Source organism: Pimephales promelas, chromosome 23 (genome assembly GCF_988280905.1).
Source record: "Pimephales promelas chromosome 23, fPimPro1.hap1.1, whole genome shotgun sequence".
Classification (NCBI taxonomy): Eukaryota; Metazoa; Chordata; class Actinopteri; order Cypriniformes; family Leuciscidae; genus Pimephales; species Pimephales promelas.
This window is the reverse complement of record NC_142791.1, coordinates 623,831-895,142: the sequence shown is the minus strand read 5'-3', so window position 1 is coordinate 895,142 and position 271,312 is coordinate 623,831. Positions and strand designations below refer to the sequence as shown.

The window sequence follows — 271,312 nt, the reverse complement described above, 5'->3', positions numbered from 1 at the left end:
TGTGTTCAGTGTTTTAGTCACCTTCTCCAGAAGCTCTTCCAGGTATCAGCTCCTGCGCTGGCTGAGTCACTTGAGGAGAGGCGAGCTGAGCATGTGGAGAACTCAAATCATGTTCAACGAGGATGTGGATCTTTTCACTCACGTCACCATTTCAAGTGTCTGCAGCTAAAAATAATAATGAAACGTCAGAAGTCAGAAAATACCACATGACAAATCAATCATTTGTACAGCACAGTTGTCAACTTCTATTTGTGCTTTATAAATAAATGAAATGAAATTCAAACCTGCACTTATTTTATGGCACAAAAAGTATTTTAAACATGTGGAGTAACTCAAATAAAGGGAACTGACTGCAACACTCAATAATTTAAATAACACAACAACACTTTGAAACAGTTGATGTGATTAATTAAATGAGATTACTTCTCAGAATTAAGCATCTGCAAATTTTAATTGTAAGATAAAATGACTCCACAGTAAAACTAATACAAAACTACTTAATATACAAATCCATATGTATTTAAATCTGCAGATAAGACCAAAAATAACATAAAATGAACAAATCTTTTTTCGAGTCATTTGGTTCATTCAACGAACGAAATGAACGAGTTGACTCAGGAAAAGATTTGTTCATTTTGATGAACGAGTTCGAGTCACGAAGAACAGAGCAAGGCGACCATTTGAGCTTATAAAACTTAAACTTTGTTATTTATTTTTTAAATGAGCGATCGCTTCGCTTGATAAGACCCTTATTCATAGTCTAGAATCGTTTAAAGCCCTTTGAACAGTTTGTACTGAAACTGTCTTTTGGACCTTGAACCGTTTGGTCCCCATTGAAGTCCATTATATGGAGAAAATCCTGGAATGTTTTCATCAAAAACCTTAATTTCTTTTCAACTGAAGAAAGAAAGACATGGACATCTTGGATGACATGGGGGTGAATAAATTATTGGGAAAGTTTTTTTTTTAAAAGTGCTCACTGACATTTGACAAGTATTTAAAAACCTACAGTATCTCTGCAGCCTTGACGTTTTTCCATCAAGGTGCAAAAAGAAGCAGGAAAAGAAAATCTGGACATATCAGATGTTGCATTACCCAAACCCAGTATGAAGAAAGAGCGATCTTTGAGTTGATTTTACGCTAAAAAGTTGGAAAATATACCACAAAAATGAAACCCCGGGCCTTTATCCTATGCTGATCAAGGTGTTCAGCACGCCAGTTTCCACTGACCCTGAGTCACAGCAGATTATTTTTGTATAGATCAAGTAGAGATTTACGGTTATTAAAGTGTATTATATTAATAAGACCCAAGTCAAGATATATCTATAAACTAGGATGTTCAGTAGTCCAAGTATCAATGAAAGATGCATACAGAGAGCAGTGTGCTATATAAAACACATTCAAAAAGCTGCAGAAATGAACACTTATTTTACACAAAATTAATTCTAAATAGTCCTCAATATTTTTTTCGAAAACAGGAAAATGCTCATGATTCAGTCAGGAGGATGAAAGACTTGAAATTGACTCGAGGGGAAACTACCACTCAAATGGGCACAGATCTAAGCCGATGCCAATATAAAGAGTGTCTCTAGTGTCACTTGGTGAAGAATCGATTGCCATCTATGCATCTGAAAAAGAAAGAGAGAGAGACAAAAAGAGAGATTGACGGCATGTCAAGGGTAAGTGAAACTCTGGAACCCGTCCAGGGTTGAAATGACCTAAGAGCTATTCATCCATCTCAAGGCATATTTCCTGTAATCAGAGAATTATGGTGATTGAAAGTGATTGGTCAGGGTCAGCACTAATGCACAATAAAACCAAAAGCTGAGCTGGGAAACATGGGGACCGATCAAAAGGCCCCAACCGTGCAATCCCGTAACCAGGACAAAGATAGTGAAGAGAGATGGCCTTCCATCAGCGAGGCAGAATCACTCATTTGGAGAGCCAATCAGCCTTTGAAAAGCTCTAATTCCTTATCGTGTGATGTCACAGTGCTACTCACCTGTGATTGGTCGCAGAAAAGAGGCATTAGTCGAAACGAGGCCACTGGGGTGCCGCGATTGGCTGTCGGCTCCTGGTAACAGTGTGGCCTGTGCGGAGACAGAGCCCAGCTTGTATCTTATTTGTCGACTGATGGGAATCTTGTTGAGCCAGCTGCGTTTCCATGGAAGAGGCACCTTGAGAGGGTCCCGAAACCACCCGAGCCCCCCTAACTCTCTCAACCCGACTGCCCCGTCCCAGCCCATCTCGCTTTAACCGCGCACCCCGCTGTGCTGCAGTGTTTGCGGTAAAATCACGGTCTCTGACACCCAGACGCCAGCAGTATCACCTCATTTTTCTTATTTTTTCTCTGGTGGTGGCGTGATTCTCTTCTCAAGCACGCTAAAGAGGCGACCGTTGATTGGTATTCAGTTCAGGAAGGGAAAAAAAAATATCTCCAATGAATAGCTTTGCACAGAATGTCCTCTTCCGTCGGGCTCTCAGAGAACAGCCTCGGGCTGCCTCAAGGGAACGTGGATATTTTAGCAGAGGGTACGCTCTGTATCCACTCCTGCTGCTGAATTTTGTCCGACAAGATCATTCTGGACAGCCAATAGAAAACAAAAGAAACAGACTGTATTAGAGAAAAGAGCATTTGGAGTAAATCAAACACCGCGTGCTGCGACAATCGGCGGATCACACCAACGCAGCAAAAATAAGAGACAATAGAGCGGCCATATTTGTTCGGTTCTCGTTTTAATGCTGATTCAGAGTTAGACCATTAAGCTGGTCTACCTAAACAGAATTTTTAATGATTTGCAGCAATGGAGCTATCAGGGTACTTTTCTGAAACTGGCACTTTCTGCTGCAAAACAGCATGCTGAAATAAAAATAAACATATTTGCTGTTCAAAGGGCTTTAAACGATTCCAGACGATGAATAAGGGTCTTATCTAGGACCCTTTGAGTCATGACTCGAAAAAAGATTCGTTCATTTTGATGAACGAGTTCGAACAGGAGAGTCACGAACGCGTATCACAGAACAGAAGCATTTGTGCTTATACAACTTAAACTTTTTATTTATTTTTTAAATGAGCGATCGTTTCGCTTGATAAGACCCTTATTCATCGTCTGGTGTCGTTTAAAGAGTAACTAAACCAACTCTTTTTAGTTAATGATCTGTAAGAATGGATCTTTATTAATACCAGTCATTGATTCGAGTAACTTTTTTGACATTTGTTTATAAAGTGTTCTATTTCTACAATATATGGTGTAAAAACGTCTCAGTGCTGCCCTCTTCAGGTTGAACGGTGGCTACTGCAGTTGAATTCTCTGCACTACGTGACGTACGCAGGTTTCAGCTCACCACGCGAGCTACGCCCTTGGCAGTATAAAAACCATCTTGTGTCGTCAAAACCACTGTAGCGAGTCAGGAATTGGAATTGTGAGTATTGAAAACGATCAGGATAGAGTGTTTTAGCATCTATTTCGTTCCCTCTATCTCAGCTGGGGTCTGCCCACTTTTTCAGCATTTTCAAATATTGCCAGTGGGTGGAGTCAGGCTCTGACCAGGGGTTTAGTTACCCTTTAAAGCCCTTTGAAGCTGCACTGAAACTCTCATTTTAAAATATACACATTAGATTTAAAAACTAAAATGACTAAAACAGAATTAAGAATAACCACGTCAGCCAATAAAAATTATGACAAATGGCCTTAAAAGAAGCAGTGATTTAAACTGGCCCCTGCATTTCGCCATGTATTTGCTAATGTCTCTGTGGACCTGCAACAGACGCAGAGGGCAGCTGAGTCTTCGATTTTTGACTCGCGCGGCCAACCGCGACCCCCAGGCCTCGACGTGTCAGGTGTCACCGGGTGTCTAGACAGTCAGACAATGAAATATCACCATGGAAACGGGCAGGCTGTTATCAGCGGAGTGTGACAGTCAACAGTTGGGACAAGTCATGTTTAACAGATAGACCGCCTGACCTTTTGAAGACAAACTAATAAAAAAAGCCCCCGAAGGCATCAGAAAGCAATGATTCATTGAAGTGAAGAAGAAACATGAGGGGACAAAAACTCAATTACAAGGTTAGCAACAGTTCCGGTTGTCTGGACGTGGTTAGATAATGAGACGTAAGCAGATAAATCCCTTCACAGATTAACATGGTCTCAGTAAACCAGCGCTGCAGGAAATTCATTTTGAAGACTAATCCTAGGTTGAATGCACATATTCAGGATAAGAGTGAACAAATGTAATAATTGAAGAATCAACTAGTGAACCCATATTGGCCCACTACTATTATGGATGCTGGGTGAATAACGATGGATTAATCCATTCCTAAAATGCAATTAAACTAAACTGCAAAATGTATACAGAGGAAAAAGCATACATTTATAGATTTTGCATGGTTGCTGTCCAGTAAAAAAAGAATAGGGTAAAACTTTCACTAATGGTTAATGAATTATATTAATAAACATTATTACATTACATAATGCTTCCCAATTAATAAATATAGACCATTTCACACAAGATGTAAACACTGGTCCAGAAGCACTTCCTGTTTCAGTTTTTTAACACTAACGTTACATAAAAGCTGGGATAAAATACAACCAACAGAACTGAATCAAAAAGTTAAACAAACATCTTTAACATGTTTCTTTACATGTGAAATAAACAAAACAGTTACAAACTGAAACAGGAAGTGTTTCTGGACCAGTGTTGTTTACATCTTGTGAAATGGTCTATACATTCATATAGTCTCAAGTCTAGTTTTATTTCTATGAAGAATAATCTCATTCTTCAAATGAATCCAATCAACCCTGTTAGCTTAGCAGCAAGTTATTGTCCAAAACAATTAGAAAATATTTAAGTTTATCAACAACAAACCAACAGATTTGGCCTCAAACGAACCGGCTTCTCCCGAGTGACAGATTAAAATGAGTCTTCCCGTGTCGTTATGACATCAGAAACACTTCAAATTGATTTCTATAAACAACGAATGACAATTATTTGCGATATATATTCATATTTATGAACGCTTGGACTTTAAATGAGTTTCAGTTGAGTATTTCATATTTGAAGGTTGTTTAGTTAGTCTCATTACCTGTTTTGTGTACACGTCAGGGCACTTCACGTCTTCACTTGACTTAAATATATCATAGAAAGGATTTAAATACGGTTTTGTTGCAACAAAACAACAAATAACGTAAAATATAAAAATGTAGACTGGCGCGAGCTCTGTGGTGGCGTCTTGCCTCAGATGCCGCGAGCGCCGATTCGCGCCAAATTGACGTCGCGCGCGCAACGTCTCCAACAAAAAAAAAGTCTCGCGGAGTTTATCTTAACCAGGAATTATGTATTATTTCTTTTTATATTTATGGTTTAGTTTTTCCCCCCTGAATAATTGGCAAATTTCAAATAGGTTTTAACACATATTTGGTCTTACCTTCTTGCAGTAATCAGGCTTTAAGGCTGGATTTGGGTGATGGAGTATGCTGTCAATCCACACATCAGAAGAAATCGTATTTAGTGCCTTTGGTCAGTTCCTTCTGTATAGCAAGCAGGTTCGGCTAGTCTCGCGATAAAGGACGGCTGCATCTCTCCATCAATGACCTGCTTATTTCTAAAGTGGGTCACTGAGTGCACAGTTCTGGCAGAAAGCGAACTCGACTTCGGACCAGGCAATAGAACCAAGTGTGAAAGCACCCTAATACAATAAAACAGTTCCTAGAGAGCCTATTCACATTTGAAAGATGGCTTCTCAGAATTTTACCCATTTTGTTCAAATGCATTGTCATCCAGAATAAGAATAACAGCTATGAAAAGACAAAATAATGACATAAAACAAGCATTTACAGCACAAATAGAATGGGTACTTACAAACGTGTAGGATCAGTACATTAAATCAGAGAGAATTCATGCATTTTTGGTTTGTTTATTTGTGTCAGCTTTGTTTAATAGCCTTTAAAGTCATATGCACGAAACAAGCTGCTCTGTTCAAAAAAATGAAAATCACACTCTTTGACACAAACATAAAGGTGTATGTACAATGGTAATGCTGAGTGCATCCATCCAGGACTTTTCCACCTGTCTGAATGCTAAACTTGTAATTCTAGTTGATGCTTGGCATCAAAACCCCCTTTAAAGCTATCTTGAAGAAATGCAACAAAGCATGTTCAATCTGCACATTATAATACGAATGCACAGCGATGGACTGTAGTATAGTATAGCATAGTACTGTGTACTTCAGTATAGGACTGTGTTCTCGGAGAGCATTAGTGTTTGTGCCTCTTTACTCTGTATCTAAGAAACTTCTTATGGTAAAACAAACTCAGGAAGAGTCTAAAAAAGGATTCAGGTGCAGACAAATCTAAACATACTCTGTTCTCTTTGAGATGCCCAAAGTAGCACAGCACAGTTTCATTCAATGCCAAGTTCAATAAAGATTAGGAACGTTTAAAAAAATATGTATTTGGCCTAAAATAGCCATAAATAAAACTTTATTCTCTCAATGTATTAACAAGCCACAGTATGTCCCATGGCTGCCAACCACAGCACTTAAAACTTGAGTTGAAGTCCCGGGTGTCGGGTGCACAGACCCGTCACAGAGAACCTCCAGCTTTTTGTCTCACTGTCCTTAGAAAATCAAAACAAAACAATGCAGTAACACTGTAACAAACGGAGGGCGTGTGGCAGGTTGTTCTTATGTTAAATCGGGGGGCAAAATAAAACTAAATATTGAAATTAATCCTCAACCTCGTTTCACAAAGCTAAAGCTGCATGCGCCAAAGTCTAAAGCACCACTCTCACTTTGAAAAAATAGTTCACTCAAAAATAAACGTCGCATGTCACTCACAACTCGTATGACTTTTTTCCTTTCAATATAATTAACATAAATGGTGACCAGCTCGAATGCTCTGCTCTCCTCTTCATACGGGTTTTGAAGCACATAAAGCAAGTGAAACTTATTTTTAGGTGAACTATACTTTGTCTCTTCTTAGTTTCACACCGTTCTTAACTTCTCACTGTTGCATTAGCTTTAAAATATAACAGAATCCTCAAAATAATATTAATAATACCAATAAGGATAAAGTTAAAATCTCTAGCAGCAAAAAGAGAAAGGAAAACTGGGTAGGTTTGGGGAAGCAGCCCTGCTTTAAGGAAGGCATGTGTTAGTGAAGTCTGCGCAGCTCATCTGCCGTCTGCAGGGGTCCGGCTCAGGGTGAGCGACGTCATGACCCGGCCGTAACGCTCGCACAGCTCCAGCGTGGAGTATGCTGGGAGTTTGGGCGCCTCGTGAAAGCTTTTGATCTCGGTCGAGCAGTCGAGCAGCTTGGGCAGGAAGTCGGTGAGCTTCTCCTGCAGATTAGCTGGTGATGAAAAGGACACAAGTTTGAGTGTGAGTGTGTGTGTGTGGCACATTAAAGGGACACTTCAGGATTTAGCATTAAGCTTTGTATAGGTAGGAAACCTGTAGTATTTTCGTATTACCGTGCTTTCCCCCCTCATATCCCCCTGAGACGAGAGATTATGTATTTTTTTGTCTCCTATGACGCAAAAAACGTCATTTTGAGAGGCTAAAGACTCCAGTCAGTAGTCGGGTCTGTCCCGCATGTCCTCAACCCGCCCATAGAGGGCGATCTCACTCACAGAATGAACACATAGTGTCGGCCATCTTGTTTTGGAAGCTAAGCTAGCAGGCTCTTGTTCTGTGGAGAAAGCTGAGTAGTCGGGGTTCCCGTCCTCTTTTTCCCGTCGATGTCCGGGATTCAGCTTTTGCTTTTTCATTGTTTACATGCACAGCTTTAGTTTCAATCGAACTGAATTCGTTCCGATTGGTGAATCTGAATGTAAACGCTAAACAAGTGATCGGTTGATGTGCGTTTCAACATCGCTAAGAAAATCCCCGCTCCTCTGTGAGAGATACGAGACCGGTGCGAGAACTTTTCTCAGTCTAGAAAGCTCAATAGATCCATGTTTTTGGACGATTTATTTGAGTGAATGATTCAATGACCTATTTGTAAAGCCGTTTCTGAATGAATCAATGAATCATTGAGACAGGAAATTGCAAACACCGACTGATCGTTTAAGAATCATATTTAAACTATCTCTATATTCAAAACGTTTTTTTTTATAACAAATATTATAGTATTACTTATGCAATTGTAATTGCAGTGTAGATGTATTTATGCCACCTCTGAGCAGTGTAAATACATTTTTTATTTATAACAAAAAATACGTTATGTTAATATGTTCAAATGTTCAATATTACAGCTTCTACGCCAAATATTAGTTTAATTTGATTTGTCAGCAGCACTCTAACTTATTATTACTCTATTGAATTTATTGATTCATTGAAAGGTCTGATTGAATGCTATTACGCAAAAATTAAAGATGTGGAACAACATTTTTATTTTTGTACTAAATAGTTTTACTATAGACCTTATGTAGCCCCGCCCATTTTCAGCGTTGCGCTCGTTGTCTTTTGACTTCCGGTCTGTATTTCCACAGCGATCTTGGATAGGTATGAACGAACTGCTCGTAAAAAAAATTCCCGTTCGACATTTGTTAAGACATCTGCTTTACAATGCTTATGATAAACATTACAATGCTCATGATAACTTTTGTTAACTCTACAATAAGTAAATCCACTTCAACAGCTAATTGCTCCTCGACAGCGATGCCATAGAAATATACAGAACCGGAAGTTTAAAAGACAATATTCTAAAGATGACGGCGCCCACTTTCTCTGGTGCATAAGGTCTATATTAAATCAAAATATGATTAAAAATGGAGAATCCATTCGATCGTGACCCTGAAGACTTACGCTCCATTTCCTGGCCCAAGTACGAGCACCAACGGTTCCTCATGTCTTCCACGGCCACCATGTCTTTCTCCTCCATCTCATCCACCAGCAGGAGAGGAATACAGGCCACAACCAGCTCGTTCATGATGCTCAGCCCCGCGTTCACCTCGGCCTCCTCGCCCGTCTCGAACAGGGCGGCTGCGTGCTCGTTCAACTTCTGCGGGACACGCAAGAAAATAAAATCAATACACAGACAAAAACATCAGAGACTGACGTAAAACAACTAGCGAGAATACGAAGAAGAAAAACATAAAAATAAATTGCAGTACATTAGTTATGTCAATGTTAGCAGTATTTCCAATTAAAGCGAGCAAAGGTAAACAGCACAGCTTGAGATGGAGTCAAGGCCTACACAGCACGAGCAAAAGGTAAAACAAGGACAGCGACGTGCTTCCCGCTAATGTGTTTACACACCGAGCGCAGTGTGCTTCCTATTCCAGGACTGATGATTATATTACGAGCACAATGGCCGTGCGGTGGGTCACCGGGTACGGCCGTACTAGACGGAGAGAAAACTTTTATTGCAGCTGATTTACAACAGCAACAAATAGAAGACTTTCAGCTTTTCCAAAAAACGTCACCCTAATCGAAAGTTTGACAGGAGATGAAAACAGCATTTTGGACCTAAAATGTTTGCAAAACCACACGTAATGCACTCTAAACTGAAGAGCTAACCAGACTCTGACTTAGAAACAATCTTTATAGGAAACCGTGTGCATCAGACTGATCTGAGAGCAGTTTTTGATCCGGTTAGGAGGTGGTGGTTAATTCACTCACTAGCAGGCACTCTCTGCGGTAATGGGCGATCAGTTCTTCATCATGGCCTCTGTATGGGCCTTTCACCAGGAGCTCTTTGTTGTACTGGTAGGCGTAGATCAGGTACATCAACGCTTCCACGTAACTGCAGAAAAGAGTTCAAATCTTTACATCTCACAGAACTTATTTGCAACTAAAAAAAAAATAAAAAAAAATAAATAAAAATTAGCATGTATCCGTTTAATTATTTATTTATTGCAAATGTATCATCTTATTTATATAAGATGATACATTTGCAATAAATAAATAATTAAACAGATACATGCTAAATGTTTCTTGAAGCAAGAGCTGTTTTCATGGCAAGCTAAAGTTAATAAAAGAGAATATGCTGCCATCTAGTGGAGATATTATAAAAAAAGCGATTCAATTGTTTTCATAGACATGAAAAAAAATGACTAAAGCATCACCTTTTCTTCAGGAATAATTCCAGGCCAATCAACAGGAACACTGTCGTCTCACGGAAATTCCTGTAATCCTGATGCCACATCTGTGTCCAAAATACGGGCATAAATAACATTATTTTAAAAAGAAAAAGCACACAAAAGTAGCAAAACATGCTAACTTTTTACTTCTCAATATCCCGTTATTTGTCCAACGCTATCGCAAATCATTAAAAAAAATCTAATATATATATATGTATATATATATATGAAGTGCCATTTGAAATTTTCTTCTAAAATTATCATTTTTATCAAGCTTTTATATTTAAGTTCAGTAATTTTTATATTTAAGTTCAGTGTGTGTGCATATTTATAAACATATATATATATATATATATTTAGTATTATTATTTTTTTTTAATTGGCTATACCCCACAGGAAGCTAAATTGCAATTTTTAAGTTCAACAGTCACACAAAAGGCTTATAAAAGAGTTGTGCAGTGAACTGAGGTTGTAAGCAAAATGCAGAATGGTCACAGCATTCACAATTAAATTGCGAACCGAGCCCAGCCCTGATCAAGAACCGTTTCCCTCACCTCGTACTCCTCCATGTTCACCTCGTCAGGCTTAATGAGTTCCAGTTTAGCACGCGCCACCTTCATGATGCTCTTACACCTGCAGGGAAGAACACGTTAGAGCTCAGGCGTGACTCACGACGCGCGTCCTCGGCCCATGAATCATACTTTATTACACACAACAAAATGGAAAGATAGCGTCGCATCTGGGGCCAGGCTCACATCAATCTAATTACCTCGCTCAAAATAGAGGAGAAAGAAATCAATTTGCTTATGAATATGGATCACGTTCCTCATCGGAGCGTGCAGTCTGCTCTGGAGACACACGAGACGGTGCAACGAGACAAAAGCCTTTGGGCGGCGCAGACAGGAAGCTGTTCGACAACACAATGATCAGAAACAGCAGCGACTGCTGTGACAGGCTGATAATCCCTCTCGGTGTCAGTCTGGGAGGCTTGAGATGGACCTGGCCTTTGGAATAGGGCTCCCGTCTCCTAAAATCAATCAGTTATCAGTGAGGCGGTTCTGTGTGTGGCTAACGCTCGTCGTTCATATGTCAATGTGATGCTCAACTAACTGTAGAATACACTCGCCGTATAAAGTGAAGATTCAAAGGGTGACAGCTAAACATTTGGAGGAAAAATATACATTTATGCACACAAACTTTTGTTATTCTGTTCAATGTCTATTTTCACATCTTTTATTGAGTTGCTGTATTTTGAAACACATTTTAGAAAGATATTTTAGAAAAACGTGCATTCACTTAAAAAAAAAAAGATTTTATTCATACCATTAATTCTACATGCCTAAAGTTCCTATTTTAAAATTAGCTGATGTTTAGAGGCATTCCATGATGGGAACCATTTAAAATAAATACAACTGGGTAATACAGTGACGTGAATAAGTTTGGACACCGATGCTAAAGTTGCCTAAAAAGAGGAATAAAAAATCATCTTTTGGATGTTGATCTTAATGCCTTAATTAGAAAAATTAGGAAAACTCCAACCTTTAAGGACACACATTTTCTTTGTGAATGAATAATGTATCATAAATAAATAAATAAATGTTTTTCCTTAAAATACAGGGTGCATGTTAACATGTTAAATTCCCATAGAGTCAGGCAGATTTTTATTTTTAAAAGCCAGTTATTTCACGGATCCAGCATAATATGCATCCTGATAAAGTTCCCTTGATTTTTAAAAAATAAAAATCTGCCTGACTCTATGGGAATTTAACATGTTAACATGCACCCTGTATTTTAAGGAAAAACATTTATTTATTTATGACACATTATTCATTCACAAAGAAAATGTGTGTCCTTAAAGGTTGGAGTTTTCCTCATTTTTCTAATTAAGGCATTAAGATCAACATCCAAAAGATGATTTTTTTATCCCTCTTTTTAGGCAACTTTAGCATGGGTGTCCAAACTTATTCACATCACTGTATACATTTTATTTTCAAATCCAATGATATTCATTTACAAGTATCTTGAATCTTTCCCCGCCATGTTACGCATCGTCTGAAGCAGATGCAAGTGATAGAAACACTACTTTATGCACATGTAAAGAAGAGATGTGACGGTGAGGATATTTTCTCACCGGTTAATCGACGGGGGCTTTTAAATTGCCAATTTAAAGGCAAACGTAAAATGTGTGCGTTTTCATGGGCATGAATTTGGCATTCATAACGGTGCGGTAGTGCCCTGAATATGTGCTAGTTTGAAAATTAAACTAAATTTCCCTTTTAAATTAGCGCCAATTCATCCTTCGCTTGGATTTTGATTGACAGACATGTGATCTGACCAATCAAAATCCACCATTTTCGTCCGACAGAGCAGTCAGGAGATTAACGTTGGTGGCAGGGCCGACTCCTGTACCTCTCATCAAAGCCGAGGTTTCTGTCGGCGAACTGCATCAGCAGAGTCCTCTCCAGGATCTTCTTGGGCGCCTGGTTGTGTATGAAGTAAACAATGACGTGTTGCAGCCGGTAGTCCCTCTCAGGGGGCGTGTCCTCCTGAGCGAACCGCAGTAAACGAGTGTACTCCACTTTCATCGCCTGTTACACAGGGAAAGAAATAACAAGAGAGTTAGAGATATATGTGCATGTTTATTTAGATGAAAGGGTCAAAAGGAAAATGAGCAAGACAATAACCAGCTAGAAAAGAAGATAACAAAAACAGCGACTGTACAAATAGCACAGCGACGACACAAAACAACACAGGCCTAAAGACATAAAACAACTCACGATCTTAAATGATTTACTGGAATCGTCACAGATTTTAATAGCAGTCACTTTATTTGGCTATGTTGTGTGTGAAGTGCACATTAATGCTTTGTCTAAGATAGTGACAGTACTGCAGAACCTCAGGAGCATCATTTAGACATTCAGTCGCGTCAGTAGCATAACGCAATGACATGAGTTAGCATTTAACTCATTTAAGTGTAAGGGAAGTTGCTACATTTATAATAAAATAAATAATAAATCTTATAACAAAATTTACTGCAGTTCACTTAACAGCCACCGGGTGTCACTAATACACTCTACATATAGCCCCTTTAAATAACACAAGCAAATTTCGTAAATATTTAAAATGATTTAGCATGATATATTTTAATTCTAATTATTGATTACAAATTAATTGCCAACCCCCCCCCCCCCCCAAAAAAACAACAACAAATTATTAAATTATTAATAAATTACTATTTTGTGTTTTTAACTTAAACAGAACAGTATGCTTATCACCAGGATTAAATACATTAATTACGAATAATTAACATGGAATTATACATTGACAGTATTATTTCATCAGTATCGATACCAAAGAACCAAACCTCATCAGCAAACCTACACACACCTATAAAGAACCTCATTTACATATTAAAACAGGATGCCGAGCAATGTAAAAAGGGAGCTCACAGAGATAACAATGAGATGCTCAGGGAGAGGGGGTGTGGTCAGAGCTAATGAGATGCACAGGGGGTGTGGCATGCAGCAGGTCATGTACCTTGAAGAACGCTGCTTCAGGCCCACACTTGTCATAAACACTCCTGGATTTGCCAATGGCCATTATGATACCCTGCATGTTTGGGGTCATCATCGCCTGCCCAAGGAGGGAAGGTTATTACTACACCGGCCACGCCTCCAAAACTCTCATTGGGCAGTCCGCATGCCAATCACAACACAGCTCAGCCACCAGCGAATGAACTCAAGTCAACCCATTGAAGTAAATGAATCAGCTTAGTACAGAAAAGCTAATTCGATATCATGCCCAGAGCATTTTAGGATGATTAAACATTCAAAACAAGATCATCATGCAGGTGTCTTTTGCTTCTTTAAATCAGATGTTAAATAAAAATAAACAGCACAATGATCTGAAGCTTGTGCTACATGCTTCACAAAGAAAAGAAATCAGGCAAAATGAAAGGATATTCAATTCGGTAACATTTTAAAGGAGGCAGCATTAGTTGTTTGGGAGTAGATTGCAAATAATACTAATCTGAAATGGGTTTGGCAAGCCAGAGCAGGTTGTGAAAGGGATGCTGGGATCGTTCGGGCAGCACACCTCCAAGAACTCTACCTCATCATCATAACCTCCCTCCTTCGACTGAATGACAAAGGTTCCTACATTAGGAATGGCCACCTCTACCACCCGCTGAGGCGCGGGCGGAGAGGAGGCGGGGTCGTCCTGCTCAGGGTCAGAGGTCACCGCGCTCTCGGGATGAGACGACTGAGACAAAAAGAGACAGAGAGGAAAAAAGCAGCTCGCCGCCAAAAGAATGTAGTCTACGACCTATACTGCAGCCAACCACCAGGGGGAGTATTACATGATTTGGCTTCACTTTTCAGGATGTGTGTGGCACACTAGTGTCACCAAACAGTTTCGCTTGTCCACGGAAATCATTTAATCTTTAGTAGTTTTAACACTGGAGAACAACAGAAGCGATGATCAAACTATGGCTGTGTCTCATTTCAAATGCCCTCCACAGATCACGTGTCATTTGGGTCTCAATTCAGAAAAGTAACCATTACATTCAAAAGTAAGGAAGAAATTACAGTAATTTACACCTCATTCATTTTATTAATCCTCAATTTAACTGAAATGAGACATGCGCTGTGGCAAAGCCTTCGAAATGAGACAGTATCTGCTGATGTGAAAGTACTTGAGCATAGAAAATAATTACACATTCAGATGGAAAGAATCACATTCATAAACCAAAGCGTGAACGCAACACAACATGGAGAGAGCTTTTTTTGGGATATTTGAGTGATCAGAGCTAGAGCCCGACCGATAAAGGATTTTGAAGGCCGAGGCCGATACAAATATTTTGGAGTTTTAAAATCAGATATTAATTTTTTTTATTAAATATTGTTGGATTTCACACACGTGTAAAAGAAAAGCTAACTTTTCTGCACAAGATACGTTCGATACTTTTTCTCTATGTCTAAATGTTCACTCCTCGCAAGTATAACTTACATTTTACAATGCAGGGACTGTAACTAGAGATATAAATACAGTAATCATTACTTTATTTAGGCAGAAAAAGTTCATTGTGGTTTCCAAGCTCATTAATGTTAACGTTAGCGGTCTTCCACTGATGATAGTGGCATTAGCTATAGCTTTGTGGTTAGCTAGTCTATGATGAGCAATAGATAACATCATACTGCAAATTGTAAAACATACATTTTCAATATAACAGGCCAAGGAGAGATGATTGAAGCGTGTTTCATCCGTTTTTATTTTATTTTTTAAATATTAATTTATCAGCCATTATAACTGCCGATACCGATATTTTGGAAAATGCCTAATATCGGCCGATAATATTGGCTGGCTGATATATCGGTCTGGCTCTAATCAGAGCCAAATACCCAAAGTCCAACATCTTCATAAGACACAACTAGCATGAGATGACAACTAACACATACTTCACATCTTGAAAACTAAACCCACTCAATCTAGACCTACTGCCATGACTCCACATGAACTTTTGCCCTACATCCAACTAGAGAAGAGCCCTTTCTAAACACACCCTTCAGGACCCAGGACCCAGATCTGGTTCATCATGTGTTTGTGTGTGTCTTACTGTGTTGAGCAGGGCTTCTGGACTCTTCTCATCGAGCTCGGCGGCGGCTTTGCTGATGGCTCTCTGCGTGTCCTCCTGCAGGTGTTTGGAGTCTCCGGTGGGCGACTGCTGCTCCATGTACTCGGGGTCCGGCTGAGGAGCTGTTGAGGAAGCAGAGCATGAGCTTCCTTGAGTTAAAGGAGTAGGTCACTTTAAAAAAAAAAACTTTTGCTGATAATTTACTCGCCCCCATGTCATCCAAGATGTCCATGTCTTTATTTCTTCAGTCGAAAAGAAATGAAGGTTTTTGATGAAAACATTCCAGCATTTTTCTCCATATAATGGACTTCAATGGGGTCCAAATGGTTCAAGGTCCAAATGAGAGTTTCAGTGCAAACTGTTCAAAGGGCTTTAAATGATTCCAGACGATGAATAAGGGTCTTATCAAGCGAAATTTAATAAATAAATAACAAAGTTTAAGTTTTATAAGCTCAAATGGTTGCTTTGCTCTGTTCTGATTCACAAATCTTTTTCGAGTCATTTGGTTAATTCAATGAACGAATTGACTCGGAAAAAGATTCGTTCATTTTGATGAACGAGTTCGAACAGGAGAGTCATGAACGCGCATCACAGAACAGAGCAAGGCGAGCATTTGCGCTTATAAACTTAAACTTTTTTTTTTTTTTAAATCACTTGATAAGACCCTTATTCATCGTCTGGAATTGTTTAAAATCCCTTTGAACAGTTTGCAGTTTGTACTGAGTATCTTTTGGAGCTTGAACCGTTTGGTCCCCATTGAAGTCCATTATATGGAGAAAAATCCTGGAATGTTTTCATCAAAAACCTTAATTTCTTTTCGACTGAAGAAAGAAAGACATGGACATCTTGGATGACATGGGGGTGAGTAAATTATCAGCAAAAGCTTTTTGAAAAGTGAACTACTCCTTTAAAGACGGTCGTCTCGGACAGTACGTACACAGACTCGGCTCACCGGTGTTGTCTGGAGGGCAGGGTTCAGTGCTCATGGGCTGGGCGGCCACACTGGCGGCGGCGGCGGCAGCGAGAGCCAGTTTCTCCTGCTGGAGTTTGCGGACCTGTAGAGCGTCCCACTCCTCCATCTCCTTCTCAAAGAGCTTGTTATCCCCCTCAACATAATCCTTCAGATCAGGAGGGAGCTTGTCCAAGCCGCTGAGCATCTGCCCCGTCTCTTTATCAAACTCCTCTGAGATACACATAAGCAGACAGTCAGAGAACATATGTTACCTGCTGTTTTATTAACAAAGTAAATCACAATCACAACAGACTATTTGAAACTGATCCCAACACATTTTCTTTTCTAAAAAACAACATTTTTTTGTTTGAACACACCCTAAATGGGATGTTTTGCCACATTTAGCAAACTTCTGGGGACAATTTTGTACCCAAACTAAACAAATTATGGAGGACTTGTTGTGCCACTTAAAAATAAGGATCAATTTACTAAATAGAAAATAAAATTGTAAATAAAAGAATGTAACTGGTAATGTAAATACTCCTCAAACTGGCAAATAAATAGACACACTTTAAAGGGATAGTTCATTTTGAAATAAAATTTTGATATGTTTTAGTTTCCCTCAAGGGCATCTAATATATTCCACAGTAGTTTCAACTTTGATATTTCAGGTCAAACCGTTCTTGTCTATCAGTCATATAATGCAGGTCTATGGTCACCACCTCAAAGAGCATGCACAACCGCTCGTTTCGTGTCTTAGGCCATCAATATGTACTTACATTTACGAGTCATTAAATCATGTTTAATTTGGACTTCTCTGTGCATGCTCTTTGAGGTGGTGACCATAGACCTCCATTATATGACTGATCGATAAGAACGGTTTGACCTAAAAATATCAAAATTGAAACTACTGCGGAAACAAAGACACCTACATCTTGGATGCCCTTGAGGGAAGATAAAACATACTAAAAATGTATTTCATACAAGTGAACTATCCCTTAAAGGTGTTCAATGTAGTCACATGTGATAAAAATAATAAATGAACTATTTCATGTTTAAAATTTGAGATGTAACAATGAAATAATACACTGATAAGACATTTTGTGGTTTAAATTCGACTTTAAAAAAGAAAGAAAAAAAATGCAAGCTTATCTAAACTAAGTAAACTGTCAAATGTTTTTTTTTTAAATAATGGCATTGGACATTCGTCAATAAATGATTCTTATTTACGTTATTAATGTTACTTATTTATTGCATATTTCACTTTTGATCAGTGCTGAGATTTGATTCATTTATTATTATTATTTTTAATTTAAATATTAATTAAATAAACAGGTTTAAATGCATATTTATTTGGCATTTTCATAAGTATGTATGTATATATATATACACATATACATATTTTTTTAAATTTATTAATAAATTGATAATTGATCCCTTAATTTTATCTTTAAATGTCAAATAAACACTTTTAGATTTTACTATTTGCTTCATTGGCTGCGTTGACTAGGCGAATCAAAAATGAGCACATGCAGATGAGGTTACCTTCAATAAGGAAGGGTTTTTTATCGTCAATATACATGAGGCAGTACGCGCTGGCATTGCGATATCCGCCGAACGAGTCTCGCACCAGCTCCTCCCAGGACGACTTTGTCACTGAAATGTCATTGTATTTCATCCACTGTCGGTGATGTGGGTCATAGATGTACGCCCAGTAGTGCCCTGCGTTTGCCTGACCCTCGTGGACCAAAACGGCATGCAGCCGGTACGGCACCTAAAACACAGCATCAATAGATAGAAAACTGGATAGAAAACTGGACTATAGGAGATCTCAAAAAGCTTCTTACCTGCATCATGGACTTGTCAGAATACATAAGCTCGATGGTTCTGTGGATTCTGGATATACTGGCCTGCAGATCTGGCAGAAACATGCACATTTATAAAAGCCCAAAAGCAACAGGACATCAGTATGAGCACATGTTCGCCTGCTTGTACCTCTGGTGTCATTCTCCACCTCGCTCCTCCAGCGGTGCAGACAGCCCTCCAGCACCCGCAGCTCCTCGTCTGTGATGTTTCGTGGGGCGGGGTGCATGGGGAGATCCGGCGGCACGCGAGACTGAGTGAATGGTTTATGGATGGAGACCCTTTGCTGCTGAGCCTGCAGACCAGAGCTGGAGCCCTCGGGTGAGACGGACGCGTCCGGCTGATCCCCTGCACTGAAGTCCAAGCAGAAAACACTTCAATATCTCAGAACTACACTAAATATTTCCCTCTTGGAATAGTTGAAAAAACAAAACTCGCCTTGCTGGAGGTGGCAGCTGTGCAGTCATGCCACCAGGTGGCGCTGTTGTGTCAATGTCTTCCACAGGTGACGTGCACACAGGCTTGCTGGACGCAAACTCCATGGCGTACTGGAGAACATCGGCCAGAGGAAACCGCTTGGGTCCTGAGCCATAGCTCAGATACCTGTCACACAGAATGTTTTGGGGGGGAAAAACGTGTTGATTGTCGATAGACGGCAGCAGAAATATTAACCCTTGTGCGTCAATTAAAAAAAGTTACACATAGGTAAAAAGAGGACAAAAATGTCCATGTCATAAAAATATTACCAGACTTAAGTTTGGTATCATTTTAAAGAAGGCCCTTTGCAGATTATTGCTAATAATAAGTAAATCCAAAAAAAAGTTGTATAAGTTTATGAAAATTATTTATAAAAAATATTTTATATAAAATATATATATTTTAAATCAGGTTGAACTCAAAACTGCAATAAAATCAAAGCCATAAAGCTAAATAGGTTGTGTTCCAAATTTGAGGATGATATCTCAAAAAATTAGCTTTGGGTAACAGTTTGTTTGGGTGTAGTGACATATTTTCCCCATTGGGTGGCAGCAAAACCCCACTGGAGCTCACAGTGATTGGATTTGAATTTGCAGTTTTTCTCTCTCGGTATTACAAACACACTCATATTTTTTTACAACACACATACTAACCACACTCTGACATCCATACCAACACACCCACACAAATATTGTTGCATAATTTATCCAGTTGGCTCTATAATATGCCGAACCAGAAAACAGGAATAAAGCGATATTTGTTTTATAGGCCAAACTTAAAAAAAAAATGACACCATCTGATAAAAAAATTGTAAAAAATAAAATGTTGAAGCCTTGCCATCAGAATGAAAGCCTCTTAACAAAGATCGCATAATTTTATAGGTAACTGAACCGGGGATTAAAAATGGCAGTTTTAATGGGTTTCAAAGGGGACATTTTTGTCCAAAAGGTGCTGAGAGGGAGTATTTTTTGTACCTAATGCAAAGAAAATGACTGTGAAATAGTAAAATTTTAATAAAAATACACACCTGTGCCAAGTTTTTTGCAGTTAGCTTTAACACAGGCAAAGTGATAAAACAAAACTGAAAAGGACAAAAATGTCCATAAGGATGCACAAGGGTTAAAAAAGAAAGTCAGTCGGTCTCCTCGTACTTATTCTTCAGGCAAACCTCAGCACGTGACTTTAATCTGTCCATTAACAGCATCTTTCATTTTGAAGTTAACAGCAGGTTAGCTCTAGATCTGAGCAGAGGTTAAATAGATTAACAAACCTCTCCAGTCGCTGCTGGAGGACGGTCAGGTGCTCTTTTAGTCTTCTGATCTCCTCTCGTTTTATCCGTGTGATGTCTCTGTTCCTGTCCATGTACCTGAAATCAATCGCATCACTGAATTCCCTCAAAACTGGAAGTCATTTTCGTTTTGGTTGTATATTATAAGTACTATGCAATTGTTTCTTTATGAGATGATGTGGCACCAAGAAACAACTTCATCAAAACACTGATTTTTAAGATTACAATGATGTCATTGATATTGTTTCGACTCTGACTAGGGAACAGTGAAGGTCAATGAGAAATTTTACAATATACATAAAAAAAAATAAAAAAAAACTAGGCTACTACTAAATGAAAAGTTCTTAAAATAAATATTATGAAACTAGATAAAAACGTTTGTGACCAGAAAGTTTGAAGGTTTTCAGTTTGAAGTACAGTAGTCAACATTTTAAAACAAGATCGGGTACTGTTCAATATTCAATCAGAAAGAAAATGGCACTAACCTGTCCATGTACAGCATGGAGGGAAACTCCAGCTTGTTGTGAATCTTTTCAGGTCGGCCTAAGGCTTGATTAAACTCGAACCTCGACAGTTCAAAGGTCAAAACTGGTGGGAGTTCTGTGAACCAGTGCTGAAAAAAGAAAAAAAAAATACAAAAACTAAAGTCAAACTTCTAATTTGCCAATAATGGTCAAGTGAGAAACATAAGAGAAAAATGGCTTTAAAGTCTTTAAATTAAATTTGATTGATTTGATCAAAAATCTGTCTGTAGTCGTTCTTAAAGGAGTAGTTCACTTTTGAAAAAACTTTTGCTGATAATTTACTCGCCCCCATGTCATCCAAGATGTCCTTCGGTCGAAAAGAAATTGAGGTTTTTGATGAAAACATTCCAGGATTTTTTTCTATATAATGGACTTCAATGGGGACCAAACGGTTCCAGGTCCAAAAAACACTTTTAGTACAAACTGTTCAAAGGGCTTTAAACGATTATAGACGATGAATAAGGGTCTTATCTAGTCAAACGATCGCTCATTTAATAAATAAAGTTTTATAGGCTCAAATGTTTGCCTTGCTTGTGACTCTCCTGTTCGAACTCATTCATTTCCGAGTCAATTCGTTCGTTGAATGAACCAAATGACTCGGAATAAATAAATAAATAAAAAAGATTTGTTCATTTTGATAAACGAGTTCGAACAGGAGAGTCATGAACGAGCTTATAAAACTTAAACTTTGTTATTTATTTATTAAATGAGTGATAGTTTCACTTGATAAGACCCTTATTCATCGTCTGGAATCGTTTAAAGCCCTTTGAACAGTTTGCAGTTTGTACTGAAACTCTCATTCGGACCTTGAACAGTTTGGACCCCATTGAAGTCCATTATATGGAGGAAAATCCTGGAATGTTTTCATCAAAAACCTTAATTTCTTTTCGACCGAAGAACATCTTGGATGACATGGGGGTGAGTAAATTATCAGTAAATTATCAAAATAAATAAAATTATTTTATTTTATTGTTTTTATTTTATTTTTATTTTGTTTTTAATGTTTAATCATTCCTGTGACTGTTTTTCTGTTGACTTATCTGTCCATTTTGTACCCCATTATAAAGAGACATGTGGCATGTTTATTGTCAAAATTTAGAATCTAAAAAAAAAAAAAAAAAGTGAATTACTCCTTTAACCCCAGCATGCTCCATGTGACCCATCCCAACTCTGCCCCCCCGCTGACAGCTGGAATGAGCACGGCGGCCGGATCACACACTGACAGACACACAGTGTGCTGGGCTTTCATTCACATCCCAGAATAATGTACACCAGAGAATCTCCTTCTTGATTTGCACTCAGCTGAAGTCATTAGCAGAAGCAGCTGAAGGGTGACACTGAGGACTGAAAAGCCATTATGTAACATCTCGGTCAGAGGTCACATGTTATGGTTTTTTCTTTCACCTCAAAGATCGTGATTGGACGGCCAAAAGGAGGAATACGAGGACAGTTTTATCTACAAACCTCCTGTCCTGATTTGGCGGAGTTCTCAGCAGAATGCAAAGACTCGATCTCTCCTTCGATCATGGCTGCCTCCAAACACTCGTGCAGATCTTTGAAGCCGTTCACCTGGAGAGGGTACTGCCCAAACATCTCAGTGTTCTCAAATTTCTTTCCTGTGAACACACACACACACACACACACACCATTGACTTTAAATAGTCTCTGTAACGTGATGATAAAAAAACACACACACACACACACACACCATTGACTTTAAATAGTCTCTGTAACGTGATGATAAAAAAACACACACACACACACACACACACCATTGACTTTAAATAGTCTCTGTAACGTGATGATAAAAAAAAAATTATATATATTTTTTGAAAGAATTATGCTTCCAAACACTGCATTTATGTGATTAAAAAACTATACTATTACAATTTAAAATAACTGTTTTCTATTTCCATATTTTCAGCATCATTACTCCAGTCTTCAGTGTCACATGATCCTTCAGAAATCATTCTAATATGCTGATTTGGTGCTCGAGAAACATTTATTATTATCAATGTTGACAACAATCTTGTTCAGTTCAACACTTAATCTTTATGTGAAAATTGTAATATTTCTTTGATGAATAGAAAGCTCAAATGAACAGCATTAATTTGAAATAAAAATATTTTGTAACATTATAAATGTCTTCACTGTCAATTTTGATCAATTTAACACATCCTTGCAGACTACAAGTATTAATTTCTTTTAAAAAAAATAAAAAAAAATAAAAAAAAATATATATATATATATATATATATAAAAGAAATCCCAAACTTTTGATTGGTAGTGTACTTATTAATTGACTTAACCTAATTGGAAATAGGGCTGTCAAACAATTAATCGCATCCAAAATAAAAGTTTGTTTACATAATATATGTGGGTGGACTGTGTATAATTATTTTAGATATATAAAAACACACATTCTATATATTTAAGAAATATTTTCATGGATATAGATTTTTATATTATTTATATTATATATAAATATAAATATTTTATATATAAATAATATTTTTTCTTAAATATATACATGCATGTGTAAGTATTTACATATATATATATATATATATATATATATATAAAAAATAATTATACACAGTGCACCCACATATATTATGTAAACACAAAGTTTTATTTTGGATGCGATTAATCGTTTGACAGCCCTAATTGAAAATACTAAACACTCATCCTAAAATCAAACATTTTAAAAAAAGAAACCGTACATTTTTGTGAGGTTTTACTAGATTTACGGGATTAATTTGCTACTCAAATTGAGCTAAACAATTTAAGAAGGTAAAAAGGTCACCTAATAACCAGTGCCGTCATGTTTAATAAGCCCAGCACCACTGTCACATCGTGGGTTGACAACACAAGGTCACTTTTATTATCTAGGCTAGAGGACTCATACATGCGATGGATACTCACCCTCCAGGACGCCCACAGCCAGGAAACGCCCATAAAAAAGCTCAACCATCGGGTTCTTCGGCTTCTCTCCCTCCCTGTGTAGAAGAAGAGCAAACAGAGTCGCATGGGGCTGGAAATGTTGGGGACTCGAGGAGTCCGTGTCCTTTGGCTGCAGGAATCACACGAGGACTGCATTCAGCAGGTATTTAACAGTGCTAATTAAAGTCATACAGGTTAATGTACCACATTAATCATCATTAACGCCTGTTCCAGCTGAATCATGAGTCATGTGGTCATACATCATTCTGAATGATATGAGAGAGAAACACACAGATACACAGAAGGGAAGCTTGTGGTCATCAGATGTTCTGGTAGGATGTACAGAACCTCACCTGTCCTCCTCGGCCTTTATCTGAAACGCGTCCTCCAGCCAGTCCAAGAGTTTATGGGTGAACTCGCTCACATCCTGCTGTACAAACACACAAACCAACTCAAATCATGAACAAATGTATTTGTGGTTTAACTGCTCTCAATTGCTCTGTGCCAAAAACGCACCATATTAATCAAAAGGTCAGGCTTAAAGGCTATAAAACAGATCGACCCATGGCACAAACATTCAGAGCTCTATAAATAGGCCCCTATTGTTGTAGCATCTTGTTCTTTTTGATTCTTGTTTAATAAATGTTGCAATTTTATGATTTGAGCCCATTTGCTGAACCTTAGGCTGTTTTTGCTACTGTATCTGTAAGAATATACTGTATAAGCTCTGTTATGACTAGCTAAGGAATATAATTAATGATGCGCCAGTCAAATATGCCAGAATATGCATTAATATGTAAATGTGGGCGGCCATATGCTAACATGTTCATTGTATTGAAGTACTGTGATAATGTGCAGCATTCAATCGACCCCAATCGACTTTTACTTAATAAATAAAAGGTTCCCTTCATCTCAGTGGAATACAATTTTGTGACTTTTCATACATTCATATCTATATATATATCTATGCGCACCATAAAAACTGCACTTGATTTGGTTGATCTGAAGGTATGTAAAAAAATGTTTACACTTCTGGGTCAATATGACCCCACAATGAAATGAATGGGAAATGTGAAAAAACTAAATATATTTTCTTCATGTGTCCAAAAAAAAAAAAGCATAAATCTGAACATTTTTTTACACAGAAATGAAGGCCTAGTACTAGAGCATAAATGCAATGTATCATAAAAAATAATATAACATATGCAAGCTAATGATGTAGTTGATGTATTGTGTGCAATATGGATACAAAAGTACTTTATATCTCCATTAATGAATAGATGAGAGGTAAACAAAAAAAATGATATATTATTTGTATGATTAAAAATGTATATTTTTTGTACAATTACTCAATCAATTGTTGGGGTCATATACACCCCGAAGCCCAGACGTGTAAACAGGAAACAAAGAGCATTTGAAGGTTAAAATGATTACATTTTATTGCACACTTCCATTCAAAAGTTAGGGATCTTTTTTTAAATAAATAAATTCTTATTTTTCAAAATATTTCTGCTGTTCTTTTGAAATTTCTATTCATCAAAAAAATGTATCAGTTTCCACAAAATATTAAGCAGCACTGATAATAATCACGTTTCATCAGCATATTAGAACGATTTCTGAAGGATCATGTGACTGATGACTGGAGTAATGGAGCAGCACAGGAATACAATACATTTTCAAATATATTTAAATAGAATACAGCTACTTTAAATTGTAATAACATTTCCACTGAACTTTTGATCAAATAAATGCAGTCTTCTTAAAAGCATGACTGAGCCCAAACTTCCCATTCTGAATGTTAGAGTACGTCTCCAGTGCCTTACCTGCTGAGACTCGCTGGACTTGAAGGCGTCCTTGAGGATCTCCACGGCTCGGGACGGGTCCACATACTTCCGCTTGGATCCCACCAGTAAGGAGAAGAGGTGCCTCAGCTCCTGCATAAAGGGCAGGTTCCTGTGCTCCTGTGGGAACGCAAATGGAGACCAAAAAACTCTTGAATGCACACAAGTGTTCCCGCAGCTCAAACAGCAGAGCATGGCACGAACAATGCCAAGGTCATGGGTTTGGACTTCCAATGAATACAATACTGATAAAATGTCTGCCAAATGCATAAAAATGTAAAAGCAGGGCCACACGCCAGTTGGCCAGAAACATTTTTATTAGAACAAACACTCGGGACAGTTTTAGGGCCAGTGCTGCATCATCGTCACAAAAGTCTAAGCCTTGAGATTTTAAATGTTCAAGAGCAAGTGGAAAGTTTTCACATCCGAATACTGAACGGCTCTTTCACATCTTCTTGCGCTTGAGTGAACAAATTCATTTAAAATTATATTTAAAAATGAGAATTGTAGTAAACAGTCGGTTATGTCAATTAATGCATTAGATCAGTGCGTTCACTCTTAAAGTGACAGCAGCCTAATATTAATGGTTTATTTTTACTGGAAATTAATCACTGCTTTTGACTGAATAAGCTTTAAAACTTTAATAAGGATGCTTAATTTATACAGTGACTGAAACCGACTGTTATATCTACCTGAAAAGCACGTTTTCATTTGTTTCTATTATATAGTATTTATTTGTGCTTTTACTTGTAATTTGATTAATTGTTATTTTATTACTGTTTGTAAAACGGTTTACTTGTCTTTACTAATGTTTCAAATTGATATTAGTTAGGCTAGTAGTTTTAGCTGTGATAATGAAATTGGATTTTCACCGGTATCTAAACGTTTTGTAGCTGGTAAAACATATTTATGGCCGGTACATTTCATTTGCAGGAGTGGCAAAAAAGTTAGTTTTATGATGTTGAGAGAATTTGAATGATGAGAGTTGATTAGTTGGGTCTGTCTGCAATCAGTTAAGGAGATCTTTGCCTCAAAAAATATCTCAAAGCCCCACAGGGGTCAAAAACCTTCACCGGATCATATCATCTATCATTAAATGATAATAGATTAAAGTCTAGAAGGAGCTTCTCCACTGACCCAGCAGACGAAAAGTAAGAGTAATAAGGAGAGAGAAAGGAATGAATCCAGGGCTCTGTGGTCTTCTATCAGCGGATGAGGTTAAGCTCAGATCTGCTGACCCCGAAGACAGAAATCACTAAGACGCTGTCCACTACTTCTTCCACCTAAAAACACAGTCTGGAGGAGCTGCTAGAACACAGGGACCTTGATAAAGCCCACCTCCTCTGGTCAGATCACTGCTCGTAACGGCACAGCATGCAACTGTGCTTTCAGACCAGGTCAAGCAAGGTCACAGTGAGAAATGGAAGCTCTTATGGCATGCGAGTCGTTGTTAACCACGTTGGACATGGGTTTCGGGCGGCAATCTCACCTTCTGATTGCGGGGCAAGTCCTGCATCCGTGCAGGGGGCGAATAATGCAACACCAGCCTCTGGAACTCCAGCAGGTTAAAAAGAGACTGGAAAATACAGATTACAGAAAAAAAAGGGTTTGAGAACAGCACTGAATGTCAACACAACCTTGTGATGATGATACGTTAGACATGTTTCTCAGTATGATAGTGTGAATGACTGATGTCTTGTTTTTGGTGACAGATTCACACATTTACAATCTCCTCGTCCAGATCTATAAACGCACAGAGCTGTGAGCGCCAGAGCGGCGTCGGGTTACACACAGGAGGTAAACAGCATGTGACAGTACTCCGCCATCATTACTCAGCTCTCTACACGGTTCATGTTCTGACATCGCCAACACACACACACACACACACAATCAGGCCTCTGGAGGACCTGAAGTCACATTCAAAACCGATAAACTTCCAATTTCAATTCACTTTTTAACTTCTTTTCCAACATTTAAAAATCATTTAGTTCAACATCTTCAGAATACATGTAATTGCTTTTGATTAGCATTATCGGTATTTTATTTTCTTATATTTATTTCTCACTGTAACCTCTGTTTAGGGAGGAGTGTGTCACCTTTTGGGAGTCTTGTATGAATGAATGTCTTGTTTGTATGGTTTTGGTTTATAAATTTAGCTATATAGAACTACTGTAAAGCATGTTTTTCTTGTGTATTTGTTATGTTAATTTCCAGCTGCTGTAAGGTCAATTTTTTAATTGAATCTTGAATCGAGGACCCCCTCGAAAACGAGATGGCTCATCTCAAGGGGCTATTCTTCTTTAATAAATAAATGTCAAACACATATACGCACAGAAATGAGTGCTGGGTTGCTTGGTAATATAAATAGTCTACAGTTAGGCAATATTAAAGGAGTAGTTCACTTTTGAAAAAACTTTTGATGATAATTTACTCGCCCCCATGTCATCCAAGATGTCCATGTCTTTCTTTCTTCAGTCGAAAAGAAATTAAGGTTTTTGATGAAAACATTCAAGCATTTTTCTCCATATAATGGACTTCAATGGGAACCAAACGGTTCAAGGTCCAAAAGACAGTTTCAGTGCAGCTTCAAAGGGCTTTAAACGATTCCAGACGATGAATAAGGGTCTTATCAAGCGAAACGATCGCTCATTTAATAAATAAATAACAAAGTTTAAGTTTTATAAGCTCAAATGCTCGCCTTGCTCTGTTCTGTGATGCGCGTTCGTGACTCTCCTGTTCAAACTCATTCATCAAAATGATCAAATCTTTTTTTGTCTCATTTGGTTCATTCAATGAACGAAACGAACGAACTGATTAATTTTTTGTTTTTCAGTTCATCAAATGTGTTTTAAAGTGTAGAGCGATCCCAGCGGCGGACACTGACCTGTATGACGGCACTAAACCAGCACGTGTTCCCCACGTTCTTCAGCCCAACGGGACAGTTGTCCTGCCTCTTCCTGTCGTACGGGTTGGGTGAATCGCTCCATACTTCGGTGTGTGTGCGCTTCAGGCTGGCCTTGTTCTCAGCGATACTGGCCTCTAGGACTCTGAAGCACAAACAAAGCAAACGTCACTTCGGTCTACTCGCACACGCTATAAAAGAGATCTGATACAACTCTACTTCCCATGTGATTCATTTCATACTGAAATCTACAGTTAAAACTAGGGGTGTAACTATATAGCGTCACAAAAAAGTCAAAATTGCAACAATACGTATCGTGGATAGTTCAACCAAAATAAACATTACTGTGTTTTTCAAGTTTTCCAAATTTTAGTGTCAAAACTACATTGAGCTACTATATATAATATTGATTATAATGTATAATAATGTAATGGAGGAATATTTGTGTGTCCTGATAATGCCAAATGTCTGATGTTGCCAGTAAAAAGTGTCCGACATTATTTTAAATATATCTCGCAAGCATTTTCGTCTACAATGACTCAGTAATTTCAGCTTCAGAATCTTGAATATTGTTATTCTGGTGTCTCGATTGTCATTGGGTTACAAGCACCAATTCATTTAAACCTACAATGTAATCTCAAATTTAGCATTTTAATCAACAGTACGTTTTTTTGTTTACCTTTTACCATATGTCTTGGAGTATCGCAATAATATCGTATCGTGAGTTCAGTATCGTGATATATATATTGAATCGTGACCCCACCTGCTGATGGCCTGCTCTTCATCGGTGATGCCGGTCTCTCTGAAGGCCCTGTTGGACTCCTCCAGACTGAGAGCGATGGCCCGCTGCAGGTCATCTTTATCATCTCCAGTGAGATCAATTACATCTGAAACCATCACAGGAACATCCGAAAGTGGGTTACTAGCAAACGATGGGTGTCGTCGTGTTGTGCTTGGAGTCAATTGTTTTATTTGTGATAACTATTATGGTAAATGTTATATATAAATCGCAAATTTTTTCACAATTTTTTGGAAATTACCACCACAAAATCAGTCATTTTGATCGCAAAAATCACAAAAAAAAAATTGTGAAATCCTGGAGGGACTGGATAATGTTGTGTAACATGTTCAATCAGCCGAGAATATCAAAATGCTCAAATATTGTTTGATATTTCATTAGTTAGACAGCTCACACTGTCATAGTGACAGGAAAAAAGCACGAGGAAGCAAGCCAAACTAACATTCCCCCAGTCAGCATTTTCTCAGAATTGTGTCATAATCATTTAAAACCAGCGGAGAGGAGCATGCTGGATCTTTACAGGTCTGGCTCTCTGAGATGATGTGAACTCCCACTGTTATGAGTTACACGACGTCTCATTTCAGTCTTGTTTCTAAAGAGGAGACGTGTGGCAAAGACACACAGCAGAGCAAATTCCCTCCAGCAGTTAAAGGAGTAGTTCACTTTTGAAAAAACTTTTGCTGATAATTTATTCACCCCCATGTCATCCAAGATGTCCATGTCTTTCTGTCCTCAGTCGAAAAGAAATTAAGGTTTTTGATGAAAACATTCCAGGATTTTCTCCATATAATGGACTTCAATGGGGACCAAACGGTTCAAGGTCCAAAAGACAGTTTCAGTGCAAACTGTTCAAAGGGCTTTAAACGACACCAGACGATGAATAAGGGTCTTATCAAGCGAAACGATCGGTTATTTCAAAAATGTAACTTTTCTAAGGACAAATGCTAGCCTTGCTCTATTCTGTGAGGCGCGTTTGTAACGTCACGTAATACGTAATTACGTTGAAAAGGTCACGGGCGACGTAGCCGGAAGTACAGAATCAAATGCGTCCGACATCGTTGTTTTACCTTTTAATTCCTTTTTTGTAAACAGCGTTTGAGTTAGTTTGCACGTTCAACCTATGCGTTCAACTTGTAAACACTGACTCTGTACTTCCGGCTACGTCGCCCGTGACCTTTTTGAACGTAATTACGTATTACGTGACGTTACAAACGCGCCTCACAGAATAGAGCAAGGCTAGCATTTGTCCTTAGAAAAGTTACATTTTTGGAATAAGTTTTGAAATAAGCGATCGTTTCGCATGATAAGACCCTTATTCATCGTCTGGTGTCGTTTAAAGACATTTGAAGCTGCACTGAAACTATTATTAACTGTCTTTTGGACCTTGAACCGTTTGGACCCCATTGAAGTCCATTATATGGAGAAAAATCCTGGAATTTTTCATCAAAAACCTTAATTTTTTTTTCGACTGAGGAAAGAAAGACACGGACATCTTGGATGACATGGGGGTGAGTAAATTATCAGCAAAAGTTTTTTCAAAAGTGAACTACTCCTTTAATGAATCAGTTTCTCTTTTCAAGTTCACTTCAGGTACCAAAATACAGATAAAACAAATAGTCTTTATATTTCAGAACTGCTTATAAATCAGTTGTCGGGAACAAAGCATTTACAGCTGGTTCCTTTGCGTCACGGTGTTTCATTGTACTTCATCACAGAGCAGCGTAATCTCTCCCTGGATTCCGGCCAATCATTGTTCTTGGATGTAAATACGTACTTGTATCAGCCTGGCTGCCCACGCTGATGTAGCGATCATTGGTGATTTGGGCCGTCTGGTAATAGGTGGCTTCATCTTGCTGCGGGACCTTGGCATTCTTCTCCGTGAGAAAGGCAACCGCCTCGGCTAGGTCACCGTTACTGGCCTGGACACAAACACATTTCATTACATGAGTCCAACAAGTCCATCTATGGCAAGTATACAGTGGTATGAATAAGTTTGGACACCCATGCTAAAGTTGCCTAAAAAGAGGAATAAAAAAATCATCTTTTGGATATTGATCTTAATGCCTTAATTAGAAAAATGAGGAAAACTCCAACCTTTAAGGACACCAATTTTCTTTGTGAATGAATAATGTATCATAAATAAATAAATGTTTTTCCTTAAAATACAGTAAGTCAGGACAGCCCTATGTTAAATTCCCATAGAGTCAGGCAGATTTTTATTTTTAAAAGCCAGTTATTTCATGGATCCAGGATAATATGCATCCTGATAAAGTTCCCTTGGCCTTTGGGATTAAAATATCCCCACATCATCACACACCATTCACCACACCTAGAGATTGGCATGGGGTACTTTCCATAAGATCATCTTTCAATGCAAATCAAACCAGCTATTAGGCTAACTGAAGTAAAACCATGCCAATCTCTAGGTGTGGTGAATGGTGTGTGATGATGTGGGGATATTTTAATCCCAAAGGCCAAGGGAACTTTATCAGGATGCATATTATCCTGGATCCATGAAATAACTGGCTTTTAAAAATAAAAATCTTCCTAACTCTATGGGAATTTAACATAGGGGTGCCCTGACTTACAGTATGCACCCTGTATTTTAAGGAAAAACATTTATTTATTAATGATACATTATTCATTCACAAAGAAAATTGGTGTCCTTAAAGGTTGGAGTTTTCCTCATTTTTCTAATTAAGGCATTAAGATCAATATCCAAAAGATGATTTTTTATTCCTCTTTTTAGGCAACTTTAGCATGGGTGCCAAAACTTATTCATACCACTGTATCATGTATGTTTTTTTTTATGTATAGAGTTGATAAAAGTGAAAGCTCACCTGCAGTGCTTGCTGTAACAGCTGAACATCTGTCGTTCCAGTAACTTCCCTCAGCTGGTTCAGTAATGTCTGCTGGTGCTGTGAGGGAAAACACTTTTCTTCAAATTTGAAGTAAATCAAAATGAATATTTCCTGTGCTTGTGACTATACATCCCCTTGTGTGCTTATTTCCCCTGTTTTTACACTGAGATTGGCTTTGCAGTCATAACATGAAAATATTAAACATAAAAAAGCTAACTGCGGATGGTCATTTTTATTTTTCTGGCAGAATAAGTTGGAAAATGGATCACGTTAATGATATTGGATCAAACCAGCAAACAGAAGAACATCTCATATCTCTGGATGGAAAACAGAGTACTGGCCCTTTATCTCAGTCCTGGCTCTGATCAGGAACAGCATGAGTCAAACATAACCCGTGCCAAACAGGAACGCTCCTCCCTGATCTGTTTCTACTCATCTGATCATTTTCGTTTGGGCTCTATCGAATCTTATACAAATGTTCTTCTGCTCGCCTCATGTTAAGTCTTGAGTTACAGACATCATTACATAATCGAGGGATGCTTCACTGACCTTCTGCCTTTGCGTTCAAGATATGACATGACATGAGGCGTGGTATGTGCGGAGCGGGCACGTCTCAACACTGAAGGTGGCACACCCCTCCCTGATACACTGGGCTAAGTAACACACATCTCTCAACAGTAATATGATAAAGCAACACACACTCTGTGCCAAATAAGGAAAGCTGAACATAATACAACCCGTTCACTTTCAGTTTATGCGAAATACACAGTTTTATATTCCCCACCACCTGCTGTAACTCAGCTTTGAAAACTCATCTTGTGTAATTAAGATCACAGATTCGCCTCTTCAGTTACTACATAACCATCTAATGAATAATCAGCCTATTTTTAACTAAATACTAGATCATTATACTGCTATTAAAAGCCAAAAAACCCATCAACATACACTTGAGATGTATCATATTAAACAAGCAGTAGAAAATCTGTTGGCAAACAGATTCAATTTCAATCTACAAAAACACTATTACACAACATAAACTAACAAGAAAAACCTAATATTTAAAAAGAGATCAAATAATGCCACAAAAAACGGATATCAAGAGTCTCTTTACAAATTTTGCCATTTAAATGTGTAAACTTGACAGATTCAATAAATGAACAAAGCTAAAATGCCAAAAATAAACAAACCAATGTGAGCCCTAATGTTTACAAATGCAATAATCCCACAAAACAAAACTAATGTTTATGAACAGACACAAGTATATTAACAAATAGATGAAATTGAAACCAAAAAGAACAAGTTTAGTGTTTAAAAACAAAACAGATTAAATGAATTAACATAAAACGCAAATATGTGGCATAAGTGAGCATGAAATGCTAATGTTTACAACCATATTTTCCAGCAGATGTGTGGGTGTGAGAACATAAACACACGAGCTACATCAAACACTAACTCAACAAGAGGTGTCATTACCCTTCTACACACTCAAACACACACTTTGCGAGGTTTTTTTTTTGAAGATTTAAGAGACTTTCAGTGAGATTTCACTGCGTTTTGGGGGTAAGTTTAGCAGGTTTAGCTGTTAGCATAAACGCGACTATTTCGCAGCTTTTGTTAGCTATGTGGGCTTGTGTTTGTGTTTTATTTACAGTTGTTAGTTGCTTTAAACGGTTTAATTTATTTAAAATTCATAAGTATGTAACAACGTTAAGCATAAACGGTCCAATAATTCAAAACAAACACAAAAACGTGAGGCGCGGCTAGTGTGATGCTAGGCCGCAGCAATCAAACTGAGCCACTGGGACTTTCAACGCCCCACCATAAACCTCCTTTGACACCGAACGAACCTTGCCGAACCGAACCGAACTGGGTCTGTGTGTTCGGGCTGTGCGCGCGGGTTACCTTCTGAGAGTGCTGCTGCAGGACATTCTGCTCCACGGTCATGGCCGGTTCCGATCCAGACGAAATGGACTCAGGTTCGAGGGTAAAAACGCAGCATACAGGAGTTAGAGGAGTAGATTATGGGAGAGTTTAAAAAAGAAAAACCCCGTCCTCATCCTCGCTGCAACGGCGCCATGACGAACAAGAACAGATACATCTGACATCTCTGACATCCATTAGCTGGGTCTGGAATCTCTGGATCACACGCGTGCCCGCCCATACGTCATGGTGATTGTGTAAACACACATTGAAACATGTAAAACACTACACATTAACAACGCAATAAAAATAAATCATTAATAAAGACGTGACTAAAAAACTCCACTGTTAATTTCCTAAGGATAAAGTAAACACAGATTGCAAACACACACAAATATAAAATGTAAACAGTAAACCGATTATGAAACACAAATCAGTTCACGAAACAGCAAATAATTTGTCTATAATTAGCCTAATTGTGTTGCTTTTTAACGCGATAACTTGTTAATCACTCCCTGCTACATAACAGGCCAAAGTCAGCTGACTTCGAGTTCTGTAACATCCATGAAACGAAAGTAAAAGTTCTCTCAGAAGAAACTGCAGTTTCTGTTCAGTGAAAGTATGACCCTGCGTGTAAATAAATGAATGAATATGGTGTTCACTCTGGCTTATGCATTTTAGGATTGATCCTTATTCCTTTTTTATCAATATTAAATCCAAATTAAATCCAGCTAGCTAGCTAGCTAGCTAGCTAGATAGATAGATAGATAGATAGATAGATAGATAGATAGATAGATAGATAGATAGATAGATAGATAGATAGATACAATTTTGCGTTCTGACAGCAGGTGGCGCTATTGCACATGCTTTCGATGCAACTGTGACCCAGACTGAAGAGTAGCACACAAAAGTCACCGATCAGAGGTTGGGATGTTTCTATTCTACACATTAGTGCATTTTTGCTGTGAACTTAGCTTTTCCATCTTTCAAATCAGTGAATAAGCCACCGAAATGAGAGCATGACCTAAACAGCAGTCTCTGCGTCACTAGGGTTTTACTCCAGGTGTCATTTTACTAACACCATGACATTGAGTGTGTTGTTTTGTAGCCGTGTTCCAGATCTTTTCCTGGAACTCTTTGTAAATATGGAGTTTGGTCTCTCGTGTTCTTTAATAGTGTACGATATGTTTCACTGCACGTCTGTATACAGTAATAATCGTACTCTCTCTGATTACATAAGGTTGCTCTACTTTACATTTACAGGTCACAGCTCACTAAATGTGATCATAATGCAGTTGGCAACCATGTGTGAGTTCATGTTACAGCTGTATTCTGTAAAAATAACACTCGTAGTTACTTGGAGGCGCATAGAATCCACAGTTATTAGAATTAATTTGAGTCAAACAAAAATAAATCTGACCTCTACCCCCGCCCTGCTCTCTTAATATGTATTTGAGGCAGAACTCAAAGGTTTCACGGGTCAGTCAGGAAATGAAGTTAGTTGTGGCGGTCACTCTTTGACCTTTGCCCTCAGAAGCAATAGTTCTAATCTCAATCTGGCCTCAGTGAGATTGCTTGACATTAAAAGTGCCCTTTCACATTTAAAAGTGATTTGTGGAAATGTTTGTGCTAAAAGTCCATGACCCATGAAGCTGGATTGGAGGTGGTCATGTGTAGAACATATTTATGGAAACACAACAGTTTTCTTAAAATTGAGAAAAAATGTATATAGTAGTCTATATAAAATGTATGTATGTGTGTATATCTAGGCATCATTTATCACTGTGTATTAAATCTCAGGATTTTGGACCCCACTTTTCCCCCCGAATTTTGAAATATATTATTTTTATTATACATTATTATATAGTAGGCTATATATATATATATATATATATATAAAAGAAAAGAAAAAAAGAAAAAATCTGCGAAAAGAGAAAAATGTAATATATACATACAGTGAGGTCAAAGATCGATATATAAAAACAATAATATTTTTCAAAATTCTAACATTTTATTTCCAAATTTAAATGAAGAAAAAATAAACATTTTCTCAAACATATGCAACCACAAAAAGATGAAAATTGTATTTGTGTATATATATATATATATATATATAATTTATTCAGTTTGTTTTTAAAGTTTTGTAATAATTTGAATAAAATAATAAAACTATATTTTTTAATTAATTAATATTCATATTATACAGAGTAAGGTCCAAAAATCTTGTTTTATTAATATAAAATAATATTTTTTGAAATTCTAAAAATGTATTTCAATGACATTAGGACTTTATAATACAGAATATAAAAATTATAATTATAAACACTCTCAAAAATGATTTAATTGCTCCATTTATTAAGCTTAATTGAAAAATCCCCCCATGTTTCATTTTCAATGTGTGAAACCGAGAACTAAAACTATATTTATTGAACTTGCATATTCAAGGTTTCCTCATATCGATGCATAAATCCCTTATATTATCAAAGGTCATGAGACCACATCTGTTCCAGCGCTGAACTTGAAATATCAGGCCATTTATCGTGCCATTAACCCATGAAACGTTAACTCCAACATAAGTTAAGTGTGAATCAATTTTAAGCTCTTGTATGCTCTCTGCGGCTCGAGGTCAACACACACCAGTTGCCCGTGATCAGCGACAGGACTCAGCGAGCGCTCCTAATGAAAGGAGGAGATCTTCTGCCAGCTGTCACAGTTCTGGTGGCCTTTGAAGAAGGGGATGCTGGGAAACGGGGGGGTCACAGCTGCAGGGCAACTGCAGATCAACCTCAGCGAGAGAGCTGAAGATGTCAGAGAGAGACAAAGGTCAAAACCCCTGAGGCTCTGGCACAGACTTCAAGAAGCTCACCTTCACAACAGAACATCTACAGCATACAGCGCTGATTAAACAATGGGTCACACGGACACGTGTGTTACGGGGATTTTAACAGTGTTTGCAGAGAAATGCAGTCTAGCGTCTTATTGCTCATACACTCTAAACAATGCTGGGTTGATTCAACCCAAATTTGGGTCAAATATGGACAAACTCAAATGTTGGGTTGAAAATGTCATTTAAAATTCAACTTCAACTGTATATTTCTTAATGACATTTTTAACCCAACATTTGGGTTTGTCCATATTTGACCCAAATTTTGGTTGAAACGACCCACTATTTTTTTTAGAGTGTAAATATCAAGTCAAGTCAATTTTATTTAGTGATTTTTACTATTCCTTCAAAGCCAAGCAAGTTTTCGGGTACTATGAAATAAAAATGGACCCTTTTTTATGGAATGTCGCAGTATTTATTTAAAGTGATTTATCCGTAATTTTTTTTAATTCATGTGCTCTCGTATTCTTTCATCAAAATAACTTCCCTTCCTTCTTGCAACCCACCTCTTCTCTTCTCTGATGACGTGTTTACTGGCGGGAGGGCGGGGCAAGCTGTCACTCACATCACATCCACCAATGAATGATCCGATCGATTCCAGATGGACTAAATCCACACCTGCCCTACATTTGTTCTTGTATGGAAGCCGTTTCACTGGGATGCACGTATTAGATAGATAGATAGATAGATAGACAGACAGACAGACACACAGACAGACAGACAGACAGACAGATAGACAAATAGATAGATAGATAGATAGATAGATAGATAGATAGATAGATAGATAGATAGATAGATAGATAGATAGATAAATAGATAGACAAATAGATAGATAGATAGATAGACAGACAGACAGACAGACAGATAGAGAGATAGATAGATAGATAGATAGATAGATAGATAGATAGATAGATAGATAGATAGATAGATAGATAGATAGATAGATAGATAGATAGATGTGTCTCTTGTAGTGAATAAATGTTATTACCCGTTTGCCTGTGAGACTCATTCCTGTAAACTGTAGTGAAGCGGCTGTGAACGAGTGTTTCTGTGCTGGAGAGTCTGGTTAAACATTGACGCGGGGAGCCGTGCTTCATCATAGGAAATACACACAGCGGCTCCAAACCTCCATCTCAACCTGCTGACCCCTGCTGACCCCAGTCCTCCGTCTTCCTGGAAGACCAAACCATTTCCTTTGTGTGGTGGGCTGTATAAATGTGAAGGAGCTCGCTGGGCCGCCTCCAGACCCCCCCGCCCCACCGTCCACCGGCCCAGGACAGGACATCAGAGGATGTGAGACAGACAAACGGCCGTCTGTGCGCTTTAAACGCTGACCCCGGTTCAGACGTGTGACTTGTGCATTTGCCCTCTCTTCTGTTTTGAAGCCGAAAGGAAATCGGGGGTTACTGGCAGTTCAGGCATGATAAGATCTCTGGATGGAGAAGTTCACATGGAGGAAAGGTTACGTGAAGTTAAAGAAAAAAAAAAAACCCTCATTAGAGGATAAAAGAAGTGGGAAGACAGCAGACAAAAGCCTTATTCTTATTCACTTTGCAGAACCCCCAAAATTATTATTTTTAAAAATCACACTAAAAAAATATTTGAATGTCACTGCATTAGATAAAACAGTATCGAGAAGAAAAAATGCTAGACATTCTCACACAACTAACCTCACTTTTCGGAGTCAGTTTTGCAATCATTTTATAAATTATAGATTGCATATTTTGAAAACCTAGCTAGCATTAAAGGAGAACTCCGGCGAACAATGAACCTTTGGACTAATAAAACATCGGTACATAGTCAACCGTTCTCTGAGATTTGTTTTCATGATAATCGAATGTAAAGAGTTTTATCTCTAAAAACTGCATTGAGAACTTTGTAAGTATACAGACCGTTTAATAAGAAGATATTTTATGAAGACAGTTCACAGGAGGATCCATCTTAAAATAGTCTCGATAAGTCAAACCACGAACGTCGTGCTGAGTGTTCTGAGCTGTATGAAGTTCATCGAACTTCTGAACTGTATGAACGGCGTTCGGGGATCGACTTATCGAGACTATTTTTTAAGATGGCTCCTGTCTGTATACACGAAGTGAACTGTCTTTATAAAGTATCTTCTTATTAAACGGTCTGTAAACTTACAAAGTTCTCAATGTTTCGTTTTGCATGTAGGGACCCTGATTATGTTACTGTGTTAGTGTGGGGCTATTTTGAGCCTTTTTAGTGGTATAAACTAGCGATTTCTTTTTACTTAGTCAAAACTCTTTAGATTATCATGAAAAGAAATCTCAGAGAACGATTGACTAGGTACCGATGTTTTATTAGACCAAAGGCTCATTGTTCGCCGGAGTTCTCCTTTAATTTTCTAAAAAAAAAAAAAAAAAAAAAAATTGCATAAATGTCATTTTTCTTTCAAACAAATGTGACTAGACTTGAGATTTTGCTGAAACTATACATAATTATAATCTTACAAATACTTTTGAGCTAAAACAACTGGGGAAATCTATAACCCATTGGGCTTGAATTGTTTATTCTGACATTTGTTTTAAGTGGCCGAAAGGAAGTGCAAACTTGAGATCAATGCATTTCTCTCACAATGGTTGGACAAGACACTTTTCAAAATGGAAGCCAACTACCTGTTTTCCCGTAATTATGAAACAATGTTTTCCAAATCCTCCTTACCATCTCTTTCCTGCCATTGTTGAGAACTGGCAGTCATGTAAACACCAGTTTGGAAAGTCTTTTTATATATACAGTATATTGTTAATTTATGATTTGGAGTCAGACACGGAGATGATGGTCATAATGAATGCTGTAGTTCAAATGGTTAATATTGCTTCTCACACTTCGTTGCCTGATAAAAAGCTTGCTTTCGAGTAGTTTACTCATGTTCGACAACCATCAAGGGTTAAAATTTGACCTCTGGCCTCATGTAAGGTTATATATTAAAAAACATTTCGGACACATTGTAACCTTGGATACATAAATACAGGTAAAACATGGCAAACCATCATTCAGTTCTGTGCATTTCAATATTTTATTATATGCTATCAGTGCAAATAAACACCAAAGAAGACGGAAAATAAGAAAACTAAAAGTCTCCAGTCAACATAGGAGTATATGAAGTTTTTTTTTTCACAACGCAGAGCCACAACATTGATGAGAGACTCTAAATTAAACAATGTTGTTTTTTTTAGTCAACGAACAAAACCATTCAGAAAAAAGAAACAATTACGCACACTTTCCTCAGGTTTGAGCACAGGCTCAACAGTTTAGGACTGCATTTGCAGACAGATTATGGTTTAAGTACCCATCTCTCCATGATAAAAGCATCTATTTTAAGACTTGACATTTCCCCATAACACAGGGACTCCCCATGCACACAGCATGCTACAGGCAGAGCCTCGAACAGAGCAGTAGATGAACAAAGATTATCGTTAGCACAACATACACATGCAGAAAAGCATCATCCTCCAGTACCCTATGTACATTATTACAGTTTTCATACAGTATGTACACCGCAAGACGTTAAAAACTGATTTTTTTATGTCTTGAACAATACAAAATAGTAATCTTGAAAGCAATATTTACATAAATGTATCTAATCATTGTCAAAATCGTACAGAGAATGTGGAATAAAATCTGTGAATTTCTTTTGTAGTTTAATGTTTAAGACTCAAGTGATGGGCCTATCTGAAAAAAAAACAACATTATTTCAATCAAATAAAGTGAACATAAAACACTAAAGTATCAAAGTGAATTCCAATCTGATTCACACAGTATCCTGAAACAACCCTCATGGTATAATCTCTTTCAATATTCAACTTCCTGTCAACACCGTAAATGTGTGAATGCTACATATAGGGGATTTAGATAAGATACAAAACAACAAATGATACAAAATTGTAAAAAGGTACATTTCATTGGCTAAAAATATGACACTCAGATTTTTTTGATTTTTTTTAAACATCATGCCATCATTATCACCACATAACAGCTATAGTTTCATTCCAGATGAAAAATAAAGCACGGTAAATCTGACTAAGGAACGTTACCTTTCGATCACATGTGAAACCCTTCTTGACCTTTACAAGAAAGATACCTGATAGATTACACTGCCGTTCTGCTGTAAGAAAATAGACTTTATAAATGGACATTTCAAATCCAATATTGTGCTTCGACTGTACAATTTTACACGTCTCAGTAAAACGAAAAGCATCCTGATTTGGCTGTAGATAAATATAGTGTGAAATTAGCAGTAACGTTTCTGGATTCATCAATAATACACGCAATTGGATGTTCTTCATAAATATTTGAGTTGTGGAAGGAGAAAAAGCTTTTTGTGGTTGCGCTGAACAGAGAATTTAGCTTAGCATACATCCAAAAAAAAAACATTCAAAGATGTGTATGCAAATGGAGAATCACGATGTGAAAATAAAAAAAAGGACCGTACATGCAGTTCTTTGGTAGTTCACATCTACCATTTGTCCACGGAAGCGTTTAGGCGGTCTTCTCTCGGGCTGTGGGCCGGAGAGTTGATCCTGTGCTCATAGTCATTGTACGGCTCCACTTTTGCACTCGTGACGCAGTGGGCCGGCTGCCCCTGATCCTGGATCTCAGCTCTGAGCTGACCGTTTCCCCGCTGAAGCATGTAGTAAAGAATCGGGTTAGACCTGGTTAAAGGGGGTGAGCCTGGACTGGATCTCTCCTCCCGGCTAAAAGTTCCTCCAGGAGACCCCTCGGGTGGTTTAGGACTGGCTACGGGAGAGGATTTAGCCCAAACTAACGTGGTATCAAGAGGTGTGGGGGCCGTTTTGGGAAGAGAATACGGGTACCATGGCAAGTTTGACAACTCGTAAGGGGATAAGTTCCCGTTGGCTGCACAGTTTGCCTGAGGGATGAAAGGACTCGGGGTCTGGGATGTCCCTCTTGGCTGGGACAGCTCCTTCAGACAGTTCTCCGACAGGAGGAGCTGCTTGAGAACGTTGAAGCCTTGGCTTTCTCTGGAGAGAGAAGTTTTGCTCTTGGGACTCCCAACTACGTCTTCCTCTTTTGGTATTACAAGGCCTCTACCATTCATTTCAGGTTTTCCAGACGACTGACAAAGTTCACTACTTAGGCACTCTGTCAGTTTTCTTTTTTTAGGGACGGGATTCTGAAAATCCATTGGCTCCACTTTTACAGAGTTCCTGTGTGGGTTTGAATGGTAGGTAGCATTCTGCTGTTTCAAAAGCTGGCCGAGAAGCCCAAATTTAGCAGCGGTTTCTGTAGGACACAACTCGGGTTTTGTCGCGTCCTGTGCTTCAGCAACGGGCGAGTGTTGTTGTGATGATCGTCTCCGATGGTACACCCCATCATTAGAGCTGTCTGATGAAAAATTCTCCTCTACTGGCTCTGTTTTGATCTTGCACTCCAGCGAAGGCTCGTTTGAGGCTTCGGTCTGAGGCTTCTCCAGCCTCCCTGAGGTTACTTCGAATCTGTGCCCACTGGTTCCTTCTTTCTGGGGAGCCGTTCCCAGCAGAAGCTGCAGGACAGTGCGCTTCTCTAGTAGATTTTCAATCTGTGTTGACGCCGAGGGTGATTGGTTGCATTTGTGAGGTGAAGAACCTTTAGTCCGCTTGTTCGGAACGACGAGTCGATCCAAGAGGGCCTGAGGCTTGTCAAGCTCAAGTTCTGGGCTTTGCCTTCTGCTCATCACTATTTGAGAGTGTAAAGGAGGGGGAGAAGGAGACAAGTTCTTTATACCACTCTGGGCTAGATTCTGTAGGAGCTTGCTGGCACTGAAAGGAGGCTCCACCATCTTTTCACTCGACTTACACAGATCTAGTGGACTGGACTGGGCATGAGGCGAGGGGAAGGAGTACGAAGGGGAGGCCGAGGTGAAGGCAGCCGTATGCCGGTGCAGAGGACTCAGTGTTCTGCTGTCCTCAGGTGTGCCTATCCGTTTTGTGGTCAAGTTGCCGATAATCGAGTCAGGCCGCAAACCAGGACTATCTGAACTTTTGTTATGCCTTCTGTGGTCCAGCAGTAACTGCATTAGAGTGACCTTATCGTGGGATTTCATGTCTGGGCTGGTCTCCGGATCTGTGGCCTCAGGGACCATCGGCCACTTGTTTACGAGAGACTCCGAGGGGGGCTCGGATGATTGGCTAGCCCCTCTGCTTTTCATGGAGAGGTCGATGGGGGAACAGCTGGAGAAACTCTCGGCATCACTGCTGTCTTTGGTCAGGCTGTTATCCTGGTTGGAGTACTCGCTGTCCGAATGCAGGGAGGAGGCCCGGCTCGGCTCGTCCTCCAGGTGTCCGTTTCTGGTGAGCTGCTGCTGGGAGTTGTGGTTGTTGAGAAGCAGAAGCAACAGACTGCTGCAGTTCTGCGGCGGCCGACCCTGTCTGTCGAAGGGCCGCCTCTCTTTGGGGGGTCTCATGGTGGGTGAGGAAAGGGAAGGGCTTCTTTTGCTGGGGAGTGTCCCATTTTGAACATTTAAGGAGCTTAGCATGTCCGAGGTGGGTGTTGGTTGCCTCTTATCCTGCGTTTGAGTAGCTATGGCCGCTAACCTCTCGCTGGCTGATCGACTGGTTAATTGTGCTTTTAAGGCCTGTTCTCTGGAGTACTGCTGTAGATGAGCCTCGCTGGACAGCAACAAGGCCAGCTGGCTGCAAGCGACACTGGGCTTGGGTGAAGGGGCCGGACTGGTCCTGGTCCGCACTATGTTGGCAACAGCCTTGAGTCGCTCTGTGCAGGACAGTGATTCTGAGCTGGAGGGCTGGGCAGAGGAGTGAGGAGAATCACAGTAAGGCACGGTCTGTTTCTGGTGCTTGCTTTTCCTCATGAGGCTTTTTAGGCGGCCTGACGCGGTGCCGTAACTCTGGTAGGTTTCCTTACCAACAGGAGCACTTTCACTGCTCTCCCTGTCGAGCGATTTGTGGCTTTGAGAAATGTGCTGGGACAAGGCGACGCTCTGTAGCCGAGAGCTGAAGGACTGCAGCAGAGAAGCCAGCAAGGTGCTCTCTCCCTGCGCGGAGCCATCGTAGTGCTCCCTTCTTTGTCCATTCGTGTCCACCACGGCGCCTGATCGTTTCTGGCCGTCGTCTTCATTCCACGCTCCCGAGCGAAGCAGTCTGGCTTTTTTAAGGTGCTGTGAGGCAGCACTAGGTGGTCTACCCTTGTCTGGCAAGGGGGAGCCACGACTGGGGAGCTGAAACACCCTATTCACCCTGTTGGCATTCTCCACGGTGTTTTGAACCGGTTCTGATCTCTGTGTGGCAGTGGCAGCAGGCCCAGTGGTGACCGGATGCATTAGCAAACCTTCCAGATATGTTAAAGCAGCAGAATCCTGGTGAGTTTCAGGGCCAGACTCCACCCCATGAGTCATGTTCAACAGCAGGATGCCCTGATGTGGTGTTTTACAACTTCTGAAAATGTCTTAGATCTGTGCCATAAATGATGAGAGCAGAGAACTCCAGTAGCGCTTTGGATTTATTTAGTTTCTCTTCAGTCAAAAGGTTTTACATATAGGACTAGAGGGCATTTGTAATGTAAAGTACGACAACCCAGCTGCCATCGTCGTGCATGAGAAAATCCACACGGCTGATCCACACAGATTTGTCGGTCCCGATGAAGCAAACACTCTATATTCTGGGAGAAACCAAAGGCTCGGTGTTCCCCGTTTGCTCTTCTGATCTCAGATGTGGCCACACGGGAACCTACAGCACAAGAAGAGAGAACACACCATATGAGTGACAGGCTTCAACATCCCAGCATCATCAAAACAACCACTGTAACTTTCTCTGAAGTCTCCGTCAAGACCAATTAATCACAATATAAGGCTATAATAAACTTCAGAGTGCTCGCACAAAGCTTCTTTTTGACAAACTCCAGCAAATGTCAGTCAAGCTGCTCTCGCTTTAGGACCTCTTCATGTTCTTTCTTACGTAAAGAAAGTCTTTAAAGGTCCATTACATCCCACGAGGCTGAGCATTTCTGAGATAATCGTCATCTCCACAGATTAAGGAGAGTAAATGTAAATGTACATCTTAAGGTTTATTAAATCTAAGTGAACCTGTTTTTATGCATACTACACCCAAAAGAAAGATATTTGCTTAAACTTTGTGAGTAAGAAAGAAAACGTCTTGCCAGCAGGAAGAATCGTGACGATGAACACTATAAATATCACTCACAATCACTTGTCATGGTCATGAAATTATAAAATGGTTAGTTACAATTAGGGATGCGCGATATATCGGCCAGCGTATCGGTATCGGCCGATATATGTTCATTTTTAATGTTATCGTTATCGGCCTGGTAAGAAAATGTGGCCGATATATTAACGCCGATAAATAATGTATTGTTCCCTTCAGCTAAAACACTTGTTGAGCAATGTTTATGTTTTTTAATTTCTCAAAATATGATTGAAATCTCTTCAAAAGAATGAAAATACGGTTCGCAAATCTGTTATATCGGCTACATAACACTATAATGAGAACATCATTATAATCGTGCGCTTGGGACATGGGTTTAATTGTGAGTCTTTTGTTTTTGTAATCAGGCTCTCAGAATTAGATAAATTTATCGGCCGATATATCGGTTATCGGCTTTCAAATATAAAGGATTATCGGTTATCGGTATCGGCCAAAATTTTCATATCGGTGCATCCCTAGTTCCAATCCTTGATTCTGATTGGTCAATAGCTGTGCTTTATTCACGATAAAACACAATCATGACCACTTCACCCAACGGCTCTATTTATCACTGCACAACACCGCATGTTGTCCTATGTAGCTTTCACAATTAAACGTTGTTGCTGTTCACGTTCAGGGACTACTTTTTTCTAGCTGAAGGATGGCTTTTAGTGATTTTACTTCATGAAAGTTGCACTATTAATAAAAACAATATAAATGCTGTTCGTTTTCTCACACAAACCACTCGTTTCGTGTCTTAGGCCATCAATGTGTACTTACATTTACGAGTCATTAAATCATGTTTAATTTGGACTTCTCCATGCATGCTCTTTGAGGTGGTGACCATAGACCTCCATTATATGACTGACAGACACGAACGGTTTGAGCTCAAAATTGAAACTACTGCGGAAACAAAGACACCTACATCTTGGATGCCCTTGAGGGAAGATAAAACATACCAAACATTAATTTCAAAGTGAACTATCCCTTTAAATCCTGGAAATCAAGTTTCAGGCATAGACTGTAAAAAATATGGACAAAGCATCTGTGACGTCACACATAGACTCTCTGAAGAACGGGTTTGAGGCTGTTTATGGGCGGTATGGGCGGCGCCATAGTGGAAAATCTTGGAAAATACAAAATACAAAAGTTCAGAAAGGATACAGAGGTGGTATGATGTGTTGTGTCAGATCATGGCCGAGATGTCAAATACAGTTATCAGCTGTCAATCAAAGTTAATTTGTTGTACGTTACGTATCTAAATATGATCTAAACTAACGAGATAGAAAAAAATTCACCCCCCCCACAGTTGTCAGGCACGCGGAACATATTGAAGATTACAATAAAAAAGTCCATGGGACCAAACTGTAAACATGAATTTATGTTGTGAAAACGGACATTATAACATGACGTCTATGGATATTTGCTCCCTTTTGGGACCGGCCTCTAGTGGATTTGAGATGTATTGCAGTTTATCGTAATTTCAGATTAGAATGTTGCCGCTTGGTTTCAGGACTACAATCTACATAAAACATTTTCCTCTTCCTCTGATATGGCAGTTTCCCCAGCATAACAGGACCAAAGAAGTGAATAATACCCATTTAAAGGCCAGTGGTGGCCCTGCAGAGCGGGCAGGTGTAGAGGGGCACACCTGTTCCTCCACAGAGCTACGGCATCAGATAACACGACAGCACCGCTGGCTGCTCGCACGACGGGCCTGAACCCTGTCAGAACTGCTTCCATAAACACTCCTGACTTCCCACTGTCAGGGCCACCATCATAAAGGTTAATTAATACAGGATTCCAGCTCCCCTAAAGCAGTGCTCAGCTGCCAGAGAACATCTTACCCTGCGTGTCCTGCCCCTTCAGCAACGGGGCAACGTGTTTCAGAGGTTTGCGGAGGAGTTGAGCTCGACCTTGAGCTGGGGATGCTCTTACAGCAATTCAACAGCATATCCTGAATGTGCTGTAGTAACTTAAGATCCTCAAGATGACGTGACAGGAAAATCCTGCGAGAATCAGCACAAGGTCACGTGCATTTAAATGTGATGCAAACTGCATTAAGCTGCAGAGGTTGGACGCAACAAGTTACGACCGCGAGGACAGCGGAGAGGAAAACTAATTCATTAACTAATTCAGTCTCGGTTACATTATCAGCCTGGGCCACTGACCTAAATTTAACAACCTGCTAAAACTGGGCCATCTGATGTCTCACGCTAATCTTAATGGGCCAGATTAAGATTAATTTCCTGCTAATGGAGGAATAAAAGATCAAACTTGGGACAGATGGAGAAAGAAGATAAACAGACAAGCTGAAAAACAGCACCATATGAACAATAAACACATCATTCGAGACAAATCAATATCGGTCTACGATCGGATCAAGCTGAATTAGATCTTGTCCATAAAAACAAAAGGAAAACTAAAGGGAGAGTTCAGCAACAATGAAAACTGTCATCATTTACTCACCATGAGGTCGCTCCAAACCTTGAGTTTTGAGTTTTAAAACAACATGATGAGACTTTCATTGTGGAAAACATCTTTTAAGTTTTGCAAAATAAAAATAAAAAGTCATACAGGTTGAGAAGAAATTGACAATTTTGTTTTTGGGTGAATGATCCCTATGTATATACTTATTTACTTTATTAATAATCTTGGTAACACTTTGTTTTAGGGTTCAAATCTCACTATTAACAGGTTGCTTATTATTGGCTGCTAGCCTTATTCTGCATGACCTTAATCCTACCCAATACCTAAACATTACAAAAACAACTTTACTAACTATTAAAGGAGTAGTTCACTGTAATGAAAGCTTTTGCTGATAATTTACTCACCCCCATGTCATCCAAGATGTCCACGTCTTTCTTTCTTCAGTGGAAAAGAAATTAAGGTTTTTGATGAAAACATTCCAGGATTTTCTCCATATAATGGACTTCAATGGGGTCCAAATGAGAGTTTCACTGCAGCTTCAAAGGGCTTTAAACGATTCCAGACGATGAATAAGGGTCTTATCAAGCGAAACGATCGCTCATTTAATAAATAAATAACAAAGTTTAAGTTTTATAAGCTCAAATGCTCGCCTTGCTCAGTTGTGTGTGACTCTCCTGTTTGAACTCGTTCATCAAAATGAACAAATCTATTTGAGTCATTTCATTTATTTCGTTCGCTGAATGAACCAAATGACTCGAAAAAAGATTTGTTCATTTTGATGAACGAGTTCGAACAGGAGAGTCACGAACGCGCATCACAGAACAGAGCAAGGCGAGCATTTGAGCTTATAAAACATAAACTTTGTCATTTATTTATTAAATGAGCGATCGTTTCGCTTGATAAGACCCTTATTCATCGTCTGGTGTCGTTTAAAGCCCTTTGAACAGTTTGCACTGAAACTCTCACTTGGACCTTGAGCCGTTTGGACCCCATTGAAGTCCATTATATGGAGAAAAATGCTTAAAATGCTTAATTTCTTTTCGACTGAAGAAAGAAAGACGTGGACATCTTGGATGACACGGGGGTGAGTAAATTATCAGCAAAAGTTTTTTTTAAAAGTGAACTACTCATTTAATAAGCAGCAAATTAGGAGTTTATTGAGGCAAAAGTTGTAGTTTATAGTTAATGTGTGTTCCCCATGCTAAAGTGTTTCCATAATCTTTCGATCTCACAGCATTAACTCCATTTGTCTTTTCTGCACATGACCCTTCTAAACAAGAAATACAAAATATGCTTTCTCTCTCCCTCTCTCTCTCTCTTCCGGAGAGGTCCGCAAGTGATTATCCATTATCTCTGACAATGTCAAACATTCACACCCAACAGCATTTTAAGTGATTTCACTAGCCAGTGGTGAAGGGAACAGCGGCAGACAGGAAGCTTTATCATGGCAGGGCGTCTCTCTTTGCTCACCCAGACACCGCGAGCAGGAAGGTCAAACCATCATCAGTGGCTGAGAGGCAATTTCCCCCGAGGAGCTGGACAAAATATGGCCTTAACTGCGAACGCCTAACTTCTTGACGCAAATGTCAGGGATTTGATATCCAAAGCCAATCCGGTGATGCTCACATGTGGGGTATGAAATTAATTGGAATCCAACCCTTCTCACAAAGTACCCCAACAAAAAAAAGGTTAATGAATGATCCCCATTATAATCCATTTGCACCATTTAAAATGCATGATTAAAAATAGGGCGAGCCGCAGGAACTGTGCTGCGAGTCAAGGTCAAGTACGCCCGAGTCTCGGTCCACGCAACAGCTGGAGTCCATGCAAAGCGCTCAGTGTTAATAAAAAGTGACAACCCGGTCCTTGCTGCGCATATCGCTAATATCTGACACCAGACTGGCAGACGCTTCCCCGGCGTTAAAGGTAAGCCAAGGTTAAAGAAATTTGAAAGGAAAGGGAGCCGTGTGAACCGCTTTCCATCATGTTATCGTACAGCTGGTGTCTCACTCAGATACGCACGACAGATTTAGTAAATCCAATATGGCTCAAGAAAATTAAATGAGGGGAACGACGTGCTACCTAAACACACACGACTGTGGCGTCCACGTCAGTGAACTTTTGCTCTTTTGGAGTAAAGCAGAGAGCAAGTAAACAGCGGCCGAGAGTCAAAAACCAAGTCGATCAGAACAAACTTACTAAGAGACAAAACAAAAACGCCCTTGACAGTGAACTTATTCAAAACAGACATGACCGATTAGTAAACACACACTGACTACAGACTGTACAAAAGGGGGGACAATGATAATAAAATAATAAATAAATAAATAAATAATAAAAAAAATAAAAATAAATAATAAAATATAAAAGGATGCACGATATATCGGCCACCATATCGGTATCGGCCGATATTTGTTCATTTTTACGTTATCGGCCCGATAATAAAATTTGGCTGATATATTAAAGCTGATAAATAATGAATTATTTCCTTCAACACTTGAGACACTTAAGATACGCACTGCTCAACATGATTGATCTTAATTGCTTGAAATATGACTGGAATCAAAAAGGAAAATATACAGCAGTTAAGTGTAAAATGTGCTGTCATATCGGCTACATGAAATTATAATTGTGTGATTGGGAAATGGATTTTAATGGTTTTTGCAATCAGGCTCTCAAAAATGATATAAAAATTGGATTCAGATTTATCGGCCGATATATCGGTTGCCGGCTTTCAAATAAAGAATTATCGGTTATCGGCATCGACAATAAAATGCATGTTCTATGGCACATTAACAAATAAAATTTAGGTCTATAATTTATGCTGAATTATTTTTTTTTAAAGATCACAAAAGGTCATCTCTCAGGTTTAATATAAAATATCTTCCTTTGTGTTTGGAAGTTCAATGAGGTGAGTAGAAGACAGAATTGACATTTTTGGGTGAATTATTTCTTATAAATACAGTAAGCCGAGTCTGTATATTGCAAACGATACATATCGCGATATAACAATTAGAGCCAGACAGATATATCGGCTGGCCGATATTATCGGCCGATATTAGGCATTTTCCAAAATATCGGTATCGGCAGTTATAATGGCCGATAAATGAATATTTAAAAAATAAAATAAAAACGGATGAAACACGCTTCAATCATCTCTCCTTGGCCTGTTATATTGAAAATGTATGTTTTACAATTTGCAGTATGATGTTATCTATTGCTAAATTATGGCTCATCGCTAACCACAAAGCTAGCTAATGCCACTATCATCAGTGGAAGACCGCTAACGTTAACATTAATGAGCTTGGAAACCACAATGAACTTTTTCTGCCTAAATAAAGTAATGATTACTGTATTTATATCTCTAGTTACAGTCCCTGCATTGTAAAATGTAAGTTATACTTGCGAGGAGTGAACATTTAGACATAGAGAAAAAGTATCAAACGTATCTTGTGCAGAAAAGTTAGCTTTTCTTTTACACGTGTGTGAAATCCAACAGTATTTAATAAAAATAAATATCGGCCGATATATCGGATTTTAAAACCGAAAATATTTGTATCGGTATCGGCCTTCAAAATCCTTTATCGGTCGGACTCTAATAACAATTTATCGTTACACCCCTATAATTCTGCTGCTCTGTGCATGACAAGTAACTCCAAAATGTTCATATTTATAAACTTCAGCATGCGGCGAGTAATTAAATTCAAACCAGAGATTATTTTCATTTTCTTAATCGATTAAGTGCACTTAACCAATGAGAGCACAAAGCACCCGAGTTCTTGGCGCATCATTTCAGCTGGCACAAAAGTTGGCAGAACATGCCAACGAAATGAGACCCGAGTAAGATTACAGCATCTCATTCACTCTGCGCTCTTATCGCTGGGGCTGGAGTGCGCACACACACACACACACACACACACACACACTCGCAGAAACACTTTGACTCCACTTGCCAACTCCTCCATATCTACTCACCCGCTGTCTCTTTAATAGCAACACAGGCCATAGATAGATCTAACCCTGATCCTCACTCCTCCTAAAACACACCACGTCTCAGGCAAAGATCGTTCTACACTTCTCTCTGAATTGAACTGGTCAATCCCACAAGAAGTTGATGAATTGCAATTCAAAGCAAATTAACAGGTCATGGCATTATGGGGATGTGATGAAGGGATCTTATGTTGATCCACATATACAGTATGTCCTTATGTGAAGCCAATAAAACTGCCAAAGTTGAAGACTTTGTAAACTTCTAATTACCCCAAAAGTTCAAAGTCAGTCTACAAAAATAATAATTATATATATATATATATATATATATTAGCCGATAATATATATAATAATTATATATATATATTATAATAATATATAATAATAATAATAATAATAATAATATATAATATAAATAATTATTATAAATAAATATATTAGCCGATATTAGGCATTTCCCAAAATATTGGTATCAGCAGTCATAATGGCCGGTAAATGAATATTTCAAAAATAAAATAAAAAAAGAACGAAACACGCTTCAACCATGTCACGAGTGTTGGAGTTTTATAGTTTTTGTTTTGTTGCACGTTTCTGGATTTAAAAAAATAAAATATCGGCCGATATATCGGATTTTAAAACCAACAAATATTTATATCGGTTTGGCCTTCAAAATCCTTTATCGGTCGGGCTCTAATATATATATATATATATAATAGGGCTGCAAATATATATCGTTTTAGCATCGATCTCGTGATGTACGATGTCAAGTATAGGCATCGTAGTTGATCCGTACGCATGTGATCCACAGATTATTTGCTAAGTTTAACCATAAACCATCATAGAGTCAAACTTTATCATTTGCATGTGTTTTTAAGTCGAGTCAGGCATGAGCAAGAAGACTCGCACGCTGTGCAGACTGTTATTTTACATTTGATTATTGCATTTCTGCACCCGAATACTTTTAGATTTACCTGAAAAACATAAAGCACTGCCTATTTCAATTGTATTTATACAGGTTTGTAATTGTTTTTTATAATTTTCCTCAACAAAATCAACCCGATTATTCATTCTTTTCAAATCATCAAGTGAAATCATTTTTAATTTGACCGCAATATATAAATCGCAAAAATATTTCAATACAAGTTTTTTCTAATATCATTCAGTTGTAGTTCAAATTCACATTCAAGATGAAAAATGCATTTTCCTTTCCTTTCCGAGTGATGCACAGCCCTGGTTTACTCCTCTCCACACTTCACGAGTGTTTAGCGCAGATATGAATTCCCTTCCTCCTGCAGTCTTACCCCGAAAGGTCACCTGAGCGGATGAGTCAATTTAAAGCGCACACAAATACACAAACAATCTATTCCCCTCCACAACAAAACACTTTTAACAACCGCTTGAAATCTTCATGTCAAGAAACCCCTCAGGCCTGTAGCAGCTATCTGCACACTTGCTAGGACTCCTTAAGACAACAGTATCCCGACTATAAGCTTCGTTAATGACGGCTAATGAGAGCGGGCCTGTGTTCTGGAGTCGACGGGAGCGCCGACAGAATGGCCGTCTTCGCTGCAGATCTCGGGAGGCTCAGACAGGTGAAGTGTGGGAATCAATTTGCTCTACCGGCAGGACTCCTCAGCAGAATACTAATGAATATCTCTCTCTCCACACACACACACACACAAATAATCCCAATCACACTCTCACACGTTCACTCAAACACACATTTCAACTGTGGCTGGGAGGAATAAGAACACTCTGTGTGTGTGTACACGTCAGGGTAAAGACCACACGAAACCGCCATGAGGGAAAAAACAGGAGTACAACCCCAGCTGCACGGCTCCGTTTGAACACACACACACACACACGTGGACACACTTACAGCCAGAAATATACAAAACAGAAACCAAACACACACCTGCATCCAAGGTAAACACATGAGCGCTCACCCATATAAACACTCAAGGGGAGAGATATGTCAGACGAGAAAACCAATTTATCACAATTTAGGGATTGAGCTGAATCTTGAATACACAGATTTAATGTGTTTCTTGCTGCTCTGAATGACAGATTTTAATAAGGGTCATTGGACATTTAGAAGCAGAGTCTTTTCTCCTCTAAGGTACAAATAAAAATAAAATTAAAAATTAAAAAAGAGCAGATGTATTGATGGTTTGTGCAAATTTAAATCCAGCATTTCCACAATCAAAACAATAAAAGTGTTTAAAACACACTGGTTTAAGGAAAATACAGGCCCTTTGGAATTCAATGATTATGTAATCCTGATAATTAAAACTCCAATTGAAATGGATGCGCTTTCTTCTAATATACACAGTTAAGTCATTTTTTTTATGAAAGCAAGGACGCAATTTTTTTTATCAAAAGTGACAATAAAACAAGTATCCTGAAAAAAAAGTATCGCAGTTTTCAATATTGATAATAATAATAATAATAATAATAAATGTTTCATGAGCATCAATCAACATATTAGAATGATTTCTGGAGGGTCATGTGACACTGAAGACTGGTCATGTGAAAATTCAGCTTTGCAAAATCACACTTATCAATTACTTTTAAAAAAAATAGCAAAATGGAAAAGAGTTATTTAAAATAACATTTCACAATATGAGTATTAACTGTATAAAAAATGCAGACTTGACAAGAGACTTGTTTTTGTTTCAAAAACACTTGCAAAATGCACAGCAAAAGTCTGTCATATCAGCTATGCACAGCCCTAATATATATATATATATATATATATATATATATATGAAGAGTTCAGATGTAAAAGCCTCTAAATGCCATTTGAAATTTTCTTCTAGAATCGTCATTTTTATCAAGCTTGTATATTTAAGTTCAGTAATTTCACTTAAATTGCAATGAAGATTAGCTATTAATTTCCATTTAAGTGAAATCACTTTACATTTTAGATTTTAAATCACATTTTAGAAGAAAATTTCAAATGGCACTTAGAGGCTTTTGCATCTGAACTCTTCATATATATATATATATATATATATATATATATATATATATCTGAACTCTTCATATATATATATATATATATTTTTTTTTTTTCCCAGGGCTCAATGTGTGAGAGCCGAACACATGTCCTAAACGCGAGGCCAAGGCTAGCTACTGTGCTGTGAGTCCCCTCTGCTCTGCAGTCAACAGGGCAGCGATACAGTAAAGCCAATAGCACATTTTACATCAGCAGGAATAATTAGCTTTTTACACATGGTGTCATTAATCGCCTCTAACAAGAGGTCGCAACCTCACCTGGTTTCATACACAGCTGGAGAATAGAAAGAGAAGCTGCATAGGAACACACAGGAAGCTGACATCCTCTCTGAACTGCAGTGTGAAGACAGCCAGGAGCTATAAAACTAGAAACCTCAAAAACAACCAACAGAAGAAAAGAAAAAAAACAGGCTGATGTATGCGCCCTTGACACACTGACACCGTCATGTGACACTCTGTCATCCGCCACCTGGCAGAACCCCACCCTCACTTCCTCCTGATAACCCAACGGTATTGAACTAGTCCCCCCCCACACACACACACACACACACCAATGGAAGGTAGAGAGGGTCACCATGTCCTCATCTGTAATCCTCTGCCATTCTTCAGCAGCCCGGCTGGAGGAGGCGGCACCTGCCACAAGGGGAGAATGCCCAATTAGGCAGCTGTCACGCAAGGCAGAGGCTCCAAACTCATCCCTGTCCAACTGGAGAGCAGCTGCGGGTGCCAATTACAGCGAAACATTAACCGCTTCGGTTCCAGGAACAGGAAAGAGCCTGAGCAACACATGATGTTCGATGCTTCCAGGTTTATAGCCTGCGGGCACTGGAACCTGATTACCGGCATGCCCTGCTCATCCCGCAGCAGACACCAGGAGCAACACCATCTACTGTACCTAAAAATACCCAAGCGGTGAACATAGGGCTGATGCAATCATGCAACTAGGGATGCACGATATATCGGTTTCCGCCGATATACGTTTATATTTTTGATGTTGTCGGTATCGGCCCGAAAAGAAAATTTGGCTGATATATTAAAGCCAATAAATAATTAATTATTTCCTTCAGCTGAGACACTTTAGATTCACACTGTTCGCCATGATGATTTTCAGTTGCTTTAAATCTGATTGGGATCACTTCAAAAAAGGAAAAACGTGCAAAATATCGGTAACATAAAACTAAAATGAGATTGAGAACATTATAATTGTGTGTATGGGACATGGCTTTTAATGATGAGAATTTCGTTCTTGTAATCAGGCTCTCAAAAATTATTGGATATAGATTTATCTGTCAATATATCAGTTATTGCTTTCAAATATACAGAATTATCGGTATCGGCAAAAAAAAAAAAAAATCATAAAAATGCCTTTGTTTATTTATTGCATTTTTTTGTTTATAACAATGTAAAATCCCGCACCAGACACCAGGAGCAACATCATCTACTGTACCTAAAAATACCCAAGCGGTGAACATAGGGCTGATGCAATCATGCAACTAGGGATGCACGATATATCGGCTACTATATCGGTTTCGGCCGATATATGTTCATATTTTTGAAGTTGTCGGTATCGGCCCGAAAAGAAAATTTGGCTGATATATTAAAGCCAATAAATAATGAATTATTTCCTTCAGCTGAGACACTTTAGATTCGCACTGTTCGCCATGATGGTTTTCAATTGCTTTAAATCTGATTGGAATCACTTCAAAAAAAAAGGAAAAAAAGTGCCAAATATCGGCTACATAAAACTAAAATGAGAACATTATAATTGTGTGTATGGGACATGGCTTTTAATGATGAGAATTTTGTTCTTGTAACCAGGCTCTCAAAAAATTATCTGTCAATATATCGGTTATTGCTTTTAAATATAAAGAATTATCGGTATCGGCAAAAAAAAAATTTATAAAAATGCATTTATTTGTTTATTTATTGCATTTTTTTTTTTACAAAACTGTAAAATCCCGCAGCAGACACCAGGAGCAACATCATCTACTGTACCTAAAAATACCCAAACGGTGAACATAGGGCTGATGCAATCATATAACTAGGGATGCACGATATATCGGCTACTATATCGGTTTCGACCGATATATATTCATATTTTTGATGTCTGTATCGGCCCGAAAAGAAAATTTGGCTGATATATTAAAGCCAATAAATAATTAATTATTTCCTTCAGCTGAGACACTTTAGATTCGCACTGTTCGCCATGATGGTTTTCAATTGCTTTAAATCTGATTGGAATCACTTCAAAAAAAAAGGAAAAAAAGTGCCAAATATCGGCTACATAAAACTAAAATGAGAACATTATAATTGTGTGTATGGGACATGGCTTTTAATGATGAGAATTTTGTTCTTGTAACCAGGCTCTCAAAAAATTATCTGTCAATATATCGGTTATTGCTTTTAAATATAAAGAATTATCGGTATCGGCAAAAAAAAAATTAATAAAAATGCATTTATTTGTTTATTTATTGCATTTTTTTTTTTACAAAACTGTAAAATCCCGCAGCAGACACCAGGAGCAACATCATCTACTGTACCTAAAAATACCCAAACGGTGAACATAGGGCTGATGCAATCATATAACTAGGGATGCACGATATATCGGCGACTATATCGGTTTCGGCCGATATATATTCATATTTTTGATGTCTGTATCGGCCCGAAAAGAAAATTTGGCTGATATATTAAAGCCAATAAATTATGAATTATTTCCTTCAGCTGAGCCACTTTAGATTCACACTGTTCGCCATGATGGTTTTCAATTGCTTTAAATCTGATTGGAATCACTTCAAAAAAAAGGAAAAAAAGTGCAAAATATCGGCTACATAAAACTGAAATGAGAACATTATAATTGTGTGTATGGGACATGGCTTTTAATGATGAGAATTTTGTTCTTGTAATCAGGCTCTCAAAAAATTATCTGTCAATATATCGGTTATTGCTTTCAAATATAAAGAATTATCGGTATCGGCAAAAAAAATTAATAAAAATGCATTTATTTGTTTATTTATTGCATTTTTTTTTTACAAAACTGTAAAATCCCGCAGCAGACACCAGGAGCAACACCATCTACTGTACCTAAAAATACCCAAACGGTGAACATAGGGCTGATGCAATCATATAACTAGGGATGCACGATATATCGGCGACTATATCGGTTTCGGCCGATATATGTTCATATTTTTGATGTCTGTATCGGCCCGAAAAGAAAATTTGGCTGATATATTAAAGCCAATAAATTATGAATTATTTCCTTCAGCTGAGACACTTTAGATTCGCACTGTTCGCCATGATGGTTTTCAATTGCTTTAAATCTGATTGGAATCACTTCAGAAAAAAGGAAAAAAAGTGCAAAATATCGGCTACATAAAACTAAAATGAGAACATTATAATTGTGTGTATGGGACATGGCTTTTAATGATGAGAATTTTGTTCTTGTAATCAGGCTCTCAAAAAATTATCTGTCAATATATCGGTTATTGCTTTCAAATATAAAGAATTATCGGTTATCGGTATCGGCTAAAAAATTCATAAAAATGCCTTTATTTATTGAATTTTTTTTAATTTATAAAACTGTAAAAATGTTTAGTTTATTTCTCGGTTTAATTTTTGGATTTTCAATTAATCCTTATAATATATCAATATTTAACATTTACGTATTTTGCGCATTCTTTTAATTTCCTGAAAAAAGCAGCAGATAGTTGACATAAGTGAAAACTCTGAAACTTGCATTTCTAAAATTGCCGAAGTTTCACTTTCAATCGTGATCCAATTATGTAAAGCACTGTAATGTATTAAATCACGACTTGTACAGCATGTTTTGATGTAGTTTGTGATACCATACACTAATGTCGAGGACTGGAGAGCCAGAGAAATAATCTTTTGACTTCCTCTCCAGCCTCTTTCTGCCAAAAGAGCGACAGTAATGTAACATTTCCATGTTTAAATCAGATCTTCACAGGCCTGGGGCCTCCATAATCTCCCTACTGTTAATTAAATGACGAGGGAGCGTAGGCGAGCCGAGAGGAGAGAGGGACAAAGCTGCTGGGTCTCCTGCCACAGCAAGACTCGTTAATATTAAAGATTTATGCTCTTCCTCCGCCATTGCCTCAGACCTTTCTGCACTGTGTGTGTGAGTGTCTGTTTGGGTGCGTTTTTAGGACAATGCAACGCAATGCAAACTAGACGAATGTTTCGGTGTCAAGGAGCGTGGAAATTGTTGACAAATTAGTTGTGATTGTATAATTTATCATCTCAAAACACTTGTTTTGAGTAAGACGGAAACTAATCTGCAACAGCGAAATGAAACGAGCTGCACGCCAGCCGGCAGAAGATTTACGACAGACAGAATCCAGAATCATGACAGAGGTTATTGATCATTAAGTCTCCATGGTTTCTCCGTTTAATCGAAAAGTCGCAAAACGGTGATAACGGACGCCTGAGGGACAGATTAGTTTAGACAGACACGACCCCGGCTTTTCTGAAGCCAAACATCAACTCAACCATGCAGGTTCACACTAAAATTAAAGGGATACTTCAGGATTTAGCATTAAGATTTGTACGAGTAGGAAACCTGTAGTATTTTCGATTTACCGTGCTTTCCCCCCTCATATCCCCCTGAGACGAGAGATTTATGTATTTTTTGTCTCCTATGATGCAAAAATCTTCATTTTGAGAGGCTAAAGACTCCAGTCAGTAGTCGGGTCTGTCCCGCATGTCCTCAACCCGCCCATAGAGGGCGATCTCACTCACAGAATGAACACATAGTGTCGGCCATCTTGTTTTGGAAGCTAAGCTAGCAGGCTCTTGTTCTGTGGAGAAAGCTGAGTAGTCGGGGTTCCCGCCGTCTTTTTCCCGTCGATGTCCGGGATTCAGCTTTTGCTTTTTCATTGTTTACATGCACAGCTTTAGTTTCAATCGAACTGAATTCGTTCCGATTGGTGAATCTGCATGTAAACGCTAAACAAGTGATCGGTTGATGTGCGTTTCAACATCGCTAAGAAAATCCCCGCTCCTCCGTGAGAGATACGAGACCGGTGCGTCTCACAGGTGGCGCTCATGGGTAATCCCGCCGTTCTCCCGCGGCCCTCACTCGTCCCGCTCGCCACAGGAAACGGAATCAACGGCGACTGTAGAACGCAAATCGCGGACATTTTGGGCCATCTCCAAACACATTTTCGGGCCGACTCATCACTAGTAGCCTAGACTTGTTGTTTAACGACTGCGCTCTGTTACCGGTAGGCGTGGCCTCCTAGGGCAGCGAAGCAAGTGCATTCTGGGAGTTGTTGTCTTTCATCCACATCAGCCAAAAATACATTTTCTGGCTTTTCTCACTCTAGAAAGCTCCAAATTCTCATTTCTTCTACATAAATGATCCATTTTATGTACACATTCATCTTTCCCAAAGTTGAAGTATCCCTTTAAGCTTGAAGAGGTTAGCATGCTAAGAAAACAATACAAGAAGTTTTAATAGATTCACTAAGGAATCTAAATTCATTCATTCAGATCAGGGCTGCGTTTCTCAAAAGCATCGTGAGCCAAGCTGTTCGTACACTCTGAACAGTGCTGGGTTGTTTTAACTCAAATTTGGGTCAAATATGGACAAACCCAAATGTTGGGTTAAAAATGTAATTTCAAAGTTTACTTTCACTTTCAACTGTACATTTTTTAATTGCATTTGCGTTTGTCCATATTTGACCCAAATTTGGGTTGAAACAACCCAGCCTTTTTTAGAGTGCACTGGTGGCGATGGTTCCATGATCTCTAGCTTTTAGGAAACACAGTCTGTGAACTGGATGAAATGATTCCTTGAAAAGATCCTGCTCAAAAGAACGATCCAGCCACAAATCAGAAAATGCTACTTCAGTCAACATTTGAAGTGGATCAAAAAGTTATACATACAGTACATTTTGAACAATACACGTTCTTGTATTTTTTGATCCACTTCAAATGTATTATGAAGTGGCATGAACATGCGAAGGAAAGAGTTCAGTTTTGATCTGGTCCTTACACAAAGGTATTGTAATGGTTTCAGAACACTTGAAATTAGGGCTGTCAAACGATTAATCGTGTTTAATCGCATCCAAAATAAAAGTTTGTGTATACATAATATATGTGGGTGCGCTGTGTTATATTTATTTTGTATATATAAATACACTCACATGCATGTATATTTAAGAAAAAAAATATTATATATATTTATATATAATATAAATTATATATAATTCTATATACAGTGTAAACATGAAACTATTTCTTAAATATATCCAAGCATGTGTGTGCATTTATATACATAAAATAATTAAACACAGTGCACCCACATATATTATGTAAAAACAAACTTTTATTTTGGATGCGATGAATCGCGATTAATCGTTTGACAGCCCTACTTGAAATACAATGCACGAGTCAAATTAACCACGTTTATGATCAATCTTTGGGGGCTTTTTGGAGCTTGACAACTCGTTCCCATTATATATTGAAAAAGTGGCCTTGATATTCTACAAAAAAATGTGTGTTCCCCAGAAGAAAGTACGTCATGAACTAATCCTTTAAATGCTCTCTCAACACCAGTAAGACTCTTTTAGACAAAACTAGTCAAACAAACGGCCATGTGACATAACAGGGGAATTTTACACTAAGCTCAGGGCACTAGGGCAGTGAACTTTAACTGTTAAAAAGGGATGCATGAGTTAAAAGCGTGAGAGGAAGCGGTTAGCATGACTAAGTTACGTTAAAACCTCTCTCCCTCCAGTTCATCCACATTTTAAAACCACACACTGGCTGCACTGGAATATGTGGCACTGCAGAGCCGAGGATAATCGAAGACAGCCTTTGACTGACGCCACAATATCTGTGGTCACTGAGGGGTTAACCATGGCATGGGGTAAATGAAGGATTTTACAGTGCCCTCCTCTTCCTGAGAGTCACGGGGTGAGCGCATGTGACCTTGAGATGCATGGATGGCACAGTCAGGGTTGCCTTGCCTCTAGGCGTCCTTGAACTGGATCTGCAAGACAAAAACCTTCACACTGCCTGATAGACATCTCAACCCACCCACCACAAACGTCTCTCTCTCTCTCTCTCTCTTTTCAATCTGCGTGCCCGTTATCTCCTCCCCAGTGGGGGAGTCTAATCTGAATGCTGGATCTTTAACCTTAGCACTAAACTCAGACAGAGGCGGAATTTCAAAATGTCTCACTGGTGTATTTTTAACCTTCTTCCACAGATTGTTTGTCTCCGTTTCAGGGGATTAGATGACTCTCCACGGCATCTGAGACAAGCCAGGCCGACTTTTTTTTTTTTTTTTTGACTACTTGACGTTCACAAACTCTGAGACGACATCCACCACCCAGCAAAAAGGAAAGCTCTCAGCGAATCGAATGTGGACGCGCTGGTTTTGGTTTTTAATCTTCAAGAGTGCCGTTACGAAAAAGACGTTTATTCAAGTGTGCCATTAGTATATTTCCTTTAAACTAAAAATAAGAAAGTATACTTTCAGTTCATTTTTCCTGTACTTCTCAGAAGTATACTTCAAATTACACTTAAGCAGTGTTGTAGTACTCGAGACTCGGACTCGAGACCACATTTTAATGGTCTTGGTCTTGTCATGGACTTGTGTGCATTTGGACTCGGAATTTACTTTTTTTTTTTAGGACTCGGACTTATTCCCGAGTCCACTCGAGTTTAATTCAAAATATTTTTCATGGTTATTTATTTATGTATGTTAATATAGTATTTCTTTAAATTGATTGACACGCCCAGTGATTGGTGATTTTCTAGTGCGCAACTGCGCATGACAAATTGTAATAAAACTACTTTTAACACCACCTACTATGTGGCCTTTTTACCCTAAACTGATCATATTTTTTAAACTCCAAGTAAATTCAGTAAAAAAAAAAAAAAAAAAAAAAAAGGATTTCTCTAAGTAAATAAAAGTAAATTAGGTAATCAACCCTCACTGGTCTCGGTCTCGACTCGGACTCGACTCTCTCTGGTCTCGGACTCGGACTCGACTCTCTCTGGTCTCGGTCTCGACTCGGACTCGACTCTCTCTGGTCTCGGTCTCGACTCTCTCTGGTCTCGGTCTCGACTCGGACTCGACTCTCTCTGGTCTCGGTCTCGACTCTCTCTGGTCTCGGTCTCGACTCTCTCTGGTCTCGGTCTCGACTCTCTCTGGTCTCGGTCTCGACTCGGACTCGACTCTCTCTGGTCTCGGTCTCGACTTGGACTCGACTCTCTCTGGTCTCGGACTCGACTCGGACTCGACTCTCTCTTTGGTCTCGGACTCGACTCGGACTCGACTCTCTCTGGTCTCGGACTCGACTCTCTCTGGTCTCGGTCTCGACTCGGACTCGACTCTCTCTGGTCTCGGTCTCGACTCGGACTCGACTCTCTCTGGTCTCGGTCTCGACTCGGACTCGACTCTCTCTGGTCTCGGTCTCGACTCGGACTCGACTCTCTCTGGTCTCGGTCTCGACTTGGACTCGACTCTCTCTGGTCTCGGTCTCGACTCTCTCTGGTCTCGGTCTCGACTCTCTCTGGTCTCGGTCTCGACTCGGACTCGACTCTCTCTGGTCTCGGTCTCGACTCGGACTCGACTCTCTCTGGTCTCGGTCTCGACTCGGACTCGACTCTCTCTGGTCTCGGTCTCGACTCGGACTCGACTCACTCTGGTCTCGGTCTCGACTTGGACTCGACTCTCTCTGGTCTCGGACTCGACTCGGACTCGACCGTCTCTGGTCTCGGACTCGACTCTCTCTGGTCTCGGTCTCGACTCTCTCTGGTCTCGGTCTCGACTCGGACTCGACTCTCTCTGGTCTCGGACTCGGACTCGACTCTCTCTGGTCTCGGTCTCGACTCTCTCTGGTCTCGGTCTCGACTCGGACTCGACTCTCTCTGGTCTCGGTCTCGACTCTCTCTGGTCTCGGTCTCGACTCGGACTCGACTCTCTCTGGTCTCGGTCTCGACTCTCTCTGGTCTCGGTCTCGACTCTCTCTGGTCTCGGACTCGACTCTCTCTGGTCTCGGTCTCGACTCTCTCTGGTCTCGGTCTCGACTCGGACTCGACTCTCTCTGGTCTCGGTCTCGACTTGGACTCGACTCTCTCTGGTCTCGGACTCGACTCGGACTCGACTCTCTCTTTGGTCTCGGACTCGACTCGGACTCGACTCTCTCTGGTCTCGGACTCGACTCTCTCTGGTCTCGGTCTCGACTCGGACTCGACTCTCTCTGGTCTCGGTCTCGACTCGGACTCGACTCTCTCTGGTCTCGGTCTCGACTTGGACTCGACTCTCTCTGGTCTCGGACTCGACTCGGACTCGACCGTCTCTGGTCTCGGACTCGACTCTCTCTGGTCTCGGTCTCGACTCTCTCTGGTCTCGGACTCGACTCTCTCTGGTCTCGGACTCGACTCTCTCTGGTCTCGGTCTCGACTCGGACTCGACTCTCTCTGGTCTCGGTCTCGACTCGGACTCGACTCTCTCTGGTCTCGGTCTCGACTTGGACTCGACTCTCTCTGGTCTCGGACTCGACTCGGACTCGACCGTCTCTGGTCTCGGACTCGACTCTCTCTGGTCTCGGTCTCGACTCTCTCTGGTCTCGGACTCGACTCTCTCTGGTCTCGGTCTCGACTCTCTCTGGTCTCGGTCTCGACTCGGACCTCGACTCTCTCTGGTCTCGGTCTCGACTCTCTCTGGTCTCGGACTCGACTCTCTCTGGTCTCGGTCTCGACTCGGACTCGACTCTCTCTGGTCTCGGACTCGACTCTCTCTGGTCTCGGTCTCGACTCTCTCTGGTCTCGGTCTCGACTCGGACTCGACTCTCTCTGGTCTCGGTCTCGACTCTCTCTGGTCTCGGACTCGACTCTCTCTGGTCTCGGTCTCGACTCTCTCTGGTCTCGGTCTCGACTCTCTCTGGTCTCGGTCTCGACTCGGACTCGACTCTCTCTGGTCTCGGTCTCGACTCGGACTCGACTCTCTCTGGTCTCGGACTCGACTCGGACTCGACTCTCTCTGGTCTCGGTCTCGACTCTCTCTGGTCTCGGTCTCGACTCTCTCTGGTCTCGGTCTCGACTCGGACTCGACTCTCTCTGGTCTCGGTCTCGACTCGGACTCGAGTGAGGTGGTCTCAACTACAACACTCCACTTAAGTGTACTTGACTTATACTGAGAGAAAAGCAAGTATATTTGTCCTGTTCTTGTACTCAATCTTTTGATCCAGAAATACTTAAAAATATAATTAAGTATTCAAAGTATACTTGTATAAGTATTACAGTAAAAAAGTAAACTACTAGTATACCCATAAATACATAATTATGAACTAGTTGTGCACTTACTGTTACACTTAAACATACACTTTTATGTACTAAAAGTGGGCCAATTTAGTCCCAAGCGGTATTAAAACAGTACACTTACAAGTTTACTACTAGTACATAGTGACATTAGTATACTTAAAAATATACTTGAACATTACTTAAGTATACTACATAAAATGAACTTGAAATATACTTCTTTTTCATAAGGGTGTGTTTGTAAGAAAGGATTGTCTTCTAGCATGGTGGCTTTGCTGGTTCACAAGCCAAACTAGCACTAAACATAACCAGTATGTGTCATTTCACTTCAATAAAAGTGCAAAAAAAAAAAAAAACGTTTTTGGTGCCATATGCATCCCTAGTGCCTTTCTGCACAAAGAAATGGCTTAAAAACAAAAAGTGACACGCCGAACGTGCATAAAGCGCCTTTTATCATCATGCAAATGCAGTGCCCTTGGTTGCACAAGGTTCATCACTTTAAACAAATATTTGGACTGTCCTCTGTGCATCGACACCAAGGTAGAGGAAGAGGGGAGAAATGTCATGTTTAAACACTAACTAACTAACAGGAACACAACATGGATCCCGCCCGGCCCGGGAACGTGTGGATCGTGTCCTTTGCGGGAGACGTGCCGACTGACCTTTCCTGACTGTAACGTTATCGCATGTCATATGTGAAACCACCTGCCACGGACTCCTCTGGCAGCACGCAGGAGTCCGAGACGTCACCGCTCTCCTCACCTCGCTGGAATTCATCAGATTACCACAGGAACACCCACCAGGATCCTCATGCAACACTCAATTAGACCAAAGGTCATTGGAGCCAAGGCATCAGGTCCGTGTGGATATTAGGATCAGACTCGGACTAGGGAGGTGAGCGGGGAAGCTAGAAAAGACGTTACAGTGATTATACCACGGTTCAGCAGAGCTGTAGACACGACGAGAGACGGATCAAGAACACTATAGGGGTGGACGATGCAATACACAATACAACATATGAAGAGTTCAGATGCAAAAGCCTCTAAGTGCCATTTGAAATTTTCTTCTAGAATGATCATTTTTATCAAGCTTGTATATTTAATTTCAGTGATTTCACTTAAATGGCAATGATAATTACCTATTAATTGTTATTTAAGTGAAATTACTAAACTTAAACAAGTTTGATAAAAATCATCATTAAAGAAGAAAATTTCAAATGGCATTTAGAGGCTTTTGCATCTGAACTCTTCATATACACTACAGAAAAACTACTGGAAAAAGAATGTCCATTTGACAATTTCCATAGTAAAAAAAATGGTAAAATAATCAAATTCTATTTCAATGTGTTCTTAAACACTTAAAAACAACTTTATCAATAAATACATAATAATGTGACTAATTTCCATTAGTTCAACTAACATTTTTTCAAAGCCAAATAATACAGCCCATCAGCAACTCCTGATGGACATTTTTGTCCTTTTCAGTTTTGTTTTTTTGATCACTTTGCCTGTGTTAAAGCTAACTGCAAAAAACTTGGCACAGGTGTGTATTTTTATTGGAATTTTACTATTTCACCGTCATTTTCTTTGCATTAGGTACAAAAAATACTCCCTCTCAGCACCTTTTGGACAAAAAAGTCCCCATTGAAACCCATTAAAAATGCAATTTTTAATCCCCGGTTCAGTTAACTATAGAATTATGCATTAGGCTTTAATTCTGATGGCAAGGCTTCAAAATTTAATTTTTTACTATTTTTTATCAGATGGTGTCATTTTTTTTTTTAAGTTTGGCCTATAAAACAAATATCGCTTTATTGGGTTTTGCTGGCACCCAATGGGGAAAATATGTTACTACGCCCAAACAAACTCTTACCGAAAGCTCATTTTTTGAGATATCATCCTCAAATTTGGAACACAACCTATTTAGATTTATGGCTTTGATTTTATTGCAGTTTTGAGTTCAACCTGATTTATAAAATATATATTTTATGCAAAATATTTTTTTATAAACTTATACTTGCATACCTTTTTTTGGATTTACTTATTATTTTTTTTACTTCAGCAATAATCTGCAAAGGGTCTTCTTTAAAATGACACCAAACTTAAGTCTGTGCTCCAAAGAGTCACATTTTTATGACAGACATTTTTGTCCTCTTTTTACCTGTGTAACTTTTTTTAATTGATGCACAAGGGTTAAATTACTTTATGCAGAGTTAAATATATAAAATGTTACATAAAAATATACTGTGTTCCGAGTACAATTGTAACACTTAACTATTAATTATCAATAAGAATACAGCTTAAAATATACCTTGAAATATTAATATCATTGGATAGTTTTCATATTGTGTATTATTCATTCTTTTAGCTGTCAGGAAACAATAAGCATCCAAAGCGAATTGATTCGGGTTCAACAACTTCAATCATTTTATTTAATTGTGCCACTAATAAGAAGTCTTCAACAACTAGACACTATACACTTGATACTGATGTGATGAAATGATGTTCATCATAATGCTAGCGGCAACACTCCGAGCTGTCATTCATGTAAACTTGGTAAATTATGTATGGTTAAAAGTTATGACTTGGATAGTTCACCCAACATCATGTTGTCCCAAACCTGTATGAGTTCTTGAACACAGAAGGATTTATTGACGAAAAGTAGGAAAAAAATACTATAGAAGTTGACTTTTTTGATTACCAATATTCTTCAAAATAAATCCTTCTGTGTTCAACAGAAGAACTCATTCAGGTTTGGGACATCATGAGGGTGAGTAAATGACAGGGTGAACTATCCCTTTAAACTACCAAGAAATAAACAGATATCTAGTCAAATAAATCTCAAATATGCATTTTACTGAATATTTCTCAAAGTTAAAAGTGTGACTACAGAGATGTTTCTGGGGAAATGCGTCAACGCTTTGGGACTGATATCGAGGTCGTTGCAATTGCCATGTTTTACAATCATGCCGCCCTACGCTTTCAGAGCTGGCCAACCTGCTTTCCATTACTCACAGTACTCATGTGTGTGTGTGTGTGTGTGTGTGTGTGTGTGTGTGTGTGTGTGTGTGTGTGAGACTCAAAATCTCAAATACTGAAACTCTCGGTCTCCCTGTGTGTGTTAGATGCAGAACAGCTCACTTAAATCAAATATTGAACACTGCAATATAACGGGTCATTATTCAAAGAGAGACGCTTTTCCAGTCTCTGCTCTGTGGCTTTCTCTCGGTACGCTGACCTTTTACGTTCTACAAAAACAACAATGGGTCATAAAAGGCCACACCCACTGGGATCTGCGTCCATGAGCGTAATGATGATGCCGTGATTCTCCCATGAATCCTGGCTGGAGATCCTGAAGTCATAACAAAACACTTGAACCGAGCCGCGAGCTCACGATTTGTAAAACTGATGCATAGTTTCAAACTTTGACATGTTCTCAGCATCATCACTCAGTTCGGGACGGATTTTGAGGTTGTTACAATTGTCGTGTTTCAACATTTGAGATGAATGTGAGAATCAGTTCAATATCTCAGATCTTTTTATAAATATAATCAAGTAGTAGCATGAACTAATAGTGAACTGCAATTGTGCACCATTTAAACACATTTATTTGACTAAAATCTGCACTGCGAACTAACACGAACAGTCTTTTTATTAACTAACATTAACAAAGATTTACAAATACAGTAACAAATGTATTGCTCGTGGTTAGTTCATGTTAGTGTCACCGGTGCAGCCAAATCCATTACATTTTTTTTTTTAAAACAGTAATATCCTACACTAAACCTAAACTAATCTTGAGAAACTGATTTTCACTGGTGATTGATTTTCAAAATAGATTACAGAGGAGCCATAATCAATTTGCAACTAGACTATTTTCATACTCTTTATATTGAAATAGTGATGAACATGAAAATCAGGAAAGAAGGGTAGAAACCTCAGCTTGTTTTCATGCCAAGAGTTCATCCATTCAATTATTTTAGAAAAAAAGGTCCGAATGTTTTTGAAATATAAAGACAAAAATGATAGATTCACCATTTGTGATGTTGCAGCGAGCTATAACGCACATACTTGTTCTTTTTATGTTTCTTAGAGGTTGAATTCATATCAAAATCTGCCAAACGTCTCATATTACTTCTGAATAGGATGTCTACTTTATAAATAGTATGAAAATTGTGTAAATAATGGTTCAGATCACTCAAACACATATGGAAATGGAGGCGCCCTTATTTGGGCAGTGATGGAGTCTGGTTGTGCCCTAGTGGAAGCTTACGGTACTGCGGCCAAACAACATCTCACTGAAAGCTCATTTTTTGAGATATCAACCTAAAAATTTGAAACACAACTTGTTCAGATTTTTGGCTTTGATTTTTGTTTAGAGTCATCCAGGTTTTGAAAATATATATTTTATATAAAATATGTTTTTTGAATATTTTCATAAACTCAAACTTCACTTTCTTAATTTATTTCACTCCTACAAAAATCTGCCAAACGTCTTCTTCAAAATGAGACCAATCATCTATATTCCAAATCATTCTTGAATTACAACCATTTAAGTTCGAAATGTGCATTTTCATGTATATTCAAAAAAAGGGGGTGACACTTAAGGGGTTAATACATGTTAGCTAATTGTAAAGAGTTACCCATCCATCAATGAATAAGCACTGAGAACAAGAGTGACAACTAGAGCCTGATCGATATTATCGGCCGATATTAGGCATTTTCCATAATATGGCCGATAAATGAATATTTAAAAAATAAAATAAAAATGGACGAAACACGCTTCAATCATCTCTCCTTGGCCTGTTATATTGAAAATGGATGTTTTACAATTTGCAGTATGATGTTATCTATTGCTAAATTCTGGCTCATCTTAGACTAGCTAACCACAAAGCTATAGCTAATGCCACTATCATCAGTGGAAGACCGCTAACGTTAACATTAATGAGCTTGGAAACCACAATGAACTTTTTCTGCCTAAATAAAGTAATGATTACTGTATTTATATCTCTAGTTACAGTCCCTGCATTGTAAAATGTAAGTTATACTTGCGAGGAGTGAACATTTAGACATAGAGAAAAAGTATCAAACGTATCTTGTGCAGAAAAGTTAGCTTTTCTTTTACACGTGTGTGAAATCCAACAATATTTAATACAAAAAAATATATATAAAATATATATATATAAAAATATATTATATTTATATATATTTATATAATATATATAAATATAAAATATCGGCCGATATATCGGATTTTAAATGCCAAAAATATTTGTATCGGTATCAAAATCCTTTATCAGTCGGGCTCTAGTGACAACTGTATTTAGCTGTTGTGTGATCATAGCCATTGCTTCTAAACTGTAACTGAGACCATATTGTATTTTCTCAGCTTTTGTCCCAGTGGAGGCAATGGGTGTGAAGGTCCTGAGAGTTTCAGCCACATAATAATGATATGTGCTTCATTTGCAGCTTTCTCTACTGCTCAGAAAGCCGTTTACAAGACACGGCCCCTGCCGTTGACCCACTTCTGTGTGTCTGCGTCTGCCAACAGCCCCTGCACCCCATCTGACTGCAGAACCGCAACCCTCGGCCTCCCTGAACTGAGGAAAATAGGTCACCATGGCCCACTTTTCTTTCTTTTATTTCCCTCTAAAAGAGAGTGTGTGACGACTGCTGCAGAGTTTGATCAGCTCAGCAAAAGAAGAGAAAACAAACACCAGAGAGAGCGAGAGATTCGACAGTTTCTTCATTAACCTCAGTATGAAGAGAAACACATGCTCCTCGCGTCAGTGACGCACACGGGTCTTATCAGACGGCCAGAACACACACGTCATCTAACACAATCCCTCATGTAGAACCTTAATGACCTCATCAGTGGAAACAAGAAAAAGTTACAAGGTGGGTCCCAGTTCGGCAGCAAGGTATTTTAACTAGAGCCCGACCGATAAAGGATTTTGAAGGTAACTAGAGATATGCTAGTTATAAATACAGTAATCATTACTTTATTTAGGCAGAAAAAGTTCATTGTGGTTTCCAAGCTCATTAATGTTAACGTTAGCGGTCTTCCACTGATGATAGTGGCATTAGCTAGCTTTGTGGTTAGCTAGTCTATGATGAGCCATGATTTAGCAATAGTAAACGTCATATTGCAAATTGTAAAACATACATTTTCAATATAACAGGCCAAGGAGAGATGATTGAAGTGTGTTTCGCCCGTTTTTATTTTTATTTTTGAAATATTCATTTATCGGCCATTATAACTGCCGATACCGATATTTTGGAAAATGCCTAATATCGGCCGATATATCGGTCTGGCTCTAATTTTAAGTTAACCAAGGCCAACAATTAGGTTTGATTCTTGAACATCACTAAATATATATTAGCACATTTTTACATTTTAAACAAGTTCCTTAAATCATCGGTTCCCAACAGGGGGGGGGGGTCGCGGCGAGCTCTGTGGGAGGGTCACGTCATATTTCGAAGGTTTGAGCAATGAGCATTAAATAAAAGTCTGTTCAAAATATATATAATGAGCGAGTTCATCATGAATCCATCAATCCGTGTTTTTGTCTTATCCTGAACCACTATGGTACACCTATTATTAATTAGTCTTTACATCGGGACTATTTTACACTGGTTCGGGAGTAGCCCAGTACCTGCGTGACTCGTCATAGACGTACACAGAGAGAAGTAGTTACACCGTTCTTACCGAAAGAGACGTTATTCTGTTAATAATCACTTGCTAAAGCGCCAAAAACATAAAAAATAAAGCCTCACATTGATAAACCTCACAAATAACCTCCCCAGACAGCAGTCATTTAGTAATAGCCCATATTCTTTCATTTTTTACATTTTGCATTTCAAATAGAGCCTATACGGCTTCTCCTAGGCTTACGTTTTTAAATTACTAAGGGCCTATGTTTTTCTTATTGCATTTTCAATATATTATTTGTGCATAAACATACTGTTTGTTTGAAAAAAACATATTTTGTCATCCTTGCTGCAAGCTTACAAGAGCGATAATATCATTAAATGTGAAGGTGGGCCCTTTATTTTCTTGGGAAAAAGGGGGTTTCAGACAAAAAAAGGTTGGGAAGCACTGGCTTAAAGGAGATTTGGATGTGCTGACAGTGTTGTGAAAGTCGTGTGTTTAATAACTGTAAGGTGAGAACATATTTTCAAACACATGCATATGAAGAGATATCGATCAAGCGCTCAATGCCAACAACAACTCAAGCTCTCATATGTCTGTCTCTGACACAAATCATTTTGTCATTTCAAACGCAAACACCCGGCACACATCTCAGCAAAAAAAATTTAATCATGTCACCAAAATTGCTTAATTATCTGCCTTTTCTGATCAGCTTACATTTGCCAAAAAAAACCAAAAAAACAACTTTAAATAGTTCAGTCAAATCTCAGTCAATCACTATTTTACACACTCTGGAAACACTGAAAAAAAATATTTTTGGCAAGGTAAATACTACTGAAAAAAACCCAATGTAATTTACTAAAAAGTTAGTTCAGGCAATAATTTAAAAAAAATGAAGTAAATTCCATATCAGTACTTAGTTCAAGCGAGTAGAAATGAAAGCATAAATATGAACTCAATAAAATAAAGTAAAAATTACTCAACTTTTCTGATACTCGGGTTCCCATCATGCACTGGACCTTGAATAATTAATGAGGTTCATTTTTCACTGGTTTCCAGCTGTATTTATTTACACTGTTTTATCATTGCTTTTGTTGTCAGGATTAGTAACTTGCCATTTTGTGACATTTTCTGCTCAAAATGACACATTCAAACACAAAAACGATCCATCAAATGTTACCGTCATTGTGTATTGTCTACCAAGTATTGAGGTCTTTGCATTCACATCATGCTTAACATCTGACATGATGAAGTATAAATTACTTAGATAGGCTAAGTAAAACTCGTACTATAAATGACTGGGATAATTCAATAAAATTGTTTGAGTGAAATGTAATGCAAAGGAAATTACAACTAAATCGATATTAATCAACCTTTTACTAGCCAAGTTACTTATATTCTTTGTTACTTTCACTTAACTAAAGTAAAGTTTACTTAATTCCATTTTCCAAGCAAATTTTAACTTAAGATTTCTAATTAAAGCTACTGATAAATATGTTTCAGTTTTTACTTGGCAAATCTTTGTAAATTTACTAGCATTTTCTGAGTGGAAAAAGTTGCCTAGCTTTTTTCAAGTAAATCCAACTCCACATTTTTTTCAGTGAAGCTTACACCCATCATAAAGTGTTTAAGAATAAAATCGAACACATCACATAAACAAATCTGAATGGCAACAACAAAGCGCTGAATCAAACAGATCATTGACCTTTTTAAACCAGTTTAAGTGTATTTAGAGCAAGCCCTACCTTAATATAACCGGCGAGGGCAGCCCTGGATGGAGAGACTGCTGGCTTAAAGAAAAGATCTGCTCTATTTGAGCCGTCTGGCCTCTGTGCCGAATCAGACATGTAAACACACTTACACAAGCAGAGCGACAGCACATGTAAACATCTAGCACAGGTCAGCGGCCACAGGTGAACCAGTTTCTACACGGCCACAGATGTACAGCGCTAGCTCACTCAAATACTCCAATCTGGCTTCAGCTCAAGGGCACATTTTGTTTTGACCTAGACTAGTGAAAAATACCACCACAGTGGCTTTGTGAAAAGGTTTGCTGGTCGCAGTGCGCTGGGAGAACCGAACCTTATACCAGCGACAGTACAATTCAATTCATTTCTGAGAATCTTACATGCCATTGCAATAAATGTACTCCAAAAAAAGGAATTTCACTGTTTTACAATACTTCAAAATTAAGACCGATATATCGGCAGACCGATATTATCGGCCGATATTAGGCATTTTCCAAACTATCGGTATCGGCAGTTATAATGGCCGATAAATGAATATTTCAAAAATATAATAAAAACGGACGAAACACGCTTGAACCATGTCACGAGTGTTGGAGTTGTATAGTTTGTCCACCAGAGGGCACTCTACACTCGTTGAGTTGGTCACGAGACATACATTGCTTGAAAACAATTAAAAGATCATCCCCATCAGTTCTCTAAACTCAAATAAGCAGGACAAAATTTGTGACTATCATGTCCAGTTTCAAATAAATAAATAAATAAAATATCGGCCGATATATCGGATTTTAAAACCCAAAAATATTTGTATCGGTATCGGCCTTCAAAATCCTTTATCGGTTGGGCTCTACTTAAAAGTACTAAAATATTACCGTTTTTATTGTATTATTAATGTGTGTTATATATATATATATATATATATGAAGAGTTCAGATGCAAAAGCCTCTAAGTGTCATTTAAAATTTTCGTCTAGAATGATCATTTTTTATCAAGCTTGTATATTTAAGTTCAGTAATTTCACTTAAATCATTTACTTATAATTTTATAATAACACTTATAATTTTGTTGAAATAATTCCTCTGCTTATCAATGAATAGACTGTTTCCATCACAGTTTTTAGCCATTAGAGAAAATACATAAACATCAGCATACACATTACACATTTATATTGCCCAATCATAGCTTATGAAGAAGCATGTGGCAATATTTCTTTCCACCAGACCAGATTGAAACTAGGCAAAGACTCTGCCATAATTATTCATTTTTGTGTTATGCAAAATCAATCAGCGAATCAATATTCATCATGCACAGCGGTGAAGCTGTGAATTCACAATATGAATGAGAAACTCACCCAAACCTGTAGTCAAGTGTGAGTGCGCCACATAAGCCCTTCAACACGGTGTCACATGACTGAATCCTGTTTTAGAGAGTTACTTAAAAGCTTTCGGGTCATATCAGTCAGGTCAAGGTCGAAGCTCTGTGTTAATGCCAGGATGAAAGCAGGCGCTGCCTCCATAAGCCCCGAGCGGTCCGCTAGAACAAAAGGACGTCTGTCCAAGGACATCTCTCAAAACTACTGAAAGATGCGCACAAACAAACTTGACTAATCAACGGCTCGCGGCTGATTGGGATGCGGAGTGTGTGATGTGAACATCTCACATGGAGAAGGACACAAAAATCCAACACTTTCCCCTCGCGTCTACTTCATGTGGCAGGAGTGCATACAAACAGCAGTCCATAATAATAATAACATATCCCAGCATGCCTCGCTGCATGAAGCGTTGGAGTGCTTTGAGAGCAGGGGCATGCGGCGTGAATCTTTCAACGTGCTGCCGCGCGAGGGGCGGATCGCTACACCCCACATCTAGCGGCTGCTGAGGTGTCCCTTGTTGCCTGGCAACAGCTCAGCTCGTTTTAACCCCTTAAGTAAGTCTTAAGTGATTCAGCAGTCTGAGGCCAGTGACGGGTGGGCTGCTACAAAAGTGACAGGACTTTATTACCTTCCTGGAGATCTGTGCTTAAAAACACACACGGCCGCGTAAAATCTGCTCCACTGAGCTTGACCTCGGACATCTCTCCGTGAAACCAGTCGTAGCAGAATCAGCCCTATGACATCCACAGAAGCGGGAAGCTATTAGCTTCAAAAACTGCCATAAAGGGCATGTTTAAACCTACACTCTTAGAAGAAAAGGTTCCTTAAAAGGTTCTATCAGGGCTACGTATTTGGAACCCCAAAAAAGGTTCTATACACGCTTAAAAAATGGTTCCTCTGGGTTCTATATAGAACCCTGAGGCCAATAGAACCTTTTACCAAAAAAAAATGGTTCTATATAGAACCATTTTGGAGTTCCATATATGAAGCGGGGGATGGAACCATTTTTGGTTCTAAATAGAACCATTTCTTCTAAGAGTGTAACATCCGTCTCACGTGATTCCATCGTCAGTGGTCGCCGCTTAAACCCGTGTGACTACTCGCGTTCTTGTCGATGGGAGCCAAAGCACATGATTTAACACTAGAAGTGCCAGAAATGTAAGTATTATAGATAACTCGGTTTTATTTGCTTATTTCTGATCAACAACTAATGTAGAAATTATTATACAGCAAACACCGCTACAGAGGTAACCGAGCGGACCTTTCTGTTGACAGTTGAGAGAGACCACGATCAACCGCGGGATATTTAACAAAAAAATATCGCAAAATTCAGTGCGGTCAATATAACCGTATATGGCCGAAATAGGTAAATATGTTCATTTTTTGTTTTGCCTTACGTTTACGTAACTTAATTTATATGAAAAGCATTTTAAATGAAAATACAGTCAATTTTAGGAAAAGTCAGGTAGCCTGCCAGCAGGATTTTTTTTTTTTTTTTTAACAAAGTTATTGTAGATGTAAAATTCAAAACGGTCAAATTGACTGTTGTGGCCGTTCTAGTGTTAAAGAGACAGTTCACACAAATTCAAGTACTTTCTTCTGCATTTTTTAGAACTGTGAACACAAGTATGAACAAAACTGATTCATTTTAACATTTGTGAACTGAACTTTCCTAACACTGCGTGTGTTATGACTTAATGCTATGACTCATTTCATGAGAGATGTCTGGGGTCAAGCTACACATTTTTCACCAAACAATTTAAGTCAATGTGGCCCAAAGCAGCACTGCACCCAATTAACTTTAATTATATAGAGAAAAAAAAAAATGCACACAAATTTAAAAAAAATACATTATAATCAGGGCTTGACATTAACTTTTTTGCTCACCAGCCATTGTGAAAAAACTGCCATATAGATCATTTTAATATTATCTTATAATTAGGCTGCTGTCACTTTAAGACCAGGCGCACGGATCCAATATACTGTTTCACATGCATTTTCTTTCACTTAAAACATAACCGACTGTGTTTACGTGAATACTCGCCGGTATTTTGACATTATTTTGTGTGTATTTGACCGTTTTAACTGATAAAAGAACTCAATGTTGTACTGAGAGGTGGCTATGAACACAAAATCTGATCAAATTTGTAATGTGTGCAATACACACAATCCCATGCATAAATTCACATTTGCTGTCGGAGAGATGATAGCGAGAAAGAGCAGCTGTTGTGTATCTACTCTGAGGAAAATTAGTATTGGAAGCGTTTCATATCAATCTTGACATATATTGACAACACTGCATTGCACTTACTTTAGTATTTCAGAAGCCTTTTTAAAAGACTACAATTGAAAACTTTACATATTATATAAATTCAAGCTGCCTCAGTGGCTAGTAGGAGTGACTGCGCTACACACCGCTTATATATATACACACATAATCCTTATCAAAACCTCATAACCTCAAGCTGCAGTCTTCATAACCCACACATCCATCCATCTCTCATTCATAGATTGTGAAAAGTCCTCTTTAGTTAATTGCTCGGGCCAGTGCGATCTGAAAGCTTTTAGATGAGAGAAATAATGAAGCCGGGATCATTCCTGTCACCTTCTCTGTGAACGCTGATTACAGATCATTCTGCGAGTGTTCATCTCTTCAGCATTACTGCAGGGTTTATGTCCTTCTCACAGCTTTGAAGGTTTCTGAACGAACAGGCCGCTAATATGCTATGAAGGACGGTTTGGCACGCTGTGGCCTTGAACTGCAAAATCTGCATGTATTCATCTCTCAGCTCGAAGAGACAAACGACTAAGCGGCACAACTCCAGATTCACTGCTGTTTCCCTTAGCACAGCACATAACCTGCTTAAAATAAGGCACGATTAGTAATGTCCCCCAGGACAGGAGCAGTAAAATCTTCCTGAACACAATCGCCAGGATCCCTTGACCTCCAGCTCCATCTCGCCTCAGGACATAGTGGGCAATACAGAAATACAGCAGGCAGCTGGAGGTCAGCCGGGTGATTATATTAAATTAACTTGTGTGTGTTATACAAGTGGTTGAGATCATGTTGCTCATGATCAGCATTTGTCCGGTTGGAAGCCAAATCACATTTACAACCGGCCTACTGTACATGCTTTCCACCACACTCACAAGGCAGAATTAACATTCAGTTATAGCTGCCAGATCTAGAGATATCATTTTAGTGGACTTAAAGGGATAGTTCATTTTGAAATTAATTTTTGGTATGTTTTATCTTCCCTCAAGGGCATCCAAGATGGTGTCTTTATTTCCACAGTTGTTTCAATTTTGACATTTTTAGGTCAAACCGTTTTAGTCTGTCAGTCATATAATGGAGGTCTATGGTCACCACCTTAAAGAGCATGCACAGAGAAGTCCAAATTAAACTTGAATTAATGACTCGTAAATGTAAGTACACATTGATGGTCTAAGACACGAAACGAGCGGTTTGTGTGAGAAAACGAACAGTATTTGTATAGTTTTTACCTCTTGTTACCACAAAGCGCCCAGGGATCACTTGGACGTGGCTGTGGTTACAAGAGCTAAAAAAGATATAAATACTGTTCGTTTTCTCACACAAACCGCTCGTTTCGTGTCTTAGGCCATCAATGTGTACTTACATTTACGAGTCATTCAATCATGTTTAAGTTGGACTTCTCTGTGCATGCTCTTCAAGGTGGTGACCATAGACCTCCATTATATGACTGATAGACACCAACGGTTTGACCTAAAAATATCAATAATGAAACTTCTGCAAAAACAAAGACATCTACATCTTGGATGAACTTGAGGTAAGATAAAACATACCAAACATTAATTAATTTCAAAGTGAACTATACCTTTAAGAATAGTAAAATCTATTAAGAGTGCAGTGCTAACTTACTTTATTGGCCAAAATACGAGTATGCATACGATACGAACAGGCAAGGGGAGGGAGGTGGAGTGTATAATTTGAATAGCATTCAAACTTGCATTGATTGGTCGATTGGTAGGCGTGTTAAGGTCACTGCTATTGTTCTAATGTGTGTGGTGATGCTCGATTTATCGGAGTTACGACACCTCCACCGCAAATTCAGCAAACTATAAATCATTTGCAGTAAATCAATCAGCAAAAATCAATCCATCGCCATAAATGAAAGCCCTGCCTCTGTCCCAAGGCTGAGGGGAGAAGAATCAGTGCCCAATATTTCATACGATCACAGTGTTTTAACTCGAAAAAAGATGACCAATCGTGGCGTGGCTCCTAAACAACGGTCCACAGAGAGGTTGGATAGCCCGTGATGATTTTCTGACAGTGTCAGAGGCGTTTGCTTCTGCGACCTACGTTTACTGACTAGCCAATAAAGTGCAACATGAAACGGCATATTAATCAACGCGACACGGCGCCAAAACTACTTTCCTCAAGCTCCATTTGCAAAACTGGCATGTTAAGTTGGCCCTAGCCATGACTGCATCCATATTCTCCTCCTCTGGGTTGTTTTAACCCAAATTTGGGTCACAAACCCAAATGTTGGGTTAAAAATGTACATCAATCATCAACTAATTTTTTAATTGCATTTTTTGACCCAACATTTGCATTTGTCCATATTTGACCCACATTTGGGTTAAAACAACCCAGCATTATTTAGAGTGTGTGATTCATCTAGCTCTTTAACGATTTAATAGATGTCATCATCGTAGTCCACATACACGTCTTACCCACGTTTATTAGATCCATGTCGTATTTGTAATGATCTTAAAGGCTTGGTGAATTCGCATCTGAATTCTTCATCCTTTCTTTTGGTGAACAGCGCAAGTGCTTGTTGATCTCCAGGCCACCTATTACCACTGATATACCCAAGATTCATTACACAAGGAACAAACGTGCAACGGTGTCCCTGAGCTGTCAGCTGACCTGTTAATGAGTGTAAAGCGCCCGCGGCTTCTATGGATTTACGACATGTTACGCCAGCACGAGCAAAACTATGTGCTTTTACATTTAACAAGAGTGATTATCAGAATGTGGCATTTTTTCAGAGCACACACACTTAGGTAGCAGACAGTCATCAGGATGTTGAAATTCAGGAGGACAGTATTTTAAGGTGACGATGACCCGTTTGACACACCCTCTGAGCAATTAGGTCGCCGTGTGTTCATTTTCATTTCTAGCAACGATAACATCATTACAAGTCAGCATCAATCTTAGAGAAGTCACATAATACTGTCAGCCTGACTCTCTTCTGATGTCTCCAAATGTCTGATGATGAAGAGACATGGGTGTGTATCGTAAAGATGCACATTTTCTCATGAAGATTTGAATAAACTAGGCTAATCCTATGACTCAATGCACTATGATCTGATCTCTTTAAAACACATGCAGTTTGGAGAAACTATGTGAGCTTTTCTGTAACTTTGGTTTTTTCTTTCAGCAAAGAAACAAACACTGAACCCAAATTATGATCTTTGATGACCTTCAAACTTCAACCCTTGACCTCTTTTGTCCTGTTTTTATTGACTGAAACTATAAACAATGCAAAGTCCAAAATCGTCTACATAAGAACACACACAAACACAGATATAAATATATATATTAGGCCACTGACAAACTCACTTAGCAGGTGATATCTTCTGAACAGATAAACCTAGTGTGTGTATAATATATACCTACATAAATACACACACACACGGGGAACATCAGTAAAAGTCATGATCACCACAGTACACCAAATTTAAGACTTCTTACACTGCATTACATAGTCTTACTCTTACATTATAATATTTTATAAATAGATTAGACTTGGGGAAAAAGAAAAATAGAAATAATCTATTCGTATCCCCATATTTCAATGAATAAAAATAATAATAACCAGCACATAAATGAAAAGGCAACATCGCACTGACAGTAACAGAGAAACAAAATGGAAACTAAATGACAGAAGCGACCATTGCGATTCACACAGCACACGTTCTTGCGTCTTTGGTCTCGTTGTTACGTCTTTAAGACGCCGAGTCAAGTTAAAACCAGTTCAACTTTTAAAAAGGGTCTCGAAACCACAACAACGACCAGTTTATAAAGGTAAGAACGCGTCCGGTGTGAACGGCGTTTCGCATTCCGTACGCGTCGGTTTTTCTTTCAGCCCCTCCGAAGATCACAATAAACATACAGCAAACATCTCAGTCATATGCAGCCGAGTGTTCACAGCTGCCGGGCGGGCATCGAGTCGTCTCTATACGTACCGGATTCCGCTATCCGAGCGCGAGCGAGCGTTTCCTGCGCCGTGAACCGCGCCAAATGGAAGTAGAGTCCAAAAACTCCTCGGGCTCCGGCGGCACCGACTGTCGGGTCTGAGTCTGAACTGTGTATTCTCGGAATCCCCGAGAACTCCGCAATGTTCACACTCCTACTCCTCCTCCTGCTCTCTCTTGCCCTCCCTGTCTGACTGACTGAGCGAGCGCAGCTTAAAGCTACAGGAGGCGCTTTGTGTGGACGTGCGTGCGCGCGCGCGCACAGGGAGACCGTGCGTCAACTCACCTCTCACCCTGGAGTAATCTCAGAAAAGGAGAGCCTTTATGGCTTCTGATACAGCCTGCTGTATTTTATAAGCAGACTGGATAAACATTTACATCATGACAAAAAAGCCATTTCACAGGACCAAAAGTTATATTTTTATATTTTGTAATTTAGTAGATACACATTTCTTTTCTACCAATGAAAACGTTTTTTTAAGCTCTGTTGTAGCATGTTTACATTTTTTTTAATGATAATTATTCAACAAGTTCCTGGATCTCGCATACACACTGGATGAGCAATTTTTGTGCTATCTCACCAAGTTGACCTTTGAACTTAGGGGACCTTTCATCTTTGAACTTTGACCCCAAATGCCACATGAATGGAGATACAATATCCGCCCTTCATTCCTTCACCATCTCGAGTTGGTGACCTGTGCTCCAAAGCTTTTCACGGAACCATGGTTCATGGAACTTCAACCTTTGACCTTAGAACAGACACACATGTGTGTTTAAGTTTTTTTCAGTCATTCTGTAGATTGGCTTCCGTACATATTCTTTATGGACAATATACCATCTGCAATTCAGCCTGTTGATAACCAATCTTTAATGAATCAGGTACTGTAGATTTATTGATATTTTGTTAACACACACTGGCTGGTTTTGATGCATTCAATATAAACATTTTAGTTATTTTTTATTAGGTTTATTTATATACATGAATGCAAAAATGAATGTTTTAGTTATGCTCAAGGCTGCATTTATGATCAAAAATACAGTAAAAACAATAAAAGATTGAAATATTATTAGCCTACTGTTTTATGTTTAAATACATTTTAAAATGATTTTTTTAAGCTGAATTTTCTGCATCATTACTCCAGTCTTCAGCGTCACATGATCCTTCAAAAATCATTTAATATGCTGATCATGTGACACTGAAGACTGGAGAAATGATGCTGAGAATTCATCACAGGAATACATTATATTAATATATTACTGTTTGTGTTCGATTGCATATATTACTGTTTGATATTTTGGATGTTTAGCATCAGATGAACGAAAACTGATAAGCTTTCTTCATCTATCATTAGCAGAACTTTCTAAATAGTATTTTGAACTGATTCAATATGAATATATGAACTGATTTTTGAAATGAAGTATATCCAGTCTTACTGTACAATCATTTCTTTCCTCTCTGCTGTCATTGAGATGCAGGACAGGTTTATATTCTGGGTCCACAGGTCCGGCAGGGAGTCCAGGGCATTTGAACTCAGACGCCTGACTGTCTCAAGGGGAAGAGGCCGCTGTGTCAAAGGACATTAACCTTTGACCTCTGGCCCCATCCATGCATTAACCTCTGTGTATCTGGTGGCCAGAGAGGAAGAGAGACCAGCGAGAGCAAAAGATATGACACGAGATCAGACAACAATGTTAAGCGGAATAAGCATGCATTTCAGGCGTCACTGACCTCTTGAACCTCAAATTACATTTGTGTTTAGAAACGTAACTGAAATCAATCACACTTAAGGTGTTTGCAACAGAACGCCAACAGATACAAATTTACTCTCAGAATTGTACAAAATAGTTTAAGATGAACAAATTTGGTGGAAGAATGGCAGCAAAAAGTCAAGAAGATGGGAGGTACAACACAAACAAGAGGGAGCTTTCATTATACACCTATTCAAATACGATTCTGACTAAAAAACTCTGGATTTAAACCATAAAACCATGAATTTGCAGAATATCTACAACCAGACACTCACTGTAAAAAAATATTTTGAAGATTTGTTATCACAACATATTTTCTTTTGTCAAATCAACTTTATAATAATTTATTTAGTTGAGATAACTTATTATTTTGAGTTTCTGATGGTTAAATTAACTCATTTTTCCAGTTCAATCAACTTAACATTTTAAGGCAACCCAGGTTACTTACTTTTTTAAGTTAAACCAACAATATTTTTTTTACAGTGTAGTAATCACAACATTTTTTCTTTTGTCAAATCAACTTAAATCATTTATTTAGGCTAGTTCAGATAACTTATTATTTTGAGTTTCTGATGGTTAAATCAATCTCCTTCATTGTATTAACTCAATCAACTTAAAATTTCAAGGCAACCAGGTTACTTAATTTTTTAAGTTAAACCAACAATATTTTTTTCAGTGTGATCACATTGACATCTATAGTATATATTTTTTCCTATTATGGGACCAGTCTGGTTACCGATATTCTTCTAAATATCAGATAATCGGCTTAATGGATTAAAAAATGGAAAAACCCAACTGTTTAACTCTGGGGGGAGTTGTAAAATGAGCCTATTTCCAAAAAAAAAAAAAAAGGAAAAAAGTGGAGTATCCCTTTAAGGACCTACCAACCTGTGCCATCTAGAGTTTCATGACAGAACTTTGTATATATTTCACTGTAGTTCTTGCAATTTTCTCACTTGATTTACTCACAAATATACAATTGCTATTAACACCCTTCATAAATTAAATGCAAAACTGATGGAAAGCAATTTACCCCATAGTAAAAAAAAAAATAAAAAAATGCCAAAATGTATTTAAAATAAATACAAATATATTGAAAGGTTAAAAAAGTATTCCCCCTAAAGTCAGAGCTTTATGTTTATTGTTTTGGCCGTGTCCCCTCCTGAAGCCTATTGATGCTTTCCCTTTTTTTGAGGCATGTAACATAACCAGAATAGAATATGCAAAATATTGCTAAAAAGTAAAATAAAAAAATAATTACTGTAAAAAATATTTTCAAGATTTGTTATCACAACATATTTTCTTTTGTCAAATCAACTTTATAATAATTTATTCAGTTGAGATAACTTATTATTTTGAGTTTCTGATAAATAAATAAATCTCCTTCATTGTATTAACTCACTTTTTCCAGTTCAAACAACTTAAAATTTGAAGGCAACCAGGTCACTTACTTTTTTAAGTTAAACCAACAATATTTTTTTACAGTGTAATCACAACATTTTTTCTTTTGTCAAATCAACTTAAATAATTTATTTAGTTCAAATAACATATAATTTTGAGTTTCTGATGATTAAATCATTCTCCTTCATTGTATTAACTCACTTTTTCCAGTTCAATGAACTTAAAATTTTAAGGCAACCAGGTCACTTATTTTTTTAAGTTAAACCATCAATATTTTTTTTACAGTGTAATCAATGCAAAAGTATTTGCAAACTGGAATAGAGAAAAAAAAAAAACCAAAACACAACTTGAATGAGGCTTTATGAAAAGCATTCCTTTAAACTGAGAGTAAACGACACAGGTGATCACCGCAGCATCCAAAGTCATGACCTAGATAAAGATGTATTCATAAATAATAAGACAGGCATGAAGGCATAAGATTTAATATTCTGTTTTAACAGGGCTCCAAATATACGTCTATAAATAGCCCTCATAGGATTATATCTTGAACAGGAAGCTTTCAGGGCGCAGCGACTGATCATCGCAGGTATTAAAGCGAGCGTGGGGTTCACACACTCCGTCTGAGCGCCCGTTAGCCTCTTGATATCTCCATGATGTGTGTCAGAAAGAGGCGGGAGGACGGTTTCATCCTAGTCTTCTCTCGCTCCCTGAGGCTCAGCGTCTCTGGTGCATTCATGCCATGAAAACGGCTTCCGAAAAGACGTTTCTCTGCGTTAATCAAAACTGATGAGTGATTTGAGCTTGTCGTTTCATGAATAAATAAGTTTAAAAGCTCCCCGGTGACTGACGGGGAAGAGAGCGTTTACTCTAGATGTCCCTCTTTACATCTCCAGCATTTAACCTACATTCGCAGGCTCTCAAACACTTTGGCTGTCACTTCGGTGTCTTTGCTCGGGTTTGAAATCTGGTGCGAGTAAACGCTGCGAAATCTACCAGAAGGACAAGTCCCGGCCTGTTACAGAGAGGTGGTTCGCGGTCTATCCTTTCCGAGCGCGTCTTCTTGACCTACTTTGTGGTCTTTGGTTAATCCCTAAGAGAGAGAGAGAGAGAGAGAGAGGGAGTGCTTTGCTTTTCTTCTGCCTCATTTGACTATCAGATGGAAAGGACAGAGCCCCTTGTAAAAACATTTCCAGGCAGCCATGAGATTTGAATGTGCCATCACAGCTCTCTCTGATCTCTTCCCTCCTGCGATCCTGAAGATCTGTTTCTGCGTCTGACACCGAGACATGGTGACAAACAAGCTCTGACATCTTTCCTGTCATTTTGCGTCTGGCCTTGTTTCTAACTCAACACGCCATTCTCCGGAGACGCCGTTTCCACGAAAAGAGCTCCGAATCTTTCCAGATTGAGAATAAACACATTATGAAAGCCCGTGTATCAGCTTTCCAAGAGAGCTTTTATTACCCAGCGTGTTATTGAACCTCTTGTCATTTTCGCCCGTGTCAGATTGCCGATGTTGTAGCTGATAGGGGATTGTGTTTGTGTTTGGGACGCGTGTTACAGACCTCAGCTTCACTGTGGATGAAACAGAAGGAACTCTGTGTGGAGGTTTCTACTTTTCTAACCCAAAATTAAATATTTACTCACCCTCAAGAGATTTCATTCAACTATGAGCTGTTTTCCAAAGTCTGAAGCCATTTGATCGAGTTATAACTGAACACTAGCCTTCAAATCTAATCGAGTGGCATCACTGCATCAAATAAAATGTCATGATCAAACATGATTGGCTCTTATGTGTGTCTTGGCGAAATATCATTTAAAATTAATTCTTAAAGTTATCCTATGGCTTTAGAACACTACATCAAATATTAAAGCTGCACTTATATTCAATTTTTCATGTTAATGGGGATATACGGACATGGTGAAAGGAAAAACACATGAGATGGGAGGAAAAATTATATTTAAATTTTTTTTTTGCGTTCTCTCGCATATCACTCAAAAAAAATGAATGTTGCTGCTTGTTCAAATTGCTTAATTAAAATGAGCTTAAGCAACATAATTGCTATACATTTTGTTCAAATTTAATTTGATTGCGTTCAATGCTTAAATATATGTAACATTTAATTTTACATGATTACATGAATGATTTGTGTTGCATTAATTGAAACTGGGCGGTGCTTGTTAGTTCCCAGCATGCTTTGCATATGGTTGAATTAAGAGAGAATACATTTTAAAATAAGTTATTTTATGTGTTTTTATTTCACATGAGAAAAGGGGAAGATTTGGTAGTGCGTAATTGTGTTTAATGTTCAATTACAGCCATAAACCATTTAAATTACAGAGGGTTACCATTGTGGAGAAGATTAAAGCATTTGGTTAGGTTGAAGACTTATTCTTATTATTTAAGATGCTAAAAAGTGCTATTGATGTAGTGCTATAGTTTATAACTTGATTAGCGTGACACTAAAATAAGTTATATTGCATTGGAAGAATGAATATATGAATTTGAATACCTGAATCATATTGGGGAGCCTTTTTAAATTCACTGACACTATTAAATTAAGCTGTGCCCAACCATAGTAAATAAGCAACCTTAATGAATTAAGTTGACCCAATGTAAGTACATTAAATTGGAATAACATAATTGCATGATGCTGAAATTAATCATGTGGAAATACTTTCCTAAAATTTTTTAATGTTCATTCAAAGAGTTTTTTTTTTTTGAGTGATGTTTTGCGTTACTCTGAGAAACTTTGCGTTCACTCACAAAACTTTAACGGACCCTCGAGAAACTTTGCGTTTGCTCGCGAACGACACAAATGTTTTGTAAAAGGGGCTCTGTATGATGCAACAAATATTGAAAATGTTACATTAAAAATAGTTAAATGGTTTCATTGGAAGCTGTATGTTGTTTATTTGTATTATTGGGGTATCAACAGTGGGGAATAATAATTTCATAAATTCAATGTTATTATCTGTTAACTTGATGTTCCAAGCAGAAAAACTAATAAAGAGATTTAAAATAATAAACTGGAAAAAAAAAATAGTTAAATGGTTATGAGGTCGACTGAAATCCCAGTTACCGGCAAAAATCAACACTGATAGATCCAGATCTTCGTTTGTTTGTTTGCTTAATTCATCCGTGTTCTTCCGTTCTGTTAATTAGCCAGATTTTCCAAATTCTTTATCTAAAATCCAATATCGATTTATCCGGAATATTAATAATTTAATTAGCTATTATATATTTTTATTACAACAAAAGTTAAAATAGTATATTATATCTAAACATGAAATGTTGTATAATGTTTTTGTCTAAATTAAATATGAACATGGAAATAACATGAAAAATGAATATTTAAGATTTCCCAAAGATTATATTTAACAGTATTATATAATTCTTAGTGTTTTAGTTAAGTACTAGTAAAAATTAACTTTAAGTCTGCGTTAGATAAAGGTAAAATTATTATTTGCTGTTGCTTTTTAAAAATTGGTTTTATTATTATTTAACAATTTCTTGCTTTTTGTTAGTTGTAATTTTTATATAAACATTTAACTTTTAAAATAAAGCTTTTATACACTGTAAAAAATATTTTCAAGATTTGTTATCACAACATATTTTCTTTTGTCAAATCAACTTTATAATAATTTATTTAGTTGAGATAACTTATTATTTTGAGTTTCTGATGGTTAAATTAATCTACTTCATTGTATTAACTCACTTTTTCCAGTTCAATCAACTTAAAAATTTTAAGGCAACCAGGTTACTTACTTTTTTAAGTTAAACCATCAATATTTTTTTTACAGTGCAACAACCTCCCCATCTTCTGCTATATGTGGGCCTCCATGCATGAGAGCGGTGGGGGCCCCGAATCCTCGAGCTACGGCCCTGTTTGAAATGACATGAGGGTGAATAAAACAGACCGAATTTACATTCATAGTTGAATCATTCCTTTATCGTGACTATATTGTCAGATTGGGAGAGATGAAATATCAACAGTCTGTAACGATAAGTACACCCAAAGGTCACGTCCTGAAGTTCTGGGAGGTTAAAATCAGCCTTTGACTTTAAAACAGCCCGATCTGCATTGTTTGCATGAGGCGCACCTGTGGGGGAACTGAGCCGTCAGCGAGACCCTCTCGCCCAGTGAGCCGATCGGAGGACGAAAAGACAACTCCGCAAGGTTACACTAACTCTCTCTCTCTCCGGTCGCTCAGGGGGAGGAGGGGGCGAGCGGCCACGGCCCCCCCGGGCACATTTCCTCTGTTCCCACGGGGGCATTGACATTCAATTGCCCCTGTTTGCTCATTATCAGAGCAGCACGAAACAGTCTGAGGCTGTCCGCAGTTGAGATAAAACTCCACAACAAGCCTGTCTCACTCTCTCGCTCTGTTTTTCACACACACTCACGTTGTCATTCTGAAAACAAGCAATGTGATCCAACAAAATTAGATTGTTGGATCGCATTGCTTATTCAAATATATCAATAAAAATGCATTACAATTTAGTCTGAATGCCCATATCCTGTTTTGTCAAATATTGCTTCTCCTTAAAGGAGTTGTTCACTTTTGAAAAATCTTTTGCTGATGATTTACTCGCCCCCATGTCGTCCAAGATGTCCATGTCTTTCTTTCAAGGTTTTTGATGAAAACATTCCAGGATTTTCTCGCTAGATAAGACTCTTATTCATCGTCTGGAATCGTTTAAAGCCCTTTGAAGCTGCACTGAAACTCTCATTTGGACTTTGAACCGTTTGGTTCCCATTGAAGTCCATTAGCCGAAAACCGTCGGTAGCGCTCTGAAATGGCGCCACGAGCTCAGGAGAAAATCGCAAATATCTTGGCGAAAAATCAACGTTTTGACGGCAAATTTTTATCGAGTGGAGAACGGACCGAGACCTTTCGAAAGAGACCGCCCCCAGCCTCGTGGGTCCCCGGGGGCCCGAGATACAGGCCCCCAAAGCCCCTCCAGAAGCGAAAAACAAAAATATCTCGGTGAAAACTCAATATATACGGCGAAGACCGACATTCGAACAGTCTCGCCGAACTGAACAAAACTATATGCGTTTCGTCATTTTTGGTGGAGTATTCGCGGAGATATTAGCCGAAAACCGTCGGTCGCGCTCTGAAATGGCGCCACAAGCTCGGGAGAAAATCGCAAATATCACGGCGAAAAATCAACGTTTCTACGCCAAATTTTTATGGAGTGTAGAACGGACCGAGACCTTTCGAAAGAGAGCCTCGTGGGCCCGAGATACAGGCCCCCAAACCCCCTGCGTAAGCGAAGAATGCAAATATCTCTGCGAAAACTCAACGTATCCGGCGGAGACCGGGCTCCTTCGAACTGAACAAAACCATATGCGTTTCGTCATTTTTGTTGGAATATTCGGGGGATATGGAGAAAATTCTCTTCGAGAATTAATTTCTTTTCGACTGAAGAAAGAAAGACATGGACATCTTGGATGACACGGGGGTGAGTAAATTATCAGCAAAAGTTTTTTTTAAAAGTGAACTACTCCTTTAACCCAACGGTTGGGTTTGTCCATAACCCAGCATTCTTTAGAGCGTATTACCCAGAACTGGGAGTGATACAGTGCTTTAATGGGTGCATTCTAGTTTTGATGTGTCACATGACTTGCAGTGCAGATCCAGTGATACTAGTGCACTCGGACAACACTGCAGTCCCAGACGTATCTCTCGTCCCTCTGAGACGCTCACAGGCTGTCGGGGAAATCTCAGCATACGGCACTGCAGATCAATGACTGCTGACTAAACCGCTACACGAGTACATTTACAAGACGCTGTGATATTGCTTTCCGTGTTTAAATGTCATCATGTGCAAAGATTAAGCATTATAAATTAGTATGAAAATATTAATATTCTAGGTACATGTCATAGATCAAATATTGCACTGGCCGGACAAATACAAATGCAGTTTAAATGATTCACATCAACCTTGCGCTCCAGTCAACAGCAGCCGTGACCCTTCATAGTGTGAAAGCGGTGACCTTTTCTGACCCCGCATTGGCCAACTGTTATCTGCGTCCGGCAAACAAATAGTGTGAAGTCCATGTGCAGTGAGTTTTTCTATAAAACACGTCAGGTTGCAAATCAGTCAGTAACATCTGGCCCTCTACAAATATTTTGCTATTAAAAAAGGAAGTTTGTAGCTCCCCTATAATTTATGCTGCTAACAGATCAAATGTTGATGTAAGGATGACCTCTACGCAGCCGTCTGTGATTAAACAGTTTCCAACTGCTGAAAGCAAATTATGGAGCAGAGAGATAAAATATTCAGTCTGACCTTCAGATGGCCCTGAAACACAATCTCCTCTGAATAATCTACGGGTCACTAACTTTGTCCTTCACACTGTGAAAATCACACACACACACACACTCCTCTCTCACTGTCTCGCTCCGTCTCACTGTATTTATCTTCCTCCTCGGCCTTTAAAAGGAAGTTCATCTAGAAATGAAAATTCGGTCATCGTTTACTTACCCTCATGTCGCTCCAAACCTTCAAGATTTTCTTTCTTCCAAAAATCACGGGGAGACTTTTTGCACGCATTAAATTCTGGCTTCTGTCAAACACAAAAAACTGCACCACTAAAACACCATAATAGAAGACAGTATGTGTTATACAGTTATGTGCTATATTTTAATTCTTCTTTAGCCATATGATAGTGCTTTGTCAAACAAGGCTTCCAATGCAGGTCTATGGTCACCACCTCAAAGAGCATGCACAGAGAAGTCCACATTAAACATGATTTAATGACTCGTAAATGTAAGTACACATTGATGGCCTAAGACGCGAAACGAGCGGTTTGTGTGAGAAAACGAACTGTATTTATATTGTTTTTACCTCTCGTAACCACAGCCACGTCCAAGTGATCTGAGGGTTTTTGTGGTTACAAGAGGTAAAACGATATAAACACTGTTAGTTTTCTCACACAAACCGCTCGTTTCGTGTCTTAGGCCATCAATGTGTACTTACATTTACGAGTCATTAAATCATGTTTAATTTGGACTTCTCTGTGCATGCTCTTTGAGGTGGTGACCATAGACCTCCATTATATGACTGACAGAAAAGAACGGTTTGACCTAAAAATATAAAAATTGAAAATACTGCGGAAACAAAGACACCTACATCTTGGATGCCCTTGAGGGAAGATAAAACATATCAAAAAATTTATTTCAAAGTGAACTATCCCTTTAATGTGACAAGCTTGTGATAGAAATTTAAGAAGTGGGACTTATTTAGGAAATGTCTTATTGCATGTGAAGGCAGCATAAGTACTCCCTGGACTATAGAGAGCTACAAATCGAGATAAATATTTAGGATTTAAATTAATGGGACATTTTTCCATCGCTACCCTTACGAAAAAGACGTTTATTCAAGAGTGCCATTAGCATATTTCTTTTAAACTAAAAATAAGAAAGTATACTTTCAGTTTATTTTTCCTGTACTTCTCAGAAGTATACTTCAAATTCCACTTAAGTGTACTTGACTTATACTGAGAGAAAAGCAAGAATATTTGTCCTGTTCTTGTACTCAATCTTTTGATCCAGAAATACTTAAAAGTATAATTAAGTATTCAAAGTATACTAGTATAAGTATTACAGTAAAAAAGTAAACTACTAGTATACCCATAAATTCACTTGCAGTACACATGAGATACATAATTATGAACTAGTTGTGCACTTAAACATACACTTTTACGTACTAAAAGTGGGCCAATTTAGTCCCAAGCGGTATTAAAATAGTACACTTACAAGTTTACTACTAGTACATAGTGACATTAGTATACTTAAAAATATACTTGAACATTACTTAAGTATACTACATAAAATGAACTTGAAATATACTTCTTTTTCGTAAGGGTATATGAGATAGCAGCGTGATTTTTCAGGTTTCATGACGCTTCATCAGATCCACAGTGTCCTCACTGCAGTCAGACCCGCGTCCAGGAGAAGTGTCCCGTAGCGTTTTGCAAGGTGTGTGAAGCATGCAACAGCTACAAACCATCTGCATCTGCTGGAAAATACTGATGTTTCAGCAGCTTTGAGACATCAGTTATGCAGTGTATGATTTCAGTGTGGCACGAGGCCAGCGGAAATGATGAGGCCATCCTGACGCCGACAGGAACTACATGGTGACATTTGAGTCCATCTAATAAACACCTGTGAGGAATCGTATCATGAATTAGTCATTATGTTGGCGACCATTCACTGGCCAGGTCATTTGGATGTATTTGCCTTGTCTTACCTAGTCCAAGGGTAAGTAAACATATTTAATCTTTAGCGAGTCTCAGTGCCATATGGAAGCCAGCGCCTGTTTTATCTAATCTTCAGACAAACCCCACCTGCTGGGGTCGGCCAGGGTGATTCAATCATAGTCCTCCACAATACCACACTTACATCAAACATGGAGGCATTCAAACCCACGAAGAAGACCGCAACTCTCAACTCGACATTCCTGGACAAAGATGAGAGTTTCGAGTGTCGACCGCCTGTGTTTGCATACAATATCAAATAAAGTATGCTTTTCAAGGTTATGCGGTCCGCTGTATGCACAAAAACTAAAATATGCCGTTTTGATGCAAACACAGCATAATGTATACCGTGCACATGACAGAAATTTCATCATTTGCATAGTTTTACACACACTGTAACTGCGAATATGCTCATGCTTTGCTCACGAACGGCTAGGGTTGGGTATCGTTTGAATTTGAACGATTCTGATTCCGATTCCGATTCCTTGTTTCGATTCCGGTTCCCAACGATTCTCGATTATGATTCTTTTAAGAGGCAGGGTCAAAAAAAGTTTAGCTAACCTTGCTAACCAACGGTCTTTCTGAAGGAAATACTCCTTTTGTAACAAATTTTGCATTTTGCCGAGATTTCGTTATTTTTAGAAAAGTGAAGCCACACATTGGACCGCCGACGCAAGCGACTCGCGCGGTTATGCCAACACTTCCGGTAGATGCTTCTTCGTTGGTGTTGTTCAGCGGTTTCTTCTTCCGGTCGGCGGACTGTGAACATCGAAACTAGGAATCGAAATTTTAACTTTTGAACGATTCCGGGAAAAATGAAAAGTTAGTCCCGGTTCCAATCGATACTCGATTCTCGATACCCAACCCTACGAACGACATACTTCATATCACAATATGGTCTTGTAGACTTAGGGTCTTTTCGCACCTATAGATCGTTTGTGCTATATAAATAGCAGTAGTGTCTAAGTACCTGTTTCGGATTAGAACAAACGATCTATAGGTGTGAAAACGCCCTTAATTTGTTAAAATGACGCATTTTCTTGTTGTTGTTGTTGTTTAAAACCCTTTGAAGCTGCACTGAAATTCCCGCAATTTTTGCAAATTTCCCGCAATTTTTGCATGTTTCCGCAATTTTTGCAAATTCCCGCAATTTTTGCAAGTTTCCGCAATTTGTGCAAATTCCCGCAATTTTTGCAAATTCCCGAAATTTTTGCAAGTTTCCGCAATTTTTGCAAATTCCCGCAATTTTTGCAAGTTTCCGCAATTTGTGCAAATTCCCGCAATTTTTGCAAATTCCCGAAATTTTTGCAAGTTTCCGCAATTTTTGCAAGTTCCCGCAATTTCATCGCATAAAATTGCATAAATATCCCGCATATTCCATCGCATTTTTAAAGAAAACGGGCCGCGTAATCAAAGATTTTTGCCCGCCACAATCACAAAAAAACTCGCGCCTTGGGATGAGAACGGGCTGATGCTTTAGATTCTAGAGAGCATTTGATTGGACAGTCGCGGTGATGTCATAAAAATCCGCATCCAAAGTTTTGAATGCTTTTATCTCCAAAATGTGAATTTCATCATTGTTTTAGAACACACCAGGTTATTCATTACCTTAAGGCTATACTAAAACCCCGAAACCCTTTGATTTCAGGGGGTCTTTAAAGCATGACTTCCACTCTTACCTCGTTAGTGATCTGGAAAGGCTCGCAGCTGTACACTGATAACTTCACTGATCATAATTTGTTGGCACAGACATTAGCGCCAAGCCTCGGCCAAAATCGTGAAGTTAGTGTACACATCATAAATGCCCCGTGTTATCAAATGCCACATCAAAGCCACGTTTGAATAATTCATGAAGTCTTCATGTTTGCAGTCTGAGAGGGCAGAGAAATCGAGCATATGTCCAGCGTCATGAACGTGATCGAAACTGGATCCGCGTTATGAACCGACTCCAGTTGCAAAGATTTGTTGTGCATTCAGCGCAAAGTGAATAACCTTTGTGAATTATTTAGTTTATTGACCTCCGAAAGGTCGTTCCCTGCTGGCGGAGAGAGCGCCAGCTGGTTTGCAGGTGACACGTTCAAGGTCGCACGTTCCCTTCGGTTCCTAATGCGTTTGTCAGTTGCCGGGAATGAGGGTGGCAAATCGTTCACTTGATTAGCACGACCAATAAGGCCTGCCAAAGATAATAAAGCACACAGTGGCTTAAGGAGATGTGTCAAATACCCCCACCGTCTCTCGCTTTCACACACACACATTCGTTCTATTCTTGTTTTATTGTTCCGAGATGAAGGTTAAAATGTCTGCTGAACAAACATAACGGGCCAGACCTCGGGCACTGTGCGGGATCCAGGCGGGTCTCGGGCCCGACTCCATTTGCGAGTGTCAGAAGACTGACCGCGGGGCGCCACAGGCTCTCTGGGCCTCTCGGAGGGGTGAAAGTGAGGCTAATTCCTGACCAAGCTGTCACACATGATCATCGAGGAAAGCCTTATTAGCACCAGTGTTTTGGCAGTATGAGGTGCTGCGTTGAGAGAAAGCCTGGATGAATAATAGATGCATAAGGATGAGAGAGAGAGAGAGAGAGATTTTGTGAATAGTTGAGCCAAGAAGGAACATTCTGTCATCATTTACTCAACCTCTTGTCGCTCCAAACCCTCTTCTGGGGAACACAAAAGGTGGTTGGCAACCTCCAAAAATGACAAAAATGCAACATAAAACTGGTCCAAATTACTTTAAAATTCACACAATCTATAGCTATATTGATTTTATTGTAAATTAGAATTTTTTTTAAATATATTCTTTTACTTATTAGTTTTAAATGCCATTTATTTTTAATCCAAGTTTCATAACTTGATCTTCCACTGAAATGACCCGAGACCTGTTTGTCCAATAGTGGCGAGACACATATGTGGACAAATCAAGATTTGGTCTCTGAATCCGAAACAGCATACAATCACACTACTCTTATTTCTGCCATAGAAATATGGTAAAAGTAGTAGTTCTGTAAAAGTATGCGGTTCAGAGTTCAGCATTAGACTCAATGATTCAGTTATTCAGGAGAGGGAAATTATAAGTGAATAACTACTTCAATTTTGGTCTCAACAGGGTTGAGAAACACTGACCTAAACTTTACATATGACTTTCTTGTCATTTTTGGGCTCAACAACCCCAGTTTTTATTAAGCTTCATTATAGTCTATTGTAAATAATTACCAGGATATCATAAAAAATAATATATATATATGAAAAAAAACACCTTTCATGTTCTACAGAATAGAGCCAGACCGATATATCGGCCGGCCGATATTAGGCATTTTCTAAAATATCGGTATCGGCAGTCATAATGGCCGATAAATGAATATTTAAAAAATAAAATAAAAACGGAGGAAACACGCTTTAATCATCTCTCCTTGGCCTGTTATATTGAAAATGTATGTTTTACAATTTGCAGTATGACGTTATCTATTGCTAAATAGACTAGCTAACCACAAAGCTAGCTAATGCCACTATCATCAGTGGAAGACCGCTAACGTTAACATTAATGAGCTCGGAAACCACAATGAACTTTTTCTGCCTAAATAAAGTAATGATTACTGTATTTATAACTAGCATATCTCTAGTTACAGTCCCTGCATTGTAAAATGTAAGTTATACTTGCGAGGAGTGAACATTTAGACATAGAGAAAAAGTATCAAACGTATCTTGTGCAGAAAAGTGTGTGAAATCCAACAATATTTAATAAAAAAAAAAATATCGGCCGATATATCGGATTTTAAAACCCCAAAATTTAAATTTTTGGGTGAACTATCCCTTCACAAAAAGTTCTACTATTGCCCGCACTATTTATGGGAGAGCATTGCAGTGCCTGAATATGAAAAATCAGGTTTGTCCTCTGCATGCTAGGTTAGGGCGGCATGCAAAGGTCACAGCAAGGTCATATTTATGAGATGATGGCATCACACACACATGCATTGAACCATTTACGCCATTTATCCCTGCGCCATCCTCAGAGACCCAAACAAAAGGGATAAAAAAAGACACTGAACTGAGATTATTGTGACGACATGTTTTTGAAACATACATTAATTTGATCTGCACCACATACGTTATCCGGACCGGACCCTACAGCATGCATGAGCTAACGTCTGCAGCAGAAAGCTACCACTCAGACAGAAAAAGAGAAATGCACTTTTTAGTGTTGCTTATATTGTCTACTTCTCAGACACATCTGTTCTCATCTCAGACTCCTGACGGATCTCATGAAGGGAAAATGATCCAGTCTCACTGAGGAGTGTGTGGTAAAGGTCACTCTCACACACACTGAGCTGAACTCTTTGATTCATGAGCTCACGACACACTGATGATTCATTTGATTTAGAGGGAAGATCTGAACAGAAAATCTCATTTCAATCATATAGTTTTTATAGACTTTTCACTCTGGATATCATATTGTCTTAAAAGGCTATAAAGTGTCCTTAGTTTTAATACACATGACTCATTAGTGCACATTATTCGAATGTTTTTGATTATTATTTACCAAAATGTAGTCTGAAACCTTTCTAATGCAAGAAAAATAAATAAATATATCATACTGAAATAATGTCATAGCCAATTATATTTCACAAAGACATATTTTCATTAGCCAGTTGTGTGTTGAATGCGTTTAAATCAGTGTTGGGTAAGTTACTCTAAAAAAGTAATTAATTACTAGTTACTAAGTACCTCTTCAACAGTGTAATTAGATTACTACTAATTATTCTCTCTAAAAAGTATTTAATTACTAATTACTTTCAAAATCCCATATCAATCTCAACCAACTGAATAATACAAGGATAGACATGAATCTGTTTTAATTCTTTCAAATAAATACTATAAAATTGCATGAATTATCCCTAAACAGACCAAGGTGGAGAAGGTTACATTATAAAAACACATCAGACAATACATTTTGATGTTAAACCCACTATTGTTTGTTTTATGTCTGATCTCATGACATTTCACCCTTTTTTCATACATATTTTACAATAATTCATACGAATTTGTACGAGTGCGGTCGTAATATTTAGACGCCTCATAAAATGCATACGAATCGCTGTGAGATCGGATTGATCTATACACAGTATTTACCTCAATTACATCAGAAGTAACTGTAATTAAATTACTGATAAATGAAGGATAATCCCTTACTTTACATTTTCAAGGGAAAAGTAATTAAATTACAGTAACTAATAATTACTTAGTAATTAGGTTTAAATATACACATTCATCTTTCCAGTGGTGAAGTATCCCTTTAAATTAGAGTAGTAAAGGTTGCAGAGTGCAATTCTTGTTGACTTTAATGTTTGTTGGTCTTATTGTCTTTATTCCACACTGAACAGTGAAAGTAATGAGTGTGTTGCGACCCGAGAGGTTCCTCGGTGCGGACGGCAGCAGTAATGGAAGCTATTGACCCCGTTATTACTCTGAACTTCTTCAGCCTGCTCCGATTATTCGACATCTCTCCCAGACAACTCGCTTTCAGAGCTCATTTGCAACAGGACAGCCTATTGTAATAGCAAAGAAAACTGTATTGATTTTGCCACTAACAGCACGGTGGCTCCCATTGATCAGGACTAAACACTTATTATTCAGAGTTCCCAGAATGCTCTGGTGGCTGACACAAGCTGCAGGTCTCACTTATGAGGTCTGGATGGAGTGTGTGTGTGCGTGTCCTCATTTTACCAGCGGATGTAACTCTTACATTTTGTCGAGGAAGAAAATGAGAAACGGATGCCAAAAATTAATATGCATCATTTACTCACCCTCAAATTGTTCCAATCCAGTCCTTTCTTCTTAAACAAATGGAGATATTTTGACGAATGTTCATGCTGCTCTTGCCAATATTTTAATGGAGATTCCAGGATGCTGTTGAGTTACAAAAGAGAGAGAAAAAAGTCAAAATTTGTGGTATTACAAGTTTTCTAATGCCATACAACAGCTTTGAACCCGTGTTTCCCAACCTTATTTTGCCACAAAGTTTTGATAAGAAAAAAAATCCCAAGGCACACCACTATATAAAATATAGGCTTACAAAATTGCACAAACATGCATTGCTTCATATCAAATGGCATATAAAAACTAAATATTATATTAAACGTATTAGGCTACTCACATTTAATGTGAAACTTGAGCTAAGGTCAGGTCGGACCACAATAAGGTCAGCATGACATTGTTAGTGATTATAAAACAACAGATTTCCAAAGTCGTCATCAAAGTTGGTATTGTGGCTTTATATAGTCAGACACTTGCAAGTGTCATTATAATATAAAAATTTTATGAAAATCAAGCTCAAATTGAGTAAGCCTACTAGGTTTTTGGCCAGCATATTTTGTCTGTCAGTGGAACAGCCAATCTGAGGCATTAAAAGTAGGCTATATAAAGTTTATTGTAGAAATATGGGAGCTTTCCGGGCGATTTTCACATAAAACTAAATGTTACTCTTCTGTTTTATGACAAACTGCGACGTTTTTGACTCTCAGAATTATCTTTTAAGTTGACAAACATCATATGTGTAGCCTAATTCAGGGCACAGTTCAGAGTCAGACGGAATAAAAAGATAAGTTGTCTCTCGCCATTGACTACCACTACCACACATATTTTTTTCCGAAATAAGGTCATGACAGAATAATAAAATGGCATAATTCACAATTAAAACAAACTGCTAAACTCGCTTCTTTTTTACTTTTCAACAATTCTCAAATAGCCTATAAAAATAAAACTATTAAACATTAGTAGTAGGCCTATATTATAATAAGTAACAAATTAATACGATAATGAAAAATTAATAATTTAAAAAACAATGAATCGAATATTATTATATTACATCAAATTATATAATAAATATATGAAGAATTCAGATGCAAAAGCCTCTAAGTGCCATTTGAAATTTTCTTCTAAAATGATCATTTTTGTCAAGCTTGTATATTTAAGTTCAGTAATTTCACTTAAATGGCAATGAAGATTACCTATTAATTGTCATTTTAATGAAATTACTGAACTTAAATATACAAGCTTGACAAAAATGATCATTTTAGAAGAAAATTTCAAATGGCACTTAGAGGCTTTTGCATCTGAACTCTTCATATGCACTATAATAACATACATCTATTTTTTGGAGGGACTATGAATTGAATTATATTTTTGTTTGTGTCTGCTGGTCTATGTAATGTAACACACACCGCATGTTCTCTTAAGGGTTTAACCTATTAAACGTCAGGACTCTGTCGGTCAGCTGATTCTTTTTGCCGGCTGTGAACTTGTGAACAAAATCAATGCGCCCGAGTAAAATCACTCGCTGGAAGACACGAGACAGCCGCGGGCCCCGCGCTTACCTGAGCTCCATTTCATGCATCAGCTGTCTCAACACAAACAGAGTGAACTTACACACACACACACACACACTTCTAATGTCTCAACATGCAACATTGGCAATGTTCTGTACAGCTGTGGCCTGTTGTGGCCCTGAGGGAATCCCAGCAAACACAAAGACAGCAGTATCTACACACACACACACACACATATGCAAAGCATTCAGATCGTCTGTGTCTCTGAACGCCCAGTGTCAGCTGTGCAGGGACTACACAGGAAGCCGAGTAGACAACTGCAATAAAACTGTCCAACTAATGAAAGCCGGACTCAGATTGAGCACTCGCATTAACTCTGCCATGCTGGATACACAAACCCCCCCTCATCTCCACTTTAGGATCAAACTTGATGCGTTTATGGCCACCCGGAGGAACATTTTATCGTTCAGAGGTTGGCCTTTAAGAGTCAACTTTGTCTGATGTTTCTCCTAAAATTATTAAGAGAATAAAAATAGTTGCAAATGAGACACTTGTTGACATACAGTAAAAGTACAGAGTTTTCAAAATGAATGTGGAGATTGTGTCATTAACAGTGTTTACTGAGTAATTAGTTACTGTAATTTAATTACTTTTCCCTTGAAAATGTAAAGTAAGGGATTACTCTTCATTTATCAATAATTTAATTACAGTTACTTCTGAGATGGCCACTGAAAAAAATGATATGCTTTATCTAATCAATAAAATTGTGGCAACATATTACAAGCAATATTATTAATTAAATTGTACAAATTAGAATTAATTAGAATGTTAATTTGATTAACTATTACTCAATTCTAATTTGTTCAAGTTAATAAATAATATTGCTTGTAATCTGTTGCCACAATTTTATTGATTAGATAAAGCATATTCATTTTTACAGTATAGATCAATCCGATCTCACAGCGATTCGTATGCATTTTATGAGGCGTCTAAATCGTACGACCGCACTCGTACAAATTCGTATGAATTATTGTAAAATATGTATGGAAAAAGGGTGAAATGTCATGAGATCAGACATAAAACAAACAATAGTGGGTTTAACATCAAAATGTATTGTCTGATGTGTTTTTATAATGTAACCTTCTCCACCTTGGTCAGTTTAAGGATAATTCATGCAATTTTATAGTATTTATTTGAAAGAATTAAAACAGATTCATGTCTATCCTTGTATTATTCAGCTGGTTGAGATTGATATGGGATTTTGAAAGTAATTAGTAATTAAAAGTAATTAAATACTTTTTAGAGAGAATAATTAGTAGTAATCTAATTACACTGTTGAAGAGGTAATTAGTAACTAGTAATTAATTACTTTTTTAGAGTAACTTACCCAACACTGGTCATTAAATCTATTTGACTTTTAAAATCTCATCTGAAACTCTACAGGAGACACATAGGGTTAGAGTTAAGCAGAATTCTTCTTCTTTTCCATTTGTTCTCTATTTATGATCACTGCTGCTGTCTATTAAACTGAGATATCAAATTGAAACAATCCAAAAATAATGCTATTTTTCTTTCTTTCAGAGTTAAATAACAATTTGTTGGAACTGATCAAGAATCGCATAAAATAAAACAGGCATATATACCAAGAGACTAATTTCAAATTTCAACAAATTCTCCAAGACATCAATGAGATTAAATGGACACCAAATTGAGTCTCGGTCTACAACTTTTCAGATTTTTCTTTTGAGAACAAAGTTATTTCCATTATCCCAAAGGGGTAGTTCACCCAAAAAAGACAATTCTGTCATCATTTACTCCAGTCCAAACCTAGATGAATTGCTTTCTTCTCCTGAACACAGACGCATATTTTGAATGTCTTAGAAGAAATAATTCATACAGGTTTGAAGCAACTTGAGGACGAGTAATTTTCTTTTTTGGTTAACTATCCATTTAACAATGTCACAAACTTTTCAAATTTGCCAAATAGACATAAGCCTAGAACAACCACACATTAGTTTCCCATTAGTTACTATGAAACATTTACATTTTCTCTAATGATTTATGGAAAATAAGTCTCGTCTCATTTGAACTGCCCTCTGAATTTACCTGATGGTTATCTCCTGAAAGCAGACAAGCAAAAGCAAGTTTAATGAGACAAACAATTCATTTACATAAACCATTGCAAAGACTATCTATCTATCTGTATCTATCTTTCCTTCTATCTATCTGTCTGTCTGTCTGTCTGTCTGTCTGTCTGTCTGTCTGTCTGTCTATCTATCCATCTAATTAATGCCTCAGTTAGTTTCACAGATGTATCTCGTGTCTCTGGTTTCTCTCCAGCATATGCGAGAACAAACCCCTGTGTGCCAGACCGCAGCTGTGTGTGTGTTGGGGTCACAGTGGGGGATAATAGCCTGCCACGGGTGATTATTTGTTAAACAATTGTAAAATGCAAATGGTAGGCACTGTACCAACAAAAGACCCATGCGAGAGGTCATCTACGCTGTCGAGAAGAGCAGACTTTGCTTTTAAAGAAAACGATGCCATTGTATCCAGTCAGCTGCAGAAACATCACCTGGTCTGATTATAGGGACACTCAAATTAAAGGAGTAGTTCACTTTAAAAAAAAAACTTTTGCTGATAATTTACTCGCCCCCGTGTCATCCAAGATGTCCATGTCTTTCTTTCTTCAGTCGAAAAGAAATTAAGGTTTTTGATGAAAACATTCCAGGATTTTCTCCATATAATGGACTTCAATGGGGACCAAACGGTTCAAGGTCCAAAAGACACTTTCAGTGCAAACTGCAAACTGTTCAAAGAGCTTTAAACGGCTCCAGACGACGAATAAGGGTCTTATCAAGCGAAACGATCGCTCGTTTAATAAATAAATAACAAAGTTTAAGTTTTATAAGCTCAAATGCTCGTCTTGCTCTGTTCTGTGATGCGCGTTTGTGACTCTCCTGTTCAAACTCGTTTATAAAAATGAATGAATCTTTTTCCGAGTCAATTCGTTCGTTGAATGAACCAAATGACACGAGACTGAATATGAACCTCATTGGTTCTCGCATGTCAGGCGAACATGTGTGAGCTTCAGTTTAGCACAACTAATAAATTAGTTGATGAATGTTTATATGTGATTAAAAGCCTAAACTCAATCTGTTGAGTCTCTTCATGAAAACTGGACTAAACCACTCAATTCATATAGTTGAAGTGAAAGCTCTCAGATTTCATCAAAAAGATCTTCATTTGTGTTCTGTAAATAAACAAAAGCCTTACAGCTTTGGAACAAGTAGTTAATGACAGAATTTTCATTACTGGGTGAACTATCCCTTTAATGTGGCTGCTTTTCTAGCCAATGAAAGTGAATGGTGACCAAAAGTGGAGTTGACATCTTTTCAGGGAGACATCTGAAGCTCTAAAGCCTAACACGAAACTCAATTTCAGGTAGAATACATATTTATTCACTGTTTAAAGCAAATTTAGATCTTTTCAAAGACATCCCCTCAGAACATGAGCACGTCCGTGTTCGCCACTAGAATTGACATCCTGCCCGACGACTGTCGTGTAAAAACATTACAAGGTGGCCTGGTTTCCTTTCTCTACATTTTGGCAGGAGATGACTCTGTGCGGCTCAGGGTCACCCTGATCCCTGACAACTTTCTCTCCTTCTTCTTCTTCATCATCATCGTCGTCGTCCTCTCGTCCCCCCTCCTCTTCCTCAGCTCTGTTTGTTTTTGTTCTCTTATCTCTCTCCGGCTCGGCTGTCCCCTGAAGCTGTCTAAGCCATCGTTTTGTCCTTGTGCTGCCAAAAAGAAAGCTGAAGGATTGGCTGGCACTGGCTGAGTTTGCAAAACTCCTACGCTGGAAAGTAGGACACCAGCCGATCGAGTCTGATGATGTCTGATAATCAAATGGAGCTTCACTAACAGTAAGGTGACCACACTTCAACTGTGATACAATTTTCAAGAACATATATAATGTGACGTTTGACATTGAAACAGACTTCTGCACTCTACGTATAGTGAAAAAAATCCCGTTGTTTTTAGCTGTGGTTACCAGAACTTTACCGTCAAAAATACAGTATCAACGTTATTGGTTTAATAGACTTAGCTTAAAATTTACAGTAATAACCCAATTCATTATCTGATCTAATGTTAATTTTAGGTTTTTCGCTGTAAATTATTGAATGAGTTGTTCTTTTTCACTTTCAAAAACTTAAAATTTAACGGTATTTTACAGTAAAATTACATTAAATGTACTGTTAACGGTTATTCACCGTATATAGAAAGAAAACTTTCTGTTAACAAATTAACAGTTTTGCACTGTAGCATTTTTACAGTCTTTTACCGTTAAAATCACGATAATTACGGTCTTTTACCGTTAAAGTCATGATAATTATGGTCTTTTACCGTTAAAATCATGATCTTTATGGTCTTTTACCGTTAAAATCACGATAATTACGGTCTTTTAACGTTAAAATCATGATCATTACGGTCTTTTACCGTTAAAATCATGATCATTACGGTCTTTTACCATTAAAATCACGATCATTACGGTCTTTTACCATTAAATTCATGATCATTACGGTCTTATACCGTTAAAATCACGATAATTACTGTCTTTTACCATTAAAATTATGATCATTACGGTCTTTTACCATTAAAATCACGATAATTATGGTCTTTTACCTTTAAAATCATGATCATTACGGTCTTTTAGCGTTAAAATCATGATCATTACGGTCTTTTAGCGTTAAAATTATGATCATTACGGTCTTTTACCATTAAAATTATGATCATTACGGTCTTTTACCGTTAAAATCACGATAATTACGATCTTTTACCGTTAAAATCACGATAATTACGGTCTTTTAGCGTTAAAATCATGATCATTACGGTCTTTTAGCGTTAAAATTATGATCATTACGGTCTTTTACCGTTAAAATCACGATAATTACGGTCTTTTAGCGTTAAAATCATGATCATTACGGTCTTTTAGCGTTAAAATCAAGATCATTACGGTCTTTTACCGTTAAAATCACGATGATTACGGTCTTTTACCGTTAAAATCATGATCATTACAGTCTTTTACCGTTAAAATCAAGATTTTTTTTTTACAGTGTGGTCAAAGACACAACGACATCCATAAAGTAAATAGTTGCATTGCCATTCATCCATTGCCATCATCTTCAGGTCAGATAGTCCTTCTGTTCTCATGCTTCATCAGACATCATACAAATAACAGCCTTGAGAAACAATGAACATCGGCGAAAGGTGAGGGAGAGAGAGCGAAACCTGGCCATCCTCAGGAGGGCTGTAAAAATTGATGTGCCCTTTTGGCTTTGCTGGCACTGACCTCCACATCAGACACAGAGTGATGGCTGCAGTTTTACAGCACGTCCAAGGCCCGATCGGCTGATTTTCAACTTATCAAGGATTCCACAGAGGGCATTTAACTTGGACGATGCCCAGAAACTCATACCGGAGCTTGTTATGTCTGAAGGGTATGTCATGATTTTTAACTAGCGGTAGATGTCCAACAGCGTAGAGCACAATTAACTCTTGAATGCAACAAAAAAGAGGCATTTTGGGAAATCAACACATTCTAGAACGACCCTTTCCTTGATAGAAGCAATAGGAGCCTTTATCTATCGCATGCCTGGGAATAATTACTTCTTTTTTTTTTTACCTCAGCCATTTTGTTGCTTGCTGATAATAACAGTGGTCCCTGGTGAATTCTTATTAGGGTGTGTTGACCTTGAGAAAGCACACACACCATTGACATCTTAACTAAGACCGGAACATGCTTTTACAATCCTTCTCGCTTCGTCTGCTCGCACCGACTGAAGTGGAAAAACCAGTGGAGGTTCAGGAAGTAAAGGTAAAAACTAGGATTTTATGAGGTGTTGGAAGGATAAGACATCTCCTGATGCATTTACTCCCCACAGTGGGACTTTCTCAAGTAAAACACGTTTAAACAAATATTCTTGCTAGTCAGAAATGTCTTTTAAAATATAATTCAGTTGTAATTCAATTTGAATTCAAGGAAGGAAGTACATTTTTTAAACTAAAGCAATTGATTTATTTAGCAAGGATTCATTAAATTTATCAAAAGTGAGAGCAAAGGCATTTATAATGTTACAAAAGATTTCTATTTCAAACAAATGTTGTTCTTTTCAAAGAATCCTGAAAAAAGATCATGGTTTCCTCTAAAAATATTAAGCAGCACAACTGTTTTCAACAATGATAATAATAAGAAATGTGTTTTTTATTTTTTTAGAACGATTTCTAAAGGATCATGTCACAGTAGTGTAACAATATATCGCAATAAAAAAATGCAACAATATCATGTATCATGGATAGTTTCCAAAAATTTAAATTACAGTGTGAGAAAAAAATTCTCACAAAAGTTTTAGTGTCAGGACTACATTGAACTACTATATATAATGTTGATTATAATGTATAATAATGCAATTGGGGAATATTTGTGGGTCCTGATAATGCCTAATGACTTATAACTTGACCAGTAAAGTGATTTTAAATATTATTTTATTTTTATCTAAATTTTTAAATATATCTTGTCAGAAAAAGTGCAAGAATATTCGTCTACAATAACTCACTAATTTCAGCTTCAGAATCATGAATATTGTTATTCTGGTTACAAGCACCGAGTCCAAGCCTATTCATTTAAACCTACAATGTAACATCAAATTTAGCATTTTAACAGTACGTCTTTTGTTAGCCTTTTATCATATGTCTTGGAGTATCGCAATAATATCGTCGTAATATCATGAGTTCAGTACCGAATCGTGACATGACGATATTGTGTGACAGTGAAGACTGGATAATTACATTTTAAAATATATTAAATAGAAAATATTAATTAATTAATATTATTATTTCTGAAGGATCATGTGACTGAAGACTGAAAATAAAGCAAGTTGCCATTACAGAAATAAATACATTTTTTAAAATATATTAACATAATCTTACCAACCACAAACATTTGAACAGTAAGGGGTAGGATGATATTAATGTTTATTAAAATCATTAAAAATATTATAATTATAAAAATGTGAACTCATATCCACAAATATTTTAAGCAGCACAACTGTTTTTATCATTAATAATTAAAGTTTCTTGAGCACTAAATCACATAATTATTTCTGAAGGATCATGTGACTGAAGACGAATTCAGCATTGCCATTACAGAAATAAATACATTTTTTAAAATATATTAAAAAAATCTTACCAACCACAAACATTTGAACAGTAAGGGGTAGGATGATATAGGATGATAGGGGTATTAATGTTTATTAAAATCATTAAAAATATTATAATTATAAAAATGTGAACCCATATAAGTCTTTGGAAAAGCTCTTAAAGTTAAAATGTGTCACTGTGAATTAAATGACAAACACAATAAAAACAGCATGTTGATAAAAAAAAAATAGTAGTAATCTAGAAAAACTAGCTGACCTTATTAATTGGATGACTCGTCTAATTGATCACCTTACCCATCTTACTAAAGGAAACCAGCATCCATCTGGACTAAATTCTTATGAAAGTTCGGCCTACTCTCTTTCTTGAACAAAAACATACAAAAGACGGCATCAAAAGCTTCCAAAACTTAATTCTCACTCTGAACTATAAGCAATGTTCTCGTTTGCGTCTCAGTACCACAGAGTCGCACTATAGAGGAATAAACACAAGTAAAATGAATAACTTGAGAATCAACATAAATTCCCACATCGCCACTGCTAAGACTCTTTTCCGCTAGCTTTCCAGATTCTAAAAAAGAATGGATCTGTGTTGACCAGAAAACAGGTTTAACATTCAATCCCATTAAAGTATACACAGAGACAACCGCAGCCGACCGCAGAGAAATCACAATAATGCACGCAGTGGGAATTAAGACTGTGGAACATATTGTGTTACGACTAGCGGTCTTTTGCTGAGGCTTTGGATATCCAGCTCCCGTCTTCACAGGAACAGGCCTCTGTTTAGATGTTCCTGCATCTGGGGAAATGTTCGCCTTATTACTTTTTGTCACAATAGCTCCCTCTCAGTTTCACAACAATATTCAGTGGTTCTGATTGCTTTAAAGGTGTATATAACACTCATGACCTTTCTCAAATTTATAGATTTAAATGATATCAGAGAATGTCTAATTGAAGAGAATTGGCACTGGCTGGTTACTTCCGGGTTCTGGACCGGCTGCAGTAACACGTCTCTGTCCATGCGGGGGCGCTCGCGGTCGAGTGCAGAATGAATGGGAGTCAATCCAGAAATCCACTTTTCTCAGGACGTAATTTTTTGTCAAGTAATTTGAAAGTTGCATTCAAAAGGGAGGGCTAAGATAATGCACTGCATTTTTAAGTTCACTTATCTGTTCTAAAAATCCGTTCAAAACTGTGATGACGTCACACAATAGCAGAATGCTAGCGTGCTCCGGCCAACAACGGCCTAACCTGTAAGACATCAAAAGGACATAAGCACTCGTTCATTCGACTTTTGGCCTATAATCTATATTGAACTTGCGGAATCAACAATAAAATCTATGTTAATTTAACGACAAGCAGGTGAAAGAGACACATTTAGCCGTTTAGCCCCATAGACTCCCATTCATTCTGCTCTCGCCCGCGATCACCTCCAGTGGAATTCTAATGGAACTGCAACCAAGATGATACACAACGGGGCTAATATGAAGTGCCAAGGCTCTCCGTTAGACGGGCTCTGATGATATGCTATATATGTCAAAAAGTTACACTAGTTTGCAGCGCTAGATTCTGTCTGACGTCCATATTCGTGTTGTGTTCTCGTCTTGTTCGCTGGGTATTGGCGCGCGTGCTGTTTCGCGTCATTTCCGGTTCGTTTTATCGCATGATTTTTCGTGACAAAAAGTGGTTTGTAGACAAGATAGAATCGTTGGGTGACAGAGTTGTCGTCCACTCGTGTAGTGCGTTACCTCCTGTTGCGGATCAATCGCGTCGTGTCGTGTGTGTAAACATTAGAGGCAGACCGATATATCGGCCGATATTAGACATTTTCCAAACTATCGGTATCGGCAGTTATAATGGCCGATAAATATTAAAATATTTCAAAAATAAAATAAAAACGGACGAAACACGCTTGAACCATGTCACGAGTGTTGGAGTTGTATAGTTTGTCCACCAGAGGGCACTCTACACCGTCACGAGACATCCATTGCTTGAATAACAATTAAAAGATCATCCCCATCAGTTCTCTCAACTCAAATAAGCAGGACAAAATTTGTGACTATCGTGTCCAGTTTTGCTGCAGTTAAATAAGCCGAGAGTGAAGCGGAATTAGCTAGTAATAGTTACGTTACGTTGTTCCAGTGTAGTTGACTGATTGTCCTTTTAACTTTCGATATTGTGACTGAAGTATTTCTTTAATAGCGCGTGACAGTTATAGCAATGAGACGCATCATCTCTCCTCGGCCTGTTATATTGAAAATGTATGTTTTACAATTTGCAGTATGACGTAATCCATTAAATTATGGCTCATCATAGACTAGCTAACCATAAAGCTAGCTAATGCCACGATCATCAGTCAAGAAACAAGTTTCTTTTTAAAATGCATTATCATATTATTTTAGTTAAAACTAATAAATAACTACAAATAACTAATGTTAGGGAAATCTGGTAATGTTTTGTAGCGGGTTTCCGAAATAATAATTTAAAAAAAATATCGGCCGATATAGCGGATTTTAAAACCAATAAATATTTGTATCGGTATCGGCCTTCAAAATCCTTCATCGGTCAGACTCTAGTGAACATCTCAACAACTTACACAGAGAGCGAGTCAAGTCGCACAGTTCAGCTCGACGATTAAACATCATGTAGTGTGAACTAGGCTTAAGAAACACACCCCGAGAGGTGCCCGAGGCCTCACACAGACACGGTCTTGTAAAAAGGGAAACAACAGGCCAAAACAGAGTCAGACCAATTAAAAGAGAACAAGCTTTGCTAGTGCTTTGTCATCATTAAACGGGAACAGTTTTACGGCGCCTCTGGAATTAGCCTTACTGTCACCAACCCGCTGGGAATGAAAGGGCAGCTCACGGCTCAGGGTCACCGGAGGTCACGGGTCACTGAAAGGCCAGTGAGAAACCCTTTAGACATGCACAGACACGCAAAGAACATCAAGCTCAACCACTTGCACTTATTAATGCACCATACCACCTATAAAACACAACGAAAACAAGCTGCAAATGAAATGGAGTGTGAAATGCTGATCATAAACTGGCCGCCTTTGTCTTGATTGGAGGGGTGAATGCAGGCCCGAGGCCAGACACTGTTGACTGACATTTGAGTGTAGCATGACGTTTGTGTCCCAGCCTGTGGCAGAGACACCATGGCGACCGCAACTGTCTGATGCGCGTCACACTCGGATAGCATCGTGAGACACGGGAGAATCACACAAGAGGCATGATGGGTCAGCTCTCATGGGCTTTTAGCACTACTGTGAAAAAATTATTCAGGCTTTAGTTATGTGAAGGCCAGAAACATTATCATTTGATAATTGCTAGTCAAAACTCAAAAGTAGGCAGGATTAAGGGGAGGTACGTTCTCATTCTGGAGAGTATTCGATTTGGCAAAATGAGTGAGTGCAGGATGAGTCATTCATATTTTTGATCTGTTTTCCTAGACGAGAAATTAAAATGTGTATAGACCATTTTGCAAAATGTAAACAAAACTGGTCCAGAAGCACTTCCTGTTTCAGTTTTTTAACACTACATAAAAGCTGGGATAAAATACAACCAACAGAACATATAAAACTGAATCAAAAAGTTAAACAAACATCTTTAAGATGTTTTCTTTACATGTGAAATAAAGAAAACAGTTACAAACTGAAACAGGAAGTGTTTCTGGATCAGTGTTGTTTACATCTTGTGAAATGGTCTATATATCTGCCAAAAGAAAAAAATGGGTGTACACTAGCAAAGTAGCCTCAAAGCCTAAAAAAAAAAACAATGAAGTAAAAGCCATTTTTTTTACATTGAAACATTAAAATGGGGTTTTATAGTCAGATGCAAATAAAAAAATAAAATCATCCAAGTTCCTTAAAAAAAAATCTAATTCAGGAGTAGAATATCATGTATTTTCTGGTGCTGTAAGAACCCAGAAACCAGAATGATAATCTCCATCAAGAGCCATATGACAACTATATATACACCAGATAGTGAAAGTAGAGGTTTATTGTTTTTATATCTTGTAATATTCATGTAATGTGTAATTTTTAGCTTTCGAATAAAACAAAAAACTGTAATATTGTTAAAGAAATGTAAACTTTTATTCAGCAAGGATGCGTTAAATTGATCAAACGTGACGGCAAAGACGTTTGCAATGTTACAAAATATTTCTATTTCAAATCAGTTCTGTTCTATTGAACTTTTCTTTTTTTCTTATTTTTTTTCTATTTCTGAAGAAAAAAAAATCTATTATGGTTTCCGCAAATATTTTAAGCAGCACAACTGTTTTTATCATTTATAATAATAATAAAAGTTTCTTGAGCACTAAATCACATAATTATTTCTGAAGGATCATGTGACTGAAGACTGAAAATTCAGCATTGCCATTACAGAAATAAATACATTTTTTTAAATATATTAACATAATAAAATAATTAATATTTCACAACATTACTGCTTTTACTGTATTTGTGCAGTCTCGGTGGGCACAAGTACGGAAGCGTATTGCATTCACTCGAGGAAACAAAATCTGAGAGTTAATTATCTCAGAGTTACAAGATTATTTTTCATGAAAAAAGTTTTTGTTCTGTTTTTCTGAATTAACGAGTTAATCATCTCAGAATTACGAGATCATTTTTCGTGGAAAAAAGTTTTAGCTCTGTTTTCTGAATTAATGACTTGATTATCTAAAAAATGAGGAGTAACTCATTAATTCAGAAAAACAGAGCAAAAATGAAAAATGATCTTGTAATTCTGAGGTAATTAACACGTTAATTCGGTAATTTTGTTTCCTCGAGTGAATGCAATGCAATACGCCTCCGCACATAAGAGACTTCTTTAAAAAACATTAAAGAATCATGCAAACCCCAAAATATATTATGCCATAAATGACAAATTGCAACCTAAAATACTGATTGAATATTAAAAAAGCTTTATATATCCATCCATGTTATGTCAGCATTATGCAGAGCGGTTCAAAATTATTATTCAGTGTCCTTTAAAACAGAGTTTGGTGACCCTCAGCAAGCGGTCAGTCTAACTGTGAAGAGCATCTCCATGGGATTCATTTATCTCGGCAGATAAAAGCAAATCTTGACTTTGACTGCAACATTTTTTAAGTCAGTCTGTGTTTAAAGAACTTAAAATTCAAGATAAGAGGTAACAATATTCTGCCCGACGTGCTGCGAGACTAATAACAGGCCGAGCTAATAAAGGCCACAGAGGTCAACGTGCTCTCATACCTTAGTGGGACGAGAGAGGGCGAGAGGTCGCCCGGCGCAGGGGGCAAACTGTTTCACTTTTTGACTAAAGGGCGTCAAACATTCAGCAGGTCAGAGGGGAGGGCGAGAGGTCGCGACCTTTGGGTTCAGATTCCGTGCACACAGGGTTTCAAAGGTCAGCACAGGCATGCGAGGTGCCCGAGGGAGTGATGTCCCCTCCTCATCCCGCTCACCTCCCGAAAGGTTATCAGGACAGAAGCCTCAATACACTCTAAATCTTCCCCTCCACCAGAAAATAACTCTGTGTGACGCCCTTGAGCTGATAGATGATGTTGTTCCTCAAAAATATTGGTGATGGATTGATGTTTTCTCTTTCTCTCCAGCAGTCCGGCTCACGAACGACAGCTCGAGTCATTCCTGCACATGAATCTTTTTGACACCGGTGCAGATCAAACTGCGGTCTGCGTCTCCTCCTGAAACCATTTCTGCTCCATCAGGATCCAGCTAGACTGCGTAATCCTTCATCAGAGAGACTAAACACTGCCGAGGCACCTCGGAGACATGCATTATGTGTGACGGGGTGAAAGAACAACATTGGTGAAAAAAATACAGACTGGGTTATGAATTGAATCATGCATCTGTTTTACATTACCCTTAAGTTTAAAGGGGACATATCATGCAAAATGCACTTTTTTAGCCCTTAAATGCATTTTGTTGTATATTTGGAGTGTTTATAAGTACAGAAAAGATGAAATCAGGTGCTTCGTTTATATCTTTATATTCTGTTTTGGTCATATTTTTCAACCTGTTCAGATTTTTCTGTTCTCTGTTACGTTTTTTGAACTATTACGTCACCGTATTTGACAAATAATGACATCGACTACCGGTCCAACACTTCCAGCAATCCGCCATTATTATTTCTCGCTCCGATTTTGTAGTCCGAGCTCAATGATGCGGAAGTTACGAGAGGGCAAGTCAAAATGTTCGGTTGTTGGATGTACGTTAGTGACCTGAAGCACTTCAAGGATTCCCACTTCAAAAAACCTCAGAAAAGATCTTCATTTGTGTTCAAAACATGAAGTCTTGCGGGTTTGGAACAAAATAAGGCTGAGTAATTAATGACAGAATTTGGGTGAACTATCCCTTTAAATGGGGTCCTGAGAGATAAACCATAATCATATCTGTTATTAGATCACCTTTCATTCATATTCTTCATCATCCGAGAGACAATCTGAGAAAAAAAGAAGCTTCTCGGTTCAGATCTGAGTCAAGGCTATAGGGCTAATGTGAAAAGCAAAGGCCAGACTGAACAATTTACGAATTCTGAACAAGGACAGACAAAATCAATGCCGTGGCGGCTCTACACATCATCTGTGGCTCTGGGGTCTGTTCGCATTTATCAAACTCCAGAGATCCACTTCCCTCGTTCACCTCTCAGATCATCTCTGGCGGAGAGATTTGACCAAAGGTTCTTATTTTATATCTCTCACTCATACAACTAGTTGCCAAAAACAATTTAATAAGCCAGTACCATATTATCCTAACTTATCAAAAGCAATTATTACTATGACATAACGTAACATAACATGCTGCACACATGCAAAACTTTGAAAACAGTGGTTGTGGTCTTATGTTAAAATTATAGTTGGCGCAACAACGACCTCAAGTGGGGAAGAGTATAAAAAACAAGCCAGATAAACGAACACGTTCCTCAACTTTTGATGCTTGCTGGCAGTTTTGCATGCAATTTGTTGCTTGTTGGATGAATATTTTAATTTGCAAATAATTTGAAAGCCCTGAAATAAAAATAACCTTATTATTAAAACCACACTGGTCTCAAAAGGACAAAACATTTACCATGGTAAACTAAACAGAGTTTCCGCCAAAACAACAACATGCTGTGGTGGAAATAACACTGATCTCTATCGTAAATAACATTTTAGGCATTTGGGGGGGGGAAAGTCATAGCTAGCATTTTATTTATCCTAAACAAACACAGCTCAGCAACATTTGCACACTTTTTGTGTAACTTGACAAAATTACGTCTGAACTGCAAAATAAAATATTCTATTTTAAAGGTGACATTTAGTCGACACCTCATTTGTTTCACTTTTGGTCATCTAAATTTGAAAATATTAATTGGAAAAGAGTTTGGTCTATAACAAGTAAGTTTTGTAATAATAATAAAATTAGAGAGGTTTCATATAAAATTGTATACAGAATTTACCCTGTCAAGGAATTACTTTCTCAACGTTTCCATTTGAATATTGTACGAATTTGTGGCAATCCCAATGAATCTGTAACTCATCTTTTTTTTAATTGTATTTATTCAAAAATGTTTTGGTTGGATTTTCAAATTTCATTTCTAAATTGTTTGAAACATGTCTACGAATTGAGCTTTTTGATGTTGTATTTTTTTTTTTTTTTGTACAGGACAATGTTGACTCCAAAAGTACCATGTGCTTCCTTATACAACTTTTCATATTACTTGGAAAATATCACATTCATGTGAAAAAATGGGTTAAAGCTAAGCCAAGCTTTGAACACTTTATGAAAGAGATTAAAATATAGGGTAATTCATTAGATAAAATTAAGAACAAAAAAGCAAGAAAGACCTATGAAGTATTTTGTAACTTTACCCCTGGCATGATTTTTCTCCATTTCGTTTTTCTTTTCTTTTTTCCCCCTTTATTTTCTATTTGTTGTGAGTTGTATTGTCATGTAAATCACTTTGTATATTCTATGTTGCAATAATAAAAAAAAACCTCACTTGTTTCACATTTCACTTTGGGATCTTCAAAAAAGCTTTAGGCTACTGAGGCAAAATTGTTGGTCGCTCGAGCGACGACGTCACATTTAAGAGTAGTCATATACACACACAACCAGAAGGGGGCGTTAACAGATGAAAAATCCAATGAACTGTCAACAACACTACTTTGGGACTCAACAACCTATGAAAAGGCATATTTACCCCACACAACTCTCTGACCTTGTTTCAGTCTGTCAAACTTTCAGCCTCAGCTGTTTTTATCTGTGGCCAATCAAGTTCTCATGTGTCCAAAAATTACGTTCATACAAGTACCAATCCAAAACTCCAATTCCAGTTCTATTTCATTCTGACCACAATTTCTGTGACCGACTAACCTTGAAACTTTTCCAGGATGAGCATAAGAAAAGCACTTTAAGTCCACGGTCATTCAAAAATAGATCTGCTGGTCATAGGTCTAATCCTGACCAACTAATGTCTTGCAATTAAAACCACAAGAGTCGAAGGCAGTCGAGTACCACAGTATTACCACAATGTTATGGTACCAGTACTATTCCATTTTTTGGGTACTTTTGAATACAAAAGTAAAAACCATGATACTTGAGTAAAATAATTAAGCGCCATGGTATGTCAAATTAGTTAGGGCCTACTTTTTTCACTGTCATTACTTGATTAAAACTCCTAAAAACAAAACTGAAATCATGTCATGTGTCCTCCTGTCCCCTGATGATGGCACGTGGACAGCACATTTGTTTTTGTGCAGGAAGGTGGTGGGTATTTGCAGCTCATTAACAGGCAGGGACGGGGCACGGTGACGGCCACTGCCACTATTGGATTATGGGAGGGATTTTCAACTTGCAATAATCTGTCAGGCCACAGACAGCCCAACAGCCACTCAATCCCAACGCTCTTTATGTGCGGGATGTCACACACTCACACACATATGCCCCTCTCCGATAAAAGTGTGTGAAACTGCAAAGACACAGACGAAAACTTGGACAATGAACCTCTTCTGCTTCACTCTGGTAAGATAACGCTTCCTTGTTTGCTCATACTGACAGCAGGATATGTACTCACTTTGAGTGATTCATCAGATATTCTATCTAGATGATTAAAAGAAATAAGAGGTTGACATCTCATGATCTGAATTGATTCATGCTGACACTGTATGCCATATCAGGTTGAAATGATTATCTGCCGGTAAAAGATTAGTGAATCGATTTAGTGTTGATTTTCCAACATACCTTTATACTACGAACCAATATTTCCCAGATAAAGTTGCTAAAATGCTCATTAGATGTAGATATCATGATATTGTCTTAAGGCTAGAGAAAGTGGGATAGATTTGGCTGGGATTGGGCATGTTGAGCGGAGGTGAGGATTACCGTGAGACTGAGAGCTTCTTACAGCAGATCACGGATCAGCAGAGAGGAAAATGTCCTATTCATGGGTCAGGAATACTACGCCTCTGAAGGTCCTGAGCTGAATCTAGATACATCCATCCAACAACAGCCTGTAGCTCCTGAACATGTGTGAGAGTCGTCTCTGGACAATCCATACTTCGTTTTCACAGAGTGCAGATCTAAAAATCATAGAGCAAGACTTTTAGACACACATCTGCATCTTGGAAATTGTTTAAAGCAGCCATTTTGTAAAAATAACTATAGAGATATATATTATATAAAGTATGTATATGTATGTAATTTTTTATTATATTATTACATATAATCAAAATAATAATTACATACATAGGTTGCATACATTCATAAATAAAAATAGTCGAGGGATACTACTCTCATGCTGCTGTTCTCAGGCCATACTCATTTTCTCAGTCAGTAAAAGGTACATCGAGGAGGACATCATCAATGGCCCGACAGACAAGACAGAGTAGGTTTCTTTTTATATGTAACAGTCTCAGATTTTATTTTATGTCAATTTTGCAACGAAATTCAAACAATAATTAACTGTGGTTTTGGCGCTAATGTGGCGTGAGTGACAGATTGCTATCGCGCCTCAGTTCAAGCTGTGAACGAGCTCTTCCTCTTTGTTACAGCACGAAATATACATAAAAAAACATCAGAAGCCATGATGTAACAAACCGTACAACTTACTGGAATGTATCACGTCTCATGTAATCGTTAAATCGGCGATTCAACCGAAGAAAGTCGTCGATAAAACAGCTGAAAAGAATGTCACCTCAGGAATAGTTCCCTCAGGCAAATTATTGTCACGTGACCACCCCGGAAGCGCCATCTTTAAGGGCATAACTGCTGTGTATACAAAGTTTTATTAGAGAATGTCGTTTAAACAAATATTTATTTCTGTTTAATGTTACGCAAATCATGAAGAAACAAAGTGAAATAGATTATAAAGAGATTATTAAAACAAGACAGAGAGAGGTACAATGCGAACATTTCATTATGGTGTGGATGGGATCCGTAACGTGGAACGTCTTCGTTCAGGAAAACTACATTATGAAAAAAAAAAGAAAAGAAAAACTACATTATGAGGACAAAATGTCCCCACAAAGATCTGAAATCCTTCTCCGTGTGCGGAAATGTTTTGGTCCCCATGAGGAAAACAGCTTATAAATCACAAATGATGTTTCTGAAAATGTGAAAATGCAGAAAGTTTGAAGGGTTAGGCTGTGTGTTTGTGTGTGTGTAAAAATTATGTGTCTAGGCATATATATATGATTTAGTATATGATTTAATACAATCAATTTTTTAATCAATCAATCAATAAAAAAATTCAATCGACCAGTAAAAACATGTGAATACAAATTTAAAATTATAATAAATTAAGCCGGAATAATATAAAATTGAGAAAAGCATAACAAACTACAATAATTTTTGCTATAATAGATATTCAATGTTTCTACTTTAAATAAGAATAATGATACATCACATTTTATCTACATCCTTAACCTTAGAGACTGTTTTAAGGTAAAATTTTTGAGGTATTTCCACTCAGGTTACTTCTGTGATTCATGCTAGTAGCTAGCAAGGCTCTTCTTATATTAAATGTCTTTCTTACAATTCTTATTTATTCTGTGTTTGGTCCAGGATGGCTCTACTGACAGCCTGTACGAACCAGCCCAGATTGGCCTGAACAGTCAAGACTCATTACCCAGAAGGCCACCCAGCCCAAACTCAGCGAAGAACATGGGCGTGTGGAGTGGATCCGAGCCCTGCATCGCCATGGTGGGTTCATCCGCACGTGCCTAGAATTGCAGGGAAAGGGAATTCACATGCTATTTCATGAGACTCTGAACTACAGTTATGTTGAATGTGACATTGAGGACAATATTAATATGCAAAAGTGCTGCCACCTGTATAACCGCTGATTAATCTGTGAGTGACATGCGTGTGTGTGGTACAGCAGGTCACACTCATTAGGAAATTACCAAAATCCCCGCTTTTTCCCCCATGCTTTTTATCCAGACAATGAGCTGATGCACATTTAATGCATCATATATGACCATATCATATATGAAGACTAAATATGTTGTTGTCTCTCATTCCAGAAACTTCCAGAGACTCACACAAGGAAGACTCAGGAAAATAAGACTTTGGAAAAGGCAAAGAGAAAGTAAGTACTGGATCTTTTGGTCTGTTAATGATATTTCAAGACCTGTACAATTTTTCCTTTTTGATTTATTAAAAAAATAGTATATTGTTTATATATAAACAATATGCTATTTTTTTAAATAAATTACCAAAATCCCAGCTTTTTATCCAGACAAGGTGCCGCACATGAGCTGATGCACATTTGATGCATCATATAGAAATAATTTCACAATTATGTGAAGTTTAATTACATTGATGTTAATGCATTTCTAAAAACATCTGTTATGGTAATGATGATAACATTAACATCTCTTCCCTGTAATAGTTACTGTAAGTGTGGCCAGGGTCACCAATTAGATCATCACGTGCTGTATGCTGTGTTGTTTCATGAGAGAATGAGAGAGCTGGATTAGGATTATATTAATTGAGGCAAGTGTGAGGGATTTAGTTACTGTTCTAACCCACCCGTTTAAACCAATCAGATTTGTTCCTGTTACAGCATCACATACTGGTCATGATCTGCCTTCAATGTAGTTTTGATCAGAATAAGTGATGTAATACAGAATAAAACTTAAAACCGAATACTGAATATCAGTGAATAAAAACTGTGATTCAGACTGGATCAAGAACTGATTTAGACAATTTTGCTCAACCTGTTTCATCTCATAGATCCGAGAGTCATTGACAAAATAGACATTGATTTGTTAGTTCTGATCATTTCAAGTAAAAAAATAAATAAATAAATCGCTCCAAATGATTCAAATTGAACTGGAAGTTATTTAGGTGTTTCTGTCACTGTCTTCTTGAGCTCTTAAAAAAGCACCAGTTGATTCTATGATCTATTAACACGAACTAGTGAGTAACAATCGTATAGCCTGTTTTTATTTCTGTATCTGCTGTTTTTTCCGATTGGCAGCCTTCCAAACATTAACTTTTGTGGTTATATGAGTTTATGATTATGTTCGTTGACCATAAAAACAATAAGTTCGGGATTTGAACTCTCTTCTCACATGAAACTAACGGCTAGGCTACTACAACAAAGCTTTCTAAACTAAAATAAATATAAATATCTAAAAATATATTGGTATAACAAAATAGAGTATATTATTTTGCATAATTATTATTGCTTAGTTTTTTTTAATGCTTCAAACTACATTACAACAATGCACACAGGGAAATTAAAAGAAAGGTGTATAATATACATCTTGCTGCATTGTTGTTATGTTTATATATATATATATATATATACATACATACACACACACTGTATATATACACTGAATATATATATAATATTTATTAATCATATTAGTTATATATTTATTTTTTTAGAAAACGGGACAGTGTACATTAATTAACATTCTTAAAAGTAAATGTACCCAAATTAGCCCGAAGGCTAGTTTTCATTATTAGTCCCTTTGCCAGATGTTATTAGGCTCTAAACTAGAGAAAAGAGTTGAACATTACAACACTCTTTGTAAAATACAATTAAACATAGTATACAAAAAGACTATATATATATATATATAGATAGATATATATATATATTTAGATATATATAGATACACATACTAAAACTAAATATATTATTAGTTAAAGTTAAATATGAATGATCTACAATAAAATTAATATTAATAATAATGGAGCAGCATTAATGTTCACATTGCTGGTTATGAAGAAGCCATTTCTTAAGATTAAGCTTAAAAGAGTTAAATGATGTGCACTCTCTAATTGCATTTTCTTATTCATATAACAGGTCCCAAATACTATCGACATCTGAAGATGAGACTACAGGTTTGTCTACTTGTTTAAAAATGTAATGTATACCCTGAATTCCTTGCTGATTGCGTTCACAGTTCATTAAGAACGTAAACCACATGACTAATACTACAGTACTAATAATACTGCAAGTGTAATAGAGTTTAAAGGTCTGTCAGATTCATAACTTGAGGGTCTGTCTGGATCCCGTTGCATTAAGCTTTATCTTTGTCTTAATGTTTGCTTTGTTTCAGGATTAAAAAAAAAATGAAATGATTTTTGCGTTTGACCCACTGAATTTCAGAAAAGCTTTTCTGCTGTATATTTTTAACCAAACGCCGGTCTTGCTGACCTACTTGGCCGCAGCGTCTCTCGATAACACCATTTCATTTGCCTTTTGCTCTTAAAATAACCCGTTATTATCTCTGACAGATCATACCGAATCGTCCTCCAGGAAAAAAGATGGCTTTGTACACGGCAACTCAGGTAAGAGGTCTAAAGATGCTGCAGTGTGTCTGTGCTGTGTTTGTGTGTGTGTTAGCCGAGGAAGTCGGGTGGGCTAGGGGTCAGCGAGGGTCAAACAGTCTTAGTGGATTAGATCAGTGACGACACAAAGCAATTCCAGAAGCCCATGTGAAACATAGGATTTGATTTGGGCTCAGACTGATTCAGTGACAGTCAAATAATATGTGATCAGGGTCACACTTCACAAGTTTCCATCTAAATCTAAAGTCTGAATCGTCATAAATCCACGGCTTGAGCTAAATTATGTTGTGTTTTGATCTAGAGACGGTCAAAGATCACCAGCGGTCAAAACTCACTGTAGAAGGGATAGAGGAGCGGGCGAATTCGGAGAAAACTGTGAGAAATCCTTCGGTCCAGGTAAATCACAGCAGCAACTGCAACACAATTTCACTTTCATCTGAAAAAAAAAAAAAAAACATAAAATATTAATCTTATATTTAAGATGATGTGTCTCTCGATAATACAGGATTAAATTCTCCATTACACTAATGCAAGTCATTCATCTGTGTAATATTGCACTTTTATCATTCTTTCAATGTCAGACCTGAGATTTTTACATTAAGACAATATCACAGATTAATTCAGCATTGGTGTTTTTATTTAATATTTACAGGGTGTGAATTTTGAAGCCTGGAATCCCAATAGAGAAAACTTTGACGGCAAACAGCTAAACTTGGTGAGTTTCTTCTCTTGACAACTTGCTTTTTAACAGTCATTGCACTTAGTTGTGAACAAAATGTCTTTTATGATTTTTGTTTTTTTGTACGGTCACTGCCTTCACTTATGGTTCGGCCCAGACTTTGTATATTTTCCATTCTAATTTTGCGGAAAAATACGCATAATAATTTAAACATGGTAAAATAAAGTTCAGAATATATTTTGGTAACACTTTATGTTAAAGGAGTAGTTCACTTTTAAAAAAAACTTTTGCTGATAATTTACTCACCCCCATGTCATCCAAGATGTCCACGTCAGTCGAAAAGAAATTAAGGTTTTTGATGAAAACATTCCAGGATTTTCTCCATATAATGGACTTCAATGGGGACCAAACGGTTCAAGGTCCAAATGAGAGTTTCAGTGCAGCTTCAAAGGGCTTTAAACGATTCCAGATGATGAATAAGGGTCTTTTCTAGTGAAACGATCGCTCATTTAATAAATAAATAAAAAAGTTTAAGTTTTATAAGCTCAAATGCTCACCTTGCTCTGTTCTGTGATGCGCGTTCGTGACTCTCCTGTTCGAACTCGTTCATCAAAATGAACGAATCTTTTTTCGAGTCAGTTCATTGGTTGAATTAACCAAATGACTCGAACAGGAGAGTCACAAACATGAAAAATATTTTTCATTATAAATGAGAGGTCAGATTATGAGGAACTCAGTAAACGCACATCTGTGAAAGGCTTCTAATAAGGGCGGCAGAGTGTTAATATTACCCAGAAGCCCCAGCAGTTTAGGGAATTTCATGTGTGTTGATCTTCAGCCAGATTAAGGGAGGTCAACTGTAAGGAGCATCTCCGATCTCCCTCATGTGCTGTAATCACCCAATGTCACTTTATTTCAGACCAGGAGGTCAGAGGGCGAGGACGAGACGCAAGGAAAGCTGAAGAAAATCCAGAAACTGGTAGGAGTGAAAAAGGGAGGTCAAAGTGTCACGGAGGAGTCCAGGAACAACACAGAGCCTGCTGGTAAGAAACCTAAAAACACGTGAACTAAATATCAATGCAAAAGCTGCATAATCTATGTTACTTCCTTCAGGTCATTTGACAGAATCCAATGGCAAAGATCACAGTCCTGTCATAACCTGCATCAGTCTGACCAAAAAAGCTGAGAAGAAGCCCACAAGACAACCACCTCCTTCCCAGCAGCCCCTGCAGGAGAAGAATGTGGATACAACAGAAACAGAGGGTTCCTGTTCCTTTCAGGAGTACTGGAGTCCCGTGGCGTATTCTCCAGCGTGGGACACATCCACACACACCTGCCACAGGTCAACGGCTGAACAGGTCATGTATAACTTCAACTTCACCCTCCCCAGAGACACAGACTGGGATAAATACGAGGAGCTCTTTCACCGATTGGACCCCTACAAACGAGACCAGCAAGCCAGATGGATCACCCACTCCGTCATGGACCTGGACATGCCGGACGCCCTGGTGAGAAACTGATCAGACCTGCACTTCCTGTTCAAAAGAACACAATTGAAGTCAGTCATATAATGGAGGTCTATGGTCACCACCTCAAAGAGCAGCACAGAGAAGTCCAAATTAAACATGATTTAATGACTCGTAAATATAAGTACACATTGATGGCCCAGCGGTTTGTGTGAGAAAATGAACAGTATTTATATCGTTTTACCTTGTTTACACAGAGATTTCAGAAGTGTTACCCTGATTTCGATATATCAACAGACAACATTGATTTTTTTTCACAACTGCATGAGAGATTGCTTACACTCAGAAGGTAATACAAAATAAGATAAACAAACAAAACCAACCATTATGTATAAACATGACCGGACAAATGAACACTGAAAAGACTTAAATACAAAGCAAATGAGGGAAATAATGACAAACACCTGTAACTGGAAACTAAATAAAGGAGAACGTGTGACTGAGAAAACAAATTAAAAGTCCATGACAATGAAATTAATATCAAAATAACTGATATTTTATATCTCATATTTTAAGGATGAAATAATATATGTGGTTTTTTAATGTAATATGCACTACTGTTCAAAATCTTTAGAAATGAATAATTACAGTAAATGTATCAACTATCAAGTAGGGAACATTAAAGACATTTAAAATGTTACAAACTATTTCCATTTCAAATAATTGTTGTGGCCTATTCATCAAACGAAATCCTGAAGTTTCCTGAAGATGGATTGAAATGTTTCTTGAGTATTAAATCATGATTTCTGACGGATCGTGTAACACTGGCGGAAGACAAAAGTCAAAACAGGAATAAAACACATTAAAGTTATTTTAAATTGTAATAATATTTCACAATATTACTGTATTTTGATCAAATAAATGCAAAATAAGGGACTTCTTTCAAAAACATTTTTTAAACATCTTACTGACCCCCTTTTTGAGTGGTAGGGTACATATTAATTAATTTTATATTAATTAAACTCTATGTTACCGTGATTTATTATCTATACGATCACATACACATTATATCAGCCTATCTTTAATAAAGTTGATGTTAATGAGCTCACATTATTTTCTCTTAAAGTCAGTGATTAGAGATGTCAGAGTAGACACTCACATCCTGTGTGCGGTTGAGGAAGTGTGTTTAGACTCGACTGCGTGTGTGAGGCCAGCGCTGGTGTCTTCAATAAGAGTTGAGTTGCTTTCTGTCAGAGAAAAACATTTGACACAATTGACAAAATGCTTCAAAGGAAACCATCCAATGTCTCTGACAAATCAAGGAACAAACCCAAGGTAAAAACTTTGTTTTTTTCCGGAAACAAACAGTTTGTCCATCTATTGTGGTGAAAGGAGACATTACGCAAGTACTAACACTTCGTTCGCTTAAACAGTTTGTTATTCTGTTTTGACCTTTTCTGTTTGAGTTCCATGAGATAAAGTCATCTCTTCTGTGTGACGTGACAGACATTATCCGATGTAATTCATTGTGTTTCAGCGATCCACCAGTTTTGGGATGTTTGACAGACAGCAGGTCACCCAGGTCAAAGCTGAAGATAAGGGAGAAAGTTTGGTGAGTGTTTCTCTTTTCAATAATGCACATATAAACACTGTAAAAAATGGTCTTGCATTGAACTCCATGCATGTGTGTGTGTAGGCTGTGGAAGCAGCGGAGGTGGACCCCAGTAAATCAGGAGGTCTCGGGAAGAAGATGAAGAACATCTCGCTGACCATGCGTAAAAAAATGGGCCGGAAATACACTAAAGCCCTGTCAGAGGAAACGGTGAGCGCTGGTTTGACAGCTCAGCACCTTTAACCTTTAAAACAAAAGCAAAACTCACCAACTGTGTAGTTGCACTCTTGTCTTAACTCGAAAAAAAACCTCGTGTTTATAAGAAGAGCTGAACCTAAATAACCTTTATTCTTAGGTTATTTAGGTTCAGCTTGGGTTCTATAGCGTTTTGAGATGTTTTTTCATTGGTTGTTCAATTAATTGATTTCTAGGTAACTTTTTCAGCACAAATAATTTGTAAAATATCCAAAGTGCAATTTAATATAATAGGGTAGAGATCCATAAAAAAGTAATATAAAAGTAGTGTGTGACCTGCATGTTATATTTAGATTTCATGTGAGGAAAAGATGTTTATCTCTGAAAATCTTCCTTAGATCCTCATCAAAAAGACTTAATTATAGTGTAGGTGCAAATTAGCTTTTTTTTAATCAGTCAGTTTGGGTTTAATTTTTTATTTTTGAGTGAAGAGTAAAAGTTTTTTGCAGAACTGGTAAGTTTCTCCTCCTACATTTATCTTGAGTAAACAGTGGATTAAAGCAGGAAAAACAAGAACTAAGTCTTTGTAGTTTTCTCATTTGTTTAAACCTTGTTCATGAATCTGTCTTTATTTGCCGCTGTGCTAGAGCTGCTTGTGTGGGTGGATTACATGTCTGGGGTAAAAATGGCATCGAAGCTCTCGTGGATTTAAGACTTTGCTCCTTTGAGCGGCCCGCGGCCTCGCACGACCCCGACTTTGTACCTGAAGACCTGTCACCCACCTATCAGCTTTAGGATGGGACCAGTGTTCATTCTCACAGCAAATTTTGATTTAGTTTTAGTCATTTTTAGTCGACTAAAATATAATGTTTTTAGTAGGGCTGTGCAAAAATTAAATTGCAATTAATCGCATCCAAAATAAAAGTCTGTGTTTACATAATATATTTGTGTGTGCTGTATATAATTATTTTGTATATATAAATACCTATGCATGCATGTATATATTTAATTTATATATATTTATTTGTGCTTAAATTCTGTATGTATATATATAAATACATAATATAAATTATATAAATATAAATATTTTATATATGAATAACAAATTTTCTTAAATATATGCATGCCTGTGTTTGTATTTATATATACAAAATAATTATACACAGCACACACAAATATATTATGTAAACACAGACTTTTATTTTGGATGCGATTAATCGCAATTAATTTTTGCACAGCCCTAGTTTTTAGTTAAATTGTAACGCATTAATTTAGAATTTCTCTAAAACGTCTAAACTGGTATACTCCCCGAGAAAACATCTATTAACCTATTAATATGAATGATTTTTAAGTTTGAACACAGATACAGATTTAACTAAGGTGACTTAAAAACATCTTAAAATTAAATAAAACTACTTTTCCTAAAGTAAAACATGATTTAAGCATTCTTTATACCTACTTGCATACATCATTATTCTTTCAAGCAGACATATTTATTTGTAGGAATTAAATAAGCTATTAACAAACAGTGAAAGCCTTTCTCTTTTTTTGTTGCTTGATGACACAGACAGCATGAGGTTTCTTACCTACTGTCACTTTAAGACATCAGATCATGTCCTCGTTTGCATCCAATGACATGCGGATCCAATTGCACTGATGCACATCTGTTTAAGACATAACCAACATAGTTAACATGAATACTCTTCAAAATGGACATTTACATTTTTTAACGTTTTATAAGACCGCGGGGTAGATCAGCACGTTACAGTAGGCTACAAATGTGCGCATGACATCAGTTCTGACTGGATCGACATTTTCCTCAAGTTTTTATTCGTTAACGAAAATTATTTTCGTCAGTTTTCTCATTCAAAACTAGGTTTAATTTAGTTATCGTCTCGTTTTGGTCTGTGAAGTAATGTCGTTGGCGAATGGGCTATTTGCTCCGAATTTGACAAGGATGCTCGTCCATTTCCGGTTGTGGAGATTAAAGCGGAGGAAAACCGAGGAAAACGGGATCATGGCAGAGTCTTCAAAATTTACCGTCTTTAAAACGAAACGTACATACGTTTAGATGTAATTTTATATATATAGTTATGTTTATTTAATATATTTTTAAAAAGAAGCATAAACACAACGACGGGTGTCTGTTTTATCTGTTTTTGTGACTAACGTTTCTTTAGTATAACCATGGAGTATAAAATTCAATTCGGTTTTGCATTGGACTCAACGATCGGCGGAAGTTATCGAGCATCCTTACACCTTCACCGGAAATACCGACTTTCTCTCACGAAAATTTCTTTGGAAAAACAAACACCATTACATAAGAAATTCAGATGTAGTGAAGTCATTTAGTGAGGGAGGTTTGAATTTTATTGATTTTGATGTAATGAATGGCAAAGGTAAAAGAGGTTCAGTTTAAAATTATTAATGATATTTATCCTTGTAATGCTTTCCTAAGACACAGATTTAATATGGATTGTAATGAGTGCACCTTTTGTGAAACGAACATAGAGTCGTTGGAACATTTATTTTTTTTATGCAAATTCTCAAAGAAATTCTGGCATGACCTTTATAATTGGTTAAGATTGAAATATGAAATACCTGACTTTAAATTTAAAACTATAAAGTATTTGTCTCTGGCTTTGAGTTACGATCTTGAATTTGTGGTGAACAGTATTGTGCTGTTGGCCAATTACTTCATACACAAATGCAGATTCTTTAAGAACCCTCCCACTTTCAGTCTCTTCCATAAAGATTTACTGATAAGACTGGTGCATAACAAAAAAAACCCTTAAATTATTTAATCTTCTGAAGATTTTGTTTGATGATTCCCCCCTTGTGTAATATTTTATTTATTTACGTGTTCTTTACATGTTTTTGTTTTCTATTTTTTTTTCTTTTCTTAGATTTATAGTGTTCATGTATTTTTTTGTGCTGCTATTTGGACTGTTTTGTAATCATTTAAGATCTGTATCTTGATGTTTGTTGGTATTTTGTATGTTTTTTGAGCAAAAAAAAAAAAAAACACTTTCTCTCACGAACGCTGATGTCTCTCACAGGGCGAGGAGAACGAAGCTGCGGCGGCTGATGTTGTGGACGGTACGATGGCCAAAGCCTGCAAACACTCCAGCAACTCGGTGGAGAGTTTGTTCAGTTTGCACAGCGGCCAGAGCTCATCTAGTAAGCTGATCTTCTACAACTAGTAAATCACTTATTATTGGGCCATTTGCATTTTAAAAAGTAAAACAGAGCTGCAAACCGGATCAGTTTGCTGATTTGACATTTTGGTGCAGATGTGCTCTTAACATTTCAGCCATGTGGTTGTGTTTGCATTTCCTGATGTTTTAGGTGGTGTGACCAGCAGCTCTGAGGGTTATAGTAACAGGGACAGCCTGCGTTTAGAAGAAGACGTGCCCTATACAGGACAGTTCTGCGGGAGAGCCAAGGTCCACACCGACTTTGTTCCCAGTCCGTATGACACAGAGTCTCTCAAACTCAAGGTAAGAACTCTAACCTGAGATCTTAAGCGACAAGAAACAAACTCGACTCAATACAAACGACTTTTTCGATTTTTGGGAAAGATGAATGTGTATTTAAAATGGATCATTTATGTAGAAGAAATGCGAATTTGGAGCTTTCTAGACTGAGAAAATCCAGAAATTGTATTTTTGGCTGATGTGGATGAAAGACAACAACTCCCAGAATGCACTTGCTTCGCTGCCCTAGGAGGCCACGCCTACCGGTAACAGAGCGCAGTCGTTAAACAACAAGTGATGAGTCCGCCCGAAAATGTGTTTGGAGATGGCCCAAAATGTCCGCGATTTGCGTTCTACAGTCGCCGTTGATTCTGTTTCCTGTGGCGAGCGGGACGAGTGAGGGCCGCGGGAGAACGGCGGGATTACCCATGAGCGCCACCTGTGAGACGCACCGGTCTCGTATCTCTCACGGAGGAGCGGGGATTTTCTTAGCGATGTTAAAACGCACATCAACCGATCACTTGTTTAGCGTTTACATTCAGATTCACCAATCGGAACGAATTCAGTTCGATTGAAACTAAAGCTGTGCATGTAAACAATGAAAAAGCAAAAGCTGAATCCCGGACATCGACGGGAAAAAGAGGACGGTAACCCCGACTACTCGGCTTTCTCCACAGAACAAGAGCCTGCTAGCTTAGCTTCCAAAACAAGATGGCCGACACTATGTGTTCATTCTGTGAGTGAGATCGCCCTCTATGGGCGGGTTGAGGACTTTAGCCTCTGGACAAAACATCCTCTGATGACGCAAAATGACAATTTTTTGTTTTTTCCAGACAAAAAAATACATAAATCTCTCGTCTCAGGGGGATATGAGGGGGGAAAGCACGGTAATTCGAAAATACTACAGGTTTCCTACTAATACAAAGATTAATGCTAAATCCTGAAGTATCCCTTTAAGCAACACAACAGTTTTCCACATTGATATTAATGTTTCTTGAGCACATTAGAATTATGTCTGACTCAGACTCTCTAAAAGTCAAGGTAAAAACACCCTGAGATGACGAGTAACAAGCTCGTTTGCATTTGGTTTTTCCATTAACGTGTTTTCTTTTTCGTTCGTAAGGTGGGAGATGTGATTGAGATCATCAGTAAACCTGCAATGGGAATCTGGACTGGGATGCTAAACGGTAAAGTGGGAAACTTTAAGTTCATCTACGTTGACGCGCTGGTGGAGGAAAGCGTGCCGGAGCCGAGGATTCGCTCTCACCGGAGGAGCAGAAGACCTCGACCCAAAACCCTTCAGGAGTTTCTGGAAAGACTCAATCTGGAGGTACAACTAAATACTGTATCTGAAGATCAACCTCCATTAGCTTGTTAGATATGGAGTCAAAGTAGGGCCATATATATCTGCAAAATAAAACAATGTTTCGCAAAAAAAAAAATGTTTTGCAAATAAAAACAAACGTTTTGCAAAAAAAATATATGTTTTGCAAAAAAAAAATGTGGTGCAAATAAAAGTAGAGTATTGAGGAAAAAATTCTTTTTTGCAAGTAAAATAAATAATTGCAAAAGAAAAGTTGACCAATGGGGGAAAAAATAAAGTTTAGCAAAGTAAACTTTGACTTTGCAACACATACTTCCCTTTGCGCCGCTCCTTTAAATCCGCGTTTCAGTCATCCGTGCCTCTGCGGCGCACGCTTTGCTTTACGCTTCCTTTTTCTTTGCACCTCGCTTTGTGTCCCTGATTTGACGTGGGGGGCGGGGTCAAGAGGTTGGGGTGTGTACAACATAGACATCATATAGGTAGACGCCCTATCGACCGCTACTGCCTATTAGCACGGACGAGAATTGGAGCCGCCATCTTAAACCGGTCATCCGCTCCGCTCAGTGTAATCTGAATAGCAGGTGAAATGAGCTGTCAGCGCATTAAATTAATCATATCTCACTGAATACTGAACTGATTTTCACGGGGGTTTTTTTTGCTGCAAAGGTCATACATGTAGCTATGATACAGGACACATGGTTCGGCGTATTTTAATATCCATTGTAGGTTAACAGTAATATAATATTCTGATATAAGATATAAAGTGACCAGACACAATATATATGTGATGAAGGATATAATGTATTTTATAATTTACACACTATAAATATAATAAAGAAGCAGAAACAGATAGTAGCAGTAAAGTAAGATATTTTAATAAGTTGAAGAAACAGTTTATGATTGACACACGCACATACACACGCACACACGAACAGACACACACACTCTCTCTCTCTCTCTCTCTCTCTCTCTCTCTCTCTCTCTCTCTCTCTCACACACACACACACACAGAATGCAGCCACCTGTAATAAAAATTGAGAAGAAGCTTTTCAACGTGTTTGCATCAGTAACGTTAATTTCTAAAAATTAAATTCAGACAACATTAAGCCTATACCTTTTTTATTGTATGTGGATGTAGGAGGGGAAAATGTCGAGACTAAAGCCCTATCGGATTAACTTTACAAGGGTAGATGGGGTAAGTTAATGTAATTTTACCACAGGACTTCTGTAATATCAATAGCCAAATCGCATGTGGTAAGATATAGGTTATCAATAAAACTAGAAGTTGGAGAGGTAACTCAATTTGCGCATCGCTGTCATGCGTGTAGGCTATATTACGTTGCTTTCTGATGTGCGCAAACACAAATAACCTATACAACAGGGCAGTTGAATGCTTATCTGACAACCTAGAAGCTCTTGTAATTATTACTTTAACAGTTACCCCACCTCTCCATGCCGAGTGAACACCGGCTGATGCAGTAAACAGCATTTCACAACGATTTCAGTACAGTTATAGAACATATCCTTGGTCCTTCTCGATTATCTGGTAATATTCTATTCACAAAATACAACCAATAGTACGGTAATGTTAAGACTTACTTGTGAAAAGCCCTATTTTCGGTGATCCGGCGATTAGAACAGGAAAATGCTCCACAGTGCTCTGGCATCTTATCTGCTGCCACGCAACGAGACTAGGAAGACGACCGGTTCAAGATGGCGGCCGGATTTCTCGTTTTCCAGCGGACAATAGGGTATCTAGTCTCTATATGATATCTATGCTTGTACACACCCCAACCTCTTGACCCCGCCCCCCACGTCAAATCAGGGACACAAAGCGAGGTGCAAAGAAAAAAGAAGCGCAAAGGAAAGCGTGCGCCGCAGAGGCACGGATGACTGAAACGCGGATTTAAAGGAGCGGCGCAAAGGGAAGTATGTGTTGCAAAGTCAAAGTTTACTTTGCTAAACTTTATTTTTTCCCCCATTGGTTAACTTTTCTTTTGCAATTATTTTTTTTACTTGCAAAAAAGCATTTTTCGTCAATACTCTACTTTTATTTGCACCACATTTTTTTTATTTGCAAAACATATATTTTTTTTGCAAAACATTTGTTTTTATTTGCAAAACATATATATTTTTTGCAAAACATTTTTTTATTTGCAAAACATATATATTTTTTGCAAAACATTTTTTTATTTGCAAAACATTTTTTTTTTTTTTTGCAAAACATTTTTTTATTTTGCAGATATATATGACCCTATATTTACTCCATAGTTAGATTCTCTTTCAGAGATCTCATCAACAGGATGTTATGTATTACCTGTGAAGTTTATGAAAGTTGGTGGGGCTTTAACAGATCAAATTGTTACCGCAGGAGCACATTTCATCTCTGCTGTTGAACGGCTATCAGACGGTGGACGATCTTCGGGATTTGAAGGAGCAGCATCTCTTAGAGCTGAACGTGACCGACCCCGAACACAGACACCTGCTGCTCGCAGCGGCGGAAAGCCTGCAGGACCCTGAATGTACGTGGTTGAACATCAAAAGGCAGAAAAATGTTTCATAACATGTCAGGAAAATGCACATAAATGATATGATCTTTGTTGTTGAATTTTCACTTTTATATTAAAGCTCTCACAGTTAAAGTGTTGACGTAGGATGAGCTCAAAAACAAACCTCATCAAAGCCACAATGGTGAAGCGACAGCCTGAAAGCTCCAGTTTTAACACATTTCCCCCAGATAAAAATCTAGTTTCTTCTACTCGGTGTATCATAGCTGTGGTGCCATAAAAATTGAACACAAAACAAAGATGAGATCAAATACATTTAAGTAAGATATTATTAAATAATACGTATTCAAATATATATTTAAATTAATAATATAAAATTTTGAATAAATATTTTAATAAAATTGTTTTGTTAATTATGTCATCATGACACAATAAATTAATCACAGAAAAAGTCCATTTTAAAATAGTTTTTAAACAATGTCAAAAATGCACATTAATTTTTTTTAAACAATGTCAAAAATGCACATTAAATTTTTTTTAATAATGTTTACACATTTAAATAAAATAAGATATTTTAATATATTTAAATGAATAATATTACATATTAGAAAATTGTCAAATAAAAAATTGAATACAAAACAAAGATAATATATATTTTAAATTAAATGAAATCCTATACATTTAAATAAGATCTTATTAAATATGTATTTGAATATATATTTAAATAAATAATATTACATTTTGAATAAATATTTTAACTAAATATTTTAATAAAATTGTTTTGTTTGTTATGTCATGACACAATAAATTAACCACAGAAAAAGTACATTTTCAGAAAATAGTTTTTAAACAATGTCAAAATGCACATTAATTTTGTTTTTTAATAATGTTTACACATTTTAAATAAAATAAGATATTTTAATATATTTAAATGAATAATATTACATATTAGAAAATTGTCAAATAAAAAATTTAATACAAAACAAAGATAATATATATTTTAAATGAAATCCTATACATTTAAATAAGATATTATTAAATAATACGTATTTGAATATATTTAAATAAATAATATAAAATATTGAATAAACTAAATATTTTAATAAAATTGTTTTGTTTTTTATGTCATGACACGATAAATTAACCACAGAAAAAGTACATTTTCAGAAAATAGTTTTAAAAAATATTTTTTATACTTTTTTGAATGCTATATTTACACATTTAAATAAAACAAGATATTTTAATACATTTAAATTAATAATATTACATATTAGAAAATTGTCAAAGAAAAAAATTGAATGAAATTAATTTGTAAAAAAGAGGATATGGAATATATTTAAATGGATAATATAAACTAAATCTATAAATGACAAGAATAGGGGGTCTCAGTTTTTTTTTTTTCATTACCGTAAAAAATAAAAAATAAAAAATGATGCTAGTGGAAAATAGTGAATGTCATTGAGGCCAGTTGCCTGCATATGATGAAAGACCCGACAGGAAGTGTGTTGAGCAGTGTGTGTGTGTGTGTGTGTATCCGTCTTATACAGCCACACCTCACAAACTGCATTAAACTTTGCAATACACAGTAAAAAATTGCGTGCGCTGTGTGTTATAACAACATACTTCCAAGTAATGCATGAATGTCTATGCACAATCACCTGATCGCGTCATCATTACGTCTGTGTGTCTACAAGACCGGAGTTTGTTGTGAAAGCTTTGTTTTTTTCTGACGCAGATAATAATCAGAGCTTGGGAGAGCCGAACGAGGAGCCCAAATCTCCCTCTGAAGAAGTCAAAGTGGAACTGAACAACTGTCCCAGAGACTCAGGCTGTTACATCGGATCGGACTGTTCAGACAACAGTAAAGAGGACACGGAGACCCAATTGGCCCCTCTCAGCCCACCTGTAACAGAAGCATAAACCACAGCCGTGCATAATGCTTTTTTTTTGCGCTCGCCTGCCGCTGGTTGGTGCAAAAACTCTTACCCGCTGACCACAACCTATTTTGGCTGGAGGTTTTGAGTGTGTAAAGAAGCCTTTGTGTTTCAGATCTGTTGCATTAAGGAGTTTTGGACCGGGGTTTGCCTCTGATGACACTCACATCATGGACACTGTGAGAGGGAGATATTACAGATATTAAAGATGAAACATGTAAATATGCTGTAAATATGGTGAGAGAGGTAAAGCTTTGCTCATGTAAACCATTTAAACTTTGCCTTGCACATGTTAGACGAAACAAACTACTGTGATTACAAATGCATTATTTTATGCAATAAAAAGAATTCTTCATATCATACTAATTTCATCTGTTACATATCTAGTCATATTAATACAGTGATAGCTAGTGGTACAGACACAGTTAATGTAGGTGGCTTCCTGAATGTAAAAGTGTCACTGAGATGCTAAAGAGAGAGAGATCAGAAATGCTCTGGGTCATTCGCCCTGATTTGTTGCTGCCATCTAGTGTGAGAGATTACTTACTACATCCAGAAGAAATCGGCAAACTATCATTGCACAAGTAACTCAAAAGTGTTTGGCAAATCATTTTCGGTGACTCTTTATAATAACTCACATTATTGACATTACCAAATATGAAATATAGTGGTTTATTAATCATTAGTTAATGCACATTCAAATAATTGTTGAATATGCATAAACTATAGACTTGTTAATGATTATACACTAGCGTTCAATGGTTTGATATCAGTAAGATTTAAAATTTACATTAAAATTTAAACACAAAAATTCAATTTAGTTTACACGGAGGTGATAATGGTATTCTTTTAAAAAAAAATTGCACTTTTAATCATTTCAAAAGTTTGCGTTTTCAGGCATCCATGAAGACGCTGGTTGATCGTGTAAATGAACGGCCAAAAAACATGAAAAGAAATATTTTTTTATTCGAAAATGGTGTTGTGTAGGCTAAACAGTGCATTAAATAAAAAATTAGACATTGTAAAGCTAAAGTATCATTCTGTGAGACTAAAGCCTAGTTCACACACTACATGATTTTAAGCCCGATTTGCAAATCGTTGAGCTCACCGACGACGACAGCTCAGTATGAAAGAGCCAACAACGCATCAAAGACGCTCGCAGACGCGTCGGAGAGCCGAGAAAAACATCTTTTTTTATTTTTACCTTTTTCTTATTACAATAAACATGCTAGATATCCAGAGCTGTCGCACGACCACGACTCAACCTCAATGATGTCATGAGCTACTACAGCCAATCATAGCAAGGCATGGGTTGAGGTCGACGCCCTTCATTTACACAACAATGGCGTTTTGGGCGCCTAAAAAAACAAAAAACTTTTTTAAAAGCAGCTTTCAAAGTGGACGTTTTTGAAAACGGTCTCCGTGTAAACAGAAAAAAACGTTAATCACTGATGACGTCACTTTGTAGGACAACTCGGAAGCTAGCGGCGCATGGGTTCCCACCATCGAAAAGCTATCCATTTTCCCCATAGACTTTTGGAAAATCGCAAAAAATAAGATCTGTGTTTAACAAAGAGTTGTGACCCTTACACGTTTTGTCTATCAAGATAATCTTTACAAGTTAATCCAACATTTATACATTTTGAAGCCTATATAAAAAACCAAAAAACACAAGCAGGTCACAATAAAGTATAAACCTCAAGCAGGTTAAAACTGGTGTGTTCTATGTCATATAGATCAAAACGTGAAAAAAATTAGAAGCTTTGTTCACCACATACCTTATTTCAGGCGATTTAGCAAAAACCCTAGAGCGAGGGAACCGCCGATAGTGCTAAAATGCTAACTCACTTCCGCGTTTTGGCCTACAAAGTGACGTCATAACTTCGGCACTCGGTTTCATCGCCATCTAATGGCCTGGCAGCAGAATACAGCGCTTTCAGTCGTTTTCGCGCATCCTCGGAAAACCTCTTCGGAATTTATCATTCCGAAACTTTGCTTCATGAAGCTTTAATAACGACACTTTATATTTAATGTTGTTAGATGATTAGTTAAACGCATTTGCCAGATTTGACCTTCAGTAAAACTTTTGCAATGGGTTTGTAAAAGGTGTTTTTATGCATGTTTTGCCTGAGTTTCTACTGCAGTTACACTGTTCTGACCAGCAGGTGTCGTTTCTAATACTTTGAAACAGTGAATCATTTTGTTCAATTAATTCTCCCGTCAACTAAGTACTCAGCCTTTTTTCTTTACTGCAGAACAGTGGCGTGAAGTAGCAGAATTCATCAAAACTCCATAAAAACACTGTCAACGCAAGAGATTTCATTACAAAATAAATCACTTAAAAAAAGACATCAATACAGCAACGTAGAAGAAATCTTAATCTATTGCAATGAGATATGAATCATCAGGAAGCAAATTATATTTTACAAAAATAAAATAAATAAAAAATAAATAATATCAGCCTACAATCAAGCTGGGGTTCGAATCTCTGAACCTGTGATTTCTGCATGCATTAACATTAAACCCATTATTCTTCAAGAACATTAATAATAGGACACTTTTATTACCTGCTCTCAACAGTTCGGACACTAAAATTTACAGTGCACAATAACTCAGCTCCATTTGAAATACGGCTTTATACAGAAAAATACATCATTACATAAGGCATCAAAGCAGAACACTGAATGAGTGGAAAACAGTCCTCAGAGAGTCTGTGAACCGACGACAACCGCTCATAATGAACATCCATCAGAGCGTTCAGACAAAAGCAACTTGGTCGAAAATAGTGAGTGATTTTGAGCTTGAGATGTTCATCCCATAAAATGGGTTCAAGTCTTCACTACAGTTTCGCTGCATGACGTGCGGGCATCATGATGTCCTCGTGCGAGTACGTGTCCAGTCCGTTTCCGGTGTAGACGGAGAGCTCATCGGAGCTACCCACGCTGTTGTTGATCTCTGGAGAATGAAACAGAAGTAAGGTTTCTCCACTAGGGGGTGATATGGGCTCTATATATATATTTTTTTTTTTTTAATTATTTATTTATTTATTTATTCGTTCATGCCGTTTTACAACATATTACTTTATTTCCATGAACGAAAAAATGTATTTCCCGGCGGTCCTCAAATGACTGTTGGCCATATAAAGACTGAGACACTGAGTGATGAGACTCTTTTCTCCAAATCACTGAAAACTGCCTGTACATTTCGGTTGGTTTCAATCATTTAATGTTTTGGTCCATAATCATAAAAATGTTACATGGAACAGTAAATGAGACGTATATAATATACATATAAAGAAATAAATGTTATTAATCAAAATAATATTATTTAGTTATTTGTTATGTATATTTAGTAGAGCCAGACCGATATATTATCGGCCGATATTAGGCATTTTCCAAACTATCGGTATGGGCAGTTATAATGGCCGATAAATGAATATTTCAAAGATAAAATAAAAACGGACGAAACACGCTTGAACCATGTCACGAGTGTTGGAGTTGTATAGTTTGTCCACCAGAGGGCGCTCTACACTCGTTGAGTTGGTCACGATGAATAACAATTAAAAGATCATCCCCATCAGTTCTCTTAACTCAAATAAGCAGGACAAAATTTGTGACTATCATGTCCAGTTTTGCTGTTAAATAAGTCGAGAGTGAAGCGGAATTAGCTAGTAATAGTTACGTTACGTTGTTACAGTGTAGTTGACTGACTGTCCTTTTAACTTTTGACAATGTGACTGAAGTATTTCTTTAATAGCGCGTGACAGTTATAGCAATGAGACGCATCATCTCTCCTCGACCTGTTATATTGAAAATGTATGTTTTAAAATTTGCAGTATGATGTTATCCATTTGCTAAATTATGGCTCATCAATGACTAGCTAACCACAAAGCTAGCTAATGCCACTATCATCAGTCAATAAAAGAAACAAGTTTCTTTTTAAAATGCATTATCATATTATTTTAGTTAAAACTCATAAATAACTAAAAATAACTAATGTTAGGGAAATCTGTTAATGTTTTGTTGCGCGTTTCCAAAATAAAAAATGTTTTAAAAAAATATTGGCCGATATATCGGAATATCGGATTTTAAAACCAAAAAATATTTGTATCGGTATCAGCCTTAAAAATCCTTTATCGGTCGGGCTCTAATATTTAGATTATATTTATTAATAACTATATGTATATATATATATATATATATATAGGTTGGTTAAAAAAGTCTAAGTCTTCATCTACGTTGAAATCTGCAGACATATTTACAAATTCAAAAGCTTAGTAATGGAATAGTCGAATAAAGTCGTTATTTTTGTTTATTTTTCCACACAAAAAGTATTCTCGTCGCTTGATAAGCTTATAGTGGAGCCACTGAATATTTAAACATTTTCTTTAATAACTTTCTGGGCCGTCGAGTTTCGATCCCTCAGGCAAATTTAATCAAAAATATCTTCATTTGTGTTCTGAAGACGAACGAAGGTCTTACGGGGTTGGTACAGCATGAGGGAGAGTAATTAATGACTTCATTTTAATTTTTGGGTGAACTAACCCTTTAACTAATTGTGAAGTGTGAAGTATATAAATATAGATACTGGTGGTGCATAATAATGACTGCCAGCAGGAGGCGGTGTGTACCACAGTGAGGTCACAGTGTTCATGTGCACTAGCCAGGGTGCATCTCACCTGAGAAGATCAGTTTCTCCTTCATGTGGTTGACGTCACGGCTCGGCCGACGCGCTACGGCGCTTAGCATGATCTGCTCAGGGTTGTAGCTGCGCATGCCACTCATTTTCCACCTGAGGAAAAGACATGACAACACACCATCACAGAAACACACTTCTTGAGATATTTGATGAGATAAAGTAAGGTAGAATTACTCAGAAGGTTAAAGAGAGCTAAGAAATTAAGTAAACACCTAAGAAAAAATGTGTCCCTAAAATACTCGTCCTCATTACCTGATCAGGTGATAGCTGAGCAAGATCAGCAGGCGCATGCAAAGAGCAGAGGACAGCGAGAAAACAGAGGGAAAGTAGAAATAAGCCAAAGAGAAAAGAGCACAGCCATCAGTTGAGAAGCGCCCGGCCGGCACACGGATTTACTACAACAAGCTAACGTTACAGCCGAGGACCGCTCTGAACGTCTAAAGCCTTTACTGACACACAGCTAAAGCAAACTGATGCCAGTATTCAAGAGTATTGAGAAACACCTCAACGCACATGATAAAAGAGATGCACTTACTTCTGAAATATGAAAATGCCAATGACAATCGCCACTGAGATTAAATCTGAAGTGATCCATATCAGGCCATATTCATCTGCGCTCTACAACACATGTTACAGCAGCAATCTGCCATTAGATATCAATATACATACAGACAAGAGCTTATCAAGAGAAAAAACATCACAGGCAGAATAGAATAGAATAAGAGTAAAGTGGAATAAAATAAATAAAAAAACAATATATATACAGTATATAAATATATTTAATTTAACAAAAAAAAAGAGAGACACGAAAAACGAAAAAAAAGTATATAAATATATATATATATATATATATATATATATATATGAAGAGTTCAGATGCAAAAGCCTCTAAGTGCCATTTGAAAATTTCTTCTAGAATGATTTTTATCAAGCTTGTATATTTAAGTTCAGTAATTTCACTTAAATAACAATCCATAGGTAATCTTCATTCCCATTTAAATCAAATTAATGAACTTAAATATACAAGTTTGATAAAAATGATAATTTTAGAAGAAAATTTCAAATGGCACTTAGAGGCTTTTGCATCTGAACTCTTCATATATATATATATATAAATAATTTTTGAGATTTTACATGTCTAATGGATAATAATAATAAATATTCAGTCTAAAAACAGTATGCAAAAGTACTATTTTCAAGTTTTCTGTAAGTATGCATGCTCCCTGGAGCTGATATTGGCCACACGTCCCGGCACTCAACACACATTTTCTGATGCAAATAAGTTGCATCATTTACCAATACTGAATTACTAGTCTTGCATCATATATTAAGTATGCCAAGACTCAATCTAGAGATTTTTTTAACATTATCTGTGTCGTTTTTGGATGGTAAAATGAGTTAAACGGGGCCAAGATTCACTACAGCCTCCTTGGAAGCTTACAGGCATAATCAAATTAGTCATTCAATGAATATGCGGCCGATGCGTAGGACTTTATGAATGACGGGCGTTCCAAATCTGAGGAAAACTGCACTGAGGGAGAGAGAGAGAGAGAGATCTGTACCATGATCCAGATAGGATTAGGCACTTTCTTCAGGATGTGTGGGGCATCAGAGGAGACGGACTGAACCCCGCTGCACCACATGAGCGAATAAAGCCACGGCTCGTTCACCGTATACACGTTTACACTCACATTACTGCCAGAAAACTGCCTGCTCACAACACACACACAGAGAGAGAGAGAGAGAGAGATTAGTAAAAGTATTACAAAACAAAACCACATGCTCTATTATCATATGAGTAAATAATAATAATAATAATGCACCAAAATAAAATCTCATTAAAACATTAAAGAACATAAAAATATATACAAACCAATGCATAATAACATATCATAAAGTATTAACAATAATAATAAACATAACTTAAAAATGTTATACAGATGCAATAAATACATTAAAATATGGATATAATATTAAATAATGGTATTTATTCCAAAAACTGTATCCCATAATTTTACCGTAACAGCTGATGTTATATTTCTCTGCAAAATGCCTTCAGTATGATATTTAATCCAGATTGCGAAAGGCAGATGTGTGTGTGTGTGTGTGTGTGTGTGTGTGTACCTGATCTCCTGAGCTCTGGCCTGGCTGTAGTGGAGGGTCAGAGTACTGATTCCTCTTTCTTTCAGCTCAGACACAGGAAGTTTCTCGTCTGACGTTTGCTGAAGGAGAGGAACCGCGGCACGCACCTTCTTCCTGTACCAGTCGGGCGTCCACATCACCTGGACACACACTTACACTCTTAGAAGCTCGTTAAAAACATTTTCAAAAAAAGGCAAAATTTCAACAAACTATATAAAAATAAAAAAATAAAAAAATTGAAATAAATATATATTTTAGGTAAATTCATCATTTATTAATAATGATTCGGCTGATGAAGGTCTTTTCTAATGCTAGAAGCTTTCTCTTCTAGAGTAGATGTAGACTGTGACTAATAAGACATATTAGACAAGATTTTAACAAATTCGATTTCAATTTCAAAAAAAGATTTCAATTAAATAAATCATTCTTTACATTTATTTTGACATTTTAATTCTGAATTGATTAGAAATTGTTGCAATATACATTAATCTACAATTATATAAAAATAAATTTTTTTAAACACTTACATAAATTCTGAATTTATTCGAAATTATTTGGTTCATAAAACGACAACAGTATTGTTATTAAGAATATTTTTCTAAATATTTATGATTTAGGCTAAACATTAAGATAACATTAAATAAATAGATTTTGATATTACAAATATTTACAAAAGTTGTGATTTTATTACAAATGATTTGGCTAATAAAATGATAGGTCTTTTCTAATTTTAGAAGCTTATTAAGAATGTTTTTGTAAATAATTTTCTTATATTTAATTAAGATTTAGACTAAATATGAGGATAACATTATAAATACATATTACAAAATATATATATTAAAAACAATATGTGTCTTAAAGTATGATTATATATAAATTAATTAGAAATTGTTTGTCTCATAAAAATGATGTCTTGATAAAGGTCTTGTTTAATTTTAGAAGCTTATTAAGATTTAGACAAAATTAGGACTGTGCAAAGATTAATCACATCCAAAATAAAAGCTTGTGTTTAAATAATATATGTGTGTGTGCTGTGTATAATTAATTTGTATATATAAATTAGGGCTGTGCAAAAATTAATTGTGATTAATTGCATCCAAAATAAAAGTCTGTGATTACATAAAATATTTGTGTGTGCTGTATATAATTATTTCGTATATATAAATACACACACATGCATGTATATATTTAAGAAAATGTGTTATTCTTCATATATAAAATATTTATATAATATAGATTATGTATTTATATATATATATATATATATATATATATATATATATATATATATATATATATATACAGAATTTAAGCGCAAATAATTCTTAAATATATACATGCATGCATAGGTATTTATATATACAAAATAATTATATACAGCACACACAAATATATTATGTAAACACAGACTTTTATTTTGGATGCGATTAATCACAATTAATTTTTGCACAGCCCTATTATAAATACCTATTACACTCAAAAAATGCTGGGTTGTTTTAACCCAAATTTGGGTCAAATATGGATAAACCTAGCCATTGGGTTACATATTTTCACCTGTGTGTGTTGCTCTGACCTGTTCTGCCGGGATGCTGGATCTCTGGATCACCTTCAGGGCATCGCTGACCCAGAGCTGGTGCCGGGGATGCTGGGGCGGAGGCCGGCGCAGGCTGAACATCACGGAGCGGTTGCTTCTAGCGGCCAGACGCAGCAGCTCCGCCAGGCTACACACCGTCTGATTGGCTGTGCGGTTGCGGTCCTTCTCTGACAAGTACTGAACCGTCCAGTACGGGTCATCCTGAGGGACAAATAACGTCAAAATCTTTGTTATCGGTGAATGTAGACAACAGAAGTGAGAAAGGAAATAGAAATAGAGCTGAATACCCTGAGGAACCAAAGTCCAGCATTGAGACTGCGGATCTCTGTCCAGTTAAAGAACGAGGCGTCGTGGTCCTGACGGGCGGGAAACTGTTTGTTGACGTCGGTGGTCCTGCGTAGTGTGCGGTCCCTCATCAGGAAAGGCACTCCATCCAGACTGACGAGAAACAACAGCCAATCACACGAGAGTCTGGTTATTCAGAGCCAATCAGAGCAGCTGCCATTCTTTTCTCATATTAAAAAAGGTATGAAACAAAGAAAAATAAAATGAAGAGTTCAGATGCAAAAGCCTCTAAATGCCATTTGAAATTTTCTTCTAAAATTATAATTTTTATCAAGCTTGTATATTTAAGGTCAGTAATTTCACTTAAATGGCAATGAAGATTACCTATTAATTGTCATTTAAGTGAAATTACTGAACTTAAATATACAAGCTTGATAAAAATGGTCATTTTAGAAGAAAATTTCAAATGGCATTTAGAGGCTTTTGCATCTGAACTCTTCAAATATTAAATAAATACATATTTTATTAGAAAGAATTAAAAACTCATTAAGAATATTTTCTCAATATTTGAGATATTAAGACATATTTCAACAAAATACATGAATATAAATAAATACAAAAATTTTTAAATATTATTAGATGAATTCAGAATTTATTAGAAATTGGGTAGCTGATTAATCTGATAAAGTAGCCTTTTATAATGTTGGAAGATTATTAAGAATATTTTTCTCAATTTGTCTTTGTCTAAAAAATATATTATTATTAAATAATAAATAAAAAAAATAATTAAAAAAATTAAATTAAAGTTTTTGCAGAACTATGCCCCCTCTGGCGACAAAAAAAAACTGCGGTTAGAAAAACGGGTATTTTTAACATGAAATGTTGCACAAGGCACCTTTAAATCAAATAAAAACAGATTTTTTTAATGAAATGAAATAAAATAAGATTCATTTGAAAAGGTATATGAAATTTCATTAAGAAAGTCAACAACAAAATGGATACCTAATGGTAACATCTGCTTCCAGGGCAGCGACTTTCTGTTGCAGCGCTTTACTAAACGACATAATAGTGTGTTCTGGAGCCAGCTGAGAGAGAGAGAGAGAGAGGCAGTGTGTAATGCGAGTTACTGTCTTAACACTCCTTAGAAGAAGTCAAAAATACAATCAGCTTAATATGTAAGTCTCTATAGCAGGGATACACAGTCTTTCTAGCTCGTTCTATTGGTTGCTAAACTTCACAAAGAAGCCCTTGGTCCCGGAAACTCACCATCGGAGCTCCACGACGGCCGACGACAGCAGGACGAGGACCGAGCTTGGACCGGTCCATGATGCAGGGAGAAGAGATGAAGAGGGGAACCAGATACAGAACCAGGAGAACGCTCACATAAAGCACCAGCGTTACAACCTGGAGTCCTGAGCACACACACACACACATATATGCATGTCAAAAACTGTTCAAAAGCTTGGGTTTGTACAATTTTTTGCATCTGGACGTCTTTTATGAGCACCAAGACTGATTTTATTTATTCAAAAATACAGCAATTAAGTGCGAAATATTATAATACTAGTACTGTTAAATATTGTAATTGTATCATCTTTCTATCAATAATAATCAGAGGACTCTTATTGACTTTGGCCTCGATGATTGCTTTGAGTTGGAAAGAGACCGAAATATCTTCTGCAAATTCTTGGATTAAGGATATGGCAATGTGTGTTACTTTAAAGAAATTAACGTACATTACAAGAGGTAAAGCGCAGCAATTTAAAGAGATGTGGGCACCTTTAATTGATTTCCTTAAGAAATAGGAGGGTGCATATATTCATGTTTTAAGTGTGACATATTTTTGTTACATAATTTTGTCATATTTTGCTCTGATTCATATTTTTGGAACGTTTCTGTAACTTATTATTATTATTATTATTTTTGGTGTTATTTTTGTTATTTGGTTAGTGTTTGTTCTATTGGAAAATCAATAAAAAAACATTGTTGGAAAAAAAAATTTGTAATAGTTGTTTTTATTTTTTTTTTAAATCTATTTTAGCCCTGTGATGGAGTTGAATTTTCAGCATCATTATTACTCCAGTCACATGATCCTTTAGAAATTATTATGATTATCAATGTTTAAAACAGTTTTGTGGAAACCGTGTAATAGAAGAGCAACAATTAACTGTGATTTATTAATTTATTGGTGCAGGAGTGTCTGATTCAAGTGACAGTCGACAGCCGTCCTGGCCTTGACCCGATCCGCCATTTCCCCTCACATGACCTTTAAACTCACTCGATCTCTCTCCACGGACCACCTGACCGGCGATGACCCACCCTAATGCGGTGACCACAGCTACAGCCCCGATGTGCAGGAACGGCCCTGTGAACTACACCAGCACAAACATGAGACAGAACACACTTTCAAGACATTAATATGCTGATGATGTTGATCCAACCTGCAGAGAAATGATGACAATATCCCATTCGTCCTGCCAGAAATCATCGACGGACACCACTCCTGTTATGGCGGAGAGCAGAACAGCCAAAACTACAATCTGTGGGAAATAAAATATTCTAATTTACATTTAGATCCTTGATCTGGTTCCAGACATCAACAGACTTATGGTGTGTTCACACCGAGGGAATTTAATTATTTGCACAAGTAGATTACATACAAAGTCAATGCAGAGACGCAAATAGACGCATCATTTGCACCGGGCGTTGCGAATGACGTAAATTGGGCGACGTGTTTGACGCGAACGTCTTCCGCGCAAGTTTAAAAATTTGAACTCGAGCGGAAGATTCAAGCGTCTAACTAGCCGTGATAGACGCGTATGTGACGCTCTATTCGTGTTCAGTGTGTATATACCATAACTAGACGTGATAAATGCCTGTTTTAATGCTCTATTCGTGTTTGGTGTAAACACACCATGACAAAGAGGTTACGACTCACCTTATGGATCCAGTATAAGTTAAGCTGCTGCCCCAGTGCAATGTGACAAAGTGCAAGAATCTGAAAAAAAAAAATAATATTAATAATAATAATTATAAATGTGTTTTATATTTATATATATATATATATATATATATGAAGAGTTCAGATGCAAAAGCCTCTAAATGCCATTTGAAATGTTCTTCTTTATTGATCATTTTTATCAAACTTGTATATTTAAGTTCAGAAATTTCACTTAAATAACAATTAATAGGTAATTATCATTGCCATTTAAGTGAAATTACTGAACTTAAATATACAAGCTTGATAAAAATGATCATTTTAGAAGAAAATTTCAAATGGCACTTAGAGGCTTTTGCATCTGAACTCTACGTATATTAATACTGTGTGTGTGCAGTATAAGCAAAAAAATCTTCTGACCCTAATTGATGGATTTCATTATTAGACTCAAATTGTGAAAGAATGTTTGGGAGGGAGCATGAAGAGTCATTTTTCATTTTCACACATGAATTGGTACCTCTGAGTCCAGACCTTAAATTCATTGAAAGTCTATGGGAGACTTTAGGAGACTCTTGCATTGTCACTACAAGATCTTGCTTCCTCACATTAATCATCAACCCATGGAAGACGTCTGGAGATTTTCAGAGTTGAAACTGATACAAGATTAGTTTTTTTTTTTTAAAAATTTGCCATCTTTGTACTTTGTTTCTTCCTCTATTCCTTTAATGGTTACAACGTTAGGAAAATGTTTCCTTCCAAATATACATATACAGTGGTGGCCAAAATGATTAGAACGGTTATTTGAACTTTCTATTCATCAAAGAATCCTGAAAAGATCTGTTTTCAACATTGGTGATAATAATAAATGTTCTTGAGCAGCAAAACATCACATTAGAGTGATTTCTGAAGGATCATGTGACTCTGAAGACTGTAGTAATGATGCTGAAAACTCAGCTTTGATCACTCTAATAAATTACATAATAAATCTTACCGTTCTAATAATTTTGGCCACCACTGTGCAAGTGCCAATTAATTCCTGACCCTAGAAGCAACCTGTGGTTAATTATTCAAATATAAATCAAAATATAATCAATCATGCCTGCGACAATGAAAAAGTTACAAAAAGTTTAAAGGCACTGCTCCCTTTCTCGGCCACAATTGTGTGTGTGAAGAGCTCTCACCATTAAAAATGCAGTGTAAGTGAATCCTGTGAGAGTTGTGGCGAGAATAGGAACTGTGCCATCCTTCCAAACGGCCGAACGATTATATAACAACCTGCCAGCGAAATAAAACCAATTAGAGTGGTTCACACACACCAAAGGGGGATTACATAGCATGCTTTATACACACAAGAAAGATGTTTCTCAACCCTTTGTATGTAAAATTACTTCAGAAACCTCATTTGCTATCGAATTTTTGGACCGTAAACCATGCAATTAAACTAGTAACTCATAGTAAACTTATAAAACATGCTCTCGTAATGAAATGTGTACTCATATGTCAGTTTCATGGTGAGGACACACAGCAGGGTCTACAGTTAATGACCAGACGATGTCACTTCCAAACAGCAGGTTCCTCCAGGCTGAACTCACCAGTTGAACTCATTGTAGTCATTACGGGCCTCCAACCAGAAGTAGGACCAGATGAGGAGGAGGAGAAACGAACAGCAGAGGAGGAAGAACCATGAGCATTCCCACTGAAAGGCAAAAACAGGAAGTGATGTACACACACATGCACTGCAGGAGACGGACAACTTAAAGGGATAGATGAATCACCTCCGGAAAGATGAATGTATATATAAAATGGGTCATTTATGTAGAAGAAATGCGAATTTGGAGCTTTCTAGACTGAGAAAAGCCAGAAAAAATGAGCGAAACCTGTGAGACAATAACAGTATTTAAACTGTTAATGCGTTATTGCTGCATTAAGTTAGACAGCCCTAAATTCAACACAAGAGACATTTTCTTCACACACAGTACGAGTTGCGTTCGGACAAGATTATTTCCCTGATCATTGTCTGTTGATGGATTGGATGATAGTGAAAATTATTGTTTTTATGACGATTATGAGTCGATACATCAGTGAATCCCTAATTTAAACACTGAAATTCCAAGAAAAAGTGTGTGTCAGTAACAGTCAATACAGACTTGATTTGTATCTATTTATTTGTATAAAGCTTTTTATTAAGTTTACATTATCCAAAACCCAATTTATCACATATCAAGAGTGGCAAGGGAAGGCAAAAAGCCTCTGAGGTCAAATCCGTAGCTTTAAGGAGTATATTAAATTGTGAGCTGGAGTTTAAGATGGCAACTGAATTCCTTCACCATAGAAACCACATTGTTCCTCCTCAGCAAATTACAACAGCAATGGAACATTTTCAGCACAGCAAGATCTGTCAGAAAGAGAGAGAGAGAGAGAGAGAGAGAGAGAGAGACATTGCCTGGCACCAACGCATGTTTCCCGGGAGACCAGGCAAGGTTAGAGATAGAGAAGGCGGAGCTTCATTGTTCTCTTAACAGGAGTTAAAGGCACAATATGTACGATTTTTTCACCACAAGAGGGCGCAGTTTCCAACAATAACACAAGCATAGGTTGATGACGCAGTGATGAGCTGAATGATGGGACTTGCTGTCAAGCTGATGGATCTAATAATTAGAGCCAAGTCCGATATTAGGCATTTTCCAAACTATCGGTATCGGCAGTTATAATGGCCGATAAATGTATATTTAAAAAATAAAATAAAAACGGACGAAACACGCTTGAATCATGTCACGAGTGTTGGAGTTGTTTAGTTTGTCCACCAGAGGGCGCTCTACACTCGTTGAGTTGGTCACGAGACATACATTGCTTGAATAACAATTAAAAGATCATCCCCATCAGTTCTCTTAACTCAAATAAGCAGGACAAAATTTGTGACTATCATGTCCAGTTTTGCTGTTAAATAAGTCGAGAGTGAAGCGGAATTAGCTAGTAATAGTTACGTTACGTTGTTCCAGTGTCGTTGACTGACTGTCCTTTTAACTTTTGACAATGTGACTGAAGTATTTCTTTAATAGCGCGTGACAGTTATAGCAATGAGACGCATCATCTCTCCTCGGCCTGTTATATTGAAAATGTATGTTTTACAATTTGCAGTATGACGTTATCCATTGCTAAATTATGACTCATCATAGACTAGCTAACCACAAAGGTAGCTAATGCCATCATCAGTCAATAAAAGAAACAAGTTTCTTTTTAAAATGCATCATCATATTATTTTAGTTAAAACTCCTAAATAACTATAAATAACTAATGTTAGGGAAATGTGTTAATGTTTTGTTGCGCGTTTCTGAGAAAAAATAAATAAATAAATATCAGCTGATATATTGTCATATCGTATTTTAAAACCATCAAATATTTGTATTGGTATCAGCCTTCAAAATCCTTCATCGGTCGGGCTCTACTAATAATGTTTATAAATGAGTGCAAACATTCATATTTTTTAACATTACAGTAGTACGATGCAGGTCGCGATTGCGAGACTGATATTACACACACACACGCGAGTAAACGAATAAGGAAATTTAATTCAACCGAACTACCGACAAGTGCTGGATTACTCACACAGGTCAGTTTATTAGACGAATTAAACTTGTGAGGTAACGCAGCGCTGCTTCACTTGGTCTAACGTTACACCATCACACTGAACAGCATTTAAATGTGTGTTGAACGTTATAATGTTATTCTACGTGTATACGAAACTAGCCATGCGCTAGATCAACATTAGAATAACATACTGACCATATTCTAACATTTCATCATGTTGAGCAAACGCTATAGATCAGTTCATTTGCTCTCCTGTCTTATAAATCTGTCAAGTCGTGACTCGTGAAGCTCTGTCGAGTCCAAGTTAGTCGCGGACGCTAGCTCTCTGCATCTCAAAAACGCCACGCTGATGTTGATCCTCATTTTAGTTCTCCTTGTTTGTCCCAAAGTCAGTCCCTCCAGGATTTCACGATTTTTTTTTTGTGATTTTTGCGATCAAAATGACTGATTTTGTGGTGGTAATTTCCAAAAATTTGTGAAAAAATTTGCGATTTACATATAACATTTACCATAATAGTATTCAGTCCTTCCAGAAAAACGCGGAGTTTTTTTGTGATTGTTGCGGGCAAAAATCCTTGATTACGTGGCCCGTTTTCTTTAAAAATGCGATGGAAAGAATATGCGGGATATTTATGCAATTTTATGGGATGAAACTCCAGGAACTTGCAAAAATTGCGGTTTGATAAAAAAGAGAAAAAAAAGTGATTCCCCCAACATCCTGTTCTCACTAGGCTAATGTAAGAGTCATTTCTTATTACTTCCTTTGATAAGCAAGCATACTACATCATAGAAAGTGCTGGGAACATTTAATTTCTCATCTTGTTTTATTTCAGACTGTAACGAGTGTAAATAAGGTGTGGCCCCTTTAAGAGCTCTCTGCAGTGTTATATGTGCGCCTCAAACACCCCATGTGTGCGGCTAATTTCTGTTTGATGCGACTTCTTTTATATTGTTGTTTATTAAGGAACGACGTGACGGTAGAAGGTGTGACAGACAGTTATACGAGTTCGATTTGTGAGATGTCAATCGCCTCCGTGAGTCTGTCTGGCGTCGCGTAATTGCGTCACTTCATAACGTCCCCATGGAAACAGGGGGAAATGGCTGCTCTTGTGTGAAGCAAACGCACATTTTTCAACTTTCTGCTAAGATACATGTGACTTTTTTGCAACGAAAATGCGAAGATTATGAAATTATGCAAACCCCACATATTTTGCACGGAATTCGGCAATTTATGCGGCGAAAGTGCGGCGCATTTGAAAAAAATGCGGCCCCCGCATAAATATGCGGACTTTGGCTGATTTTGCATTGAATTCAGCGATCGCATAATCGCGTTTTTCTGGAGGGACTGCAAAGTCTCCTTGCCATGGTCTATGTTTGAAAGAAACGAGAACTGCACGCCGCTAAACGGTACGCACTACGCAGTTGTCCACGTCTGTCGCCATGGTTACGGCAGTACAAGTGGAAACCTAGAAACTTGATATTTTATAGAAACTGATTTTTTCGGGGATTATTTGATTAATAGAAATTTCAAAAGAACATGATTTATTTGAAATAGAAATCTGGTGTAACATTAGGTGTTAGTAATCAGAGAGATGAGAAGACTATAGGTTCATTCTCTTTAGCATTAAACTTAATCTTATTTTTAACCAATGAAGCTTCACACCAACTTTTCTATTCAAAGACCACAATAAGTCATCTGACATGCCTTAAACAACTCCCAGCATAAACATCTCGCATATCGTTTTCTAATGATTTTTTATAGAGAATTTAAAAATGGACTGATTATGTCATGTGTATTGTTGTGTAGTCATGCTAAAGCAAAGGACACATTTCACTGTTCTGTTCATTCTCGCACAGCTGACAGCGGCTAATCCCTCAATCCAATCAACTCCTCCAGACCCGCTCATGAGCACATGGAGGAGGACACATCGTTACCGCGCTCTATTTATAGAGTGGGCGGGGCCAGCCGTATGCCAGCCAATCACAGGGCTTCTGATGCGTTTGCTCTCAATGTGAAGGTGTTCCTTTAGAGATGTCCAAATGAAATAATGAACTAATGACTGTCTGTGTGTGTGTGTGTATGTTTGTTAAAGACATTTTTTTGTGGGGAGGTGAAAACAAAGAACAAAAACCCACAAACTGAATCATTGCAATCTTCAAACCAGACAGGAACGTGAAAAAAAACAACTAATTCAGGTTAAAATACTAGCATACTGCTAACTGCACAGTAGTGCAAAGAAAAATTATATTTTATTTATATATATATATATATATATATATATATATATATATATATACACACACACAAACACACACACACTCACCTAAATCTATATATGAAGAGTTCAGATGCAAAAGCCTCTAAATGCCACTTGAAATTTTCTTCTTTAATGATGATTATCAAACTTGTATAGCCTATTTAAGTTCAGTAATTTCACTTAAATAACAATTAATAGGTAATTATCATTGCCATTTAAGTGAAATCACTGAACTTAAATATACAAGCTTGATAAAAATCATCATTAAAGAAGAAAATTTCAAATGGCATTAAGAGGCTTTTGCATCTGAACTCTTCATATACACACACTCACTCGTGTGTTTGACCCCCTTTCGCTTTAATTCTACGTGGCATTGATTCAACAAGGTGCTGAAAGCATTCTTTAGAAATGTTGGCCCATATTGATAGGATCGCATCTTGCAGTTGATGCATTTGCAAATGATCAAAAAAATGCAAGGCATTTTCGCCCACAGGACTGCCGCATACTGGATGTTTTTCCCAATATTTCAATATAATTTAATAATATTATTTTATTATAGATTGTATATATTACAATTACTTTAAATAAATTAACTGAATAAAAATACACATTTAATTTTATACAATTAATTTTTCTGCAGTTCAGAACGGTCCAAGATCACCCCATGGATGAAACTGAGCTTGATTTTTATCTTTAAATCAATTATTGTTCCAACATTTAAGCTTGATACCCCATGAATATTAGAAGACTTTCTGTAAAGATTAGATAAGGTGTGATTCCCAATCTGACTGCGGCTCACTTCAGGTCAGAACATTTGATCGCTGCGCTGGAATGGACGCCTGGTTAAAATAACGGGCATTTCCGGTTGAATAACTTTGCGAAATATAGTCAGTATCCAGTTTGCTGTCCCCAGACATTGTCAAAGAGAGACAGAGAGACCTGACTAAGCCTCTCGATGTGTTGTATACAGATTGGAATTGACCTACAACACGTCCTCCAGGGAATCTGAAACCCTGGCTTGAGTTTCTCTCTCTCTGATAGAGAGACAGTCAGACAGACAGGAGAGGGACTTCATTACAGACTGCCAAGTTGCCCTTCGATTCTGCCGTCAGCCTTTAAAGGGTCAAACAAACTCATAAAAAACATAAAAAGGTCAGTTCTCACCACACTTTTGAGAAATGCTCCAAAAGTCTGCTTGGTAAACTGCGAGAGTGGAGGGGCCGACACATACCAGCAACAGCTTCGACTCAAGACGGTTTTATATTGCTCTCATTGAGAGCCAAATGCATTCCACACAACACAATAGTCAATTGTAGACTTTTAAAAAGGCATCTGAAATAATAAAACCAAGTGTTGTCAAAAAGAGATTTTTCGATGCCTTTCAATATCTTCCAATACTCATTCTCCTCAGAATAGTTACATGACACCAGTCCAGATGTGCTTTCTCTCTCTCATCTCTCCGACAGCGAGTTGACACACAAACCCGCCTCCCCTCACTCGCTCCGAATGAATATTGTTGGTGTTACAGGGCTTGAATTTCGGTATGGGATTGCACCTATTGCACATCATTTTACTAATTCACACAGATTTTGTCCGTACAGTCGATTCTCAGTACAAAATTGAGTTCTTTTTCGCATTTAAACAGTCAAGTTCACACAAAATAATGTCAAAAATGCGGTCTTGGCGAGTTTCCACGTAAACACAGTCAGTTCTGTTGTAGCCCTCAAATCGTATTCACTTTATAGCCCTTAATCCTGTAATTGTGGACAAATGTGGGCACAGAGGACTCAAGTGTGATCCTAATGTTATATCACTGTCTTCGATAAAGTTTTGTCTATCCATTTATGGTGTTTTTTTTTATGTTGAGTGTATTTTTGAATTTATTTACTTCAAAAAAAGTCCAATATTTTCCATGTAAATTTTGCTTATTTTTATGTTTTATTTTTGAATTTTTTTTAACTACATTAAAATATCAATCCAATAAGTTTTTAGAGCTAAAACCTAAAGATGAAGTGACTTTGCTGTCACCTGGTGTCTTATTTTAGAATGCTCTAAATTACAGTTTTCCCCATTCATTTCTATGGGTGCCCATTTATGACCCAAATACAAGATTAAGGAGTTTTAACATTGTAGAATTGAGTAAAAAAAAAATTGTGTGTGTTCACGAGGCAAACTTGGGAAAAGTAGCCAAGTCTTGTACCGCTCAGATCAAGGGAAGTATTTTTTTAAAAAAATAAATCAAAATTATTTTGCCCACATTCGTCCAGAATTCGGTTTCAGGGTTAAGTGAACGTAAACAGTTATGAAAGAAAACACATACTCTACAATGTTGATACAACCTCAATCAATTTGAAAATGAATTAACATTAAGTTATTAACTTGACTTTGTCTTGGGTCAAATTTGTAAATGAGGACACGTACAGTTTCTCCATAGAGTTCCATTAGAAGACATGATTGGGCGAAAGGTCAATAACTCAACACAGGTCAGCGTAACCTTTGGCTCTATCATCCTCATTCGGTCCGAGTAAAATAGATGATGTTGTGGTTACCTTGGAGCTGTCGTCATGGGAACGCTGGTACCGTTTCCAGCGGCAGCCGTAGATCCCGGTCAGACAAGACAAACACAGTTGTCTCTCATACACCTGTAACGGTTGGTGTTTCACCATAGTCAGGCCACAGCTGATCTGCAGTCATCCCACTCACACACTGCAGACCTGCAGGGACGAGACACATCTGTGAGAAACGGCATTATGGGTAACAAGACACTGAGATGAAACCCTGTCTTACACTAAATTACACTGTCAGTGTTGACATTGCACTGAAAAGACCAGTGGAGGATTTAGCCGTTTAGCTTTGAGTCTGGGAAACTTGCCTTAGGAAAACATACCAGAGAAAATCCTGCAGCGCCGGGGCATAAACAATACGTCAGTAATAATTGCAGGAATCTGTAGGTCAACAGTAAAGTGAGTTAACCTTGCCATTCAATGCCAAGTGAAATGGAAAGTACTAAATCTTTTCATAATGAAACCATCCTGGATAATACAGGGAATTACATCAAACAGCAGCTGAAACCGATGGCATCAAATAAATAAAGTTATGTTTATAAAACACATTTATGGACCATCTGTTTTATTGTCATTGGATATTTAAATGTACTTTTAGCGCCGTCATCTATTAAATATGTTTCCGCCACAGACTAAAACATTTTAAAAGATCATTTTGACTAACTTGCAATTACGGGTTATAAATCAGAATCGCGAGATATAAACACAATTGCGAGAAATAAACTCTCGCAATCTCTCAATAGCAACTTTATATCTCACAATTCTGGAATAAAATTTTTTTCCCAACAATTGTGAGGATTGTGCAATAAAAAGTTGCAATTACCTTATTTCGTTTTTATTCTGTGGCGGAAGAAGCTTCCATCATCTAACGATCAAAGCTAATCTTTAAAAATAATAGTAATTTAATTAACAGTAAAGTATTTATCAAATTTTCCATATACTGTGCAGTGATTCCACCATCCTCAATCAGATAAGATCAAGAGAGCTCAAGAGGCAGTTTTGTGTAATTTGCATCTGATGGTCAGTGGACGCCCGTCGGAGGTCGAGAGCAGGTCACACAGAGACACACAGGACTCCAGATGTTCAGATGTGAAAGCACCTTTCTGTCAGTCTACAGCTCATCATACTCCCGAAAGCTCAGTTCAGCAGACACCACTGTCACTCACAAACCTTCCAGCTTGAGGAATAAGGTTCATACAGTACAAGTTCCCCACATGCAGCTGTGAAGCTGAAACAAAAGTTGGTAACACTTTACAATAAACAAATACCTAAAAAGATCAGCCTTCTCTATCAGTGCCTCTAAACACTGGAATTTAGTCCCAAAGGAGTTTAGAGACATTAGTACATTCAATTGTTTTAAATATAAAGTGAAATTATGGTTAAAATCTATACAATCATGTACCCATTGATCATGTGAAACTTGTTGTCTGAGAGGCGATTTGTGTGATGTTTTTATGGTATATATGTGTCTGTTGATTGTCAATTGTTCCATGAAGCTTGTATGATGATGTTTTATGGTTTAATATGTGTTGCTGGATTGTTGGTTGTATGTTTTCCTTTCCTGCCCAGGGACTACAGATGAAATTTAGCTTGTAGCTAATTGTGGTATGGCTGCATGCCATACACTGTCCCTGTTAAATAAATATAATAAATAAATAAATAAATAAAAAATACAAACTTTGAAAATGTGTTTCAAATTTCTGAAAACTCTGTGTAAACCACAAAAATGTGAAAACAGTGACGTCATGCGCAATTCGTGTTCAGTCTATACACTCTTAGAAGAAAAGGTTCTATATAGAACCTTAAAAGGTTCTATCAGTGTTACGTATTTGGAACCCCTAAAAGGTTCCATACACTCTTAAAAAAAGGGTTCCTCTGGGTTCTATATAGAGCCCTGGGGTTCCATACAGAACCTTTTACCCAAAAAAAATGGTTCTATATAGAACCATTTTGGAGTTCCAAATATGAAGCGGGGGATGGAACCATTTCTTCTAAGAGTGTAGGCACGAAGCATTTCTTTACAAAGTGACATGTGATGCATAAAATTACAATTAATCGTTTTTTTTGAGGATCTGTGTGAACGGGATCATTCGTCTGTGGTACACGAAAAATGCAAAATAAAGACTTTTCTGTTTTAGTACAACGTCGTGTAAATGATGTCACAAACGACCCACGAGTGGTCATCAACGAGTGAATCTCTGAGCTGGTGCGAGTGAGTGGAGGTGGGGTTAATTTGCATATTCATAGAACCGCACGTATACTAAATGTTACATTTAATCTATTTTAACTTTACTAACATTACCAAGGATTTATAAATGCTGTAAAAATATATATATTGCTCATTGTTAGTTCATGTTAGCTAATGCATTAACTAATCTTAATGCGTGAAGTTACCCAAAAGGTACTATTGACTTCAAATGCGTCTTGTTGATGATGAATTTTTCCACACACAAAAAAAGACTTACAGTAGGCTACACTTCAGGCCACATCCACAATGGCACTCTTGCGAGCAGAAACAAAACCTGAGGTTATTTTAATTTCTACTTATTTTAGAAAGACATTAAAGCATAATTGAAGGTTTCCTCAAATGCATCATAAATAAAACCATCACAAACCCATAAGTCAACCACACACCAGACGCTCCAACGAAAAACAACAGATTTCAATGACAATAATTACAGAGGGCCATCAAGACACGGTCAGTCCAGACTTGACCTCTGTCCACACAGACAGACAGATTAGCATATCATTAGCATCTTCAATATCCCGGCATTTCCTGCTTCATATTCCACAATAATCACATTTCTTTGAGTCATTCAGAACAAATGCACATGAATCTCATAAGCGCAGCTCTGCGAGTCACGATGGATCTGTTACAAATCAAATTCTACTGTGAATGAGAAAATAAAAGCATCTGTGTTCTTCTTTTCCACGCTTCAAGACTGGTGTAACCCTTCAGTATTGGTGATTAGATATGATGTACTATCCTTTGTTTTTGGAAATCAGGGGGTTTTGCGTATGTCTACGGCGCCCCAAAGATGTGCGTCGGTTAAATCATTCACACGCATCCTGTCCTGTGTCAAACAAAAGAAGTCATTATCTCTTTCAGACATTTCTTCCTGTTGAAAATGGCCCTGTGTGAGCGAGGTAACACTCTTGTGTAAGCGCCACACACACACACACACACACACACACACACACACCTGAAGTTAACATCACATCTGTTGACCTATTCTTAAAGGGACAGTTAAGCCAAAAAAAAAAAAAAGAGAGAAATCGGCATTTACTCACCCTAATGTTGTTCCAAACCTTTAGGACTTTGAAATATTTTGACGAACAATGAGACCCCAAACCCCGAGGGTCCGTTTACAAGACGTCACTTTCAAATATCAGCAGTTCATTTTCATGGCAACAGCATTTTTGGGGCCTGAAAACGCAAACTTATAAAAATAGGAATCAAAGTGCACGTTTTTGAAAACAATACCCTTATAGTCAAGCGAATTTGTGAAACCGGTGACGTCATGCGCATGTGGGTTAAAGGGTTAGTTCACCCAAAAATGAAAATTCTGTCAGTATTTACTCACCCTCATGTTGTTCCAACCCCGTAAAACCTTCTTTCATCTTCGCAACACAAATTAAGATATTTAAGATATTAAGGTCGCTCCTGCATACTAGTCCATAGGCTTCTTGAGGGAATGACTCTTGCTGTCCTCGAAAAGTCATTAAAGACATCGTTAAAATAGTCCAAGTGACTACAGGGGCTCAATCTTAACTTTATCAAACGATGAGAACACTTTTTGTGCGCAAAAACAACGACTTTATTTCAATTATTCACTTCCTTCACCATGGGCCTGTAGTCAGTTAGCGTAGTGTGATTGCGTAGAGCTACGTCACACGAAGGCTCACTATTGGCCGACGCTGGTCATGTGTGTGATGCGTGTGACGTACAATAACAGAAGCTTACGCTATTAAACTAGTAACCTGACTCGCGCAGAGGGAGAAATAAACCAATAGTTGAAATCAAGTCCTTATTTTTGTTGTTTTTTGCGCACAAAAAGTGTTCTCGTCGTTTGATAAAGTTAAGATTGAGCCGCTGTAGTCACTTGGACTATTTTAACGATGTCTTTAATGACTTTTCGAGTCATTCCCTCAAGAAGCCTATGGACTAGTATGCAGGAGCGATCTTAATATCTTAAATATCTTAATTTGTGTTGCGAAGATGAACGAAGGTCTTACGGGGTTGAACAACATGAGGGCGAGTAAATACTGACAGAATTTTCATTTTTGGGTGAACTAACCTTTTAAGACTTGTTCACACTACATGATTTTAAAAACGTCGGGCTGAACTGTGCGGTTCACACCACATGACTTGCTCTCTGTGAAATCAGGAGTGTTCAAGTTGTTGAGCTGTTCACACACACACACACCCACACACACACACGACACAACGTGATTGATCCTCAAGTGGACGACAACTCTGTCACCCAACGATTCTATCTTCTATCTTATCTCTAATTCTATTCCCAGCTGGAAAGTAAATGGGGTAAAGTTCAATTATGGTTTCTGGAGGTTGAGCAGTCAGGAAGTTTTACACCTGTGAAATTCAGTGTAAACACACCACACATACACTACTAGAGTTTAAAAGTTTGGGGTCAGGAACATTTTTTTTAAAAACACTGTAAAAAAAATTGCTGTAATTATGCAGCTGTTTGCCAGTAACTTACTGTAGATTTAAATTGATGTATATTTACTGGCAACAGCTTGTTCAAAGTTAAATGAACATTAAGCATTAACAAGTCTTTATCTTTACAGAATAAAACTAAACTAACAGCCTCATGCAAAGCATTCTGGGAACCAGAAATCTTCAACAACCTTTTTCTGTTTTTTTTCCTTCAGATTCTGATCCCAGCATGAGGCTGTTAGTTTAGTTTTATTCTGTAAAGATAAAGACTTGTTAATGTTTAATGTTCATTTAACTTTGAACAAACTGTTGCCAGTAAATAATAATAATTTAAATCTACAGTAAGTTACTGGCAAGCAGCTGCCAGTAATAATGTAATTTCTACAGATTTTTTTTTTACAGTGTGCATTAAATTGATAAAAAGTGGCAGTACTGATATTAATAAAGTTCCAAAAGATTTGCATTTTAATAAATGCTGTTCTTTTGAAGATTTTATTCATAAATAGAATTGTTTCCACAACAATATGAAGCAGCACTGTTTATAATGATAAGAAATGTTTCTTGAGCAGCAAATTAGTATACTAGAGTGATTTCCGAAGGATCAAGGAGTAATGCTGAAAACTCACCTTACCATCACAGGGATAAATTACCTTTCAAAAAAATATTCAAATAGATTTTTTTTATTATTAATAAACTTTTGAACTGTAGAGTATATATATATGACCTTATTGACACTGAGATTTCCACAAACTTTTAAGACGTACAAAAGCCCGAATCCTCCAACAACATGAGAGTAAAAGGAGTCGTCTGCTTTTTTGAGTCTCATTCCCACCAGCTCAAACTGCAGACCCGCTCGCCCCTCCACGCCCCACAGGTATGATCCCCAGAAACAGGAAGATACTTTTTGTCGGCTTAATTTCCTGCCCCACTCCAGGTCCTCTCCTCAAGTGGGCAAAGAGACTACATGCAACCAAGCGCTTAGCTTCAGAGAAGTGTTTTCCCCATTCATTTTCTGGATTTTAAAAAAGTTTTCAAAATCAAACCAACTTGGTTAGAGATTAATCGTGTAAAATTGCAAACCTGCTATAGAATGAACGCGTAACAGACATGCGCATAACGTCACCGTTTACACAAATCAGCGTTTTTGGAGACTATAACGGTATCGATCTCAAAACCTTGCACTCTTAATCCAGTTTTCAAAAGCTTTCGTTTACAGGCCAGCAAAAACGCATAAAAAGTTTTCCATTTTTAGTTGAAAACAGTGTCGTGTACAAGGCCCCCCAGGTCATGATAAAATGTGATAAAAAAAACATGATAAAAAGCACTTGGGACGCAGCCAGTGTTGGAATTGAAACTGTAATTTAATTACTTTTCCCTTGAAAATGTAAAGTAAGGGATTATCCTTCATTTATCAGTAATTTAATTACAGTTACTTCTGATGTAATTGAGGTAAATACTGTGTATAGATCAATCCGATCTCACAGCGATTCGTATGCATTTTATGAGGTGTCTAAATCGTACGGCCGCACTCGTACAAATTCGTATGAATTATTGTAAAATATGTATGAAAAAAGAGTGAAATGTCATTAGATCAGACATAAAACAAACAATAGTGGGTTTAACATCAAAATGTATTGTCTGATGTGTTTTTATAATGTAACCTTCTCCACCTTGGTCTGTTTAGGGATAATTCATGCAATTTTATAGTATTTATTTGAAAGAATTAAATCTATCCTTGTATTATTCAGCTGGTTGAGATTGATATGGGATTTTGAAAGTAATTAGTAATTAAATACTTTTTAGAGAGAGTAATTAGTACAGTAATCTAATTACACTGTTGAAGAGGTAATTAGTAATTAGTTACTTTTTTAGAGTAACTTACCCAACACTAGTGTACGTTTACCATTCGCAAACAACTCATTCCTCGTGAGATTCAACGTTTTTCCCCTCAGATTTTGAGTCCAGAAACTCTCATCAACTCCAGCATGACACTAACTAGAAAATGAACACTGTTTCTATTCAAGGACTCATGCATGATTCAGAAGTCTGAAAATAGAGAGACATTAAGTCATTGCACAGCTTCTGATTAGACGTTTTGAAGAATGGGTAAAAGTTTCTGTGGGGCAGGTTTGATGGATTCAGCACACAGAGGAAGGGTTTACTTTCCCATGGATGAAACGAGCCCTTTGTATTCCCACTCCTCTGGTGGGCCCTCTGTGGATTTATCTGAGATAACGTGAGCACAGACAACCTTATTTATCTCTCTAATTATGCTGCTTTTGTTTTGGCACCTTCTCACCTGCTCTGAGAGACGGCCATCTCATAGTTTGGATGTTTAACACTGTTGCCGTCATAAAGACGGTACCTGACGTAGATGCCATAATATGATACGAGGACCGTATTTGTGACTGAACGACACCAAATGGTGAAATCAGACAATAATTTCTCAGGAGATCTGAAATGCCTTCACAGTAAAAAATAACCGTGATTTTAACGGTAAAACACTGTAAAAATGCTACAGTGCAAAACTGTTAATTGGTAAACAGAAAGTTTCTGTACTATACACGGTAAATAACTGTGATATAATTTTACAGTAAAATACCGTTAAATTTACAGTTTTTGAAAGTGAAAAAGAGTGAAAGAATGTAAATTGACATTCCCACAATTCCCTGTGTGACACTTCACATTTGATGTATTTTTGTTGAAATAACTGTGGTTCCTCATAGTTTTATTGTTGTTTTTTTTTAATCAGTTATGTACATTAGGGTTTTATGTTACATGTAATGTTGTTAAATTAATGTTTATTGCATTTTTTTAATTTCATGTGTGTTACCATGATGGTGCTTAATGTTTGTGTGAATGATAAGTTCAAATAAGTTTTGTTTTATACAAGTATTCATTTGTGATGAGCTGTGATTGCTCATGTATCTCTCATCACTATTGTGATGATTGTTGGTTATCAGTGTATTAGATATCAATAAGTCAATAAGTTGGTAAATCCACATTTTATCAGAAAATAAAACACGGTTTATTACTGTAAATTTTAAGTTTGTAAAACCATTAACGTTCCTACCGTGTTTTTAACGGTAAAGTTCCGGCAACCACAGCTGCCGTTTTTTTACCGTAAAATTTACGGTTTATTTTTTACAGTGTTGTTATGAATAAGAAGAAACACATCAACATCCATTGCTCAACACTGTTAGTCTTTTGTCTCTTGGACATTTCCTGAGGAGCGGTCTGCACCACTTCCCTCAACATTCAGCCCAAAACTTTTGAAGTTTCACTTACTCTCATTAGATTCTGGCAGCATCATAAAGAACAAGCAGGGTATGAAAGGGTCTTTTTTCTTTAACTGACAAAATAAAAACCCACACTTATATGCACAGATGGTCAAGAGACTGGGGCTAGTTGTCACAGGAGCTATATCTCAGTAATCTATGAAGTGAACGAGGCGTCCAAATACACATGCTTTTTTCTCTATTAGTGATTATGAATGATTAAACATTTTGTTCAAAGTCCCCTTTGAATTAAAATCCTTAGAAAACAGGTTTGCAAATACTGTTCTCCAAACTAAAATTGCAATAATATTATCATAATATCATATCTAAACAACTGAACTCTATAAACCACACATCAGACAAGAGTGAAGGTAGATTTCAACAGAATTTTTCAGAAATCTCGCGTTTATGTAGCCTTTTTGTTCTTTTTGTTTATCTATTTAGATATTTTGCTTTGTTCACATTCATTGCTTTGCATAAAAATGTACAAAAAAATTATAAATGGGAAAATTTAAAGCTTAAATTTTGTTGGAAAATTACTCCATTGTGGCAGTACCATATTGTGTGACAACATGCTCCGTTTTAGAAGAAGAAAACCTGTCAACTTGCCCGGTGTGTTTTATGTAAACAGATACTGTACACGGGGTAATTATAACTGAGTGAAGAGTAACTGTTAAAAACAGACAAAGGGTTGAATTTAGGTTGATTGGGACTTTTCCCCAGTCATCTCATTCTCAATGACAAAAAGTGTCACAAACAACCTGAATTCAACACTTTACAAAGAACACTAACAAGTCAAGTAGCCTATCTAAAAGCACCAAGTTTGTTTGTAGTCTACAATGGTATGTTTTCTGGGCATTTCTCGAATGAATACATAAATTCAAAACCATGGAATAACCTAAATAAAAGTCAGTGTGGTCAGTTATTATTATCAAAATGGTAGCCTATAATCACAAATAGGCTACTTTTCAGGGGAACAGTGTATAAAGATAATCTTTAGTTTTAAATAAACAAAACAGAGCTTCGTTTACTTGTTACGATGCATACATCAAATATAAATATAAACGTAGGCTACTCTACACAGGCATGTGATAGTAAACATGCTTAAATACTAATCCAGACTCCTTCTTTTCTTTCCCTTCTTACCTTCTCGTCGGCAAGGTGATCAGTGCAGGTAACTTAGTTGAGTTCTCCAGTGTTCTCCTCTTGTGTTGTCGTCTGCCTGTCTCTTTCTTTAAATGTTAAACTGCCCACTCAACGCATCAAGGTGTGTGACATTAATGGAAATAAACCACATTAAAGTTTCGGGCGCGCGCGCGGCGCTTTAAATCCAATCTGACTGGCACTGGCACGACCTCCAGCAAGGTGGTTCATATGAATATTGCACTACAACGTGTTTTCACCTTGTGTTTGGAGGATTGTGATTCACCCAAGATATTCAGTAGGCTACAGATCGGGTGAGTAAATCCATCCGATCCAAAAGCCCGTGGGAGGAGCTGCGCGCCTCCTCTTCCTCCTCCTCTTGATCAAGCGTCATCAACGCGCTCCTAGTAATTAACAAACCACCACAGTATTCGTGAACAGTGCTGTATTTACCTCAGGTACTCTCTGACAGAGAAGTTTTCTGTTTTGAATTTTTAAAAATCACAGTTTCATCTGAAGTTTACGAAACTTAGTGACTTTTATGGCATTAGATAGGCAGGGTATGTGAACACACACACACACACACACACACACAAAAATATAATATATAAAAATATATATATACAAAAAAAAATATAATATATATAATATATATTTAAAAAGATATATATATATAATGTTTAAAAAAATAAATAATATAAATAATAATAAGGTTTGATAAAACATTACTGTTTATTTTTAATTTTTAATTGCTCTGCATTCAGGTTTGACTAGTCACTGAAGTTTACAAAACTTGGTGACTTTTATGGCATTAGGTAGGCAGGGTATGTGAACACACACACACAAAATATTTAAGGCATGGTTCGAGCAGGCTAAGTGGTCTTACAAAAATTTGTCACACTTGTGTTCATAATAATTAATCATTAATATATATATATATATATATATATATATATATATATATATATATATAATGTTTAAAAAATAAATAATATAAATAATAATAAGGTTTGATAAAACATTACTGTTTATTTTAAATTTTTAATTGCTCTGCATTCAGGTTTGACTAGTAATAATGCAAAAACGTGTACACTTCACATCAAACTTATTTAAAAAAAATATATAAACCTTGGCAAAAAGTATTTTTTGAGAATTTCTGAACAATACATTCAAATCACATCTCAAAAATAAGTAATTTGGTGCAAAAACGACTAGAGAATGCGCAAGCGAGCTATACAGGCATCTAGTGGTAACACCATGCAACGACGTGTTTTATTTAATTTTCTATCAACAGATGGCGCTAATCTGACTTCAAAAAAATGGATTTAAAATGCCTTGTCTCCCTAATCCCGACCCCAACACAATACCCCCTACTCCAACTCAATTATAAAAACAAACAAAAAAAAAAATTACATTACAACATTACATAATAAAATTACATAATAAAAATTACAACCGAGAGGGAAAATGTGATTTCAAGGGGACCCGAAGCAACAACCTGCACCGGGCCCCGGATAGCCCAGCTATGGCCCCGTACTGTACACTAATGATAACTGACCATGCCGCGTCTCTGTTCCTGAGCTCTGTCGGTCTACCTGAACCCCAAAGCAGTGTTTGGAGGGCCCACATACACTTATCCAGACTGCAGGCGGAGAGCCAGAGCAGAGCATCCACTGCTTCTATTCCAGGATGACAGTGAGAGATTAACCTCTGGCCTGAGCCAAGCTTGCATCACATCCTAATCTTTAACAACCTACTGGTGGACTGAAGCCGTCCTTCAGCAAGCGTGGCTTTGAGTTACACACACTCGCCGGGCACAGCTGTACTGTGTACATGTGTATTCAATGTGGGATTTTCTGATGTCAGGATGATCGTTCTGCATGATGATGGTTCATATCAACTCCAGTCAGTGTAGTATTTAATGGACAAGAACATATTACAATATATGTAAGATATAAATATTTATATAAAATAAAATAAGAATATAATAATGTAGAATCATTTTATATAGTATAATATTTGTCTTACATGATTTTTCAAATATAAACCCAAATATAATTACAACCCATTTATTTTGAAATGAATATGGGAACCATCAAAACTGGAAAAAGCAAAAAAATAAACCAGGTACTACTGTAACTTCCACCGTAGGTTTTGCCGTGTGAAACTAGCGGCACCTAGTGGTCACATTCCTAGTTGCAGGAACAATCGGTCAAATACATACAACTCGTGAGCTGACATTTTTTATGCTCCCAGATTTTTTGCCTCTCTCACAAAAATGTGGTGTGTGCACAAAGTACTATTTTTCTTGATTACTGTGATATATAGTATATCGTCAAGCTCAAACTGCTTGCTCATGATCATTGAAAATAGTTTGAGTATAGATCAGTGACACCATTAAAGGGGCAGTTCACTTTGAATTTAATTTATTTACATGTTTTAGCTTACCTCAAGGGCATCCAAGATGTAGGCATCTTAGTTTCCACAGTATTTTCAATTTTGACATTTTTTGTCTGTCAGTCAAATAATGCAGTTTAAAAAAACTAAACATATTTTGATATACGGGAAATCGCAATGGAAGACAATTTCGGTATATATAAATAGGTTTAGTGAAAGGTAAAACTCCCGAAATCGCCGTGTAAACAATGCGTGACGTAGACGCGCGATAGATCACTTCCGGCGTAACGTCTGGAGACGGTTCAGTTCGGTTCAGTTGGACATCTGATCTGATTCAGATCAGTTCAACGGCTGTTAACAAGAGGTAAAAACGATATAAATACTGTTCATTTTCTCACACAAACCACTCGTTTCGTGTCTTAGGCCATCAATGTGTACTTACATTTACGAGTCAATAAATCATGTTTAATTTGGACTTCTCTGTGCATGCTCTTTGAGGTGGACCCCCTAAAACTGCATTATATGACTGACAGACAAGAACGGTTTGACCAAAAAATGTCAAAATTGAAAATACTGTGGAAACAAAGACACCTACATCTTAGATGCCATTGAGGTAAGATAAAACATATCAAAAATTAATTTCAAAGTGAACTATCCCTTTAAAGGACACCTTAAGTTTACAGTTAAGACACAGACCAGACTCCACCATGGCATAGCGATCATATCTTCTCTGGATTTGAACAGAAACCCAAATACATTAGTTAGGGGTACCCCTGTCGTTTTTTTCGGGTCGAAATTTTGAGTTTCTCTGATCTTTTTGAAACCCTGGATTCTGATTGCTTGATTCGAATATATTTAGTTTGTTACAAACAATGTGCAATCCGTAAAACAAAAACCTCAAAATTATAGTTGAAATGGTATACTGCTGGAATTTTTTTTTGACCTTGAGAAAAAGCTTACAGTATAGACCAACAAATTTTATGTTTATTAATTTATTTCATGTTGGTACATTTTTGGGAAGTACACCTGTTTTGACCTGATGTCCATTGGAATGGAGAAAAAAAAAATCACAATGAATTTTTTTTTTTTAATTTGTTTTCATTTAGAAACCTCATGAGCTGGGAGAATGTACTTTTATATTTTTCAGAAACTTGAAACATAATTCAGGTCTGAGGGGGTTAAATTAGTTGAATTGTAACTTTTGTTTGCATTGTTCATTTTCTGCCGTTTCCCCGCTGGGCCACCGTAGCTGAGGAGAAGAACACGGACGAGAAAAGGAAAGTTCCGTTTCCTGTCAGGAGGTCTCTTCCCCTTATTTAAAGGGATACTTCAGGATTTAGCATTAAGCTTTGTATGAGAAGGAAACCTGTAGTATTTTCGTATTACCGTGCTTTCCCCCCTCATATCCCCCTGAGACGAGAGAATTATGTATTTTTTGTCTCCTATGACGCAAAAATCTTCATTTTGAGAGGCTAAAGACTCCAGTCAGTAGTCGGGTCTGTCCCGCATGTCCTCAACCCGCCCATAGAGGGCGATCTCACTCACAGAATGAACACATAGTGTCGGCCATCTTGTTTTGGAAGCTAAGCTAGCAGGCTCTTGTTCTGTGGAGAAAGCTGAGTAGTCGGGGTTCCCGTCCTCTTTTTCTCGTCGATGTCCGGGATTCAGCTTTTGCTTTTTCATTGTTTACATGCACAGCTTTAGTTTCAATCGAACTGAATTCGTTCCGATTGGTGAATCTGAATGTAAACGCTAAACAAGTGATCGGTTGATGTGCGTTTCAACATCGCTAAGAAAATCCCCGCTCCTCCGTGAGAGATACGAGACCGATGCGTCTCACAGGTGTGGCTCATGGGTAATCCCGCCGTTCTCCCGCGGCCCTCACTCGTCCCGCTCGCCACAGGAAACAGAATGAACGGCGACTGTAGAACGCAAATCGCGGACATTTTGGGCCATCTCCAAACACATTTTCGGGCCGACTCATCACTTGTTGTTTAACGACTGCGCTCTGTTACCGGTAGGCGTGGCCTCTAAGGCAGCGAAGCAAGTGCATTCTGGGAGTTGTTGTCTTTCATCCACATCAGCCAAAAATACATTTTCTGGCTTTTCTCAGTCTAGAAATCTCCAAATTCGCATTTCTTCTACATAAATGACCCATTTTAAATACACATTCATCTTTCCAGAGGTGAAGTATCCCTTTATATATGATTTCCAAATCCAAATGTTTCTAGTAGGCATGTCTTTGCTGTGATTAAAGCAATAGTTCACCCTAAATGAAAACCATGTACTCACCCTCATGTCATTCCATTCTTTGTACTGTGAAAGTTTGTAACGATATAAACGGGGTGAATTATCACTTCTCTGTTTAGATATTAAGCTGTTCATTTTCACCATATCCCACAGCAAAATGAAAAGCGTTGACCAAACTGCCAGATTCGTTAGGGGATCAACCTTTTATTAGTCGACAGGATTATCAGGAGTGTCACAACTGTGAACGCTCTGTCAAAGAAAAGGGGGAAAAAGATGAGCAAAACAAAACATCTGTAAATGAGTATAGTGAGGACAATAGATTTATCTAATCAAATATAGTGAAATATCATCTCAGTTCTTCATCACAACTCTCCCTGCAAGACAGTTACGGCTACAATAACGCCCATAATGCTTCTTTATTAATATTATCATAATTGTAATTCTTTCAGGGGATCTCTTTAGATTGTCTCAGTTTTCCCTGTAGTGCAGCAAAAATAAATCTAATGAAGACAAGAGAGACACCTTTCTAGTGCACTACCTAGGGGGTGAAAGAGTCTCCCCCCGTGCAGTGTGTTATTTCCACCCGCAGCTGACTCATTCGCTCGGGTGGGAGATACAGTACAGTAGAAAGCAAACGTGGTTCATGGATCTTCATATTGCACCGTTAGAGAATGGAAAACAAATAATTATCAATCAAGACTTGCTTTTCTAGGTTAAACAAGATATGTGCAAACATGACTAAAGGACTTTATTAACCAAATCAAAAGATTTCCCTGTAATACCCACAAATAATAATAAAAAAAAAAATCTCGTTTTATATAATTTTTTTTATATATATATTTATACTCATAAGAATACGAAATCTTCACATTTGATTATTTTTGTAGTCAAAAAATTCTGGGCTGGACCCGCGGTCATTATTCATACTGTTCTTCTTAAATCGGTTCTCATGCACTCCCAGGAAACGGTGACGACTTCGGACCAATGGAAATCACTCGCACGCTTCATCTCAAACTAATTACACAAAGAAATCTCAGTAAAAAAGAAGAAGGTTCCCAGTCATTAGTTTGTGCACACTAACTGCTAAAATAAGTAAATTAGTAATAAATCATCATCATCATCGTAATTATTAATAATAATAATAATTATAATAAAATGGTTTTGGCAATCTCTTGGTGTGGAGTCGTCTTTAAGAAGTGGATTCACGGTTTAAAAAAGCGTAAAATAAAGAAACTGTTAGGAGTAGAAGTGGAAATATATATACACCCGCCCGCGCACGAAGAGTCTTGCCGTCCGGTCTTTGTTATACCAGCGTGTAGGACTTTGCGTAGGGATTGTTGTTCTGTTTTAAGTGTCCTCTGGAGTCCAGCAGTGATTCCTGGGAGGTGCTGATCTTGGCCGCCTGTGCCAAGTCTGTGCCGGCCTCTCTCTGCGGGAGCGTGGAGGCTGTGCCCGGCTGCCACTGCTGCACGTCCCTGCCGGTCGGCACCTCCATCGGCGTGGGCTCCAGCAGGCCGGGCCGCTTCAGTGAACGGGTCTTCTGCGGCTCCAGGCAGGCCTGGCCCATCGCCGCCTCGCGAGACGTTCCCGACACACCCCGGTTCAAAAGAAAGTCCATCCGCAGGTACGGAGGCAGGTGGACGAGCTCCCCTCCTGCAAGAGGAAGAAACGCTGTGTTTCAAAAGGCAATTCCACTTTGATTAGGGTCACACTTTAAAAAATAAGACTTTAGTCTCAGTAAACTCTAATTAACCTATGGCTAAGCCACGCCCTCAAACGTGGGTTCGTGACTGTCCTGTTCATCGAAATGAAAAAAGATTTGCATCACAGAACAGAGCAAGGCGAGCATTTGAGCTTATAAAACGTAAACTTTGTTATTTATTTATTAAATGAGCGATCGTTTCGCTTGATAAGACCCTTATTCATCGTCTGATGTCATTTAAGCTGCACTGAAACTGTCATTTGGACCTTGAACCGTTTGGTCCCCATTGAAGTCCATTATATGGAGAAAAATCCATAAAAAACCTTAATTTCTTTTCAACTGAAGAAAGAAAGACGTGGACATCTTGGATGACATGGGGGTGAGGAAATTATCAGCAAACGTTTTTTTTTTTTTTAACCCTCAGGTGCTCTTCGTTTCGGAGTCACACTTGTTATCTTCCCGGTCAAAAGTGATTGGACACCTAAAAATGAAATTTTCTCCATCCCAGTAAAACCAATGCAATTTATTTTTGTTCTATAATATTTATTCTTTTTAATTTAGTATTTTGAGACAATTTAATTGAATTTATTAATATTTATGCAATATTTATGGTTTATTTTTGCCATGGAAAAATATATTTATTTTTCTATATATATATTATTTTTTTTTTTTTTAAATATTAATGCAGTATTTTAGTTTAATATACAGTGTAGGCCTTCAGAAAAAGAAAAAAAATATTTTTTGAAAAAAATTAGCACCATCTGGTTACAGTATAGAGAAAAAGCGTAGAATCATGGTGTAACCACTAGATGGCGTGTACAGCTCTCTATGGAGAAGCATGTGAATTCCCCAGATGTTTATGAACACATTTTTTTTTTTGTTGGTGGATTTGAATATATATTTGAAACAATCTCAAAAACTATTTCTTATAAAAAAAAAATTGCCAAAAAAACAAAAATTCACAATTTTTTTTTTTTTTCATTTTTTTTACAATTGCCCATTCATTTTCTATGGGGGTCATTTTTGACCAAAGACCACAAGTGTGACTATTTTTTTAAGACCACTTAGCATGCTCAGATCATGACCTCAATTTTTTTTGTGTGTTCACATACATAATGCCATAAAAGTCACCAAGTTTCATAACATTCCGATGAAGCTCTTTTTCGGTCAGAAATGGCCGAAGAGCACCTGAGGGTTAAAGTGAACTACTCCTTTAAGAATTGTGAAGAATATAGTTTAGAGTCATTACCTCGCCCCAGCGGTCTCACCTGGTCTGTGGGCCTTGGGTACGGCCATGTTTATCACCCTGCAGACGTCCTGTGGTTTGGGAGGTGAGGCGGTGAACCTGCAGATGCCCGATTCTGACGGCGTACTGGATGTTAGGCTGTCTGTGTAATCGTTGGTGCCGGCGGTCATCTGCTCGGAGGATGTGTCCGAGATGAAGCACTCTGTGATGGTGAACTTGGCGTGTCGTAGTTGTTCCTCCATCTTGGCATGTTCATAGGCTCTGGCCAGCTCCTCGTACGTCGAAGACGCGCTCTCAGTGGAGACCATGCTGCTGCGAGCCCGGTCTGAACACAACGGGCACAACTCATCAATGTGAGCATTTAATAATGATAATTTAGAATGTTTTTTATGGTTATTATGAAGTTTCCATTCAGAATAAGGACAGGGATAGACTGGCGTTGGCTGGAAAGACTGTCGGTTTTTTTTCATGAATTTAAAAGAAATCTTAAAATGTAATTTATTCCAGAGAACTCAGCATCATTCCTCCAGTCATCAGTGTCACATGATGCTTCGGAAGTCATTCTGATTTGCTGATTTGGAGCTCAAGGAACATTTCTTATTATTATCAATGTTGAAAACAGTTGTGCTGTTAATATGTTTGAAAACGGCAATATAGTTTTTTCCAGATTTTTTGATGAATAGAAAGTTCAAAAGAGCTTTTGTTACATTATTAATGTCGCTGCTGTCAATTTTGATCAATTTAATGGCTATGTACTGAATAAAAGTATTAATTTCTTTTAAAAAAGAGCTTTTGTTACATTATTAATGTCGTTGCTGTCAATTTTGATCAATTTAATGGCTATGTACTGAATAAAAGTATTAATTTCTTTAAAAAAATCTTTTGAATGGTAGTATATTTCAAGAAAATGCAGCAGTGGTAAAGTTTGAGTAATTTTCCACATAATGTTCTATGTTAAAAATAATCAATGGCATCAAATAATAATGCCATTTTATGTTTGAAAGTGTTTTAGGTATAGGAATATATTGCTTTTTTATATTTTTATATATTCAGGCATACAAAAATAAAATCATTCTTCATTGTGTTCACCATTTTTAAAACATAAATATTGAGATATACACTGAATATTGTTAAAATGCTGATAAGTTAATATAAAATTATAATGGTAACACTTTAGAGGTTAGGGTCCAATTCTCACTATTAACTATGCATATAAAATATTACTAGGATATTGGCTGTTTATTAGCTGTTTATTATTATGCCTTATTCTGCATGACTATATTCTACATCTCTAATCCTAAATTTAACAACTACTATACTATTAAAAATTTACAGAGGCAAAATTCATAATTAATAGTTAGTCAATAGTGAGAATTGGACACGTAACTAAAGTAACTAAGAGTGTAAAAATTAATTGCGATTAATCGCATCCAAAATAAAAGTCTGTGTTTACATAATATATTTGTGTGTGCTGTATATAATTATTTTGTATATATAAATACACACACATGCAAGTATATATTTAAGAATTATTTGCGCTTAAATTCTGTATATATATATATATATATATATATATATATAAATACATAGTCTAAATTATATAAATATAAATATTTTATATATGAATAACACATTTTCTTAAATATAAATTAATTTTTGCACAGCCCTATAATTTATATTACAAACATATAAAAACAAATGAGCTATAGTCCCCAGCTGTACGGATGGGTTGATATACTATATGCATATAAAGATGTTCATATATCTTCCAGTGTCGCCGACTGACCTGTGTCCTGTGATGGACTGACACTATAGCTGTCGCTTTCCTTGTCCACCGATCCGGCCACTCGAGGAGTTCCCAGCCTCCAGTCCGTGCTGAGGGTGTGGACGGAGACCGGCGGGTGCGGGCGATTCAGCGTCCACTGACTGGCGTAGCGATTACGGGCAGCGGGACCAGCTTTAGCTGTGCGGCGAGAGGTGGGATCTGCGGACGGGTGCCCAAACACTCAGTTAAACAGCCTAATCAAATATATGGATGTATTAAGGGATCGTTCACTTTGAAATTAATGTTTGGTATGTTTTATCTTCCCTCAAGGGCATCCAAAATGTAGGTGTCTTGTTTCAATTTTGATATTTTTAGGGTCAAACCGGTCATATAATGGAGGTCTATGGTCACCACCTCAAAGAGCAGCACAGAGAAGTCCAAATTAAACATGATTTAATGACTCGTAAATGTAAGTAAGACACGAAACGAGCGGTTTGTGTGAGAAAACCAACAGTGTTTATATCGTTTTTACCTCTTTTAATCACAGCCACGTCCAAGTGATCCCTGGGCGCTTTGTGGCTGTGATTACAAGAGGTAAAAACGATATAAATACTGTTCGTTTTCTCACACAAACCGCTCGTTTTGTGTCTTACTTACATTTACGAGTCATTAAATCATGTTTAATTTAGACTTCTCTGTGCTGCTCTTTGAGGTGGTGACCATAGACCTCCATTATATGACTGGTTTGACCTAAAAATATCAAAATTGAAACTACTGCGGAAACAAAACATACCAAACCATGAACTATCTCTTTATTTGTGTGCTTAGAGGGGTCCCTTACTCGACAGACTGCTCTTACTCGTCCCAGGCCGGACGTCAGAGACATCCACCAGCGGGCCGGTGGCCTGCGACAGAGACTGATAGTGGACGGAGTGTGTGACAGTGGCCGACTTCTGTTTGGCAGTTTCTCCGAAATCGTTGTCGGTCAACAGCACCGTTGATCTGTCGTCTAAGAGGAAAGGCAGAGATGGAGCTATTAGAGGCTCCTAGTATCACTGTTTCTCATAGAAATATGGTTCAGCGAACACGACTCACCCACTGTTTCCATGGTGTCCCTCTCCTCGATGAGGAGCTGCGCTCGGGGAATGTCGATGTGCATGCGGAGCGTCTGCTGTTGTTTGTTCATGGTGTCTGAAGGCCTCGTGTTCTTACTGCAGAAAAACACAAACTAGTTCATCATTTGCTCTGGTTTCTTTCTTCTGTGGAACACAAAATACTACAGTTTTGAAGAATTTCCAAGCTGCAGTTTTCAGAAAATATACGAATATGCTGTTCAATCTGACAAAGGACAAAACATTGTTGAATAGGAACAGCTTTTTGTGGTTTATTCAACACACAAACACACTTATATTGTCTACAATATTCTTAAGAACTGATAAAAAAAATATTTTATTGTATAGTTTCAGAAGAATTTGAATATAATGATGAGATGTATGAACTACTTGAGGGTTTCATAAAATTAGGAGACAGTTTGATTCATTTACAGAACTGTTCATCTTTTCATCCTATTTTATGGCTTGAGAAGATCTGGAGTCATATTAACTACTTTTATGTCATTTTGGATCAATTCTAATTAGAGCCAGACTGATATTATCGGCCGATATTAGGCATTTTCCAAACTATCGGTATCGGCAGTTTTAATGGCCGATAAATGAATATTTCAAAAATAAAATAAAAACGGACGAAACACACTTGAATCATGTCATGAGTGTTGGAGTTGTATAGTTTGTCCACCAGAGGGCACTCTACACTCGTTGAGTTGGTCACGATGAATAACAATTAAAATATCATCCCCATCAGTTCTCTTAACTCAAATAAGCAGGACAAAATTTGTGACTATCATGTCCAGTTTTGCTGCTGTTAAATAAGCCGAGAGTGAAGCGGAATTAGCTAGTAATAGTTACGTTACGTTGTTCCAGTGTCGTTGACTGACTGTCCTTTTAACTTTTGACAATGTGACTGAAGTATTTCTTTAATAGCGCGTGACAGTTACAGCAATGAGACGCATCATCTCTCCTCGGCCTGTTATATTGAAAATGTATGTTTTACAATTTGCAGTATGATGTTATCCATTGCTAAATCATAGACTAGCTAACCACAAAGCTAGCTAATGCCACCATCATCAGTCAATAAAAGAAACAAGTTTCTTTTTAAAATGCATTATCATATTATTTTAGTTAAAACTCATAAATAACTACAAATAACTAATGTTAGGGAAATCTGTTAATCTTTTGTTGCACGTTCCTGAAAAAATAAATAAATAAATAAATAAAAAATCGGCCGATATATCGGATTTTAAAACCAAAAAAATATTTGTATTGGTATCGGCCTTCAAAATCCTTTATCGGTCGGGCTCTAATTCTAATTGTTATTGAATGGAAAAGAGCAGCTCTGAAATTCTTCAAAATAACTTGCTTTCTGTTGCATAGAAGAAAAATCATAATAATAAAAACCAAAAACCTGAAAATCATCGATGTGTTTACCTCATAAGCATTTCAGCCAAACTTTTAGCATCTGTGGAACAAACAACAAGCTTTATTAGCGTACACTGAAATTGGAGTAGGCTGCTCTGAGTAAAATCTCAAACGGAAACATATGCAGTTTGTGTCTCTTTGAAAACACTGATCTGCAGCTAAGAGCTGAGAAAAGCATCTGACCCCTGAGCCGCTTCAGCCTCTGCTCTCTCCTCCTCCTCCTCAGCACCATCAGCAGGACGAAGAGCAGCACCATTCCCACCAAGATGCATGAGATCGTCACCATCATCTTCATCCCCTCGTTGTTTGTTTTCTTAATCGGGTCCTTCACCGCAGTCTTCACCAGCGGAGGAATGGTGCCTTTCGCAAACAGATTCAATACTTAGCTTTAAAGTCAAAACACATGTTTGCTTGGATTTTTTATGCTTGAATCTTCAAAAAACACATACTTTTCACATATTTTGTATTGTTGCAGCACCTCACTGCACAGAGTATGTAAACACTGCGTTTCCCAAAAGCATCGTAAGCTTAAACTAGCAAATAAATAGACACACCTTAAAGGGATAGTTCACTTTGAAATTAATGTTTGGTATGTTTTATCTTCCCTCAAGGGCATCCAAGATGTAGGTGTCTTTGTTTCCACAGTATTTTCAGTGTTGATATTTTTAGGTCAAACCGGTCATATAATGGAGGTCTATGGTCACCACCTCAAAGGGCATGCACAGAGAAGTCCAAATTAAACATGATTTAATGACTCGTAAATGTAAGTAAGACACGAAACGAGCGGTTTGTGTGAGAAAACGAACTGTATTATATCGTTTTTACCTCTTGTAATCACAGTCACATCCAAGTGATCTGAGGGCGCGGGCGCTTTTTGGCTGTGGTTACACGAGGTAAAACGATATAAACACTGTTCGTTTTCTCACACAAACCGCTCGTTTCGTGTCTTAGGCCATCAATGTGTACTTACATTTACGAGTCATTAAATCATGTTTAATTTGGACTTCTCTGTGCTGCTCTTCGAGGTGGTGACCATAGACCTCCATTATATGACCGGTTTGACCTAAAAATATCAACACTGAAAATACTGCGGAAACAAAGACACCTACATCTTGGATGCCCTTGAGAGAAGATAAAACATAGCAAATATTAATTTCAAAGTGAACTATCCCTTTAAGTAAATCGTAGAATTGTCACCAATGGTCTTTAAAATCAACTTATGCTTACGATGCCTTTAGGAAATGCAGTCCTGTCTCTGTGAAGCCCCTCCTTCCCCAAAAGTAGACCTTTTTCACGCTCAAACAGCAACATTACACACTAAAGAAAGTAAAAGCATCTTTAAAGAGTGATTGATCAAACTTCACTTACTACCATCGTAGTTCAGAGTAGCAAACTTGACGCGTTTCTCCGCCAGTCCGGCGCTGTTGTACACCTTCATCTGCAGTTCGTACCACGTGGCCTCCTGCAGGTCCAGCAGGTTGTAGCTCTTCGTGAGAGACGTGCGCTTCGCTTTGGTCCACACGGGGCTGTCCAACGGACGGTATTCCAGAGTGAAGGATGTGATTGGACAGCCTCCATCATTCCAGCCAATCAGGTTGAGTTTGACGCACGTGCCGTTAATGCTAGTAAACAGCTCCTGCTCTTTGGAGTACTGTGGTTCTGTGAAGGGTAAAGAAATATTTACTATTTACATACGTCATGGCAAGGTAGTTATAAACAAACCTTCTTCCAGTAGTTAAACTTATCTGGTCTTTAACAATGTTCTCAAAATAGAAGAAGAAAAAAATAGATTTATACAGTGTTCGGGGAACGTTTTTTCCTGAACTACTTGTTCCAAAGTAACGTTCTCGTACTGTTCCCTTAAAGGAGTAGTTCACTTTTAAAAAAACTTTTGCTGATAATTTCCTCACCCCCATGTCATCCAAGATGTCCATGTCTTTCTTTCTTCAGTCGAAAAGAAATTAAGGTTTTTGATGAAAACATTCCAGAATTTTCTCCATATAATGGACTTCAATGGGGACCAAACGGTTCAAGGTCCAAATGAGAGTTTCAGTGCAAACTGTTCAAAGGGCTTTAAACGATTCCAGACGATGAATAAGGGTCTTATCAAGCGAAACGAGCGGCCATTTAATAAATAAATAATAAAGTTTAAGTTTTATAAGCTCAAATGCTCGCTTTGCTCTGTTCTGTGACGAACGTTTGTGACTCTCATGTTCAAACTCGTTTATCAAAATGAACGAATCTTTTTCTGAGTCAATTCGTTTGTTTTATTCGTTGAATGAACAAAATGACTCAATAAAAGATTTGTTCACTTTGATGAACAAGTTCGAACATGAGAGTCACAAAGAACAGAGCAAGGCGAGCATTTGAGCTTATAAAACTTAAACTTTAATATTTTTTTTTTAAATGGCCGCTCGTTTCGCTTGATAAGACCCTTATTCATCGTCTGGTGTCGTTTAAAGCCCTTTGAAGCTGCACTGAATTTTGGACCTTGAACCGTTTGGTCCCCATTGAAGTCCATTATATGGAGAAAATCATGGAATGTTTTCATCAAAAACCTTAATTTCTTTTCGACTGAGGAAAGAAAGACGTGGACATCTTGGATGACACGGGGGCGAGGAAATTATCAGCAAAAGTTTTTTTCAAAAGTGAACTACTCCTTTAACATTTGTATAACCAAGAAGAACAAAGGCAAGGTGAGATGCACACCTTTCCCATGAGTCTTCGCTTCGATGATCTCACTGATTCGACCCGGGCCGACAGCATTCTGGGCCGTGAGGGTGAACTTGTACCAGGTGCCACAGTTGAGGTTCTCCAGACGGTAGGAACGCTCACTGGGACTAATGGAAATACTCCCCCACTTCTCACTGTTATCCTCAGAGTATTGCAGAATATATCCTGCGTGAAGACAGACGCACAGAATTCATTCACAAAAGCATCTTTATTTTGAACTTTCACATCCGTTTGTTCAGAGCATTTAATATCCAGCACATCCACATCGGTTGCTATAGTAACGACCCCATCAGCACAATACTAAGACACCAACAACAGAGGATCAGTGTGTATGCGCTGAATGTAGACATTGCTGTATTTTACACATCCAAACATGTGTTGTGTTGGAAAGCACATTCTTCGTATTTTATATTTATACACGTATTTATCCACTGGAATGATATATAAAATGGGTTATATTTAAGCTATTGATTAAAAGTTTGGGGTTAGGTAAGATTTCTTCTCTTAAGGGCCAGATTTCCTAACAGCGAACCCTCAATCGAGGCTGATTTATTGCATTGCATTTCAGTTGCAAAATGAAGGTGATTTACTAAGGTTTGTGCTAGTCAACTTACTGCCAAAAAAAAGCATGTTTTACACCAGACACTAATTTGCGCTCATCTGGTAGATTGCATTGGTCACTATGGAAATGATTCGGCTACGTCTGTGTTTTTTAATTTGTGTAATTTTAACTTTCCGCTCTCATCTGCGCTTTTGTGGAGTTGCATAAGTCTCTTATGGTCCACAAGGCTGCATATATTTGATCAAAAATATAGTATATTTTACTTATATTTTATATATATATATATATATGAAGAGTTCAGATGCAAAAGCCTCTAAATGCCATTTGAAATTTTCTTCTTTAATGACGATTTTTTATCAAACTTGTATATTTAAGTTCAGTAATTTCACTTAAATGGCAATGATAATTACCTATTAATTGTTATTTAAGTGAAATTACTGAACTTAAATATACAAGTTTGATACAAATCATCATTAAAGAAGAAAATTTCAAATGGCATTTAGAGGCTTTTGCATCTGAACTCTTCATATATATATATATATATATAGTATATTTTTAAAATATATTTTTCATTATATTTTAAAATGTAATTTATTCAAAACATAAGTCTATAAGATACATGATCCTTCAGAAATCATCCTAATATGCTGATTTGATGCACAACTGATGAACATTCTTATGCATTCTTGCTGAAGAAATGTATTAATTTTATTTCAAAAACAGTAGTGTTTATTATTTTATTAACCTTGGAATGCCTATTTTTGGACAATCCAGTAATACTTTATCAAATCAAATGCACATGTATTCTTATATTATTATTATTATTTTGGAACTGATTATATAACAAATAAGTCAGATGTCAGATTCAGGTTATGTAACAACAGAGTTAAAAACAGATATGATGAGACTAAAAGTTCAGACTCTTCTGATTTGATGGATTGACATAATGTGATTGGGTGAGCCACGTTCAAAGAGTGAGCAACTGTAATTTAGGGGAAAATATCAGCTTTTAGTTGGTTTTTAAAGCACCCACCACTGTACTGACTGGGTTTTTCAAAAATCATGAAACTTTTTTGACGTTGGGTCTACAAAATTTTGTCTTTTTGTCTAAATCAAAACTTGAGAGGCGGCTCACCTCTGATGGAGCTCCCGCCGTTGTCTCCCGGTGTCCAGGTCACGGTGATGGACGTGATGGTTGTCTTGGTCACAGTGAGACGAGGCTGGTCTGGGGGGACTGAAGATGATATTTATACCGTGAGAAACGCTGTCATAACTCAGCGGACACAGAGAAAGAAAGCAACTCCTCACCTTGAACCTGGAGGTTCAGAATGATTTCGTCCGTTCCCCAGTTATTGCTGGCGACACACGTGTAATACCCAGAATCCTCTGCTTTCACAGTTTTAATGACGAAGCTGCCATTTCCATGGATACTGCGCCTTCCATCAATGACCGCCGGGGCCGGGCTCCCGCTGTCGAGAAACAGTGTGAATCGTCAATGAAGGGGGCAGAGTTTGACATTTCCCAGCATTCCCCAGTGACTGATTCTACTCATAGGTATTCAGATGCTCGTGTTTGCTCTTAACGAGAAGCCTGAGCTGCACTGCGGTGTGTATGTTCGATGCCCTGAAACAGGGTTTGTTTACCTCTCTTTTAGCCACTTGACGGCAGGAGGTGGATCTCCGACCGCCCTGCAGGGTAAAACAACATCCCTCATCCAAGGCGTTGTAACAGTACCACTGAACGTGAGGATTTTGGCAGGAGCTGTTCAGATAAAAACAACACCACCACAATTTATTATTTCATTGATTATTTCAACAAGAGAGTGCAAAGAACTCTAAATACAACTAATTACTCCACGTACCCAAAAAGCAGAGGTGCTGAGCACGAGGTTTGACTTAAAGGGATACTTCCCCTCAGGAAAGATGAATGTGTATTTAAAATGGGTCATTTATGTAGAAGAAATGTGAATTTGGAGCTTTCTAGACTGAGAAAAGCCAGAATATGTATTGTTGGCTGATGTGGATGAAAGACAACAACTCCCAGAATGCACTTGCGTCGCTGCCCTAAGAGGCCACGCCTACCGGTAACAGAGCGCAGTCGTTAAACAACAAGTGATGAGTCGGCCCGAAAATGTGTTTGGAGATGGCCCAAAATGTCCGCGATTTGCGTTCTACAGTCGCCGTTGATTCTGTTTCCTGTGGCGAGCGGGACGAGTGAGGGCCGCGGGAGAACGGCGGGATTACCCATGAGCGCCACCTGTGAGACGCACCGGTCTCGTATCTCTCACGGAGGAGCGGGGATTTTCTTAGCGATGTTGAAACGCACATCAACCGATCACTTGTTTAGCGTTTACATTCAGATTCACCAATCGGAACGAATTCAGTTCGATTGAAACTAAAGCTGTGCATGTAAACAATGAAAAAGCAAAAGCTGAATCCCGGACATCGACGGGAAAAAGAGGACGGGAACCCCGACTACTCAGCTTTCTCCACAGAACAAGAGCCTGCTAGCTTAGCTTCCAAAACAAGATGGCCGACACTATGTGTTCATTCTGTGAGTGAGATCGCCCTCTATGGGCGGGTTGAGGACATGCGGGACAGACCCGACTACTGACTGGAGTCTTTAGCCTCTCAAAATGACGTTTTTTGCGTCATAGGAGACAAAAAATACATAAATCTCTCGTCTCAGGGGGATATGAGGCGGAAAAGCACGGTAATACTACAGGTTTCTACAATGCTAAATCCTGAAGTATCCCTTTAAAAGTGTTGCTCCTAAAACCTCCTGGAGAACGAAGGTAACGGACTCACCTTTAGCCAGAGGTTCCACGGTGATGACATCACTGCTGTTCCCCCGGCCGGCCGCAGTAACCGCCATCACCCAGATACTGTACTTCCTGTTGCGACTGAGATTGTGAACCCGGTGGAGGAATTCATCCGGCGACACTTCAAACTCGCTGACCACCTGAACAAGACACAAAATAAAGGACTGTCTTTCATCGATTTATACAGCAGGTAGACACAGGTTTCTCATATTAGTCACCAAAAAAATAAAAATAAATTGAAATTCAGTTTTTATGGAATATTGCTGTGTTTATTATACTGTAAATGATTTATCTGTGAATATAATTTGTGCCCTCATTAAAAAATAACTTCCCCTTCCTTTTGCATATATATATATATATATATATAGTATACACACACATATGCATGAATATTTAAGAACAAAAAATAGAATTTATATATAAAATATTTATATATCTATATACAGTATATACATGAAAATATTTCTTAAATTTATACAAGCATGTGTGTGTATTTATATATATATAAAATAATTATACACAGTGCACCCACATATATTATGTAAACACAAACTTTTATTTTGGATGCGATTAATCGCGATTAATCATTTGACAGACCTAAGCAACACCTCTTCTCTGATGACATGTGAGGGCGGGGCAACCCGTCAATCACATGACATCACAGCAACAGCAAACCACAACCATCCAATCAAATCCTGATGGACAAAACCAAGTCCCACTCTACATTTGTTCTTGTTCAAGATGCCGTTTCACTCAGACATACATCACGATAGGGAAGAAAAGATTATCGCTTTCATCATCAATTTCATGCCTGAAAGTGTCTTTTGGACCTTGAACCGTTTGGTCCCCATTGAAGTCCATTATACGGAGAAAAATCCTGGAATGTTTTCATCAGAAACCTTAATTTCTTTTCGACTGAAGAAAGAAAGACATGGACATCTTGGATGACATGAGGGCGAGTAAATTATCAGCAAAAGTTTTTTCAAAAGTGAACTAATCCTTTAAGCTTGATGCTACAGTATTGGCGCTGCGCTAAAATGTGTCGTAATAGCCCGCCTGATATCTTTCCTGTCTTACCGTGGGATACGAGCTGGAACAGAAGACTGTGTATTTCCTAATAATGCCATTCAGCTTCAGCGGAGGGAGCCAGGAGACGTACACCACAGAGCTGGAGGCGGCGGCGGCCTTCACCCCTCCGGGCGGACCCGGCACTGCGGACACACACAGCATCATTACTTCAGTGAAACTACACGTACCCCTTGCTAAATTTAACTCAAGTACAATCTCAAGTAGATTTACACAAATTGACAAAGTCAAAAAGTGTTGCGTTGTACCCCGCTCTCCCCAACTCCCAAAAAATAATATTCGAGTAAAGTACAGGGGCCTCATGTATAAAACTTTGCGTACATTTCATCCTTAAAGTGTGCGTACGCACATAAGGCAGAATTTGCGTACGCCCAAACGTTTTTTTTACGCCAGAACCTGCGCAGAATTCACTTTATAAATCCCAGTCAGCGGGAGAATGCACGCACATGCGTCTCCTCACCGAAATAACCATTTATAGAGATTACAACGCCTCGTTTTACTATGCATATCATTTGCATATGATTATTCATCCACGTAATACCATGTTTAATGGAACAAGACATTAGTAAAATATGAAATGCGGATGTGCGGTCACATTATTACAAACATTTTTTTTTTTTTTAGTAGCCTTGTTTTTGAATAAATAAATCAAATAGTGTTAAATACATTTCTTTTTCACTGGCCAAATAGTCTTTTTAATTGATTTATATTTTAATGGAAACAGCTAGACCTTGTCGTGCATTATTTGCACGAAACAATTTTCTCCGACAATCTGCTATTAGCTATCAGTTAAAAGAACATTAAAACACAGCATGCCAGAAGACAAGTGTTCAAAAGCAATGCATCCCCAACAAACAGGTCTATTTCTATTCATTGAATATACATTTTTTTGTAACTTCTCAGTAATGATTTCATTAATGCCATATTTAATCTAAATGTTTATTTCAGAAGTAAAACATAGTTTAAATCGTTCTTTTATTTATTTAAACTGTGATTGTGAACATGCACTGTATTTATTATTAAGACTCATAATGAAGATTTATGGTTTTACTCCATCTGCCGTTAGACAACGCGTTCATGGCGCAGACATTTAAGAAGGGATGGATGTTTGCTTCAAGTGATGATAGGTTTGTGAAATTATATTTCTGTAGATGTATAATTTTCTTTAGATTATCTGTCTAATAGTGAGCAAAAAGACATTTAACTCCAGCTCACCATCGGTGTCACCTAAACACATACTCTTCTAAAAGAGAAGTCAAGAGCATCCTTACGGTGCGCACTTAATTATTTTTTATAAATCCCAATATGTGCGTGGAAAAAATGCGTACGCATATTTCTATGCCCATTACGCAACGTTTATACATCAGGCCCCAGATCCCTCAATAAGTACTGTACTGAAGTAAATGTTTATGGGTAACAGATTGGCAAACAAAAGGCCAGAATTTGCCAGCAATGCTGCTGTGACTTTCATTAGTCATGGAATGGATAATATTAAAGTGTGGGTCATACCGTCCTCTTTGGTGCGGATGTAGATCTGGTCGCTGCGCACGCCGTCTCCGGCTCTGGTGAAGGCCAGCACCTGGATACTGTAGTTGGTGTATTTCTCCAGACCCTCCAGCTCCAGCGGGACCTTCTGGGTCGTCACGTTTCGGATTTCCCCCAGTTCTGTGGAGCCATATCTCATTCTTAGCGTTATTCCCGCTCATTTACAGGGTCCGCTTCATTATTAATATATATATAATATATAGAGGAGCATAGTGGGACACCTAAAGACCCATGGAAAGTAATCAGTCTTTCAGTCTGAGCTTTACCTCCGTCTGGTAGATTGGCCCAGAAGATGATGCGGAAACCCTGCAGAACGCCATTAAGAGCTTCCCTGGACGGCGTCTGCCAGGACAGAGAGATGCTCTCAGGCGAGGCGGCCGTGGCCTGAACCTTCTCTGGAGCTCTGCTGGGCACTGACAGCAAAACACACATACGATCTCAGCATTATTACTCACAGAATACGCACAGCAGGCGTAGATGAACTGAAATCGACTAATTAACTTCAACTGGGTTGATTTTGAGACGTCCTTACAAGAATTGTAAGCATTTCCAGTGGCCACTAGATGGCAGCAAATATTTAAAATGTGATCCGAAATCACATTCTTCCCTAATGTGTGGTGGGGGTAAAACAGTATGTGACTAAAGTATAACCGAATTCGTAGTACTCAAAAGTACTAATTGATAATGACAACATAATGAATGTTCGATTGTCAGTAAAAAAATAAAAATTAAATTAAAAAAAATAAAGAAAAGAGAAAGAATAGATAGAGGAAAAAGAAAAAAAAAGAGGAAAGCAGAAAGGGAAAGGAAAGAAACAAAACAAAGAGACAAAAACTATGTTCTGTTTTTATTTATTTTTTTGTTTTTGTTTGTTTCTTGTTTCTTTTTGCACTGTATGACTTAACAAACATTTTGTCTGCCTTGTACTTTTGTGCCATTGCCTGAAATAAAAAAAAAAAAAATAATAATAATAATAATGTAGGATTACATTACATTATACACACACTCATATTTTTTTAGCAGTCATAAAGTAATTACTCAAAATAAGTACGTACTCAAGAGAGTATGCAAGTTCAGAAACATTTTTAAAGATGAACGTGAATGATGCCAATGGCTCACCGTCCTCCATGGTTGTTGCCCGGACCTCGCTGGAGGCAGGACCCGGACCGGCGCTGTTACTGGCCTGCACCACCACCTCGTACTCGGCGAACTTCTTCAGGTTGTTGAGGCTCAGGGACTCGGTCTCTCCCGTGGCCTCCATACTAATGCAGACGAACTGGTGACTGCCGTTGACGGAGTGTTCCCGATGGCACACCTGATATCCCCGGATCACGCCGTTCTGCAGGTGTTTCAGCGGGGCCTACAGACCACCAATGACATGTGGAATAATGTCTTCAGAAACTAATTACAGTCGTATATTTCTATGGTTAAACATCCTCTCCACATCAACATAAAAATATTTCACTATAATGGAATATATATATCCAGGAGTTATATTAAAAATTAGAAGTTTGGACTGCATTTTTAAATTGAGAATGTTTCATGAATGCCTGTATTTATAGTTGAAATGAGTTTTGTACAATTCAATAATAAAATAATAATTAAATCTAAATACACACACACAGACACACATATATATATATATATATATATAATGTAATATGATACAAATAATCTCTCTATAAATAATGTATACATGCATATTTTTTTTTTACATAAATAGTTTTGTAAACAAATAAAGTATTTAAATTTATTATAAAACTAGTATTTAAATAAAAACATATATACATTATATATTTTATTAATTTATTTCTTATATATATATATATATATATATATAATTAAATAATGAATAATAATTCAATACCAATATATATAATAACCAATAATAAACTATATATATCTTACTAACACACCCAGAAAAAAAAAAAAATTTTTTTTTAAATTTAGTCATTTTTCATGTCATTACATTGTCCAGAGCATAAGAAACTATAAATAATATAAATGCTAAATGATATTTTATTCATCTGTTATGCTGTGTCCCCTGTAGTGGACAGTTGTATAAAAAATGTTTAGGCAAAAACAATAGGATTTTTTTCATTCACTAATCAATGTTTAGGTTTCAGGATTTTGTATAAAGATGATTCTCATGGAAATAATTGATATACCATTTTACGTTATTGCAATATGTGGTAAAAGGGCCATAAATGTGCAGTGCCGTTCAATACAATGTATCTAATTGTCATATTATTGTGTTCTTGAAGCAACAAGTCATGAAAAATAAGTGTAATAATGGGAGTAACAATTTTCCTAATAATATTTCATAGTAACATAAATATAGGCTATAATTTCTTTCCCTATACACTTATTGTGTCTCCCAGAATGCCTGTTAAGCGTCCTGATGTCTCTACAGTAGACGTGCATGAAACCAAGGCCCTGTTTTGTAACAGAAAGTCATACTTTGATTAGAAACCCCAGAACATCCTGAGATGTTGATTTATTTATTTTTTTTAAATTGCAAAATATGATCTCAATAAGAGTCCTGAATTAATGTCAGTCATTTTTAAAGACCAAGTAGAAGTTGCGCGAATGTGCTCTTTAGGTGCTGTGACAAACTGTGACACGTATGTATAAAAATCTAGAAAAACAGTCTTTCCCTGGGGACGACCCACACACACACTTCAACCATACAGTCATAACACACTGCGGCCTACTGTACCTTCCATGTCACTTTAATGCTTTGGGAGGTGATGGCTTCCAGCGTCACGTCTTGAGGAGGTCCTTCTGGATCTAGAGCGGTCAAACATTCACACTGATCAGCCTGATCTGAGATCTGCTGCTGTCATATTTCCCTGTAATGTCACGCTTGACCACCAGTGGGCAGTATTGCATCATAATTCTCTGTGTCAACTGATGGAACAGTTCAACAGGAAGTGAAACATTAACCATGTTTGTTCTATGAATAAAAAAGCCCCAAAAGAAGCCAAACGCGGTTTAAATATGAGAAATAGGATGATGAAATATACCAGAGAGGTGAAGTTTATCTCAAACATGACTAATAAATGAGCACACCTGCTTCGTCAGTGGTCACGGTGAGCTCGTTGCTGGGTTCGCTGTCCCCGACGTGGTTCTTGGCAAAAATCCGGATGTTGTATGTGGACGACGGGTGGAGTTCAATGATGGTGGCCTGGTTTAAGGTGGGAGAGACATCTCTGGTCCTTCGAGCTCTTTCCCAAGCTTCTGTTTATGGGTCATGGAGACATGGGAATGGTTGATCTCGGGAGTAGTTCACTTTTAAAAAAAAACTTTTGCTGATAATTTACTCGCCCCCATGTCATCCAAGATGTGCATGTCTTTCTTTCTTCAGTGCAAAAGAAATTAAGGTTTTTGATGAAAACATTCCAGGATTTTTCTCCATATAATGGACTTCAATGGGGACCAAACGGTTCAAGGTCCAAATGAGAGTTTCAGTGCAGCTTCAAAGGGCTTTAAACGATTCCAGACGATGAACAAGGGTCTTATCAAGCGAAATGATCGCTCATTTAATAAATAATGAACAAATTTTAAGTTTTATAAGCTCAAATGCTCGCCTTGCTCTGTTCTGTGTGACTCTCCTGTTTGAACTCGTTCATCAAAATGAACGAATCTTTTTTGAGTCATGCCTCGAAGGGTCCTTGATAAGACCCTTATTCATCGTCTGGAATCGTTTAAAGCCCTTTGAACAGTTTGCACTGAAACTCTCATTTTGGTCCCCATTGAAGTCCATTATATGGAGAAAAATCCTGGAATGTTTTCAATTTCTTTTCGACTGAAGAAAGAAAGACATGAACATCTTGGATGACATGGGGGTGAGTGAATTATCAGATGATCTGTTCATGCCAAACTAACTAAAAACTGTTGTTTGCATTGATTTGGATCACGCACCTGTTTTATTTTTGCACTCAATATCGTAGCCGGTGATAGGACTGTTCCCGTCGAATCCCATGGTCCAGCGGAGGGCGATGGTCCTCTCCTTCACCTCACGGATCTCCACTTTAGGAGGCTCTGGTGGCTCTGAGCATTGAACCAAAAGACTTTCTCAGAGGCTTCACATTTAAATCAGGAGATTTCCCTCAAGAGTCAAAGCGTTTCAAATGATCCAAAGCCCATGTGACTCACCTTGAACCGTTAGCTGAAGGATGCCTCGGTCTTCTCCGTAAGAGTTAATGGCGTGACAGGAGAAGAACCCAGAATCCTCTCTCATCGTTGGATAGATCTGAAATATCATCAATAGAAAAATAGAACGAAAATTCAAATAGAAATTTAATTTATATAGACAAATGTAATTACATTACTAATGGTACATTAAAGAAAAACATTCAAAAGTTTAGGGTCAGTATGATTTTATTTTATTTTATTTTAACCCTTGTGCATCAATTAAAAAAAGTTACACAGGTAAAAAGATGTCAAAAAACTGTCATAAAAATGTGACTCTTCGGAGCACAGACTTAAGTTTGGTATAATTTTAAAGAAGACCCTTTGCAGATTATTGCTGAAGTAAAAAAAATAATAATAAGTAAATATAGGTATAAGTTTATGAAAATTATTTATAAAAAATATTTTACATAAAATATATATTTTATAAATCAGGTTGAACTTAAAACTGCAATAAAATCAAAGCCATAAATCTAAATAGGTTGTGTTCCAAATTTGAGGATGATATCTCAAAAAATGAGCTTTGGGTAAGAGTTTGTTTGGGCGTAGTAACATATTTTCCCCATTGGGTGGCAGCAAAACCCCACTGGAGCTCACAGTGATTGGATTTGAGTTTGCAGTTTTTCTCTCTCGGTATTACGAACACACTCATATTTTTTTATGACACACATACTAACCACACTCTGACATCCATACCAACACACCCACACAAATATTGTTGCATAATTTATCCAGTTGGCTCTACAATATGCCGAAGCAGAAAACAGGAATAAAGCGATATTTGTTTTATAGGCCAAACTTAAAAAAAAAAGACACCATCTGATACAAAATAGTAAAAAATACAATTTTGAAGCCTTGCCATCAGAATGAAAGCCTCTTAACAAAGATCGCATAATTTTATAGTTAACTGAACCGGGGATTAACCGGTTTCAATGGGGACTTTTTTGTCCAAAAGGTGCTGAGAGGGAGTATTTTTTGTACCTAATGCAAAGAAAATGACGGTGAAATAGTAAAATTCCAATAAAAATACACACCTGTGCCAAGTTTTTTGCAGTTAGCTTTAACACAGGCAAAGTGATCAAAAAAACAAAACTGAAAAGGACAAAAATGTCCATAAGGATGCACAAGGGTTAAAGTAATTATTTTTGCATTCAAGAGGAATGCATTCAACTGATCAAAAGTGACACTAAAGCCGTTTATAATGTCAGAAAAATAAATAAATGCTGTTATTTTGAAGTCAAATAATCCTGAAATAAAATGCATCACGGTAAGTATTTCAGCTTTGATTATAAAGATAATTGATGAGCAAATGATTGAATACATTATATTTTAAAACATAGTACTAATTAACCCCAAACCTTTATAATAGTCCTAAGTAAAACCACATTATAAATTTACAGTACAGATAATTCAGAATGAAACCGAGGATCATCAGTGTGCCAATGCACCGACCTGCAGGGTGGACACGACCTCGTCGCCGACGTTCTTGACCGTGACCGTGTGCCGCCACATGTCCGGGTTGATCATGTGCGACTGCTTCTCCTTCTCCACCTCCTTCTCCCACCGCACCATGATGGGCTTCTCGCCGTGGGCCTTGCAGCTCATCTCGATCTTCTCTCCTTTGGTTGCCAGAGAGTTGTTGGGATACGATGTTATCATGGCCGGAACTGAGGAGGAGAAAGGCATCATGACTTACACTCGTGCGAGTGCCATGTACCGTTCTGCAACAGCACGGATCAGAACACTTTCAGGACAAGGTAAATGTTTCACGGCTCTATGGCAAACACAAGATTGAATGTGATGCACAGTTATTATTCCACACACACACACACACACACACGTTCCTCAGAGGCATTCATCGAGGATCGGAGCACAAGCGGGTACGGTGTGTGTGTGATGTGATTGAGTGTGTCAGGTTGAAAGTCCCGACCGTTTACATGTCATCTCTTATTCACTCCAGCAATCCTCAGCATAGCCACCAAGAAAAGAAAAAAAAATCCGGTGGCAATTTTTTATTTTATCTTTACATTTTATGTTTTTTACATTTTTATTGTATAAAATATTTTTAAATATTAAAATTGCAATTTTAAAATATTGAAATTCCATCCCATAATTGCTTGTTTTGTCTTGTCTCTTATCACACTATCCACATGCTGTATGAGGAAAAAAATATATCTATAAAAGAAATATCAAAATATATATATATATATATATATATATATATATATATAAAAAGGAAAAAAATATATCTATAAAAGAAATATCAAAATATATATATATATATATATATATATAAAAAATCAAAATATTAAATTTAAAAAAAAAAAAATGTAGTTCCTTTAATGACATCATCATCCAGGAAGTGGCATCATTATTAGAGGGATCAAGTGGGATCATTATTAAACATTGCTCTAAAAAATGCTGGGTTGTTTTAACCCCATTTTGGGTCAAATATGGACAAACTCAAAATGTCATTTAAAAATGTAAGCCAATGGCTGGGCTTGTCCATATTAGAGAGTAACACACAAGTTATCTTGTGCTGAATAGTTAACTGAAATTAATATAATATATAGTCTGTCTTAATTACACTTTCACAGATGTTTTGTTCGTTTTCATTGGTTCCTGTTCTCCTTTGTTCCGTTCCTGCCAATCATGTGTGTCGTCACGGTAACGTATGATTTATCATTCCGTCCAGCTGTGTTTACCTTATTATCGTCTGTATAAAAGTCCCTGTGTTTTCAGTGTTCGTTGTCCAGTCTCGTTCATGTGTTGTGGAGGTTATTCAGTTCTGTTAAAGTACTATTATCATTATCTTCATGTTTAAGTATATACATGAAAATATTTTTTAAATATATACAAGCATGTGTGTGTATTTATATATATAAAATAATTATACATAGTGCACACACATATATTATGTAAACACAAACTTTTATTTTGGATGCGATTAATCGCGATTAATCGTTTGACAGCCCTAATATACATATATATGAAGAGTTCAGATGCAAAAGCCTCTAAATGCCATTTGAAATTTTCTTCTTTAATGATGATTTTTATCAAACTTGTATATTTAAGTTCAGTAATTTCACTTAAATAACGTAATCCATTGCTAAATCATAGACTAGCTAACCACAAAGCTAGCTAATGCCACGATCGTCAGTCTGTTCTGTCGTGTGTCACGGTGCGGGTTCAGGCAGAAGGACGAACAGGCAGAGTCCAGAAAAGCTCCAATACAAACGGTTTATTTCACAAATTAACAGGCAACAGGCAGGCGAAACACAGGGTGACATTCACATCGACCGACAATGACAGACTGACTAAGGAGGAACTAAATACACAGAGGAATCAGACTAAACGGGGTGCAAACAGGTGAAAATAATGATGACAGGACGAGGAACAGGTGGCTGATAGGGAGTGAGTCCGGGAGTAGAGACAAAAGGATCCTGGGAAGTGTAGTGCAGATGACGAGACAGACTGGTGCAGACGAAGGACTGTGACATCGTGACAATAAAAGAAACAAGTTTCTTTTTAAAATGCATTATCATATTATTTTAGTTAAAACTCATAAATAACTACAAATTAGGGATGCACCGATATGAAAATTTTGGCTGATACCAATAACCGATAATTCTTAATATTTGAAAGCCGATAACCGATATATCGGTCAAATTTTTATCTAATTTTGAGAGCCTTATTACAAAAACAAAAGTCTCACAATTAAATCCATGTCCACCATGTTATAGTGTCGTATAGCCGATATGACAGATTTGCGCTGCACATGTTTTACTGAACCGTATTTTAATTTTTTGAAGAGATTTCAATCATATTTCAAGAAATTCAAAAACATGAACAGTGCTCAACAAGTGTCCCAGCTGAAGGGAATAATACATTATTTATCGGCTTTAATATATCGGCCATATTTATTTACCAGGCCGATAACGATAAAATTAAAAATGACATATCGGCCGATACCGATACGCTCGCCGATATATCGTGCATCCCTACTACAAATAACTAATGTTAGGGAAATCTGTTAATGTTTTGTTGCAAGTTTCGGAAAATAAATAAATAAATAAATATCGGCCGATATATCGGATTTTAAAACCAAAAAAATATTTGTATCGTATCGGCCTTCAAAATCCTTTATCGGTCGGGCTCTAAGACTTGTAAACACTGAGAGTACACGTGCAAGTCTCTTAATATCAGAGGATGAACATGAAGCCGAACAGTCCTCCACTAAAACACACAGGCATCCTATTTCTTATCCCGGCCGAGAGCTCGGGAGTGATGCGATTATCCCGAATAAAACACTGAAGAGGGAAGCAGGCTCAGCGTCGGCATCTTCCCTCAGGCTCGAGCTGTCTTCATCACCACTGCATAATTGCTGTGTTGATGTATTTCTTTAATATCCAGCAGAATTATCCGCAGTTGGACTGAAAGGGAAGGTGCTAATTCCCCTCCTGAGATCCCGACGGAGGATCGGTGTGTGTGTGTGTGTGTGTGTTGCTGGGCAGGAACTCGCTCTCCGGCTGTAGGAGTGATTTACGTCTCTTCTGAACCCTCTCTGACTGATTCAGGCTGGTTTTACTCAATCATTTAGGCTCGTAAATGGGCAAAGATGTGTGCTTGAGTGTGCGCATTATTATGGTTTCGCATGTGTCACGAAAACACACAGTTTCTATCTACAGTCTATCAGGGGCAGAGAAAGTGACGTTCCCATCCCGAGAGAAAGGCCACAGATTCAGCGTTAACAAACACGTCACTACTTCTGCTCTCTATTAGTCAAACAAACTGTATTAAAAGAGTTTCAAAGGTCCATTAAAACAGTGTGTCTGCCAACATTAATGTGTTAACTTGTGTATGTTACCCAGAAGCTGTCAAATTTAATACACAAATCATTCCAAAGAGTCTAAAGGGACAAATCAAATCAAATTTTAACAAGAATTTATTTGGAGTCTGTTTGACACTATTTCATTATAGAAATATAAATATTGATATATTAATGAGAACGACTGTATCTGCGGCAGATTGTGTCAAACTAGTTTGTTTTGCTTCCTTAAGAGGAACTTAATGTACCGTATTATAAGCTGATTCACAACACTTTGAAATGAAGTTGTGTGTGTTGTTCTTTTTCAGATTTTTCTTGACGAAACTTGTGTGAAAAAAATAAAATCATGGACATGATTAAATGGTCCTGAAAAAAATACTAGTCACACAAAAAATGACGGCATTGGAAATCAATGGGAAACTAATTTCAGTGGAAGCGTTCGGTACTGCGCCCAAACCAGATCTCACTGAAAACTCATTTCTAGGGCTGTATTCAACCAAAGAAATCCTTAGTCGACCAAAGTCGAGTCCTGCTCAACGATTAGTCGACTAAAAAAAAAAAAAAAAAAAAAAAAAAAAAACGTGATGTTTTGATTAAACATTTTTTAAACAATTTTCATTGAGCATTTATAAAACAACAACGAAAAAACATCACAAATAAATAAAACTATAATAATAATACAATTCTTTGAAAATTAAGTGATTTTTTAACTGCAAAAAGTGAAGAGCTCTGTCCTAGGTCTACAGTCCCAATCGCGCACCTGACCACACCACACGCTGCAAAAAATATAACTGCTATCTTCCACATAATGAAAAATCCCAACAAAAGCTCTCGTTTATACAGGCTTTATATTCTTCTTTACTTTCAAAGCTATGGGTTAACTTTAGTCCTGACGATCAAGGCGTTTTAAACAACACTCAAAAACCCCCAAATAACTTAAAAACAATACTATAATAGGCTGTAGGACCGCGTATAGGTTTATTTTCGTTTTGTTGCATTATTTAGGCTATTTTCAAATGCGTCAAGTGTACAAATAAAAACGAAAACATTAAGAAAACACAATCTATTGAGTCAGCATGATATATAGCCGTTAAAAGGCTGCTCACGTCTTTTGCGCGCTCAAGTTCGATTTTAAATGTAGGCGCGCGACTTGCGCGCTCATAATGGCAACGCGATCGCCTCCCTCCACAGTCTTGTCGTCTTTGTTTTAAAATGCAGCCAGACAAAATATTTAGATTTCCTGGACATTTTGTCGACTAAAGCCAAAACAAGCAGCGTTCTAACAGAATGAATACAGCATCCCTTACCGAGCGCGAGCAGCAGCGCAGTCAGCCACAGGTGCGGTTCCCGAGTGTATTATGTGTGTGCGCTAAACTGTGGCGCAGTTACAAAAATAGCCTAAATTAAAGCATTTTAAAGTTGGGGACAAAACATAGGCTAATTATATTTAGAATACAGTAATAAATAAATGCTTATAAATGAATAAATATCAAGGAGTAAGTCATTGAAAAATTCCTTCTATTGGTAAAAAAAAAAAAAAAAAATGCAACTGGTCGACCAATAAGAATGTCAGTCGACCACGACGGCATCGACCGATTAGTCGACTAAACGACTAAAGTTGACAGCCCTACTCATTTCAGAATCAACCTCAAATTTGGAAAACCACTCGAACCGATTTTTTTTACAAACCGATGTCGATTCTTAAATCTCAAGAATCGATTAGTCATCCTGTTTCATTTGAATGAATGAAACTGTATCGCGGCTGCGCGCATCCAAAAACTCACAATAATCTTTGTCCTTTGTTATTATTGATATGAAACAAAGTCTCAATTTTCAAATTACGTCCATTTTCTTTATAAATTCAGAAACATAAATAGCGTTTTGTCGCTGTGGCGTGAGATCGCTCTGGAGAAGCAGCAGCGCTGATCTCTCTTCCGGCTTAATAATACCAGTCACAGCGCCAAATAAACATGAATGAGCATCTGAAAGTGTGTTAAAGATAGAGGACAACTTATCCAAATCCGGATCATGTCACATTGATTCGCTCAATCAGCGTTTCAACCGTGGAAAGACGTCAGTTAAACAGCTTGTAATCAATGTATCGTCATATTTACCTCAGAAAACCCACATAAACTCGTTAGTCAGCTAGAAAAAATAACTCTAGAGAGGAGCATTTTGCTAAATATATACACCATATTACATATGCATTATAATCTTAATGTTCTGCAATATTTAATGCATATTTGAATAAATCTGGCAAGTTTTTATGACAGCCACCATTTAAATGTTTATATTTCATATTATCTACTTATTATAAAAAATAAATAAAAGTGTAATTTAAGTGTTTGTATATAGCTACAAAACAGTTCATTATTACCTTCATATTAGGCTAATGAAGTCTATAGGCTACAACTAGACTCCCATAGTTTACAGCATTAGTTCGGAGATTTGATTCCCTTGAGAAAAATGGGCATTTATTGGAACTGATATCCAAAATAATCAATATTGAATCGAAATCGAACCGAATTGTAAGCTTGCGAATCGAAATCGAATCGAATTGTAAAATTTGTCTCAATACCCAGCACTAATATCTATCTATCTATCTATCTATCTATCTATCTATCTATCTATCTATCTATCTATCTATCTATCTATCTATCTAATCTATCTATCTATCTATCTATCTATCTATCTATCTATCTATCTATCTATCTATCTATCTATCTATCTATCTATCTATCTATCTATCTATCTATCTATCTATCTATCTATCTATCTATCTATCTATCATCACAGAGCTCATTTTCCGATGTGTGTCCTTGACAGGAGTGTGTGGTCTCTGGTTTATATCCAGTCCGCAGGGAATCCTGGCTGCTTTCCTCACCCCCCCCCCCCTCCCATGAGATCCCCCCCCCCCATCTCCCTTTCACCTGGACACGTTACCATGCCAACCAGCCTGCTCTCCCCCAGCTGTGAGAGGGTGCTGTCAATGGAAGACAAGAATAGAACAAACATCCAGAATTGATTTCAGAGGAGAGCAGTTACTCGCCCGCACGTCTGCATCACGGACCCGAGTCTGAATCTCTCTCTCTCTCTCTCTCTCTGGGAGGATGACGCTGGTGATCTCATTCCTTTTTCGGAATGAGAATAAAAAATAGCACGAGAGGAAAAGAAAGGTTGTGTGTTGTTTAATGTCTTGATGTGTATAAGGCTGGATGGGTTGTCAAACTAATCAGTCTAATAAGGTCACGAGGGTCAGAATTGACAGTTTGCTTCGCACAGCTCTATGACATTTGACCCCAAACTATCAATCCACACATAAATCTGTGAATTGCAGACACGTTTGCCGCATGTTTGGTGCAGACGCAGGGAAATGTTCCAGTTTCTCTTATACTGTACAAATGAATATTTAAAGCTGTACTTTAAACTTTACAAAACATATTTGCTGATTTGCTCCTATCGAGGGGAATGTTGCTACACTATACGGGGTAAGTTCTCACAATAAAAATGCCATTTAACAGATTCTCAACTTAAAATATTTATAATAGACAACATACTGTAAAATGCAACTCGCAAATATCAAATAAAATCAAATTCAAGTTTTTATTTCGAACATGTAGAAAAAAAAAGAAAGAAAAAAAATTTAACTTATACATGTCCGAAAAGGAGTAGGAAGAAGCATAAGCTTATTCAATCCTACCCCATCTTCAACTAATTATAACTAATTAACCGGTTGACAGAATATTTTGATCTATTTGTCTCTACACACCAAAAACAAAAACAACATACATATCTACCTGTGTATATACATCTTCAAAAAAAAAATTACATAAGAGAAAATAAATAAAAAATAATAACAATAAAAAGAGAGAAAAAAATGAAAAACATATATAAATAAACTATCACCTAACTAATAACCTTCATCCTCTCTATACCTTGCAAATATCATATTAAAATAAAATAAAATTAAATAAATTAAAATAACAATGAATACTTGTACTAGTATTTTAGTTCATGTTCATTTGTAACATTTACAAATATATTTTCATCATGTATCTGTTCATAATTTACGGAGCATTAAATAATGTGTAAATTAACATGAACAATAAATAAGCAATTTTATTTCTATTAACAAAGGTTAATAAATGCTGTAATTTTAGTTCATGTTAACTATATGCACATTATGAAAGGGTTACCCGGTTAGCCCGTAGGCTTGCCAAAAATATTATTTCTAGTATGTTCAAAATGAACACGGCTTAGTTTCTAGACGGAAGGACTGGAGCTGGAGACGGAGACGGAGAGATGGAGGCTTCCTCCAGTGTAATGTCTCTCCTGGCTCCCCGCAGGCTTTCTCAGGGCACCCATCATCCCCTATCGCGTCAGCGCTCTGGGCTGTGTGTGGTGGATGTAGGCCAAGAGCCTCCGCCTCACTGGGCTGGCGGGCAGATTACATGCATGTGTACAGCATCCCCTGCCCCACGATGCACTGGGGTAAACAGCGAGCTGACTGGTTAAGTGGCCGTGTTCACCGCGGCCTGATATCCTCCTTTACTGCACCATTGGGCTTTGCGTGTGGAATGAGACGCATCATGATACTGGAAATAGAAAAGCTTGCAGCCAATCAGAGTGAAGGAGGGGAGGGGTTACAGTAAAACAGCCACTGGCGTGACACTCCATTATGTTTCGTTATACCGAGAGTTTCTTGGGATCATCCGCTGTTCTTTTATCAGCAGGATTTCCTGAAATTGCACAGTACTGTCAAGCAACAGCGCCTCTACATTCTAGCACACTATTTCTGCAGTGTATAGTAGAGTTTCTTAAAGGAGTAGATCACTTTTAAACTAAACTTTTGCTGAGAATTTCCTCACCCCCATGTCATCCAAGATGTCCATGTCTTTCTTTCTTCAGTCGAAAAGAAATTAAGCATTTTTTCTCCATATAATGGACTTCAATGGGGACCAAACGGTTCAAGGTCCAAATGAGAGTTTCAGTGCAAAATGTTCAAAGGGCTTTAAACGATTCCAGACGATGACGATAAAATAATCTGTTTCAGATTAAATAAAATATGTATATACACTGTATATCACGCCATACACTGACTGTATGTACTCATATTTCATTCAAAAGCTAGCTAAATTAGCATATTCTTTTACAGCACTATATTAAATCAGCACTTAGATATGAATTTCTCAAAGAAAAGACTACTCAACTCAAATCTGATATTCATGAAAATTGGAAAGAAATCCAAATCCAGGCACTCAGGGTTACAAAAGTAAAAAAAAGGCCTTTATTAAACAATCGAGGGCTAAACCATTAAAAAACACCAACGCGTCACGCCTTTTTCACTTTTGTAACCCTGAGTGCCTGGATTTGGATTTCTTTCCAATTTTTATGAACTTTCAACCCTTCCAAGAGCATATTGCGTGAGATAAAGTCAGAATTGCGAGATATAAAGTCATAATTGTGAGATATAAAGTCATAATTGTGAGTTATAAAGTCAAAATTGCGAGATATAAAGTCATAATTGCGAGTTATAAAGTCAGAATTGCGAGATATAAAGTCAAAATTGCGAGATATAAAGTCAAAATTGCGAGATATAAAGTCAAAATTGCGAGATATAAAGTCAAAATTGCGAGATATAAAGTCAGAATTGCGAGATATAAACTCGCAATTGTGAGAAAAAAAAGTCAGAATTGTGAGATAAAAAGTCACAATTATTTGTTTTATTTTTATATTCAGTGGCGGAAACAAGCTTCCATAGATCAGTGGTTGATGTTAATGAGGAGCTTGTTTGCGGTGAACAGATGAGATCACAGCGGACCCTGAAACAAACCTCTCAGGGAGACTCGAGTTACACACAACAACAGAGCCGTACCACCGGGAGCAGAGCTTTCCACACAAACAAACACCGCGACAAGCCTGTACGACAGCATTCACCTCTCAGCCTGATCGATCGCTCTGAGAACAGAGTGTGTGCTGTCACACGACATGAGAAGGAGACGGGAGTAAGGATGAAGAGGAGGTTGTGCTGGGCTCCGCGGGGAAGCTCCTGCTGATGCTGATAAGAGCCGGGGCTGAAAATAAGGCTTTCTGACATCACACTCTCATCAAATGAGAACGCAGCCTCCTTAGCATAGGCAGATAACCCCACATTAAAACAGTTCATTTAGCTGGCGTCTCACAAGCTGTAGAAAAGCACTGTTAAATCAAATGCATTTCAGTCACACAAGTGTTTCACTGCATTTTAAATAAACATCTTTCAAGTCTCTCTCAAGTCAACATGAAAACAAAACTGACCCAATTTACTTTCTAGAAATACACGTTCCAGGTGTTACTATAAGAAATCTTAGTTTATTCAGTGTTGAGGGTAGTAACGCGAGAAATGTCATCAGATTACTTTTTTTGTCACTAATAAAGACAAAATATCTGAGTTACTTTAAGATACTTTGTTTTCTAGTTTGGGGATACTTCAGGATTTAGCATTAAGCTTTGTATGAATATATTATGAAATATTTTGGGCCATCTCAAAACACATTTTCGGGCGGACTCATCACTAGTAGCCTAAACTGCGCTCTGTTACCGGTAGGCGTGGCCTCCTAGGGCAGCGATGCAAGTGCATTCTGGGAGTTGTTGTCTTTCATCCACATCAGCCAAAAATACATTTTCTGGATTTTCTCAGTCTAGAAATCTCCAAATTCACATTTCTTCTACATAAATGACCCATTTTAAATACACATTCATCTTTCCAGAGGTGAAGTATCCCTTTAAGGCTGTGTGTACAGTAAAATGCAAACTCAGAATATTACGCAAACCTGCAATTACGTCATGTTTCCACTAAATAGTGTTTTTTACAGTAGCGTGACGAGGCGCTGAGTTCACTCTTAGTACCGGTCGTCGAGAGATGTTCTACTTAAAACACAGCACTCATCGCTGTCACTTTTTAGCAAGCCGTCCAATCACAGTGAAGAAGGGGCGGGACAAATACCACATGACCAACCGTAATATTCTGCTTGTGACAAATGACAAGCACATCTCTTCAACCAAAACTAGTGCCAGAGCGAGTACGTTACATTGTGTCGTCGACATTTTTATATTCAGAAACAAACTATTTGCGAAATCAGATACTAGTAACAGTTCCGTGTGTATTCTGTGTCATAGCACATATAGCGAGGTGTCTTCAGAAGAGTGCTGCTTTTTAGTTTATTATCGATAAATAATGTATTTAAACAGCATGTAGCCTGACGGGCCAAACAGTATATTTCTAAAAAAAATATAGAAATAATAATCTTTTTTTTAATAAAAATAATATTTGTTAGAAATGTACGGAGGCATATTGCATTCACTTGAAGAAAAAAAATCTACTCTGTTTTTCTGAATTAATGAGTTAATTTTTCATAAGAAAAAAAAATTTGCTCTGTTTTTCTGAATTAATGAGTTAATTCAGAAAAACAGCAAAAATAAATTTTCTCATGAAAAATTAACTCATTAATTCAGAAAAACAGAGCAAACATTTTTTTTCTCATGAAAAATTAACTCATTAATTCAGAAAAACAGAGTAGATTTTTTTTTCTTCAAGTGAATGCAATACGCCTCCGTAGAAATACCCTATTTTACTCTGAAATACATCATATTGTGGACACGTTTCATATTAACTTTTAAATGAACACCATTTTACCTACATAATAATTGAATTATTGACATAATTGAAAAAAATATAATCTGAAGCAATGTTTACTGCGCTATGTGTGTGGTAACAGAGAGTGGGTGGAAACAGAAAAAGTGAGACACACACACACACACACACTCAGCACATTGAAAGCACAAGCCTTTCCACGTGTCGGCTCCTGCAGGAGTTCACAGTGTAATGAGGGGAAAAGGCTTTCGGCTACTCGTGGATAAACACCCACACGCGTCTGAGGCTTTTACTGCAGAAACCCTCTCACCTGACACACACAACTCCCGTTAGATCCACAATAACGATACGAAGAATAACTCCAATCCCTCATGATCCAAAAAGCTGTGACCCAGACACACATTTGATTGGTTTTGCAGGAGGTTGAACTTTCACCATAGTGTCCCAAAGGACCTCATAAAGTGTCTCCTGTAGCTCATAACAGCTAAATATTCACCTCAATACGGCTGAGAGAATAGAATTTCAGCAGAACCGTCAAAATAATCATCTTTCATTTCTTACTTTTCACGTTGAGGTACATGGACTTGCTGACGTCGGCTCCCACATCATTGCTGACCTTGCACAGGTAATAACCTGCGTCCTCCTCGAGAACATGCTTGATCAGTAGAGAGCCGTTCCCGAGCAGCTGGACCCGAAAGCCGGAGTTTAGAGCGATGGGTTGAAACTGGGGCACCCCGGCACCTGGCAGAGGAACAGAGGAAGACGTCCTCCAGTTAAAGTGCTAGAAAACAGTGACATCATACTTCCCCGCCCCCTTTTTTTCACCACTGGCAAAATGTTTTAAATAATCGCGTAAAAAATGCTACAGTGCAAAACCGTTAATTGGTTCACAGAAAGTTTCCGTACTATATACGGTAAATAAGTGCGATGGATCTCACGGTACATTTAATGTAATTTTACTGTAAAATACCGTTAAATTTATAGTTTTTGAACGTGAAAAAGAACAACTCATTGTATAATTTACAGTGAAAAAACGTAAATTGACATTCTCACAATTCCCTCTGTGAGACTTCACATTTGATGTATTTGTGTTGAAATAACTGTGGGTTCCTCATAGCTTTCTTTCTAATCAGTTATGTACATTAGGGTTTTATGTTACATTTAATGTTGTTAAATTAATGTTTATTGCATTTTTTTAAATTTCATGTCTATGTTCATATCTATCTATCAATTTATCTATCTATCTATCTATCTATCTATCTATCTATCTATCTATCTATCTATCTATCTATCTATCTATCTAGTATATATCTATCTAGTATCTATCTATCTATCTATCTATCTATCTATCTATCTATCTATCTATCTATCTATCTATCTAGTATATATCTATCTAGTATCTATCTATCTAATATCTATCAATCTATCTATCTAGTATCTATCTATCTATCTATCTATCTATCTATCTATCTAGTATATATCTATCTAGTATCTATCTATCTATCTATCTATCTATCTATCTATCTAGTATATATCTATCTAGTATCTATCTATCTAATATCTATCAATCTATCTATCTAGTATCTATCTATCTATCTATCTATCTATCTATCTATCTAGTATATATCTATCTAGTATCTATCTATCTATCTATCTATCTATCTATCTATCTATCTATCTATCTATCTAGTATATATCTATCTAGTATCTATCTATCTAATATCTATCAATCTATCTATCTAGTATCTATCTATCTAGTATCTCTCTATCTAGTATCTATCTAGTATCTATCTATCTATCTATCTATCTATCTATCTATCTATCTATCTATCTATCTATCTATCTATCTATCTATCTATCTATCTATCTAGCTATCTATCTATCTATCTATCTATCTATCTATCTATCTATCTATCTATCCATCTATCTATCCCCCATCCCACTGGCAAATTACTTTCAAATCTAAAAAAGTGTCATTTAAGTGAGAAAGTAAGTGATTTTGAGGATGATTATACATTTTTCCAAGAGAAAATATCATTTCCATGGTATTTCATTTTTGCATCCAAAGTGACAGTTTCCAGTGACGTACCTTTGGAGTATTTCCACTCGATGTTTGGCCGTGGCTCTCCATCCGCAGAGCAGTTCAAGGTGACGGATTTACCGTAGATGCCGTCCTGGTCTTGAGGCTGCACTTTGAACCGTGGTGGAACTACAAAAAATCCACAAATCACATTCAAGTTTGTGTCTTTGTGAACGTTTCTCAAATTATAATACAAAAAAAGGATGCTTAAAGGGATACTCCATTTTTTTTTGGAAATAGGCTCATTTTACAACTCCCCCGTTGTAAAATTTTACCGTTATTGAATCCATTCAGCCGATCTCCGGTTCTGGCGGTACCACTTTTAGCGTACATCACTGAAGTGGACATTCATTCATAAGATTCAGCCTTACCTCTAACGATGAGCTGACTCTGGTATTTGACGACAGCGGCGTCGTTCTGGGCGATGCAGGTGTAGGTGCCGTTGTGCACCCGCTGGAGGTTGGAGATCCGCATGGAGCTGGTGAAGTCGATGTTGTCGATGGTGACACCCAGGCTGGCATTGATGGGCTTTCCATCTTTCTCCCAGGTGATAGAGATGGGAAGGTCACCTGAGCGCACGACGCAGGGCACGAAGACGCGATGGCCGATGGAATACCGTGGGAATTCGAAAGGCTGGATAAAGGGAGGCACTGACGACAACCAGAGAACATCGTTAACCCTCAGGTGCTCTTCTGTCATTTCTGACCAAAAAATTTTCTGTTTTGAATTTCTAAAAATCACAGCTTCATCAGAATGTTATGAAACTTGGTGACTTTTATGGCATTATGTATGTGAATACAAAAAAAAATTGAGGTCATGATCTGAGCATGCTAAGTGGTCTTAAAAAAAATGAATGGGAAATTGACAAAAACACAAAAATTCAAAAAATTTTATTATTATTATTTTTTTACATTTTTGAAATAAAAAATCGTTTTTGTGATTGTTTTAACTATATATTCAAATCCACCAAAAAAAAATGTGTTCATAAACAGCTGGGGAATTCACATGCTTCTCCATAGAGAGCTGTACACGCCATCTAGTGGTTACACCATGATTCTACACTTTTTCTCTATACTGTAACCAGATGGTGCTAATTTTCTTCAAAAAATATTTTTTTTCTGAAGGCCTAGACTCTATATTAAACTAAAATACTGCATTAATAATTTTTTGAAAAAAATAATATATATATATAGAAGAATATATATATATATATATATATTTCATGGCAAAATAGACAATAAATATTAATAAATTCAATCAAATTGTCTCAAAATACTAAATTACAAAGAATAAATATTATAGAACAAAAATAAATTGCATTGGTTTTACTGGGATGGAGGAAATTAAATTCTTAGGTGTCCGGTCACTTTTGACCGGGAAGATAACAAGTGTGACTCCGAAACGAAGAGCACCTGAGGGTTAAACATTGCTACCGTACACCAGCTGGATTTACTTCTGACGTGGCGGGTCATACCTTTCACAGTGACGTGGACGCTCTGGTTCTTGAACAGCTGGGGCTGGACGAGCACATGGCAGCTGTACTCTCCTTCGTCCAGCTCCTTCTGCACGTTCAGCAGCTTCAGCGTGCCGTTGTTCTCGAACGCCCTCTGACGGTCATTAGAAGGGAGAAGGTTGGAGTTCTTGTACCATTTGATGGAGTAATACGGGTATCCAATCACATGGCAGTGAATGTACATGTCCCGCCCCGCTATGGCTGTGAGGTTTTTCATTGGTCGTATGTCAGCAGAACCTTTAAGGACACAAAAGAGAAACACTTCCCTTCAAAAGAATATTGACATTGTGATGGAAGTCCAATTCACAGAAATGTAGCAAAGAAAGAAAGAAAATATAGATTAATGGATTATGGATGAGGGCCTTTCTAAGATCAAAGAAAGAGAAAGACAACACAAAGTAAACGATTAAGAGGGTAGTTTGACACTTCTCACACACTGCATGCCTTTTAACACCATCATCAGGGATTGACATTAACACTACGAGACACTTTGGTTCATGTAGGTCGTCTACAAACCGAAAGGTTGGTGGTTCAATCCCCAGTTCTGTACATTAGATTTAAAGTAGAGTCAGGCCGATATATCGGCCAATATTAGACATTTTCCACACTATCGGTATCGGCAGTTATAATGGCCGATAAATGAATAATTGAAAATGTATGTTTTACAATTTGGAGTATGATGTTATCTATCATCATAGACTAGCTAACCTGACATTGTAATTATAAGGCAGCTTATAAGGCAATGTAGGGACTAATTATTATTTTATTTATCAGAACTTTAATATATTTTGATGTTTCCTGTTCTGTTGTGACAATAAAAGAAAAAAGTTTCTTTTTAAAATGCTTTATCATATTATTTTAGTTAAAACACATAAATAACTACAAATAACTAATGTTAGGGAAATCTGTTAATGTTTTGTTGCGCATTTCTAAAAAAAAATATATATATATATATATATCGGCCGATATATCGGATTTTAAAACCAAAAAATATTTGTATCGGTATCGGCCTTCAAATCCTTTATCGGTCGGGCTCTAATTTAAAGTAGTGGGTCAGAAAATATAAATATAAAATAACATAAAATACATATCAATTTAAACTAATGCAATAAACAATACATTCGGTTGACATTTCTATCACAGGGGTGAAGTCTCTAGGGGATATTGTTTCAAATATAGATATAAGGACACACAAAAAATTAAATGATCATGCACCCAAGAGAAAGAAAAAACAGCCACATGAAAGGGTGAACATGAGCAAAAAAAGCAACTGAAAGCATAAAATGATGTTAGCCAGGCCCTCGTCTCATGGATGACCTTGATGAGCAGAATGAAATATACGTATATGTGTGTGTTTTGGAAGAGTCGATCTGACAAGCACCTCTTACGTTTATTCGAGCCTGGTAGGAGACCGTCCCTGCGGAGTTGTTCCCGGCGCAGCGATACACCCCGCTGTCCCGGACCTGCGTGTGGGAGATGTTCAGGTAGCTGACCACGTTCCCCTCCGCCGTGATGCTGTGACCGATGCGGTGCCGGCTGTCCTTCGTGATGACATCGTCGTCCAGCGTCCAGGTGACGGCCGGCTGTGGAGTTCCCTTGACGTGACACATCAGGGAGACGAACTCGTTCGGGCCGACCACCTTCTCGCTGAAGGCCGACAGGATCTTGGGGGTACCGTCTGCGGACAGAGGCGTTTTTGTTAAGCTCTTCGGTCATTTCTGACCGAAAAATTTTCTGTTTTGAATTATTAAAAATCACAGCTTCATCGGAATGTTACGAAACTTTGTGACTTTTATGGAATTGGGTATGTGAACACACAAAAAAATTGAGGTCATGATTCGAGCAATTAAAGTAGTCGTAAAAAAATGAGTCACACTTTTGCTCTTCTGTCAAAAATGACTGACCCATAGGAAATGAATGGGAAATTGACAAAAAACACAACAAATTTGAGAATTTTTGTGTGTACAATCTACAAATCTGCCACAATTCTAAAAAAAGTACACCGCAGGAGGTCATGATCTGAGCATGCTAAGTGGTCTTAAAAAAATAGTCACACTTGTGGTCTTTGGTCAAAAATGACCCCTATAGGAAATGAATGGGAAATTGTAAAAAAAAAATGTAAAAAACAAAATTGTGAATTTTTTTTTATAAGAAATTGTTTTTAAGATTGTTTCAACTATATATTCAAATCCACCAACAACAAAACAAAAATGTGTTCATAAACATCTGGGGAATTCACATGCCTCTCCATAGAGAGCTGTACACGCCATCTAGTGGTTACACCATGATTCTACGCTTTTTCTCTATACTGTAACCAGATGGTGCTAATTTTCTTCAAAAAAAATTTTTTTTCTGAAGGCCTAGACTCTATATTAAACTAAAACACTGCGTTAATATTTTTTTGAAAAAAAATAAATAAATATATATATATATATATATATATATAAAGAAAAATATATATATTTTTCCATGGCAAAAATAAACCATAAATATTGCAGAAATATTAATAAATTCAATTAAATTGTCTCAAAATACTAAATTAAAAAGAATAAATATTATAGAACAAAAATAAATTGCATTGGTTTTACTGGGATGGAGAAAGTTTCATTTTTAGGTGTCCGGTCACTTTTGACCGTGAAGATCACAAGTGTGACTCCGAAACGAAGAGCACCTGAGGGTTAAAGACATCAAAATGCAACCAAAATGGAAAGTCCAGGACAGGGCTGACCTTCTAAAATGACTTGCACGAAGTCCTGAGCGGACATTTTGTCTTTCCTGGCAAAGCACTGGTACGCTCCCCCGTCGCTCTTCGCCATCCCGTCCATCACAAGGTTCTCCTTATTGATCCCGTTCATTCGTACGTTGGCGCCGGTGATGATCTTGTCGCCGTTGCGGTACCAAGAGAGCTCGAACTCATCGGAGCCGGTCACACTGCAGGATAGCGACACCTGGCTGCCCACGCTGCCCTTGACCTTTCGCGGACTGACCATCACTTTAAGAGGCTCTGGGACACACAGTGGCATCGCTTACGTTACCTTCATTCATCAACGGGATATTAAGAATGCACAAATGTCGGAATGAGAAACATATCTACCTTTTACCGTGAGGCGACCTATGACCTCTGCGTTTCCGTAGCTGTTCCACACCTCACACACGTAGCTGCCGCTGTCGCTGGGCTGGGCTCTCTCGATCAGCAGGCCCGTCACGCTCTGGCGGAAGCGCGGGTCGGACTCCAGCGGTCTGTTGTTCTTCAGCCAGCGGAGTTTGGGGGCGGGGTGTCCGGACGCCTTGCAGGGAAGCTCCACCCTGTGGGACGCCATGACCTCACGCTTCTCAAACCCATCGAGGATCGCAGGCGCTGAGTTTGTGGGATCTGTTAAATACAAGATGTGTTCATTTATATAGCATTTTTAACATCCATCCATCCGTCTGTCTATCTATCTATCTATCTATCTATCCATCCACCTATCCATCCATCTGGCTCTCTGTCTATCTATCCATCCATCCATCTATCTATCTATCTATCTATCTATCTATCTATCTATCTATCTATCTATCTATCTATCTATCTATCTATCTATCTATCCATCCATCTATCTATCTATCTATCTATCCATCCATTAATCTCTCTCTCTATCTATCTATCTATCTATCTATCTATCTATCTATCTATCTATCTATCTATCTATCTATCTATCTATCTATCTATCTATCTATCTATCTATCCATCCATCCATCCATCCATCCATCCATCCATCCATCCATCCAGCTGTCTGTCTGTCTGTCTGTCTATCTATTTATCTATCTGTCTATCCATCCATCCATCCATCCATCCATCTGGCTCTCTATCTATCTATCTATCTATCTATCTATCTATCTATCTATCTATCTATCTATCTATCTATCTATCTATCTATCTATCTATCTATCTATCTATCTATCTATCCATCCATCCATCCATCCATCCATCCATCCATCCATCCATCCATCCATCCATCCATCCATCCAGCTGTCTGTCTGTCTGTCTGTCTATCTATTTATCTATCTGTCTATCCATCCATCCATCCATCCATCCATCTGGCTCTCTGTCTATCTATCTATCTATCTATCTATCTATCTATCTATCTATCTATCTATCTATCTATCTATCTATCTATCTATCTATCTATCTATCTATCTATCTATCTATCTATCTATCTATCTATCTATCTATCTATCTATCTATCTATCCATCCATCCATCCATCAGGTCAGTCGGTCATCTCGAATGGAGAACAGACTCCCAATGCACTTTAAGTCACTTTGGATTAAAGTTTTTAGAAAGGTTTAGACTCCTTTTAGACATTATAAGTTATATATCTACAGTATGTCTTGTAAAAAAGATTTCTTAAAATGTTGAGTTAGCTGCTAGCACTCACTGGTCTCTGGCTTTTTCACAGAAACTTTAAAGGAACAGGAATTATGAATGTCTCATCTGACTGATTAATTATATATATATATACATCACGAAACCCTTTACCTGGCACAAAGAGCCGTGCGCTGTTGCTCTGTCTGGTCTCGGATGTGTAGCGATGTCTCGTCATGCAGCGGTAGTTGAATAATTCGTCCTCCTTCTGCACATCTAAGATGTACAGCGCCCCCGTGGACGTTATGAGAAATCGAGCCCCTAAAAACACACAAAACACAGTATTATTAGTGCGAGGTAAACATCTTGAATTAATAGGTGAGCGTTAAACACAGTTAATCTGTAGCATCTGTGTGTCATAATGAGACATTACAGACATGGTTAACAGAATCTTGTTTATCCCATCAGCCTCAGCAGGATCTCGCTGATTCCTGCCAATCACGGCCGCTTTTGATTGCCCCGCCGCTCATGTCCCAGTAAGCACTGATTTCATGCTAATGGTTTGATAACACAGAATGTGTGCAGGTCGTAAAATTTATGAGGAATAACGTCTCTGGCAGGGCCGCCACACGCTCTCAGAGGAGACGTCTGTGTCAGATTTGATTGAGAATGCCATTTGCTCTCATTTCTATGCAATGACTAAAACGGAGAGGTGGAATTTGTCTCACTTCCTGTAACGAGAACATATCGTGCAGCCCTCAGATCAGAAGGTAACTCCACTACGTCAGTTTTCGGAGAATTCCTGAAGCAGAAGCACGATTAATATAGCAAATATAGTATTATTTATGTTAACACATTTAAAGGATGTTTTATCGTCTTTGTTTCCACACTATTTTCAATTTTGATATTTTTAGGTCAAACCGTTCTTGTCTGTCAGTCATATAATGGAGGTCTATGGTCACCACCTTGAAGAGCATGCACAGAGAAGTCCAAATTAAACATGATGTAATGACTCATAAATGTAAGTACACATTGATGGCCTAAGACGCGAAACGAGCGGTTTGTGTGAGAAAACGAACAGTATTTATATCGTTTTTACCTCTCAGCCACAAAGCACCTGCGCCCTCAGATCACTTGGACGTGGCTGTGATTACAAGAGGTAAAACGATATAAACACTGTTCGTTTTCTCACGCAAACCACTCGTTTCGTGTCTTAGGCCATCAATGTGTACTTACATTTACGAGTCATTAAATCATGTTTAATTTGGACTTCTCTGTGCTGCTCTTTGAGGTGGTGACCATAGACCTCCATTATATGACTGACAGACAAGAACGGTTTGACCTAAAAATATCAAAACTTAAAATACTGCGAAAAACAAAGACACCTACATCTTGGATGGCCTTGAGGTAAGATAAAACATACCAAACATTAATTTCAAAGCGAATTAATAAATAGAATTTAGAAAAATGAAAATGTACAGACAAGAAAGACCCAGAACACGCTCTTCAAACTCTTTTTGTGTTATACTGATTTGGAACAACATTAAAATGAACTGATTTTGGGGTAAAAAAAAATCACAAGCCACGAAGACCCGCTATAAGGATGATGCGTCCCTCTAGATTTCAGATGTTCAGATGCCTATCTGAGCCGCCCGTGTTCTCCTGTGGGCTTTGTCTGGGCTATTTTCCAACATAATCTCCATTTTAGTACAAAATGCCTCTGTGTGTGTGTGTGTGTGAGTCTGTTACTGTCTGTGTGTTAAATCAAGCACCATAAGTAAACAGTTTAGCAATGAATAAAAGAAGCTGGAGCGAGCCATACGGAGAGATGCAGCTATTGTGAGTTCTGACCCAGTTAGAGATGACACACCGCGGATCTGAGGTCCTGCAGGCACTGCCAGTCGTGGACTTAATGTGGAGTGTGACGGGCTACAATTTACACAGCGAGTGGGTGGAGAGAGAGAGAGAGAGAGAGAGAGAGAGAGGGATCGTATTCGTTTGTCTAAGCAAAGATTAATGAGCTGTCTGATTTTTAAACCACTAGCATGAGGAACTGAGGATCTAAATTTAAAATTAGTTTATTAAATGAGTGGCATTTTTTTGTTTTGTTTGACAAAATATACTCTATTTACTGTTACTGTTCATTATTAAATATATGTTTAAAACCCTATTTAAAATCATAAAAATAATACTTTAAAAATAAATATAAATCCGCTTACATAAATTAATATCTTAACATCAACAATCTGAGTATGTATAATATTATTTGAATTATTATATTTATTATTAATTATTATATATATTTAGTAATGATATATATATATATATATATATAATAGGCCTATATATATATATATATTAAGGCTGTGCAAAAATTAATTGCGATTAATCGCATCCAAAATAAAAGTCTGTGTTTACATAATATATTTGTGTGTGCTGTATATAATTATTTTGTATATATAAATACAAACACATGCATGTATATATTTAAGAAAATGTGTTATTCACATATAAAATATTTATATTTATATAATATAGATTATGTATTTATATATATATATATATACAGAATTTAAGCGCAAATAATTCTTAAATATATACATGCATGCATAAGTATTTATATATACAATATAATTATATACAGCACACACAAATATATTATGTACACACAGACTTTTATTTTGGATGCGATTAATCGCAATTTATTTTTGCACAGCCCTAATATATATATATATATATATACACACACAATTTTATATATATAATTTTAATAATGGTAATTAAGTGTGTGTGTTAAATATATATATATAAAATATTAAAGATGTAAATAGGCCTATATATATAAGAAAATAAAAACCTATCACGTCCCAATCTTCTGCAGTTGTTTTCTCACATCCCCAAGACACATCGCATTACAGAGATATGTGAAGCACTTGTTTATTCCCTCCTTTGCATGCGAGCAGTGCTGCTATATAAGAAGACAGCTTGTCTTCCGTGACAAAAGGAAAATAACTGAGTGTGTGTGTGTATGTGTGGACTGCAGCACGCACACACACACGCGTCTCTGTCAGAGCCCGACTCTGCTGCTATCTCCCCTTTACTCAAACACACACTTCAGCACGAGCAAATTACATTCCTGCTAACAGTCACACTTAATGTGCTGCTGTATTTGTCTCGAGAACGAGAGACTTTTCAGGTGATTTAGAGTGACATTATGAACTCGGTAGCATTGCTATCCCGTGCCATTTGAGATGTCGCAACGAAAGGCCAGACGTCGAGGACCAATCCGATAGGGGAGCTGTGTGTGTGCCCCAGTTTCCTCACCTGAAGCGTTTGTGGAAATGACAAGTTACTGGGTTCCCTTCTCTTCCTGTTTCTCCCTCGAGCAATCTCACATTTCTGTCTTTCCTTTGAATACTGTACAGACACAAGCCACACAATGCTCCTCCCTGATCTTTAATGCACACATTTACACACTTTTCTTTTTCATCACTGCATTAAAACCCTCTGGAGCAATATTGTACACGTTTGTGTTTTTACTGTTCCTTGCCCAGGGACCACAGATGTAAATTAGCTGTACAGCTAACTCTGGTACAGGACTTGAACTATATGCATGGTCCCTGACAAATAAAATAAAATAAAATAAAATAAAATAAAATAAAATAAAATAAAATAAAATAAAATAAAATAAAATAAAATAAAATAAAATAAATAGAGTAAGTGCCTTTTGCAGTAGCAAACAAAATAGTCACAATTTGAAATCAGTGCAAACTCACATATTCCCACAATGCTAATGTTGCTAACCCCGCACCACAGAACACACACTCGTACGTATTTTACAGTTTTATTAATTAAACATTTAACTTGTATGAAATGTTATGTGTTATATTTATTTGAAATGGAAATCGTTTTCATGTAACGTCCATGTCAAATGTACAATCTGTTACACAGACCTCATGAAATCATAGGCTAAACGAGCAAACTTTATTTTCTTTTAACAAAAATAAATTCTATACACCTGCTAAAACCATACTTTAAAAATCTGCTGATATTCAACATTAGAATGTTATGCTAGGCATAACGGCAATAACCCGGTTGTCCACGTCTGTCGCCATGGTTACTATCGCAGTGCGAGCGCAAACCGAGGCTAACGCGGATATGACGTCATCGACTGGCCACCCCTGCTCGCTCGCCCCGTTTCCTTAGCAATTTTCTCACTTTTTACAAATTTGGAAACATTTACGAAATTGTAAGTAATCAACAAAACTAAATATATAACACTGGCCTAGTGGTTTTTGGATATTTTACTACAGGAATCCTGCATATTGTACCTTTAAGCTTACACAGGTAAAACAACAGCACAAAAGCCAGTGTGACCGCATTATCCGAAATAAAGTGGGGGAGAGTTTCTAAAAAAAACAAGAGCAAGACTCAAGCGTTTAATAAAGCCTAATCATGCTAATAAGAGAGCTTCAGTTTGATCAGTGTGTTTATCAGAGAGAGAGAGAGAGAGAGAGAGAGAGAGAGAGAGAGATGGAATGCAATTAACATGGTTGTAAAAAGCATCATTTGTCAGAGTGTGAGATGTCAGTTGACAGCAGCTGCTGTTGTCAGGGAAACGTGGCCCATACTGTTACTGTACACACACACACACACACACAGGTTTCCATGTTTTATGGACACTTTACACTTAAAGACAGACATAATGATTTTTTACAAACTGTATCCTATCCTACAGAGGTGTATTGCATTCACTTGAAGAAAAAAAATCTACTCTGTTTTTCTGAATTAACGAGTTAATTTTTCATGGAATTTTTTTTTGCTCTGTTTTTCTGAATTAACTCGTTAGCAAAAACTTTTTTCTCACGAAAAATTAACTCATTAATTCAGAAAAACAAAGCAAAAATTTTTTTCTCATGAAAAATTAACTCATTAATTCAGAAAAACAGAGCAAAATTTTTTTTCTCATGAAAAATTAACTCATTAATTCAGAAAAACAGAGCAAAATTTTTTTTTCTCATTAAAAATTAACTCGTTAATTCAGAAAAACAGGGCAAAAAAAATTCTCATGAAAAATTGACTCATTAATTCAGAAAAACAGAGCAAAAATTTTTTTCTCATGAAAAATGAACTCGTTAATTCAGAAAAACAGAGTAGATTTTTTTTCTTCAAGTGAATGCAATACACCTCCGTACTATCCCTTAACCCTAAACCTACCCAACCCCCATTGTAAATTAAGTTTATTGGCAAAATACAGACTTTCAGCTGCTTACAATGAACAAATCAAACAAAATGAATTGAAATGGCTCAACACAACAAACGTTTCCAGCGTTTTTCCCAAATTCAACTGAAAATGGAACTTTTAATGACTTCTGCGGAATTAAAATGATATTAATCACAGTGATTGCTGCATAACAACATTATTCACAAATGCATTGTAAGACATTGTGAATGCATTAGAGCCCGACCGATTAAGGATTTTGAAGGCCGTTACCGATATATCGGCCGATATTTTTTTTTTGTTAAATATTGTTGGATTTCACACACGTGTAAAAGAAAAGCTAACTTTTCTGCTCAAGATACGTTTGATACTTTTTCTCTATGTCTAAATGTTCACTCCTCGCAAGTATCACTTACATTTTACAATGCAGGGACTGTAACTAGAGATATGCTCGTTATAAATACAGTAATCATTACTTTATTTAGGCAGAAAAAGTTCATTGTGGTTTCCAAGCTCATTAATGTTAACGTTAGCGGTCTTCCACTGATGATAGTGGCATTAGCTAGCTTTGTGGTTAGCTAGTCTATTTAGCAATAGATAACGTCATACTGCAAATTGTAAAACATACATTTTCAGTATAACAGGACAAAGAGAGATGATTGAAGCGTGTTTCGTCCGTTTTTATTTTATTTTTTAAATATTCATTTATTGGCCATTATAACTGCTGATACCGATATTTTAGAAAATGCCTAATATCGGCCGATATATCGGTCTGGCTCTAAAATGCATTGAACTGCATTATGGCGCAGTGGATAAGACACATGCCTTTGGTGTGAGAGACACAGGTTCGAATCCACTGTGAGACACCAGTGTGTCCCAGAGCGAGACACTTAACCCCTAGTTGCTCCAGAGGCGTGCGACCTCTGACATATAGCAATTGTAAGTCGCTTTCGATAAAAGCGTCAGCTAAATTAATAAATGTAAATGTAATTATAAAGTGATTCCAATTTAGTTTTTAAAATAAACTACTGTACTGGTTCTCAAGAGCTAAATAAAAACAAACTTTTAAATGGTTATGATATTTCACAATTATTACTGTTTTTCTGCATTTTTAATTAAATAATAATAAGACACTTCTTTCAAAAACGTTAAAACTACTTAGTGACCAGTGGTGTATAAAATTGTCTACATAACATGGTTACAATTCCCAGCGTTTTGAGGTTTCATTTTTGAAACCAATCTCAGTGTTTAGCAGCTGATAGGACGGGTATCCAGCTGAGTCAGGGAACACACACACACACACACACACACACACACACAGCCCTGGAGACCGAATCTGGATTAGATATTCAAACAAACCTGACCCTTAAAATCATTTAGCTCCTCAGCTGCGAAACGAGCGACTGAAGGCAGAAGCTCCATTTGTCTGATATCTCTTCATTATGGATGAGAGCCACTGTAATCCAAAGACATTAAATATTCAGGACCAAGTGTGTGTGTGTGTGAGATGAGTGATGGAGAGCGAAAGGGTGGAATGAGACAAATGATAGACGGACAGATGAAAGCGTGCGACAGTGCGAGCGCACGTGTCCTTGCTGTTGTGCTCAGTTCATTAAACTCCTTGATATAAAAACTGAAGTCTATAATGTCAAATCATGTGCTAAATTAGATCTTGTTAATCTTTTATTACGCTGCTCACTGGAAACGAGTTTTATTTACAGCGTGGATTTGATGACAATAAATAATAATGTAGCTTTATGGACTTAAATTAAAACTAAATAAACATGTTAGCCTCCATTTGGAGAAAATAATAACATTTTTGCATTTCCAGCATTGTCACAGGATCAATTCCTGTTCAACATATAAACTGATCAAATTTTACTTTTAATGCACAGTTAGTCAGTTTGGATAAAAGCATGGGCCAAATGCAATGCAGATTAATTTAGGGTGACCATATTTTGATTAAACAGACACTCAAATAAAGATGCCTTATTAATGTCAATACATGTAAAGTAGGCTGTATGGATCAAAAATAGTTATATTACAAGACACAAATTCAGATTTCTCAGAGGCTCCTCAACATGTTTTATTACGACAGGTTTCAAAAATAATTAATTAATTAATGATAGAAATATCTCTCTTCTGTGTTTTAAAAATAATAAAAAACTAAAAGAAATACCTCCAAATTGAACAAAAATAGCTCACAAACTTACAAAAACGAACTAAGAAAATATATTTATTATATCTTGTTTTCTTCCTCATCCTCCTTGTTTGCCCATCTATATCTTTTCCAGCAGTTTTTTGAAAACTAAGACATTTTCATCACTTTGGTCTGTTAGTCACCCTAATAAATTGATTTATGCTTTGACGTACAGAATCTCTATCAACTTGAAGAAGTCAGCGGCCCTCCATGAGTTCTCTGTTAAATGGATATTTGATGACCAGTTATATTCGGAAATATGCACCTCTCTCTCTCTCTCTCTGTCTCTTTCTCTCTCAAATTCAAATTGCCAGTATTGCCAAAGTATTGGCCATTACATAGGCAATGAACAAATAATCAATAAATGAATCAGTAAACAAATGCATGAAATATATGTATATATCAAAATGAAAATAAACACACACACATAAAAAAAACCCCCCAACATTCTGACTTTAGTTCAGTGGTGGAATAACGAAGTACAAATACTTTGTTAGTTTACTTAAGTACATTTTTCACATATCTTTACTTTACTTAAGTAGAATAAATAGTGCATACTTTTTACTTTTACTTCGTTACATTTTGCAGCAATTATTATACTTTCTACTCCACTACATTTCTACAACTTCTGTTACATTTTCCGATCAGTTTTTCCCTGCCAAAACGTCCGTCCGTTGCACGTTTGTCTCACCAGTGACGGTTGGTTGCCATAGATACGTCAACTAAATGCGTCTCGCACGCAGTGTGTTTATCGTGCAATTTACACGCGAAAATTAGTTTTTACATGCACAGAAAAACGCACCGTGTGTAATATACGTTTGGTTAGGATTAGGTTCAGAATTACACCATAAATTAATCGCGTCTACTGCCCAAACATAGTTATTAACATATAGTAAGGATGAGCATGGTTTATATTGCCTAATTGCAAGCTTGTTTCAGAAATGGTGACAACATTTTTTTTCCATCATTATTGAACATCATTATAGGAGTATTAGGCTGAATGAGGTAGAATTAAATGTTTTATTAATCATTAGAAAATAGTCATTAAGAGAATCAATTATTATGCAAGTACTTTTACTTTTAATACTTAAAGTACATTTAAAATCAGGTACTTTTTACTTAAGTATGGTTGTCATTGTGTTACTTCTAATTTACTAAAGTAAATATTTATCTGGTTATTTGTACTCTTACTTAAGTACTGAGATTCAGTACTTCCTCCACCACTGCTTTAGTTTTTACTTTAGTCTCTCTCTCTCTCTCTCTCTCTCTCTCTCTCTCTCTCTCTCTCCTCACGTTAGTGGAGAGATGAAGTGTGATAACACCCTGTCAAATATCCTCATGTTTAATTGCTCCAGGGGGGAAGTTTGCGTCCCCTCGTGGAAACACTGCCGTCTCCGTCAGAGTAAACAGGAACAGACGGTTACCTGCATCTCGGGACTTCTGGACAACACTTCCCCATGTCAACTAGACGCAGAGTGTAAAATTACGGAGGATTTCTAAAACAAAGACAAAGCAAGTGGACTGGTTTTTTAAGGAACACTATGTAATTTTTTTTTGCTCAAAATTATAATAATTTAAATAGAGCGAATGACGTCACTTTCCCGCCGGAACAGCCTGACTAAGTGGCAAAAGATCTGCTGCGCGACTGGATTTTAAAAGGACGAAACGAACTAAATTTAAATTTAAACTAAACGTTGGACTCAATATAGTGTTCCTTACAACTTACTGAAGATCCAGTGATCCATGGATATTGACATGTAGAGCCTGACCGATAAAGGATTTTGAAGGCCGATACCGATACAAATATTTTGGGGTTTTAAAATCCGATATTCCGATTTATCGACCGATATTTTATTTATTTATTTATTTATTTATTTATTTATTTATTTTAAACTGGACATGATAGTCACAAATTTTGTCATGCTTACTTGAGTTGAGAGAACTGATGAGGATGTTCTTTTAATTGTTATTCAAGCAATGTATGTCTCGTGACCAACTCAACGAGTGTAGAGTGCCCTCTGGTGGACAAACTAAACAACTCCAACACTCGTGACATGGTTCAAGCGTGTTTCGTCCGTTTTTATTTTATTTTTGAAATATTCATTTATCGGCCATTATAACTGCCGATACCGATAGTTTGGAAAATGCCTAATATCGGCCGGTAATATCGGTCTGCCGATATATCGGTCTGGCTCTATTGACATGCAGCCAGGAATCGTGAATATGTTTGCCTGATTTCCACACCGGGGAAATAAAAGCAATATAGACCTAAACATAACGCAAATTTGCCTGTGAACACTTTATAGACCTCTTTTGCGCCGACGTCACAGTTACGTCACGGCGCTAGCTGGAGGCAAAACAAAGTAAAAACTGGAGGCGGCCAATGCAAACCAGCACAGATTCGGCTACATAATAAGGAGCTTAAATTACTTTTATTATTATTAAATGTCATCTTATTGTGTTGTTTGGTGCAAGTATGAATGAAAAATGAATATGCTGTACTGGATTTTTTATTTCTAGAAAATATTCACATGATTAAAATCGCACCGTAATGTCACTCTTTACATTGTCGTGGTCTCGGCAGAACTGCGAATCGTACACGCAAGTCTTGTACAGGACCATATAGGCATCTAAAGATTTATATGCCCTCAGTTTCTCTTTATGATCGGAAGTCAGGCCACTCAACCAAAGTAACGTAACGTTAATCCTGTCAGATCGTCCATGCATCGAGTGAGCGTGTAGACGGCTACGGGTCGGCCAATCTTGTTCTGTCCGTTAAAAATAACTTTTGGAAATAACAATCGCGGTCCTGGACACTGAGTGAGTGACCTTACACATTAAAATGAAATTTGATTTTCTCCAGTCATTGTTAAACAACAAGCTAATAATATTTGCCAACTAGCGTTAGTGAAGCGGCCAGAGGGATCGTTCTGCCGCCCACATAAAAACGTCACCATGTTTACCAACTGAAAAGGGGTCTATAGAAATACAATATAGGTATTTTGGCAAATATAGGCCAACCCACATCCTACGCCGATGGTCTACTTTATATACAGAATAGAAATAATGCTAACCAGAAGATGCTAGTTCTTCTGGTTAGCATTCTAGCAATACAAACATTTGTAGTTTGTTCATAGTTCTAGCAATACAAACATTTTACATTATCACTTCTACACAACGTACGATAAAAAAGGATGCCGAAATAGGGTATTAACCACATGAGACTTCCTCTCTCTCTCTCTCAGGGTTACTGCGTAATGGTCTTTCTGTCAGCAGCTCCACCTGAACAATGTGCACTGGATGTTACCGTGGAGACCGACAATTACTCCATTACGCTTTTGTGGAGTTGACATTGTTCTTTTAGCTCCGTACATCTTCCCCGAAAGCCACATTTGCCCAGTGTGTGTGTTGAAGTTTCCAAGAACTCACATTACACAAATCATCTCATCACAGATCATTCTCCTCATGCCGTGGGACACCGTAACACGCATCTTTGCAATTTAAGCGAACAACGGCATTTTTGACGTTCTCAAGTTTTACCTCTCGTACGTCTGCACCGCAGCTGCTGCTGTCGGAGTAATTAGCCCCTGGCTACGGTTTAATTGCCTGTCAGCACATGCAGTAAAATGCAGGTTAAACGCCCAGGTGCCAAAAGGCTGCGTTTCCTCTGTGGCGGCCCCCCGCGGCGCGGTGACGCGCAGACAGACGGTATCGAGAGCCAGACGCTCTTTTCTGGAGTACAGCTGTCCTGTGAAGCTTGCAAATTCGCAAAAGTCGGGTTGTCATGTCTGATACACCCAGAACACCCCCTCTCCCAAACCATGATTCTGTCTCTTTCCTTGACAGCTGCTCTTTTTCCGGCAACACTGAACAAAAGCTTTTAGCGATTTCAGAGACACTTTGCATTCTATCTGAGACGTTTTGCTGTCTTTAGGTGTGATTTGACAGGCAAGAGGAAGGTGAGTCTGTTACTGTGGCAACCAGCGGAGTGACTCATAGGCTTTGACATTAGCACGCCGTGGAAGCGGGTGGAGACGGGGGGTTGGTGGTGCTGGAGGCTGATCAGAGTAATGTGTCACTGGGCTACTACACCCAGACTACATTCGAGAGAGAAAATAATCCCTTTTTGGGGTCCTGTCTAAGGACGTCAAGCCCCCAGCAATGTCTTACTCAAAATTCATGTGACTGAACATTGTTATGCATTATACATGGAGCTCTTTTGATGGACTAAGCCTTCTTGAAATCGGACGGTGCCATCCACAAAGCCCTTGGCACACTTTTCACCACGTCAAAATGCCGCCGTGAGCAAAGTTTTAAATATAAACGAGAAGACTGTTTTAATTAGAAGTGCGTGTTGAGGCAAACATACCTATCACTACAAATAATACAAACCCTGAACTCTAAATAATTAACTCTTTTTTTACGTTGCTTTTTAAGTTTGAGTTTTTTCCCAAAATTTTCATGACCCCCAGAATATTTTATTGTATGAATATCTGAACAGTGTTGTAGTCGAGACCACCTCACTCGAGTCCGAGTCGACACCGAGACCAGTGAGGGTTGATTATCTAATTTACTTTTATTTACTTAGAGAAATCCTTTTTTTTTTACTGAATTTACACAGTTTAGGGTAAAAAGGCCACATAGTAGGTGGTGTTAAAAGTAATTTTATTACAATTTGTCATGCGCGGTTGCGCACTAGAAAATCACCAATCACTGGGCGTGTCAATCAATTTAAAGAAATATTTTATTAACATACATTAATAATCATGAAAAATATTTTGAATTGAACTCGAGTGGACTCGGGAATAAGTCCGAGTCCTAAAAAAAAAAATGTTCGAGTACGAGTCAATTCCGAGTCCAAATGCACACGAGTCCATTATTATCCTAACTTTTCGTTTTTCCCGGAATCGTTCAAAAGTAAAAATTTCGATTCCTAGTTTCGATATTCACAGTCCGCCGAGCGGAAGAAGAAACCGCTGAACACCACCAATGAAGAAGCGTCTACCGGAAGTGTTGGCATAACCAACACTTAGAGTCGAACATGAGTCGCTTACGTCGGCGGTCCAAAGTGTGACTTCACTTTTCTAAAAATAACAAAATCTCGGCAAAATGCAAAATTTGTGACAGAAGGAGTATTTCCTTCAGAAAGACCGTTGGTTAGGAAGGTTAGCTAAACTTTTTTGACCCTGCCTCTTAAAAGAATCATAATCGAGAATCGTTGGGAACCGGAATCGAAACAAGGAATCGGAATCGGAATCAGAATCGTTCAAATTCAAACGATACCCAACCCTAACCATAACTACATCTCTGCTGTTTATAACAAACCAGACCGTTTGAAAATCAGTAGAAAATTGAGCAAGTTACGGTGATTTAAAAAGTACATGCACCATTAAAACAATGTTACCAGTGAGCGAGCTGCCTGTGACAAGATGGCCGCCAGGTGCTGACGTCGACCTCCATTGGCCAGCAGCGCGGACGAGATATCTAGCCTTTATATAAATATCTATGGTTGTTAGGCTCGACGCGAGTGGAGTAAAGGCCAATTTAACCTTCTGCATAGGGTGCGCGCAGTAGGTACGGATTTTACGTTTGCCTTTAAATTAGCGATTTAAAAGCCCCCGCCGGTGACACCGGCGTCACACGTCGATTAACCGGTGAGAAAATATCCTCGCCATCACAACCCTACATACAGCACTGTATGGTGAATAAGTGACGGCTGAAGGGGTTACTTCGCTCTCGTCGAGCCTAACAACGCCCTTCAGCCGTCACTTATTGCCTCCGATAGAAAAAAATAGTCCCTGACCATGAACCGCAACAACGCTCCAATGTGTAAAACAGCACATATGTATTTTATGAACTTTTATTTTGGATGCGATTAATCGCAATTAATCTTTGCACAGCAATTCCATCATGTGTGTATATATAACTGTGTATATACAGGGTGTGCATATATATATATATATATATACTGTATGTATACAGTATAAATCTATATAATTATACAGACATACACATTCACTATTTATTTTACACTATTTATATAATATAATGAAAATATACAAATAAAGGAACAAAAAACATCCTACTATAATATAAATAGGCTATTAGTAAAATAAATAAATAAATGAATAAAGCAGAGCTCTCTGATCATTTACTCGCAAACGCGGATAAGCGTTTCAACTGTTAGTCAACAGGAGTTTCTCACAGGTGTCTGCAGTGGATCAATGAGCTCGTAACATCTCCCAGAGATCAATCTACGAAGCAGACGTGGCATGATCAGAACAGTTTTCCACATTATGCGGCGCAAACTGACAGATCTTTGATCGCGACAACAGACGGCGCAAAAGCAGAAGCTCCCGCGTCCCCTTTCATGTCTGCTGAGGTTCTGGTGCTCTGGGCATATGGTGCCTGGATCTCCTGTGATGACAAGTGACAGGTTAACAGAGCCGCCCGTGGGGGAGAAGTTGGGCTGTGAGTTTGCTAAACACTCCCATCTGTTCATATCCTGAGGCGCTACTGTATCATCTTATGCAGATGAACTTGTGCGGGAGGCACGTTAATGCACACACAGAACAGCGGAGGTAAGAGTTCAGCTCCTGCCTGCGAGCAAACATTGTTTTGTGAATTAGATTAATTTTGGGATTCATCATACATGTAATCTTGCCAACCCAGATTTATTTAATAACCAAAGCGAGGCTGGAGGCTTCCGTGTCTCTGAGGAAAACCAAGGTAGCATCAGCTGTAAAAGTCTTCTCTTCTTTGCAAAAAAATGCCAAAGACCATCTGATGATCCACTCGCAACATTCTCTTTTATACAGTTTCTCTCAACCGGTTTAACCAATGAGCGTATACACTCACCTAAAGGATTATTAGGAACACCACACTAATACTGTGTTTGACCCCCTTTCACCTTAAAGGGTTAGTTCAGCCAAAAATGCAAATTCTGTCAGTATTTCCTCACCCTCATGTTATTCAACCCCGTAAGACCTTCGTTCATCTTCGCGACACAAATTAAGATATTTAAGATATTAAGATCGCTCCTGCATACTAGTCCATAGGCTTCTTGAGGGAATGACTCGAAAAGTCATTAAAGACATCGTTAAAATAGTCCAAGTGACTACAGGGGCTCAATCTTAACTTTATCAAACGACGAGAACACTTTTTGTGCGCAAAAACAAACAAAAATAAGGACTTTATTTCAACTATTCACTTCTTCTCCATGGGCCGCTAGTCAGTTAACGTAGTGTGATTGCGTAGAGCTACGTCACACGAAGGCTCACTATTGGCCGACGCTGGTCATGTGTGTGATGCGTGTGACGTACAATAACAGAAGCTTACGCTATTAAACTAGTAATCTGACTCGCGCAGAGGGAGAAATAAACCAATAGTTGAAATAAAAGTGGTTATTTTTGCGCACAAAAAGTATTCTCGTCGTTTGATAAAGTTAAGATTGAGCCCCTGTAGTCACTTGGACTATTTTAACGATGTCTTTAATGACTTTTCGAGGCCAGCAAGAGTCATTCCCTCAAGAAGCCTATGGACTAGTATGGAGGAGCGATCTTAATATCTTAAATATCTTAATTTGTGTCCAGAAGATGAACGAAGGTCTTACGGGGTTGGAACAACATGAGGGTGAGTAAATACTGACAGAATTATCAATTTTGGATGAACTAACCCTTTAATTGTACGTGGCATTGATTCAACAAGGTGCTGAAAGCATTCTTCAGAAATGTTGGCCCATATTGATTGGATAGCATCTTGCAGTTGATGAGACTGATGGAGATTAACTCAGTGTCATGTTCAAGAAACCAATTTGAAATGATTGGAGCTTTGTGAGATTGCTGGAAGTAGCCATCAGAGGATGGGGACATGGTGGCCATGAAGGGATGGACATGAGCAGAAACAATGCTCAGGTAGGCCGATGCCCAATTGGCACTAAGGGGCCTAAAGTGTGCCAAGAAAACATCCATTACACCACCACCACCAGCCTGCACAGTGGCAACAAGGCATGATGATCCATGTTCTCATTCTGTTTAATGTTATTTGCTAACCTAAAGTGAAAAAGAGTAGTCATTAAAAGTGCGTGTTTTGTCTTGACACTGCGTTGTGTATATCCCCAAGACCTTCAATGCAGATTAAATCAATTTTCCGTACACAAACAGAAGTCTACAGTGGTTAAATTCAGTTCAGTTAATCCTGGCTAGAGATTTAGGTATTAATGTGGAGTTTTCTTTTTAAAGCAGATGTCTTATCCTGTGGAAAATCAAAAAAGAAAAGATTAGGCGCTTGAGAACATTGAAACACATGTTATTTTACGAACAGCTGATACACAGAGAGCTTGATCTCTATAATCCCATCGTATGTAACTAGATACACGTATTATATTTGCTTTGGCTCTGAGACAAGTGTGAAATAAACCTAAGGAGCTTTTGATGGGAACGAAACATTCCCAATGAAATCCTCAAATGTAAATCCTTCACTAATATTCTTTGAGTCATGATGATAATAATAATAATAGTAATTCGGAGTTTTTTTTTTCCTGATTGGGCTGACTAATATCACACACTGAACTGATCGTTTAAGGAGTTTAAAGATGAACACAGTCAGAGATGTTGTGGGCTCTGAAGAGGTAATGAGAGCGGATCTCAGAGGCTGTCAGACCGCAGTCCCTCATTAGGTGCCAATTACACATTAACGGCCTGACTTACTGCCATGGAGAGAAGTGATCCGTCTCTGCCCACCCCTGGTCACCATTCAGACACGTCAAACACACACTGCGGTATGGCTCTGTGTAATCAGTGTTGTAGTCGAGACCACCTCACTCGAGTCCGAGTCGAGACCGAGACCAGTGAGGGTTGATTACCTAATTTACTTTTATTTACTTAGAGAAATCCTTTTTTTTTTTTTTTTTTTTTACTGAATTTACTTAGGGTTTAAAAAATATGATCAGTTTAGGGTAAAAAGGCCACATAGTAGGTGGTGTTAAAAGTAGTTTTATTACAATTTGTCAGGCGCAGTTGCGCACTAGAAAATCACCAATCACTGGGCGTGTCAATCAATTTAAAGAAATACTTTATTAACATACATTAATAATCATAAAAAATATTTTGAATTAAACTCGAGTGGACTCGGGAATAAGTCCGAGTTCTAAAAAAAAAATGTTCGAGTACGAGTCAATTCCGAGTCCAAATGCACACGAGTCCATGACAAGACCAAGAACATTAAAATATGGTCTCGAGACCGAGTCCGAGACGAGTCCGAGTCTCGAGTACTACAACACTGAACATAATGCTCCTTAAAATGATTTCTTAAAGGGATACTTCACCTCCGGAAAGATGAATGTGTATTTAAAATGGGTCATTTATGTAGAAGAAATGCGAATTTGGAGATTTCTAGACTGAGAAAATCCAGAAAATGTATTTTTGGCTGATGTGGATGAAAGACAACAACTCCCAGAATGCACTTGCTTCGCTGCCCTAGGAGGCCACGCCTACCGGTAACAGAGCGCAGTCGTTAAACAACAAGTGATGAGTCCGCCCGAAAATGTGTTTGGAGATGGCCCAAAATGTCCAGGATTGGGCTTTTGCGTTTCTTTTGCGTTGATGACACAAAATGACGATTTTTTTTTCAAACAAAAAAATACATAAATCTCTCGTCTCAGGGCGATATGAGCACAGTAATTCGAAAATACTACAGGTTTCCTACTCATACAAAGCTTAATGCTAAATCCTGAAGTATCCCTTTAATTCTAAAACACAAAACTAATTTACTACGACATACTCAAAGAAGTGCAAAGGGAATATAAAATATGCAACTATCACCACAGATGAAACCTTAATGCAACATCCAATCAATTGCAGCAACAAATTCAAGATTGTCCCGGAGCAACACTTCAGCTCAGCGGAGACTCCTGACCGGTCACCAAAAAACAAATATTTGCTCTTAAGCTTCTGGCCGCTTTGATTCATTTGTTTTCGCCGCTGCGTTAATTCTGTTCATCTCCATATGCCAGGCGGATTAGCGCACACCAACAGATCCGCTGTCTGGATGCGGAAGCTTTAATTACTGTCTGTGTGGCCCTGGATTGCGTCCCAGGGGTCCATTTTTCAACCTACTTATCAGACAAGTGGCATCACCATCACAGAAGGGACACTTTATACAGGACATCTTTATCTACAGTCCAAAGAAAGAGCAGAGATAAAAGCTAAAGTTCTGTTTTCTCACTATTTTTCTAGATCGAAAAGATTTTAATATGAAAAAGAGGCATTCTGTTATTTAAGGCAATGTTATTAGACTTTTTCCATATTATTTTCTCTTTGCTGTAATGCAAAAACTGCATAAAACTATAAACTATATTTATTTCTAATGTATAATATAATAGCTATATAATACATCAGGGAATTAACATACTATTTTGAGTTTCTGTTGACTAAACCAATCTCATTCTTTGTATTATCTCAATATATATATATATATATATATAGACACACAGTATATATATATATATATATATATATATATATATATATATATACACACACACACACACACACACACACACACACACACACACACACACACACACTACCGGTCAAAAGTTTTTAAATGAAGTCTCTTCTGCTCACCAAGGCTGCTTTGTTTGATGAAAAAAAAAAGACAAACATTAATATTGTGAAATATTATGACAATTTAAAATGACTGTTTTCTATTTTAAAATGTAATTTGAAAGCTGAATTTTCAACATCATTACTGTTGCTGATTACACATCAGTTTTCAGTGTCACATGATCCTTCAGAAATCATTCTAATATCCTGATTTTATGCTCAAAAACATAAATTATTATTTTCAATGTTGAAAACAGTCATGCACCATTTTTTCCCCAAAAATTCTTTGATGAATAGAAAGTTCAAAAGAACAGCATTTATTTCAAATATAATCTTTTGTAACATTATAAATGTCTTTACTGTAATGTTTGATCAATTTAACTCATCCTTGATGAATAAAAGTATTTTCTAATTTCTTTCCCCCAAAAATAAAAAACAAATTCTAACTGACCCCAAACTTTTGAATGGTAGTGATTAATGTTAATTTCAGATCAATTCTGTTCTTTCGAACTTTCTATTCATCAAAGAATCCTGAAATAAAAATGTAAAAAACTTGTTTTCAACGTGGATAATAATCATAAATGTTTCTTGAGCGTCATATTATAATAATTTCTGTAGGATCATGTGACACTGAAGACTGGAGCAATGATGCTGTAAATTCAGCTTTGATCACAGGAATAAATTACACTTCTCTATATATTCCCATAGAAAACCGCTGTTTTAAATTGTAATAATATTTCACAATATTACTGTTTTTTTTTTTGTTGTATTTTTTATCAAATAATTGCAGCCTTGGTGAGCAGAAGAGACTTCTTTTAAAAACATCAAAAATCTTATCGATCTAAAACTTTTGACCGGTAGAGTATATATGAAGAGTTCAGATGCAAAAGCCTCTAAGTGCCATTTGAAATTTTCTTTTAAAATGACCATTTTTATCAAACTTGTATATTTAAGTTCAGTAATTTCACTTAAATGACAAGTGAAATTACTGAACTTAAATATACAAGCTTGATAAAAATGGTCATTTTAGAAGAAAATTTCAAATGGCACTTAGAGGCTTTTGCATCTGAACTCTTCATATATATATGTGTGTTATATTGTTGATGCCTTGTTGATGCAATATCTTCTCTTTTCCTCTAAGTCTTACATCTCAAGGGTCAGAGTGTTGAGGTCACCCTCCCCCAACCACCCCACGTCCCCTCATCTGTCCATCTAATCTGCCGAGACCCATCTGCTCAACGCACCACACAGAGGACCAGGCCAAAATCAGCAACACAAGATGCTGGACGTGTGTGTGTGTGTGTGTGCCATCACTCACCAGTGTTTGTCCAGTGTCTAGATGCTGACTCGCTCTAACCCTTACTTGAACGACAGGTGCAAAGTCACAGCACAATTTATACGACAAAAAAGATACAGACAGACAGATAGATAAATAGATAGATAGATAGACAGACAGACAGACAGACAGACAGACAGACAGACAGACAGACAGACAGACAGACAGACAGATAGATAGATAGATAGATAGACAGACAGACAGACAGACAGACAGACAGACAGACAGACAGACAGACAGACAGACAGACAGATAGATAGATAGATAGATAGATAGATAGATAGATAGATAGATAGATAGATAGATAGATAGATAGATAGATAGATAGATAGATAGACAGACAGATAGACAGATAGATAGACAGATAGACAGACAGACAGACAGACAGACAGACAGACAGACAGACAGACAGACAGATAGATAGATAGATAGATAGATAGATAGATAGATAGATAGATAGATAGATAGATAGATAGATAGATAGACAGACAGACAGACAGACAGACAGACAGACAGACAGACAGACAGACAGACAGACAGACAGACAGACAGACAGACAGACAGACAGACAGATAGATAGATAGATAGATAGATAGATAGATAGATAGATAGATAGATCTCACAGGTTGTTTAATTCGTGCAATAGACACACATCGTCTCAAAAACGACTTGAGCCGAAGCTTTAAAATGAATTCTCAGATGTCATCAATTATAAATCCAGGTTCAGATGAGAACGCGTTTATACATTTTATCACATTTTAACAAGTGTGACATCTGGGGTTAGTCATTCATAAATAATTCACCGTATGTTCACAATATTCATATCAGGAGTCATTTCTGTGGAAAGAAACTGGTGTCTGGTGCAGCCACGTTACAAAAAAGGTTTGTTCGCCAGTAAATATGTTTTATTACTACTACTACTACTACTACTACTACTACTACTATCTATATAAATTAAGTTTAGTTCAATTTTAAAATTGTGTAAAATGTAATATTGTTTTCGGAGGATATCTTACCTCATTGGTAAACACAAAATTAGGTAGCTTTATGTTTTAAATCAAGAATTTAAAGAAAAATAATTGATCATCTAGAATACATCTATTGCAACCAGTTTCATCAGTTAGAATGTCAATATTAAACAATAAATCTAGTATCCTTTTCCCCAAAACAACATTGGTTCATCAGTGTAAATGAGCAGCGTCGTCTTGACCTAAACTTGACTGCGCAGTCATACAGAAAATGGCTGCTCACGGTCACATGATTCGGCCTCCATTTTGGAGTTTGCATGTTTGAGCAGCTGCACTAGCGGCGGGAGGAAGAGAGACGGCAGGCCTGAAACCTCCGAGTGCAATAGAAAGGATGAAACATACTTACAAACAGAGTGAGTAATAACTGTTAAGAGAACAGGGCTTATCTTCTCCGCACAGATAATATGAAGCTCTCAATTAGATGAAACGCAAACTCCCCCCTCTCCCCTTTCAGTTATTTTGTTCAATTTCTCCAGGCAATTTACTAAAAAAAACGGCGCAGGAGATTTTACTGGCTACAAATAGAAGAGGCAGCCAATCATTTACCTGCGGAGAAACCCTAGCAACAACACTCTATATATTGAGTTTTATCCTCGTCGCAAAATACACTTCTGTCTTATGCTAACTGTAATTGTCTAATGATTTTTATTGTTTGTGTCGACAGTAAACCCTCACTAGGCTAATTCAACACCTAAGGTCACACATAGTAAAATAATAATTAAATAATTAAATAGTTGAGTGAACTTATTCATAAATCAGTAAGTAAACAGCAGCTCCTTGTAGCCGTTAGCTGCTAGCTTTGTTTGTTTCAAATAGTTTCTTCTCCTATTCACCAACATATCAAAGATTAGCATGAACGCTCCTGCCAGGTTTTTCCCCTTTTCTCTCGGTAAACAATAGCAGGGAAGCCGTGTGTACGGGGGCTGTGGTCACGAGCACAATGAACGCTGAACAAACGTCGCCTCCATTCAAACACACACACAGCAGCTGTCCGCCGACGATAAGGGCTCATGGACACGGTCCTCAAGAGTGATTAGCTGCTGCAGTGGGGAAACCAATTTGCAGATGCAGGATACAGAACAAGGAGTCAAAGGTCAAATGAAGAATATATCATCATCATAATTAGCCAGATTGGGGGACAACTTTTGCGTTCCAATTTAAAGGGATCGTTCACTTTGAAATTAATTTTTGGTATGTTTTAGCTTTCCTCAAGGGCATCCAAGATGTAAGTGTCTTTGTTTCCACAGTAGTTTCAATTTTGATATTTTTAGGTCAAACACTGTTCGTTTTCTCACACAAACCGCTCGTTTCGTGTCTTAGGCCATCAATGTGTACTTACATTTACGAGTCATTAAATCATGTTTAATTTGGACTTCTCTGTGCATGCTCTTTGAGGTGGTGACCATAGACCTCCATTATATGACTGACAAGAACGGTTTGACCTAAAAATATAAAAAAATTGAATCTTGGATGTCTTAGAGGTAACCTAAAATATTTAAAGATTGAATTTCAAAGTGAACTATCCCTTTAAGTCTTTAAAGAAACAAATGTTATTTTTATGACGCGTTTTCTAGGCTGGATATGATCCAGTCTGAGGCTCAGGTTTAATCATCTAGCTATCAACACCATCATATGATATGAGCAAATTAATTGATTCTGAAATCAGAAACTCATATCTTTCAATAGACCAAGAATAATAGGGTGGGACATGATTTTATCAATTGCAAATTGATTTAATAATAATAATAATAATAATAATAATAATATAAAATAATAATAAAAATAATTTCTAATTGAACAAAGGCCTAATCCTAGCTTAATCTTAACCTTTAAGAAAGTTGATTTAAAAATCACCAGCATTTTCTGAAACAACAAAGACTTTCATCAGTTCACTGATCAGAAATATTTCAACAATCACACAATTCACATTTAAAAATCAAGAAATGACACCAAACTCCTTAAAATCATGCCTGAGAAAACCAGTGAGAACATTTACTATGCAAAAGCACACCCTCTGTGTACCCATGATTCTCTCTGGTACCCGCAGAATGATTAATGCACACCAATATTGATTTTCTCCTTCTCCTTCTCAGAGTATCCCTTTTATTTATCCGACTTCGCTTGTTTCTGTCAGAGTGGGAAAGGCACCGGGATTCAGAGAGTTGTGGGAATTCTGATGTACAGAAGAGGTTTTAAAACAGTTTGGCTAAAGAGGGACCATCCCAGTGACACTTTCTCACACATGCTGGCCTTGACCCATTTTTCTCTAGATAACAATACTTCAACCAATCACAGGCCCCCAATCGAGCCCTCAATCCTGCCCGTCATACACACAAACGTCAAAAGCCGCAATGGGACCAGTTAAAAACATATTCCATTATTTTTAATGCCACGCAACATTTTTCAAGCATGGGAATGTTTTAACTATAAACAATCTTGAAATATTGAGCATTTATGGGTATTTATGAAGCAGATTAGCGCTGATGGATCTATTCGTTACTGCTGGGCCTTGTTAGATCCACTCCATTAAATGGGTGCTGGGTTAAATGTGTGCTTTGCCCAACGATGGGCGCCAAATGTGGTCAGCTTGCTGCTCAATGGCTTTCAAAATGCCAACACCACATCGGGAACACATGGAAAGGACTTTCTTCCGAACGCCACCAGCTTCGGTTGACGCGCAGCAAGCCTGAGGTGGGATTTGCTCACTCGGAAAGAAATGGCAAAACTGGCATTTATTCCCCATCAATACGTGCAAGCTTCTCCGAGTGCATGTATTTTCATATTTCTGATATTTCTGTCTGCACTGAAATGCATTTGTTCACTGCGGAAGATGAGAAAGAGGGGAAAACGGAATAGAAAGGGTATGTCTCTCTCTCTCTCTCTCTCTCTCTCTCTCTCTCTCTCTCTCTCACTCTCTCTCTCACTCTCTCTCTCTCTCTCTCTCTCTCTCTCTCTCTCTCTCTCTCTCTCTCTATCTCTCTCTCTCTCTCTCTCTCTCTCTCTCTCTCTCTCTCTCTCTCTCTCTCTCTCTCTCTCTCTCTTCAGAGGTTGTTCTGTCCAGAGGTCTTAGTGCGAGGCATGTGTGCTGAATGCTAAGGACTCTCTAAAGTGCCTGTAGCGGTTTGTTCTGTGGCTCACCACTGCATAACACAGCTGTCTGCATCCAGATCTACCCACAATCCCCTGCGGCTAAAACACCGGAGCAATAGCAAATAATACTAAATATACTTCAGCCAGAAAACCTCAGTTAAAGTGCATGCTCACTATTACTATTGCCAATACTTTCCAATGAATGTATTGTACTTATAAAGCTTATAAATTGGGTTAGGCAAAAGGGTCAACCTAAACCCCTTCGGTCAGGTATTTATTAGCATAAAAAAAAAAAAAATCCTATATAGATGCATCCGTATTGCCCTTAATTGAAGATTTTGTTTGTATCTTAATTTGTCGATTTTGTTTGTATATTTGTTACGTTGGCTCACTTGTCTCCTCTTGTATTATTGTATTATTTTTTCTTTTGCTTTTTTTTCCTCTTACTGTTATGTTTGTTTACTTGTACTCATTTTTTATACTGCTTCCTTAATAAATAAATAAAAAAATCCTAATGTTTTTATTTTTCTGATGTATCATAAATGAATGAATGAAAAGTTTTTATTTCGAACATGTAGAAAAACAAAAAAACAAAAAACAAACAAATTTTTAACTCATACATGTCCGAAAAGGAGTAGGAAGAAGCATAAGCGTATTCAATCCTACCCCATCTTCAACTAATTATAACTAATTAACCGGTTGGCCGAATATTTTGATCATCTTTTCCTTTTCTATTTTGTTTCATTGTTTTTTATGTGTTTGGGTTTTTTTTTTGCATTGTATTATGCCAAGGATTTTTTTGCATCACATATGAGCTATGACATATGATCTCTAAATGACTGACTGAAATAAATACAAAATAAATAACCTTACTATATTTGCAGAGATTTAAATGCTGCAGCCAGTTGTTCTAATCAGAAATGTGTGTTTTGTTTTGGTCTCGTCTGTGTGACCAATTCACTCAATAGTATTCAGACACTCTAGGTTGCCAGTTGGCAGAAAACGGCGTGTTGCGATCACGAAAGCCAGCGAACGAAATCAGAGATCACAGATTCGACGTGACCTAAAAGGAGTTGGCATCTATCTAAAAAGCTCAAAGGGGTATTAAAATGTGCATAAATCAACTTACAGTGTAAGGCTTGTCACCTTCCATTGTCAATTGTGCGTCCTCAATCTGGCAACCCGCGGGAGCGTCGAGTCTGAGGAAAACAACTCTCTCCAGTATTTTGAATTTGGCCTGCAGTACCATTTTCAACCACTAGCTGTTATTACATACCGTATCACAATTCCTCTCTCAGTCCTAGACCTCAGATCTTCTTAAAATAGGAGGGCTAATGGCTTTCTAAGACCTTCACCTTACACAAAATATATATGGGCATCCATCTAGACTGAATGAGGAACCGACTCGAGCAATGACAGCTGAAAAAACTAAAACTTTTCAATACTTGATGGAGTCCAAATGCACCAGACAGAAATACTGATAGAAATTATTATTTTATAACAAAAAAGTATAGCTTTATTCTTATGAGGTGACTTAGAAAACTTATTTATTTATAGCATATCGCAGAAGAATAGGTTTTAGAAAATTTTAGAGGGCCACACACACACACACACACACATACTCCAACAAAATGCCCTCATAAGCCTCTGTGGAAAGGTGAAAGTGTTCCACACGCAGCGAACTGTGTTTAAACTGTGTTTGTGTGCAGGAATATTGCTTTACCTATAAAATATTTAGGATGGAAAACACGCGCAGACAAGCGGCAAGCTAATGTTTTGTGACAGCCGCTATAAAATGACAGACATCTGTCAGATTCATTGCACATTTCCTCTTTTGGGCCCATCTTGGGCTTCATATAGGAATATAATGTGCACATAAATTGAGATTGAGCATAAGACGTGAGATGTTTGAAGAATATAAAGAGTGCAGGCGAACATTTGTCACATTACTCCCTAAAGATGAATAAAAGATTCACATATCTCTTTTACCCGAACAGAAAAACGCTACACATCTATGGAAAAATGTCCCCGCTCGCTCCCCAGTCTAAACGACTTTTGATTCTTTATTGAATTTGCTAAATGCCCCATAAAACGAGCCGACGGCCCTGAGGGAAGGAAACAGTTGTGTAGACAAGCGTTCATTTAGCTGATACGGATTTTCAGAAGCGCGTCTGGAAGGGAAGTAGGTCAGTACAGTGAATCTCGGTGACACGACCGCCACCGTCCACTTCTTCAGGATTAGACAGCCGTGAGCCGGGAGATGGGCCTCTTTATAAGAGCGTTACTGTGACAGCATGCCAAGTTAGAGACTAATAAATCTCACGTCGTCACCAACAGGACAAGAACATACTTAAAGATGTGGATGTGCTTTCAAGAGCAGCTAAACTGATGGGAAACCAAATAAAGCTAGGGCTCAGGAACATCAAAACTGCACTTAGAGATGCTGGGTAATAAATATCGATTTCTCGATATTAATCGATACTCATTTTTTCACGAACCGATATCGATTCTTAAATCTCAAGAATCGATTAGTCATCCTGTTTCATTTGAATGAATGGGACATTGTATCGCGGCTGCGCGCATCCAAAAAAATCGCAATAATCTTTGTCTTTTGTTATTATTGATGTGAAACAAAGTCTCAATTTTCAAATTACGTCCATTTTCTTTAGAAATTCAAAAACATGAATAGCGTTTTGTCGCTGTGGCGTGAGATCGCTGTGGAGAAGCAGCAGCGCTGATCTCTCTTCCGGCTTAATAATACCAGTCACAGCGCCAAATAAACATGAATGAGCATCTGAAAGTGTGTTAAAGATAGAGTACAACTTATCCAAATCCAGATCATGTCACATTGATTCGCTCAATCAGCGTTTCAACCGTGGAAAGACGTCAGTTAAACAGCTTGTGATCAATGTATCGTCATATTTACCTCAGAAAACCCACATAAACTCGTTAGTCAGCTAGAAAAAATAACTCTAGAGAGGAGCATTTTGCTAAATATGCATTATAGCTAATCTTAACGTTTTTCAATAGTTAATGCATATTTGAATAAATCTGGCCACCATTTAAATGTTTATATTTCATATAATCTTCTTATTATAAAAATAAATAAAAGTGTAATTTAAGTGTTTGTATAGCTACAAAACAGTTCATTATTACCTTCATATTAGGCTAATGAAGAACAACTAGACTCCCATAGTTTACAGCATTAGTTAAGAGATTTGATTCCCTTGTGAAAATTTGCCATTTATTGGAACTGATATCCAAAATAATCAATATTGAATCGAATTGCAAGCTTGTGAATCGAAATCGAATCGAATTGTGAAATTTGTGTCAATACCCATAGCCCTACTGTATATATTTTTAAATCACCTCAAAATGTTTTCCTTTACTTATCTTAATGTTGCAAAACTATTTTGAAGTGAATGTCCTGGTCAGTATGTTGAAAGTGATTGACAACTAGATGAAAGTATCATCAAAGGTTGATATGAGTCATGCAGAATGCAACCACAATAACATTGACGTCAGTGGCATTTATGTCCCCATTCACTTTCATTATATAGAAACGAGCGGACACAGAGGCAAACCACTTTGGAGCAGATGACCCTGGTGAACTATTAAGAACACTGCATAACACACGCAAAGTGTGCAGACATGCATCCAGTGTCCTACCTGAGACGAGTGGCACGGTGTCTCTCTCCCATGACACAACAGTGATGTAGTTCTCCACTGAGGAAGGAATAATGCACTTGAAGACCGCTACGCTGCCTCTCATCGCGGTGTGGTCCGCCACGCGGACCGTATAGGGCTCTCGTAAAACTACAGACAAAGAGCTCGTGTCAGTGGTTAAAAAATACACACTGAATATGTCAAATAATATGTAAAAATCCTTAAATCTCAAATGTTTCTTTCTTTTAGATTAATATGCAGAGGCAATTAGTCTTTTACCAATATGCAAAAAGTTAAACACCAAGGCACTATCTATGGAAGCTGGTTTCCGCCACAGAATGAAAAATAAAGACTTTTTATCTCACAATTCAGACTTTTTTTTCCTCACAATTGCGAGATATAAAGTCAGAATGGAGAGATATAAGTCACAATTGCGTGTTTTAAAATCAGAACTGCGTTATATAAAGTCAGAATTTCGAGATATAAGATGCAATTGCATGTTTTAAAGTCAGAACTGCGTGATATAGTCAGAATTTCGAGATATAAACTCGCAATTATGTGATATAAAGTCAGAATGGAGTGATATAAGTCGCAATTGCATGTTTTAAAGTCAGAATTGCGTCATATAAAGTCAGAATTTCGAGATATAAAGTCAGAATTGCGTCATATAAAGTCAGAATTTCGAGATATAAAGTCAGAATTGCGTCATATAAAGTCAGAATTTCGAGATATAAAGTCAGAATTGCGTCATATAAAGTCAGAATTTCGAGATATAAACTCGCAATTATGTGTTATAAAGTCAGAATGGAGTGATATAAGTCGCAATTGCGTGTTTTAAAATCAGAATTGCGAGATATAAAGCCAGAATGGAGAGATATAAACCCGCAATTATGTGTTATAAAAACAGAATGGAGTGATATAAGACGCAATTGCATGTTTTAAAGTCAGAATTGCTTCATATAAAGTCAGAAATGCGAGATGTAAACTCGTAATTGTGAGGAAAAAGTCTCAATTCTGTCTTTTTTTCTCACAGTTGCGACTTTATTTCACAGAATTGCAACTTTCTCACAATTCTGACTTCATATCTCGCAAATGTGAGATAAAAAGTCAAAATTATTTTTTGCATTTTTTTTATTTAGTGGCGGAAACAAGCTTCCATCTTATCAAAACATTGGTCTTTTTGTATGAGAATCCAACCAGCCCAACATAGCAACACCGGCTCAGCCAATGGCGTGAGTTTGAGACAGGACTATCTGTTTGTCTGACCAATGACAGATGGGGAGAGGGAAACCTGTTTGAACAGATTATTTTTTTGCTATAGACTGCCGAAGTGATGACGTCATGAAAACGTGAAAATATTTAGAGGCTTTGTTCACCACAGACCTTATTTCAGGCGATTTAGCAAAAACCCATTCAAAAATCCTATAGGCTTTTTGGGAACCGGTAGAGTTAAAATGCTAACTCACTTCCGCGTTTTGGCCTACAGAGTGACATCGTAACTTCGGCACTCTATTGCATTTATTATCAGTGGCATCGCAGAAATAACACATTTGGCCTTAAAACGAGTCAAGATACTGTGAAGTTTCCAAAGAGGAAAATTATTTGTTAAAAAAAGAGAGTAAATTCCACATTAGTACTCCATTCAAACTTGTAGAATAAAATTAATCAAATTAAGTAAAACCTACTCAACCTTTCTGGTGTTACCATCGTGCACAGGGGCATGAAAAATTAATAAAGTTGATTTTTTGCTTCAACTAAATTACTCAACAAACTTTCACTGGCCAAATTAAAGGGATAGTTCACCCAAAAATGGGTGTCAAATGTCATCAAGTGTTTGTCATTCGTTAAAATAATGTCTTTCGTTTTCAGCAAAAGAAAGAAACTCATACAGGTTTGGAACAATTTGAGGGTGAGTAAATGATGACAGAATTTTTATTTTTGGGTGAACTATCCCTTAAATTCTTATGTGAAATTTACTTCTGCATAAATCTGCATGTAAAAACTATGTTATTGTTATTGTGAGCAATTATTTGCTTCAAGTTAACACCCTAAAAAAAACGCTGGGTTGTTTGAACCCGTCTTTGGGTCAAATATGGACAATCTCAGCCTTTGGGTTAAATGATTAAATGACATTTTTAACCCAACATTTGGGTTTGTCCATATTTGACCCAAATTTGGGTTAAAACAACCCAGCGAAATTGGACGAATTGGATTGGACGTTGTGCACGATGAGTCATCACTATTTTTAGTCACTGTAAATTTCAATTGTGTATATCAGCTGAAAGAATGAGTTTAGTCAACATTCATGAGTGCACTGACATACAGATTAGCCTCAAACCCACAATACCTTCACGTCTTGTTGTGTCTTTAAAACATTTGCAACAACAATCTATATGATCTTTAAACACTCACCGGCCTTAATATGAACATCTTGGCTTCTAATTTTCCCTGAAGGATTTTCCGCTGTGCAATAGTAAGTGTTGTCGTGGATCACTTTGCTAAAGCTGGACGGAGGAAAGTGGAAGATCTGGAGAGTGCCGTTGGGGTGGACATGGCGGATCCCTGGGACGTTGTAGCTCTCCTCGCCGGTGGCCAGATACCAGCGCAGGGTCGCGGGCGGCACCGCTGCTGCGGGACAGGGAACCAGAGTCCCCGTGGTGCTGGCGAACACTACCTCTTGCAGAGATGCATTGACAAAATACAAGCTGGAATGTAGGTCTTCACTGAGAACTGCAGGAGACAACAAGCGCTGAGTGAGTTAATCCCAACTCTCTGTTTCAAAGTACTAACAGCTTGTTTGTCACAGCTGGTCTTCACATCTCCAGGGACGCATTACTTTAACAGCTCATACATATATTAAAACAGTTAGTCTTGGCACTTTTTAGTCACTACGGACCATTAGATTCAAGATTCAGAGTCATGCTTGCATAGACAAAAACCTCAAATACAGAGGAAAAATCTTTTCATTTTTGGGTGAACTATCCCTTTAAATCTTTGTATCGGAAATTGGGCTAAATAACAGCTTAGTGGGCAATTTCTCCACTGGTGCTTTTTTTTTTTTTTAGGGAATGAGTGCCGAACCTTGTTTTAATGAAACTATATCCTTTTTCATATGTTTTAGCACACTCATTTATTATATTTTAATGGCCATTACTTTACAGCAACACAGTCGTGCCAATAAAGCCCTAATGGATTTGAATTGATTTGTTCACATATAACTTATTCTTGTATAACAGATGGACATACTGGGAACCAAACCCAATTTGAGTGCCCTGGAGTATTTTATAGATAATGGAGGTCAGTTTGAGGCCATGGAAAAGCTACTATTGTCCAAAAGTGCATACAAATAAAATGTATACCCGTAGTTGAAAAACACAGATGAATGGAATAGTGGAATCAGCAGACAAACACAAACAAACAAACAAAAAACAATAAAAGGCGCACATTTCTTATCTAGCCTATTTGACTTGAAAAACAGGTACAATTCAACACAATTCATCAACGTCGCAACATCCCTTTTAAAAGCCAGTGAGTTTATTTTATAACAAAGAGAGACATATCAAAAACTTAACATTTTATATCTATTATCTATATTGCTGTCACAGTCATGTTCATCTGTTCTGTTGTTTTGGTTATGTACTCTGTGTGTGTGTGTGTGTGTGTGTGTGTGTGTGTGTGTGGAATTAATGTAAGTCAAGTTTATTGAATTTGGAAATTCGACTTCTTGTCTTCCTCTTCACACACACCCTTGACAATAATGCGCTAATATCGTTCTCTTTTTTTCAGCATTTAACACAAAAGCCTAAACATATTTATAATCCAACACTGTGTACTTTCTTTTTGTACACAAAACATTAAAACCCTCTTGATAATCCAGAGCAAAGCACCCGTGTAAGATCAAACCAACTTTAGATCTTAAGAATAATCATTAAATATTAAAAGACTTTGTCAGTACTGAGAATCTACAGATGCATGGCAGCATTTTAACAGATATTATATGCACTGCCACTGTATACAATTTTATAAAACTATATAATTATTTTAACAAACAAACGTCAATCAGGTGAAACATTTACATTATTTGACTCATATGTCATATTTCTTATAAATAAATGTTACATTCTATGCCTATTTTTGATATATCTATATTTATTATAAACCTTTCTATATGAAGAGTTCAGATGCAAAAGCCTCTAAAATTTCCTTCTTTAATGATGATTTTTATCAAACTTGTATATTTATGTTCAGTAATTTCACTTAAATAACAATTAATAGGTAATTATCATTGCCATTTAAGTGAAATCACTGAACTTAAATATACAAGCTTGATAAAAATCATCATTAAAGAAGAAAATTTCAAATGGCACTTAGAGGCTTTTGCATCTGAACTCTTCATATATATATATATATTTTTTTTTTTTTCAGAATATGCTGCTATGGCAAAATATCTTCACTTTAAGAAGCCATTAGACGCTAAATAAAGACAGCATCTGTTCTCCAGACATGATTGATCTGATTTAGCACATCAGGATTCGAGCACTGATGGACTCTTCATCCTTACAAATCTGCAAGCTCAGCGTCTGTCAATCTGATTCATATTCAGATAGTAAAAGCCAGCACGCTTCGCGACGCAGTCACAATCGGTCTGCTCTCTATTATCTAAAAGATAGAAACGGCCAGACACGACTCTTCAAATATGAATTGAATGAATTTATAATTAATCTGGCTTTTTTAGAAAGTGCTTCAGGCTGTTTGATTAACAGCGATTCTTATCAGCCTGAAACACGGAGACGCGCTTTCTTTGTCACTGCCGATCATTGTAAACCCGCTGAGGGTCTCTAACACGGGCTGGACTCGGGTGATGTTTATGGGGTGAGGATGTGACAGTTCAAGAGCAGAGGCCATTTAAAGTCAAGCTGATCTAAGGGCATGTGGTCAGGCAAGCTTGTATTTTGCTATGAGATTAAGATGAAGGTCTGGGTAACATTTATTCCCCCCTAAACTCTACTTTAAAAGGTAATTCACCCAACGTCATCATTAGTGACTCACCCTCAATGACTTTCGTTCATCTTCGGAACACAAATACGACAATTCACCATGACGTCACAACAATAAAAGACGTTTTTCCGGGTGGCAAAAGCCGAAGCGTCCCTATGGCAACACTAGTAAATTGCATGGAGGGAGACACACCGCCGGCAGAAGCCTAATCTACATTTCAACAGTTGATTCAAGAACAGACGTGGTGGAAATTCAGACATAGTTAACATGATCATTAAAAGCTTAGATTCTTTGATCTAGAGACGTGCACTCCCAACACAATAACTTTACAAACATTCTGAAATGCCCTGAAGTCATGACGTCACTTTGTAGGCCACCTCGATCCCTCGATCTAAAAGCTATGCATTTTCACAATAGTCTTTTGTAAAATCGCAAATAAATAAGATCTGTGTTTAACAAAGTGTTGTGACGCTTACACGTGATCGAGACCGGAAGTAGGGTAAACATTTTTCGGAGCGGAGACTAAAGCGGTCCGTTCTGTTGCTTACCTTTTTATGATGTTTATGTCAGCCCAAAGAAGAAACAACCTAATTTATCACTTCACAGCTTTCCGTGTTTTCATGGAACAACTGGTGAGAAGTTAAATCACGTCAGAAACAGACGACAACAATACGACCAGCTACGATCGACATTCATTCTCAAAATGGACTGTGAACAGCTTATTTTCTCTCAATCATTCATATATCTGACAAAAGTAAGAATAGCAGATGTGTTCAGTCATTTAAGGCCGTCAAATAGTGTAATAAATGTGATAATTTTAGTTTGAATGGATCGGAAGGTTCACCCTGCTTATGGAGATGTAATCAAAGCCTGGACTGGAGTAAAATCACGTTCCTCTCTCCACTCTTGCCGTTCTGTGGTCACTCCGCTCCTGATCCACTCCTGGTTTTCCATTCCCGCTCACGGGAAAAACTGCTTGTGTTTACACAACTTTAAAAGTTATTTTAATATGTTTATTTTTTTAAATCACAAATGTCAGAATGTATAAGACTATATATAACGGATCGGAAAGTATTCTACACTTTTAATAAATGTTCCAGCTCTTGCTTGCACACACATGTAAACAGCAGGCTTAAAGCGCACCCATGGTAAAACGAAAGAACGTTGCAGAAAACATCTTCTACAAACAATTTTAATTTGCCAATACTTATTAATAATAAATAAAAGTGCATGATGTGCAAATCGGATAATAATCGAGTGCAATATATAAACATGTTTTTTCAAAGTATCGGTCATCACCACTACATTTCAAGTTCAACATCTGCTTCCTCCTTCACACGCGTCTGCCGTGATTAAACTTCTCCGCAGTTGTTCCATGAAAACACGACATTAAAGCTGTGAAGTGATACATATGGTTGTTTCTTCTTTGGTTTGAAAGATTAAAAGGTAACCGTAAGCAACGGGACTGACCGGTTTTAGTCTCGGCATTTGTCCTCCGACTGCAACTGCTAGCGCTGTCACCGGAAAACAGTTTACCCTACTTCTGGTCCATCGTATCGCTTCCGGTTCAGGTCTTTTGTATGTGCCAGTATGTGCTTCATGAATTTTTTGCGGTTTTACTCAAGATAACTTAAAAGGAGCGACCAAAGATTAGCATAACCAATGTCCCTCACATGTGCAGATTTAAACGTTTTATATTTTTTTTATTCTTCACAGTAGCGTTTAGATATTTAAATGGAATAAAACGCCAAAAACAAAGTCGAACTAAAACCCATAGACTTCAGGGCGAGGGAACCGGGAGTGACTCACTAGCGCGTTTTGGCCTACAAAGTGACGTCATAACTTCGGCACTCTATGAAGATCTGAGAGTTTTGAAAAAAGAGAGTAATTTTAAGATCAGATTAAAAGAAAAACATTTTCAGATTTTTTTAGTTGCTAAAGAAGAGAAGAAAACAAAAAGCAATGAGTTGTATATGAGTGTGTGACAGGTCTGACTGTAATGAGGAGCAGAATGACAAAAGCATTTAGGATGAGCAGAAATGTGGGTTTGTCTTTAACATTTGACCACTGATAGTGTGTAAGCAGCCGTCACGAGACTCTTTTCAAAACTAGCCAGGCGATTTATTTAAGTGATGTGATGTGCGATCAATATTTACCCTGCAAACCGCATGGCATTAACCCTTACAACCCTGTTCAGGACAGACACATTAAACCCTTCTACGAAAAGTTCTAACTGTAGCCTACACTAATGCAATAAATTTGCCTCGTTTTGGAAGCTTTGAAAAATGTCATGAACTGCTTTCATAAGTGAAATAGCCCCAACCCATTCCAAAACTAGGCCTACACTGTAAAAAATATTTTCAAGATTTGATATCACAACATATTTTCTTTTGTCAAATCAACTTTATAATAATTTATTTAGTTGAGATAACTTATTATTTTGAGTTTCTGGTGGTTAAATTAATCTCCTTCATTGTATTAACTCACTTTTTCCAGTTCAATCAACTTAAAATTTTAAGGCAACCAGGTTACTTACTTTTTTAAGTTAAACCAACAATATTTTTTTACAGTGTACTGTAGTAATCACAACATTTTTTCTTTTGTCGAATCAACTTAAATAATTTATTTAGTTCAGATAACATATCATTTTGAGTTTCTGATGATTAAATCATTCTCCTTCATTGTATCTCACTTTTTCCAGTTCAATGAACTTAAAATTTTAAGGCAACCAGGTTACTTACTTTTTTAAAGTTAAACCAACAATATTTTTTACAGTGTACGTGATTTTAATATTTCAATCATGAATTGAGCACATATATACAGTAATTCTCAAAAATAAACAAATCCAATGGTACTACCATTGTGCCAAGTTCACAAATGTACACCCTGAATAACCTGGTGCTAAATCTGCAAATTGGATCAAATCCACTGAATGATTTGAGTATTTTTATGATGTAAAATTCAGAAAAATAATTATATAAAAAAACATTCAATTTTTAAAAAAAAAAAATAGAACATGGATGGTTTTTAGATGATTTAAATATATTCATGATTAATTCATTAAAAATAAACAGGTTTTAAAGGACCCAATTATTTTTGGGATAATTCATCGATTTTCATGATCAATTGCTTAATAATAAACAAACATTATGATGAATGTCTTAAAACAAGATCAGTATCTCTCTGACTCTGAGGATGAAGTCTTGGCCCTGGTGTGTGCTGCAGTGAACAGGAGGGGTGTTTCCTCCCCGTCACGGGCTCGAGGCGCGCGCGCGGGAAGCCCGAGAGTGCAGCGGGAGCGCGCATCAGCAGAACTCCTGTCCCTGCCCCGGGGCGACGGCGGGCCTGGCATCGGGGAGCTGTAGCGGAGCACCGCAATTTGCTCTGGTGAATATTAAGCACAGCCCAGGCGTGTCTGAGTTAATGGACCCCCGCTCACTGCCAATATGTAAAGCCGAAGAAATCCCCAGATGCCGAGAAAGGGTGAGAGCAGCACAAGTCCCACAGGAAAAGTCAAGTTTCTGTGTGTGTGTGTGTGTGTGTGATTTTTTTTTTCATCTCTTAAGTGAGATGATTTGAATATCATCTGAATAATGTCAGAGCAAACGTTCGTTTAGAGCCTCCCTGGTGCTGAGAACGAGATCAAACGGCCTCCGCGGATCTACATCAATTACGGCCGCCGCTGATGTCTGAATCTCGAGGAGGACACGAGCTCAACTCACACGCAGTAACCCACTGAGATATGCATGTCTACTTATTTAAGCAACAAATCGAATTATTGACTTGACTGAAAAATAAAAATATTCAAATATTTCGGCCTTTATACTTAAAAACGTACCATTTAATGTTTCTTTGTAAAAATGCACTTGTCCTTTCAAATCAACTCTAAAGTAAATTAAAACAAAATGTTCTGCACCTCAATTCGATTCTTGACGTCACGATTGGATTAAAAATATGTTCTTGATTTTTAATCAAATTTCAATTCGATATACTGTAGCCTATGGATAGCTTTTAATTTTTAGTTCACTGTTTTGTGTTACTTTTCCTATTTGACTGCGGTCTTGAAAAAAATGCGCTGAATTAAATGTGAACACAATCAAAGTCAACACAATATTATAAAATAAGTGCAATCTTCTGTAATAAAGAATTTTCATTTCATTTTTGTTATAAAAAGGGGAACAAAGAGGCAATAGGGGAAATAAAATGAATAAGATTAAAGTTTATCAGGTACAGTAGCCTATACGCAACATGTAGGCTTGTTGGAAAATTTGAATGATCAGACACTATATAGTCTGATTCACATTAAAGATACAATACAATAGTGAATAGCAGTGAGTGATTTTTTAAATTAAGGCCCTGTTTAAACAAGAACGCTCGCGGGTGAAATCGTAAAATTATTTTATCGGATGTGTCTTTTGTTTTTTTGGGGGGGCTTGAAAGCGCACAAAAGTGAAACCACCCTCCAGAGTGGAAATCTTAAAAACGCTCCACCGTCTCGTTCCCGTGTAAACAGTAAAAACGCGAGAGTCTGCTAGACAGTGAAGAAGGAACGCAGGCTCGCGTACTTGGTGTTGTTGTGTGGCAGTGCTTCACATCGCCACCTAGCTGCCTGGAGTGCATACTACATCGAATTTCACACACTTTTGCGTCAACATGCACGCAGATTTCCCGCTCGTCTAAACACAGAATAAAAAGTGATAACGCAACGCCACTTTTGCTTTTTCTCTATAGATGGTTTCCGTGTAAACATCGCCTAAAATGAACGAAACAGACGGCAAGAGTTTATGAGGCTGCTGTCCCTTTAAGAATGAATGCGAGGATCTAAAAGACTGTTACACATCTGTTTAGTTTACATTCAGACTGTGTTTACATGAAAACTTCACACAGTGTGTGTGTGTGTGTGTGTTTGACCATGCAAGCGCAATAGATAACTGTATACGGGATCACATGAGATAATGTGATTAATAACACACTAATGTGTCAAAAGCCAAGTTAAAGAGGTGTAACACTTTAGAAAATAGATTTTTGACATTTGTGAATCGGTAGAAGACAGAATCATGATTCATATATCTTCCTACTGTATAGTCAATTTGCATTTAATACCATCTTTCTCTTCAGGCAAAAACACTGACGACTCTCATAGATTTGTGTTCAATCAAATGATCTCTATAATGTCCCTCCCCTAATACACATGCAGCTGACTAGAAAGTAATTAAGATTTTGGTAAAGCCTATTGGCTCGTTATTTATAATTCGCGGCATCACCACAAAATCCACCTTCCAAAAATGGCAGCCAATGCGATGTCAGCAAATCTGACCACATGGAAGGCCAAGAGCCTTTCCCAATCGCTAAAAGGTTGTAGGGCTTCCTCTGAATAATTAGTTTATAGAGTAAGGACAGCTATTCCCTTGTGTTTATCACACACACACACACACACACACTCACGCTGTCTTTATCGGTCAGATTCGTTCCCCATGGGAGCATCACAGGTGAAAAAGCAAAAAAACAAAGATCCACAGTTCCCACTCAGTTCCCAGATTTTGGACAAGCAAAATAAATTAAGCCCAAGAAAAAATCGGATTTTTTTAAAAAAATGACAAAAAATTGACAATGCAACATCTGATTTTGTTTTTTAAAAAAAAGGGCAAAATTAATATTTTTTGTCAATCATCATCTAAAAATATGAATCAAATAATGTCTCATTATGGTAGACAAAAATATAAATTTTTTCTTTTTTAACAAAATCAAATGCCGCATTGTCAATTTTTTGTCGTTTTTCAATTGACTAAATATTATCATGAAAATATATAAAAAGTTTTATTTAAACAATATGAGTATATATGTTATAGGGTGACTATATTTTGACTAACCAGGACACTCGGCCCGCAAACACAAGTTTACTCAAAGATGCCTTATTAATGTCAATGTAAAGTAGGCTGTGCCTCCTCTTTATGGATAGAAAATTGTTATATTACAAGACACAAATTCAGATAGGCTCCTCAGAGGTTCCTCAACACGTTTTACGGGTTTCAAAAATATGAATCAAATATTGTCTGTTCTGTTTTAGAAAAATAAATATATAAATAATCAAAAACTAAAATAAATACTTCCAAATTGAACAAAACTAGCTCTCACAAACTTGAATGAACTAACAAAATATATTTACATCTTTAGTTTTCTTTCTCATCTCCTTATTTGCCCATCTATATTTTTGAAAACCAGGACATTTTCATCACTTTATAAAAAACAGACAGGACTGCTGGTCACCCTGAATTGTATGTTAATTACACACATACATGAGCAAATACTACATCTGGCTCTTAAGATATTGATATCAATCTTCGTTGGGCACTAGTCTGTATATTTTGGTGTTCAGCGTCTCGCGTACAGTATCCGACGTCTCAGTTTCTACACACACGTGTGTGTGCTGATGTTCTCAGGTCAGCTCCTCTCCTCGCTGAAAACTAACGCAGCCAAGCAGATGTAAATGTATTCAAAGCATTTAGTGCTCAGGATTAATCGAATTATAATTTAATCATCTGATCAAACAGCAATTAGCATAATCACTTCTGGGGACGGGCCGATAGAGAACGCAGTGGAAACAGAACAGACCCGAGGCCAGACGTTTGCTGGATCTTTGTTAATGTTACACATTTCTGGGTGTTGAAATTCTGCCCATTATCCCCCCCGTCCGCTCTACATGGACAAACACACTGTGTTAACTCATGGACCAAAATCACACATGCAGAGGACCACATTTAACCCGTTCTCCACTGATTTTCCTTGAAAGAATGCTCTGGAGGAATCATAAAAAAACAAAACAAAAACATAGATATTGAGGAGAAAACATTATATATGTAAAATAGACAATTTTAAGATCTGTCCAGGGACAAAAGATAAAAAAAAAAAGGCTTTTGGCTAATTCTGGTGCATTTACAGTAATGTCAATTAATGTACACTGTCCCTGTCAAATAAATAAATAAATAAAATAAAAATAAATATGACCTACAATATTCAGATTAGAATTTCATAAACCCTAGTTGATTTTTAATATGAATATTTGAGATGTCAAAAATATATTATGATTGTATTTAGATTAAAATTATATTTAAAACTTTATTTGGTAACTACATTAAAATCAACCAGTATTATGACATACAAATAATATGACTGATAATCTCCTTAAAGTATTAACATGCATTAAAAAGAAATGCTAAAATTACAGCCATTTAGCCAACATTCCGAGTCAAGTCATATCTATCTATAAACTGTAAAAAAAATATTGATGGTTTAACTTAAAAAAGTAAGTAACCTGGTTGCCTTAATTTTAAGTTGATTGAACTGGAAAAATTGAATTAATACAATGAAGGAGATTGATTTAATCATCAGAAACTCATGTTATCTGAACTAAGTAAATTATTTAAGTTGATTTGACTAAAGAAAAAATTTGATTACTACACTGTAAAAAAATATTGTTGGTTTAACTTAAAAAAGTAAGTAACCTGGGTTGCCTTAATTTTAAGTTGATTGAACTGGAAAAAGTGAGTTAATACAATGAAGGAGATTAATTTAACCATCAGAAACTCAAAATAATAAGTTATCTCAACTAAATTGATTGATTTGACAAATGAAAATATGTTGTGATAACAAATCTTGAAAATATTTTTTTACAGTGTACTAATGATTTTCCAAATTAATAAGAATGTTTGTTATTAATGAAAGTGTCACTAAAAATATTTAAGAGATTAGATGGATGGATGGATTGGAGTCAAGTCATATCTATTTATACTTGTGATTTTCAAAATGATTATTTAAGTATTATCATATTCTAAGAATGTTTGTTATTAATGAAAGTTATTATGAGATGGATGGATGGAAGTTGTACACATCATTCCTTTCCACCTCTAATAGATGAAGGCTCAGCAAAAACAGCCTCTCCAACTCTTTTCTTTCTCAATAACAGACTCAGTCTGGTCTGACCGTGTGGTGTGTGTGTGTGCTAAAGTCATCAAGCTTCTTTACTAAAAACACACGCCTGAAAGTCCTCATCAGTGTAAAACACCAAGTGCTTTTTCTGCCAAGTCATCAAAGCAGGAAATAAATACACATTGCGTCGGCCAGCACAGGCCGTCTGTCAGGCATATTTCCTGCTGATGGAGAATATGAACACTGATCAGCCTTACTTCTCGCTAAACTCATCATCAAAATCTCATTATGCCAAACCACTCCTGGAATTACTGATGTAGTGGAGAAAGAGCTGGTTGAGTCGAGCTGTGTGTGTGTGTGTGTGTGTGTGTGTGTTCTACACTCGCTCCACATGTTTATGTTTATTTCTAATACACATTGTGCTTATACTGGCACACCTTTAACCTTCCCAGGTAATTCTTTTATTACTTATACAATATTAAAAAGCACAAATATGGTCTCTGTATATATGAAACATCTGATTGTCGCTTTTAAATGCTATGCTTTTCTTTCTATTTTTTTTTTTTTTTACAAATAAAACAAAGTAAGTCGGTGTACGTTTTAAAAGAAAATTATAAAACGGTTTCAACATAACTATATTTTCAACGTAACACATCTTTTTGCACTGGCGTTTAACACAAGCTGAGCTGTGACATTTTTTTTCCAGAATTGTTTTTAAGATAGTTTTTATTTGTTGTCTGTTTTTACTGTGTTTTTTTTTTTTGGGCATATATTGTTTTATAAGGGTCTTATTTGGTTATTTATTATGCTTTATTGTATGTTGTTTTATGCTGTTTTTCTGTATCTGCACAGGGGCAGTAGTGACTATTTATATAGCACATTTACAAACAAGGTTGACCTTGACCTTGACTTATATTTTGGGGACAGAGTTGTCCCTAATATAAGTGAGATAAATTGTAAAATAAATATTAATAATTAAAGTAAATTATGTTCTTTTTTTTTAAAAAAAAAAAATCAAAAGATAACAAAAGTATGTCTAATAAAAAAATGTATATTTGTTATATCTGTAAAAACAATTCATAAATAAACTAAATCTCAGTTAGTTTTTGTTTTAATTCTAAAAAAAAAAAAAAACATGATGAAAACGAAAACACTTTAGAATAGCCTATAAACACAATAATATTAATATTTGCTTTACTTCACATTCTATGTGCGTTCAGGAACAATGACAATGGAAACAATGAAGAATGTAGAACAATATGAGTTTGCTTTGCTTTGAGGACTGTAACTATAGGCCCTGGTCTTAAACACCCAGGCGGACAGAGATGGATATGCCCACACACTTTGCTCTGTTTGATCTGGACTCGGCTAAAAGCTCTCTTAAAACCATCTCGTGGAAAGCGACAGCTGATTGGGCACTTTGCTCTCCGCCGCGCTGTTTACTCGTGTCCATTTGAGTGTGTGTGTGTGTGTGTGTGTGTCAGAGTTGGCCCCTAGCATCAGTTTACAAAAACAACATGGCACCTACTTTGGGCTCCGTCTGTGCGAGGACGCTCGCTCGTGTTGTTCCAATTACATCTGTGTGTTAATACGCACGCGGTCTCGAGAGCTCTTCACCAACACAAGAGCCATTGAAAACAACTCAGCATGATTTTACATGCTAAAACATTTGTTGTTCAATTTCAATTCAAAAGCAGTGCGAAAGTATTGTATGAAAATTGTATTAATCTTAGAAGAAAAGGTTCTATACGCGCTCCATATAGAACCAGTCAGTTTCCTGAATAGAATCGAACCCATGACCTTGGCGTTGCAAGCGCCAGCGCTCTACAGGAAACTAGCTGGTCATCAACGAGTAGATCTGGTGTGAGTGAGTGGAGGCGGGCCTAATTTGCATATTCATAGAACCACATATACTAAATGAGTGTAGAGTTATATTCAAGCTACTTTAAGGCAAGGTAAAACGTTTAAATATGCCATTTTGGTGATCGAAGATAAAAAATGATGGACTACATCAGGAAGACATTTCTGCTTATGTAATGGAGGCTGTGCAGAAGAAAAGGTTCTATAGAATGTATTTGGAACACCTAAAAGGTTCTATACACTCTTAAAAAAAGGGTTCCTCTGGGTTCTATATAGAACCCTGGGGTTCCATACTTGGCCAATAGAACCTTTTACCAAAAAAAATGGTTCTATATAGAACCATTTTGGAGTTCCATATATATGAAGCGGGGGATGGAACCATTTCTGGTTCTAAATAGAACCATTTCTTCTAAGAGTGACAGCTAAACCTCACTCGGAGCGGTAGAACCTCAGGGGTTACGTTGGTGCCGTGACCCGGATAGGGCCAGCTTGTGTGTAAACCTCACTCCCCTGGTCTCAAGAGCCACACTAGCGACAGACGCTGCGGTCTGGTTCAGAGCGGCTACACTTCACTTATAGAGAACCTTTTCTGCATTAAAATGGGTTCTACATGAAAACCCAATGAAGCTGCTTTTCTAAGAGTATACGAGCTGCACTGATCAACAAACAAGGAAAAAAGATGAAATTTCAAATTAATCCTTCCAGATAAACACCTCAAACGTCATTGCGGAAACACTTCCGGGGTCACCTGTGCAGGAAGCTCCAAGGCCACTGCGCCAACACACACACACACACACACACACACACTACAGGGGTTTCCATAGAGACCAGTGGAGAACTAGGCTGTGAGCTTAACCAAATCATGAAAGGCTCATTTTGTATGGCTTCTTTCTCTCTCTCTCTCTCTCCCCCACACACTCACAAGAAACATGCTACACTGGCCAGAGAGCGAGATTGAGAGAGCGAGATCGAGAGAGAGAGAGAGAGAGAGAGCTCACTGCACTGCATCAGAACGCTGATCAATGGAGCCTCAGAGACCCACATACACCACTAGAAAGCACTGGCACAAATGGGACCATATTGATTCAAAGAGAAACACTTAAAATGCTTTTTACAAATGCTCATTTGAACACAGTTCAGTAGACATGCACCACTCAATTGGCCCAAAACAAAATCCCTCTGAAATGATAATCAATTTCATTGATACACCGTTAATTGAGGTTAAACGATTGTGTCTTCATCAGCTTGGGAAAATATCTTTCAAAATACTGAAAATTAGACGTATGATTCAATAAAATGTGGCCTCATGGCATTCAACAACACCCTTTATGCTAAAATATTGCGGTGTACGCTTTGTCTGTCTGTGTGTGTGCATCCTATCAAAATGCATCTCCCGTTCTTGCTATCGCCGGTCAGTTGATGTGGAGTGGCCTGGGTTTGATATTAATGCTCCACAGTGTTACTCTGTTAAAACCACCTAAATGGCCCCATTTTCTCCTTGCTTCCTCCCCCAGTCCTCATAACCCCCCCCCCTCTCTCTCTCTCTCTCTCTCTCTCTCTCTCTCTCTCTCTCTTCCTCCACAAACACACCCATCCTGATTTAGCCCAGCAACCAGCACCCACTCACTGTCTCTCCATTTTAAAGCCATCAACACTTGCCTCCTGTCGAGCATCTGCGGTAGAATTGGTTTTATTTAGAGGTCGATATGATTCGGACACACACATTATTATTTTTTTTGAATAAATGTTTTGTGAAAAGGTCATTCCGTAAAGTGCCAATTGAGTGACAGCGAGTTATTTTTTTTATTCAACGCTTCAGTGCTGCTTCTTGAAACATGGCGGCTGTGTCACTATGCCACGATAAAGCAAAACATTTTTTATTCTTTTTCTTTTTATTAGATGCTTTTATTGGTGCTTTTTAAACCAACAAAAACAGCGTAATCACTTTAATTTTCTAAATTTTGTGTGTTTTTAAAAACTCTGTTTTTCGCTTAAAATAAAATATTATATGTAAAATGCTATATGTAAAATATAATAAGGTAGCTAAGAAAGGGAAGGAAAAATGTGTCACATCAAATCAGGTTTGGTCCTAAAAGGATTCATATTTTTTTGACATTCTTGATGCAGGGTATTTGCATAATCATTTTTTTTTTTTTTGTATTATTTATAAGCTGTTAAATGTAATAAAGTGACTAGACGATTTAAATGTCTATTTAGGAGTTGTACTGGTTTCACCTGAATTATTTGCACAAATTAATTTGCGATATTTAAAACTATTAGGGGGGGAAATTGCATGCATGATATTTATGACACAAGTTATGACATTAGCACTAAAATTCTGTTTGCAAACATTTAAAATAATATAGGCTACAAATGGTGTTGTGAATTAACGAGAGGATAAATCGACTAGACCAGGATGCATCGTAAAAAAAACAAAAAAAACACTACTCACCATTCAAAATGCACTGGAAAAAGATGATGGCCAATATCCACATGCCCCGCTCCTTTCAATCTCCAAACTAAGATTTGTCTTTGCCCACTGCACACTTTTCCTCCAAAATCCTCCCCCGTTGCGCAGGAATATGAATATCTGTAATTAGTAGTTCCAGTGGAAAGGGTGCATCTGAAGCGGAGCTCGCGCTCGCTGATTGTCTCCGAGCCGGGATCCAGCTGTGGTGCACGCGGGCAGGTGCGATGCTGAGTCAGAGCGCGCGCTTACTGAGAGGGGCACTGCGCACAGGTGTAGTCGCGTGCGAGGGAGATAAAACAGCGGGAAAGTAAATCCACTGAATTATTAATGATTACAAATCATTTTAAAAGTTAACAGAAAAGAAGAAAAAAAAAGAACGAAAAAGAAACTAAAAAGAAAAAAAGCTCTGAGCGCGCGAGTCCAGCGCGTGACGGGATCGAGACGATGGCTGTTAGCTGAACTCAGAGCAACATCCCTCTTCTTCACCACCTCGCACCGTCCAGCAGTCAGCAAGCACGCGCATCTTCCCCTGCTGCACTGATCACTCCAGAGCTCAGCATCAGCACCAGAGCATCACACAACAGCACACAACTCCCCCCTTCTCTCTCTCTCTCTCTCTCTCTCGCTCTCTCTCTCTCTCTTCTGCAGCCTTAAAGGTGCAGGGGTGCTGCTCCAAACACACCGAAAGCAACCCTAAAAAATCACGTGATCAGTAAGTATCATCACTCACTAATTAATTAGTCAATAAAGTGAGATTCATTTTTATTCTTAAGCTATTTAGTTATTAAATAGGCTATATATACAATACAAATATGATGACAACGTGTGTGTGACAAGTAAAAAAAAAAATCTCCATATTGTCAGAAAACAAAAAAAAAGCCTCATTAAAAGGAAGCCATCTTGTTGAAAACCAAAAGAGGACCACCAATAAAAATATAAAATACACAAAAATGTAGCTTTTTAACTTAATATTCATGAAACTAATAATAATAATAATAATAATAATAATGTATATGCAATGAATGTTCCATTTATTTTAGTTGCACCACTGACAACAATAGCACTTTACACTCATTTGTTAACACTAGTGAATGCATTAACTAGCACAAACTAAAACGAGCAATATTACAGCATTTATTATATCATCATACTAATAAATAGAAGATCGCTTCCTTTTACTAATTCTGACATATTTACATGGTGCATTATCAGTCCCTGACAAATAAAAGAATAAATTAATTAATTAACCATAATGTTAGTTCATAAAAATGTTCACGTTCACATTTGATTTTAAAAATGTATTAGTAAATGTTGAGATTCTTGAGTTTTATTTGACCCGTTCGCAATTGCACACACACACAAGTAAAAATAAACAGCGTGGTAAGGTAACAGTACATCACAGTTGTATATATATGACAACTTCCAAATGATCTTAATTGGAGGACATGAATTCATGGCATTTAATGCGGTTTACGTTGGGGACCCCTGAGGGCGTGCGAGTTTGGGGTTTTCATCCCTTAAGCCGGCTCCATTAATTGACCTTGACAAATCAGAGCGTTTGCCTCGTGCGCAGTGAGGCGTTGGTGCGACTCATGAAAAACATTAACCTTTAATTAGCCTATTCTGTCTAATAATAACACAATAAATGTTTGTATATATTATTAAAAATGAAGAAATAATTGAATGTGGTAGGCTATCTATTATAATTATTATAACCTACAATTACAATTAATGACAATTAATAATAATATTATTTAGCTAACGCTTTTTTACACATTACATGTAGTAACTATAGTAATGACAATAAATCATGAATAATTGCATGCACCCTAACTCTAACACGTAAGGACATGTAGTTAATTAAAGGGACAATGTGTACTTTTTTTGTATTTTATTATTTAAAATCACTATTTTTATTCATTAATATGTCCTCAATGGTGTACAAATACCTCTGCCAATTATGTTATCCTTGTAAACAAAGAATTTATTATATTAATAACATGGGGCGGGTCCATCCACGGAGGCTTCCATGTCGTTCCGCCATCTTGAAAAACTATAATAGCACAGAGGGACAAAAAGTACGAGGCCAACGCGTTTCGTCCAGAGCCGGCGTGACGCGACTGAACGCAGCAGAAGGCGTTTCGCGGCCCGGCACGTTTAAAATCCTCGTCGCCAGAAAAGTCCAAAATAGATCGTAAAAGGAAACGTGACGCGAGATTACAAAACACACGAGTTAATGTCGGGATCGCTTTCTCCCGGCGGATAGAGCTAATGCAGGAGAGTCCTGCTTTCTTCTCGACAGGTAATGTTACAGTCTTAATTACATCGTTGTCTGGTTGTGTACTTAATTTTATAGACATGGACATTTATAGTTAAAAGTTGATGATGATCTCTAGCAATGCACGTACTTCAGAAAATATAACGAATAAGGCATAACTCATGTTTTTCATACTGTAACATTCGTTTGTTCGTTGTGTCATCCGAAGGAACACTCGACGAACTGCTATTAGAAGACATCCTGTCAGAGCTTTTTGGTACATAATGGCTACCGTAGATGCAACACGCATTTGAAAAAAATGCAAAATAGCTACATTTTCACCGCTAGAATGGGAGAAATTCCTACACATTGTCCCTTTAATATTACTCAGTCCCTAAATGCATAATTTACGGCTGTCAAACGATTAATCGCATCCAAAATAAAAGTTTGTGTTTACATAATATATGTGGGTGCACTGTGTATTATTATTTTGTATATATATAAATACACACACATGCATGTATATTTAGGGAAAAATTTTTTTATAATATTTTATAAATTATATATAAATCTAGTATATTCATGAAAATATTTCTATACATGCATGTGTGTGTATTTATATATATATATATATATATATATATATATATGAAGAGTTCAGGTGCAAAAGCCTCTAAATGCCATTTGAAATTTTCTTCTTTAATGATGATTTTTATCAAACTTGTATATTTAAGTTCAGTAATTTCACTTAAATAACAATTAATAGCTAATCTTCATTGCCATTTAAGTGAAATTACTGAACTTAAATATACAAGCTTGATAAAAAATCATCATTAAAGAAGAAAATTTCAAATGGCATTTAGAGGCTTTTGCATCTGAACTCTTCATATATAAAACAATTATACACAGTGCACCCACAAATATTAAGTAAACACAAACTTTTATTTTGGATGCGATTAATCATTTGACAGCCCTAGTAAAACCCTAAATAAAGAGTAATCTATTATATACGATATACAGTATAATATATTAAATTCTACATAATTTTAAATATATATATATATTATATGGCCAAATTGGTATAGGAAGGCGACTGGGTCAGAGTATCTGTGATCTTGTGGGTTTCTCCCGGTCAGCAGTGCTGAGAATATACCAACAGTGTCCAACAGGAGGAACGACGGGGTGTTGGGCGCCCAGGGCTCATGGACATGTGAGGGCAACCAAGGTTATCCCGCCTGGTCTGAGCCAACAGAAGGTGTACTGTGGCACCAGTCACACAACATTTTACTGGGATATATTAGAATGTTTCCTGGACTATTTTCTATGACCACTAACCCATAATCGACCATTGTAAGTCTCACATGTCTTATCACGTGCTCCTTTACAGTAAATGATAATAACAGCAGAGCGTTTCTATATGTCTTTAGTGTGTGTTTCAGCACGCTGCAGAATACAGGAGCTCATCGTTAGACCCAGCTTCATCCTGATACATTCACACAAATCCCCTCCACACACACAACTTACTAGAAAGTGTGCTGTTATGATTAACTCAACAGGCGGCATGAAATACGAAATCCGGTGGCAAATGAAGCCAATCTCTTCTCAAACAGCCCTGTGATTTTTTAGGCGCCTGTATTGTTCCCGTTCCCAGTGTCCGGTAGTGCGTTTTTTTTTTTTTTTACACGGCTGCTGCACAAGTCATTTCATTTCATTCCCCTCGGATCTTCCTCCTATCCCCCCACCCACCGGCCGCCCAGCACAACCTCTGCACCATTTACTGAATCACAGATTTCCTCAGGATTCCCTTTAGGTGCACACAATCTTGTTTCTTAAGGCACGTCGATATCATTTAGCTATTTATTTTAGACGTGAATGACAAGACTGCAGCATAGCTGAGCTCCACATGCATAAGCTTGTCTAAAGCAGCCATTGATTCACAGAGCATCATCGGCTCACACCAGACAGGCTGATGCGAAACGGAGCAATGGTTTCGTGTAGCCAATGTCAATGTTGGCGCTGGGTTTGCACAGCCCACGCGAGACCGCCGCAGTCGGCATCACAGAGCAGATCTCTCGCTGTTCTTTCTCAGGGGGCGAGTCGTGTGCACCAGCCACGCCGAGGAGGATGTGTCCACGGATAGGCGTCGCCCATGGACACGTCTCCTGCGGTTTGCTCTCTCGGAGTGACTCCAGCCTCGAGGACGGGAGAGAACCTCGGGGAACGGATAAAACACAACAGCTAATTATGAGCGGGACAGGCAGTGCTCAGGAGAGATATGAGATGATGTTTGCATGTGCTTTAAGCTTTCTAAACCGTTTTATCCATTCTAAAATAAAATTATAGAATAAAATAATAATAATAATAATAATAATAAAAACATTTGTTTATAGAATATAGAATAAAGCAGAAAATAGTCCAGGAGACATTTTCAGGATTCTCGGGGATTTGGGATATTTGCGTGTGTTTAAGTTTCGTAAAAGGTTCACGCATTAAAATGTGTTCTTTAGTTCCTAATAGATTGCAAATTATCATTAAATGCAATAAATCAATATGAATCTCTAAATGTTTTAATATCTTCTGGCAATCAGAAATCATAGAAATATAATCTATATTCTATAATACTTTGCTATATATTATTGAAAATATTATATAGTTCTATATAAATAACATTTTGAATAAAATAAAATGAAAAATAACTCTTTTATAGAATCAAGTAAAAAATAGTCCAGGAAACATTTCAGGATTCTCATGGGATTTGGGATTTAGAATAGAATAGATGTGTTTAGAATAGAATAGAATAGAATTCTAGGACTATCCAGGGAAAGTTTGCAAGACTCTCAGGGATTTGGGATGATGCAGCATGTGTAGATTCTATTCTATTCTATTCTATTCTATTCTATTCTATTCTATTCTATTCTACATAGTAGAAAATAGTCCAGGAAACGTTTGCAGGATTCTCAGGGATTTGGGACGATGCAGCATGTGTAGAAAAGAGTAGAAAAGAATAGAATAGAATAGAATAGAATAGAATAGAATAGAAGAAAATATTGAAGGAATCATTTGTAGGATTCTCAGGGATTTGGGATGTTGTTGCATGTGTAGAATAGAATAGAATAAAGAAGAAAATAGTCCAAAAAACATTTGTAGGATTCTCATGGGATTTGGGACGATGTTTGCATGTGTTTAGAATAGAATAGAATTCTAGGACTATCCAGGAAAAGTTTGCAAGATTCTCAGGGATTTGGGATGATGCAGCATGTGTAGACTATTCAATTCAATTCTATTCTATTCATCATCCCAAACGTTTGCTGGACTATATTCTATTCTATTCTATTCTATTCTATTCTATTCTATTCTATTCTATTCTATTCTATTCTATTCTAGAAAATAGTCCAGGAAACGTTTGCAGGATTCTCAGGGATTTGGGATGATGTTGCATAGAATAGGATAGAATAAAATAGAATAGAAGAAAATAAAGAAGAAAATATTGAAGGAAACATTTGTAGGATTCTCGGGGATTTGGGATGTTGTTGCATGTGTAGAATAGAATAGAATAGAATAGAATAGAAATTAGTCCAGAAAACATTTGTAGGATTCTCAGGGATTTGGACGATGTTTGACTGCGTTTATTTCCGTAAACTGTTTTATGCATTAGAAATGTCTCTTTAGTAATTCTTATTCTGCGCTAGTTCTAAAGAAGAGCAACAATGGCGTGATATTATTTCTATACAACGGTTTCGAATGATGCTTTTTGGACAGCATTTTTTTTGTTTTTAGTTTTGATACAATAAGTGTTTCCCGTAAATGTGTGTTTTCAGCACATCTCTCGCTTGGCTTTTTTTGTTGACGTGGTTGATACCCATTACAGTTATGAATAGTCACTGTGTCTGCACGCTCCCTGGAGCTCTGGCTGTATTCTGCCCTAACAAGCGTTTCTGTGCCGGAGCATCAGCACCGGAGCTGCCGCTCTTGCAGCTGTTGGGCTGGAGAATCCCTTACAAAAGCACACACGCCTGCAGCTCTCCCCGGACCCTGCTCACATGCTGCTTTATTTCATCTAGAATGTGGCTTACAACAAATGACAGAATCCTTCCGGATGTCCGGATGTTCCTCTGCATGTGGACTGCTTGTTATCTGCGACAATAGAGAAAGAAAGTACAAACGGAGTTAGAATCCAAAAAAAAAAAATGAGATAATAACGTTCATGCTATAAAAATATTTTAAAATCTATAAGAAATGTAATTTGGCTAAAAATATATTACAATCAGAAAAGCATGTTATTTAATCAGGGGTTAAAGCAAAAACAAATCTTTTGACTGAAAATGTTTCCTTGGCCAAACCGCAGACAATCACACACTCAGTTTAAGAGCAATGTTTTTCTACTTGTCATCAGGAGTATAGCGAGTACATACTTCACCTTCATAAATGAAATTCCAACATTTTCAATCTAATGCTTTTATCAGACTCGCAGCAATTAACAGAAATCCGTCGCAGAACTTTAATCCCAGTTTAATTGACCTTGTAACTTATAATTAAATGCAATACATTTTAGTCAATATGGATCTCTCAATGTTTCCTGTCTATAAGAAATGTAATATTATATAATCTTTCACTATTACCAATAATATTTAAAATTTTTATATCAATTAAATTGAATAAAATTATTAAATGTTTAATCCAAATTTTTTTTTAATCCGATTTTTTTTTTTTTTTTTTTTACAATTTTTCCCAATGTGGTGGAATATTTACTATATATTATCAATAATATTCTATAGTTCTGTATAAATTAAATATAATTAAAATAATTACAAATAAAATAAAATCAGGGGATCTTTTAGATCAAATACTCAAACATTTCAGGATCCTCAGTTACACTTTTTAGGGAATATTTAGAGTTTAAATACAGTCTTCTGAATAAAGAATGGAAGAAATCACGCTCAGGTGACTGTAAATATTATGTGTTGGCATTTATGATAAAAAATGAAAACTATGAGGATTTCTCTTTCACGTTCTTGTCTAAAACGCGAGTTTGACTTGATTAACACCGGCGGTCGAGCTAGTTTTACAGGAGAGGTCCTGCCTAATAAGGTAACTCCCATGAATCACTGGAAGCGAAATGAAACGGCGAATCTCCCCCACACAGGAGAATAAGCGCTTGATTGGGCTGAACGTCTTAATGACCTGCTGTTGGGAATTCTGGTATTGATCATTTATGTCGAATGCTCGATGCAGCAGCCTCTTCATCCTCTCGAGCAGGACATCCAGTGCAGAGCCCAAGAAAAACACTTTCATCTGTAAAATCATCTTCTTTGATCTATGTTCAAAGGAAAAGGGGAACGAAACCAACTCAGATCTGTCGTTTTGCCCGTTTAGAATTATTTTTTGATGATTATTTTGAGTGTGTTTTCTGTGTATGAGTAAAGAACTGCTGACCCTTTCTTATATTCTGATTATGACACCCCACCCCGCCTCATTGGCCACTGACCGCCAGCCGCCCGCTGGCCTGCTATTGGCTGTCCACACCGATCCACGCCCAGCAGGACTCTTCAGGCACAATGCAATAAAACAGGGCACTGTAGAGGAGAGAGAGAGAGAGAGAATGAAAGGAGACACTGAATGAAATAAAGCATCATAATAGTACCATTGATATGTCATTGCAACTACAATTTCATTTTCCACCACTGTTTCAAATAAGCAAATAGAAATAAATAAAAAATTAAAACAGCAATCAGGTAAATGTAGTAAACAAACCAAGGGCACTATTATGTTGGGGTTTGATTTATTTTCTTATTTTTATTTAACAGATTTAATAAATGGTCTTCTTTTGCTATCCAGATCTTTAATTTAAACACTTGTACCAGACTATCTGTAAAAAAGAAAATATGGAAAGTGATCACTATTATAATCTTAACAAAAAGTGTAAGTCAAGTTATTTGAGAGAATTAGATACAACAATATTTACATGCATTTGCTCCTACCTTTTGAAACGTGAAAATCTGAGACATGTGATGAGGAAAACACTTTTTTTTACGTTTTTTGAAATCATATTGTCTCTTGCATCCGACTAATTCAAAGTGTATGAAAAACTATTAAATGTTTGTATTTAGGATACATATGAAATTAGCATTTTAAAGTCTACTTATTATACATTAGAACTGAGTAATATTAATAAACAACATGTACTTACCGGTGCTATACAAATAGTTGCATGTAATTGTGCATTATTTACAGTTTTACCAAAAATGTCTGCCTGAGAATGTGATTAACCACAAAACGTAATTGTGACGATCAGCAGCCGTGGTGCCCTCGAGAGCCACTAGAGGGCACCCTCTCCCCATGTTTGTTTCCCCATGGACTCTTTGTGTTTCATTATGTTCAGCTGTGTTTCATGATTGGTTATTGAGTTCCTTATTTAAGCCTGAGTTTTCCCTGTGTCCCTTGCGAAGTCTTGTTACACTGTAAGCGTGCAATTCCGAGCGTTCTTCCCTGTTCTGTGTCTCCGTGTTTCCCTGGACTCTTGACCCTTGCCTGTTTCCTGGACTGTTCTCGAACCTGTGCTGCCTGCCTCGACCATTGCCTGTTTTTGACCACGAGTTTCTGGATTGCCCCCTTGTTTACGTGTTTGCCTGTGTTCATGTCTGCTTACTTTAATAAAGTGCTGCATATGGATCCGACCGTCTCTGTCCGTACGTTACAGAAGACTTCGCCAAACGAGGATCCAGCAGACTTTCTGCATCTATCCGCCGTGGTCAAGACCCGCTCTTCAATGCTAGCCTCTCATAGTTCTCAGCTGGCGAGACTAACTTCTCTCCTCGAGGAACTAGCTAGCTCCGTGCAATCATGGTCTCCGCAGAGCTCAAGCACAGCGGCTAATCAAGCCCAAACCCCCGCTGCACCTGTTCCACCGCAACCCAGTGTGAGTACCGCATGCAGTAATTCCAGTACGCCGTTTCCCGAGAAGTTTAATGGCTCACCTGAAGCGTGTGAAGGATTTCTTCAGCAGTGCAGTTTATATATGAAACATCAGCCCCAGTTATACGCCTCGGATACCGACCGCGTTTCTTTCATCTGCTCACTGTTGACTGGAAAGGCTCTGGAGTGGGCAGGCACGTTTTGGGAACCAGGTCGGATGTCGTTTCCTCCTTTCGACGTGTTTACCGCCCTGTTCAGAAAGGCTTTTGAACTCCCCGCAGAAAAGGAGGGTCTCGAGGAACTGCTCTTTTCCCTGCGCCGGGGAGTTTCGTATGCGGCGGATTTCTCTCACTCACTCCGCACGCCGCATAAGCCTCAGCTCGCTAAACTGTTTGATCCTCCCTTAAGGACCGTCAGAGGAGCTTCTAAGCATATCGTTCCTGCCAAAACCACTCATCATGTCGGACCCCTCGAGCCCGTATCCCGCACTGGCCCTGTTAAAAGTGCTGTTTCTAAGACAGCGGAGGTGTCGCGGGTCGAACCGGAGTTTGAGCGCGTGTCAGCCGACTCGAGTGAGTCAAGTGCCGAGCTGAGTGAATCAAGTGAGTCAAATAGCGAGCTGAGTGAATCGGTTGCCGAGTCAAGTGAGTCAAGTGCTGAGCCGAGTGAATCAAGTGTGTCCAGTGTTGAATTTAGTCTGTCCAGTGAGTCTTCAGTTCAAGTAATTGAATCTCCTCTTCAGGTGAGCGCTGCATCTCCTCTTCAGGTGAGCGCTGCATCTCCAGTTCAAGTGAGTGAGTTGTCCAGCCCAGCGAGTGTGTCTAGCCCTGTGACGCGCCGCCGCAGGAGGAGAAGGAGGACTCGTTTGGTTCGCCAGGTCCCGGTGAGCGTGCCCAGACTCCTCGCCCTGCCGGCCCCGCCTCTGCGCCTCGCCCTGCCGGCCCCGCCTCTGCGCCTCGCCCTGCCGGCCCCGCCTCTGCGCCTCGCCCTGCCGGCCCCGCCTCTGCGCCTCGCCCTGCCGGCCCCGCCTCTGCGCCTCGCCCTGCCGGCCCCGCCTCTGCGCCTCGCTCTGCCTGCACCCTTCAAGCTCCGGGAGGCCTTTCCTGTACCAGTTCACCACCCAGAGGCTCCTCCCGTGAATTTCCCCAAGTATTTTTTGGGGGGGGGCAGTAGGTACTCTGTGGGGGCCATGGAGGTGATCCTGACATGGACCTCTGAGTCCGTGAGGGCCATGGAGGCGAGGCTGTCATGGACCTCGCCTGTGTCTGCTCTGCCCTGGCCGCCATCACGTCCTGCTCCTTCCGGGTCACCCACGCTCCACGGCCCCAGGCCTCTCCATGTGCCTGGCCTCCTGCCTCTCCATGGGCCTGGCCCTCCATCCCAGCCCCCGTTGACCTCCCCCCGGAGCTCTTAGGAGCGTCTGGAAGCCGCTCCTTAGAGGGGGGGTTATGTGACGATCAGCAGCCGTGGTGCCCTCGAGAGCCACTAGAGGGCACCCTCTCCCCATGTTTGTTTCCCCATGGACTCTTTGTGTTTCATTATGTTCAGCTGTGTTTCATGATTGGTTATTGAGTTCCTTATTTAAGCCTGAGTTTTCCCTGTGTCCCTTGCGAAGTCTTGTTACACTGTAAGCGTGCAATTCCGAGCGTTCTTCCCTGTTCTGTGTCTCCGTGTTTCCCTGGACTCTTGACCCTTGCCTGTTTCCTGGACTGTTCTCGAACCTGTGCTGCCTGCCTCGACCATTGCCTGTTTTTGACCACGAGTTTCTGGATTGCCCCCTTGTTTACGTGTTTGCCTGTGTTCATGTCTGCTTACTTTAATAAAGTGCTGCATATGGATCCGACCGTCTCTGTCCGTACGTTACAGTAATATGGCAGAAATGCCCTTTATTAGATTGGTTCAGAAAGAAAGAATGTGCAAAAGGACTATTGGTTAATAATTAGTGAGGTTGTCCTGAATGTTTGAGCAGGACTGGACTGGGCTAGACGCTGCCGTCGGGCTCGACACCGCACCGTAATCAAAGCCGGATCACAGCCGTACAACATCTCAACTTCTGACAAAACCCTCACACACACACACACACACACACACACACACACACACACACACAGGCTTGCAGAGTTGCTTAGTAACCAAAGCACATGGCTGACCTTATATGTGTGGTCATAAAAATGTATGAAGTGCTTTTATTTATTTATTTCTCGATTTTGTTTCATTTTCTCCAGCTGTGCATCACCAGAGGCAACGTCATTATTGACTGATTATATTTTTATATTCATTACTGAATAATATTGTTGCATTTCTTTACCTCTAATTTGAACACAAAATATTATAATACACACAATTTTCCTAAATAATTCAGCTCATATTACATTATATTATAATATATTATCTTCTACTGTTGTTGTTGTTAAAGGGGTTTTTCCACTGCTGGTAAAATGGCCTTTCAATAAAAGTTGTCTGCCTACAGTAGGCTTTTATTTTATTTTATTTTATTGGTGCAACCTTACTAGAGAAAACAGAGAAAATAAGGCTGTCTTCCCTTTAGCAAATAGGTAGGAAAACTTCAACACCCATAATGCACTGGGCATGTTGCCGTCCAGGGCCACTCCCATCTGATAGAGATAAGAGTCAAATACAGTTTTGCTTTAGTAGGAAATACTCTTTAGCAAACTTTTTAGTTATAAACTTTTACTTGTATTGTTCCGAGGTACGGAAGCGAGAAGAAAAAAAATCGAGAGAAAAAAAGTTAATAATCTCTGAATTACGAGATAATTTTTCATGGTTTGGTTATATTGATTTTATTGTTTCATTGTATGGTTGTGTAGGGCTTTTAATGTATGTATTGTTTTACTGTACAGCACTTTGTGTCCATTTTTTGGATTTTAAAGTGCTCTATAAATAAATCTTGTTGTTGTTTATGGAAAAAAGTTTTTGCTCTGTTTTTCTGAATTCATAAAAACAGAGTGAAAATTTTTTTTTCAAGAAAAATATATCTCATAATTCTGAGATAATTAACTCGTTAATTAAGAAAAACGAAGCAAAAACTTTTTTCCATGAAAAATTATCTTGTAATTCTTTTGACAAATAAACATGAATTTCTCTGTCCAGGTCAAAGCGTGTTAGAAAAAGTTACATTTTAATTTTTAATTTTCATGGGTTTTTTTTACTTATAAAACCATAAAATAAATAAAATTAATTTTCCAAAAATAGCTCTATTCCACCGGACGGATGTAGAATGATAGATAGTAGAGCCAGACCGATATATCGGCAGTGTTATATTGGCCTGTTATATTGAAAATGTATGTTTTACAATTTGCAGTATGACGTTATCCATTGCTAAATCATAGACTAGCTAACCATAAAGCTAGCTAATGCTACTATCATCAGTCAATAAAAGAAACAAGTTTCTTTTTAAAATGCATTATCATATTGTTTTAGTTAAAACAAATAACTAATGTTAGGGAAATCTGTTAATGTTTTGTTGCACGTTTCTGAAAAAAAAAAATAAATAAATAAAAAAATATCGGCCGATATATCGGAATATCAGATTTTAAAACCAAAAAATATTTGTATCGGTATCGGCCTTCAAAATCCTTTATCGGTCGGGCTCTAATAGATAGCTAGACTATTTTCAACCTTGATAATAATAATAATAAATATAATAATAATACTAACTACATTGTAGGATTTAGCAAGATTTGTAAAAGTTCATGACGAGAGTGCCTTTGCGTTTAACACTTACGTAGCGGAAACCCGTGGCTGTGTTTAAGTGGAGTACATCTCTCTCCCACAGGACACACAGATGTTGGGCTGGCTGTCTGCACAGCTGTAGGCCTGCCACGCATGGAGGAACCTGCAACTGTCTGACGGAGCGACGGCAGGTTGGCACAGATGGCGAGGAGCTGTACGGAGGGAGTGAGCTGGCAGTGGAAATGGGAGGGCAGGTACCAACACAGCCTCCATCTGGACTCATGACTGGAGAACAGCCACGGGCCGTTGACATCGCTGCCGCTGAAGACCTGTCAACGTGACGGACAGACGCGTGTACGGCGCTGCGCTCGGCACGTGCAGATCCTCTCAGCTGTGAACTTGAGGAGAAGAAATAATGCCCCAGTTAGCCTCATCCACATTATGATGTGCCGCACAATTAGGATCGCATTCAAGCTCCAATTTAAACTCAATTAGAAAAAAATTCAATTGAAAAATGTGAAATGTTCAGTAAAACTCAATAAAATAAAATAAAATAATGCAGTTGCACAACTAACTTGTTCTTGAAAGTATTTGAATTCTTATGGCAATTTTTGATTATTAATAATATAATTAATATTACATAATATTAATTATATTATAAAAACAATATAATATAACATCATATGGAAGCGTATTGCATACACTACTGTTTTTCTGTTAATTATCTCAGAATTATGAGATATATTTTTCTTTTTTCACTCTGTTTTTATGAATTAATGAGTTACTCATAATTTTTTTAGATAATCGAGTCATTAATTCAGAAAAACAGAGCAAAAACCTTTTTCCATGAAAAATTATCTTGTAATTCCGAGATTTTGATTTTGTAGATTTTGTTTCCTCAATACGCCTCCGTACATCATATAATTAATATAATAGAATTAATTTAACATCATATAATATAACATAGCATAATTAATACAATATAATACAAATTACAAATAGTAAAATATACTAAAATAAAATATAAATGAGACAAATAATGCGAAGAAGTTGCTACTTCTTGAAAATGTTTAAATTCATATTGCAATTTCTGATTTATTATTATTACATAAATAAATAAATAAAATAATATCATGTTAAATATAAAATAAAGATAAGACACCTCTAGATCAGTCAAATAAATGAGACAAATGATGTGAAGCCGTTGCACAATTAACGTCTTCTTGAAAGTGTTTGAATTCATATTGCAATTTCTGATTTAGTATTATTTTTATTATCATCATAATAAATATACTAAATGATGTGAAGCAGTTGCACAACTAACTTCTTCTTGAAAGTGTTTGAATTCATATTGCAACTTCTCATTTAGTGTTGTTATTATTATTATTATAAATATAATAAAGTAGTTGCACAACTAATTTGTTCTTGAAAGAGTTTGAATCCATATTGTTGCAATTTATGATTGCAGCCTGTTGTAGTTTGGGAAATCTGTGTACAGTGTGGGACATTAATGAATTAGGAAGGAAGGAAGGATCTATGATCTATTTCTCAGGAGAAGTAAAAGACTAAAGTCTCACATTCTCTCCATTTAATCTCACTGCTGTCGAAGAGACACAATGAGAGGTTGAAAAGCTCTTGTACGATTTTTCTTTGACGAGAGACGCCGGGAGAGTGAGATTGCCATGCACCGCCACAGCTTTTACTCTGATCTGAAACCAGATTCTTCTTGCCTTTCATCTTAAAGCAGCACAGACGGACCTCAGATCTACAATAAAAAGGCAATTCAAATCCAAGCTAGTCTCTCTAAAGACGGGAAATTACATTTTGCAACAGAAAGTCTATTGTTCTATAGTCCTAATAGACTTTCGGGTGTTTGTAGCCTGACTATACAATAGTGCATGTGGGCAATGAGACCATGTTTAATCTATTTTGGGATTATAGTCGATATGGACAGTGTAAATTGAAAGGCAGATGCTCTAATCTAGATTTAAAGGTCATTTACGTGTAAACAGTGTAAATATGCAATGTAAGATATTCTTGTTTTTATTTATTTACCTCTCAATTCAATTCACAATCCATGCTGTCCGGTTCAGTAGGCCATAAAATGAGGTGTTGTTTCATTAACTGGAAATAAAAGATGATTGCATCCAAGAAAAAAAGAAAAAAACGAAACACTAATTTTGTTATTCTACAACTGTCTTAGCTTATTTGCCTCAATTACAATGCATCACATGTAAAATTAAATTAAAAATATGAGATGAGGACAGACCGTGTTATTACTGTGGCTGGAGCCCAGAGAAGCTGGAGACTTCATTCGCCATCAGAGAAGGTGTCAATCACTCCTGTAGAGGACATGCTTTACTGTTGCTCGAGGGCTCCTGTGTGACCTAAATACAAAACTGTCAACAGAAAGACTGACCAACACAGAACAAGCTGAAGAGAATCGCAAAGAATATTCTGGCTTTAGACACTCACATCGATGGATTATCCAAAACATACACACAGGAGAAGTCAAAATCAACCACTGCGATTTATATTAGGCTCCAATGTGTGTTGTTTCATCAATTTACATTTATAATACTGGCTGCACTTTATTTTACAGTATGTGCACTTACCTAAGAAAGAACTGGTCATAGCCTATAAGGAAACTACATGGTTTAGGGGTGGGTTCAAGGTTAGTCTTACCTATTGCAAATAAGTTCATAGTATGTACATAAGTAAATGCACTGTAAAACAATTTAAGTGAAGTGAAATAAAGTGCCACCATAATAGTATACTGAAAATTACATACATTTTATCACAAATATGCTAGGCTACCCTGGAAAAACAAGGTTGAAACCTAAATCAGTAAAAGTACTTACATGTATTCAGAAGATACAGAAAATCTTTCTTGATTGTTCATTCAATTAAAAAATTAAGTCAGAAATGGTTTATGATTAATAAGATTACAAGAAATTGCACACAAGTTAACTTAGCTATGTGTAACGAATGATAGCAATATTAGCTACCATTCGTTATACGTCACTTAGCCAATATTGTCGAACACACTTGTTATAACTACTAAAAAAAATTTTTATTAGCTTGATTTATCATATTTAATCTTGTGAAGCGTTCAAATGTAATGTTTTAAAGAAGGCCTGTAAGTGAAAACGAAGGGAAACCCCACACCTACGTTCTGAGGTAGTTTATTGTCAGGTTTGTTGACAGTGACGCCCCCTTCTGTTTGTCAGGAGAACTACATAAACACACTGGCGCAGACTAATTCGCTTTTATTCTTCCCTTTTAGTATCTGAAGATTATCCGTATGTAAATATCTAAAGATTTAAATAAAAAGCATTTTAATTTTAAATATAAAAAGATAGTTATGAATAAAATTGGATTGTAGCTGGCCTAAAGGCGTTTTCAAAACATAAGTAGCCTACAATACAAAACAATACAAATAGGAATATATCATTTGACATAGCCTATATACAGAAATAATCTGAAGTCAGCAGGTTCCTCTAATAAGCCTAATATTGCTCGTGTTGCTGAGGTGAGCTGATGGTTGATGCTATTAGCTGATCTTAAAAGCAGCACAGACTGCTGATGTTCAGGAGAATCGCACACAGCAGCACAGGGAATCTATGAACGCTGATGTATGACATCGACCTCAAGGAGAGAGAGGGAGAGAGAGAAGAGAGAGAGAGAGAGAGAGAGAGAGAGAGAGAGAGAGAGAGAGAGAGAGAGAGAGAGAGAGAGAGAGAGAGAGAGAGAGAGAGAGAGACTCTAAACCCATAACTGCCCAGTAACAAGCTCTACCCCCTCATTGGCTGCAGAAGCAAGTGTATTTGATCAGGCCCTCAGACTAAATGACACACTCTGTTTGATCTGAGGACACTAAACCTCATGTGAGAGCGAACAGTAGACCTCAGCATGATCTGTCCTCTCTGGAGAATCTGTGCCCTGCTGCTGCTCACCTGGGTGATTCCTTAAAGGTAGTTCACTCAAATATTACAATCCTGCCACTCATGCAGTGTTAACCCTATCTATCTTTCCTTTAACACAGAAGTAGACATTAGGAGGAATATCATGGCTGCTCCTTACCATACAATGGAATTGAATCATGGGGATGCCAAGCTTTGACTCTCTTCATTCTCTTTAGTCGAGTCTTGAGTCAGACCAGTAGACTAAATCAGTGACATATTTGGGTTTATGGACCTCTCAGGTTTGGGTTTAGGTTTGGGTTTATGGAAATCTCAGGTTTGGGTTTATGGACCTCTCAGGTTTAGGTTTATGGACCTCTCAGGATTGGGTTTATGGACCTCTCAGGATTGGGTTTATAGACCTCTCAGGATTGTGTTTAGGTTTGGGTTTATGGACCTCTCAGGTTTGGGTTTATAGACCTCTCAGGATTGTGTTTAGGTTTGGGTTTATGGACCTCTCAGGTTTGGGATTATGGACCTCTCAGGTTTGGGTTTATGGACCTCTCAGGTTTGGGTTTATGGACCTCTCAGGTTTGGGTTTATGGACCTCTCAGGTTTGGGATTATGGACCTCTCAGGTTTGGGTTTATGGACCTCTCAGGTTTGGGTTTATGGACCTCTCAGGTTTGGGTTTATGGACCTCTCAGGTTTGGGATTATGGACCTCTCAGGTTTGGGATTATGGACCTCTCAGGTTTGGGTTTAGGTTTGGGTTTATGGACCTCTCAGGTTTGGGTTTAGGTTTGGGTTTATGGACCACTCAGGTTTGGGTTTAAGGACCTCTCAGGTTTGGGTTTAGGTTTGGGTTTATGGACCTCTCAGGTTTGGGTTTAGGTTTGGGTTTATGGACCTCTCAGGTTTGTGTTTATGGACCTCTCAGGTTTGGGTTTATGGACCTCTCAGGTTTGGGTTTAGGTTTGGGTTTATGGACCTCTCAGGATTGAGTTTATGGACCTCTCAGGTTTGGGTTTATAGACCTCTCAGGTTTGGGTTTATAGACCTCTCAACATATTTTCCCAGGTGGAGAAAAAAAAAAGCAAAGACTTCCCGGGAAGCAGGTTTGTTTGTCAACACACCGTGGGTTCCCTGCCAACACTTCCCTCTTCCAGAGACCGAGAATAAAGCTGAAGATGAAATGGGTTCCCAGGCTGCCGTGTAATTGCTCAGCCCTTATGTTGAACCCCTTGAGCATTCATTCAAATGAGGCCGTAATTGCCACATCTGTTAACCCTCTGAAGAGCCGTCAGCCGAGTGTCACGCATCTGCTAATTGGTACAAACAGGTAGCAGACGCTGATCTCCTCCACTGAGCATCTGCCGATTAGAGGCGCAAATTCAATGAGCGCTGATTAAAGGTCCTGCTAAAATGGCAGAGAGGTTTAAATACTGCTGCTGAATATGCTATAACACTTGATAATGGCGATTAGCGGAGAGCCAGGAACCGGGAGGGCTCTGTGGGTTGGTGTGAATTCATTTTTTTTTAGGCACGAAGGAAAAATGGGTCACAGGACTTTTCCTCTTGTGGTTTGGCCAACCTGAATGCCTCATAAAGCCATAAATGTTATGTATGCATCCAATAGGAGGTTCTCTGGAATTATTCAAAAAATAAATTTGTTTACAGTCACAGACTATAAATAGAATAATGTAAACAGTATAGTTTATATTGTTCTCAGAGTATATTAATATTTAAGTTATCAAAATATCTAATCATATGATATTAAAATATTAAATAAATAGAATAATTATGTAAACAGTATAGTTTATATTGTCCTCAAAGTATATTAATATTTAAGTTATCAAAATATCTAATCATATGATATTAAAATATTCTCATAAAGACATAGCAATATC

The 271,312-nt window shown here is 37.5% G+C and overlaps 5 protein-coding genes and 1 long non-coding RNA gene across 24 annotated transcripts; 1 reads left to right on the top strand and 5 right to left on the bottom strand.

Annotated features, from left to right (window-relative positions):
* Window positions 1-6,446: 6,446 nt before the first annotated feature.
* On the bottom strand, window positions 6,447-34,276 carry usp25 (ubiquitin specific peptidase 25). 9 transcript variants are annotated; one of them, XM_039676383.2, is made up of 26 exons: window positions 34,068-34,276; window positions 32,145-32,222; window positions 31,079-31,223; window positions 29,269-29,392; window positions 28,488-28,650; window positions 27,093-27,179; window positions 25,586-25,723; window positions 24,116-24,192; window positions 23,745-23,818; window positions 22,284-22,435; window positions 20,781-20,908; window positions 20,278-20,373; window positions 18,969-19,133; window positions 18,663-18,883; window positions 18,515-18,585; window positions 18,213-18,441; window positions 16,653-16,898; window positions 15,698-15,837; window positions 14,179-14,343; window positions 13,621-13,716; window positions 12,493-12,671; window positions 10,638-10,716; window positions 10,069-10,148; window positions 9,623-9,746; window positions 8,807-9,002; window positions 6,447-7,349 (listed from the first exon to the last, which is right to left on the bottom strand). In XM_039676383.2, the coding sequence occupies exons 1-26, from the start codon at window positions 34,107-34,109 to the stop codon at window positions 7,171-7,173; spliced, it is 3,474 nt and encodes a 1,157-aa protein (XP_039532317.2). In that variant the 5' UTR covers window positions 34,110-34,276; the 3' UTR covers window positions 6,447-7,170. The 9 variants fall into 9 exon arrangements, with proteins under 9 accessions (XP_039532317.2, XP_039532319.2, XP_039532320.2 ...); XM_039676385.2 differs by having other exon boundaries at window positions 14,194-14,343; XM_039676386.2 differs by having other exon boundaries at window positions 16,668-16,898.
* A 5,706-nt stretch (window positions 34,277-39,982) lies between these two features.
* nrip1b (nuclear receptor interacting protein 1b) lies at window positions 39,983-117,101 on the bottom strand. Of its 7 annotated transcripts, none has more exons than XM_089126005.1 (4): window positions 116,945-117,091; window positions 116,219-116,415; window positions 98,109-98,211; window positions 39,983-44,672 (listed from the first exon to the last, which is right to left on the bottom strand). In XM_089126005.1, the coding sequence occupies exon 4, from the start codon at window positions 44,339-44,341 to the stop codon at window positions 41,447-41,449; it is 2,895 nt and encodes a 964-aa protein (XP_088982131.1). In that variant the 5' UTR covers window positions 44,342-44,672; window positions 98,109-98,211; window positions 116,219-116,415; window positions 116,945-117,091; the 3' UTR covers window positions 39,983-41,446. The 7 variants fall into 7 exon arrangements, 5 of the variants coding, with proteins under 5 accessions (XP_088982131.1, XP_039531861.2, XP_039531860.2 ...); XR_016149411.1 differs by lacking the exon at window positions 39,983-44,672 and adding an exon at window positions 82,328-82,514 and having other exon boundaries at window positions 116,945-117,101; XR_005623415.2 differs by lacking the exon at window positions 39,983-44,672 and adding an exon at window positions 93,587-94,846 and having other exon boundaries at window positions 116,945-117,101.
* On the top strand, window positions 115,762-134,199 carry samsn1b (SAM domain, SH3 domain and nuclear localisation signals 1b). 2 transcript variants are annotated; one of them, XM_039675924.2, is made up of 16 exons: window positions 115,762-115,858; window positions 117,899-118,036; window positions 118,360-118,424; window positions 120,159-120,196; window positions 120,593-120,646; window positions 120,948-121,042; window positions 121,299-121,361; window positions 122,245-122,368; window positions 122,439-122,833; window positions 124,329-124,403; window positions 124,488-124,613; window positions 127,658-127,778; window positions 127,947-128,098; window positions 129,198-129,404; window positions 131,770-131,920; window positions 133,641-134,199. In XM_039675924.2, the coding sequence occupies exons 1-16, from the start codon at window positions 115,835-115,837 to the stop codon at window positions 133,823-133,825; spliced, it is 2,013 nt and encodes a 670-aa protein (XP_039531858.2). In that variant the 5' UTR covers window positions 115,762-115,834; the 3' UTR covers window positions 133,826-134,199. The 2 variants fall into 2 exon arrangements, with proteins under 2 accessions (XP_039531858.2, XP_039531859.2); XM_039675925.2 differs by lacking the exons at window positions 115,762-115,858; window positions 117,899-118,036; window positions 118,360-118,424; ... (4 more) ...; window positions 122,245-122,368; window positions 122,439-122,833 and adding an exon at window positions 124,040-124,126.
* Window positions 117,927-124,037, bottom strand: LOC120482012 (uncharacterized). Its single transcript, XR_005623414.2, has 4 exons — window positions 123,951-124,037; window positions 122,117-122,860; window positions 120,982-121,082; window positions 117,927-118,056 (listed from the first exon to the last, which is right to left on the bottom strand). It is a non-coding gene; the product is annotated as an uncharacterized LOC120482012 (long non-coding RNA).
* Window positions 134,200-136,204: 2,005 nt separating the features above from the next.
* gdpd5a (glycerophosphodiester phosphodiesterase domain containing 5a) lies at window positions 136,205-163,361 on the bottom strand. Of its 3 annotated transcripts, none has more exons than XM_089126286.1 (16): window positions 163,012-163,361; window positions 153,892-154,056; window positions 147,089-147,192; window positions 146,678-146,771; window positions 145,497-145,556; window positions 145,000-145,098; window positions 144,837-144,930; window positions 143,825-143,970; window positions 143,561-143,643; window positions 142,561-142,711; window positions 142,253-142,474; window positions 140,662-140,819; window positions 140,229-140,247; window positions 139,073-139,155; window positions 138,518-138,630; window positions 136,205-136,794 (listed from the first exon to the last, which is right to left on the bottom strand). In XM_089126286.1, the coding sequence occupies exons 2-16, from the start codon at window positions 154,006-154,008 to the stop codon at window positions 136,679-136,681; spliced, it is 1,659 nt and encodes a 552-aa protein (XP_088982412.1). In that variant the 5' UTR covers window positions 154,009-154,056; window positions 163,012-163,361; the 3' UTR covers window positions 136,205-136,678. The 3 variants fall into 3 exon arrangements, 2 of the variants coding, with proteins under 2 accessions (XP_088982412.1, XP_039531281.2); XM_039675347.2 differs by having other exon boundaries at window positions 140,100-140,247; window positions 163,012-163,360; XR_016149481.1 differs by lacking the exon at window positions 139,073-139,155 and having other exon boundaries at window positions 136,655-136,794; window positions 140,100-140,247; window positions 163,012-163,360.
* Window positions 163,362-167,839: 4,478 nt separating this feature from the next.
* dscama (DS cell adhesion molecule a) lies at window positions 167,840-268,069 on the bottom strand. Of its 2 annotated transcripts, XM_039677029.2 has the most exons (38): window positions 267,772-268,069; window positions 267,558-267,626; window positions 265,555-265,900; window positions 260,383-260,470; window positions 258,971-259,031; window positions 252,623-253,333; window positions 237,799-238,116; window positions 235,390-235,536; window positions 208,416-208,562; window positions 206,992-207,270; window positions 206,626-206,901; window positions 205,279-205,575; window positions 203,859-204,134; window positions 202,756-203,034; window positions 202,394-202,513; window positions 200,866-201,045; window positions 189,296-189,510; window positions 187,808-187,904; window positions 187,574-187,702; window positions 186,722-186,889; window positions 186,369-186,439; window positions 184,769-185,009; window positions 183,916-184,062; window positions 183,614-183,769; window positions 182,096-182,229; window positions 181,005-181,158; window positions 179,841-179,958; window positions 179,506-179,666; window positions 179,333-179,431; window positions 177,612-177,800; window positions 176,271-176,561; window positions 175,086-175,262; window positions 174,912-174,942; window positions 173,464-173,579; window positions 173,210-173,377; window positions 172,390-172,587; window positions 170,626-170,928; window positions 167,840-169,308 (listed from the first exon to the last, which is right to left on the bottom strand). In XM_039677029.2, exons 6-38 carry the CDS (start codon window positions 252,663-252,665, stop codon window positions 168,959-168,961), a joined length of 6,075 nt encoding a protein of 2,024 aa, XP_039532963.2. In that variant the 5' UTR covers window positions 252,666-253,333; window positions 258,971-259,031; window positions 260,383-260,470; window positions 265,555-265,900; window positions 267,558-267,626; window positions 267,772-268,069; the 3' UTR covers window positions 167,840-168,958. The 2 variants fall into 2 exon arrangements, with proteins under 2 accessions (XP_039532963.2, XP_088982664.1); XM_089126538.1 differs by lacking the exons at window positions 260,383-260,470; window positions 265,555-265,900; window positions 267,558-267,626; window positions 267,772-268,069 and adding an exon at window positions 260,079-260,188.
* Between the last annotated feature and the right edge of the window lie 3,243 nt (window positions 268,070-271,312).

What these genes read in the sequence shown, in the direction of transcription:
- usp25 (XM_039676383.2), bottom strand. Translation starts at nt 34,109, where the DNA reads ATGACCGTGGAGCAGAATGTCCTGCAGCAGCACTCTCAGAAG. An exon ending in TGCAGCAGCACTCTCAGAAG is followed by an intron (nt 32,223 to 34,067) that starts GTAACCCGCGCG and finishes TTTCCCTCACAG; the next exon opens with CACCAGCAGACATTACTGAA. An exon ending in GGTGGAGAATGACACCAGAG is followed by an intron (nt 18,586 to 18,662) that starts GTACAAGCAGGC and finishes TGTTTCTGCCAG; the next exon opens with ATCTGCAGGCCAGTATATCC.
- nrip1b (XM_089126005.1), bottom strand. Translation starts at nt 44,341, where the DNA reads ATGACTCATGGGGTGGAGTCTGGCCCTGAAACTCACCAGGATTCTGCT.
- samsn1b (XM_039675924.2), top strand. Translation starts at nt 115,835, where the DNA reads ATGAACCTCTTCTGCTTCACTCTG. An exon ending in TGAGAAATCCTTCGGTCCAG is followed by an intron (nt 121,043 to 121,298) that starts GTAAATCACAGC and finishes TAATATTTACAG; the next exon opens with GGTGTGAATTTTGAAGCCTG. An exon ending in AAGATAAGGGAGAAAGTTTG is followed by an intron (nt 124,404 to 124,487) that starts GTGAGTGTTTCT and finishes GTGTGTGTGTAG; the next exon opens with GCTGTGGAAGCAGCGGAGGT.
- gdpd5a (XM_039675347.2), bottom strand. Translation starts at nt 154,008, where the DNA reads ATGGTGAAACACCAACCGTTACAGGTGTATGAGAGACAACTGTGTTTG. An exon ending in GAAGCAGATGTTACCATTAG is followed by an intron (nt 142,712 to 143,560) that starts GTATCCATTTTG and finishes GTTTCTCGTCAG; the next exon opens with TCTGGATGGAGTGCCTTTCC. An exon ending in GGAGAAACTGATCTTCTCAG is followed by an intron (nt 136,795 to 138,517) that starts GTGAGATGCACC and finishes TTCATTCTCCAG; the next exon opens with AGATCAACAACAGCGTGGGT.
- dscama (XM_039677029.2), bottom strand. Translation starts at nt 252,665, where the DNA reads ATGTGGATATTGGCCATCATCTTTTTCCAGTGCATTTTGAATG. An exon ending in TGAGTGCAAAAATAAAACAG is followed by an intron (nt 186,890 to 187,573) that starts GTGCGTGATCCA and finishes ACCCATAAACAG; the next exon opens with AAGCTTGGGAAAGAGCTCGA. An exon ending in CAGTCCATCACAGGACACAG is followed by an intron (nt 170,929 to 172,389) that starts GTCAGTCGGCGA and finishes CGTTGTGTTCAG; the next exon opens with ACCGGGCTCGCAGCAGCATG.